The sequence below is a fragment of the Dromaius novaehollandiae genome, chromosome 14 (assembly GCF_036370855.1).
Source record: "Dromaius novaehollandiae isolate bDroNov1 chromosome 14, bDroNov1.hap1, whole genome shotgun sequence".
NCBI classification, from domain to species: Eukaryota; Metazoa; Chordata; class Aves; order Casuariiformes; family Dromaiidae; genus Dromaius; species Dromaius novaehollandiae.
In genome coordinates, this window is record NC_088111.1 from 11,405,711 (window position 1) to 11,683,244 (window position 277,534).

At 41.6% G+C, this 277,534-nt stretch overlaps 7 protein-coding genes and 2 long non-coding RNA genes across 25 annotated transcripts; 3 read left to right on the forward strand and 6 right to left on the reverse strand.

Moving 5' to 3' along the window:
* Window positions 1-6,704: 6,704 nt before the first annotated feature.
* Window positions 6,705-63,730, reverse strand: LOC112981020 (multidrug resistance-associated protein 1). Of its 4 annotated transcripts, none has more exons than XM_064520335.1 (31): window positions 63,524-63,730; window positions 49,431-49,607; window positions 48,504-48,629; window positions 47,072-47,209; window positions 45,643-45,768; window positions 42,000-42,061; window positions 41,080-41,211; window positions 39,386-39,613; window positions 38,713-38,890; window positions 37,902-38,063; window positions 36,731-36,823; window positions 35,721-35,924; window positions 33,011-33,157; window positions 32,536-32,623; window positions 30,967-31,036; window positions 29,957-30,083; window positions 28,592-28,768; window positions 26,265-26,432; window positions 25,693-25,870; window positions 20,034-20,118; window positions 19,013-19,151; window positions 17,885-18,092; window positions 16,668-16,978; window positions 15,817-16,016; window positions 15,179-15,305; window positions 14,744-14,845; window positions 12,911-13,057; window positions 12,018-12,176; window positions 10,498-10,664; window positions 9,539-9,733; window positions 6,705-8,267 (listed from the first exon to the last, which is right to left on the reverse strand). In XM_064520335.1, the coding sequence occupies exons 1-31, from the start codon at window positions 63,569-63,571 to the stop codon at window positions 8,159-8,161; spliced, it is 4,578 nt and encodes a 1,525-aa protein (XP_064376405.1). In that variant the 5' UTR covers window positions 63,572-63,730; the 3' UTR covers window positions 6,705-8,158. The 4 variants fall into 4 exon arrangements, with proteins under 4 accessions (XP_064376405.1, XP_064376404.1, XP_064376406.1 ...); XM_064520334.1 differs by lacking the exon at window positions 63,524-63,730 and adding an exon at window positions 51,540-51,710; XM_064520336.1 differs by lacking the exon at window positions 63,524-63,730 and adding an exon at window positions 50,033-50,458.
* Window positions 63,731-66,913: 3,183 nt separating this feature from the next.
* Window positions 66,914-72,757, forward strand: CEP20 (centrosomal protein 20). 3 transcript variants are annotated; one of them, XM_026096480.2, is made up of 5 exons: window positions 66,914-67,013; window positions 67,553-67,750; window positions 68,914-68,998; window positions 69,889-70,031; window positions 72,304-72,757. In XM_026096480.2, exons 1-5 carry the CDS (start codon window positions 66,986-66,988, stop codon window positions 72,378-72,380), a joined length of 531 nt encoding a protein of 176 aa, XP_025952265.1. In that variant the 5' UTR covers window positions 66,914-66,985; the 3' UTR covers window positions 72,381-72,757. The 3 variants fall into 3 exon arrangements, with proteins under 3 accessions (XP_025952265.1, XP_025952266.1, XP_025952267.1); XM_026096481.2 differs by having other exon boundaries at window positions 69,892-70,031; XM_026096482.2 differs by having other exon boundaries at window positions 72,258-72,385.
* On the reverse strand, window positions 72,657-92,759 carry LOC112981042 (uncharacterized). 2 transcript variants are annotated; one of them, XR_010391614.1, is made up of 8 exons: window positions 92,431-92,759; window positions 83,717-83,908; window positions 83,275-83,388; window positions 83,113-83,159; window positions 81,667-81,729; window positions 80,376-80,488; window positions 78,292-78,493; window positions 72,657-74,391 (listed from the first exon to the last, which is right to left on the reverse strand). It is a non-coding gene; the product is annotated as an uncharacterized LOC112981042 (long non-coding RNA). The 2 variants fall into 2 exon arrangements; XR_003258584.2 differs by having other exon boundaries at window positions 78,292-80,488.
* Window positions 77,904-142,251, forward strand: MYH11 (myosin heavy chain 11). Of its 4 annotated transcripts, none has more exons than XM_064520342.1 (43): window positions 77,922-78,020; window positions 85,254-85,612; window positions 90,303-90,459; window positions 98,589-98,616; window positions 106,561-106,663; window positions 108,534-108,554; window positions 110,980-111,072; window positions 112,027-112,090; window positions 114,248-114,346; window positions 115,400-115,543; window positions 118,455-118,550; window positions 118,987-119,105; window positions 119,260-119,412; window positions 120,103-120,276; window positions 120,488-120,661; window positions 121,141-121,255; window positions 122,228-122,421; window positions 122,590-122,711; window positions 122,821-122,890; window positions 123,035-123,195; window positions 124,030-124,138; window positions 124,980-125,111; window positions 125,402-125,608; window positions 126,013-126,150; window positions 127,052-127,175; window positions 127,636-127,807; window positions 128,778-128,990; window positions 129,527-129,671; window positions 129,760-129,966; window positions 130,442-130,546; window positions 130,646-130,798; window positions 131,248-131,496; window positions 131,756-131,968; window positions 132,704-132,916; window positions 133,589-133,750; window positions 134,478-134,606; window positions 135,181-135,269; window positions 135,501-135,624; window positions 135,788-135,996; window positions 136,562-136,670; window positions 137,310-137,482; window positions 138,611-138,643; window positions 141,570-141,738. In XM_064520342.1, exons 2-42 carry the CDS (start codon window positions 85,271-85,273, stop codon window positions 138,633-138,635), a joined length of 5,829 nt encoding a protein of 1,942 aa, XP_064376412.1. In that variant the 5' UTR covers window positions 77,922-78,020; window positions 85,254-85,270; the 3' UTR covers window positions 138,636-138,643; window positions 141,570-141,738. The 4 variants fall into 4 exon arrangements, with proteins under 4 accessions (XP_064376410.1, XP_064376412.1, XP_064376413.1 ...); XM_064520343.1 differs by having other exon boundaries at window positions 138,611-138,639; XM_064520340.1 differs by lacking the exon at window positions 138,611-138,643 and having other exon boundaries at window positions 77,904-78,020; window positions 141,570-142,251.
* On the reverse strand, window positions 96,955-106,603 carry LOC112981043 (uncharacterized). The gene is made up of 3 exons (XR_003258585.2): window positions 106,531-106,603; window positions 104,554-104,683; window positions 96,955-98,079 (listed from the first exon to the last, which is right to left on the reverse strand). It is a non-coding gene; the product is annotated as an uncharacterized LOC112981043 (long non-coding RNA).
* Window positions 142,252-144,878: 2,627 nt separating the features above from the next.
* NDE1 (nudE neurodevelopment protein 1) lies at window positions 144,879-162,916 on the reverse strand. Of its 4 annotated transcripts, none has more exons than XM_026096335.2 (10): window positions 162,624-162,639; window positions 157,952-158,087; window positions 156,706-156,834; window positions 155,468-155,621; window positions 151,451-151,599; window positions 151,012-151,148; window positions 149,746-149,925; window positions 148,576-148,667; window positions 147,416-147,552; window positions 144,879-146,317 (listed from the first exon to the last, which is right to left on the reverse strand). In XM_026096335.2, the coding sequence occupies exons 3-10, from the start codon at window positions 156,789-156,791 to the stop codon at window positions 146,224-146,226; spliced, it is 1,029 nt and encodes a 342-aa protein (XP_025952120.1). In that variant the 5' UTR covers window positions 156,792-156,834; window positions 157,952-158,087; window positions 162,624-162,639; the 3' UTR covers window positions 144,879-146,223. The 4 variants fall into 4 exon arrangements, with proteins under 4 accessions (XP_025952120.1, XP_025952122.1, XP_025952124.1 ...); XM_026096337.2 differs by lacking the exon at window positions 162,624-162,639 and adding an exon at window positions 161,874-161,999; XM_026096339.2 differs by lacking the exon at window positions 157,952-158,087 and having other exon boundaries at window positions 162,624-162,916.
* Window positions 162,917-166,730: 3,814 nt separating this feature from the next.
* MARF1 (meiosis regulator and mRNA stability factor 1) lies at window positions 166,731-194,294 on the forward strand. Of its 4 annotated transcripts, none has more exons than XM_064520345.1 (27): window positions 166,731-166,881; window positions 168,200-168,404; window positions 170,092-170,760; window positions 171,839-172,013; window positions 173,554-173,780; window positions 174,323-174,440; window positions 175,924-176,096; window positions 176,830-177,264; window positions 177,774-177,943; window positions 178,044-178,205; window positions 178,958-179,147; window positions 179,840-180,018; window positions 181,027-181,107; window positions 181,448-181,684; window positions 182,528-182,647; window positions 183,013-183,188; window positions 183,415-183,635; window positions 184,385-184,527; window positions 185,944-186,077; window positions 186,610-186,812; window positions 187,309-187,536; window positions 188,334-188,564; window positions 188,738-188,950; window positions 189,695-189,755; window positions 189,888-190,028; window positions 191,119-191,289; window positions 191,820-194,294. In XM_064520345.1, the coding sequence occupies exons 2-27, from the start codon at window positions 168,258-168,260 to the stop codon at window positions 192,050-192,052; spliced, it is 5,238 nt and encodes a 1,745-aa protein (XP_064376415.1). In that variant the 5' UTR covers window positions 166,731-166,881; window positions 168,200-168,257; the 3' UTR covers window positions 192,053-194,294. The 4 variants fall into 4 exon arrangements, with proteins under 4 accessions (XP_064376415.1, XP_064376418.1, XP_064376417.1 ...); XM_064520348.1 differs by having other exon boundaries at window positions 170,092-170,241; XM_064520346.1 differs by having other exon boundaries at window positions 166,732-166,881; window positions 168,197-168,404.
* Window positions 194,295-201,777: 7,483 nt separating this feature from the next.
* BMERB1 (bMERB domain containing 1) lies at window positions 201,778-258,522 on the reverse strand. 2 transcript variants are annotated; one of them, XM_064520349.1, is made up of 6 exons: window positions 258,238-258,522; window positions 229,493-229,616; window positions 212,647-212,720; window positions 208,567-208,681; window positions 206,755-206,837; window positions 201,778-205,244 (listed from the first exon to the last, which is right to left on the reverse strand). In XM_064520349.1, the coding sequence occupies exons 1-6, from the start codon at window positions 258,341-258,343 to the stop codon at window positions 205,132-205,134; spliced, it is 615 nt and encodes a 204-aa protein (XP_064376419.1). In that variant the 5' UTR covers window positions 258,344-258,522; the 3' UTR covers window positions 201,778-205,131. The 2 variants fall into 2 exon arrangements, with proteins under 2 accessions (XP_064376419.1, XP_025952173.2); XM_026096388.2 differs by lacking the exon at window positions 258,238-258,522 and adding an exon at window positions 230,008-230,117.
* Window positions 258,523-267,698: 9,176 nt separating this feature from the next.
* Window positions 267,699-275,448, reverse strand: MPV17L (MPV17 mitochondrial inner membrane protein like). The gene is made up of 4 exons (XM_064520350.1): window positions 274,999-275,448; window positions 273,452-273,522; window positions 272,190-272,219; window positions 267,699-272,023 (listed from the first exon to the last, which is right to left on the reverse strand). Exons 1-4 carry the CDS (start codon window positions 275,318-275,320, stop codon window positions 271,844-271,846), a joined length of 603 nt encoding a protein of 200 aa, XP_064376420.1. The 5' UTR covers window positions 275,321-275,448; the 3' UTR covers window positions 267,699-271,843.
* Between the last annotated feature and the right edge of the window lie 2,086 nt (window positions 275,449-277,534).

The following is a 277,534-nucleotide window of genomic DNA, read 5'->3' on the forward strand; positions in this document are numbered from 1 at the left end:
AAAAAAACAAAAAAACCCCCACCTCTGATTCCAAATACACTGCCATACTTAAGGATTATACAGAATATTTTTAAGTGCCAAAGAGATTTTATAGTCAATGAACAAGAAATTAATTGGTAAGAACCAAACTTAACTGTGTACAGCTTGTCCTAAGTTCCAGGGAGAACACATTCAGTGTTTTAAGAATGCCTTAAGACTGCTCACCTGAGCACTGTTCATACACAGATCAGATGGCGTCCAAGGCAGCAGCTGTATCTAGTCATCCAAAGTGCGAAAACACTGGGGGAGAAGGAAAAAGCAAGTGCGATGCCTTTAAGCACGAGCGCATATGGAGTCCGTTGCCTGTGGGCTGCCTGTCACAGCTGGCAGTGAACCCATCTCTTCGGATCAGCTTTGGATGGGGCCCGCGCATACCGTGCTGTTTGGAGGGCTGACAAACTGCCTGCGAGGAAAAGAGCCAGCGTATGCACCGGCTTGTTGATGCGGGAGGGAACGCCTGGGCTGGGACGGGGCAGCAGGACACCGTTCATCCTGCCGGAGCGCTTGGAGCAGCGCTGCTGTGAAAGCCAGGCGGGCGCCACGGCCACAGCCGAGCTGGTCTGAACGCCGGCACCCAGCACTTCCCAACCGGTTTTGTCACAAGGAATTGGCCTGGTGGAAAGCACCTTCCTATGATCCAGCGTATCGCCCGCAGCATGGCAGTCTGGCAGATGGGGAGGTGTCGGGAACTCACCTGTTTCGCTCCCGGCTTTCGCCTTGCCCTGCTGCGTACCGTCAGGCAAGGCGCTGACCTCGTCGCACTCGCTTCCCCTCCCCGCTCTTCCCTTGTCAGCGGAGAGTGCAAGTGTACCTTGTTGACGTGCTGCCCCGGCACGGCACAGCCTCTGGCCTGGTGCAGGCAACAAACCGAAATGGCCCCCTAAAGCAAAGCCTCCGCACAGTGCTGGGGATCGGCCGTCCCGCTGTCCTGCCGTCCCGCCTCGGGAACGCAACAAGAAAATGCAATGAACAAATCGCACCGAGATACTGATGCTCATCGTGACTTTTGTTACAGCGCTTCATTCTCTGGGAGACTGAAATTAAAGCAGAGTAAAGCATTAAAATAGCTCTCTCCAATAAGTTAAAGTAAACTTATAATATAAAAAAGAATAATGGTGGAGAGGATGGAAGAACTCAAATTGGCAAGTGTCAACCCACACCAGCCAAACCAGCAGCTTCTTCACCCATGTTAAAAGCAGTTCACAGTTTATGGTGGACAAGCACCTAAGATCTCGAAGTCCAATGCCTGCTGCCCTACTTGTGCTAAAATACTAGGGAAAAGGTTTTTTCTGCTTTTTTCCTAAGCATTTTTTGTGGTTAAACGAAGTACGTTAATTAAGGGAGAGAGAAAAAAATTCAAAGAACAGAAAAATAAGTATCTTAAAGATTTATTAGTGGATCTCGAAGCCATGCTTTAAACTGTGTTTAAAAATAAGAGGATGTATTTTTTTATTTAACTGAGGTCAAAGAGCAAGAGAAGTGCCTGTGTTGCTGGGTAATTCTGAAACAGACATCTTTCAGCATACCATAATCTCTGCTATAAACATCTTTTAAAGGCTCGCTTTCCGTTCCTAAGTTGGTAATGAAGAGAGAAGGCAACAGAAGGAGAAAACAAACACACACACTTTCACACTTGTAATCTTTGAAAGGGCGCACTTTTGCTGTTGGCTTGCACGACGTAACAGCGAGCAAAAATACCATCAACATTCAAGCGTCAAAGCTGTGCTGAAAGGGCAAAAGAAAAAGGATTCCCAAAATTACATCTGACACAGAAACAGCGTTCTGGAGGAGCAGAGGCCCCGATTTTGTCCAAGCAGTAAGTGACAAATGTAGTAAGATGTAAGTGACAAATGAGGAACTCGGGTCTCTCCCACAAAAGGTAACTGGCATCACAAGTTAGCCAGGAAGTTGGCCAAAGCAAAGATATAGAAGTGTAAATGTTTGAGATTTCATGCTGACTTGAAAATTTGATCTTAAAAAACAGGAAAGAAGGTTCAAGAGGACAGATCTGCTGGGTCTCTGCAAAGATGCTCCTTCTCCTAGGTTAGGCTACCTGGTGGAATTACGTAGGTACAAGGGGAGGCAACTACAGCCCGCTCAAAACTCTACACTAACAAAACCTGTTTCATAAATTGCTCTGAAGAAATATGAAATATTAAGAATTAGAAGTCTGTTTAATATCTTCAATTATCTGAATGTATAAAGCTGATCAAGAGAAGGACCTGGACTCGTCACACCTACCCTTTTGCAGCACCGATGAACATTTTAGTCGGTCACTGTGCAGCACAGTGCAGCACGCACACAGCAGCTATGTTAGCTCAGTGTTAGCTACCAGCTCAAATTCCAAGCAAAGCCTATCCATCTAAACCCAGTTTATTGACATCTTGGTGGCTTTCCAAGTCTATTTTTGCCTTCTGAGCAAAACAAATGTTTCACTGTAGATCAGGGCAACTCCAGTGAAGACTCCAGACAGAGAAACCTAGACCTCAGCAAGGACACATGGTGTCCCCCGCATGTCTGTGGGAAAACACGTATTTCCTACCACCCTCTCGGCCCCCGGGAGGCCGCACTGTGCCCCCGCCCGAGACGGCGGGCAGAGGCATGCCGCACCGGGACAGCCCGGCTGGCCCTGGCCAGGGAGCCTTGCTGCTGCGCGGCCCCTGCGTGAGCCCAGCCCTCGCCTAGACGCTTCCCCTCCACCCCACGCACCGGGGAACACAGCGAAGACCACCAGAGCGCCATGAGGAACAGCCTGCGTGGACCAAAGCAACCCATCGCGGCATTATTTCATCCCCACAAAACCAGCCGGTCCTAAGAGGCCCTCACTGCCAACTGAGCCAGCACAGGACTTCTAAGCAATTACAGGAAATGAGGTCAAGAGCTTAATTTGAGCTATAAAACATTCGCTGCTCCAGTTCTCAGTCCAATCTGGACATCACTTAGGGCCTCCAGTTCCAAGTTAATTGACTTTTTCTTTTTTCTTTTTTTAAATTGAGGGCTATCTCAAACAAAAAAGCACAGCATATGCAGGAGAGAAAACTGACTGGAAAAAAAGATTATATATACCCTATACCAAACCCTCCCCCCCCCCCCCAAATACTTGTCCCACAATTCCCAATATAAGGCAACACTGAAATTGCCAAAGTCAGAAAACAAAAATCAATGCAGTGTCATGCACTGATTTCCATCAAGTTCATGCCAAATACGTAGTTCGTAAGACCTGCTCCTAGTCCTCCAGATGGTGTCTAAATGCACCGGAATGCCAAAATGTGCATGTTGTCAGTGATCAAGGACGCATCCATTTCTGTGCTTCATTTTGGTCGAGTCACTGAAGACGTCATCACGGATGCCTCAGAGGACTGGGGACAGCGTCAGAGTTAGGGGTGTTCGCACACATCAAGAACAGGATGTTATTTGCAGATCTCCTGAAAATCCTAAGCAATATTTTTTCAGCAGAAACAGTTCTTCCAGATGCTAAGTATCTTCCACCTACTATGCACCAAGTGATCTGTCAGCCAGGACATATCAACAGGCATCAAAATTCAGTAAATTCAGCAGCTTTCTTTTACTTTTATAAATAGTAACATTATAAATACAAATATTAACATACATAATAATAATATTAGCAGTAGCTTCATGTGGGCTGCAGATAAAATTGTCTTCACAGCCAGTGGCCCACATATTATAAACTGTAAGATGGAATATACAGCACAGCAGGAGCTGAACTGGTTTCAAGTGAAGAAAGGGATTCTCCGCATCTTTAATGAACAGGCCCAGAAGAACAGATCAGCACAATGTGGTTCTGGAGAAAGGCAAGAGCATTGCTTTGAAAGATAAGGACAGTTCAAAGGTTGGAAAAAGTGGTTTCTCTACCAGAGAGAACGGGATAAATTGGAGCGAGGCATAGCCTTGCTCTAGACAATACCAAGTGTAGTATGTCTGGCCACTTAAAACAGCAGGTTAACGTTGAGCCTGACAGGCATGTGGCAGATTGTGCACAAAATAACACAGAAATATCTAGCAATTCTAGATATGTCTAGAACATCCCTCTTTCTCTAGTAGCTGGGTGAAGATGCCCAGCTTCAAAGACCAAGCTACTCATTTTAATACACGTTCTCCATATGGGTCCCACCTCTTGTCCCGGATGGCTTCTTTCAGAGCTGACCTTAGTTTTGCCACATAAATCAAAGTATCTGACATCAAAGAAAGCAAACAAAATACATGTCTGCTACAGGGCTCTGACCTCAGCCGCTGGAAGTAAGGGCTCACCCCCGAATTTACTAGGGCTTTTTACTAACAGCTGGAGGCGAGGCTCATTGCCCTGGGCCGTGGTATCACTGATCTCTGCTGGGTGGCACCAGACTCTCTTGTATTGGAGTCCACACGCCTTTGTGTAGGTTTCACTTATCCAAAAGGATTGAAAACGCCCCAAGTGCTAAACAAGCATTAGGTCCAAACACACACACCTGAAAAAGAAAACAGATTAAGTAAGGAAAAACAACTTAAATATGGGCCGGATTCTAATACCTCAGCTTGCAGCAAGTTGTATCCTTTTCCGCAATCAGTCCCAATAGCAACGTATGAGGGGATGAGTACACAGCCCTCCCTTTTCTTGTTAAAACAGTATCTCTCATAGCTACTCTGCTTCTACCTTAAGGCACCTCAAAGACCACACAATGCTGCTCCTGTAAACAGCTTCTGTGGGGATGGGGAAGGAAGCTGTAGGTGTTCACAACTACCCATGCAGTAGACCAACTCAGACTGATCCTCATCATGCATAACACAGCTTTCTTCAAGTTACATTCGGACAAGATATTAATCATTTTTATGAGACAGACATTTGGAATTAGGATTACAAATAAATTCAATAGCAGCCCAAAGCTCTTATACGTACCTAAGTCAGACAGAAAGGAGCATCTACACCAAAGCTGGGACAGAACAACTCGTGCTAGTGGTGCATAAATACATAAAACCAGGGAACACAATGCATATTAATAACCACATCACTGAAAAAAGAACAAGACCAAAACACACAGAAAGAGCCATCTTCTGACCCCTTATTGCACTGTATCTAGAAGGTTATCCTGCAAAATACAGGCACTGTTTTGGACATGCAGTTCCCTGAAGGATTCCAAACAGTCCCTGAATAGGAGGGAGAAGATCTGGTGACACTTTCTAGAGTACCATTCTGAGACAGCAAATGCATTTTTAAAAGATTCCTATGTGGACAACTCCACTGCCAAACACTTTATCCAGAAGCAGCACAACTCTGCAAGCTTTGCACTTCACGCAGATCCCACTCCTTAAGGGCAGTTCCCCCGTTGGCAAAGGACTCATTCACAGGAGCATGCTGAAGCTTGTAAACCTCACTTACTTGGCATGCAGTGGAAAGCGTTTTTTTCTCTAATCCAAAATCAGTTTCCACTAAAGAACAAATGAACTCCAGTAACACAACTTCCTTGGACTGCATGACCTATACGGACAGCTGTAAGATGTTACTATTATTCAGGCACATTTTCAAATGCATCCTCGATTTTAAGTGCACAAGCCTCTTCCCTCTCAGATGCTCACATAGAGATTGGTCACATACAGATTTTATGAATTACATTGGAAACTTTACTGGAAGCGATACCTGGACCCAACAGGACCCTGGACCAGTGAAACAGTTTTCAGAACTCAAGCCCAGACCTGGAGAGCACGCGTAGATATCCCATCTCAGTAACAAGCTGCATTAAACCCACCCAGCTCTTCACAGCTATTTGAAATCCAGTCTGATTTCATCACGGGCCTCTCTGCAGCCCTGCCCCGAGCAGCGCGCCGGGGCTAACAGGAGCACAGGGAGCTCTGCTGACCGGTAGGGCAACGCCAGTGGTCCCTTCCCTGCCCTTCCCAGGGCTCTCCTGGGAGCAGCTGGCAGGGGAGAGATTGTAGAGGCATCGTGGTTCTTCAAACATAGCTGCAATTTAACAGCCAACAGGAGGATGCCTGTCTGCCCCCAAGCAGGAAAGGCCTCGTGCTGGTACTCTCCGCTGCTCCTCTGGGTCTCCTCTGCAGATATGTCCGACTCGCCTCCATTTTAATGCAGCTGAATAAAATGATACCCGCCACGCATCTTACCAGTCTGAAACGCATTTCAGTCTCTGCTCTGTACTCCATTCCTTACTAAGCATTTACTCCAGTCTTTCCACCACAGTGCTGCGCAAGTGCTGGGTGATTTGGAGGGAGGATGGCAAAAAAAACCCGAACAAACAAAAAAACCCACCCAACCCACACCCCCATGCAGCCACAAAAATCAAGCACTCCTTGCCCGTATCATTTTCCTAGAGTAACTTAACTCCAAGCCACCTAGGAAGCCCGGCAGATATACAGGACCCCAGCACCACGGGGATGGCAAAGGATCCTCTCCCCAGCGCCACTGTACCCTGCTCCAGCGGTCCAGCTCCACTGCCTGCCCGCTTAGCAAGCTACGGGACTCAAACGGCAGGATAAACTCGGCACACAGGTATCTGCCCTGAAGGTTTCTCCCAGACATCAAAGCCTGGCAGTCTGACTAGTCTCAACAATTCTTCTGAAGTGACTCCTCCAATAATTTCTGTTTTCAAGGCAGAAACCCAGACGGCAGAAGCTATGAATTTGTCAAATGAAACAAAAGACGACAGGTCATGTTATCATTCAAACCATTTTTTTTTACTGCAAGTTCTTTGCAAATAGTTGTATTTCCAATATAGTCATTACAAAAAATACCAAAGAAAATTTCAGTCTATTCAATTTCTGAGAGTTATAATTTACAAAAAAATAAATAGCTTTACTCTAAAGAGAAGACAATTGTCTAGTCAGCAACATTTTTCACACAAGTCCACATTCTCAGAGTGCTGAATATTTGGATCCATCTAACTCAGTTTGCCTTCTTCCAACAATTTCTTTTAAAATAAGACTGCTAAGAACATCAGAAATGCAACTGTTTTTTTCCTTCCAGTAGAAAAACGAACATTCAACAAAAAGATCTTGAAAACCAGACTCCACTGTTGATTGGATTATTGGACCCCTCTGACACACACAACTTTAAAAACAGTAAAACAAAGATTTTTTTTTTTCTTTTTAAACTTTAACAGAACATTTTCCCACAAAATCTGAGTCAGCAGCAGCAGCATGAAGGGCATGTTTCTTTGTTATAAGGCTAATGGTCCTTGATGTGGCAGATGTGCTACTAAAGCACAGAACTGCCCAAGTCAAGGGTATTACAATCAATATTACACTGTAACTCAGCAACCTTTGCTCAGACAAATCCTCACTTCTAAGCCTAGCCCCCCCAGATGTGACCAGGATTCTCCATCCGAGTCTGAATTCCTGAGTGAACCAGGTATAAAATCAGGTGCTTCATACTGCAACACGCCAGCTGCTGCAACAATTTGGTTTCGGAGTGACTGTCATTCCGGACGTGCTTAAATACTGTTTTGAAGTTGACTGTGCTTTTTCACCTCAGCACTACTGACACATTACAGTGAACTTGCTGCTATGCACTGTAAACACATATGAAACCTTTAGGAGAATGCATAAAAGCATTAACCATGTACAGTAAATGCCATAATGAGAAAATCTGGCACACGCATTATTTCACAAGAAAAAAAGTCTTTGGACTATAGTACTATATGCCACAAAATGTTCCAAACACGCCCCACAATACATGGCTCATCAAATGAGGAATCAGCAAACAAGCAAATAACTAGCCTTTGCAAAAATATTTTAAACAAAAAATGGGGCTTTGGAACATAAGAGCAGATGAAAAGGAAAAGCTTTTCTGAATTTCTCTGACAAATCACTCCAGCTTACATTTAAGCATAGTATGATAGATTTCAGGCAAAAATTAACGTAAGTCTCTGAAGTGTTTTGGCCAGTATATGTGCCTCTCCTAAAGCAGGCTTGCTAAATCAATACTAAGGAGAAAAACAAAAAAACAAGAAAAAGACATTGCATTTTTATGTTACTTCCATCTTTGTGGTCTGGCTGACCTCGCAAGGTCTGAGACTGAACAGCACAGTTCGCACCAGCCCAGTCAAAGTTACAGTTCTCTGAATGTATCACCTTCCCCTTCCCCACGCAAACAAACCAAATTCAAATGCTACACCAAGCCTGAATCTTTGGCCATACTGTAGAAAATGCCTTTTTTCTGAAGTAGGTTGTCTGGGCTACCGCACTCCACAACTTCACCTCTATCAAGGACTAAAACTCTGTAAAAGAAGGGAAAAAGAAAGAAAAAGTTCACAACAAGATCAGTGCAGAATGCCAATCAATACAGATTTATATGCAGACACAGAAACTGACTGCAGCACAATCCTTGCATGCAAGGAAAGATGGTCCGGACTACACGAATGAACAGGGGGTTTCGCCTCTGTCCCTGCTGATCTCACTGCAGATGGCCTGTCTGGTCTGTTTAAGTAGCATGTATTTACTCAACCATCTGCAGGCAGACATGAGACTGTTTTGACTGTGCTCTGAGCCAACCAGAAACTACAAGGCAGCACTTACTGTCAAGCTAAGTGAGAGCCCCTACAACTTTGTGAAGTTTGGGGTAAGGCTCCCTCAATTTTGCACCACACTAACTGCGGTTATACAGCACCCACAGACAAACACACAGACACAGCTTACGCAACACAACCATGCAACTGTAATTAGGAAGGCTGGAAAAGCAAGTCATGAAAGTCAGTTCACAGTTAAAACACTGCCTTCTGCTACCTCCACCAATTAACTAGGCACTGCAGAGATGCTGGCAAAGCTCCTTAGCAGGTGCTGCCGCATAGTGCTGCCGGCTGATGCGTTTAACTGGGCGTTAATCTGATGAAAGGACGCCTGCGGGTCTGGTGCAGGCAATGCTTCTCTCTTATCTTTCCCCACTGACAGTATAAACAGAGGTCTACAAGAGCAGACAAAAATCTTATCACTGGTCACTTTGCTCTCTGCCACTCGGTGATAGAAAGGACAAGACAGCTTAAAACTGAAATTATAAGAAAAAAAAGTTATGCCCTGAACCACATCTGAGCAAGCTTGCTGTGGATGAAGGAGGTCATACGAACTATAACCAAAACTGAGAGAAAGAAAAGAGGTTGTATAGTCTTCAGACAAGCGCAGGACCTACCCCTCGGTCTCCTTACACTGCCTGCGCCTAGGTCAGGGTATGTGCTCCCTAAGGCTCTGGTGCCTTTTCCAGCTATGCCTAAACCCATATTAGAGCAAGACCCAGGAAGAGACTCCCGCTGTCCTCCTGGCCTCCCTCCCCTTCCTGGTCTATCTGGGTAGCACTGGCGCGACAGCAGTGCGACAGAGGGATCGGAGCAGCCCCCGAGGCCAAGCACAGCCATCGCGAGCCACAGCAAATACACACTGCCCAGCCAGTGGGTAAAAACGCAGTGGTCTACAGCTAGCTGACAAAGATGCTCATCCAAGCAGAGCTCAATACAAGTCACGCACACTAGTTCTCAAAAGAGAAATGGTATTATTTTACCTTGTGTAGTCCATGATTGTGTTTAGACGATGTGCTATAGTTAAAACAGTACATTCTTCAAACTGAGACTTTATTGTTGACTGTATAAGGTTATCTGTCTCGAGATCAACAGCAGCTGTGGCCTCATCCAGAACCAGGATTTTAGACTTTCTGAGCAGGGCCCGAGCCAGGCACACCAGCTGGCGCTGTCCCACACTATGCAGGTGGGATAAAACGATAAAAAAGAAAAAAGAAAAAAAAAAAAAGAGATGATCACAGGTTTGCAGTATTTCATTTCAAAGCCTAGCAATTTCTTGTAAGGTCTCTGCTAAAAAGGATAGGTGCCAAAAATCCAGCAAAATAGATGAGGTCTTTCTTACTACTTCACTGTAAAGTAGGTATCTGCATCTCTAACTGCAACATCTCTGTTGCAACAAAGCAGTGCAATAAAAGAAAACATGTTACAAATGGTTCCAGCATGACCACATGAGGCTGGAACACTGAATCAATGCAGAGTGCTGAGGATTGGACTTTAAATGGGTTCTGCAGACTGAACACACATCCCTCTTATGGTGCAGCAAGCAAGCTACAACTCCCACAGGAAAACTGCATCTGTTGGGCAAGAGCCACAGTAAGTTCAGAGCATCTGCTATAAACAGCAGGCTGCTGTTACTAAAAAGCTTCCCAAGCCTGCTTCAGCTGGGAAGCTAAACCTCGCAGCATTCTCTGAGTATTTCTTAAATTATTTTAAATTCACTAACTTCAGAGTTTAAAGTATGTTCATATTGTCCCAAATGGGTTGCAAGGTTCCTGGAAGTAGGAAATCTAGTTATTGCACAGCACACATAACACCGCAAGGAGAATCTAAACTGGAGCCTGAAACAGCTGCAGGTGGGAGAGGGCACAGGGAAGGCACACGGGTGTCTCAATTCTTACTTAGTTCTTAACGTAATTTTCACAAGCAAACTTCATTTACATACCTGAGGTTCTCTCCGCCTTCAGCACACTCATGATTAAGTTTATCAGGAAGAGATGATACAAAATTTTTCAGGTGAGCCAATTCCAAAGACCTCCAAATGTCTTCATCAGAGTGTTGGTCAAAAGGATCAAGATTCATACGCAGAGACCCAGAAAACAATACTGGATCCTAGTCCCAGAAAGAGGTAATCAACAATGCGCACAGAACATAGCAAACACTCCCAAAATATTTTCTAGATAGCGAAAGGAAAACATGGCCAGCTGCAGCTATAAGCAAGCCAGTTTACTCAATTTAGGAATGAGAGATCATTTTTTTCCCCAGTAACAGCAAGTTATTTTTCCTCACCCATATTCCTTACGCCTCTAGGGGCCTGACCTCTGCCTTCTGCAGACTCTGGCACTCCAGACCTTTCCATGAGTCAGTAATTCACAAATTCAGAAGAAAACCAGCCAATTACTACTTTTTACCAAGTTACTGAGTGAAAGAACAGGTGCTCCCTCCCCAGTACAGTATTAATGAAATCAGTGCATCATTTTTCTTCTTGGACTTGAAGAAATACTGCTTTGGAAATAGTTTTGACTTAATAGAGTCAAACTAATGGAAGGTAGGTGATCAAAAGGAGAAAGCAAAGTCACCCCACAGATTTTGAAGAGAAGCAGCACGCAAAAATCTCTTACAGCATTTTCAACTGTTTTTGCCAGCATGCTGCAAGCATGATTTATATAAACACATTTTAGGGTGTTATTTTGAATCAGAGCAGGCAGGCAATAAAGGCTATACAATAAGAATGGCAAGGCAGGAGATTGCGGGCCCAACACTTGAAAAGCCACATTTCCAAATGCTTTGAACTGTCAAACACACAGTTGCTGGACTAAACTGGGATGGTTGTGTGTAGGGGTCTGTGAGCGAAGGCTGCCGCACGCCCCACTCAGGAGACCCTCCCGAGGTCAGAATGCTTTGCACAGAGCATGTATCAGGCCTGAAATATTAACTCAGCATCCCAATCCCTCAGTACTGGGCTACACAGTTTCTAAAAAGAAAGGAACTACCTAAAATCACAGAGCAAACTGGTCTCGAGAACACCTCCACTGAGGGCTCTCTGCAAGTGGCTCTACTCAGAATTTACTTCCCCTCTACTAGCCAAAAGAGCAACTGGTCCCAGCTTACTAAGGCGCCCTGAGCAGGTATTCAGCTGGGATCAGACCTCCTCTCAGGCTGAGACATCCAGAACATCTAAAGGACACCATGGGGTGCTGACAAAGCCCCCGAGTCCAAAGGCCAAGGCTTTGCTTCCACAACACTCAACCCAGTCACAGCCCAGCAACTGTCTGTCACTTGTTATGCAGCTCAAGTAACCGACGCTAGTCTAGAAAGAAACCGGTTTCAAGTTCACGAAAGAGCACGGTAAGATGTCTCCTTTTCACAGCTACGGATCAGAAAAGGAACATATTCTCCCCAGGTCATTACAGGAACAGTATCGTTACAAAATGAACTCAGGTAACAGCAGCATTTCACACCTACCTGAGGGATGATGGTGATCCTGAACCGCAAGTCATGGAGTCCTATCTTTGCAATATTAATTCCATCAATAACGATTTCTCCTTCAGCTGCTTCATTAATCCGAAACAAACCTAAAGTAAGGGACGATTTCCCAGCTCCTGTTCTTCCAACTATTCCTATCTGTTGGTAAGACATACAGAAAGTGAGGAAGAGTTAAAGCATTTCCAGGAATCTACCTGAAATAGATACATTTCAAAAGGTTGCTACATTTGTTGTGCTATCAAACCCCTAAATAGCCAACAGAGGTTTATCGAACAGCAAGAAAAATCATCGAATATGAAGGAGAGAGAAAAAAAAAAAACAACACAAACCAATCAAAAAAAAACCCACAAAAGGCAGTATCGAAACAGCAACCCACTCACAGAAGTTTTCAATTCTCCTGGAAAGGCATATGGACTCACACAGAGAAGACCAAAAATCCCTTAACCTTTTGTTTGGTTCATGCTCGCAGTTAATTGCTGACTTGACCTTTTGATCTTCTTTGAATTTATGACAAAATTAAAACAAAAACACTCACTTTCATACTATACGTTTTGCTTGGGATAGATGTGTTAGACGTGTTAGATGTGAATTTCTGCCTTTTTATTCATGCATACTCCAATTTTCTGTCCAAATAAAATGTACTAATGCATGTAAAGGAAGAACGTATACTTTCTTAACATCATGCAAAGATGCAGGATGCCCCCTGTAAAGGCCCACTACAGTTGCCAGGTCTAAAGGGATTCCCATTCTGCAGAAGCTCTTTAAGCTCCTGAGGACTCCAGTATCGCTACAGAACAGGGTTAGACCTCTCTTTGGCATATACAAGCACACTTATAAACAACCATCCTCGGGTACAAATTCAGATTCATTACCTTCTCGCCCCCATTTATGGTAACATTTATGTTTTTCAGAACCAAATCCAAGTCTTCCCGGTAACGTAACCCATAGCCTCGAAATTCGACCTTCCCCTCCTGGGGCCAAGTGCTCGCTGGGGCGGTTTGTTCAATACTCCATTCAGCCTGAAAGAACCACACACAAACATATCTGATCGTTTTATCCTTCAGCAGCACACAGGCTCAGTATTTGCGAGAGGACTTGAGGAAAGCAATTACGAAAAATCCTTGGTGTGCAACTTGCAAATAGAACTGGGATGATGGTGAGGGAAAAAGGGAAAGAGACCCTGCGGCAGATTAAATGGTATAAGTAACCAAGGGGTTTGCTATCACACGTCCCACTTGCTGGACAAATCTTCCTTTTATTTTAAATGTTAGACTCACAGAGGGACCATGTATTCGGATAGCCCAGTTATACAACAAGCGCACAGTGAGGAAGCCATCGGGGAAGTCAGACATACAACTAGAAGCAGCTTGACTGAGACACGAGCACTAGAAGATTTACGAGGTGATAAACAGCTGCTGCCTCGGTCTCCCCTGGAGGTGGGAGAGGAGAGAGCACACCCCAGCGTATACACTGCCAGTGCCAAACAAAAAGGCTTTTAACCTTATCAACATCAGTTCGCTACCAGGACCCAAGAAGAAGTTCTAGAAAGGGTCATCATAAGGTTCGGTTGCAAAAATAGTGACTCAGGTCAGGTTCTCAAGTAACAGGCACGGCAGAGAGGAGCCATGGGGAACTGCTCTGTAGCCAAAAAGGGACACAACTGCAGATGAAGTGAGTCATTAACTGATTTGAATCAAAGCAAAGTAGTAAATTGTCTTTCCTCCCCACATTGACAGTAAAAAGACACACACGGGAAAAAAAAAATATCTAGGCACTTAAGAAACCTAAACTATATTTGCACAGCTCCACTGCTTAGAAAGGGCAGAATACCACATTTCTTATATAAAAAGGTATAAAGATTGGCACACACCTCAAAAGCACCCATAGGAATTACACACTAAGTTACAGCCTGTCCCTAGAAAGCACTCACAGCACTCAGCTCTATCAAATTCCTGCTTTTGCAAAGCTCAGAGGACATGTCCATCTGCACCTTCCAGCCCAGGCAGCCAGGGTGTGGGTGAGGCTGCAGAACAGGGCTCTGACTTTTACACAAGACAAACTGCAAGGGAGTACTGAGCCAAAGGCGCTGGGAGGGCGAAAGGAAACCTCTGGCAAGGAGGAAAAGACCTCCCATCTGGAAAGCTGCCATTGCTTCAACTGAGTGAGCTCTTCTGCTGATCTTCATACACGAGGCAGTGCGCAGCCACTTGGACGTGCTGGAGCCTCGAAGGAGAGACCAGTATCCTGGCCCCAAGGGGGTCCCCAGGAGACCGCTAGCTTTGGTCTCTTTGCACAGCTGAGCTCAGAGCCGAGGCAGACGCCGGCACTCCTGAGCTACGCCGGGGAGCTGTAGGCAGCATGGGAACCTGAGGTGACCCAGAGCGGAGGCCTGCCTCAGGGCGTCAATTCCAAACAAACACTGACCCAGAGCTAATGAAGGGACCGGCTGTTTGCTTCCCCCATCAGGATAGATTTTGTGTACCATGCGCTTATCTAGTGAGGAGTTAACACAGGGGGAAAAGCATTTCAGCAGCAGCTGATGATGTTCTAGGTGACAAAGGATAAAATGTTAAGGGAGCTGTAGCTTCCTTATGCTCCTGTTTATACAACCAGGGAGGCTGCATGCAACCTCACGTCAAATGATATGACCGTGAGTCCAACAAAACATCTGCCAAGCACTAGCTGTGATGGACAACTCACTGCACCTCTTTCTCCATTTCAGCGTATTCTTTGACTCTTTCTACTGCAACAATGTTGGTTTCCAGCTCAGATGACATACGAACCAGCCAATTTAAGTATGCTGTAATCTGCAAGAAAAAAAACATACATGTAGTTTACATTTAAGATGTGTTCCCTGCAATAATGAAATCAAATGACCAAAGCACTGTAAGTTCACTGAATGTATATGGTTTTTATTAATCAGTGCTAGATAGGAAAAAAACAAATGTCTTTCATGTGCATGGGATGAGTCTTCTGAGCTGCATCCCTTCATGCAGGCAGGACGCAGTAGTTTCCAACATCTTTCCAGATTTTAATTAGGGTTCTCTTTGTAATGTTCCTTACTTTAGCTTTCCCTCCAAGGCCTGAGCAGGGTTCTGGCCATCGAATGCAGCCTTACAATTCAGAGATTTTTTTCATACCTGCAATGAGTAGGACACCGAGAGGCCAACCAGTCCTGCGCTAAGCCTGTTGCGTGCAATCACTGCAAACAATGCTGCGAAGAGGACTATACAGTTCCCCACACACTCCAGACGGACTGCCAGCCACCTGCAAGGCAGAAAAAACATAATGCATCTTTTTAGTACCTCGCCCGCGGAGGATCAGAATGGAGGCTGACCAATGTTCTGCCATGCATCTGGTTTTTAAAAGATTTATGATATAGCATCTGAGTACTGCCAGTGACACAAGAATTGCAAAGTATTTAAGGCTCTGCTCCAGCAGCATACAAACCTAGATGTGTACAAAATTAATAAACCCTTCAGGGCTATGAATTCCTGTTTTAGTTCAGAAAGCAGCTGTGGTTACATTGGGATCAATGAATCAAGACGTGTAAGAAATATTATCCAGAACAGACAGAAGCACCTGGGAAGAAAAGAAATTCAGAAGTAATCTTAATTCCTTCACACAAGTTTAAGCAAAGCATCCATGAAACAGATACAGCCACAAAGGCATCCGTACCCTGGACAAGTACACAGAGAGTTGTGACCGAAAGAACACAGACAGCAGAACCACGTCCTCCTTATATAAATAGCTTTCAATATTTCTTTCCCATTGTTACCTGTTTGCAACAATGCTTGGATAATAAGCTTTCTGATTTTCATCCACTTTCATGTCATTCTGCTGTATGAAACGTTTCTGCTCCTCAAAGGCTCGAATGACACTCACTCCCAGGAGGGTCTCATTGAAATGAGAATACACTGGAGAGCGACTGACAGACTCCAGGCGTTTGAGCTGGCGAGAAGTGGCCACGTAAAATCTCTGCAAATCAAAGAGTCAAAATTATGGTTATGTCCATATTGTGCCTGACAAGGCACAACTTGTCATCTATCAAGGAGCCTAAGACCTGCTACTGGAGCCTGACAGATAGATTCACTAATTTAAGAGTCAAAACCAGAAACCAGCTTCTTCTCTCAATCTGTACCAGTTCTGCTGAATAAAGCAAAGCGAAGCAAGTGCACTCTGCCTACACAAGACAGGAGTGAAAGGCTGCCATCTCTTCTCTTGCTTTGTAAACACTTTTCTGACCACACGCACACATTGGCAGATGTGCACGCAAGCCTCTCTTGTTCAGAAGAACGCTTTAAAAAAAGCCCATACGTTTTCCATATTTGGGCTGTGAACAAAAAGTCATACAGAATTTGCCTCAATATCTTAATGGCACTTTCAGAAAGTCTGCTTAGGTATTAAAGGTTTACCTTCTGCACAGGAGTCAGACTTCTACACTTGACAATGGTAGGAAATACTCTGCTAAATTCACTAAATTATAAGCCATGCACCATCAGTCAAACACAGACTCTCAATTCAAACACATTAAAATCCATTCTACTGCAGAGTCAGAAAAGAACTGTCTTAAATAACAGAGGATGAGAGAGCGAGCACCAGCCCAGGTGCCCCGGCTAACGTTCCTACCTGCACAAACAAGTAGACAAGTCCCAGAGGTGGAATAATGACAGCAGCTATTGGTGTGGCCAGCAGAATGATGATACAGGCCCCAATGACATTAAACGTTGATCCCATGAACATCTTGATGATTGGTGGAATGGTGGAGTCAATGGTATCCATTTCCTTAGAGAAACGGTTCACCAGATTTCCACTGGGCGTACGTTCAAAGAAACTCATTGGAGACCTGAGGACGTTGTGGAGCAGGTTAAGGTGCAGGTGTCGTGAAGCAAATATTCCCCCTATCGACACAACCATCGAGTAGCCAAACACAGCAATACCTGCACAGAGGGGGGAAAGGAAGCAGGGAGGGAAAAAAAATTATTTTTCTGCTCTCACCTCTCACACAAAACATTTTCCTTCATTTTGTCATCATTTAGCGTTAGCAGATATCTCTAGCACAATAATCCCAGGAATTTGGGTACACTTAGTGAACCACATGTCTCAAGTAATTCAAAATATTTTTCAGTGAAAACACCACATCTCTCATGGAAGAATTTGTTTTTCCATCACAAAGTTTTGTGAGGTATTTAAGCACATTCCTTGAGTAAACACCACTCAATTGTAAGATTCTTTTTATTTCTTATTGCAGGATTTATTACAGCAATTCTGAAGTGCCATACTTGGGCTGTTAGGTTTTCTGCCAAACAAACTTTGACCACAAAAAAGACACGTAACAAAAAGCAGCTGGCCTCCCCCTGCTGACTGGGATGGGCCCTCAAACAGTCCAAGGCAATGCCAGCCTACGCAGCTCAGCCAGGCCGCGGTCACGCTTCCAGGAGAGCCGACCAGGCTCCAAGGAGGGTACTGCAGCAGGGGATCACGTCACACACTGACCCCGGGAACGGGGCTAACTCAGGTTTGTCGACAGACTAAAGAGCCATTTCTTGGGATAAACTTTACATCACCTGGACTCATGGCTCATTTGACCCTGCAACCACATTTGTTCTGGTTTTGTTTCCATATGAAAAAAGGAAAATCAAATTCACTAATTGCATGGTTTTACAGGTTGGTTCACTTTAAGTTTTAATTTTCCAATTTAAAAAATAAATAAATAAAGCAACACACTCACACAACCAGACACTCCTTAGCAAACCTTTGCTGTAATTCCAGGGATACAAAGTTACCGCAGAGCATTAGAAACAATCTGAACCAGCTAATCTTAAAATAGGTAAGCCCAAGCAAACCTTGAGAAATTCCCAACGCTCCATACACTCCCAGTCTGACATTCGTGTACTGCTGGGTCCCATTGATAACAGGGTCATCTGTCCATAAGCTTAGCCAATAGTTGGAAGCCAGGGAGGCTATGTGGTTACACATAAAGAGGAAGATGCTCAGAAAAGAGATAAAGAGTCCAATAGCTTTCATGTAGTCCCAGTACACTGTTGCCTTTACCTGGAAACAGAAGGGGAAAACACACTCACATTGCAAAGCAAGCTTCAAACCCAGCAGTTCCCCTTTCTTCAACCACTATTTACAGCCAGCATTTCCTCCATCAGGCCATAAAAATACATGGCAGTTGTACACTAGAAAGCCAGTGCCCGGTAACACGAGTTGCAAAGGGTTGTGTGAAGGTGTGCCAAAGGCGGTATCTCTCCAGGCAGGCACACACCCTCTTTTCACCTCCCAGAGGAGGGAGGGGAAGGGAGAGGAGAGGGCTGCCTAAAATAACGCAGAGCATCAGTGGCAGAGTTAAAAACAGGGGTTCCAACTTTTGGTGCTCTCCTTTTACCACAAGGTTATATAGCCTATAACAACACTCCTGCTCCAAATGACTGTATTCTCTGATCTATCTTTAAGCGGGATTCAAGCAACATTATTGGGAGATATAACTGCCATTTTCCCAGACGTGTGTCTCTCAGGTTTCTCAGAAAAAGCTCTGGGCATCCTGAGATTAGATGTTTGCATCTAGGAGTGGAAACTTGGCTTAAATTCAACTGACGCAATTCCAGCTCCTTACACTGAAGGACAAATTTCACTAGGTCACTTAATTTGTCACAACTTTGCAACCTCTTTCCAAGAAGCAGCCACAAGGTTTTCATGTCTTCTTTTAAACTTTGATGCGGTTGGGCCCATAATGTGAAACAAAAGTGTTGATGCCAGAACACTTCTGCAAGCAGATCTGGGGCTCAGCTCTGGGAGCAGGCAGCTCAGCCACACTTCCATGAAGTGCTACAGAACAAGCAGCAAGCTCAGGAATCCACTTAGCCCTTCCTCAATGCAGTTTCACAGTCTTCAAAAGTTATATCGTTCTCAGCCCCGTGGGTTTCTGGGAAGCTGAAAGGGGGCACAGGAGGGAGGAAGGGGAGCCTTACCCTCCCAGTCTGCGCTGTGTCCGCCTCCGTCAGCTTCCAGGAATTCTTTTCTGCGAGTGGCTTCTGCAGCTCTGCCGTGCTGCTCTGGTGCTGCGACTTCCCCGTCTCGCCGCTGTATGTTGAAGCGTTACTGAGTTGCCTGTTTAAAGAGATTTATTTTTCAGTCTTAGCATAACATGGGCCTGGTGCTTACTTCATAAACAGACTTCAACAGCCCGTGCCGACACGTCAGGATGCTGATTTACACTGCCGTGGTGATAACCAGTCTCCTAATGAGCCATTGCCTGGCAAGCAGTTACCATCGTTTCTCTCCTCCCCGCACTCTGCACATTCGTAATCTTCCTTGATCACATTCAGGTCTCAAGCACCTGTCTTTAGACACTAGCTGACAGCTAGCCAGCCAAAGCAGCCTGGGCTGAGCAATCAGACTCTAGGAAGAAAAATTCCTTGGTGAAGACCAATATCAACATTTACAAACACTACCATTATATACAGCACAGCTATCTAATACCAAATACCAAAAACAGTATTCCCACCGGCATCAAAATGGGCAAATTTACTCCCAAGCAGTTATCAGCTCCCAGAAATACAGTATCTCCAGAGCACCATAAGAACAAGGCACAGACTAAGAGGTAGTTTTAGGAAGGTATAATCTAAATGATTGCCTGTGGCTCTCAAGCTCAAGAGCAGCTGTACTAGCTCAGACCACAGCTCCATCTAGCCCTGCATCCCATCTGACACGGTCAAGCACAGAACCACCTCCAAAGCAGGATAAAAGCTGCCTAGCATACAGCAGCTGGCTGAGACTGGGAACTTCAAGGTCAGCCAAGAATCATAAGTGCAAAATATCAAGGGATGAAGCAGAAAAGTAACCAACTCCGATGTACTAAAAAGGAGCAGGGGGTTATTATTGCAACTGTAGATGAATATTCCTCCCAGTGAATTAATACCATGAACAGCAAGGCACTGTGTGTCCGCAACTGAGTAAAAAGGGGAGGGGTGGGGAAGGGAGACTACACACCTATGCATCAGCTTTCCAGAGGCTTCATTTACAAGGCCACCATTTTCTATAGGCTTTCCTTCCTTTGCAGCTGGACTATTTGTATCTGTAAGAAAAGGTAAACATGAAAAATGTAGCAAAGAGATACAAAGGTCTAATTTCAAGCAAAATGCCAGGTTCAGACCTGGTGTGCAAACCAAAGGGAGAAGGCAAGTGAGTATTTACACGCACTAAGACAATTGACCAGATGAACAGAGCAATTTAGCTCTGTCCTCAGCAGGATTAGTTGCCAAGAAAGGGAACATTTATTTTTCTATTTTCCTACCAAATATAGATCAGTAATAATAATCTAAAATAACTACGAGGACATGCTTGATGCTAAAGTATGCAATACCAAGTCATGCTGTGCCTCACACAGTAGAAAAACACTCCAAGCATCATCTACTCTTCAAACCACATCTTTTATAAAGTCAGCTACAAATTATTTTTATTTTAAAGCCCAATGAGAAGACATGCTAGTAAGTGACAGGAGGGAGCTGTAAGAACAGAAGGCGCCACTGATAGGAGCCTTCCTTCAAAATTCCAAAGTAACATGCAAAAAATCCTGATGCTTGTAAGGCAACAGTAGGAATTGCATTCATTTAAGCAAAGGCCACAGCCTCTGTAAAAACAGTTTCCGTTATCCCATAACGTATGAACAAGATGTAGCACACAAAAAACAACTGCCTAAAACACTTTGCAAAAACTATCAGCATGAAGTATTAAATGAAAGGTTTCTCTGAGCAATTTAATTCAGTGTAATACAGTGCCGTGAGTAAGACTTCCAGGTTCCAGTTATCCTATGTCATCCTTTTCCTAATACAAATCAAATGACCTTGACTACTAAAAAAAGAAGCATCAATTAAATGGAACACTATTTTCATATATGAAAGATTATCCAGAATTTGAAAAAAAAATTTGCATTTAAAAGGATCTATGTATACTCCAAACAGCCAAAAAAGCCCATCTGCATTGCAAAGATATACAGGAGAACTTGTGCAGATCTCAAATGTGAAGTTTGCATGTTTTTAATCTAAAGTAAAATGTATACGTAAACAGCTTATCAATACACAAAACGTGGACTATGTGAACTTAAAGCTGTTCCCTCCTGTGTTTGCAAACTGAACACTGGTTCATTATTCTAAAAACTCAAAGCAAACTCCTCAGTGTGGTCCAAAAACAAGGAGAGGGGGGAAGAGAGGAAAGAAAAAACAGGGGGTGGAGGGAAGAGAGAGAGAGAGGAATAGAAACAATTGCAAAAATGAAAATTTCAGTGATTTAATTTTTAATAATGAATAAGAGCAAACAAATATGGGACTGTTGGTTATTTTAATCATTTGGCAACATTTCTTTTGAAAAGCTCCTGTTTGAAGAACATCATGCATTCAAAATTCCCATCGTTTCAGGGCATCACTCAAGCTCTACGCCCCCGCTGACAAAACTAAACTGGAAACAAGTCATCCCTTGGTAGCAGCTCTTTAAATTTGATTTCCTTCTGTAGGCTACAAAGATTTCCTGCTTATACTGCATTCACCTCTTTAGCATAAAGAGTTCTCGCAATTACCACAGTGAGCCTAGCACCCCAAGAAAAGAAAAAGAGGAAAAACAAACAAACAAACAGCCACAAAATACCAAGCAGACACACAAGAACCAAATGGACCCTGGGGACTCGATCCAGAGCCCTCCCTCGCCAGGGTACACTCACTATGCTCCCGAGCCCAGGGTGGGAGCTGCATCTTCAGGGGGAAGCTTTGCTTAAACATTAAAGCATTTGCACTAAGAACCGCTGCTGGAGCTGCAGCTACGCGCTGACACACCAACTGTTGCAGTCGCTGGTTTAGTGCATCACACTAAAAAACAGGCAAACCAAGCAGACACCTTTCATCATGCAGCTCAAATTCCTTTAGTGACTCAGCCTCTCTTGTAAGTGAAACGCAGCTATTTTTTTGCTCCACACAAGCACTAATATAAAGCCACATGGCAAAAGAAGCAGTTACCTGTTTCCAGCGGTTGAATCGTTCCTTCTAACGAAGGATCCGAGTCTAAAAGCATATATCATTAACTTTTTTTGCAGAACATGTTTTCACGTCTGTTATAGCACAGTCAATCACTTTCAAACTCTGCAAGCCCAAAAGCATCCAAGTAGCACAACCTAAACCACAAACACATCTAAATGCCCGCAGCAGAATTAAATTTGCTGGAACAGCCTTTTTTAAATTCCAAGACTCATTCAAAAGAAAAAGACAATCTTAAAATAAATAAATAAATAAATAAATAAAGCAAAGAAATTCAAATTGAATTGCTACAAGTGACAAATCAAGGAACTTCCTTCCAAGAGGGGATCCTATTGGAACTACCAAAGAGGATCAAAAAAGCGACTCTAAGGTGACCTCTCGTTGAGAGCCACACAAAACACCAGCACACGCAGGGCACGACCATATGCGTTTTCCCCAGTGGTAAGAGAGACTTCATTCGGGAAACTTGAGGGACTCCTCGATGTTAACACTAGCGAGCAAGGGCAATGCTTTAAGCGGCAGCTTTTGTGCTGGGGTCCGTGCCCTGTCACCCGGAGCTCTGCTCTCCGGCCTCGCTGGCCGGCGCTGCCCCGGGAGCAGCAGCTGTGCCGGCACGCGCTTCCCCGGCCCGTCAGCACGCGGCCCCCAGGCACCAGCCTCAAGGGACAGATGAGCAAGAAACAGCGAGATTCCTCCCTCTTCCAAGCACCTCGACACCCTAACAGCACTCATCTCAAACCGGTTTTGCTTCTGTTGTTTGTGGCAGAGGTTGAAAACAGCTTTTACTTCATGAGAAGAGGAAACCTGAATTTTGCTAGAAGATAAGCAAAATAAATTTAAGAGAAAGTCAGATTATTTCCTGACCCAGGCGGGTGGTTCCTGAGTTACCGCCCAGGTCCAGACCCCACAGCAGCATCTGGAGAAGAGCCAACGCATCTCACGCTGTTGAGTTCTTGCCTTCCAAGCAGCCAGAGCGGCGGGAAGCAGCGAAGCCCCTGCACATGCCGCGCGGGCTGTCTACCCTATCGCAAACATCAGCAGCAAGCTCCGCTCAGCCCTTCCTGCTAGCAAGAAGTGCAACCGCAAAACACAGCGGGCTGCCAGGCTCAGCTCCCTCCGAGACGGTGCTGATGACAAAGCACAGCACTTTTCCTAGCAGATAGGAAACCCCAGCCCATAATACAGCACTGGCCATTTTTATTAAGAAATGCACACCAGTGTATAATACCAAGCTACTGAGCAAGGAGAATATCTTCAATTCAACAGTGTATAAATTGCTTCTCAGTTTCAGAACAAAACTTTTTGACTTTTCTTTTATTTAAAAAAAACAGAGGCCAAGCAAGGCTCTGTGCACCTTAATCTTGTACCATACTATCTCTTGTCTTCTGTGCTGACAGTCTTCATCCAAAAAAAAAAAAAAAAAAAAAAAAAAAAAAAAAAAACCAAACAACAACAAAAAAAAACCCCAAACCCAAGTAGCCATTACAAAGTCTTCCAGGTTTTTATTTGGCTGATCCAGAGTCACAGAGCCAAATGCTGGGGAGGAAGACTGCTCAGACTGCTCCACCTGAAGTGAAGTCCACATAGTGTAACAGATGTGGAAATACCACTGGTGCCACATACCTCTATCTTCTAGACGCTGTGGTCAAGGCCAAAGTTGAACTACACCATTAAAAAGCATTTTGACCTTATGGTGCACTTCTGGTAAGTTCTAGCTGCTTTTACTTCCCACAAAGACAGCAAAAATTGCTCCAGGCTTTGCAAAGAAAAGCCTTGCAGATGCCGAACCCATTCTAAAGAAGGAAAGAAAAAAACCCACCCTCCCACAAAAAAACCCCAAACCAACAAAAACCCAACGCACACACACAAATCACTGAAACAAAAGTCAGGATCTGCTACATCAGTCAGTCTGCATGGGAGAAGGGTGAAACAGCAAGGCAGTCTGAGGGTAACCTGGAGCGCAGGTTCCTCCCGCCCCAGCAGAGAGGAAGCGCTGGGTGGCCCAGGATGGGAGAGGCAGCAGGACGCAGAGCGGGTAACCTCAGCGATGGCCGGGGAGTGGACCCACAGCCAGCCCTCAGGAGGGCCGGGCAGGAGGGGAGGCTTTCCCACCGCTGTAGAAGAGGGACGTGTTCTGGCCAGAAAGCACCAATCCAGAATTTTTCATTTTGCTCCAGCTTAATGTTTACAGTTGACCAACATGTAGCTTCAGACATGTGGGGGCCTCCAGTGTTCTTGCTAGCTCTGGCTGACTCCCTTCACAGACCACCGCATTTATCCAAGAACTTGTGATTTTTAATAATATTTAGTTATCCTTTACACATCCAATAAATATTAATATTATCCCTGTGAACTAGATAAGATCCTTATTTTTCACTTTTTACCCTTGGCAAAAGATCACTCGACTAAAGCTAAGAAGCAAATTTGCTGCAAATGGGCCAACCCCGTGATACAGCAGCAATCTGTGAACCACCAGGGTTATCTTGAAGTTGGAAGTGCTTTATATTAAATAGCTGCAGACAAGCGTGGTACAATATAAAGCACTGACTCTCTTTCCAAGACAAGATTCAGTATTTAAATGCAACAGGAAAGTAACCTGCTTAAATGTAACGGACTTCAAAAACTACCAAGTACTTGAAAAGGAGAGGAAACACAGGCTAAAAGAAGAAGGCAATTAAAGGAGGCAAATCTTTGTACAAATAAACTCTCCAAGGGGAAGCACAGGGTGGCTAGTTAATTTGTCTCCAAAAGTCTCATATGCTGAAGTTTGCAGCAAGCCTGACAACACCAGAACTAACTATAGGAGTACCTACAGAAAATATACAGAAGTTAGCCAGATTCTGTTTCCATAAAATCTTTTCCTACAGTACTTCTCACAGTGGGAGACAACGACCATACAGCACTCACTGTAAACCAATGTCCACACAAACCAGCATCCCAGTCTGTAGAGTGACAACTGGGACATATCAAGTGACCTTTCCAAGAGGAGAGCTGGCTTACAGCAGGGATAGCCAGACCTTGAGTCTCAGCTCACAAATATGTGGAAGTGTCAGGAAACCACCACAGGCAGGCCACGAAAGAAAACAGGCTGGGGGCAAGAGACTAAATTCCTCTGTAAGCATCTAATACCATACCTGTCTGCAGGAAAACAAAAATTAAGAGAAAACTCTAAAGTATATTCCTTAGTACAGCTCTACAGCAGTTTGTAAAAGCAGGAGAAAGGAGTTAGGGGCATCAGCTAGAAAAATGAGCTGCTGTTCCTACCCCACAACCCCTAACATATTATCTGCATAAAGGACACACACCCCAAAAAGCAGAGGGAACAGTCTACATCCTCCAGCTGACTCTTATTTGACCTTACAGCTGTCTTAATTTTCTCTAAATGAGAGTAATTCCACTACAGAACTCCTCTATGTTCTGCTAAATTTTAGGAAAGAATGTGTGTTTAATTTCTCATCAACATTCAGTGCCCCCAGAAATAAACACCTCTACCTATGGGTTTGACACAAGAAACACCAGTTTCCTTTAACTAACTTTCCTTCTACTACTAATACTTTTCCTTTAACACAACTGCCCTAATATGCCACATATCAGCTTACCCTAAGAAGATTTATTTGTAAGCTTACCACTGTTCTCCATGTTCTGTTCAGCATTAGCATATGTACGAAGAAACTCAGCAAAAGCCCCATCTTGCTTCAGCAGCTCCTGGTAGGAACCCATCTCAGATATTTCTCCATCAGTCATCACCAGAATTGTATCCATCTGGGGCAGATAGTTGACTGCATGGGTTACCAAAACCCGTGTCTAAATATCGAAAGGAAAAAAAAGTTACTCCAACATCTCAACATTTCAAACTACTAAATCTAATGGTTAAGCTACTGCTCTCACTGCTTGAATTATATACATGATACTGTAATAAATAGACAGGCATGCAGCATTTTTTTGGGGGGGGGGGGGCGCGCAGGGGGGAGACTGTCTTTGTATTTTGATTTTTCCTTCACAGAATTCTGAATTACAGAATCCAGGGCACATTTCATTACAGAAACTTAAAGAATTTTTCTTAAAGTCTCAGAAGGATCACTTCATTTTTTCAGATGCTTAGAAGGAAGTCTGGAGATGGAACTTGTCAAACTTGGAATCATTTGAAATCAACAAATAAAATCATTCCCCAGAGACCTGTACCCTTACTATTACATACTTTATTTTTCAGGATCCCTTTCGGTCCAATAACTTTTTCAAAAATATGCTTCCCAACATGGGCATCAACAGCTGATAAAGGATCGTCAAACAGATAGACATCTGCATTACAGTAAACCGCCCGAGCAAGACTAACTCGCTGTTTCTGTCCTCCAGACAAATTCACACCCTGAGGAGATAAGAAAGAAAGATCCTTTATTTACAGCTAAAGTGAAGCGTCTTGCTATAGTTTGTGAAAGACAAGTCATAGGGGATTAAGACAAGTTAGAGGAGCTGTAGCACAGTGAGAAATAGATCTGTACCAGGAATTATTTTACTACCCCAATAACATGAGCAATCAGGGTCAAAATCCTCTCTTGGAAGCGTGCATATTAAGTTCTTGTTGTCAATGAAGGGTTAGTCAAAAAAGCGCATTTAGTTTACTAGTCTTGTAAAGCAATTAATCCAGACCAGAGATTTTATACATTCAGAGGCTATTCTTATTCCCAGCCATATTTCTGCAGTGCTGCCTCTGACCTAATAAACTCTGCACACACCTCTCCAATTTGGTTGGCCTGCTTCCTTCCATATTTCCTATAAGGAAGATAAAGCTGCGCTGCTGACTGAATCTGGACCTGGGACTGTCACTTGGCAGCTATACCTCATCTAGAGTATCTAACTAGTCAGCAGGCAAAACATACATCCCTATGTTCTAATACTACTCTTCATTCTAGCAATTAACAGAACAAGTCTCATAAAAAATTAGCCACCTATTTTTGTACCTTTTCCCTAGTTACAAATAGCTATATAAAACTTCTCAAAGCGTTACACAATTCCACTTGGAAGCAGAATTGCCACCATTAACTTGGCAGCCAGTGTGGGTCTTCATCCCCAAACAGTGTCTGCCATTCCAAAGAAGGGAAAAGATTAAAATACTCAACAGACCAACAAAAAAACCCTCAATGCACTAGAAGTTAAGAAAGTCTAGCCCCACACTTAGCAAAACATTATGAATTAGTAATTCCCACCATAGCACAATGCTCCTATTCTACAAGCAGCAGTGAGAAATAGAACTGTTCCTTAAAATCAATAAAACAGACAAAATGTGAAATTTGCAGGAACAACCTCCACCCATGCTTGAAAAGTTTAGAGTATCTGGAACAAAGGCTGCATTGTTTTGAAAAAAAATTGTACCACATATCCTGCGACTGATTTCCCTCTGATTTTCCAAAGCTCTCAGTGGCAGTCTCGTGAACAAAATGAACTTTTCAATTTCAGTCAGCGTTATGAAAGTATCTTAAATAACGTTGTCTGTAGCTTACTTTCTATGTTAGGGAGCAACATAGGGTTGTGTCAAATACAGACAAAAGGGGAAGTAGACTTCACATAAGAACTCTTGCATGTTGAAAAGGACACATTTTTCTTATGATATATAACATGTTTGAAACTTGTTTGCTGTAACACTATCAGTTAGATCAGGACTAATTCTGACATTATGAAAAGCCAGAAGCACTGAATGGTTACAAAAACTCCTTTGGTGGTTTGGCACTTAATCAACTCCCCTGAAAAACTGACAAGAAACTTTACACGCCCTGTACCTTACTGGGCCCCAGCGTGCTGAACCGTGTCTCTTCTACAGTAGCTGCAGCTTAAAAATACTCAGCACCCGAGGGAGATGTTCTGGGGTACCTTACAAAGCACGCAGACACTTCCACTCTCTTGGGCTTCCTTATTGTACAGGCACTGAGGGTGAGCAGCTTGTTTAAGCAGTCTGCATCCTCCTCTTCTGCATGATTGACTATGGCTGGGTAAGAACTGGCTTGGACAACGCAGGAGTAAGTGCAGTCAGGCCTCAGACCGCTGATACTGGTGACTGGAGAGCATCAGCTCGGCAGGTTACATCCGTGTACGCTGCTGGCCGCGTGGTTAGGGGATACCCGGTCCTGCTCATGTGGCAGAGCACTAAAACACTTATGCACGTTTCTAAATTCCACACTGTACGTGCTTTTGCAAGAAAGGGCCACTATTTTTTTTAAATAAAACTGAAGTGTTCAAAAGATGCTTCTCTTCCTGTTTCCATGCAATTTTCTGCTCTATGGCCACAGTAGCTCTGAGTCGATTAAAAACAGCAATTGTAAAATGTTTTGCATCTATAATTGATGTCAGGTTTTCCTGCCTCTGAGTTTAAGACAAGGACAACAGATACTGCTCAAATTTGCCTCTTATTCTAGAAGATTTCTACACAGAATGTTTTCAATGAACTACAACTTTAAGAGAAAGTAGAATGGAAGTTATGTGCTTTTACCTACAAGCAATAGCACTGTAACAGTACAGTGGGTATTTAAATACCTTCTCTCCTATTTCTGTTCTGTCTCCCGAAGGAAGAACCTCTATATCAGGCAGAAGCGCACAAGCCTCAACCACACACTTATACTGGCTCTCATTCTTCTCCCTTCCAAAGATAATGTTGTCTTCCAGAGTTGCATTTTGGACCCAGGCTTGCTGAGGAACATAGGCTACTGAGCCCTGCAAGAAAAATAAAGTCACTCATTCAGTACTCGAGCCTAACTGCACTTGAAGTCAAAGCAGAGCAGGGCTTTGCAAGGCAGCTAGCGCTGAGCACCTTACAAACTGCCTGTGGTCATTTCTGAACCACGTGGACAAAGCGTGCTCTTGGGGTACTGCCTCCTCCAATATGTTATTTACACTCCCCCTCTACAAGTGAGTGTAACAAAGGAGGCTGGTGGAAAATAAGAGACTTCAAACAATTTCTCTAACATAAACTTGGAGAGAACATTTGTTTAGAGAATATGTTTGCACGATTACTGAATGTCAAAAGTCATTAAGGCATTGCTCTTTCATATAGTTATAAATTATGTTCTGTGTAAAACAATTTAATCTGGAATGCAACTGTGTTTAACAAACGCATCCCTGCCAAGAGATTTCTACAGAAAGTAGGGGAAGTAGCTATTATATAACAAGTCCCTTCAAAGGAAGGGACTGGGTTCCTATAAAGTATTTGGCTTTGAAAAATGGTTCTGCCTCTCCCTTCTGCACAAATAATTAGTGCTTCAGTTTTCATCACTTAATATTTCCAGACAACTTTGGAGGTGACCAAACGTGCATTTTTTTTTCTGCACAATATGTTAATTTATTTTGTTCTTAAAACAATTCTCTTTCCATACATTAAAGCAGCAGCAAAATTCAAAACATTTTTTTTCCCTTTCTTTCCAGGACACTTTTGATCTGCAAGCTCTGTGCAGCTTTGATGTCCAAGAAAGTACAAGCTACAACAGCAACTCTTCCCATGCTTGGGCATTTGTACGTGCCATCTCTCCTTGCAATTCTCTGACATCCAAGAAGGTACAAACCACTACTGCACTTCTTCATGCTGGGGTGTATGTTATAGGGTCTCTCTATCCCATAGCTAGCTGCCTACAAGACTCACCAGAATACTTATTTTTGAGACCTCCACCATTCTGCCTATTTCGGCTAAATCTGAAACCAACAGATTTAGAAATTATTGGGTCAAGGCTGAACAGACAGAATTACACAGAGCACAGGCTGAGGCATAAACACGGTTTACCAGGAAAAAAAGGTTAAAAATGAGTTCATCTGGAAGGCTGTCTCTTGCCCTCTTCACACCACCTGCAAGTCCACAATCCCTTCAGGAATACCCACAAGCAGCTGAACAATTCTCCAGGCACATCACACCTTGACAACCACACAGCCTTCCTTTTTGTCCATCTCCCCCAGCAGTGCAGACAACAACGACGACTTTCCACAGCCAACTTGACCAACGACAGCTATCAGCGAGCCTTCAGGAACGGTGAAGTTAATGCTGAAATAAAGTGCACATAATTCCACTTTGCTTGCAGGCACATCCCAGTAGCAAAATACTCTACCTGGAACAGCCCATATAGTGCCAGATACAACGTGAACACCCACTGCAAATGCCAACAACAGCATAGGAACTTAAAAAAACACAACAAAAAGAAAAACTTGGAAAATGCAAACCCCTCATTCAGAAAGCACCCACCTCTACTTACACTTAGGGAATAGCATCTTAACGAAAAAATTAAAACCCCAAACCACCACAGCACTGCAAATACATAAGGATGCTTTTCAAACAGCCTCCTTGTCCCAAAGGATCTGCAGTTTAATTTTGGCTGCTGCTCCCAGGGTGTTAAGGGAGGTGACAAAACACAGGGAAAACACTGTTTCTGGTCACATCACCCCTGTTCCTTTATTAGTACTGTGTGCATTTGGAGGTTTTATAAAGGTTCTTCACTGTTTTTAGCCAGTACTGGAACTAAGGGGGGCTACCGAGGGCTATCTGAGAAGATAGGATTTTAAAAGGAAAAGTCAGGATATGGTGCAAGCATGAAGGACTAGAAATAATTTGGAGAGGACAATCCAGCTGCATCCTCTAGATGGAGCTCATCCTCTCTGCAGCCTGGAGCAAGAGCTTGAAGTCTCTGAAGCTTCCTCTCCTCGCATTATACCTCTTGCTGCTCCCCCCTCACCTTCCAAATGCAACATACTTTCTAAATTCCTCCAGGTAATGAAACTCCTGGTTTAAAAAAAAATATAGAACGAACGTGTTTGTCTTCCTGTTCCTTTAAGGCAACAAGCTCTTCAGCATATAGACCTTGCAATTTAAATGCAGATCATTTATGATGCAGCAACGTTACAAGGCTAGAACAAAGAGTACCAGTTCTTACCTGCTCAGTGAAGGAGGATCACTTTTGGACCAGCTAAATGTTGCATTCTTTACAATAATGCTTCCTTCCACTGGCAAATAGAAAAGCCATATTTATGCAAGTGCTAATATAAGCAGCTAAACTGTATGTTCTGGATCAGGCCACAGAAGTGCATCTAAGCACACAGAGGCACACATATAAAGCTATTTTTGTAGCAGAACTCCAACAACCTGCTGCTTATCAACAGCTTGTGTTCTGCTTTGAATTTACACAAACTGCAGAGGTTCTGGTATTACACTCATTCAGTAACCAAGGTACATGCATATCAAGGACACACAGACATGGACATTCAGCTGCCCCCTCCTTTATCCAGCAACCCTTCTGCAGCACTGCAAAGTCAGCTCAAGAAGCCAGCAGCCTTAATCCGATTTGTGATTCAAGCAAAGCATCAGCTAAACTGTCGCTTTCATGTGCAAAGCTGAGCTATCACAACAATGGCAGGACAAAAGAAATCAAACTACCAAATAAAACAGCTTTGCACTGAACTGCATTTCAGGTCAACATCACATGGTATTTGCATATTTCCACTTTTACAAGGACAACTCAAAATATACCACTCCTAGTACAACCAAGGAGGCAATAAATACTTAGTTTTGGTAAATTTTTACATTAACATGTAAGTACTAGCCATTTTGAACAAAATTTATTTTCAAAACCCCATTGAAGATTTGTGAGTCAACTACTCATGGTTAGCAGCTGAGAAAGGGGAAGAGATGTTTTCAAAAGGAAGATGGGAGAAGGAAAGAGAGAGCAGAGGTGACCTGCTTACAGGACAGTGAAGTGATTGAAATGACATAGAGCTCAACCAACTGTGTGAGAGGAAGGGACAGGGACTTTACTCTCTTTATTAAAAGGAAGTAAGAAAAATCATTTAGAAGTGACCGAAGGAGTTTAAAAAAAAAAAGGTCAAGTTTTGTTTTGCAAGAAAGGGGCATCAGCTTTTCAGTAAGCCCTACACTCAAAAGACATTCAGATGCAATGTAAAACTTTCATGCTCATCTACCTCCTGAAGGGCTCTATCTAAACAGACTGGCCACATTATGCACAGTACAGCCGGGAATGAGGTTCTCTGCATAAAACAAAGTGGAGTCACTTGCCAGCACTGAGACTTATCCTTTTTCTTTCAGGGGTGCTGAAGTGTTAAGTGATCAGTCTTCTCCAAAATGCTGGGTTTTGGCACAGCATTAGCTATCCTCTGGCTTCCACTGCTACATGGAAAGCTGTTCAACTATCTACAGATTTCTCCTGGGTATACTTAAAACAGTCTAAGAAGTTATTTTTAAAGTGACCATCTGTATCTGGATGCAACTATTCTATAGTTTGGACACAGGAGCTCGAGAAAGGAGAAAAGTTACCCAAGAAGGAGGTAGAAATACAAAATTCTCATTTTAAAATTCCCTTCTCTGCTGTCTAGCTGAAATTAATCAATCAAATCTAACAAAATGCAGTGATTTGTTACAGAAAGCAAAAGAAACACTGCAGACACCCCAAACCTGCATACATTAATTTTCAGCACCAAAAGAAACTCACCGTCTTTGGCGGGCCCCCTAATTACGCTGTCAGGATCTAACTCTTCATGAGACAGGAACACCCTGAGGCGCTTCAATGAGACACTGGCCTACATGGGAAAAGGATGGAAAACCATCTTACACTTTGCTCATTATATTTAAGAGTTTCTGTTTTTATACCACATATGCATTATATTATTATTATGCACTTCCAAACCCTCCTTAAAGCCAGTATGCAGTTTCTTGGATAGTCACCAAACTGGCATTTTTCAAAACACAAAAAATATGACTGATTTTGGGAACACCCATCCACCAGGATTATCAATAACCAGGATTGATAATTTTGCTTGTACAGCACTTCACACACAGAAAATGCAAAGCTTCTTTTCTGAGGTGGCTGAATTTGACCCATGGGCATCCTCTAAGCACAGGAATGCAGTATTTTCATCTAGTGCCTGTTTCTGCACAGAAAAGCCCATTAATGACAGATGTCTTACTTCTACTATGCTGCTGATAACCATAGGAAGAATGTTCAATGGAAACCTGAGGATGTTGAATAACGCTAGTGATACAAATGCTTTCTGAGCATCCAAGATGTTGTTCTTGTCTACTGTTACGTATACAGCAAACGTGGACAAGGCAACCTGAAACACAAAGTATAACACTCACAGTTAGGGTAACCTTTTTTAAACCATTAACTCAGGAGCCATACAGTCTGAGAACGGGAATGAGAGGTCTCCAAATCAATTAATGAAAGAGGAATGTTCTGATAACTTTCTTGTTTCTGATAACACTTCTTGCAAAACAAACATTTGATTTAAACTGTATTGTTGCAAAAAGAAGTTGATGGCGCCTCTTGGTAAACTGTGAGGAAGCGTCACGTGCTCACTTCGTACAGCAAGGGTGAAGCCACAAGTGTCCCAGGCTACGTGTGGTCATGCTGCTGGAAGTGGAGGAGGGGAATGATCACTGGTCTTTTCTTTCTGCTCTCTCTCAGTTACAAGTCACTCCACTGTATCAAATATTGGATCAGTAACAAAGATAGGCAGACTGAAGAGTAATAAACAGTCCGGTGCTGGCCCATTTTACATTTTGTAGGGACTACCACAATCCTCGGTTTCAAAGCACAACCCCCTTCATCGCAGGGGGATTGTTTTCTAAGTAGTTAGAAACATCACTGCATTATGAAAATGAAGTTTTGTAACGCCCAAACAGTTCACAACAGAAAAGCTTAAGAGCCATCAACTGAACAAGCAAATGACATTGAACTGTTGTTGTCATCAATCATAATGTATAAAAATACCAAAAAAAGCTTTCTACAATTTAAAAAGCATACAGAACTTGTTGATTAATAAGCAAAAAAAGTACAGTCCTTTGCAATCACACCAAATATTCATTTTCACACCCATTCCCTCCAGCATCTTCTTCCACGGTTACATCACTCATACCTTAGCGTATCACAAGATCCAGTAACTCTTCCTGTCGCTGCCGCTTACAGCGGGTCGAGGTGGGCTGAGCATTCCCATTCCCCCTCCCCCAAGACTTGAAACAATTAGCTCAAGTGCCAAAAGCACAGTCTCACCTAAGCACAGTATCCACTGAAGACACCCAGTATTTCTGTTAAAAACCTGACTGCTGTGAAGGCATGTATTGCTGTCCTTCGGCTGCTGACTCAGCTGTGCCTGGTACAGTAGCTTGTTTGTACAATCCTTTATTTGGACAACCCTATCCCAGGGAAAAAAGCCCTCCCACAGAGATGAAAAACAAGAAAGAGTCCAAAAAATAACCTAAGAGTGCAGACATGCTGCTTCTAGTGTTACCAGCAATTAGTCTGAAACACTGTCTTACCAGCACACACAGCAGTAGGGGAGGTGCTGCACAATTAATAGCTTCCAGACACCATTAATAAACAACATTTTAAAGAGCCCTGGCCATGGAAACAAACAGGAAAAGGAGGAGAGGAAATAAGGAATTTTGCATGTCAAAAATGCTTTCGGGCAGGCACCTGCAATAATTCTTTAATCAGAAGCTTAGAAGAATATGTACTGAAGAATAAAAATCTGGGAAACAGGATGTTGAACCACAGCCATGCCCTTGGGGCTATACTGACTCTGCTCCAGGCGCGAGCCTCCTAAAGTGTAGGACCATTGCACACTGAAATGGAGCTACTCATTACAAGTATTCATCTTCTCAGTCTCTGCAGAACAGTATTAGAGAACCTACCTACGGAGTTTTATTTAGAAACTTTATTTAATAATGTATTTATGTTAAAACCACCTCAGACTTCTTTTAGAAAAACATTCGCTTAAGAATGCAGCTGATGTTTCCGATGCAGGGCACTGATCTTCTGCCTTTCATCATGCCCAAAATGTAATGTAAACATTAACAGCATTTGGAAGGAAGGAATCTGAGACTGGAAAGTACACTTAAACACCTCCAACTGGAGCAGCACATATTTTATCCTAATGTAGTCATGGTTTTTATTTGCTTCTGCAGACAAGAACAATTGCCCCTTGTTCTAACAGGGTCAAAAGCAATTTCAATGTGATCTCAGCCCTCACTTCCTTTTATTGGTTTAAATGTAAGCTAGCCACAAACACAGCAGAGATGTTTCACATATTAAGAATTTTTGTTTTAAATAAGAATTTAAAATAATCCCAGGGTACGCAACGGCTTTACCTCTCCATATTGTTCATAAATAGATGTAGGGAGAACCAAAGACCTGAAGCCTGCCTGGTCGCAATGTTCCCTTTGACCGAGGACTCTTGTTCAAGAACCTGCTTCTTTCATAAAGATGCAGATATAGTAAGGCAAGTTTTACTCTGTCAGCCACAGACACCATCTGGAGGGCATGCATTAGCAACCTCCTCTTAATGTTCTGACAGTATATTTAACCCAAGGACCCTCAAGTACACCAGCAAAAATAGAGTTTGGGGCTTTAGGGGTTTTTTTTGTTTTTCCTTTCTTTCTTTAATTCAGTCATTAACTTCTAGGATACATCCAATTTGGATGTTACTAAGATCCAGAGAAAACAGAAGTGCTCTTTCACAGAGTGCGGAAAAGGCAAACGCTCAATTTCCCATTGCTGTGAAGGACACACAGACTTTTCCACTAATTAAAAAACAAAAACAAAACAAGTTGTTAAGCAGTGCTTTGGAAAGCTTTATCCCGAACAGGGAGACAGGCTTCCAAATTTGTTTCACTTACCAGAAAAGGAGCACAGACCCATGTAAAGGTAGCCATTGCAGCAAGGTAAGCAGATTTTTTTAGGACTTTCAGCTCTTGCTGTCTGATCTCTAATACCTTCTCTCTGAAGGCTAATTCCCAGGCATAAAGTTTCAGCACTTTAATCCCATTGAGAATTTCATTCATCAGCTTAATTCTATTGTCTTTGCTCTTCATTTGAGCCACCTAAAGGAAACATTGCAATAAATAATTAGCAGAGCACAACACTTGGCAGACCCACAAAGTCCCTAGCTTTGTATTTTGCCATAGCAAATTTTACCTCATTGTTGTCAAAAGCTTACTAGCTTCCCAAAGCAGGAAAGCTGAGGTACTATCTGAACAAACAAATACACAGAATACTCTGACAGCTATCAGAAGGCACGCAGGGGAGTTGTGAAGGTAGATTTTTGTAACACAACACTTCGGAGTTTGAGCCTAGGTTTATGTATGTGCTCCCTCAGTAACACACTGATCCCCCTCTAACTAAAATCCACTTGGGACCAAGAAACGCCAGCAACTGAGGATCTTTCCCTCTTCCTCCCACCAGGAAGAAAAACAGTAACCTGCCAACAGTGCAAACACCATACTGGAAATGTAAATATTTAGCTCATTTTAAGGCTCATTAGGCAGACAATAACCCAGGTTTGCACTCAAGATCTTAAGCAGCAGGTTAAATACTAAACTATTTCCATTCCATCATCAGGCATTACATGAAGGTGGCTAGATTGCTGCCTTAGCGTTACTACAGCAAAATTTTTGTATCATTATGTATAGATATGCTGTAAGGCTGAAAAATATGCTAGTTCAGGTGATTTTGCATATGCAATGTCTCTAGCCTTTCTTTTCCTTCACTTTTTAAGTAGAAGAAGCAAGGACAAATTTGGCGCGGGCAGGGGGAAGAGTGGGAAAGCTTTAACACTTAGTAGCTGAACAGGTCAGAGAACATTATATGTTTCTTAAAAACCCTGCATCACAAACATAAAGCTTCTTACCTGATAGGTTTTTGTTTTCATTGCCATCACAGCATTTACTGGAACCAGAAGAATCATGACCGCCACACCTGCCAGCACAGATGGACCTAAGTTCTGAAGAGAAAAATATCTGCTTGTTAACTTGTATCCACCCAAACTCATTTTTTAAGATCTTGGGTCAAGCACTTGCATGTGCTTCAGAAAAGCATTCTGAAATAACTTTTAAACCCCTTCTTCCCTTTTCAAGGGCAGCTGCAGGGAGGAAGACAGATGTCAAATAGGGACGTGGGTTTACATGCTTTGATTTTTGAAATTTAGAGATACACACATAGTCTCCATACAGACAGCTGTATATGGATGTGTATCTCTCTATATATATACACTTATCTATAGATACACATATAAAAAGATCTTTGAACATTTCTCAGTTTTTGCTAGTTTCTCTTTCTTCTGGAGTAGAGATCCATGCAGGGAATGACCAACTTCTTGGGGAACTGCATTCCCTGACTGAAAGTGAGGACTGGGAAGAGTCAGCCTGGAGGTTGTCTGGACTAGAAATAGCATGCATCTCTGTCATACAACCATCTCAGAGCGTGGAACCAGTAGGATCCCTTTTCTTTAAGTCAAGTGACAAAGGAGGTAACTTTGGGTGCCTGCAGCACCTGCTATAGCAGCCCCCACCTGCACCTTCCCCTACACGCACTCAGATGTGACGGTGCAGCTGTTCATAGAAGTGATTTGGGTTAAACAGCCAGTTATTTTAAAACCAAGACTGTGTCTTCCATCCAGTTCCCTATGCAACACTACGAAGAGTTGCACCAGCACAACCAAGAGAATGGCGTAAGCACAAGGAACAGCAGGAACTGCCTGAGCTAGCCCTAGAAGAGGGGAGGGGCGAAGAAAGGCATATAAAATACAAGGTCATTTCTATGCAGAAGCTGTATATGCAGTATACCCAGAAGCCATATAAGTCATATATCATATAAGCCCAGAAGCCTGGGCTTGCAAACTGAGAGCCTCCTGCCTTCCTTCTTGATGGCATTGACAAAAGTAGCTCTAAATGGCTTCTGAACAAAGAGCATATCCACTCCACACTGCTGTAAACCCTCCAGTGGTCCAGACAACCACTCTCTGAAGTCAGGACCCCAGGAAGCCACAAGTCAAAAGAGAAAACAACATACATGATACTCACCTGCCACAGTAAGTACAGTGCTAATATCACCTGGAGAGGTGCAGACCAAATCATGTTTATATAGGTAACCAAGTCCATGAATCTCTGAGCATCCACAGACATTAGATTCACAATCTCACCCACAGTAGAAGTCCTTCTGGCAGAATTTGTGATAACTAGCGCCTAGGTGTGGATTAAAAGTAAAACAGCATTAAAAAAAACAAAAAAAAAACCAAAAAAACTTATTGGTTTGCATTTTGTCCACTGAATTGAGATTACTTTACAGAGCTTCATCTTTAAAATTACAAGCAATACTTTTCATGCATCAGATTCCAGTTACCCTGCACACCTTACAAAATACAAGCTGTTTACTTTGAAGGAAGTGGTTGGGGTTAAACTAATAGAGAGCTAAAAAGGACAAGAAAGTCTGTTTGACTTTTTTTTTTTTTTTTTAAAGGTGTAAGAGGAGCAACCACAACTTTCTAAAAATGTTCCAGCCTATCTCAGGAACGGTGGTGCTGCTTATTAAGTCACTAATGAAGCTGTAGATGTAGATCTACCTTAATTTCTGCAGAAATGGAAACAGTTTTACCCCTTGTCTAAATAAGAAGAGGTTTCTTGTTTCTGGCTGGGTAGAAAAAGGTTCCTCAACTGCAAATGGTAAATTAGAAAGCTCTGTCTTCAAGATTTAAGTTAGATGCTCCTTTACCTTAACTATTAAGAGTTAGGAATCAGTCTAGCAGAGTCTCCTAACTGCTTAAACATTCAAATTCAATCAGTGCAATCGCACAGCCACAGAGACATTTTATCATATATTTAAAGAAACACCTACCTTTCGATAGATTACACCGACAATAGCTGTTTTGAGCCTCATTCCAGTGACAAAGCAAATATGAAAATACTGGTGCAGAATCAGTGTCTGAAGACAGGCACAAACAAACAGTAGCCCTGTATAAAAGTAGCCTTGCCAATTTGGGGCACCTTTGTCATTTACAAAGTTGAGTAGCAATCTGTGAAGAGAGGAGTTAGCTGTCTTGATAAGCAAAGCAAAAAAATTTCAGGGTTACAACTGTAGATTCTTCCATAGTATTGCTCATGCAACCACACAAAGTGCCAAACTTAAACAAAACATTCAAGCAAACTTCTCAGAAACTGGAGATCCTTTTATACTAGCACACATCCTTCCCTCCTTCTAACAACTTACTGCTGTAAAATATATAAAAAGTATCATATACTTTATATTTACACTATTCTCTTACTATACTGCCTGGCCTTCCAAGTGCTGGAAAGGAAACTAGTAAGTCAAACAGTTAATGTATGATTGTTATTATTTGAAAACCAACAGATCAAAATCATTTGTGTGCATGCTCTCTCACTTGCAAGAGAGCTCTTCCCGACTGACACAGCTAGAGGCCAAGCAGCTTGGTGACTGACTGGAAATACCAATGTGTGTAAAATTCTGTCCAGGTCCTTTTTAATTGAATAATAAAGTGTTTAACTCTTACTTCAGAATTTCTGGGCCTGCAAACATCAAGAGATCATGTGCAGCTTTAAACAGGAAGCTCATGAGGAAATATGGTCCAAAAGTTTTATATAACACCTTGAACAAAGATGCCTCAGAGCTCCTCCGAGTTGGTTTTATAATCAAAGCTTCAGCCTCTTCTGTCACGTCACCATTTGAGTCGTTTGATTTTTGCTGCTTTTTGGGCGAGTACAGCATGTTTAATGGTTGCCTGAAATAAGAATTAAAATATATCGTAAGTATACAACATAGCCTTTATTCAGGCATAAAACCACCTGGAAGAATGCACAATATCCAAATGAGACGTTTACTTTGACTCTAGCCAGAAAGCCGTTAACAATTTCTGATGTTAGCCAACACAATGGACTGTACCTCTGACATCATCCCTCATTTTAGCAACCACAAGTGTCCTAGCAACAGGGATGGAAGTTTAGTGTCCTTCTTAATGGTTTAACTCAGGATTTTACTGTCAATCAACCATCTTCTTTTAATCATACAATCATAGCTATCTGAACCGGCCCTTCAAAAATGGTCTTCTTTGTACAGGTAGATAATATTCCTGGAGAACGTTTCCTACAGCTCTGTACAGGGGAATGAGGAACAGGGTCTTAATTTGTATTAAACTCAAAGAGCAAAGGATGTTGTGATTCTACTACCCAGTATGCTGAGCCTTCATCAAAATCACAGCTTCACTGTACCACAGGAAGTTTCCAGTCAGACTTATGCCAAGTTATCCCTAATGAGCTGAACACATCCATTTCACATCTGGTTTATGCCACACTGAACACTTCCAAACATCTGAGGACAAGTTGCGCATTAAAAAAAAAAACAAACAAACAAACAAACAAACAAAAAAAACCACCCCCAACTGTGTAAGCAAGAAAGCACTCTTCCATCAATGAAAAGGTATTTCTGTTTGCTGCAATAAAGGATGATGAAAGCAGGATGGAAACTGTAGGCATGCAGTCCTAATTTTAGTCATCTCACTTAGGTGTCCAGGCTCCCAATACAGCCAAAGGAAAGAAAGAAACTCCTCACTTTTACACCCTGAACTGCGCCTTCAGAGGCTCCACTTACTGTAGAGGGAGCCCAAGCTCTTAAATCACATGGCTGAAGTTCAACTGCGTGAAAAAGCCTTGACTAACAAGCCACACATCAAAAATCACAATAATCTGTTTTGAACCATGAAAGACTAAGGGAATATTGATGCAGCTCTTCATAAAAACATGCACATGCCACTTGTTCCTATTCCCAAAGCACTTGAGAGATCCAGAGCTGCTGCTTGGGCCCTGTAGGGGCAAGTTTGAAAACATACGACAAACACCTCTAAACGGAGGCTGAGTAACTTCAGCTTTTGAACCTCATCCTCTCCAAGGCACTGCTAGCCACGTGGAGCCCCCACACCCTTTACAACATCCCGCGGTGCAGGGCTTCTGCAGCACCCTCCTGCAGAGCCCAGAGGGACTCAGAGCCACTGAGCTGATGGGACTGAAGCACCAGTCAGCTCTACCTTCCACAGTACTCCACAGCACACGCATACGCAGCTATCTCCTCTTTCTTATCATTTTATGAAAACACAAAATTCAAATATTTTAACAAAAGGACTCTTGACTAATTAGTTTTCAGTTCTATTAACTGAAACTTTAAATTTAATCATTGATAGGATAACTAACTTACCTCTTTGTCTTTGCGCACTCTTTTGCCCAGTTCCTAGCCAAACCTGGCACTATCTCCTCAGATTTGTCCTCTTTATTTAATGACCACAAATCTTTGGCCTCCAAAGGTGTCCGATAACCCTGAATCATCAACCTATATTAGAAAGAATCAGCACTGTGTATTTAAGAATACCAGAGATACACATGCTGTAAGACAGTGATCTTTACACCCACCCCCAAAACAGAGCCAGCTCTTCACAAAAATGCATGCAAGAACTAGTACCTGCAGCAACGCAGGTCTGGATGCTGAAAAGCTTAGGTATGCACATGCTCCTGCCCTTTACTGTGAGAATTAGCCATCAAGGACTCTGAATCACTGAATTAAATTTTGGTGAGAATATAAGAAAGCATGAAGTGATGGCATTTGAAAGTCAGCTAGGCAATTAACACTCCCATGCTTACCAAGCCGCAGAATCTCTATTAGCCTTTAATTTTACAAAGCAACTCCTTCATCTAGCTTTCTATTGAAACTCTGGCCAAGTACCAACCACAACAGTATGACTAATACTATTTTATAAGGTTGTATGTTTTAATTCACAATACCTGCATTGTGATCAAGCCATATGGCATAACAGAAGATAAGTTAATGAAACAAAAAAGAATAAAAATGAACAAAAAGAGCTATCAGTTTCAAATACCTTAATTTCTACCTTCTTCTGTTTCTCCATCAAAATGATACTTTGATTACATTCTTTTAGCAAGCATACTATATATACAGCTTTAGCAAAATGCAAAATTGCAAAGGAAATAAAGATTATTTTTTTTAAAAAAATTAATCTATTCACAAAATGAACAAAATGATTACTGCTAATTTAACTCAAAGTGGAATTCTAAAATGCCATCTGATTTTAACTGTCTCTTTCTGTAGCATCTTGTTCTTACCCAGTGATCCACCAGAAGGTGATTCTGGAGAGGAAAGAAGCGCTGGACTCTGGACATGGATTCTAAGGAAGAGAAAAAGAAATCAGCCTACATATAACATGACTGATATGGGGACAAAAAAAAAAAAAAAAAACTAAACAGAAAAGATGCTTTTGAAATTCCTTTTGTTTACAATTTTTCAACATGACTAAACTAGCCCTTGTTGCTATAGAGAACTTGTGTAAAAAACATAGGTCCAAGCACAGCTTCAGGGCTGTCAGCAGACTAGCCCACTGGGACACAGAGCGCGCAGTGCTCCTTTCCAAGAATTTAACAGATAGTTGAGAGAAGTTTTAAGACATGGCACTCCAGACAATCTCTCAAAACGTCAGTCAAGGCCTACCTATCAACGCAAGGCATGCTATCATGTGAGAGCTTAAATAGAGTAATTGAATAGAGTTAGCGACACAAATGAAGAATTCGGCTCTCCTGCTCCGCTAGTTAAGTGCTACCATGCCATCAAAACACACAAATAAAAACCAATATTCATCAACTCCATAAAAACATCCCCAAAAAACATCCCAAAACAACCACCACCACCAGTCCCTCCCTTACCAATAAGCACGGGAAACCCGAGTACCCAGGCCTGCACCAAGTCAGGCACCGAGCTCTTGTTCTACATCCAAAACAACAGCTGTCTTTTTTAATCACTCTCCTGGGTATCATCCTCTCCCAACTTCTCTCCCAACAGAAGAAAAGCAATCGGGCTATGGCTATTTTATTTTCAGTGTAAATTACCTGCCTGTATAAATACCAGGCTGCTTTGTTATTCCTACAAAAGCATAAACTGACCGTCTTTTTAGAACCATAAATAAATTAGCATATTGCCTTTATCCCAATACAACGAGAGACTGACAAATGAAATAAAAATCAAAATTAAAGAAAGAAATTTATGTATTAAAAAAAATGACAAAGGAGTTACTAAAGCTGGATTTATGCTTGGCTCTACTCTGCAATCAAATGAAATCCCAAGAAGAGGATTTCTGATTTTTTTTTCCCTATTAGTTTCTCTATACTATTTTTAAGTCATTTAAAATATTTAAAAAGTAATCTGGATGGATTAAAATATTGTAAGGAACACTGGAAGAATTTCAAAGGCACTAAAGGCGATTTACTTGCAAAACTGCAGTAGAGATCTCTCTCTCTCTCCCTCTTTCATTGCTCTGCATTTAACGAATGCAAAAAAACCACCACTTCTTTGGCATACAAACCACCATGTTTTTATCACAAACTGTAACAGGAGCGATAGACAGGTATTTCCATCTACAAAAGCCACTAAACATAATTAGACTACTGACGTGGAAACAGCCAGAGCCAAGTTTTTTCAAGATCTGCATTTTTCAATGCATGTATGAACAACTCAGCTTTTCCATTATGCTGTATTTTGAAGTGTGTTGTAATCAAGCTACATGAAACAGATTTCTGCATTTCCTCTCCTCCTCACATGACAATTTTTTTTTTTACCTTTGTAGGGAAAAATGAGAGCGTGCATGGGACAGTTTTTTGGAAAGGGCTAAAAATTCAATATTTCGAAAGTATTTAAACACTTGTAGCAGAACAATTGCAAGAAACTGAAACACAACGGCTTAATGAAGAAAGAAAAGTTTTTAAAGTAATTTGGAGAAGCTACAAATAAATAAATAAATAAATAGAAAGCCTATTTTTAGCCTGCAGCCACTTCAGCATTCCTACCACAGACAAATTTCTATTTCGGCAAACACAAAGAAGAGAACACATTCTACTTCAGGAAAATTTCAAGATATACTGAAGTTTCTAGAAAGTGTCTTTTTTCCCATTTACTTTTTTAGATGGAAACTCTGGATTAAACAGTCAGCTAGTTCTTGTACTACCAAGAACTGGACTTCATTGGTTTAAAAAAAAATTAGAGAGAAGAAATGTTATGTTTTTGGTGTAAGATTGATTGTGTAACAGCTACATATTTCACTTCATCAAAAATAGCATTATTTTAAAATACTAAAGAAATACTAATCCTGACATTCATGCCAGGTAGAATAACGACTGTTCAACTGAACACGAGTGTTACAATTGAAATCGTAACGAATCTGGACTTACATGACGCAAGGAAAGTAAAAACAAGAGACAACACACATTAATTGATTTGTATAAACAGCATCTATCTACATCTCAGAAATTTCACTGATACTGTGCATTTACTTAAGCTAAAAGATAAAGACTTTATTTAAGACTTGCAAACATTTTTGTTTTGGAAAGGCTTCTCAGAAGGAAATAAAGCAGATATTATAATGAGTATAATTATTTGCTTTGTATATTTTCTATTAAAACATTCAAACAAACGCACTACCCACGAAAAATAATTTATATTTTAACTTTGCCCTGTTTTACAGACACACTCCTAGAAGTACACTCAGAACACAAACAAACCCGTGTGTGCTCAAAGCATCTTGTAATTATTGTAACTGTGATCAAAGCAGAAAAGAAGGTTTCCATAAACCCACAGTATCCATTCAAATATGTTTCATCACTGAATGAGATGAAAAGAACCCAAAGACTCAGCAGCACACTTTCTTCTCCCCAGGCATACACGCGCAGACAATCTGCAGTGGTCATGCAGAGCATCACCAGCCCATTGGGCACTGAAGAGGAAGGTGGCTATGGAATCAGTAAGTGTAACTGGTTACAGTCCTTTGCAACAGTCACAAAGACACCTATGTCCCCCTCACACGTTTCAGACTTCCTTCATCAGCCAGCTAACATTCGTCAAACCAGAATCACCCTTTCTTAAAAAAAAAAAAAAAAAAAAAAAAAAAAAAAAAAAAAAAAAAAAAAAAAAAAAAAAAAAAAACACAGAGAGAGAGAGAGAGAGAGAGAGAGAGAGAGAAACGAACTGAGGTTTCTAAACTTGGCACACCACACTCCAGACAGTGACCGGAGTCACTCCACTGTGACTCAGGAGATGCAACCATGGGTGAGCAAGCAGAACGAGTATCCTGCACCACTTTACATCCAGGCTATATAGCAGGTACATAATTAAGAACATGCACAAAATGGTCATTGCTAGATAAAAATCAAATTTCTGCATCCAGACTACTCTGTAACTGCTTTTTCTGTGGTTGATAGGGCTCTTTCAATTTAACTAGCTAAATCGTTGCTTAGCGCAAGAGGTCCGTATGGAAAGTCAAGTGCAACTGTGCAGATTCACAACTTTTCCAGATGTAGACTCTGCCCCACGTTCCGCAGAAAGGGAACAAACATCATTATGAGTTTATTGCCTACTGGATGGTACCAGATGAAGGGCGGGGGGGACAACAGATAGCGTTTCAAATCAGTCTTTCCCACCAATTGCCAGAAGCACTACTGAATATAAATGTATGAAATTACCTTCAGGAATGCTACTCAAGAATGACTGAAACAGTATTTTCCCTCTCTCAAAGACAGCCCAGTTTTGCATTTTACAGGCTTCATCTCCTGCTCCAACAAATAAAGAGCGGAAAGAACTCTCTATTGCAGGCGCAAGTCAGTAAGATTTGAATTATTTGGCACCTGGGAGAATGGGGCCCTATATCTCATTATATAGAACATTTCAGGTATGATATTTGACATTCAGTATAGGCTGAGCACTTACAGGATCATTTACTGTTTCAGAAAACAAAGGTGGTCGTTCTGGAAAGCAGCACAGTATGAGCTGTACAAGTAACAAGACGAAGTAGCTGCAGAAGGTCACATAACGAAACGTATCCACTTCAGCGTCCTAGGACGGAAGGTAATATTCTAATTAGAAGGCTTGAGGAATTTCTTTGAAACTGCATGTTACTATTAACCACAAAGCAGATCCTTAATTTAAGCTCTATACACTAAGTAAATATTACAGTCAACCTAGCGACAGGTGGACTGTGAGCTGTTGGTTAAACTGAAGCACGCATCAGCAAGCAGCCCTTAAGAAAACACCCGGCTTCTTCAGCAAAGAGCAACTGTAATCAGCTCTGGTAAAACACTGTTCGACACTATGCAAATTAAGGTCCATGTCTATTCTTGTAAAGGGAGGGAGAAGAGGGGGTGAAGAAGAGGAAGGAGATCACAAATGGAGTCCCCTGACTTTGTATTTTTAGTCAGTCACTCCATGAACACAGACACAAGCCTCTCCCGTAGGAAGGTGTTCGTTAAGACACGGTTCGTATCACCACAACACGTGCCAATCTGAAATCAAGGTGTGCTGCACAAGAGCAAGTCATTTACACACTGGATAGCAAAGAGCTTTCAGTGCAAAGTAGTTAATTAGCATGTGCATAGAAAATGAGAATCAGAGGAGCAGAATTTTGGTTACAATTTGCTGCGTCTAATTCCAGAGATTCCCTCATTGTTTAGACTGGGACTGATATATAAAGCTTAGCTCATAGAAACCAAAGCATAGGGACAGACACACACACACACAGAGCAGTCAAAAAGTCTACCTATCCTTAATAGATTAAAAAAAAAAAAAAATTGGCAAATAGTTCTCAAAAATTCACAACACGACCTAAGGGTTTCAAAAAAAGCGATATGCTATTTTCAGGCAGCTCCACAACTGAACTGATATTTGAGGTAGCTTTACTATAAAACTGACTTAAAAAAATATTTCACTAACGCCCTTTCCTTTTGTCTCAGCAGATACATGAGACCAAATTATAATCAAAGCTAGCGTTTCAGGAAATCCACTGTATAATCAACAGGAAGATGATGTAATCTCCCAGAAGAGTTTCATATCAAACACTATAAACGTTTATTGTGTTCGAGCAGAAATATCCCCTTTCTGGAATATCAGGCAAAACTTTCTTAGCAACTGTTGCTACAGTAAGATCATTATGAATTTCATTAGCATTTCAAAACCTGAAAAACAAGGGCCATTAAGTTTTGCTCACTTTGCTTTTATAACCCCAGGAACGAAAGTACACTGAATGGATCATTAACTGACTTGGCATCTCACACATTGACAGCTGGCATAATTAGCAAGCAACTACTCTATTATCATAGTATTTGGGATTATTTTCAACTGAACGAGGCTAACAATCACTTACCATCTTTAAGGCATGTATTATTTTGGATCTAAATATTATTGTGGCACAGGACAATGAGATGAACCAGAAAATCATCATTACACCTGAGGACTGGACTCCTTTTATTCTTTCATATTGTATTAAAAATGTGGCAAGCAACTGTGGACAAATAAGATAAAAACATATTCACAAGGTTTAAATTCTACAATGACACATACTATAGACATATATAAGGTACTATGATAAAGTGTATTTATTTAGCATTTCAAATCCATTATTTCCCAGGCATTCTAACACACGGATATTTTCAGTGCATCTTCATCTTGTAAAGGTATAACTCAAATGGAAATTTAAACTGGAAGAGCAAAGAATTGGAAGTGGATGGGAAAAGGAAAAGGGACATGTATCACATGAAAGCAAATCACCACATGGACAAAAAGGCTGTGAAAAGCCTTTTTTTAAAAAAAGAAAAATTAACATTTAAGTCACAGATCAACATGTAATTATAATGACATTTTATCCTAAGTATTTCTTGACTACTTCTTTTAAAACAATCTTCCTACCAGGAAAGAAGCCACAACCCCAACCAATACTGACCAAACATTACTCTAATACTGCATTTTGACTGTTTTCAGAGTCTTTTAGGAAACTGGTACAATTTAGTAATCTCATTTGGCCACTGCAACACATATTTTTAATTGGTCTGATAAAAGCTTCGCACTTGCGTCATTAAATGATCACAAATTAATGAAGAGGACTTGCATTGTCTGTATGTTTCAGGGTTTGTTTGGTTTTGTTTCTTAAATCATGTTTTACTGCTACTATTCCAAATCTGCAATAAACCTAAGGCAACTGCCAATAAATGAATTGCGAGTCTTCTTCCTTGAAATGGAAGTTGAAATGATACTAAGGTGGAAGTAGACTACATCTACACATTTAAGCAGAAAGAGTTAGCTGGGGACGCCTAGGTGCCTCATGCTGCACTTAACACTTTCCACCATACTATCAAACCATCTTGGGAGAAAACACTCTAAAGATTTGTTACATGTAATACAAGTTTGTAATGAGATACATAATAAGCCTTCAACAGTCTTTTATGAAATTCAGTAAGCATGATTTGTATTTTCTAGGCTTAATCAGTCTTCCTGACTTGACTCTTCCACCCAGTGCTTGAGTCAAGTTCTTAAATGAATATCTGCCAAAATAAAGCAAAATAACTATCATTAACTTACATGCTGACATGCAACATACTGAGCAAAGCTGGATTTTTTTTTCTCTTTTATATATTTAAAAACAAAAACAGCAGACATCAAGAGTCAACATTTCCCAGTTCAACTGCAAATTAAGTCTGTAAATAAAAATTGTAGCTTAAAGAATTACAGCTCTGTGGATAAGAATAAGACACATTGTTATTTCAAAGCTTTGCATCACCAAAAGCTTAAGTATAACTTACCATTGTTATACCCAAGATTGTAGGGCTAACGAGAAAAAATGGAGCTCGAAAAATATTTTGACTTCTTTCCCAGAAAGAGTAGAAAAGGTCTGCCCAGCAGACTATCCACAGCATTAAGCCCAAAGCCTGGAATATACAAGTGCATTTTATACATCAGTTCATGCAGTCTGAAAAGGACGATTAGGCAGTGTAATACATATACAAACACTAAAGGTAATGTGTTAGTGTAAAAGAAGTCATAATCAGATCACCTCTTTTGGGCAATCCTACTTAGTAATAACATCTCGGGAAGAACAGTAGTTTTCTTTTACCTAGTAGATCCCCATTAGAAGAAAAAAAAAATATTAATTCTTAGTACCATATAATTCAGTGTATTAAGAAGCAGGTAACTGGTGAATTTCATTCCTGAACAGCAGATTTAAAAGGCGAACTCTTCATTACACCGAGCTAACTATTATATTCCTTCTTAAAACTTTCCACTTGTTCTACAGAAAAACAAATATTAAGAACACACTGAGTACCAAGTTCACAATAGAAATGGAATAGAACATCTGCATCGGCGCTAAAAGTCTGTGCTGTATATTTTAGGAAGTTGACAGGATAATGAAGCCATTTTGTTACTGATACAAAGGCCTCAAGATCTAGTTGACTCAAAGTGGTCCTCTCCAAATGGTTACAAAGGATTTGCATGCTTTTTTGACATGCCAGAATAAATTTCAGAAAGTCTATTAATATAAGGGCAATAGAAACACACACATCTTGAAAAAAAAAATCACACAAGTAGAACAAGTAGATTACAGCTGAACTATACACACAGTCCAAGTTTTGATGGAGTTTAACAAAAATAGTTGCATTAAAACATAGCTGAAAATAGAATCAAAACCCCCAGAAACACTTAACAGGTTATGATTTTAAGAAGTCACAGACCGTTTTGGCTTTGTTGAGGTGTGACATTTGGATGTATCCCCGGTCATGATAACGAAGGTATAGGAAGTAGACTGGGAAGCAGGCCCACAGGTAAATGCAAGGAATCCAAACCAGGACTGTGTTCTGAAAGCATGGGGTAAAGTCTGGATTTTCTGTGCGCCATGTCAGATTCCAGTCCTGGGGAGAGAAAATGGACTGAGTTAAAGCGCGTGGGGATGGGGGGACACAGTACTTTAGTATTTAAAAAAGAAATGGCTACTATCTGTCTTACTCTTTACTTCACTGTATATTGATTTATACTTGCATTAAACTGGCTCAGTATTATTATGTATCTAACTTTATTGCACTTTGCATAGCTCAAGTTTTAAACCTTCACAAGACATTAGTGTTGCTTGTGTTGGTTATAGCACAGCTACCTTTACAGACAGCTCACTCGAACAGAGTACTGGGATCTTTAGCAGTACTAACTGAGGATTTTCACACTATCATGGAAGAGAAATAAGGCAACAATGCTAATTATCTCCTATTAAAACCACTGTACGTGTATGTTTAAAAAATGCCCAGACATACTGCATCCCCAGATTAAAGTATGGAAGCGTTACCTGGCAAGGAGTAAAAACCAACTGCATGAGACAACATCGTTGCACTACCTAAAGTAGCTTCAGAGCACTGAAATCTTCCACAGCAAACCCAGCTGAGACCTTCCAGTAACTCACCAGAACAGCTTGCAGAGCTAAGTGGAAGAGGCTCGGCCTGCGGCCTGCTTCCTACTCAACAAGAGGAAGATCTATGTTAACGTAATTCATTTTCCCTATTTCTCTCGACATAATTCTTGAAAACAAAGAAAGCCACTATGAGTTTCAAAACAAAACTGACGTTTACAGTAATCAAAGTGTGATCACCATTTTCATTACTGGTACGAGGACTATTCATGACAGGCTATTTAGTAAGATGAACTTTCATACCATATTCTATACCATACCATATCCCATACCCTATATCAATCAAGATTGCCTTGAATTAGGGAAATATGTTCTAGGAATTTTTACCTATTTGTCAACTTCTTTTGCAAAATAATTAAATATTGTAATAGTAAGTTACTGCTTTTGCTGTGAGACTATCACCAGGGCCATTTCCTCTCGAGCGCTGCAGGCTTCTGACGCTCCAACGAAATGATGCAATACGCAGAAACTGCTGCCGCAAGCGGGTTGTGGCAGTCAGCAGCTGCTGCGCGGCTCACCGGCGTCCGGCTCGAGCGCTGCGCAGCCACCACCAGAAGTCACGTGCCCCAAGGCGTGCTAATTAGTGCCGCCTTCAGCTGCCAAGCGCTCGTTCCGGAGGGTCACCCAGCTTAGAGCCGCACGCACCACCAGTGCCGCTACCGGAACGTAACGGCAGCCGCTAATCCTGCTCATCCACCAGCGCCCGCGCCGGCCACGAAAACAAGCGCCGTTATCCGTGTTTTACACGTGAGCAAACCGCCAAGTCTGCTCCCCCGGCCGCTACGCCAGAGCTGGAAGCAGAGCCCTGCCTCGAGGTCTGCAGGCGTCCTCCTCCTCCGTCCCCAGCTCCCATCGATCAAACGGAAAGTGTCAAACATGATTATAAAGTAAGAAAAACATAGTTTAAGAAAGTAACAAAAAAACCCAGCAGATACAGCTTGCAAATATTTCCACGCAATGGTGACCAGTTATTTTATCATCAAGCAGTTTCCCCCTTAAACTTGACCATTTTTTTTAATCAAGGTGATAATGTCTAACATTAAAAAAAAAAATCCTTCTTTTGAGAATGTAAACAAAAATATTTTCCTTCCTCAGTTTCCCCTCATTTTCTGTCACAATCTGTGGTTTTGTCTTCTTTGGGACTTCTGTCTCAGAGATAACAGATGATGTGCATGGTGCACACATACTATTTTTCTTCTATAATTCTAGAGGGCTCTCAAAATTCTTCTTTTTTAATTTGCTAGCTTAAAAAAAAAATCAAAAACCAAAAAACCTCTCTCTGAGCTTAATACAACCAATTCAAGTAAATTGGTAAACCCAAATTTTTCTAGGGATTTACAAAACGCTGAAGTAAATTAAAAAATCCCCACTGCTGGGGCACGAAAACCTCAGGCGACGTGCGCGGAGGCCGGGTGCAGGGGTCAGGCGAGGTCCGCGGGAGGGGCCGGGCGCCTTCCAGCTGAGTCACCCTTACGCACAGCCACCGGGGCCACCGCGTCCCAGCTGCTCGGCTGCAGCGCGACAGGCAGGAAAAAGGTCTCATGACTCTGCAGAACAGTTTACAATTCGCGGATTAGGACAGTTAATATGATCATATAAACAAACTGACAGGATTTAATCAGCTTAAGGAAAGAAAAGGGAAAAAGCGAGCGCTTTGATATCATCTTATTTACTAAATAATAATTTTGGAGATCTACGCGCTGCTCAGGAAAGTTATCAGCCCACTTCTGTTGCTGTTTTTAAAGGCTTGCTGCAAAGCGACTTGGCCGGCTGGTGGCAAGGAGAGGGGCGCTAGCGCAGACGTCACGGCTGCGTGACAACCAGAAAGAAGAAGCACTGTACACGCAACCGCTGTGCACGCCAGCAGCAGGATATGCTAAAATTGCGTGCTATCTTCAGTTCATCTGACCTTCACATTCGTCTCTCACACCGAGATACCGCCAAATAACTTGCAGCAGGGACGGTGCAATGGTATTTCAGGGTTCCCAACAGCCAGGACAACTAGGCAAGCAGTATGTTTTCCTGTGGACTCCCCTGGAGCAGGTCTCTCGGGCTGTGCCTGTGCGCGGCACTGGCGCGGACAGGCAGAGCTGCAGGCCGCACGCGGACCCCACGTCTGCGCTGGGCATTTTGGGGGGGGTCGCCCGCAGCCCAGCTGGGTGTCCCCACATGGCGAGCGGGCTGCCCACCACCACAGCACGTCTTACGTCTTAGACGCGTTACACCAGAAAGCCATACCCAGACGCTGCCACTGCAGGCACCGCTGCTTCGTGAGGTTCAGTCCCAGCAGTAAAACACGCCAACCTCACCGAGGAGCCAACGTGTAATCACACTCAAATTACAACGCTCAGCTGCACAAGTCCAGACCAGCTCTGCCATTATAAGATATGCTTCTCCTTTGCTTTACGCAATCCCACTTTCATAGTTTTATTTTTTCAGCACAAGTCAACATTCTTTAAAAGCCAATGCAGAAACGGCCACTGAAGCTGACCTTTGTGATTAACAGACATTAACTTGCAAAATTAGTGAACTTTATTTGTCCTGACTCAAGTATTAGAAACACCATTTCAGCACATTCTATTAAACCAATAAGCTGTCCCATATTTACACCTCAAATATTAGCAATGCTTAACCTTTCACTCTGGTGGAAGCACCTAACACTTCCATGTTTCAAGAGCACGTCAAGCCACAGAGATCCAAATGCTCACTGAAAGGCTACACAAACTAGCAGCCTCCTGCCATGCAGCAGTCCAAAAAAAATGGCCTTTTACTGCCTACTGGTCTCATCTGAGTAGCAAGGACTCAGGTCTGGTAGGAAGAATCTGAAATTGCATTCTGCATGGAGGTTTTCTGTTTTGCTGTGAAGGTAAGATGTGTAAGAAGGTTTTTTTAAAAAGGAGGGGAGGAGATAAATTTTGGAAGCTTGGTCTGTAGCTTTTAGACAGTACACCCCGAAGCAGCCTGCGGTTTGAGCCGTGACTGCAGGAACCCACATGAATAAATCAGGAGCAGAATCACTGAGTCATCCTTGCTTTGCTCCTTCTCGGCAGATGCAGGCATGGAAGATACCTGCTACTGGCTTAGTTTCACTCTGTCCTAAAACCTTTACTGTAGCCTATAGAAAGGCCATTTCTGAGGTGTTAAGTAATTTGTTGGGGTTTTTCTTGGGGTTTTCTTTTTTTGACACCTGGGCAATTTTAACGTTTCCCAGAACAACAAATGGGTATTTTTAAAGTTGTCTGACCAACTTCTTAATTTTTGTTCTAGAAAGCTTTCATTTTCATTTCCAGCACTGCAGTTGCAAAACTACTACTCCAAGTTTTAAACAAGGTTGGGTAGTCTCCAGGTAGACAAATGACAGGCTTTGTGCCCAATGACATGGTTCCCCCCGGCACAAAAAGGCCTCCTATCATATTTGAGGTAAAACCTCTACCTCCAAAACTAGCAAACGAAATGCTTGACGTTTTCAGAATCACATGGATCTATTCACAGGTAAACCACTTATTTAACAGTGCATAAACCCTGGGAAAATAAAGAACAAATTATATTCATTCCTGTCTAAAATTTCAGGAACAGTTAAGAAAAACATCAGCAGTAACAGAGAAGATCAATTATTCTGTCTCTATTAAGCGAAGGAGGATTACCGGGAAGCTATATATCTTCAGTGTACCTAGTTTCAGGAATAACAATATTTGACACTGGACTGGACTTTGCTGCTGGCAGCCTCCACCCTGGCAAGCAGTAATAGCTGTTAAGTGAGCAGCCATCAGCTGCCTGTTCTCATAGCAATAATCCTATTTGATCCACATCACATTTTAAAATTCACAGTAGCAGAAGTGGAGAGACCAAAATCACTCAGTTTCGTGCCTGCTGTGCCCGAGCGTGGTAGAAATGCACGCTGCCAACTATGCTGCTGAACCCACCTGTGTGAACCGGCTCAGACTTAAAAATGACTTAAACATTACTACACACCTACATAAAAAACAGTTACAAAGCTACACTGGAATTTTAATATTAAGGTCAACACTCTTTCCTGCAAATGGAGCTTGACACTGACGTTGGTGTATATTCACTATTTCTGTATCTCCCACAGAGAAAATACATCTTTTGTAATATCAGGATATGGTTTCTCAATCTTATCTTCCAAACAGCAATAAAAAACATTTTTCATTTAAGGCAATGCTTGTATTTATCAGAATGAAAGTAATTAGCTATTTCTAGCACTAACACTGTTATATCTGCTGACAACTTTCACTGTAATAGTATCACCACTTTCTCACTGAAACAGAAAGTCTCACAACCTGAAAGCTCTAAATATCGCACCAAGAAGTCCCCCAGAGTAGCACCTATACCTAGCCCTGACCCAACCATTCTCCCTCAGTCTGTCACTGTGGCATCAGCCTTAAGCCTACACTATCTGGGACAGCAAATTTACTGCCTGCCTCTCCCAGATACAAGATTTTCCAGATCTGGAAGTGTCAAAAGAGCTAGCATCAATGGACAACAGAGGGTGAAGAACAGTTCCCTTTAAGGCTAGTTTAAAGAAACTCTGAAAATGCAGACCTTACCTGACAACCACTCTCCAGCAAAACTAATAGTAAAGACAGATGATAAATGGTGACACTTACTGTCAACTACACTGCAAGTTAGGGAAAAGAACAAACTCAAGTGATCTAAATTTTAGATTCTGCAATAGAACTCTTCAAGGTTATTCAGATTGCCAAGTAAGTTTTAATAAACTCAAAAGTTTTGAAGAAAAACTGAAATAATGTTCTCAAAGCACTATAAATACAGCACCAACACTCCAGAACTCCCACAAAAAGCAGCAGAAACACCCACATGTAACACTGAAATTGCAAATGCAGCTCTCCTGTATGCGCGGCAACATCCACATAAATAAGGAGCAGAAAATAGCAATACCCCTGACAGCAGCAAACAATGCACTACAATGAGGCATAGGACACTACGAACAACCCTCACGAACTTCCCTCTACTTACATGTTTAAAAATCTTTCAAAAATAGTATGCACATTCATACTGAAATAATTTTGGAAAAAGCACTACTAGAGTCAGAGGATCCAACAGCACTAGAATCAAAGCCAGCTGAAGTGCTAATACACAAGGTCAAACACATCTTTCCACCTTACCCAGCATTTATTTCCTTCAGAATTTTGGATTTTTTTTTTTAATGAAGACAGAGTTGCCTAAAATGCACTGATCTCTGCTGTGAAACGTGATACGGATCTCCTTCTTGCAACTGAAAAACCCTTGGCTGTAGGAAAAGCTGAAACCATTGCCTTTACATAGACAAATAAAAGGCAACCATTAGTTACAGATTGTTTTCAGATAAACTGAAATCCAAGGAATTAAGACATTTATGTTGTTGCCAAATTGGCCAATTACCTGTCGTGTTAATGCAGAATGCACAGATAAAATGCTATCTCTGTTGTGAGGCGCACAAAATCACCTCACGCTGCATTTAAAGAAAGCTTTCAATATACTCCCAGTTCCTCTGAAGAGCCATTCTAACTATATGGAATTAATGATTTATTAGTTTACTGTGTCATTTGAGGTTGGGGTGTAGTCTGCAAATAGGGAAGTATAAGAAAACTTTAAAATACTCCTATAGATTTTACAGTAATACCTTCTTAACAGCTACTCCCTATGCACAATGAAAGAAAACCCGGAGTGATTTGATTTGTAAAACAGACAAAGACAGCATTCTAGTAACAAATGAAAGCCACACAACCCAATACTTGACCTTATTCCCAGACCTCCACAAACTCCAAACACTGCTTTGACAGGGAGAAGCGACACAGCTGTACACCTGCGCAGAACTACACCGCTTATCGCAAGCGGCGGAACAAATGAACCTGTAGCATGCTAGGCCACTAATTTGAGGAGAAACTTCAGGACTTCTCTTCATGGTCACGTCTGAGACTAGGTAGTCACATCACCACAAAGTCTTCAGACATTTCTTCAGGCCAGCAACAGCCTGATTAGGTTAATATGTTTCTGCCTTTTTGTCCTTCTACCGCCACAGAAGTGAAACGAGAAACATCAAGGTTAATTATGGAACTGGCAGGTAGGAATTAGATTCAGATCTCAAACTCTCACAGAGATTACATCTTCACCCACAGAAAAACATGTTTTTACTACAGGAGAACTAAACCTAGTATCTGAGGGTTTTGTTGTTTTTTTTTTAACCTGATATGACTGTTGTTATTTTCCCAAACAGTGAGAACTCAAAATATTTTTCTTGTCAAGTCACAAATGGAACAAAAACACTGCTATTTAACTTAAAGTTCATTGGTTAAGATGCTCAACAGTAGTCAGAGAAGCAAGGAAGAGATAATATTGTTTAATAAAAACTAGAACAATATAACACTGCAACCGCAGCATAAGAAGTTTTGTGTCCGAATAAAAAGCTTTAAATCATTCACAAGCAAGCCTTCTAGCCCAAACAGTCTCCCAAAAACCCATGTTCAGATCCAGACTTCAGCTGGAGGAAGAGACCAAGCCTCCTCTTCCTTCTTTGTTTCCAAGTAATTCTGAAGCTTACACTTCATTCCTATAGTCTCTCGATGCTGTCACAGGACAAGATCCTTACAGAAAACAGGGAACATTTAAAAATCACATTATGAAAGAAACAGTGATACTGAAGAATCTTAAATCACTTACATAAATAAGATTTAGTGAAAGAGATACCACCGACAAGTGTTTCTAGCTACAGAGAAGTGCCCTTAATTTCTCACATAATTTTCTATGAGAAGTCACTTTCACAAGACAAGTTCTCAACAGCAATGACTCACATAACACATTTGCCCCATCAATAAAACAGCCAGAAATAAAGCCTCTACCTTCCAATACCTCATCCTGAACTTTAATCAGATGTCTGCACTTCTTTGTCAAAACCCAAACATCAGTCTTCTGAATGCTAACAAAAAGACTTGAACCCCCTCCCACCCCCCACTACAGACAGCACTGCATCAGCCGAGAGAGCAACAACATAACATGGCAAAAAAAAGCATGTCTTGTCTTCGTTTCCCTTTAGCCTAAGAGGAGAAGCTGATGCCAGCAAACTACCAGGGAAAGGAGCACCTGCAGTTACAGAATATGCAAGAGCTGATCTTTGTAATCCGAGAGGCTAAAAGCCTCTGAACTAGGGCAATTTTTTAATGTCAGAGAAATGTATAGTAGATTTCATTGGTACTTGTAAAATTCAAATATATAGCCTCTTTCTGCAGTGGTAGGAATTCCATATCCTGTCATGTCTACCAGTACCATGAAACAACATTTGGTTATGTGACAGAGTATCATATAACATCTATATTTTTAGAGCTGAAAGGATAGCTTTTATCCTTCCATAAAACTTTTATCTGAAATCATTGTTACTTAAAGGGACACAGGAAAAAGATTCCTGCTTTAATCTCCTTTTTTGCACTGAAAACAGTATTTTTTGCTTAATAATGCAACAGCTAATATACCAAGTTTCAAATCACTGTGGCAAGGTTGAACACACCTGTGTAAAAGACCAACAAAGAGACTAAGATAACAAGTAAGTTGAGATAAACTGTATTCGAAGCTTTCAGAGATGCACATAGCGACAAAAAAGTAATGCAAGGAATTCTGACTCTATTAAAAGTAAGCAAAAGGTCACTCCCCTGCACCAGGCTTTTTAGAGATGTGACCCAGAATGACTTCAGCGTAACCCAGGTTAATCCTCACGTAGTCCGAGTATAGCTCAGGGTTTCAATGCAAACTGCGTCGTAATCACATGGGACAGTAAAAGTTATTCAGGCTTTTTGCCATACTTTTTTCATTTCAGTTTTCAACGTGAATGTTTGAAGGTTGCTCAGAACTGACAGCTCTAAAACTATAGGTCCTCTGTTAAGAAAACCCTCACCAAGAGAATATCAGGCTTCATTTTCTCATACTCTCCCTAACCTGATCTACTTCTGAATAAACAGGGATAAGAGGGTTTAATTTCTATGCAAATTCAAAACCTTGTTTGGATGACCACTAACAAAAAAAAAGATGCTATACAGGTTTAAATGAGAGAAAGCTGAGCAGTAGCCTGCTTCAATCCCACACAAATCCTGCAACCTCTGGCTTTTAACGCGCACATCCACACCATCACAGCAACCACCACCAAGCCATAGGAATGCAGCAATCAACTGGTAGTTATGTTAAAGGCACCATCCTGCATAAAGGTTTTCCGGTTTAACCTTCTGCTCCTCTCTTGCAAATTCTGCCTGCATGTGACCTTCCCAGGTAAGTAAATAAATAGGTTTATGGTCTGGGTCTGCATGCTCATTAAAACTTTTAATACCCAGCTTGTCACAGACACATTCACACACTCAGTACCATTACAGCTAAAGGAAGTAAGAGCTTTTATTATGCACCAAACACTCTCACAGCAGCAGAAACCACCTCCCTAGTTCTCACAACCCCACTGGAAAAGCCAGTCAACCTACAGTGAAAACTAGACAATAATCCCTTAAAGGCATAGATTGTGTCTTTTAACATCACTACGAAAAGCCCACATAAGAATAGGCAGAGAGTGATGATAATGGTATAAAAATAGGAAGTCCTGTATTACTACCTAAATTAAACAAAATCTTGAAACACCATTTTGCAGAAACTGCCTCCGGTTAAATCAAACAACATTTCTGCCTTCTAGTTTTCAATAAATTAAGGCAACATATCTCTCCTAGAACATTACTCTCTCTCTCTTTTTTTTTTTTTTTTTTTTTTAAAGTTTACATATATACTGACCTTCTTTGGAAAGGGTTTGGAGACTCACTTGTATAATACATCTGCTATACTGCTTTATTACAGCTATTCTTTGTCTTAAACTTATTTACCCTTCTATAAAAACTTTTTTGTTTGCCACAGACATACTGTTGACCTTCCACTGATTTCTAAGCCTTTGAAAGGAGGGAATAAACATACAGGCTAAAAGCATACAAACCCAATTAGGTATCAGGCTCACACCTGATCCAAGTCCCCATCCTACCTTTCTGTCTCCTTGCCCATAACGGTATTTACACAGCAGTTTTAAATCCAGTAATTTTGCCTTTGATAGTGCAACATCAATAACCTCCTACGGCACACTCTTGCTGTACTTATTAGCTATTGCTGCTCATAAAAGTATATTATCTGATAAAGCAGATAAGTATAAAATGACTTACCGAACAAGTAATTAAAAAAAATAGATAATCCTAAGTATATGCACTATACACATCTTATAGTGCAAAAAGCTGCAGGGTTCCAAGACATGTTCTAATTTGCTGCTTACCTAATGCATGAGAATATGAGCCACAAAGTCCAGAACATTAAATTACTCCTTACATTAAAGGTCTGTTTTTCCTTCAGAACTCTATTTCAGGAAATTATCATTGTCCCTTCTCTCCCAGTGTCCTCATAAGCATAATACCTGTATACCTCACACAATATCACTTTGCAAGTCTCAGCTTATCATTATAATTAAAGAACATAAAATATCTTTTTTCCTTAATAAAATCCCATCAAGTCACATTATACTCTCAAAAGATACTAACCCATCTACAATCAGCTGAGAGAGGTTGGTGGATCTCCCCTCATTACAACAGTGCCAACCCAAGCACTAACATAATGTATTTGGTTAAACATACAAGAAAATCTATTTAGTAAGAAAGACAAAACATATCTGAGAACAGAACTCTATACAACGGCAAGGGAAGCAGAGTCCCTTCACACCAAGTTCATCCCTGGCTTTTATGTGCGAGGCCCTGCCTCATCTTTTCTCCTCCAGTTTATCTCCTAAAGTTTGGTTCCATATGAAGAAGCTAAGTGTTAAATCCAGAACTGTCTTTGGATTCATTTTCTTTACTGACAGCAAAGAGGTTCCGCAAAAGCTTTCTGCATGAACAGGAAAGAGACAGGCCTGAGCTTACACTGGCAAACACAGCTTGATTCATTACAGGGCTCTGGTTTTCAAAGCAAAATAGAGCAGATGAAACATGCTTTTCTCCTAGAAGGGGATGAAGTCAGTTGCTTTCAATCTGTAACAACCAAAAGCCCAACTCACAAAATGTGAAAAAGAATCTTGGGTTTCCAAGAAGTTCCCACAAAGGTAAAGAAGAATTAGAAATTACTTCTCTATAAATTAATTTTTAAAAAGAATACAATGCCTTTGCCTGCAAAAGTCATAGTAAGAACTTAAATAAATATAAGCTAGTTCCTTCACATTCCCTTAAGTACAAACAAGAACCTCAAGGTTTCAGATTCTATTTGACTTACAAACATTTTATAACGAATAACCAAGACTCCAACTAAAACCCGAAAGAACACTTGGCTGTGAGGCACTGCATAGTTTGACTTGGCTATTTATCTTCATATCTCCTACTTCTTTTTCCTAAAAGTCCTATTGTGGGTTAGTCTTGCCAACTCTAAACGTCACAAAAATTCTTAACCTTCTCTCCCTTTAGCAACCTCAAATACAAGAAGACTTCTTTAAATGTGATATTCCATAGCTTACAAACTTTGAAAAACTGAAATTACCCCAAAACTGTATTCACCAGAGAGAAAAACCAATAGACTGTAGCTATGTCAACATCTAACTGCACTGAGACCACTGATTGTGTGAGAGTGCATATATCCATACAGCTAGGTCAGCAGGTCAAAGCATATAGCAAGTTCTAGATCTGCCTTGATATTATCCTGGAATATGAAAGAGTTCCTCATCCTACTTTTTTTGCATTGCTACTGAAGCATGGTTAATTGCACTCGTACACTAGCGATACTCCACACAAAGCTATCTCAGCACTTGCAGGTCAGGTTTTCCAGTTCAGGCAAATCCTTAAAGTCACTAAACTGAAATGCAAGTAGTGCAAAATGTTACCCCAAACCCCCTAGTTTTTTTAAAAAAGCTTTTATTATCATTAAAAGCTGTTAGCTAATAGCAACATTATCTTACATAGCTTCACATTTGTATTATGGGCGGGACACTTATTCTGAGGTACTCAATGATGCTAGGCACAGCAAGGATGGAACAGTACCCTTCCAAAAGGGAGTCTGGTTCAAAGGGATGCAAGAAACAGTTAAGCCCTGTAAATAAATCTGATTGCAGCAGAACTTAATATGCTGGGTGGGGGCACAAAGACTGGTTAAAAATGGTGGGGGGGAGGGCGGGCAGGGAAGAGGGAAGAAGAAAATAGCAACCTGGCCTGGGGTGTTTGAATTTTCAGAGTGGGTGTTAAATAAAACCAGTCTGTTTTAATTCTTGGACAAGAACTTTCAATAATAACATTTCCTGGGTGTGCAAGGAAGAAAAATCCTAGCCAACAAAGCTTAAAATAATTAGCATACAGTTTTAAGGGTGCATTTAGTCTTTTCAACCTGCAGAATTTCTCCCCACAATTTAAAACCAAGTTGTCTCAAACCTGGCACATGCTTGAAAGAAAACACATCTCTCCTCGAGGCTAACAGGCTAACTGGGTTCGCCAACACTAGGAAACCCCACTCCTCCCCTAGCCAGGCCCAAGCTCCGACCAAACCTGACCGCAGCTCGCCACAAGGATGCATTTACACATTCCACCAGGCATCCAGGCTCCAGCCAGCTCCGAGAGCAGAAGAGAGCAATCCACGAAACAGGACAGCAGCACGCGTGCACACACAGGTGATACAGACAAGCAAATCTCGCATTGCTAGCCTTACTAACACGGGGAACAACACAATAATAAAGCAGACACATGAGAAGAGGACACATTAATGAGGACAAGTTCAGCAAGGGAAAGATCTTTCCAGACATGCCTTGCACCAACTGGAATTCAGAGTTGTTCTCTTGTAGGACTAGAAAAATCCAGAAGTCAAACAACCACACCCTTTTACTCTCTTTTACTGGAAGAAGTGAACAGCAGGCTCCACATGGTTTGAAGAAGGATGACACATCAAAAAAAATCTATATTATTGGAAATCAATGCAACTGGGGAAAACATTGTTTGTGGTATGTGGTTACTACTACATATATCAGAAATGGTTACATTATATACAATAATTTTAAGTAATAAAAGAACCTACCAACCTACCTAGAAACACTAGGCAAAGTAGTAGCTTCAAATGCCACTAGTTTTTGCTTTTACCTGATGTTACATCCCCACAAGTCATTACATTGGCAGCTTATTCTTTTCCACAAAACTACTATTCTCTCAAGTCAGTCTTTCCATGAGCATAAGTCTCAAACAAGTACTGCCTAAAACTCTGCAAAAAAAAGAAAAAGTCTTACTCATTCTAGGACCAGGGGAAAAAAAAAAGTGATGATAGCTCATGATTTAGCCAGTCTTGAGAGTCCAGAAGGCCAGCTGGAAAAGGATATGAACACAAGCAATGTAAAAGTGGCTTAACAGAGCACATAACAGTATTAGAAGAGTACAACAGGTTTTCTTTTTGTAATTGTGATGTATTAAGTTACAAGAAAAAACAGCAGGCAGAAATAAAACAGGTACTGTCCATATGGATCTGTTCCCAATTGGTTCAGGCTCCAAACAGAAAGATTTACTTACAGATCAAGTATAATACGCACAGGAACAAGGTCCCTACGTGAAGCCAGGTCACTGCTTTCTTCGGGGAAAGACACACAGATTTCATTGTGCAGTGGATTGAGGGCAAACTTTGAAGTGTTAGATTAGCTGAAAAAAGCCAAGTCTCTTAAGTTTCTAATGATTTTTGAAATATTTGCTGAGTAATAGCTTTAGAGTTACTGAGAGGGACAGCACAATAGTATCTGTTGAGCTGTTTTGTTTTTTTTTCCTACCCCCTCTGAACCGGCCAGCTAGCTCATTAGCTCAACACTATTTGGCAAATACCTGATAAACATCTGAGCAGTTCTCTGAGCAGTGTAAGAAAACCTACACGCGATTTTCTTGTCGAACCTCCAGCGCCCACCCGCGCTCGTGTCGCTTAACCCCTTTCCCCCGAGGCAGGGTCTCCCGCGGCGCCGGCTGCCAGCGGGGCTCCCGGGGGGGCCGCGCTCGCTCCGCGGGCGGTCACCCAGGAGGGAAAACACCGCTCGCGAGCGATGCGGCCGCCAGGCAGCCCCGCGCCGGTGGGGTGGCCTCTTCCGCAGGGCGGCATGCCGCCCCGCACCGCACCGCGCCGCCCCGCCAGCCTTTCGTGCGGTCGCCGCGGCTCCCGCCGCCGTCACCCCGCGGTCCCGCCCGGCGCGGCCGCCCCAGGGCTCCCGGCAGCCGCTTCCAGCCGCCCCGCGCAGCGCCGAGCCGCCGCGGCCCCCTCCCCGCCTCGCCCCGCCGCGGAGGCGGCCGGGGCCGGGGCGGCTGCTGCTGCCGCCGGGCGCGAGCCCTGGCGCCCATCCCCGTCCCCGCGGCTCACCCAGAAGGGCTCGGTGGCGTCGGCGCTGCAGAAGCTCTCGACCCCCATGGGGCGGCGGCGGCGCTGGCGCGGGGCTGCCCCAGCGCGCTCCGGGGCCGGGCGGCGGCGGGCGGCGGCGGCGGCGGCGGCAGCGGAGCCTGCTCGGCGCCCTGATTGGCTCCGCGGTCACGGGGATGCCGGGCCGCGCCGGGCCGCGCCGCCTCCGCCCGCGCCGCTGCGCGGCCCCGCCTCGCCGTGGGGGGGCGGCGCGGCCCGGCGGGGGCTGCGGGGCCGCCCCGCCGCCCGCTCCGCAGCCCCCGTGTTCCCCGGGCGCCGTGCCGGGCAGGCCCGCGCTCTGCTCCCCGCTGGCTCACTCGCCACGGGAACCGACCAGACTGGTTTCCAAAGCCCGAGCTTCCTCCGTCTGTTACCAGCCCGACCTGAACCCGAGCCAGGGCCACTGCACCCACAGCCGGGTTTGCAGCAAAGCGTGTGCTGCTTGCAAGAGCTGCGTGGACCGTGTGGTCGTTGGGCTGTTTCTCACTCCGTGCTCTTTACCTCCAATTTAAAGCCCATCAGTTACACCTTCGCAGCGGTATCTAGGCTCAGCTGACTCGCAATGTACAAGAATAGACCAGCTGCCATATGGACTGCACATATGTAAGTAATGGCATAATGCACCGGAGGAAAGAGCACAGAGCTTTAGTAACATTTGAAAGCTTTATCACACAAGTTACATAAAGAGCCTCCATTTAAAATGTTGTGTCCAGAGCAGTTACGATAAGGGACAAAGCTGTTACAATACAGACAACTCTTATTTGTTTATATCTAAAAAGTGAGCATGACGTAGCAAAAATGAAGTGGGTATTGCGTCTACTCACCTCCTTTTTTGTAGGTGCGAGGCTTTTTTCCCCAACAGTTTCTGAGACGTGCTCTGCTGTCCCAGGCAGCCTGGCTGTCCCCCCGGCGCATCACGGGTCCAGGCAGCAGGCAGCCATCTCACCCCAGCTCTCCGCGGGATGCAGCAGCAGGTCCAGCCTACGCCAAGGTCACATAGTCCTCGAAGATCTGAGCAGAAGTATCACAGAAAGATCAAACCAAAAAACGGGGTGTCAGAAGCTATGTGAGTTTGTGTCAGGTTCACCTCAGTTCATACAATGCTATTAAAGCCTTTAGTTTACAGTATTGCAAGAAAGCATCTAAATATTAAAGTCTGATTCCCAAGACTTGTTTTTATTAAGAATATTTCTGTCCCATTTAGTGCATTATGTTCATCTTAAACATTCATCGTATTAATCGACATTCACCTATTAAATATATTGGTAAGCTGTTTTTTGATGCCTTCATGCTCACTGTGACTCCTGTTGAAAAAAAACACGTAATAGTCCCCAGTGTGTATGTATCTTACTGCTCTCTGCTGTAAGGAATACAATTTTTCTCCTGGCTGTTCTGCAAAGCATGTAAACCTTATTAAAGCTATCCAGTAGCTTAAGTTGGAAGAGCTTTTCTTCTGTAATAGCACTATTAATAGCATAGCAAACCAGAAAAAAAATGCTGAAAAGATAACAGCCTCTTCCGTAAGAGCTAACACTTCAGTGCATATTCTGAGTGTGACAATAGAAAAGTTACAGCTGAAATGATACAGTAGAAAACGATCCAGGGTCTAGGGATCATAAGCAGGGTGTTGTTCCAAATAAGAAGACAATAAGCAGACATGAAGTAAGGAGGGTCAAGACAAGTACATTTTTCCCCAACCATGTTTTTCTCTGAGTATTACCATATGCTAAAAGACTAACAAAATTTGAGTTACACTTTCAGGATTCAAAGTTTCCAAGTCTTTTAAGATAATCACTTTCCTTCAGCCTCGAGCAGTGCACCAGGCTAATGATGTTCCCATTACCTATCTTGGATCCGCACCTCCAGTGCATTCGTCCTATGCATCTCTTTCTCTCAGAAACTCTAAACAAAAAAAGGGTGCACTCCAGATGCAGAGTAGATAATTAAATGTGAGGGGAAGCAGAAGAGTTCAGAAGCAAAATATAACGGATTCATAATATATTGTTTATTGAGGAGAAAAAAAAAGAAAAGAAAGCAACTGACAAAAACACAAACCTGCACAGAGACAGAGAAGCAAGATCCCAGATTACAAGTCCACGAATGTGGGTTTCACAGACCACTGTTATAAACAGCAGCTTTTCAACCACAGAATAATGCATAAAAGAGAAACTGCAGCCATATTAAAAAAGGCATTCTCTTGTAATCAAAAAAACCCCAACATTTCATTTTAGACTCTGAACTTTCTGTACAGGAAACAAAGTTGGAGAGGGAATAGAGGGTGGAAAATGGCAAGTTTATCAGCTGGAAATTACATGTAATGAAACAACCACCCACAGAAGCATGGGATTTGGAAAGAAGCAGAGGAAAGAAAGCCTGACTGGAAATGCCAGGCATGCTGAAGCAAGGGCTCTGCCTCGCCGGGCTGCGCCAGGGATCTGCACGGCACACGCACTCAGGCAATGCTGATTCACTTGAGGTTACTACTATGTTAAAGGACAAGATCAACTAATTTCACTATTACCGCTGAAGACCTTTCTTTTCCCCTCTGAATTTTATTTATTCCTCCTTGGCAGATATTTACTTTGGAAACTTAGTATATAAATATTTGTTTTGAGGCGAAATGTTAAAAAAAAACTTGTCGCAAAGCCACGAGTGATTAATTGCTTGAGAAGACTCACATTTTCCTTCAAGCCTAAGCAGGCAGCTCCGTCCAGATCGTGACAAATCCAGTTCGCTCACCCACACTGACTGCATTTCCTTCGGGAAATATTCAATACACCCACAAAATAAACACCGAGGGCTGATCGCAGCACCGCGAAGCGCACACGCCACGAGAACACGCACACCAGCGATTTTAACAGACTCGCAAAGCGCCCAGCATACAGTTACGCCTTGGCAGGGCCTCCCAGGGAAGGGCTCGCCCGTGCCGCGCGCCGGGGGGAGACGCTCGCCCTCCACAGCGCCTCGTGTCAGCGACGGACACGGGCACCCCCCGAAACGGCAGGGGAAAAACGCGGCCGCCCGACATGAACCCCCAGCCCCAGCTGGCAGGCTGAACCACGCGGAGGCACCTGCCACGTACGCGGCATAGGGAATGGCAGCCGCGTGCAATATGTTTATTGAGTTATGTATTTATGTACGTATTGGCGATCCCCAGCGCCCGGCTCCCCGCCTGCCCTCAGGCGCCCCCTCGCCTCAGGCAGCGCCCGCAGCCCTCAACCGACCCCAGCCCCACCCGCCGGCCGCGCGCCCCGTCCCGCTCAAATGCCACGCGCCGCCCGCCGCGCCGCCCGATTGGCTGGCGCGCGCGGAGAGGCGGTGCCGCCGGCGTCCCCGCCTACCGCCGCCGCCGCGCTGCGCCTGCGCAGTGCCCGCTGGCCGCCGCGGGGATGTTGTCATCCGGGTCCTGGGCGGAGCCGTTGGGCGATGGCGACCGTAGCGGAGCTGAAAGCAGGTTGGGGTGGCTGGAGCTGGCGGGGGGGATGCTCCGGGCGGGGCTGTGAGGGCGCCTGGCCTCTCTCCTCGCAGCCGGCCTCTCTCCTCGCAGCCGGCCTCTCTCCTCGCAGCCGGCCTCTCGGCCAGCAGCCCCTCGGGCCTCGGAGTCGCCTGGAGGCGCTGGCGGGGCCGGCGGCTCTTCGCGCCGGCCGTTGGGAAGCGCAGGAGCCTCCCCGAGCCTCCGCACCAGCCCTCGGCTCCTGTCCCCCGTCTTGCTCGGGCTTTTACTTGCTGGAAGCATCTTCCAGCCTGTAATGACATCACACGCGCTTCCGAAATTGCTAGAACCCATATTTAATATGCAAAAAAATTAATGCTATGATTGCTTTAAGGGCTGGATTTTTATCTGTAATGTTCCCAGTTTTGTTGCTGGCATACCAACAGCTGTGTGTATGCTATATTCATTTCCCTGTGAAAATGAAGAAACTATGGTCTTAATAGTCAGTGTTGCTTAATACACATGGCTTTGCATTAACAGTTCTCTTTTTACGATAATAGTTTTAAAGGACACACTGGAAAAAAGAGGTGCACTTGGGCAAATAAAAGCAAGGATCAGAGCTGAAGTTTTTAATGCACTGGATGACCAAAGTGAACCACGGCCACCGCTGTCCCATGAAAATCTCTTAATCAATGAACTCATTCGTGAATACCTGGAATATAACAAATATAAGTATGCTGCATCTGTTTTAACTGCAGGTATTGGGGCCGATGTATGATTTTCCACTGATTTTTATTGTCATCACTTGTCATCATTGTTCAATTCAGTAGTTCAGCTGGGGTTATGGCATTAGTAAGTGTGACTAAGCTGTACTATCTTGTCTCCCAATGGGAATAAATAAGGCACAAACACTTTATACTGCCTTATGTGCAGTATTAAGCCAAATCGTATCATTAGTTCCCAAGAACACTTATTTGCTGTTTTTCCTTGAGACAAATGCTTTGACAGAGAAATTGATGCATAAGCAAGAAAACTTTCCAGCAGCCTGCAAAATCAAAATACCTTTCTTGGAATGTCTGCTTTTGTTTTGGAAAATGGTTAACAATATTTTTTAAGTATACACCACCATTTTTTCTCACTGGCATTTGGGTAAAATAAATAATGCAAATCCTACAAATGAAGGAACAAAATTCTTTGAGAAATAATCTAAAGTAATATGTATGTAAATTAGTTGATAGCCTGACTTACAACAATCCTGGCAATTCATGCATATGAATTGTATCAGAAACTTGGTTATATATTGTATGTTTAAAATATATGAAGAACGGTCATGTTTTTGAACAAGTTATACATTACTGTTACTGGCTATTCTAAAATACCAATATTTGAGACTGTTTAGACTGCAACATCCTCTAAAAGGTAGCATTTTTGCACTCTACAGCTATTGCTAACTTGTACTTAAAATGCGAAGTTCTGCAGTTTGTGCATAGATATGGTAATTACATTTACTATGTAATGATATGTTAGTAGTTTTCATTCTATTAAAATTACAGACACGTTCATCTCGATGGAGAGAGGGAATGGAGGTGTAGTCTATGTTGTAGTTACTGTGTGCAATCTGTTTCATAACATGACTTCTCTAGAGAAGAAATAGTTTGCCTCATTAATTCATCATAATGCTATAAGACTTTAATATTTTTCTTAGATTCCTTTAGAATGAACATAAACATCATAATATGCTATTGCAAATTGTATTAATTTGAAGCACCAATGCTTAAGTGTGTTCCCAGGAGTTACAATATAAAGTTAGATATTTCCAGTCTAAAACTAAGGTGTGCACTCTGATTCTCAAACTTAAAAAGTTACACGGGTGATATTTTTCATACCAGTCTTAAGAATTGTGTGGAAATTTCTTTTTCAGAATCTGGCCAACCTGAAGTGCCCTTGGATAGACAGTTTCTTGTCAAAGAGCTGAATATAGTCGAAGATGCAAATAGCAAATCAATGTAAGGAGTGCTTTTGGAAAACACAGTATATTCTGTTTTGCATATAACATTCTTTGTACTGTGAATAACATTCATTTCTCTTTAGTATTATTAGAAATCACATTTGAATGTTACCTCCCCAGTTATTAATGTGACTAGACTGCATGTCTAGTCTAACGTGCAAGATTCAAATGTCCGATGTGAAACATGGGCCCATTTTCAAACGTACCCAAAATTCAAAACTAACATTTAATTCCGCCAACTCTGTAGCACTCTCCAAATAGTGTATTTGCACGCAAAAACACAAGTCTCTTACCAGTAGAATCTTCCCTATAGTTAGAGGTAGAGAACAGATATGTTCTTTGCACAGCTGTCAGTTTTTGTAGAGCAATAAAAAATTATTGTACTCTGAGATTAGATATAAATTCACAATATGATATGACATGGTCCATGAGATAAGGTACTGAAACAGGTTTGTGCAGATAATGCTAAATGGTCTCTGTAGTCTGAGCTCAAACCATCTGTCCTGTGATTAGAAAGAATCAAGTTTGGGATGTCTGGTGGTGATAGCCTGCCAAAGTCCAATACTTAATATTGCATGAGTGAAAATGTGGGTCTATATTCACGTGCTAAGCATGCTCCGGTTCTTTACCTACAAGGGATCTGGAGTTCAGTTGAGAGTGTCTCTAGGTGCAGGATTTTTGAGATGGCGTTGGTCTTCAGAATGAACTTAGGTTTGTGGTTACTTGTATAATTACACTTGACATAATGTATTTTAATTATTCTAAAGACATCTGTGCATATTCTAGGAGTAAACATCAAGGTCTAAGAACGTCTTAGGAAGTTTTCTTTTTCTAATGCTCAGTATTTCATATACTTTATAGACTACTTTTGTCATTTTCTCTCTTAAGCAGACCCCTTTTGTATGGAATCATAGCTCATTTCTTACATGGTGGTAAAGAAGAAAGTACCCCAAGCACTCTTCCAAAAGTGTCTTTGCTGAACTATCCAAGGCAGAATCATGGCAAACCATCTACTGAGAGAAATCAAAAAGGTGTGTGTGGTCATTTTTGCAGAAGTTTTGTTTGTGACTAGTTTTTCTGTATAGTACATATGCTTATAACTGCATGAACATGGAGATGGACACAGTATGCCTTCTTCTCTATGCAAGGAATGTTTTGAACTGATGCATTTTTGAAAGAAAAATTCCTCAATACAACATTGTTTATACCTCAAAAATACTATTAAGCTGTTTGACCCGAACACGCCTGTTGCTCATGTATTCATTTAAGAAATGTCCTATTGTATCCAATCCATGAAAGACCCACCTGTGATTTCTGAAGCTACCTGCATACGTTCCTTTGTTTAAATAGGTGACCAACTTACAAAAGCTCTTAGGCCTGCTTCTTTTCTACTATTATGCTGATGAGACTGCATAAATCCCATACAAATCTAATTATCCTCAGAACTACTTGACTGGCCTTCAGATGTGTCAGTAGTAGAAATTTCTCTCTGAAACAGGAATGTATTTTATTTAGAAAGAAGGCATTTTTAAAAATTGCAGACAGCCAAATTTATATAATTTTTCAACAGTGCAAGGTACTGTGAAGTTCCTGTTGATCTTATGGTAGCCGTAGCTACTTGTTAGTTACTAAGGGGAAGGATTGGGGGGGAAGCAATTGTTCAGCTTTATTCTGTTAAGGTTTTCAGACTGTAAAATACTGAAAACATTTAAATTGGAGGGATGTACTATTCTAACTAGATGGAAGAAAAATTGTCATGCCATTTATGCTAGTGTTTTAGAAATAAAAATTTACTGCTGCAGTTACTGGTAAAGACCAGAAAATAGTAATATCAGAAAGTATCAGTATCAGAAAGGCCATCCAAGAAATTGCCGTCCCATTTGCCTAAAAGTTAAGCTGGCCAAATTGTACTCCCTTCTACTATTACCAGTTTAGAATTGGTTGACTGGAGACAGTCGTGTCTACATTGACAATTTAATACAGGAATTTAACATAAATTCTCAGTAAAATGTATTAAATAGTGGGCATATCTTTTTGTTTCTCATCTGTTCTGACTTACCTAATTTTTATAGAAAGTTCTTAATTCTTCTGCTGTTCATTCTGTATACAGGCATAAATCTTTTCTGAGGACATTTCAAATCCCATTGACTTCAGCAGCTTAAGCTTTGAGTTCACTGCTATAAAGTAGAACACTGCTAAATCTTGTTTTCCTCTTCTGGTCTGCTCTGTGACTGGTTACTATTAATACTGGCTAAGCTACAGAATGAAAGGGATCATTGGTCCAGCTTTTTCCTTTGAAGAGTCTGCCTGGCATATTACTTTCTACTCTGTGGAAATTTGGACCGTTTAGTACTATCATGTTATTACTAATAGTACTATCGACTGTTTTTTTCATAAAATTTGAAAAACCTGAGGACTGAGATAGTCTTAAGAAATCTAAAAAGTGTGAGGAAGTACTGAATAAGCACTCTTTTTAATAATTAAGATTCATTGAGACAATACTGTTTCCCTTCTGCCAGAGGGGGGTGCCAAAGAAGTAAAATTTCAGTACCAAAACTGGCTGTAACTGGTCTCTCTGTTTAAAAAAAATTCTTATTCCTGACAGAAATTTCTCCATTTTTTTAATACTAAATTAAGTGTTAAAGAAGAATTTTTTAAAAGTATAACTTTGTACCTCAGTGTTGAAATTGGCTCTGCGCAGGTCATCTGACCCCATTGACTCCAATAGAATTTCACATAGGGATTTAATTGTTTAGAGTCAATCACAAGACTCAAGTTTAGTTAGCAGATGTTATTACTCATTGCTCTTTGAACTAAAGAAAAATACAAAAAGAAAGCTTTAAGGCTTTTAACCTTAAAGTAACTATAGTCTAATATTACTTTCTGGGTATGTTTCTGGAATATGTCAGTGGAGACCTAAAGGCAGCGGGTTTAAAATACCAGTTACCTAGCTATTTTAATTAGGCTGCATATTAACATGATAAAGTGCATTCATAAACTGAACTCTTAGGTCTTGTATTTAACATATAACTTGCTTTTCATATTAGTCCCAGTCTTGCTTATGTTGTTGAATGAGTGTTTCAACAGAGAGGGGGTCCTGATATAAAGTGTGAAATCTGGTGGTTCTTTAGTTCCTTCACTATACCTGAGCTGAAGTTGTCTTAGATCTAATCTTTAGTAATTTATTTAATAATCTCTTATTTCATATAGTTGCATGAACAAAATACTTTATAACAGTTATATCTTTGGATCTGCAGATGCATGAAAATACTTGTGAAACACTTGCCTGTGCTTCACTTTCAGATAGAATTCCAGAACCAGGAAGGATGGCTGGCACTAGCATTGAAGAGCCCCTTGTTTTACCAAGTATAAACAGATGATGTCTTTCATATGTTAATTTTTCATATAAAGTTATTTGGGAGTTAATTTAAGAAGTTATTCTTTACAGAAGTTGTTCTATCATGTCCAGTGGGCCACTTCAATTTGTAAAAGCTACCCATCAGACAGGAAGACAGGGTCATATTAATAGCCAATAAAAAATGTTAGCAAAGGACATCTTCCTCCAGTGCTGATAGAAGCAGAAGTGTATATGAAGTCAGATTAGTCGAGCCTGTGTCTAGAATTGGTCCTAAAAATACTGTATTTATTTTATAAAAATAAAAATATATCAGAAAAATTACCATTCCTGCACTTTCCGTATGATGTGCTGTCTTCGAGTATTTTTTCCTGCATTTTAGAATAAAAATATTCTGTTTTATTCTGTGTGGTGTTTTGAAAGGGTTCAAAATAAGTATTTTAATAATTCTTTATTAAAAAGTGGTGTTGAGGCTGCTGCTGCTTTCAGATAAGTATGGAAAAATAAATTTGAAAAGTAAATTAAAATGGTTTAAAGGAATAGTTGTTTTTAATTCTCCAGAAACCAGGACTATATTTATCTTCATGCCAGCAAACAAATGAGGGCAAGTCTTTTCCATCCGGAGTTGCTATAAATTGTGTAGTGTAAAACTAAGTATATGGGAGGGCTAGGGGCTTTTGTTTTTTCCCAAAGGACCTGAAGGTCAAAGTCAGCGGAAACTAAAAATAAAGTTGATAATAAATTACTGATTCCCAGAACTACTTTTTAGCTGCGGTGTTTACATTTTTTGAGATTGTAATTTATTTTAAAAGCAGAACTTGTAAGGGTACATCAAAAATAACACAGGTTTGTTAGCTATACTCATAAAAATGAGTGGAAGAGAACATGCAGTTTGTGAGTTTTAGTAAAAGCACCCTGTGTTGTACAGACTCTGCATAGTTTTGCCTTAATTGTGATTAGACCCAGTTAGCCTTAGAGGTATTTTTCATTTCAGTAAGCAGCCTAGACTCTACTGTGATGTGAAATGGCAGAGGATGATTATGAGTATTAACATAATGGGAAGCTGCTCATCCCCTCCCTGTGTCTGGCCGTGCTGCCAGCTCCCTCCCCATTTGCTGATTCACAAGTTTCTTAGGACTGGTCCCGTGGCGGGCAGGGGGAAAGGGGAGGGACATGGTTGCAAATTTACCTCATTCAAGTACTTTAAGTCTTTTGTAGCTTTGCATCAGCTGTAATTGACTGTTGGGTTAAGCAAGCCAATTTATCCTTATGTATACCCTGGCTGTTTGCTCTATGTTAACACTACAATCAAATCCAACTACTTAGCTGAAGATCTGTGTAAAAGCCAGAATCAGGGGATTCTGCCTCATTACTATGGTTCTTTCCTGCCACATTAACAGAAATAGTCTTTCACATAATCACCAATCTATCTCTTCATCATTTTTCTCTAAAAATACAGCAGAAAACTTGCCTTCTAAGGTATTATTTGCAAATCTTCATTTTGCAATGAGCTGTAAGTGCTTCTGTGGCAAGTTGCAAAAATAAACTTTCAAAGAATGCAGATGTGATTGCCCTGGCCACACGAAACCCTGAATTTTTAACTTTGTGTTTTTTCAGAGGTTAAATTCTAGATGCCTCTTTCTCCATAACCAAGTGAGTCAAATTAATATGTATACTCCGAATTGTCTTTTCAAGGGCAAAGAAAAAGGCTCTGCTGGAAGACACAGAAGCAGTAACTTTCAGGGCTATGCAAATCTTCCAGTGTAACTAAAGCCTAACTAAACATCTGCTTTGTGTCTTCCCAGTACAGGTCATACAGAAGCTGCCCACTTGTCACAGAGCTCCCCAGGAAATAGATAGATCTTTAGTGGTAGAAATGAAGTAATATTTTTGTTCTGATGGAAGAAGGTGAAAGGAAGTTTGGTCCTTGTCCTTTCCCAAGAACACAGCTCAGCATGATCATGATCTCCACAACCATGAAAGCAGAGGCTCTCAGAAGTACGTGCTTCACTGAGTTTCGAAGTGAAGGTGCATATCTGAAATCAGAGTAGAAATCCATTTTAGACAGAAGGGAATTTCAGGACTATTTTCTTTGGGATGGGCGGTAGGGGAGAGAGCTGTCAGTGCAAGGTTCTGTACAGACACGGAGGGTAGGAGCTGGTCTGTTTGCTCTCCGTGCAACATTAGTTTCATCTAATTCTGTAATACTTTCAGAGCAAAGATTTTGGTTTTCGGAACATGAGAATTTATTGTACAAGCAAATAAGTATACTTTTAGTAATATTTATTTGTACAACAAAGCTTTGAAGTATATCTATGAAAATATACTTGTATAATCACATTCTAAATGGTCCAGCATTTATCCTGACAGTAAATGAAATATGAGAGCATCTTTCAAATTCAGACATGCAGCAAATCCTATGAGTATGAGATTGCCGCCTTTGTTAAAGTATGAAGAGGAAGTGCAAATCCTGTACTGTAAGGATGCACTTTAGAAAAATCATTCCTTAAAAGTTTAAACTAAGCTAGTTCAGTATTTAGATGAAAATATTTCACAACTCTTGAGTCACAGATTCCGATTTTGGATGAAATCTCCATCCCGGTAAGTACATACGCAAAAATCATTTTCTCAAATAATTTAAGATGCTCTATCTAGCTTAATTATAGACTGTAATGTCTTACTTTAACTGCCTGTATTCTTTCTACAGACACAGAAAATGAGAAAAAGATATGAGCATATAGAAGTTTGGGGGGTTTAATTAGCAAAATGCAATTTCAAATTTTTTTGGAGATAGAATATAGTAAACAAGATTGTTAGGGACAGGAGTTAACTTAAAAGAGGCTGTTCTTTGTCCAGTGCAGTTTTGTGTGGATATCAGATCTGGAAAGCATGTTGGAAGAACTTACCACACAAGTTTAAAAAACATCTTTAAAACCAAATTTTTGCCCTCCCCTAATATCAGAGGAAACTATGTTTCTAGAATCTAGAGCACCAGTGTTACTTCAGAGGTATTAGTTTCTGTCATGTACACAGAAGAATTTTTCTAAGCTTTATCACCACGCTCCAGGGAGTCAGTTACACTTTCCTTCCTGAGCACCCTTTGTGTCAAGCTGCATCTTGGTGTCAGTTGATCACTTTTCCGGACAAGTGATTATCATTTTGCGATTATGTTTAGGAAGAGAAAACCAAAAATATTTGTTCACCCTTTAAAAGACATTCTTTCATTAGCAGTTGGTTTCCAGCTGGTTTAGAGTTGACCTGTATGCTTCATATAGTCTGAGGGTTTTTTTTTAATTAAGCTTATTTTATTGTTCCTGGATTTGGGGCCCCTATTTTCATCACAAAGGCATCATCCACTGGGAATCACCATCCTTCATTCTGAGGCAACTTTGATTTAAAAAAAGCACCTCAACATTTAGGAAATCCCAAACAGGCTATATTATTAGTATATTCTTACGTTAACTTTTAAGTCAAGGTTGGAAGCCACGTGCTTAACGTTTCCCACCCCACATGGCTCAGGAGTGCCACTGTTACATTCCCAGCAGTAATATATTTCAGACTTTCCAGTTCAGTTTAAAGTTCACATCATATATCACCCTCTGCCACTGACTCTGTTAAACATACTACCCAGACAGCAAGCCTGCGTGTGCCATGAAGTGGTCTGCAAACCAGGAGGAATAATTTCCACTCCTTTTTAAGCTACTATTAAAATGTGTCTGGTTTTGTGAAACAGCTGTATGGGTTTATAAGGAACTTCTTAGGATAAGTTTTATGACTGCTAATCTGATCATACTTTTCAGAGGATCCCCTTGCATTTCATTATACTCCTACTTAAAAGCTAAGCTTGCAACAGAGAAAAGGCAGAAAAAATAAGATGAAGTACTCAGTGAGGAACTTTCTGCTAACAAGGGTCAGCTTCTCGGCTTTACATCTTGGATATCATTTCCCCTGGCTTTGTTCCAGCACAACCACACGTGCATGAATCTGATATGCCACTGCTCCCTTCCCGACCCCGGAGGACTCTGCGTGGCGGTGTGGCCGCCAGACAACTTGCAAGGCAGCAGACACGAACCTGCATCTGAAACTCCTGGGTGCAGCCAGTGGAAAGTCTGTCTGTGTTGGGAAGGCTAGTCTTCTCCAGCCAAGGCCTGGACATGATTGAAAAACTGATGTCTGTACGTGATATCGCTGGCATGTGTCAGGGAAGGAATTCCCATTCTCTTCCCCTCCCTACTGTTTGCCCAGATTTGTGCACCACTGGGCAGAGCTAGACCCAGGGTCTGCCAGTCCCCCACACCTGCAAACACCAGCACTTAAACCCAGGGACACCCGGTTTGCAGTCCAGCCTCCTTTCAGAGGTATTTTCTTAGGATGCTGAGACGGATGAGAGTCTCATCCAACTTCCCCAGGAGGGCTTATTTTCCAGAGAGGACCGGACTGTTGATGTCAAGAGAAATTATTTCACCCAGGACTGTGCTCTGATCCTTTGGGTATACACCATATTTAGCCTGTTGCTGAGTGGGGTTGTTTCGGTATTTTGTATTTGGCACGTCGATGGGAATTCCTAGAGGATCCTAGCTTTCCCTTTTTGGGATGTCTCCATCCACAGGTCTTGCTACACAAGGCTGTTGGCTACTAGTGGGGGGAGGAGGGAGGACAGCTGGGGACTGAAGCTTTCGGGGGTGTGAGGGAGGCTTGACAAGGAGCAGATCACTCCCTAGCCTCCCAGGTCTGGCTCCAAGCACCATGTCCTCCTTTCCCCCCTCCCCGGCAGACGGTGCTGCCTCCTGCTCTTTCCATGGCATCCCAGGGACTGCTCCCCTCCAGCTATCTATCAGTTCTCTTCTTCCTTTTATGGACAGAGGGAGGTATTCCTTTTAAATGAAAAAGTATTTACAGTCCTTTCTCAGGAACCGAGTTGTGCACTGCATCACGAGAGAAACTTTGGCAAAGCTGGTGGGGCGCTGGGAAACAACCCTCTGTTCCCAGGGGCAAACAAGGCTCAGTACAGCCCCAGGCTCCGCACGTTGCATAAACACAAGGAGACCCAGTGCAACCTCCACCCCCACGGCCCTGCTGCATTAGGAAAAACCCCTTCTCCTACGCAACCCCTGAACTCCTGCACTCAGCTTAGCCCACGTAAACGCAGGACCTCCCAAGTGACTCGCGACCATGGTCTGGCTTTTGTCCTTCTCCCGGGTTGGGGGCCTTAACGGGTGAGGATGCTGCCAAGGCAGGAAGGGGTTAAAGGTCCATTTCCTTGGCCAAATCGTTTCATTCTAGGAAAAAGCAAAACCTCTGAGCTTGTGAGCTAGGGGCACCTCTTTTGTGCCTTCCCGTGACACACGAGCCGCTGTGAGAAAGCACGGAAAGCCAGCGCCGGTAAGCACAGCCTGCTCGCTGAAGAGCAGCGCAGGGAAGAGGGGGCAGCCCGCAGTTAGGCCCTCCTGTGCACGAGGTCCTTGGCTAAGCCTGTCTTGTTTAAGCCAGGTACAGAAAGGATTTTCCAGCAGGACGTGGTTTCCAGGGCCCCTCCCCACTGACAAGCTTCTCCTCCTCTATATAGGGAGGCTGCAAAGGCAGCAAGGACTTGGACTGTCCCGGCTCTTGGCTGCACAGGTTCCCGACTCTCCAATTCACTCTCTGCTTCCCTAATTGGACGCCTGTAAGTACCACGGGGACCCAGGAGCTCCCTGCTGGGGAAGGGGCTGGGAGCCAGCAGCTCTTTTGGATGCAGTAGTTTGGCAAGCTAAATATTAGGCTATTTTGCAAACACATTTGGTAAATTACCTGAAGAGAGTTTACTAATTAAGAGTAGCAGTGATGACTGCTTTACTTCAGAAGTGGTAACAGACCTATCAGACTTGCTTAGCTATTTACCCTGATTTGCATGATATTAATTGAATTCTGCTTAAAATGCATGAGACACGGTGTACCTTTGTAACGTGCACAGATGATCCGGCACGGAGGCGTGCGGGTCTCACCCCTGGTGCGGAGCAGGAGTCACGCCGGGCGAGAGGCACCCAAGCACCTGCACAAGGACCGTCGGGTGCAGGGACCTGGCCGCCGAGCAGCTGAGCTCATTTAAATGCTGCTGCATTTTCAGTGCTAATAAAGGGAATTAGTACACTTCGTATGCTGTTTAATGAAAACATAACCAAATAAAATAATTAGCTTGTCACTCACTTGTTCTTTAAATAGTAAAAATGCTTAAAAATTAGGAGAAAAAAATGGAAACATTTTATACAACAGCACCTTGCTATTAGATATATGTATTTTAATATGCTGGGAATAAAGTTTAAGGCAAAACTAATTAGATAATTCACTGAACTACACTAATTTGAGTAGTTTCAAACGTAAAAGCTAAGCTTTTTTATTTTAAAGAGAAAACAACACAACAAACTCCTAACATTAACAAAATACTGTGATTAAATTAAGAAGACAGTAGATGGCAGTACAGAAAGCAGCTTCAGTGTTATCCCAGAAGTTCACTGGCTTCTTGCACACAGACAGACATACACACACACACATATGTATATATATTTATAGGTATGTGTATGTATGTGTCTGTATACACACACACACATAGAAATGCATGAGAGGTGTATGTGTGTGAATATAATGAATAAGCAATATGAAATATTTTAAATGTGACGGAAATGAGAAGATACTGTATCATTAATATATTACCTATTTCTCAGTAAAATCTTTCTAAAACACACTTGTTTAAAAACAAGCCAACCTTTTCTTTTACTCAGAATTTCCCCCTAAGGGAAATTCCCCCTAGCTTTCAACAAAATGCTGTGCATGGACCGACTCTCTGAACTCCCAAAGTTCACAGCTCTTTTAAGCCACTAACACGGAGGCTAAAATGATGAACCCCTGGAAAGCGAAGTGCTTGATTAAGTAGTCACTTGAGTTTAGTGCATGACACTCTTTTCTGGCTGTGTTCGCTTAGATGTAAACAATGATTTTTATTATCTCATTTGCAATTGACACGCTAGTCCCTAAAAGGTATTTGTTTTGAATTTGTTATCATTACATTTTTGTGGAACAGCTAGTATTGAGAAGAACATCGCCATATATGGTAGCATGCATAGATGTATGCAGAGGATCCAGACTCTTTATAATTCACTGAGGCTTATTAGTTGCAAATCTGTTGGCTTTTCTCTTAAGTATGTTAATTTTACAAGAAGCAAAGAGCAAGAGACAGCTTTCCAGCTTGTGCATAGTCCAGTGAAAATATGGATTACTTATGAATTTTAATGAACACACAGAATCTGCTTTACTTAACAGAATGACATTTTGGAGTATTTGAAACATCTGCTATTTCCTAGATAAAGGGAATTTATCTCAGACAAGGGAATCCAAATTTTTTTCCCTTCTTTTTTCCTTCTTACAGTTTATAACATAGGTAATAACCTGGGCCAATTTCTATCGAGTATTAAAAGAGCTATCAAGTATCTAATCAGAGTTATGTAGTAACTTGCATTAACAGAGGTTAGAAAACTGATAGGAGGACCAAGACATTTACAGACAATTTGACTGAAAACATTGAGTATTTATGAGAAAGACAGCCCTGTGAAATTACTGAGAATGTTATCTCTTAAAATATAGACTTCCCCTCTTCTTTTGTTGGAAAACTTTAATAAACTAATACCCATGACACTTTCAGATCCAGATGGAAATGTCCATGATGAAAGCAAGCCTTTGAGGGTGATCCCAGGGACTAACTGGGAGAGGCAAAAGGCCGGCAGGGATCGACAGCAGTGCTCCTGATGGAGCCAGCCATGCTAGGGAACAAGCTCCCAAACGAGGGGCACAAGATGGGGATTCAGAGTTGGTTTTCTTTTTTTTTTCTTCAAGTAATACTCCGTTGGGTAAATCAGTTAAGTACTGGAAAAGTAAAAGATAAACCTAAACCTGGGAAGACCTTCGTAAAGAACTGCTGTAGCCCAAGAAATGCTGTTTGAGTCAAATAGCAGGTTACTGCTACATCCTTCCATCAGCAGCCACTTACATGAGCAGGACTTCATTTCTGGAAATAATTCACAGACTCAGCGATATGTTGCCTCTGTTTTAATAATTCTTCCCTATACCGCTGTGATAAGTTTTCACAGTGACACACACATCCTGCAGAAGGAAGGGAGAAGTGTCCTTTATCTTCTCATTAGGAGAAAAGCAGTCCCTTTAAGCTATGACCCAGGAGGCAATTCTGCTTGGCCAATAACCTTTTAATTAAGTGCACTTCCTGGAGATATTTATACTTTATTCTTGGAATAATATACTCAGGATAAACTGATTATAAAGACGCATTCAACTTCTGTCACTGACATGATAAGGGAAAGGACAGTGCAGATCAGCAGGATATATCTGCAGTGGGGCAGCAGAAGGGGAATAGAAAAGTATCCTCCCTGGAAATGCAGGGAAGCACGCATGCCCATGCCTACATGCTCGCTTGGGGTTTAGACAAGTATAACAGATGTATGCAGATCTTGGTGTAATTTGGCACATTTCTAAGGCAAGAAACTTCATGTCAGTAGTTTTACTATCATTACTTCTCCTCCCTTTCCCTGGATAGCTCACCTCTGAGTGTAAAAGAAGATTTAATCTTCTACATGATTCTATCACCTACTTAAGCAAACGGATGAGAACCTCTTACCATGAGTTTGCATAGATATTAGTCTCCATTTCTCTTAGGCAGCACTACGGATAAAACCCAAGGACTGGCTAAGGGCTCAATTACTCCTTCTCAGGGAAGGTTCTCAGCAGCCTGTAATGCATCTTTCCCACCAGCCCATTTCCCCAGTATCGATCATGTGCTGGACCAGAGCACTACAATCTGTATCAGAGATGGACCAAGTGGATTATTTCCAATTGTTAATCAGAAAGTTTTAGCAGGTCATTAAATGCACAGCACCTCACTAGGACAAGTCTATTTGAGCTCTTGGAGCCCACCTTCTATCCCTTCCATTTAGAAATTTTCCCTTAGTTACTAGATTACTTAATCCAGACTTTATAATCCAGATGTAGATTGCATTTCTTCTGTTACTACTGTCATACATAGCTGCTCCTCAGACTTCACCCTCTAATTCCACAGGACCATTCACAAAAACTTCTTTTTAGACAAATACCAGTTTTCCACTCATCGTCTATGTTTGAGACAAGTTTAGTGAGCCAATTCAGACTGCCTATCCCTTACTTCTTGTAAAGAGTACGATCTTATCATGGTTAAGCTAGTATTCACAGGATCATATGGTACATTCAACAGTCAAACATAGTGCTTAGATCTAGGGAAAAAAACCTCCTACCTCCAAGCTCTGCAGTTTCTTCCACCTCTTAGACCTTCTGACCTCACTTCAGTTTCAAAAAGACTGCATTTAACCATAACAAGGTGAGAGAATTTTTACATGCAGGGAGAAGTAGGCGAATACAAGAGCATACAGACAGGCTACTCTGTATTATTCTGGAATTCGGTGGCAGATGTTTGTAACTCCTGTCGATGCTTTGTGTTTTACATAGCATGCAATGGGGAAAGGAACATTTCCTTTGTCTTTGGGCAATAAAACAGCAAAGAATTTTTTTGCTTCATCCAGCTGGTGACATGCTTCGTAGCAGGCCACCAGTTTAATCTTAGGCTAGGCTTTTGAGGTAAATGGTCTTGGCAATTTGATATTTTGATTTCCACCATCATCCTTTGTGGGCAGCCTCAAAGTAGCAAGATTTGGCTCTGTGGAACTCAGCTCAGCAGTTCAGTCTAATTTCTGTAATTTCTGGTTGTTTGACAACAAGAGCAGATTCCTATCGACTTGAAGGTGCTGCCACTTGGCACTCGGCCTGGGCAACACACTCCAACCTTTCTGACATTTTGGGACACCTACACAGCTCTCTCTTTTGGGCCCAAGACAGAGTGAAATCCTCTCGCGCCGCCAGGGCAGCGGAGCAGAGGACGTGCCCTGCCCGGTGCCGCTGCCGCGGGAGGACGGGGGCAGCACCCCCTTCTCCCGGGGCCATGGCCGGCGGGCAGTGCCACTCTCCGGGCCGCAAGCTGGAAGGCCAAGGGGCTGCTGCAGCTCCGCAATGAGGTGTCGAGCAGCACCAAGGGCTTCCCCTCCTCCTTTTGCCACTGTTGCCACACGTCCTGCCTTCCCTACAGCAGGGCAGGGAGTGGGGAAACACGCCCTGTGCTTCCCTATCCCGCTGGGCCACGCAGAGGCAGGCCGGATTCACCCCGCGGGCCGCCAGCTGGAAAACAGGGCCGGAGAGAATACCATCTCCATTATTGGTGCTGTGCAGCTCCACCGGCCCTCTTGGCAACACGGGAACATTTTCTGCCTTAATCCACACAGAGGTCAAATAGTTTCCTCTTGCAGCTCTCTTCCAAGAATCCCCTGGGAGCTAGCTAAGGGCCGCATCCAGCAGAGCTCCCTCACGGAGACTCGCCGGCCGCAGCCACTGCACAGGGAAGCAGCAATCCTCAGCAGCCCCTGGCCACCCTCTCCCTCCCACACCAGAACGGACACAGCGTGCACACACATGCCCTGGGTGAATTTTCCTGCTGGGATTTTCCAGACAAGGCTGATGGCTCTAGAATGAAGACATTTAGAGGAAAGCTGGGGTTGTTCAGATGACAAAATTGTCAAGGGAGCTCAAGGAGCTGGGACATCTAGTTTCCGCTGAGTTCCAGTGATGGGATATCGTCTAACACCCTTAGGCACCTCTAAAATCCTAGTTTTGTTTTCTAAGCTTTACCTTACCTTGTATATGATCCATGCTGCTCTCTCAGACCCCTCACTCAAACAAGCTTTGCAAAAAAAAAAAAAAAAAAAAAAGTTTGCGGGATTGACTTTTGGGGAAAAAACCTTTGGAAGCCAATCTCTGATACTCCCAGAGTACAGGGTGTCCATTTGGCTACATACCACAGAGCCCAGTCTTTACAAATATCGTTCTGCTTATGGGTTGATTGCTGACATCTTTAGCAGTCAGTTCTCTGAACTCCCTCAAGATCCGTGCTCGTCTGAACGCTGTAAATACTAAGCACATTCTCAGTAAGGAAATGAAACAGCCTCTGTCTCCAGGCGATGTTTTTCTCAGCCACATGCTCTTCCCTGCACCCCGCCGCTGCAGCAGGCTCCTTGACCAGCACTACCCTTTCCCAGCTCTGTGCTCCACAAGGAGTCCTTTTTTTACCCATTTTCTCATTTGGTGTTGTATGTCCCATAGGACAGAGGAGACACTTTGGAAAGCTCCAGGCATTATCAGCACAGCTCGTGCAGCTACTCCCCACCTTCCCCTGGCCAGAGCAGACAGTGGCTGCCTCCTCCCTCCCAAAGACAGCCAAAACCCTCCCATCGCTCTCACCTAAGGAGCAGAAATATATCCAGCTGCTTTATCCATGTACAGCTGCATGATGCAGATACATTATCCTCCCGATTTAAGCATCGTGGTACAGGGTATCCAATAGCTGGCATAATGTCCAGGCTTATTTTATTTCTCCTCCTTTTCTCTCATGTGGTGCACATCTACCTTTCATAGATGATAAGCTCTCACTGTCTGAACCATGGAAAGAAGACAACACTAAATTAGTTCTCCTTCACCAGCAATACTGATAACAATGTTTTTTTCTAAGTCTGCATATGATCTCCATATGAAATGTCATTAGAGTGATTGGAAATAGTCCTCAGCAAGTAAAGTTTGTTTCTGTCCTTTCTGGAACACAGCCTGGGAACTGTTCTTCTACTAATTATTTCATTATTGCACTGGTATTTCAGCCTGCCCCCAAAAGTATTTGGGTGATGAGAAATTCTGTGTGTATCTGAAGTCAGTTAACTCTGCAATGGGCAAGAAATGAGGATGCAGGAAGCTGGTTGACTGGTAATCTTGGTCCTGACAGTCTAGATGCACAGACATTAATTATGCCTTATTTTCCTGCCTGATCTGTATGTAGTACAATGCCAACAAAGTGTAGGTAATAAGCTTGGGACCTCTCATTTGCTTTACTGCCATGAAGCTTTTGATTTAGGTCATTTCAGCCACAGTAACAAAGGAATGGGACTCAGTGGCCCAAAAACAGACACTCTAAGGTATCAAAGACATCTGCACGGAGATGTCAGATATGGCACAGGACATATTGGAGACCTGCATCACTCTGGAGCAGCAGCTGGTGGCCAGGCAGGAGACACTGCAGCAACTAAAAGGGCAGTGAATGCCCAAATTCAGGCAACTGAATTGCTCAGAATGACAACGAATCTGTCCTTAGGTTTTTACAGACAGCCCAGCTTAAAAGCTACCTTCCCACAGTGCTCTACCAAAGCGACCAGCCCATCAAGCAAATGGACTGACTCCCGTTAATTCCAAAGGGCCCTAAAAATGACGCAGAGGGGAGGAGCAGCCCCCAGCACTGTACCTCCCGCGGGCAGCACTGCCATCGCGGACGTGAGCATCCAATCCCTAACAATGTCAAGATCAACTCTATTTAGGATTTGTACCTCCTGTTCTCTTAAATGATTTGACCCATCCTGGGGGAACGGGTGCTGCTGGCAGCTCGCCTGCACACGGAAACGTGCAGCAGCCTCCAGCAGCACTGTGGGCAGCGTGGGGGGATTAACGCTTCAACTGCTAAACTCTCCCTGCAAGGCTAATTGTCACCATTCACCCGCACGATTTTGCAGCTGGCTTTAACTAACAAATCTTTAAGAGCCCCAGAGACATGACTTTGCTCTGCCTTTACAGATGAGCGCGGATGAGGGCAGCCCTGCGGCAGCGCGGACGTTACACGTCCCCAACAATAACGGCCGCGCTTTGAAACTACTGCGGGGAGCAGATCTGACAAACGTCTTGGCTGGAATTTCTCCACATTTCCCTCCCTTTAAACCTGACTATTTTTCTTCCTCAACAGGTGACTACTGAGTCAAAATGGCTCAAAAACCTCTCAGTGATGATGAGAAATTCCTTTTTGTGGACAAAAACTTCATTAACAACCCACTCGCCCAGGCTGACTGGTCAGCGAAGAAACTGGTTTGGGTTCCATCAGAGAAACATGGATTTGAAGCTGCAAGTATCAAGGAAGAGAAAGGGGATGAGGTGACAGTTGAACTGGCAGAAAATGGAAAGAAAGTGACACTGAGCAAGGATGACATCCAGAAGATGAACCCTCCAAAGTTCTCTAAAGTGGAGGACATGGCGGAGCTGACTTGCCTCAACGAAGCTTCAGTGCTGCACAATCTACGGGAGAGATACTTCTCAGGTTTAATTTATGTAAGTAGACTTGAACACTCGCACAGCATTTCCTATTGCGTGCTCCCACGTGCAGTCACTAGCGAGATGTATCCCACCCACTGTCAGAGACACAGTCCTCATGTTTAACACTGCCATGCAAGTCCTCACTCCTCAGCAATGGGAGCCCAAACCAAAATTGTATTTAGTTCACCTTATTCCCCGAGATTCTTTATCTAACTGCTTTACTTAATTAAGTTAAAATACATGAAGGTTTCTTCCCCAAAGCTTGAAAATCCTGAAAGAATATTATTGGCTTTGGAAGTACCCTCTGATAGCTACACAAAAATGCAGTCTTGCTGCTTTTAAAATAGGGGCTTTCCAGTGATTTCAATGGAAACTTGAACAACTTTTCAGTTCATGTACCACAACTGTAACTTGCAAAAAGAACATATGGAAAATCCAAATCATGCAGTCTTTTCTCAGGCAAAACTCCCACTGAAAGGCAGCTGACAAGTTCTGGTTTGGTAGGTGCTTGAGTAAAACCTTATGTTTGAATAAATGAATAATCCCACTGAAAGCCAAGTGAGACTATTCATATGCTTCAATGTGTTACTGGATCAAACTCATGCATCCCCTAAATCATGGGGTTTTTTCCTTGTCAGTCAATTTACAGATTGGCAAGTCTGGGCAAATCGGAATCTCCTCTATGTTCATGTGAATTCGGGTCAAGATTTTTTCTGTCTTCCAGTCTGCACAAGTGTATTAACACAAGCATATTTTGGTATTAGCAGCCCTGTAATCTGTCTTCATTAGCAGTTATCAAACTGTACAGCAAGAAAGCCCAGAAAGCTCCCATGGAACTCAGCTACTGTCTTTGATTTTACATGGAGGATCCCTATGCTGTGCTGCAGAGAAGTAATCTACAATTTCAATCTATGAAAATTTTATTTCCATGACAGACCACTGATGAGTGAAATAAAGTGTAGGGCTTAAGTAACATGGTTTTAGAAGCAGGAGTAGAGCTCTCATTATTAATATGAGGAATGCTAAATTGGAAGGTAGGAAATGAAGCAGAAAATAAGATAGTTATATATAGTACAACAAAGGAACCGGTTAGTTATTAAGCATAACTTAAAAGAGCTAAAGCTCAGGATCTTTCCTTCAGGAATGCATTAAAATTAACATCATTAAGATTCCCGAAATAAACTAGATTTTTCAAGTTTGAGCATTTGAGTTTATTGGATTCTAATTTTGCAGGGGAACATATGGGCCTAGTTGCTATTATATTACAGCATCCAGCATGAATTATTAAAAGGGACTTTGTCTGAAAATGTTTTTGCCTTGTTGCAAGATCTAAGAAGAATTACTAGAAAAATAGTGGGATAAAATATTTCTTTTTTGGTTCTCTGCGACAATCTGAACAAATATTCCAGAGTTTCCAACATACGTTTACTCTGTGGATTTTTGCAGGACTTTAACTTCTCTTCCTGTAGAAAGTGAGTTTCAAAAAGTGCTTAATGCAATTATAAGTCCAAGAATTTGTCCTGGAGACAAAAAAAAAGCAAGTGTACCTGAAATTAAGCTTTCTTTCTTAGAAGACTAGATTTTGAGATGATGGCAATTTAATAATTATAACTAAATTATTCTGACTTGTATTCCAACAAGTTATTACTATCTGCAGACATCTAAAAACTGTCATACCTTTTGAAGAAAAAATAGGGGGCGTCTAAACAGAATTTTTGGCTTTGCTTTCATCCACTTCTGACACTAACTGTAAACGATTGTCTCCTCCCTTTGCTATGCAATGCTTACATACACTTTCTTGGATTTCCACACATACGAAGAAATTGTAACCTTAAATTTTTTTCCTTTAGAATATCACTGCTAAAACTGGGGATTCACAATTCTCCCATAGAAAAAAGTCAACCTTCCTGAAAAAAAAAAAAATCTGCTCCATGAATTTAAAGTAAATATTATTAAATAAAAGCATTCAATGCAGAATGTGAACTGAAAGTCACAGAATGACTGTACACAGGAAAAACTCCCTAGCCTTTCCCTTCACTACACATAAGAAAGGGGGGCAAAAATTGCCCTGCCACTAACTTATATTTTGCATTGCTCAGAATCTGCCTTACCAACACACAATTAGACCCAAAATTATGATATCAATATCAATAAAATAACATAACTTCTGCTGATTTGAGAGTAGATTCAAGTTTCCTGTGATATTTATTCAATCTTTGCCCAACAGTGCAAAATGTTTTCTTATATATGAGGAACTATATATGCATAGTGGAACCAGAGATGCGATTCCTCTGCCCAAATTTAGGCATTTACAACACAGACACGTATATTTGCATGAGTGTCTCTTGAGTACCCACCAGCAGTGACTGCCCAAGGGATATACAAGCTCAGCATTTCTGTCTGGAAGCTCGCCCTAAGGTACTGGCCTGCACGAGCTGCCTCCAGATCCTCTAGGGAGAGATACGACTGCTGGATCCAGCTCTCTGGAGACTGTATCCTCAGGGAGAATAATCTAAGGCACAGAGAACTCAGGTTCCCCATTTTTAATCTTATGCTTAGCCAATTGGCTCACTTGTCTTCAAAACGTTACATGTATTAATCAGTTTTTAATTAGTGCTTGCAAAGCAGATACCTAGAATTACAAACTACCAAACTAAGAGGTCTTGGTTAACTTTTCTGAGCTGAGCTAAGGCACCTGCCACAGTCCAGTTAGAACTGTGGGTTCCTGAACTTCATCAGCTCAAGCTTTTTCCCTGCCTTAATAACCTGCCTCTTGTGCCTCAAAGTTTGCACTTAGGAAGGTGTGTTAGCATGTGGCTAAGCACACAAATAGCCCTGCTGAGCCATTGGAATCTGCGTGCTGAAAGTCAGGCACATACCTATAAATCCCAGGGAAGTGAGGCCTAAATAATCTCCCGAATTGGAAATTTATTCTCTTACTATTTTACTTACTTGGTTGAGAGTGATTAGTTGAACGTATAGAGTAAATCTATTTCTACTGAAAAAAGGCCCTGTTACCCTTTCCACAAGAGCTCTGGGGGTCATTCCAGGATAAAAAATCCCATCACTTTTCAAATGTATTGTCCCTGCAAGACTGAAGTTCATTTCAACATGATTAACACAGTTTCATTCTAAATTACCATGTCAATGAAAACCGAGCTTACTAATTATTTACTTTCCACATCAAAGGTTTTAGCTTGGGGATATTGAGAACTGGTGAAGATCTTCAGCTTGATTTTTCTGATCTCTCACCTGAGACCATAGAAATGCAGTAACAGTCTGTGAAGGTAACAGAGGTACTCATTAACCCCAAGAGGACCCAAGACGCTCTCCTGCACGGCGCGGAGCGCCCAACCTGCTCCTCGGGGCTGGGAAGGGATGGATGCTCTCTCCCTGTTTGCTGAATACCATATAAAGTGCTCAGGCTGTGCTGAGACCCGGTTGTGCCATTTCCTAATATGGTCAGGAAAGGGAAATCCCTGTGCCCAAGGCCCTGGCGGATCCAAGCCTCGGAGATGCCATTTTTCAGTCCCGTGCTCCAGCGCTTCCTGCAAGGGGACCTGCACAGCCTGAGCCATCCCCAGCCGCAGCCCTGAGAACAAGGCAAGGGCACACTGGATAGCGGCCGCACACCACGGAACAGTCATTCACGCACGGGGGGAACTGCCACACGTATGGCTAAGTCATAAAGAACAAATTCATTATTTCAGTTTTTTGAAATTGGCCTGTTTTTAAAGCCAACAGCCAGAGGGTGGCTGAAATACCCCTGAAATCATAATCTGAAAAATTCATAGGGTTTTTCTTGTTTTGAGGCTTGGGTTTTGTTTGTTTGTTTGTTTGTTTGTTTGATGGGAAACTCTTGCAAATTGCTTACTCTGGGTAACTGTGACATATGGCTCATCACCTATTGTCATGTGTTATTATTTCTGCTCCAAGTTCAATAGCTGGAGCTGCCTGAAATAAAGAAGAATTTAAAAAAACCCAAAAAACAGATGGGCAACTATCAACTTGTAGTCAATATTCTCTTTTGACTAAATGTATATTTTTAAATGAATATCTTCATTAAACTGTAAACAGAAAACACATTTTTATCTTAAATTTTTTTTACAGAAATAGTCCTGTAGTGAAGGCATATGACCATTCTGATTAGACACTTCTCTAGAACTACTGTAATTTTTTCAAAGACTCTCTCAGACAAGCATTGTTGTTATGTGGGATACACATCTTTTTTAAAAAACTTCCAACATCAATCCAAGGTTGTTACCTAAGATTTCAGCTTACAAAATTTGGCAGAGGATGTATTCCAGTATGCTGAAAATATACACACATAACGAAATATTGTAAAGTATTATGGATGTTATGTAATCCCGGATAAGGGTGATTCACTTTATGTACTGAAAATAACCAAAGTCAAGACGCTGTAAGAGATCTAGGCACAACGAGATCAAAGCATGATGTATCTACAAGGAGCTAAATTCACATACTTTCTAGCAGTTCAATTATCAGAAATTATTATTTGTGCACTTGGAAACTTCACCTACACATGTGCATTCAGACGTCACTACTTCATTTGTTACACTAGGCAGAATACAAGAGAGTGTTACTTGCTAAAATCCTGTTAGTTAAATGTAGCTGATGTCTGTGTTTCCCAGACTAGGCACAGCACATGATACTAATTCCATTTTTCATCTGAATTTCCTTGCAGACTTATTCAGGTCTCTTCTGCGTTGTTGTAAACCCATACAAGCAGCTGCCCATTTATTCAGAGAAGATTATTGACATGTACAAAGGAAAGAAGAGGCACGAGATGCCACCCCATATCTATGCTATTGCAGACACAGCCTACAGGAGCATGCTGCAAGGTAGGCGAGTTTAATAACGCGTCAGTTCTTAGAAATCACTGAACAATAACTGAAATGTGGTAGAAAACACCTTGTCATTCCCACACTTGCCCCTCCAAGGAGGAGAAGCACAGCAGAAAAGCTCTTTTGCAGACAGCTACCCGGGCTTTCGGGAAGTTTCCTAGGAATTCTTTGGCAGGAACGGCAGTCCACAAATACTGTGACTCAAAAAGGAAAAACAATCCTTTTACCCATCTGTGTAGAGGCATGTGGGAAGGTTTCAGAGTCAAGCAAATAGTTTTGGCAAATACGGGCATGGAAAATGCTCCCTTTGCACCAGCAGAGACTGCTCCAAAGTTAGCTGCAAATGCTGATGAAGCTGTCGGCATTGCTTCTGCCTCCACCAGCACAGCACATGCAAATACGGTTTGGGGCTACTTTGGTTGCAGTCTTACATTTCTGAGTCCTGAACTGAGATGTGCTGTTTTCTAACGGTAACGGCAACTGGCAGCAATGGAAATTCAGTCAGGCCCAAAACAGTATGAACAAAACAGCAGAAATCCACAGTGCCCTCCTCCCCATGCAGGGACTGCTGACAGATTAAGGGCTTTTTGCTCTAAGGAAAAATCATTGTCTGGGGACACGAAAGCTCTAGCTCTGAACATATGATGCTGCACACCTGCAGACTATAGGACACCACTGTTTGCCATCTCAGAACGAGCCTCGGCTGCTCCAGGAAACCAGGGCGTTGCTGAACGCTTTGGCATTAGTGGTGAAATTTAAACGTGCCAATCAGGGTCCCAATCCTGCAGAAATTATGGCCTGTAACTACGTCTCAGCAAGGGTCTCCAGACTAGGCCCTAAAGTTCAGGGCTTCCTGGTTCCAGTCTGACTGGGGGAAACAATAAAGAGCACTTGGAAATTTCAGTTCAACAGCTAGATTAGTGCCCAGTATTGATTTTTTGTAATATTTACATACACACACAGAATAGTGATGGTCACTGAGAAACCAGTCTGTTCAAAACCCCTTTGCACTTTCTCTGACTATGCAAATAAGATGACCCAGTATTTCTCTAGGCCCACAACACGTTGCAGAGCAGTGATTCCAGCACTCCTGTATTTGTCCCTCTTGAAATAGGAGCTGGGTAAGTGTACTAGAAGACATGAGCGGTCACTTTGGCATATCACAGAGAACTGCTATTGTCTAAATCAAGACTTGCACAAGTCAAAGTCATTCACCGCAATAAAAACAGATCATCTTATATACGATAGGCTGAGGAACGCCTGTAGCATGATACAGATTCTCCTGGCAGCCCAAATTGCCTGACCCCAGAGAGACTGACAGCAAACACCAATCAAATCTCTGTCATTTTGGTACAAGCACAATGTGTATATGCCAATGGAGACAGACACCAATGGCATCAAAACAGAAGGTCTTCCCCTCCCACCACAGAAGTCCTGAGTACTCTTACGTCTCAACTGTAATGCTAACAAAATACTCAGGACTTCTGAAGATTAAACTCCTGCAGATTGTTTACTTCATTATTTAAGTGGCTCACCTAACTATAGCTTAGCTTCCCAACTTTAGAATCTTACACTTCTAGACATACAAATGTTTGAAATACATAATTCTCTGGGTTTAAAGATGAATTAATTATATCTGCTGTACTATATCAATCTTTTTGCTTCCTATGGCTTATGTGACATTTCTTCTGTCTGGAGCTATATCAGCTTCTCTATCTGAGTGGATCCCAGAAGGCAGAATTACCATGCAACAGAGAAGGAGGATCAGTGTTACAGCACCGATAAAAGACATACTGAAAACAGGCCTTTCTGTAACAGCAGTTATTCATAAACACATGCGTATAAAATATGTTTAGAGATGAGTAGGCAGGTGCAAGCTTTTAGAATAACATGATTCAGTACATCTCACTTTTGACAGAGCGCAGCAGAAACTTACTTGGCATAAGCTGATCCCACTAAGTCACGTACCTGTCTTCCAGATCATCTCCTGTGCTCTGTATAAAGCAATGTCTGGGGCTCTGACCAGGCCCTGAGGTCAGGGAGAGGAATCCTCCTTCCTCACTCAAATTCATTAAGCAGTCAGCCTCACAGGAGAGCTCCACGGCTTGCCAGAAGCCAGCAGTGGTTATCTCCTTGTTCAGCAATGCCGAACACTGCTGTTTGTCCCTAAAAATGGGATGGGGAAAAAACAGCCAGGAAAGGGCCACAGGCTACCTGCAGGAAAGAGAAAATAACATATTGCAACCTATGCTGAAGGAGAAGTGTTTTCCGCTTAACATGAAATTAGTATCAGTTCCCTGCCTGATCTTAGCAGCACAGGCCCTCTTCACTCCCCTCTCCAACACTCCCCTGTCCGTCCCAGCCCGCTCTGGCATGCTGCAGCAAAGCCACCAGGGCTGGCTGGCCTTCAGCTGTGCCCATCAGCCGCCCCTAGCTCAGCTGGGCTTCAGCTGCGAGCCTGTGCCGGGCGCGGGGAGCAGGAGGCAGCCGGGGGTAGGTGTGCTTTCTGTTCCTTCCCCTTTGCTCTTTTGGCGCTCAAATGTTTCCTGGCCTCGCTCGCTCTCCGGGAACCTCCATGCCTCGTGATTCCCTGGCCCCCTTGGAAGGAGTATTTCCCAACTGCAGGCTGGGGGGGGGGGGCCAAGTAGGAAGGAAAAGGGAAGAGAGGAGGAGGGAATGGAGCATAACGTGAACCTTTAACACAATGCTGCTCCACCACCTCCCAGCCCAACCACGCGCAGCTGGCGCGGCAGCCGCGGAGCGGTCCCACAAGAGCTCACGTCACAGGCCCAGGACACCCACGCTCTGCTTGCTCTTTTACTTGCACATGCCATTTTGGGGCTTCTCCATCTCTCAAGAGGGCCCCAGCTGCTTTTAAAACTGTGCTTTTGTTTGTAAAAGCGTACTTGTGTTTTGTGCAGAAAACTAAACCAAACCTCAAAATAACTCTAGTTGTTCAGCCAAACTGGATTCATGTAGGAGTGGTGAAAGTGGGCGTCAACATGAATGTGTGTGTCTGTACAGGCAACATGTATAGACATGGAGGGCTTCATAGTTTTTTTTGTAAGAATATTTGCCAACAGAGTATAAACAGAAATTCATACTCATAGACATGGAGGGCACTGAACGTTTTCCTCCTGAAATTTTGGTATCCCATCTTATCTGAGAAACGTGCATAGTTTCTGCTTGCCAAAGTAAAATATATCTTAGGTTCATGAGACAGAAGAATTATTTTCGAGTACTGCATGACCAGAGCTGCTTGGCCAGGAGCAATCAGCTAGTTGTGATATCCCAGGGAACTTCTATCCATAGGTGAATCAAGCCTCAATGTCCGTAAACTGCTGGATCTCCAGAGAGGTCCCACTGCAGATGCATCAACCGGGAATCATGGCCCTTCACATTCTCACCTTTTCTGTTGGCACAAAAATTCCAGCAGAAAACATCAGCTGTGTACATTGTACTCCACCTTGTTTTAGAAGTTTATTTGGTTACTGTAATAATCTAGGATGACATCTGAGTCTTACCAAAGTTGTTCTGGTAATAACACTTAGCCACAGTTAACAGAAATCAGATATTTAGACTTTCTTCCAAATATTAAGAAAGCTGAATTCTTACAGGAGCAAGTAATCAACAGAGATGCTGGCTGGGCACAGATAAAATTTCCACTTATTTCAAGTGGTTCTGAGCAATTAAAACCCTTTTAAAAATCTCAACCATGACAGCTCATGCCCCATTGGGGTTGCTGGATGTCTTGTGGAATCTGCTGATTAACACATGTCACTTATCTAATAGGATTATGGCCCAGGCACGATCACTCTTTGACACTCATTTTTAGCCAGAACAGGAGTAAACTTTATCCACTGTTTTTTTTTTAATCTAAAAGTTTAAGAGAATATACTATTCCCTGAAGGCATTCTGTGTGTGTATCTCCTCCCGGGAGCTACCACACTGAACTGAGCCACCCTAATTCCCTTTGTAGACAAGCTAGCTGGCTAACACTACACTTAGAGACCTTGCTCATAAAAAAATCACCTTATGCTTCCCCACCTACCTATTGCTCCCGTGGTATTAATGAAATCGTTTCCCAGTGGCACAGCCACTATACGACGTGCTCTGCCCCCTCACTCCAACTCCTGTGCCGCCAGCGCCTGTCTTCACGCAGGTATGATGCGAAACGGATCCGGGTTAAAACCACCCCTTCTTTTTGGTTGGTTTGGTTTAAAGCGGATCAGCTCCCCAGCCTGGTGGGCAGCGTGGCTGCAGCAACGCCCGGAGCAGCAGGAAGGACAGGGAAGAGGAGCTGGAGGTGGGCGGACTGCTTCTTGCTGCAGCACTGCCAGCTTTCAGGGATCATCAGTGTAAGACACCAGCCCAGGGAGGATGAGTAATCCTGCTGCCTTCTGCCATCTTCCCTGCTCACAGCAAACAGCAGATGAATGATAAAAAATACAAATATGAAAAGTCAGGTTATGTAGCAGTAATAATAAAGTTTTCATATGGATGATTAGGCTTTTTTAAGTGCTTTGGCAAAAGATGGTCATGGGAAAGATATATTACAGCTTTCTGCAGATTCAGGGAGCTTAGATGTTTTTTGCAAAAAATAGCTTTACGCAAGTGCTTTATATGCAAGCTTGAGCTGAACATGGAAAAACAAACAACCTGGTAGTCACTGGGAGGTATAGGAGGGAAACACAGTTCCCAAGATCTGAGAAAAGGAGGCTGCTGCAAAAAGCCATCTGTTTACTGTGTCCTTAGCAGGACTGTACAGAAATGTCCCCTTTTGGCAGTGTAGTTATTAACAAATGTAAAGAAGCAGTAAGTGAGTGTTGGAACATGGCTTCAGTCTGTTTTTTCCTTTTATGGTAAAGCTGCCAACTTGCTGCTTCATTGTGATAAACCATCTGATTTTGTTTGTGATTAAGCAGAACTAGCTGGTCTATTGAGAACAGAGGGCATATGATTCTTACAAGCAAACCAAAGGTGTACTGATGAAAAAGCTAAGCAGATTTCAGACAAAAGTCAACTGCATGTTTAAGTAGGCGAGTGGTTTTCAGAATGTAAAAGTAGGGCTGTATACTATTAAAAATCAAAGGGGAACGCAAAAATTTCCAAAATGTCTAAAATAGACAGGTGGACAAATCCACCTAAAACAGGGGGTGGACATGATGTTCTTCAAGGTACTGTCAAATTAAAAAAAAAAAAAAAGCTTTAACCAAAGACATTTGGGGACCTAGAAGACCTATTTTGTTACCTTATAAACCACAGGAATTATGTTTAAGGAGCTTCATTTGTGCAAAGCATTCTCTTCTGATAGATCTATTTGCATAAAGTTGCAGACTCTCAAAATAGGGCACAATCCTTTATACATAGAATAAAATATTTTGGAACAGAAATAGGAGCCATCAAGGTGGAGAGCCCTTGAAAGTAATGGAGACAAGTATTTGCAGGTCAGGGCATAACAGAATAGGACTTGGTTTATACAGTTTGTTCGCTCTCCCACAAGGCACCTGGTGCAACTTCTGACCTTCCCAATACTTCTTCTTCTCCTACATTTCAGCAAAGGTGCCCATATACACCCAGGCAAACACCTGCAGTGGGCCAGTTTACCTTCAAGAGGGGCCTCTCACTTGCTCTGTGGTCCCAGATCTCTTGTGCTGAGTGTCTTGTCACATTCCCCCGGATGGGAAGCAGGCAGGCAGGCAGCCTCTGGGGACTGATGCCACGGCAGTGGAGAAAGCTCTCAGGGTAGTCAGCACTGGCTGGGAGGCAACAGAAGGCTGAACGACACAACGGCAAGGGAAGGACTCTGTGCTGAATGCCAGGAGCCACTGAAAGGAAGATTTAGTCATTGAAGATCCTAAACAGACAAAATACTGGGGAGGAAAAGAAGGACAGCAATGGGGAGAGAAGAGCGGTGAGAAAATAGTTGGCTTGGAGGAGACCTACTTTTTCTAATGTCCCCTGAGCTCAGAAATTCCACTGGTAACTCTCTGTCAAGGAATAGCTTTTATTTTCTTTACGGTATTTATGGGTTTGTGATGAAGTATCAATATATGCCCATGGTTTCTATTTACACAACAGTGTATTTTTAGCAAAAATTCTACCGTGTTCTCACTTTTTTTAACTTGAAAGAAAGTCTAGCTCCATATCCTGCAGTGAAAAATAAACATGGCTCACAGCTCCTCTCATCGAAAATGTTTATGTGGGAGAGTCCTGCTGCGCTGATTGCTGATAAATATCTCCAATGGAAATGTAATGATTCATTTTGCACCAATTTACCAACTAGAGCAGTTAAGTGGTGCTATTTACCATGCGAGTGTTCAAAAAAGCAGTTAATATTATCGGATTTGCTTGAATACTGTTGAGGAACTGGGAGTAAAAACAGTTGTTTAATATCATTCCAAAGCAAAGCAGAATCCACTACTGCTTCTCCTAGACTGGCTGTGGTCCAGGCAGCAATTAAAACCTGCAAGCTTAATAGGCCGAATTTATCTCCATTATCTTAACACAAGACAGAAAGTTTGTTTACTGTAGGTAGTTGTACGATATTTATTACATACAGGGCCAGTTTTAGGGGCAGGCACTCAGATGGATAGCTCTGCAAGTCACCAGCACGCTGAATAAAAGGAGGAAGTGGTTCATGCCTTACCTCTGCCCAGAGGCCCAACAGCTCTAATGCTAGCTCCGCATCTGATAGCTAACGTGAAAACACACCAAAATCTTTGCTTCTGCTTTAACAGGCTGCTTCAAGTCTGAGATCTGTAAATTATGCATATATTTCAAAAATTTACTTCACCTGCCTAGGAATTTATTTTCCTAAGCAAGCAGCTTGTTTGCAGCCTGTGCAAGGCTGTTTCTGACAGCCTCGCTCAAAGGAGGACCAACTTGGGTGGCAGATCCAGTTGCTCAGGGCCGTATCCAGTCTACGCCAACTATCTCCAAGGGTGGAGATACCACCCATCTTGGGACAAGCTATTCCCATGCCTGACCATCCTCACAGTGAAAAATTTTTTCTACTTCAGAGACAATCACTACAAGCAAGCTAGTCATGCCCATTTACATAGAGGGCAAATTTTATAGACTTCCATTATCACAGACTTTTTGGGAAGTCTCGTTGCCTGGAAAAATATTGCCTGGAAAAATATTCTAGTGTTGCTGAGCACATTCTGAAACTTCAGTGTGTGTTAATTGTGTACCACAGCCTGCAGATCTTTGTTTGAGACCAACTTAATGGTAGAAAATTCTCTGTATTCTGAGGTAAAGAGAGATCCTGACCTCAAATGCACAAACAAAGAGGGACGTGGCAAGAGCAGGTTACGGAGTTAGGATGCAATCCTGAACCTTGCTGCCCCATTATAGCATATTGGACTCTGCTGCTCTGAAACCTCTCACATCTCTTACATAGTAGAAATTATCTAGTGAAGATTTTGGCTCACCTTTTTACAAACTTTGATCCAGTATGTGTTTGATGGTTCTGCTCAGAGTAAAAACCATGAAAAATACTTAGGTACTTGTTAACATCTCTTGTAGAATATGTGAAGTGTCTTGTTTTGGCTTATACTTTGGAGGATACCTTAGAGAACATACTTATCTTCTTGATAGAAGTCCTCTCTAAATCTGAAAAGAAATGGAGAGAGTACATTTCTCAGGTATTTGGACTGCTCTGCTTCGAAAATCTAAAGCTTTGCATGACCAGGTTAAAAAATTTTAGCCTTTGATACCTTATCTATCCAGACTTCATCTTAAGTGGGCTTTTGGACATACTTTCTAAGCACAGTAAAAACTCCAGTTTCAAGCTTGAAACTTTCAATTATAACCTTCTTACAGAGAGCCTGATCTTTTTGCTGTTCTCATTACAGTTTATCTCTAAAGGAATTTACAAAAAAGTATTTTTGAACTCTTAACCTTTTGTTCAATTTTGGTACAAAATATTTCCATTAGAGATGCTTATTTAAATGCTACGGCAAATTAAGTAAGATGTGAACTCAATACTTTTGACTAATCTCGAATTGTCAGATTTTGGAAGGTCTAGACAGTTTGTTTAATGTAAATCCTTATAATAATAAGTGGTTCTGTCAGGACATACCCATTTCCCCTAATTAATGGATTTTTTTCTTTATTCACAGATCGAGAAGACCAGTCTATTCTGTGCACGTAAGTAACCAGCTATTTAAGTATTTCTCTACATAATGATGTTTTTCCTTATTCAAAGTTGACCCAAATCCTGATGGAGCTGGGTCTATGGCCCTGGCCTTCAATGGGCTTGAACTCCAGTCCCACTAGGAGACTTACCTGTTGATCAAATACGAAGGCAGTAGCAGGGCCTTAGGAAGTCTTTAATGCACAAGCCTTTTGTTTAAAGTGACTTTCTGAATTCAGAGGATTTGCACAAGCCTTTTGTTTAAAGTGACTTTCTGAATTCAGAGGATTTAGAACGTACCAGGGGTGCTCGGGGAGTCTGGCGGTCAAACTGTGTGTGTAGAAGGAAAAACGGATTTTAAGAAATCCCTACAGAAAAGTGAGCAACCTCTGAGGAAAGCAGAGCATCCTGGATATTTCTTCAACCACTTCTCATTTTTTGCTGTTGGTACCTCATCATCACATCCTAAATCAGCTGTCATTACAGAAAAGCGTGATCTTTCATGTTCGTGTTGTTATTTTGGGCTGTTTGTATATATGATAGCTAGCGTTGTGCTAGTACTGGCTACACGACTCCCTTTGGCTCGGTAAGGCGTGCCCGGCGACCCAGTCGGTTCCCCGGGGTCTGCGCCGGAGGCACTGGTGCCCTGACGGCACGGGCTCTGCGGCACTGCGCCTCCCAGGCCCGCACGCTTGGCACAACCTGTCTGCGCAGGGTGGGACGTCAGCTAAGCCAGCCGGGTGTTGAAAGCTCCCGTTTTCTGAGTCGCAGCTTGCTGAAGGCCTCCTCTTGGAGCGTTGACCTGATGGTGCTTAGATATCATCACACTGAGAGATTCAGCTATTGTATTGGGTCAGGCCCTGATTTTACTGTAAGGAGCTTTGCTGTGCAGAACGTACTGCTTTAATATCACAGGTAGCTTCTATGTGGCCTTCTTTTGATCAGTTCGCTATTCCTTCATCACACTTTTGCCATTCAGTTGGTTTTACTTACTTAAATGCCATTGAGGATGCTTTTGAATTAAATTTGTGTTCACTGCATCTTCCAGTTTTCCTGATCAAAGGTGGGATTTGATTCTGTGGAAATGTGAGTTATCATTGTTTGCAGAAGGTGGCACACATATCATTATATCAGCTCCATACAGCGAAGCTGTAGTCTGTTAAACACTAGAAATACATACAGTCCTGAAGTGAATTGTTTTTGGGAGGTGATCCATCAAAATGTGATTACTAAGTGAGTGAATACATACTTATTTCATAGTTTTTAAAAAACAATGCTACTGATAACCAACAATATAGATATTTGAGAGTGCCACTACTCACTGGAACAAACTTACCATCTCAGAAAAACTAAAAATTGTAGACTGGATCCAAAACCTGTAAGGGCCAGTGTAGCTCTGACCTCTGTTTTAACCAGATTCCATTACATGCATGTATATCAACTAAGACTCTGCCCAAAAATGCATTAAAACCAAAAACAACTCTAAAATTGATGCAATGATGAAATAAAAATTGACTATCACTGTCTTCCCAGGATGAAACTTGTCATGGTAATGAAGACTAATTTATGACATACATTTCCTCCTTCTATTCCTGTACTTTAGTTTATTTTTCCACTCCTCAGATCTTCTTTTAACTTTGGAATATTAGAATTTTTAGGAAAGGACCTTTCTTTTGCAAATCTATGCCTTTTTGTTCATTAAAATCCTTTAAAGGTTCCACTTTGGATAGCTACTAAATATATTGAATATGAAAATAAATAAATGTTTTCTTCTTATGTAGCCAGCTAAACTGGGAAACATAATCAAATCATTTCATACCAGTAATACATAAAACAGAGAATAAAATGTCTTTCCCATTTTGAAAACAGCCATAGTATGTGATTCATCTAGATGTTTAGAACAACTGCTCTATATTGGATGGGCATCATGACCCATAGTTTAAAACAGCCCTCTCACCAGTCTTTTAAGTCAAAAAGATTAGGCAAGTTAAAATCAATATACACAGCTGTAACCACTACTGCTTTATCACCCTTGGCCTTATTTGGCTGTATAGAAACAAGAATGATCGCTTGGCTTTTAGCTAGGCAGCCCTCCAGCACAAGCACTTAGCATTATTTTATAATTGCTAAAAATTCTAAGAAATTATCTTTTTGTCTAAAATTTATAGCAATAACTGCTGAGTTCATGGCATTGATCAGCTGGAATCTTTTCTTTAAATAGCTATAGACTCAAACTTTCCAAGGCCCAGTACCTAAACTGTAAAACCAGAATGCAGCTATAACTATTCATAAGTAAATCGTTCTGGATGCTGCCAAGAATTCACTGATACTTACTGACATTGCAGTGTAGACTCTTATTCTTCCAATTATTGCTACCTTGTCTCCCACAAATAACTTTTTGTTATTTACTTTATGGGAATTCAGCAGGATAGCCAAAAACCAGGTGCAGAAATACAAGCAGAAATTGTGTACCTGATTTTTAAATGCCTCGTGCAGTGTGGTTTCTACTACTTCTCCTGCAAAATTATTTCACTGTTAGTACAGCTGCCCTGGAAATCAAAGGCCTAGTGGGGATGTGAAGCACCCCAGACTCACCTGATATGCGCTGGGCAGCCCAGGGTATGTGCTTGCACCTGGGTCTGAGAACTGGGGAGTGATCCCCCCTTCTTAGGACTTCACCCTCAGCTCATTGAACCTACCGTCGAGCTGCTAAGTATTGTTTGCATTCTTTTCCAACCCCTAGCCTTTGCGCGATTAACTGTGGTATGTTTAAAATGCTCCATCTGTCTTTAATGCTTCAATGGGGTCTGATGCTCCCGCAGAATTCCCTGTGTTTGCTAGGCTTTATTATTTCCTCTACGTTTTATTAATTAGTAAGTGTATGCTGCCTTTGATCTACTGCCCTCTGCACGCGCTCATTCCCATGTTGGTTCTGTGCCATGGGCAGCATCGTGAACGTCCCCGTTTCATCCTCTGCCAGTTGTCCTCTGTCAGTAACAGCCAGCCCGAGCACCCCACGTCCGAGCCGGCACGCTTACAGACTGCCTCTCTGCAGCAGAAGGAACTTTATGCTTGGCTCTGCTTACTGTCTCATTTAGGTGTGGGTATACTAGCTGCACTAAGAGTATGAAATATTATTTTACGTGTCTGGAAATTTAGGCAGTGAAGTTTTTTTCGTCCTTGTGTTTCAGTCCCTGTATGTCCCATGCAGCCTCCCCCCTCTCCCTGGCTACTAGGATTCCCTGAAATTCCCACCTGCACTGAGGCATCCCCACGGTAGTCTCCCATCTTTGAGGTCTGAGTTGGCCGTGGAATATTCTGCTCCCTGTGTTCACTCTTGCAAAGACCGTACTGAGGGCCTGGGTGCTGTTGACCAGCACATTAGATGTTGCTGAAGGAAAAATCCTAGTAAATCTGTCCAGTTACTCAGTGAACTGAGCAGCCTCAGTGCATCAGCAACTTGGAGTGATTTGGACTAAACAATGTCCAGTGAACAGGCTTGTGACTTTACATACAATAATTAATATACAAAAAGGCACCAGTCCTCAAAAGGGACTTTTGACCTTTAAGTATCTCATTAAGACAAGTTACCTTAAGACAAGTGGATGTCTCATGGAGTTTTCAAAAGGCCTTTTTACTAAAAGTTCCACAGGGGATCATTGCATATCTAAGCATACAAGTTCTTTAAAATCTGGCCTTATACCTGTCTGATCTTGGGGCTACATATTTCAATCACTTCCTGAAAAGAGTGGGTAGGATATATGTTTTTTCTAGAACGCAGATATGGCTAAAAAGACTGAGCACAAACTTCAGTTAAACAAACAGCCACCTTCAATGAGTGAGAAAAAAGTCTGATTAGAAATCTGAATGACTGGGGAAACGTGAAGCCTGCAGAACAAATGATTATTAAACATATGATTTGTAGTCTAAATCAATTTTTTTTCATTACGTTTTACTCTTTTATAGAATCGTTCAGTTTGAACACATTCTATCAGAACATATGGTAGCAGGGTGCTATTTCCATTTAATTTGATACAGTAACAGACAAAATATTGGCGAGGCAGCAACCACCCTGCCCTTTCCCCCTTCCTTCCTCTCTCTCCCAGTGGGCAAACCTTCCAGCGCCTCACACGGCCAAATGACCTCAGCCTGCTTTCTCCCCGGACACATGTCAAGAATCAGAGTCATCCAGAACATCCTCTAAACTGCAAAGCCCCATTAGTCAAGACTCCTCCACAAGAAAGCAAAACTCTTTCCTTTCCCAGCCAACTAGATCTTAAAGGCTGGAGCTGGCAAGCTTCGCTGCCTGGCCCTTCTCCCACACAGATATCTCGTGTAGCTTTAGACCTGGGGCGGAGCTTGGTGCAGAACCAGCTCAGTCTCTTTGGGGAATTTTCTTGTAAGTAAACGAGTAGGATCAGTGGGCTGGGTTCTGAGCCATGTCTCTCGGGGGCACAGCTGGTCTGGGACAAAGATTTTCATTATCTCTGCACATGTCATACTGCAGAATGGAGCCTGCCAAAGCGCCAGTGTGATTCAGAGCACCTCACTGACTGCTCTGTGTAGGGAGGCTTCCTGCAGTGCCAGCGTAGCCAGACTGAGATGTGCGAATGGTCAGTTTTTGTGGTTCGCTGCTCACTGAAACGAATGCTGAAAATAAATGCTGCTGTTACTTTTCAGACTTTTCCAAAAGTGGAATTAAGTTCAATACCACAAGTATTCAACTTAAGTTTTATACCACAATTTTAATACAGAAGCTTTCAAGTTTTCAACAAAAAATCCACTCTTTACTAGATTTTTTTGCCCAGTTAAAAGTGCAGGCATTCTAGCTACACCACGGGCTCAGCCCACACCAGCAGGGCCAACTTGTCACTCTCACCCTGTCCTAATTTGGCAACCCATTCCAACTGGGATATTTTTCAGCTAAAGTGGAGGCAATGAAGGATTTAGTAGCTAGTGTGGCACAAAAACTCTGTTAGAGCTGAGCAGTGTATATGTGAGCTTATGTGCTTTAATCCTATACTGAGTTCCTAAAACAAAGCCTGGCAAGAAACGAGGGAGGAAAAAACTTAAACTATGCCACACAATAAGAGAACACTGTTTCTAAGAGGGCTAGCCTCTAAACTCAGTGAACCTCCTCTTCACTCTGGGAAAACAAGAGAATTTCTTAGGGGGAGAACATGCACGGGAAGTACTGCTGTTGTAATCACGAGAACTGTGAGCCGGGGACTGCTTTTGCTTTGCTTTGTTTGTACTGTGCATCTGAGCTGGGTCCAAGGAACTGCGCTGGCAATAATTGTGCTGCCTTGATGTATGGCAGGCCACAAGGATGATCTGAGATACTTCAATTAGACAAATGATTAGTCTACTCCTGGAAGATCATGATTAGGACAGCGGTAGCTGAGTCTGTATGATGAACTCTCACTTTGGAACATGATTTGGGGATACATACTGAGGAAAATAGGCACTCAGAAGAGAGGAAGAGATGCCTCCTGGGGGGAGTCCTGCTGTGAATGGTGTGTGCCTAAAGCACTGAAAGATATTTGCAAGAAAAAGACCCACCTGGAAAAATCCACTGAGATTAAGTGTAGAAAGCATGTAGATTATAAAGACAGGAGAGGAGTGCTTTTCTCCGGATACCACCTAGAAGCTCCACCTCCTCCTCCTACGCCTTTTCCCGTGTAAGTTCCTTGGTGTTTAGAGGCATTGAATCTGATCTAGTCATTCCTTCCCATTAGTTAGTTTTCATACACATGTGATATTTTATCACTGAGATGAAGTCTAGAAGTTGTCATACAGCTGTGATATATCTTTCAGATCATGAAGGCTACTAATGTTGTTAAATGGATACTTGTACATCAGACCTGTCTATCTAAAACTCATTGACTTTTAAAAATGATCTATTAAAAAATTAGATGTATCCATCAGCTATGGACAATACCCTTCCTTACTTAATGACCATGGAGACTTCTTTTTCCATTTGTAGCTGTTGAGATCCTATCTGCCCGTTTTCCATTTCATGTTAAAGCGTAGAATTTTTTCTTGTCCACTTCATTATGAAGTTAAAGCCTCAAAGCATATCTGCAGAAAAGAGAAAAACTATCAGCCTGTGCAGGAGCAAAGAGTTAAGGAAAGAAAGCACAGAACAAAATGTTAAGTAACTTAAGCATTACAGTAGGGTAGGATAATTACAAGCAAAATGATGCCATATATGGTAATACTTACAGGGATTCAGGGGAAAGCCAAATGATGGGCACTGTTGCCCTGGGAGAAAGGAAATGCAATTCATGTAGCGATGAACTACAAATAACCTTTGATAAAATGGAATAGTTCAAAGCCTAGGGTTTGTTTGAAGAAAGTTTTTATCTTTTGCAAAAAAGCAAAGTTGTAAGGTAGATTTATTTGAAAACTCTGTACACATCTTCAGATTGGTGTGCTTGGTTTGGAATTGCTCCCAGGACACTTAATTTTTATCAATAAAACATGGAAATGTTTCAGCACTGAAGACCAGGCATGGATGAATCCAGCCTCTAAACTGTGCAAATTAACCCAGGTCTTTAGAAAAGGAACATATTAATCTCAATTATTTCTTGTTAAAACTCTAAAAGCCAGAAGAAACACTTCTCATCATCGCGTACCTCAGGCAGGAATTGTTTCTGGTTTCCTAAGGTTTACATCAATGTCATCTCGCCTTAAAAGTTCTGCCCAGCGCTTACTCATATTTTTTTATGCCCATTTATCACTGGTCCCTTGGTAGGGAAAATTAACTCCTATATTTCCTAATTAGGAAAAGGAACAGAACTGCAATGGATCCAGCTAAATAGTTTCAGCTTCAAAAGAGTTGATGAGTATCCATGGGATTTTTGAATGTATTGTTCTTTTTATTTTTAAATCCATTTTTATTTAAATCCAAAGACAGAGAGGTCCGACTTATATTTAGACTGTTGCCTTCCTTACAGCACTATCTTGATAGAGTAAAAAGAATTAGCTTGAGTTTAAGTTACATCCACACCCGCTTAAATGCCCTTTTTCATTGCTGAGCCAGGGCAATATAAAAACATTCTAGCCTAAATAATCATCTGAGCCAAAGGAATCTAAAAGAAGTGAGACAATGTAATGTGACACCTAGAGAGGACAGAGTTGGGCTAGAAATGTTCCTCCTTCTGAGAAACGACCACACAAATCTGGCCCTTGTACCTGTACTTTGAAAATCTGTATTTTACTTTAAGAGAGGACTTAATAGTTGTAAATAAACTTGCCCTTCGAAGTCTTCTGGGAGGCGGAAAGTTAACACTGCCATCCAGCTTCCCAAGAGACACCGCACAGAGCACAGCTGGGATGCTGCCTCGCTGGCTGGAAATCTCCCCACCTGAGAGGTCCCAAATGACCTGGTTAGTAGCCATACCTGCTCAGGCAGTGCCAGCTGTGGTCCCACTGAGTTCAATGGGAGTTTGAACATGGAGCTCAAAGGAGGCAGCATCAATCCCTTACTCTCTAGGACTGGTATAAACTCTTACCCTATTTTAATGCCAAAGTTTCAGAGGAGAAAATGACTATTATATTACTGCTGATGATTCTTCTTACTGCTGTACCACATCATAGTTAATGTTATGTTTTTTGGTCTTAAAATACGAGCAGATTCCCTGCCAGCCCCACTTCTCATAAACATTCAGATGCTGCCAAAGCAAGATGAACTGCTGTTCAAAAATGCATCATGTTTTAGGATTGCCTTAAATGGCCCAATGTCCAGTCAAAATACTAATGGGACAGAGCAGCAGCTCTGATATTGCGTTCCTTGCATGCTGAAGTCAGGTGGAATTGGGAGAGATGGTGTTCTGGGGTAGATACTAACTGAGCCGGGCATTTTCCAAGCTTATTTTTGTACTCTAAATACTTCTCATGGTGGAAGGAGTTCACTAGTTACGTACCTTCTTTTGTGTTTTTTTCGCTCCCCTCAGAGGTGAATCTGGTGCTGGCAAGACAGAAAATACCAAAAAGGTCATTCAGTATCTGGCTTATGTTGCTTCATCACATAAGGGCAAAAAGGACACCAGCATCACAGTAAGTGAGCTCCTCCGTATTCAGTTCTCCTTCAAGTTTGTTAGGACTGCACTGAGCTGACTGTGCTAACAGCAAGTCAACGTTTATGGCTTGCCAAACAGTCGACATATTAAGAGTACACAATTATGTCACAGCTCTATGTTTATGGAAAAAAATTTTGTTTGACATCCCTTTAGGCACCAAATCAGAATGTACTTTGCTAGAAGAGAATTATTCATAGCTTTCCATATGTATAGTATCTATTTATAGCCTAATATGAAGGCCTTGGGGTCTGCAAGGTTTTGGGTCCTTATTTTACCTTTGGCCCCAGCAACTAAGAAGTTTGGGAAAACCTTTAACTAACACATTGTCCGGCTGCATCACAAAAATGTATGCCAAGATTTAAACTTCCAAAGTTTTGATTGGCTTCCTTAGTAGGCCTGTTTTCTTACTACATAGCAAAGAGTCCCACTGTAAAACCTTTACAGTTTTTTGGTTTCTCTTTACTCCCCTGACAAAGAGAGAACAATTTTGAAAGGCACGATTCTTTACGAATAGTTTGTTGCCTCAAAATTTTAATAAACCTGCCTTAGTGACTGAAGTTCCTTGTCCTGCTATGAACCGCATTATGAGCTTATACCTACTTGGTTCCCTGTGACTGCTGGCGTGGCTGATGCTCCTACCTCTCTTTCTTATTTTCAAAGATGCAACTCCAGTTCCTAAGTCATTTAGAGCCTTTTGAATTTTACTCAAGATCTTCTGTAAAAAGATGTAGAAATTCACTTTTATGGCAAAACAGGCTTAATTCAGGAAGAGATGTCAGTGTGTTCTGAATGCAGGACTGGGTCCAAAGTGAGTAATTGCTTCTTTGGATCACCAGTTAAAATCCAGCTCAAATTAAAACCCAAAGACAAGGACAAAGACCCAAGGTGACAAGGAACTGTAACCATGGCTTCAGCCTATGTAATTTATACTGTATTAGCAGTGTAGCTCTATGCAGGCAAACATGTCATGACCAGACCTGTCCTGGATCTTGCGGCTCCCTGCCTTGCCTCTCCTGAATCTCAGCAGAGAGAGGACTGCAGAGTACAGGGTGTGCAGACTGGCCCCTTCCAGCATGAGTATTTCAGGTTTAGGGACAGCAGGTTCAACTTTGGGGCAGAGGAGGGAGTAGATGTCCCTTTGGGCAGTGCTTTCTAGAAATCTGTGATTAAGTTTGATGGAAACGAACCAAGACGAAAGGTATAATTTTCCTGTTTTGAATGTTAATGCAAAAAAACGATTCCTTCCTCCTGAGTCCTGCTCTGTGGCAGAGGGAATGAACTCGTGGTTTCAGGGCCATTCCTAATGGGCAAGTAACTGGAGTTGCTGATGATTCCTCTTTTCTTCATGGGGAATTTCATCAAACTCAATCAAACTAGCCCTGAGATAGACCTGCAGGCAAATATCCACCAGACAAGGGCTGAGAGGAAGTCTAACTTGTTCTGCAACATGCTGGCAAATAGTACTTCAGTGGCTGAGACTACTGGCACTGCAATTACAGTCATTAAGAAAGAGTGAAGAATAGCAAAATGATTCAGTTGCACTAGAGAGAAATATGGGATTTACCATAAAAATGTTTCTCCTTGTCTGGTTTTGGGAGACTAACTTGGGATCCGATCCAAACCTCATCCCTTTGGTTCTTTTTTTTTTCCTCCAGTTAAAATGCTCTATGTATGTTAACTGTATTTGTACTCTTGATATGTCTGCAATGTGTTGTTTTTATTTGTATTTCTGGTTTACTTGCATGGAAACTGTATATTGATTATTTTAATACAGGAAAAACAATAAAAAGTGTCTATGTAATGGAAATGATACTGACATTTGTTTTATACCACATTATTCAATACAGCAAGGTCCATCTTTTGCTTACGTGAGTAACTTAGACTGTTTGATGTGTGTTTAAGGCACTGAGTGTAGATCTGCATGCTATTGTTGCACCTCAAAAATTTAAGAGAGACTTTGTTGAAATATGTTGTATGATATGAAAAGCAACAATAGCACCAAATGCTCTCACAAATCAACCCTAACTGTGTCAGGCTCCAAGACGAAGAATGAGGTCTGACACAGGCAGGGTTATCTTTCAAATATCACTCTGTTCTATATGCGTGTGTTCAAATTGCCGTAGTTTGAATGAATTTTTCCACGATCCTGAAAGAGCCAATCAGCCTGACATTGAGCAACGTGATCTCTGAATGAAAATACTCCAATGCTTTCTGTGCATCTGGTTGAACTTTTTAGGACTGTTGTGAAATAATTCCTAAATCTCACGGTGTGTGATTGATTCGTTACTTTGGCTGCATGCTTTCCATTTGATATTGCTTTCAATTTTACATTTTCATGTAACTGTTGAGAATTGTTCACATCCGCAAAAGTTAGCATGTTCCTAGCTTGCTGCTATGATACATAACAGAGCCATTACCACTGCAGCGTGTGTCTGCAAGTGCGTTACAGCAGATCCTTACCAGCCTTTGCGGGCCCTTGGTACCGTGGCGTGCCGTACCAGCACACCAGCGCTGGGAATGAGGCAGGTTTGCTGGCACATTGTTTTTGTCTGTACGCCAGGCAAATGGGATTTTTCTTTGTACTGGGCCTTTTTTTCCCTATTCTGACTGCTGCCTCTCAGACTTTGGCAATGCCAAAAGGCAATACAATTGTAATACCCACTGTGTTGCCCCTTAGTTCATTTGACAAGCTTTAGATTTTTTTTATTTTGCTTCTCTCTGTAAAAAACTAAATTCACGTCTGGCGTAGGCAATTCTGCGGAGTTCAGTGGAGTTACAGCTGCATACAATGCTGTTAGCTTGGAGCCAGAGTTTTATACCCCCCTGTTTATAGCATAGCTTGGTTCTCACTAGGAGTGGAGGGGTTCTGTCTAATCCTAGTGGCCAAGGTTCTTCTCCAGCTGTCACCATCTGAATTCAGCAACAACCTAATGCTCAGGTTTTAAAACTACAGATTGTAAGTGGAAAGAATTGCCCAGTACAGAGAAACTTCAGGAGCTTTCAGGAATTCATTACTTCCTGTAGGACACCTGTATTAGCTTGTTGAAATCTCTCTCCCCTCATCTTCCAACTCAGCAGTAGTTAGTTTTTTGGGTTTGTTTTTTTTTTCAGTGCAATTTTACTTCAGCCCTTAGCTCCCAACTGATCTATGCTCTAGGAAAGCCATTCCTCCTCTCCTCTCATTACCATTCTAATAAATTTAGCCATAAGTTAACTCTCTGTTGCCTTTCTATATTTTTGAGGCAGGTCTCATCATTGCCACACAAGTTACAAGACATCCAGAATGGCATATAGAGAAAGGTTACCAGTTTTCCACAGCAATTGTGAAAAACTATTTTTTCAAAATATTTCCTCTAGATTCAACCTAAATATTCCCTGAAAAGGATTTAAATTATATTATATTATCTATGAAGGAAGTTTTCTGCTGTTATTCAGCAGGAATTGTTTGAAATGATGCACATCACTGCTGCAGGGTAGGACAGGATGCAGAACAGGACGACAAGAAGCTAATGTGAAAGTCGAGTGACTTCATAGCACAGAGCTAAATAAGAAGTTGAAAAAAACTGTTTTCATAAATGAAGTATTTTTTCAACTTCATTGGTTTGTTTAGAAATAGCAGTATTAAATGCATGCTCGTTTCATTGCATGACTTGTTTCATTAGCAATTACCAATCACAATTAACAATATAATACAAAGTTTGTGTGTTTGCATGAGAATTCATTATCCTAGTTTGAAATAAATTAATGCATTTCCATATTTAACCTAAATAGCCTTGCATGGATCATTATTAATAGACTTGGTAAAATCTGCTTTGTAGCTTTGTGCTGCATTACATTAAAATGATTCTCGCCCAGTTACTCTAATTACATCATCATTTGCTAGCAAAGGATCTCAATACACTAACTTGAAAAAGACTTGCAAGAGGTTCCTTTAAGAAAATCCTTTCTTAAAAAATAATAATAAACTGAAAAAAATATATATATATATTTGACAGTGAATGACCCTTTTTATTAAGAAAGGCCAGTCATGATCCTAAACAGATTAATACACTTTGATCTGTCACAAGCAACAGAGCTGGAAAAGGGTCATGTATACAGGACAGCAGTCGACTGCACAAATATATAAACACAAAGATTAACAGAGAATGAAAACAAATCCACATGAAGTGCAGTATTCAGCAAAAAAAGTTTAGAGGCTTAAATTATCTTTCACTTTTTCCTCCAGTGTACATGTGCTGTTTTTAATTAAGTAAATATGGAGTACAGGGTTAACTGAGTCTGAATGAATTTTAGGGCGAGCTGGAAAAACAGCTTCTACAGGCAAACCCTATTCTTGAAGCTTTTGGAAATGCCAAAACTGTGAAGAACGACAACTCCTCCAGATTCGTAAGTAGGAGAATACCAGCCAGGTCTATGTGAGGGGAGGTACAGCATCTTTTAAAACAGAGTGTGTAGACAGTGGCCCTCTTATCACCATGCTCTCTCATCATGCTGCTCTCTAAAGAGCTTCTTCAAACTAATCCCTTTAAAATAGTATTTAGAATTCCTCTCTGAAATAAGAATTTGGCCTTTCGTGAGATTAAAAATCAAGCTCAAGTTTGAGAGTACCATTGTCCTCTTACAATTTAGCAGCCTGTGTGTGGCCTTCCAGAGTCAACTCCTGCTCCAGAACATATCCACCTCCAGAATTTCTGCAAACCAAATCTGTTCTTTCTTTTTCTTTGCACAGATGTTGAACATACATCTTGCTGTAAGGTGTGACTATTATTTATCAAGAGTGGTTAATATATGAAATGATTAACTACACAAGAGAAAATGAGAAAACAGTCAGAAAGATTCAAGTTGGAATAATATGAGCTGGGGGCTGTCAGTATTTGATGGCACTTTCTGCTGGGAGTACTGGCAGATGCTTCCTTTCCCTTGCAGGCCCTCCTCTCCCGGCTCTGCTGTTCTACCAAGGTCAGAGATCCATGCAGATGAAACTCAGCAGAGGGAGTTAGGCAAACCCAACTCTATTCCCTCTCTGACCTTGTGGAAATCAAAGTAGAAAATGCTGTTGGCATATCCCCAGCTTCCACAGGCTGCTCCAGCAGGGAGGGACTCCGTTCCCTCTAAGTACCTGAACAAAATGTGGGGCAAATCTCTGCAGAGGAAATGTCAGAGAAGTTTGCTTCCTTTCAGCCTTTTCCCATGGGTTTGTCCCAGCAGGAGGGAATCAAGGATGTTAATCTTAAATAGATGACGTACATGTCTCACTAAACAGGCTTAACACTAATGTTGTAAAACCCAGCATAAAAGAGTGAAAGAATAGCTCAATTTAGGTCTTCTTTTCATTCACAGGGTAAATTCATCCGCATCAACTTTGATGTGACAGGCTACATTGTTGGAGCAAACATAGAGACTTGTATCCTTTTCCATGAGCTGTACTGGGAGCTAACTAGGGTGAGCAGAAGGAAGTAACATAAACAAGCTCCATTGCATGTCTAAGAAAGGCAAATATCAGTGAGACTGGTATAAACAAAGATGGAGGGAAGCGGCTCCATTTACACTGATACCAGCTTCTCAGTTTGTCTTACTCTCATGTTTACATTTTCACATCTGTTTTCTCAGCTATAGGAAAGTGTGCTATGCCCTATATGCAACTTCAGAAAATGGAAACAACATACCTAAGCCAACTGGAGGGGACTTTAAAAACAGAGTCCCAGTGACATGATAGGGTGAGAAGATTGTTTTGTAGTTAAGACTGCACATGGTCTTGAGAGATCTGCAGTCACTTTGTTCTGCTTCTGTGTGATCCTGCATGGACTCTGCTTCCCTGTGATGTAATTTGCCAACTGTATAACCAGGTTGGAAACTTCCCTGCTTCTCAGTGGTGCTGAGACTGACAGTTTGGAAAAATATATTGAATGCATGATATTGTCACTATGTTTTGCTTAGGAGCTTAAGAAGTACTTTCCAGTTTTCCAGTCCAGGGCTGGCACCCTGCCCCAGTCCTGCCTGCGCGTTGGGGTGCAGCCTGGCTATGCAGTACGGTCTCACTCTGAGCCCCGTGCACACTGGCTTCTGTAGGGGAAGAAAGCCCAGGGCCCTGGGCCTCCCAGGCTGAGCGATCAAGCCTGTGGCCACACATGCCTCCTGGTTTAGGTATATGCCTGCAAAGGCCACGTATTTACGGAGAGAGACAGATTCCACGACGGCATTGAGAAACACCTGTTAAGGGAGACATCTACATGACATCTAGTATGACAGGTTTCTAGTTCATGTCTGGAGGACTGAAGGGCCATCTTAATAGAAGTAATGCACCTTTCTCTTCCACCCCCCTGAAGTCTTCATAGTAATAAGGACAAAAGAGATAGCAAAAGACAAAGAGGAGCTGTCTTAGACTCCTCATGGTTTATCTCCTTTTGTGAAATCGAGGGGCGGTTTTCCCTGAAATTGCCTTGATCTTCGCATATGTTGTTAAATCACCATGGCCAGAAATGACTTCTCCTGATAGCTTATACAATTGAAGTGCAGCAAATATTTTGCTGTGCTGATGCCCCAGTCTGCATCAAGCTGGATATTTCCAAAGAGTTTGCCTGCTCTGGATACTAGATACTGCCCTGCTATATCAGATGACACACCCAGAGCAGTGTGCTGTATATCAATAACCTCAATATATTTTTTTCAGGAACAAAGTATAAACATTTCGGAGAAATTCAGCTTAACTTGAGTTTGCTTGCCAAGTATTGTTGCCTCTTTCTTTGGTTATGTTTATGAAATAGTGTGTTTTAATGAACAAATGAATATGTAGCCAGATTCCTCAGTTGCTGTATTGCTTATCTTTACATAGAGAAGGAACTGCTCACTCCAATAAATGAGGAAAAAGATGCAGCTATAAAGAAAGAACTTATCTCTTGGGTGCAGAATCAATAGCATGCATTTTATCCTTCTGTTCTTATTCTGATGAGTGATCTTTAGAAAAAATCTGGTTTTAATTTTTTTTGGTCTTAACTGAAGTTTTATCTTTTCTACTGATGCTGCTACTACAGAATTAAGCAAGGGGATAAATACTCTGGCATTTAAAGAGAGAATCATTGATCGATGCTGAAATACTTTGCTTTTATTGCTTTTATACCTACAATACTGGCCTCAAAAGCTCTATGTCTAGCAGTCCCATCTTATGCTGAAAGAATCACATTGGTACTTCATCTTAAAAGGTGGTGGGAATGGTATCGTGAATATTATTTTTATATATCTGATTTTGGAAACATTTATGTCTATTGCAGTGCTTACTGCCATGATTATGAACATTTCTGGCACAGTAAGAGGTAGGAAACTGATCTATTCATTGTGGTGAGAATTAAACCAATCCTAGCATTCCTGTCACAGATAGCACAAGCGACATCAACAATAAGCACGTTGTGTAGTAGAAAATGATGGCAGAATTAGACCCATGCTCAAGTTAGCCAAGCTTTTGGCAAATACTTGAACAATGCTATTGATGGTTCTGAGGCTGATGGTATAATTAAGGAAGGACTGAAATATGTTATTGATTTTTTTTAACATACTTGACAAACAGATTTGCTTGAAAAATCCCGTGCTATTCGTCAGGCTAAAGATGAGCGAACGTTTCATATCTTTTACTATTTGATTGCTGGAGCTTCTGCACAAATGAAAAGTAAGTTACTTGCTAACAAATCTTACCTGTCATTAAACAGTGAGCAATGGATTACTTAAGTAATTTATCTTAATCTCTTTATCCATATGTCATTCAATCCTTTCTATAAATAAGCAATTCTTTAGCTATGTGAAACAATGCTATCAAGTGAATTATAAAAAAGCCTCAACTGATATGCATCTGTTCACACCAGCTCGTTTGCAGTTTACAGGACACTTCAATTCACAGGGCATATACCCCCATCCAAACACCATCCTGAATGATATCAAGAAGATAAATAGGGAAGAGGTATTCATTATTCATTACACAAAATAATTTGGCATTCCCAATAAAATTATTGGCTAGCAGTTTTAAAGTAAACTAAGAGGATGTTTCTCACAGCACCTAATTACATTGTGAAACCCACTGCTTCAGGATGTTGAGAAGGTCTAAAGTATAATTAGGTCCAAAAAGGGTTTAGAACATCATAGTTCAAATACAACATCTTTCTCTAAATTGCCAATTGCTACAGAATGTATAAAGGAATGGACAACTCTGTATTTGCCCTGTTTTTTATGCTCCTTCCCTAAGAATCTGTTGCTGGCCACAGTATGGGTCTGAAGAGTCTTTTGGTCTGATCCACTATGGTTGTTACTTTCTTTTTGTTATCTGATAGAGGAATCCCCAGGTCTAGAAGACCAAGCAGAAATGTGGAATTCTGACTACATATGGATTACATAGGTTACATATGGAACTAAGTGAAAGACTTACGGAAAGAAGGCTCAGATTTGAGTCCTTGGGGTGCTAAATTCCACTGAGGGGCAGAGACACTCCCCAGTTACTACTGAAAAGTGGAAACTCAAGACAATCAAACTTGCTAAATGAAGAGTTATCCCGAAATATTTGTCCACCACAAAATCCTAAGATCCTCATACAAGTACAGTCTTCCTTTGGCGAAAACAGTAAATCTTTTCTGTTGTGTTTCTGTGTTAGGAGAATTCATTAACCAAGAGCATTAAGTTGATGTACTTAAGTTGATGTACTTAAGTCAAGCTTTTCTTCTTTGTCTTTTAGATGATCTATTGCTGGAAAACTTCAACAATTACACCTTTCTATCTAATGGCTATGTGCCTATCCCTGCTCAACAAGATGATGAGATGTTCCAGGAGACCGTGGAAGCCATGAGAATTATGGGCTTTAGTGATGAGGAACAGACAGGTAAGAATTGTTAGTAAGGTTGTGTTTGAGGTATACCTCTGCAAACAACAATATGTAGGATACAAATGTACAGTGGAGAATTCTGTCCAAGATACCACTTTGCAAAATATACACATGAAGTAACATATTGCATTCATATAGGAAAATTAAGATTATTTAGATTTAACATCCATGTTTCTCTGGAGAAGTGTGATCTTGCATGAAGCAGAAACTGTAGGACTCTACACATACCCAAGTTGTTTAACCTTTTTGCTTCTTATTTCCTGTTTGTAAAAGTGTTACCAACCAAAACTGTTACCTAGGTATTGTTTTTAAAAAGTGCACTGTGAGTGAGTGTCCCTAGATTTCCCTCCTTCTCCCCTTCCCAGGTGGTATGAGATGAATTAAATCATAGATGTCCCATGGAAAGAAAATGAAGGGCCTCTCATAGAGAAGTACAGATTTGTTTCTGTCCTGCCTTAAGAATAACAGGGGAGTACATTTCTGCGTGATCAGGATAGACATTACTCAGACAGAGAAGGGACAACATTAAAGGACAGCTGAATTTTGCAGTGTATTTTGCTGTCTTCTCTGGACACCACAGCATGCACCAGAGCAGGATTAGCTGAAATTCCTGAGCCAATATTAACTCCCACTATGGTCTGGTGGAACACCTTCAAGATCACATAAGACAAGCGGCATGGTCAGCACCAGCATCAACAAGCAACTAAACTGGTGGCACCACAGTGCCTGAAGACAACCCTAGAAATCAACAGAAACCAGCAGCAACAATCCCAGGGGGAGAGGACAGAAGGGGCTAGGAGTACACTGGCAGGGAATGAAGACAGTGAGGTCAGCTGCAAAAAGGCTAGAACCACTTTGATAAATCCATGATGTACACCAAACATTACCAGCCTCTTTGGAATCATCGCCATCTTTGCTCTAAACAGGGTGATGCTTCAGGAAGTCTTGTGAGTATTAGGGTGACTGTCGTTCCTGCCTTGCAAGGAGACCTAATTAGCATCTCACTGCTTTTAGGTATTTATTAGAAAAGATTTACTTAAAAAATTGCTACAGTGGCCTACCTTTTCCCGTTGTTGCAGTGGGTACTGGTGGGAGCAGACAAAGCCAACAGTGGAGACTCTTTGCAAAACACCTCCTTCAAAGGTTTAAAATGGCAGCACTTGCTGAAAACATAGTGAAAGAAATACAAAAGAATTACTGTCTCTATTAGAAAAGAGAGATATATATCATTAAAGAGAATTTATCATCTCTGTGAGGCACAGAACAACTGGTGAAATGCATGGCAGCTCATACAGTAATTTAATTGTGGATCAAATTAAATAATTGCCACAATATTTTGCTGTCCGTTTTGATGATGGACTGCAAGGATGTTTTTTTCTTAAAAATCTTATGAAATGAGGAGACCGTCTTGTAGAAGGAACATGACATGCACTCTTGACCCAATTGCATTCCACCAGAAAAGTTGTCAGCATGCAGAAGTGCTATGCGATGTGGTGTTTTGAAGTGTAATTTGTGTCTATGAAAGGACAGGCTTCAGGCATCTCACTAACAGAACTCCATGCACACCCAGAACAGATTACTGAATTCAAGCCAGCTCTAACAACACTAATGACCATTTAAAGCCCTTTTTTTAGAACTTTCCAACAATAACTAGCATGAAAAAAGTTGGAAAATATTCTGATTTAATCTGATTTAATTTCGAAAGGAATGGGTCAGCTTTGAATAGTTAATATTTGTATTCACCGATTCAGAGAAAAGGGAAATAAAAACACGCAGCATGAACAAACTAAACTATCTTGAAAATGTGTGCCTTCAAGCTGGGTACCATTTACAACGCGCTGTTCCCGGGCGCGTGCCGGGTTTTGGACTGGTGCATGCCAGCGCGCCCTGCCCATGGCTGCAGTTCCCGTGCCCCAAGTGACACCTGGTGGCTAAAGCAGCCGCAGCCCATCACATGAACGCTGGATTAAGGGAGGCAGCGGGGAGCTGAGCTCCGTCCCCTCCCATCCCTGCATTAGTAACTGAGGGTGCCAGGAAAGTATGTCTCGCCTGGCAGGACAGCGGTGCAAATCCCAGCCTTGGTGAAGCCAAATGATGTTGCTAACGAAGACTGGTTCATTCTCCCGCCATGGCATGTATATTGGCATTCTCCCTGACATCAACAGGAGTCTTCATATTACTGTCTGAACGCCTTTCATTCTACACTCTAAAATATAAGCCCCTTAAGACAGTATTATTCTCCTGTGTAAGCTACTAAATTAACAAAAAGAATTAACTCCCTAAATTAATACAATCTCATCTGTAACACAGTAGATTTTACTACCCGAAGTAATGCAGCATCACATTCATACACATTTTACTAATCAAACATTAATTAATTACTTTTCTACGCAAAAACCTTTGGTACTAATCCTGTAAAGGCTTGACCATGCTTAATTTTAGTTGCATGATTGAATGTCCACATGTCTCTGCACAACTGGAGTCTTAGAATTGCCACACATTTTTGAAGCTGCTGGTAATTCATAGATATATTTGATTTTAAAGACAGAGTTGCAGACTAGGAAGTGTCCAAGCAGGGAAGATGCTACAGGCCACTGTATGTGGGAGATGAATTGAGAGTCCCCCTGAGACTTGGGGGTCTGACTGAGGAACAAGCACAGCTTAGCGTGGCAGTGCTGGTGTTCCCAGACTGACCTGTTTACTCCACGGCATGGATTATCCGAGCTGCTCTTCGTTCAGTTCTCCAACTTCTGCAGTTCAGAGCACAGTCGTTTAAAGCAAACCCAGATCTTTCCATAGAGGTGTAGATTACCACAGACAATACAGTAAGCCCTCCTTATTGCAGAGAATAGAGCTTTCAAAATAGGCACATTCTGTTCCTCATTTATATTATCTGTTTATCTTACAGCTATATTGAGGGTTGTTTCATCTGTCCTACAGCTGGGTAATATCGTCTTCAAGAAGGAGAGAAACACTGATCAAGCTTCTATGCCAGACAATACTGGTATGATTAGTCACTTAAAAATTTTAATTAACATTAAAAAATTAACACAATATCTGCTGAGTAAACAATATTTATCGGTACTTTTAATTTCATTATGTTTATTTAATGTTCATTTGTTTAATGTTCATTAGGTGTATTTAATTTCATGTTATTGTACATATACTTCAATGGCCTTAAAAGATATTCTATACTCAAAATCAGCACAATTAACATTACCTTTTCTGGTAATCTTGAATCCATAAATTGATGAACAGTATATTTGTTGCTGGTAGCATGAATAATACCTTCGTGGTAAGTTGCATCTTGTGTGTGTGTAGAAGAGGAGCTTTTAAGGAAAATACAGTAATTTCACACACTCATTGAACTGCTTGTATTCATGCTTACTGATCTACTAAGAGAAAATTCATTCTGAAATAAAATATCACTCTTATTTTAGTTGCACAAAAAGTGTGTCACCTGATGGGGATTAACGTAACAGATTTCACAAGGGCTATTCTAACCCCAAGGATCAAAGTAGGACGAGATGTTGTTCAGAAAGCTCAGACCAAAGAGCAGGTATGTACTCAAATCAGTTTTCTTTCTTCTTTTCTTTGTTACAGGTTGTCTAAAGGGAAATGTCCATTTTCTGTTTCCCTATTCATTACCTATACGTAAATTAGCAGCTAATTGAGTTTCTTCTTAAACTTACAATAGTCTCTTCTTTTTTCAGGCCGACTTCGCCATAGAGGCTTTGGCCAAGGCAAAATATGAACGTCTGTTCCGCTGGATTCTAACTCGCGTAAACAAAGCTCTAGATAAAACAAAAAGACAAGGTGCTTCCTTCTTGGGGATCCTTGATATTGCTGGATTTGAGATTTTTGAGGTATGGGCTGTGAGGTACAAGTTAGCTAAAATTCCTTTTTGTCATGCTGTGGATTGTTTTACTCTGTGGTTGAGACTTTGGAGAACATAGTTGCCTTACACCTTACACCTTACACAGTTGCCTACATCTGGACACTGAAAACCATTGTTCCACTGAGTTTGCAAACCAATCATTTGGATGCACAGGCCTTTAGTGGACTCCAAATTCTTTTATCTTTTTTTCAGTGAAGAGATCTACACAATATTACAAATAAATTAAATTCAGAGCTGCGAAAACAATTTGGTTCTTCAAGTTGGCTAGCAGCCCACGGCCAACCCAACCCACAAGACTGTTACATCTGGCTGCTTGCCTTTCCCTCAGAGAAGCAGCCTTCAGTTCCCCCGGAAAGAAGAGCTGGGGAGTGGCTGCATTCTCCTATGGTGCTTCTGTGGGGTTCAGTGCTTAGAGCAAGGGCCTGCTGTTTATGGCTTATTGAATAGGTCCCAATGCAGAGATTCAACACCTGAGAATTACTGCAAGCTTTCAAGACCTTAAATTAGAAAAATCTGTATCCTTATATTTGAATTACTGTGCTCTTTGAAAAGAAATAGAATATATCTAATTTCATGTTGTCTTTTAAGTTCCTCCTTGCAGGTGTCTTTTTAACATTAAGAATTCAATTCTTCTGTCTTTCTTCTGTCTTTGCTACAGATCAATTCCTTTGAGCAGCTATGCATCAACTACACTAATGAGAAACTTCAGCAGCTTTTCAACCACACAATGTTTATATTGGAGCAAGAGGAATATCAGCGTGAGGGCATTGAATGGAACTTCATTGACTTTGGCCTTGACCTGCAACCTTGCATTGAGCTGATCGAAAGACCAGTAAGATTGTATCTCTATAGGGGGGATACTACATAGGTTTCATCACAGTCAGTTATATAACAGTACAATAAGAAAGCCATTTAAGATATTTCAGATCCTTTGTTGCCTGGGGCGGGGGGTGGGGGGATAATATCATAGAGGGAAAAGATGGTGGTGGTCTTTCTTTTTCTCTGGCTGTGATGATCCTGACCTGGTATTGCTCACACTGCAGACCAACCCTCCAGGTGTTCTGGCTCTGCTGGATGAAGAGTGCTGGTTCCCCAAAGCTACTGACACATCTTTTGTGGATAAACTATGTCAAGAACAAGGCAACCATGCCAAATTCCAGAAGACCAAGCAACTCAAGGATAAAACTGAGTTCTCCATAATCCACTATGCAGGAAAGGTACTGGACAGACTGAGCTACTCGACATAGGAATCTTTATTCTTTGATGTCCAAATGGTGAATAAGAAACATTTCAAATATCCCAATTGACATGGAACAGCTTTAATTATATAATGTATATATTAAATGCTTTAATTATATAACACATGGAATAGGATTTGTAAAACAGCCACAGCTGTGCTAAGCTCACATGAAAACAAAAATAACCAGCTCCAGGGCTTTTGAAAATCCATATAATTTGGATTCATCTCTTGCAAAAAGATTTTTAAAGGCAGAGCACATCCCTTGCTGTGGATATGTCTGCAAAAAAAACTCTTCAGATTCAAGTACGAGTCAAACACTCATCAGTCTCATCTATAGAAAGCTTTTCACATTATTATTATTTTGTAATATTTTGTGTTAATACAGTGCCTGTGTTCTTGGCTGCTCCAGAATTCCGTATCAAGAACAGATTTTTAACCTAGCATTGTTTCCTGTAGGTTAACTACAATGCAACTGCCTGGCTAACAAAGAACATGGATCCACTAAACGACAACGTGACTTCTCTGCTGAACCAGTCTTCAGACAAATTTGTGGCAGACCTTTGGAAAGATGGTATGAATCATAACTCTAAATCAGTAATGTGGTCTAAAGGGAGAAACTTCTCCTACCAGAAGTGTTCTGACAGCCTCCCCTCACTGGCAGGACAGACATATGAAAATGATAAGCATGGAAGAAATTCAACTAAAAAGCAGTAATATCCTGTTTTAAATAGATGTTTAGGGAAGCATCATTGGATAGTTTTAAGCACTATCAGATATTTTCCTTAATATTATTCAGCAATGTAATAAAAATATTCATTACACTGTTATAATATTGCTGAAAATGTGACATTAAACTGTTCATCCAATATAGGTTATCACTGCTTTTCATGAATGTGGGCAGTCCTTTCCTCACATGCTCCTCTTCCAGAAGTCTTGCACAGTTCTCTCCAGTGACAAATAATCTCAGCTAAAATCCATTAGAAGAATGTCTGTATAGATACAAAACACTTCATTTTTTAAAAAAATTATACAGATCTGGAACACATATTACAGTATACATATTTAATACATGCACAAAAACAAATAGGGGAAACACTGGCCTCCCTGGAAACGCCGGGGGGTGGTTCTGAATTATCAGATAATTGAGGGGGATTATTAGCTAGACTTTGAGAACCGTACACAGATGCAAGTCAAGAGACATTATTTCTGGTTCTGATACCAACATACTGATGTGGGTATTGCACAGAAAGACTATCCTTTGCAGAGTAAACATAAAATAATATGTTCCAGATAAACAGCTGTGCACTCAGTCGCTCCAATCTGTCACTAGTTACTGAAGAGCTGCCTTTTCAGTTTTGACAGAAGTAGACTTGTGTATCTATTTACCTAAAAAGACCTTCTAGTGCTTTTGTTAGCATGGTGCTATGGCACTGTAAGTATACTGTACCACTTTGAGAAGTCACATTTTAACAACACCAGGTACGATGTGAGGTGAAGACAGTTCATATTAGCAGCTCCATTCACACTTTCTTTTACATTTCAGTGGACCGTATAGTTGGGCTGGACCAGATGGCCAAGATGACTGAAAGTTCTCTTCCTAGTGCTTCAAAAACCAAGAAAGGCATGTTCCGTACTGTTGGCCAACTCTATAAGGAGCAGCTGACCAAACTGATGACCACCCTAAGGAATACCAATCCCAACTTTGTTCGCTGTATCATTCCAAATCATGAAAAAAGGGTAAATTTCAAATGCTCAGTTTTCAGAATTCTGGCACATTATTCATGGAGAGTGCTGCTCGCTGTAACAGCACCTTGCAGCGCTGAATGTCTTCAGACATAAATAAGCAGCCAGCAAGATTTCTGCAAATTTCTACTGTGCTAAAAGTACTGTATGTTCCCTTTTCAGGCTGGCAAACTTGATGCCCATTTAGTACTGGAGCAGTTGCGCTGCAATGGTGTCCTGGAAGGTATTCGTATCTGCCGGCAGGGCTTCCCCAACAGAATTGTCTTCCAGGAGTTCCGCCAGCGGTAGGGATCTCTTGCTCTGTCCTAACTCAGGGGCTGAAAGTACTGTAATACATGTTTGCCTGTGCAAAATAAGCTGATGTGTTTCCCCAACACCTACGTCTTTTGACAGATACGAAATTCTTGCTGCAAATGCTATTCCTAAAGGATTCATGGATGGGAAGCAGGCTTGCATACTGATGGTGAGAAAAGCATTTTTGATTCTATTGATGATCAAGTCTATACTTCTTATATAAAAGCTGCTGGGAGCGAACAGAAATGAAAAGTAGTTTTTAATATCCTAAACCTCAGCATTGGTGTTAACAAATATCCCCGTTTTCTTCCAGATCAAAGCATTAGAACTTGATCCCAACCTGTACAGAATTGGACAGAGTAAAATCTTCTTCAGAACTGGTGTTCTTGCTCATCTGGAAGAGGAGAGGGACCTGAAGATCACAGACATTATTATTGCCTTCCAGGCTCAGTGCCGAGGCTACCTGGCAAGAAAGTAAGACTATGTACTAAGAAACAGAATGTCTTTGGCAACGAAGCATTGACAGTAGCCTTTAGTTATCTGTATAACAAACTGAAGATATTAAGATGTTTTATAATTATCATTACCTATTATTTGTACTGCATTAGCACTCAACTTGTGTCCAATGTCCAATTAGACTAATTACAAAGAATCAGCTACGTTGTAAGACTACTTACACTCTCTCTATAGTAAGTAAGCTCTCTGAGGCAATGGCCCATCATTTAAACGTGTGTGTACAAGTAGCACAAGGAGCATCCTTGCCTATGACTGAAATCTTAAGCATTCTTATAATACAAATAGCAGCACCACCGGCATTTATAAAATATTAAATAATTTCTTACACAGCTTGGGCATGAAGCACTGGACTCCTGAGTCATCTGGCATGATCTCAGTTAATCTACATCACAAAACTATTAACAGTAATACCCTTTTTGGCACATTACCAAGGCTTTCAAGTTGCTAAGCAAACAAATTTAAATCTAATAGGTTGAAAGAATGATCATCAATATCAGTTCTGAATGCCCAAGCACTCTGAAGAGATGCTCACACCCAGAACTAGATCGATACTTTGTGGTTTGTGCCCACTTATTGAGCATAAATGGACAAAAAGGTAGATTAAATAAAATCCTGAAAAACTAAACAAAGCACAGGCACTTTTTAAGTGATAAAAGAATTTGTGCCAGACTTCCCAAACTATGAGGCAAATCAGCAGACTTCCATGCCAGAGTTTCTTTGCTTAATGTGTGTATCTTACAGACATCGTGTGTTCTCAGACTGAATACATTTGCTTTGTGTTGTTAATCACAGAGCCTTTGCCAAGAGACAGCAACAGCTAACTGCAATGAAGGTTATCCAGAGAAACTGTGCTGCTTACCTGAAGCTGAGGAACTGGCAATGGTGGAGACTGTTCACTAAAGTGAGTGACTATTATCAGTGAATCTCTCCACAGCTTTCCGAAAGAAATGGATTGCACATGACACCAAGTCATGTCATGTCAGGAACACTCTGGATTAGAGATACACTGGATGTATTTATACAATACTATTAACATTAAAGGTAGTTCTAGCTTAGGATGAAACTCTGCTAGTTAAGCAGAGATTCATGCAAGATTTAGCATGTTTGGGGACTTTATTTAATTGTCAAAAATGGAACAAGTTTATATAGGTGGGCAATGAGAAGAGAGACTAAAACTGAATTTTGTAAATACACAGAGGTGCATATTTACAAGGAACTCAATAGCTCAAGAGTTCCCTCATTGGGACACTAAAAATTTTCCTGCTAGTCAGCCAAGCAAATGAAGTCTATTGTCCTATTGAAGAATGTCTTTTCAAGAACAGCCTTCACTTTGGATATGGAAAACTGTTCCTACTTGCACAGGCAGCAGCCTCATCTTCAAGCAGAAACAGACAATAACACGCCCAAGCGTGCATGCTGCCTTTCCGTGTAGCAGATAGAGCTTTGGTACATCCTAAATGCATGAAGGCAGGCTCAGAGCTCTCCAAAAAAGTGACACTATTGAAGGCAGAGGAGCTGACAAGGCTCAAAAAATTAACACAGATGTGGTTAAGAACAATATTGCTGAGGCTTGCTGATTTAAAGATGCTCACACCAAGCTTGGTTAGACAGTATCTGCTCACTACCCGCGCAACGACAGTGCTGCTATTAGTACCAGTCGACCTGGCACTTTTACGTATTGCATTCACTAACGTAAATACTGAAAGGAAACATTCATAAGAAAACTTCCCCCCCCCCACCAGGTGAAACCACTGCTGCAAGTCACCCGCCAAGAGGAAGAAATGCAGGCCAAGGATGAAGAACTGCAGAGAACTAAGGAAAGACAACAAAAAGCAGAGAGTGAATTGAAGGAGCTGGAACAGAAACATACCCAGGTGATTTACAGTGCTGAGCCTCTGGGAAATACTAGTCACTTTTTCTCCGTTTCTAGAAGCTATTAAAATAAAGGTGTCTTTTTAACTTATAATCTCACTTCTATGCATAGCAATGGACCAGAACGAAAGTTCAGTGCAGGCAAACTCCCCTACTTCAGGGGAGGCTGAACTTTCACACACAAGACCTGCTGTACAGCCACTGACCTCTACACTAGGACTACCTAACAAAAAGACACTGTGGGGCCATTTGCAGCCTAAATTTTAACTTCCTGCCCATTTTATCTATGTAGCTTTGTGAAGAGAAGAACCTCCTTCAAGAGCAGCTTCAGGCAGAAACTGAACTGTATGCTGAAGCTGAAGAGATGAGAGTCCGCTTAGCTGCTAAGAAACAAGAGCTGGAAGAGATTCTGCATGAAATGGAAGCCAGAATTGAGGAAGAGGAGGAGCGCAGCCAACAGCTGCAAGCAGAAAAGAAAAAGATGCAACAACAAATGCTGGTAAGGAGGCATAAGCCACAAACAGAGCCAATAAGTAGTAGACAGAGAAAAATCAGATTGGCAAACTTTGGATCCTATGAAAATGTTTGCTGTACAGCACTCCGTAGAATATGTGTTTATCCCACTGGAGAAAGAATGATCAATTGAGTTTCTTTCCTCCACACAGTTCTTTACAAACATTCTTCCACTCTCTCAATTTAAAACCATCTTTTTTCTAAAGAACTATTTTAACAAATCGTTCCTTCTAAATCACCAAGGCCAGTACAGGTTGTCTATTTCTCAGTAAAAACAAAGCCTGCAATGTACCCAACATGGACTGGCACATATTAAGCATTTCCTCTAGTCCAAGCAGTGTCTTATTTCCAGAATTCACATTTTGTGTGTTTCTTTCTCTCACCACAAAGGACCTTGAAGAACAGCTGGAAGAAGAAGAAGCTGCAAGGCAAAAACTGCAACTTGAAAAAGTAACAGCAGACGGCAAGATAAAGAAAATGGAAGATGATATTCTCATAATGGAAGATCAGAATAACAAGCTAACCAAGGTGAGTGTTGTGGGCTATTTATTTTTATTATTTTGTAAAAACAGTGCAACATGAGAGAAAATCTTCTCTCCACCTAAAAGAACAGGAACGCTTTTACTACGTGAGACAACATAGTCTCATGGGTATTCAGACTCATCAGACGATGGACTGATGAATCCACCCTGTACGGAACAAATCTCTTGACAATTTTGCCATGCTTATTTAAACATTCAAAATTGTATAAAAATATCAGCTTTGAGGTCTGTTGTGGGGACAGTATCTTCAAAAAATAATCCCCACAGCAGTCAAGCACAATCAGTGGAAAACGTCTTCTTGGCCCCAAGACGACTGAACCATTCTCTTGGTGCACAAAAGTGGTTTTCCTTGATTTGATAAGATATTTACCATTAGCCAACTTCCACTTAAATGCTCCTACTACTGCTTGACAGCATTTCCATATGTCTGTGCCAGCTAAACATCTTACTAACTGGGTTCTACCTGGGTAAGAGTGGCTCATCCAATCCTCCAACACTGTATTATCCATAGAGTTCTCTATACATTTCCATGAGCCTTTCAGGCAGATGTCAAACACTAATTTCAGCCAAACTTCCTGATTAAAATTGAAAGTAAGCATGTATTTGAGTACTTTTTGAAAGGGGATGTTCCTCTGAACTGGGCCCTGTACTTACAAGCCATTAGAGTGAGTACAAGATTCTAATAGCAGCAGATCTGAGAATATGGAAGTACTAGAAACCAGTTTTCATCTCCTCTGGTATTGGCGGATTGGAATGTGTCACTACAATTTCAGGTTATGCAGCATTAAAAAGACAGTATCTTGGACATTTTTTAGTTGGCAGAGAGATGTTTCATGATCACCAAAAACAGACACTTCAGATAATAAAAGTATTTTATTTTTCTTAAGGAAAGAAAACTCCTTGAGGAAAGAATAAGTGATCTAACAACGAATCTTGCAGAAGAAGAAGAAAAAGCCAAAAATCTTACAAAGCTGAAAAACAAACATGAATCTATGATTTCAGAACTGGAAGGTAACACAAACAAGTGTTTTATGTCAGCTGTTTGATACACGTTAAAAAAAAACAAACAATCTGGAGAGAACTTTTTCAAAATTTTGTGTGGTCTTCCAGATTTCATATGCTGAAGCCATTTTATTCCAAAACAAGAAAGTGTGAATGAGAATCACCAAAATCCTAGGGTCAGAACAATGCATAAACTATAGATACCTACTTTTTCATATAGAAGAGGAAAGGAAAGGAAGTTAGGAAAAGTTAGTGCTTCTTCTGGAGAAAGAGAAATATCTGATTTTTTTGGGTGGCTGGAAGTAAGTGAGGACAGCAAAGTACTGCATGTTGTTTCAGAAACACAGTGATTTTTAGTTAAACATTTGGCCTTACTGGAGGCCAAAACATTCATGTGACTAAGTTCAGAATTACATTAAGGACTTCTTATGCTAACCTACTCCCATGACTAAAATCCTTATTTTTTCAGTGCGACTGAAGAAAGAAGAGAAGAGCAGACAAGAACTGGAGAAAATAAAGAGGAAGTTGGAAGGGGACTCAAGTGATCTGCATGAGCAAATCGCAGACCTCCAGGCACAGATCGCTGAGCTAAAGATGCAATTGGCCAAGAAGGAGGAAGAGCTGCAAGCTGCTCTAGCCAGGTATTCACTCCTGAATCTACAGGCACACTGAATTTCTCCAGCTGGAACACATCTCCCCTTCCCAGACACAGGGATCAATCTCTGAATCTCCTCTTTCAGTTACATCCTCTGCATGCTTCCCCTACCTCCAAACTGACATTGTGCTAACAAAAATTACACTACCTCATAGACACATCTAATCTTCCCTACAGATATCAGTGAAAACTCTTCTTCCCAATGGCCTTGGCAGTGCTGCCAAGTAGAGAATGGATAGTAACATCATAATTCACAGGTTTGGCCTTTTAGGCAGAAATTACTTAGAGTCTGACCCTGATCCACTCCAGTCACTGTGGATTTTTCTGTATAGACTTAAGTGGGACAATGCTCAGCCAAACCTTTTGCTGAATCAGCTGATTCAGCATCTCCAGGTATTGTGTCCTGATAAAGTCCAGCTGTCAGATCCCTTTTGCCTCTGTTCCCGCTCTTTCTTTGGTACTTTCTTGCACTGGGAGCCAGCATATTACATGTAAAACAGCTGACGAAGCCTATGATCCTCTTAACACTATATATCATATGGGAGAGGAAAAATTTAGTTTTTCTGTTCATTGGTTAGGACAATCTGCACAATGAGCTGAACCTACAGATTGAAGGTAGGTATATGTAGATCTAATGCAGGACTTACAAAACTCTCTGACATAGCTTTCTGCTCACAATTACCAATTACCACTAAGTACCACCGAGAACTCTATAATACCAAAGCACTAAATATATATAGTTCAAGTACACAGCATCACAAGCCATCTTAAATAGAGGTAGATACAGCATTAGGTAGGTTAACCACATTTCCTACTAAAGTGATAACACAAAACTAAATACTTTCAGTTTGTTAAGATTAAAATTACACCTTGCGTATAAACCTTTTTAATTTCTGAAAGAACTTCTCAAAGTGAAAATTTTTTTTAATATATAAAATGAAATAATTTCCTTTCAGGCTTGAAGATGAAACTGGTCACAAAAACAATGCCCTCAAGAAGATCCGTGAGTTGGAAGCTCATATCTCTGATCTCCAGGAAGACTTGGAGTCTGAGAGAGCTGCAAGAAACAAAGCAGAAAAACAGAAGAGAGACCTTGGTGAAGAGCTGGAGGCTCTTAAGACAGAGCTTGAGGATACTCTGGATACCACAGCCACCCAGCAAGAGCTCAGGTACGGAGACCTAGCATATAGGCCAAAAGTAAACATCACCAAGCTCAATACAATACTGTCTAGTGATTCATATGGAGCAAAGAAGATATATTTGTACATCTGAAAGTGAGAAGTTAGCAAGGTTGGTGGGAAGGTTATTTTTCTAGACTTTGACAGTGATGGTCTCCAAGATGTAGATGGTCAAATTAGTCAAATTTAAGTTATCTAGATTATTTTTCTGGAGCCAGGTATCTAATTTTCAGTCACAGCACTGCCCATCTTAGGCACCTAAATAATTCAGTCTTGTACTTAATTAGATAATAGTTCTAAATCCGATTTTTTTCCTAGGACCAGGACTTAGCATTTCCACCCACATGGCTTTCAGCTGTGTTGCAGCATGTAGCTTTCCAACTCCCAAATGCCCAAAAACCCTAAATAAGAATTGAATATGTGCTTTGGCAGCTGCAGTAACCTTCTATAACTGTGCAGTAGTGCTATTTTCCTTGTGACTGGAACACTCTTATCTGCTGCTGTTCCATTTATGTGTTATCTTCCAGAGCAAAGCGTGAACAGGAGGTCACAGTGCTGAAGAGAGCTCTGGAGGAGGAGACTCGAACTCATGAAGCCCAGGTCCAGGAGATGAGACAAAAGCACACTCAAGCTGTGGAAGAGCTAACAGAGCAGCTGGAACAATTTAAACGGGTAAACAGTAACCCATCTCATTGAAAACTATCCACTGGATAACATGGCTTCCTTCTGTAGATCACCTTTCTTCACTTAATGCTTTTAGGCTAAAGCAAACCTGGATAAGACCAAACAGACACTGGAGAAAGACAATGCTGAGCTGGCTAATGAAGTCAGGAGCCTGAATCAGGCCAAACAAGATGTGGAGCACAAAAAGAAGAAGCTGGAAGTACAGCTGCAAGAGTTACAGTCCAAATACACTGATGGAGAGCGTGTTCGGACAGAACTCAATGAAAAAGTTCATAAATTACAGGTAAAAGGGAGTGTGACCTTTTACTGTTGATACTTGGGCTTGAGAAGACCAGGTAGACTCTGCTTTATCAGAGCACATCTGGAAAAAACCTGGCCCTGTTGACTTCAGATGTAATGTTCCCTTTTTTGTCAGCTGTAGGATTCCTACCTTGAATTCCTACTTTGGTAGGAACTCCTACTACAATGAAATGATTATAACCACACTGTCTCAAGGAGGTGAAAGCTTTCAGCCTCATGATCCCTCTATATATGCTGTGATCTGTAATGCCACATACAACAAACAGACCAGTGTGGTCTGTTCAGTGACTGTGTTGCATACTTTACAGAGAGGTTTTTTTGCTTGAGGTGACCCAGAAGCGTAGCAGCAGATTCAGATCCTGTCTGAAGTTAGGATTTCAGTCTAGAGCAAACTAAAGTTGGAGGAAGATATTGAAGTTGTGCAAAAAAATGAGTATATTTACTGTGGTCTCTCATAGATTGAGGTTGAAAATGTTACTGGTTTGCTCAATGAAGCAGAAAGCAAGACAATCAAATTGACCAAAGATGTTGCAACCTTAGGATCTCAGCTGCAAGACACACAGGTAAACTTGCATCCAGTACAGCTCACCTATAGAATATACAAAATGCAGTATAAACACCTAAACTAATTACCATATTGCTGGTTGATGTGGTGACTATAGGAGCTGCTTCAGGAAGAAACACGGCAGAAGCTAAATGTGTCTACCAAGCTTCGTCAGTTGGAGGATGAGAAGAACAGCTTGCAGGAGCAGTTGGATGAAGAAGTAGAAGCAAAACAAAATCTGGAGAGACATATTTCAACACTGACAATACAGGTATCAGTGCCATAGCTAAATCGCTAGCTCCATCACTGAGAGTTTTGTCAGTAATTCCAGAGGTTTCAGATCTGTAGAACTATCCTGGCATAACAGGTAGACCTTCAGGGAACTAGTTGTTAGCCCAGATGGCATCAGTGAAGCACTACAATGGAGCCAGCAGTCTCCTTCTTCTTTACAGTGTGATCTCTAGGATAGGTACAAACACAAGATAGGTATAAATGCAAGATAGCTCCTGACATAGTCTTGCACATGAGGCCTGTATGTGCCTACTAGGCCTGTAGTGTGCTTTATTTTTTGAAGGATGGGTGATTGGTAACTCCCACTAGCTTCACATGGGTCAAATTAATTAAGATTTCTGGATCATAGTTGTCTTACGGCCACCTTCTCTGCCAAACTTTACTGTTTCTGCCGTAAGATTCATTTCATTCTCCGAATTCAAATTTCAGCTGTCTGACTCTAAGAGGAAACTACAGGAATACGTCAGCACAGTAGAAACATTGGAAGAAGGCAAAAAGAAATTCCAGAGAGAAATTGAGGGTCTCACACAACAGTTTGAGGAAAAGGCTGCTTCTTACGACAAACTGGAAAAAACCAAGAACAGACTCCAGCAGGAGCTGGACGACCTGGTGGTGGACTTAGACAACCAACGTCAGCTGGTCTCTAATCTGGAGAAGAAGCAGAAGAAGTTTGATCAGGTATGGATTTAAGATTAACTTCCTTGCTGTGTTACCACCTAACTTTCCTGGAACTTACAGAGATACCACTGGTTTAGTAAAAGATAAAGCAGGGTCAGAAAAAAAATTAAAACTGAATTACTCATAAAACAGTTAATTTTCTATTCATATACATTTATGAAAATGCAGAGATTTTCTCTGTCGTTAACAACTGACAAGACAGCTGCAACAGAAAAACCCTACTGCTAATGACTTTCTGTATCAATTTACCTTTTTACAGATGCTAGCCGAAGAGAAAAACATTTCTTCCAAATATGCAGATGAAAGGGACAGAGCAGAAGCTGAAGCTAGAGAAAAAGAAACAAAGGCTTTATCATTGGCTCGGGCACTTGAAGAGGCTTTGGAAGCCAAAGAAGAACTGGAGAGAACAAACAAAATGTTGAAAGCTGAAATGGAAGATCTTGTTAGCTCCAAAGATGATGTTGGCAAGAATGTAAGTTTCTAGCTCAGAACGATTTCCACAATAATAACTTAAAATAACAGTTAACAAAGAAATCATTGTTTTCAGCATGGGAAGTTCTCTGTAGCACACAAATCCATTCAGCAATATCAGATATTTCATGCAGAATTCAAAGGTTATCCCACTTATGCCCAAACCTTCAAGAGACTTGGCAAAGTAACTGTAAGCATCTTTATTCTTGACATGACTTCAAGCTTGAAGAAGATTCCTATTGATTTCTAAGACAGAAAAAAAATTAAAGCAATTCTAAATCATTTGCTAGTTTATTAAGCAGCTTTGAAGTTGTAAACTCTGCAGATCTAATTTTACTAATTATATTTGACTGTCCCCCCAACCATTCACATAGCTACATGTAGCACCAACCATTCACATAGCTACAAGAAATTTCCACTGATGCCTTGTCAATCACTTTTTTATTACAGCGACATGATAATATTACTCCTAATACTAACTGAATTCTATGATGATACTTGACTAGATTAAAAATCAAAGTGTGGGAAATACAGAATCTCAGGTTATAAGATCTTTTATCTTAAGACAGATTTATAACTGTACAAAAAATGCTAGCTTACCACTTTCAGTGCTCTTGCAAATAACTCATTCATTGTCCACATTCAGATATGACTTATATTGCAGATAGACTATGTTTTAGCTAGAATTATTTTTTATTTCTTATAACAACTCGATTAATTTCTTCTTGTTTGAAAGGTCCACGAATTGGAGAAGTCTAAACGTGCCTTTGAACAACAAGTAGAAGAGATGAAGACACAATTAGAAGAGCTGGAAGATGAACTACAGGCTACTGAAGATGCCAAACTCAGGTTGGAGGTCAACATGCAAGCCCTGAAAGTACAGTTTGAGAGAGACTTACAAGCCAGAGATGAACAGAATGAGGAGAAGAGAAGACAACTCCTTAGACAGGTATCATTCTCTTTGTTGCCTTTGTAAATGTCTCACTAAAACAGCTGAAAGTCCCCAGCCTCATGCCATTACTAAAGCACTTTAATATAAGGAGGAAACATTATATTCCCTTGCGCTTGGTAAATTAAAATTCCTAGCTTATTACACTAAAAAAAGGCACAGAACAGCATTACATTATTTTTTTTTCTGTCTAAATAGCAGGTGCACACTGTCAACAGGTGTAGCAATTTAACACTACAATTAATATTATCTAAAACATGAATTGTTATTTCTCACACAATAAGGAGAAATTTGCCTACGTTCTCAGTGCAAGTGAAAAAAAAGACAGCTTCTAATATATCTGCCTTCCCAAGGCACAGTAAATGGATCCAAAAGCACTGGAAATGAAAATGGACAGGACAGAGCCTTAGCATAGCAGTGTTGTGACAGCATGGATAAATATTGTATTCATCACCCTGTAATATGCATACTTCCATGAGGACAGAACTCAAATTGCTAACTTCTTTCAAGAACCTTCAGTATCCAAACAAAATGAAAATGTCTCTTAACTGCCATTGATACCACAATTAATAGAGCTTTAGGGGGATGTATACATTACCCAGACATATACAAAGAGCGTTTAAAAGTGCTCAAGGACTTTCCTAAACTTATGTCATCTTCTTTAATGATCAGCTCCATGAATATGAAACAGAACTGGAAGATGAGCGGAAGCAACGTGCCCTGGCAGCTGCAGCCAAAAAGAAGTTGGAGATTGATGTTAAAGATCTAGAAGGTCAAGCTGATTCTGCTAATAAAGCTCGGGAAGAAGCCATTAAACAGCTTCGCAAACTACAGGTATGTAATTCCACAAATCTTGTTTTTTCCACTGCTGTCCTTCATACAGCCACGATATGAAAGCTAGATGACATTGGTTAAAGGGTCAGTTTTAACTAAACTCCCATAGCCAAGTACCTGTGATGCCCAATTTGAGTGACAATGAAAAACTTCACATAACAAACCATGCAAATCTTAAACTTTATCAACACAGAGAACTTCCAAAACTGTCAGGCCAGCACTCATGCTATTGACTTACCCACACAAAGGAAAACATAGATTCCAATGTACAGAAAGGGCCATCGGGTAAAATTTACTATAGGGCTTCAGTCCTGGTCCTAACACTGACTCAAATGCATGAAACTGTTCAGAAATCCTGATGTTTCTGAAACAGCATTTTCCTGTTTATACTGTAACTCTCCATATCAACTGTTCTGTCATATGCTGACAGCTAAGCAATGACAATGGATATATTCTGAATGCTTAAGATCCCATGCGTACTTAAATAGTCAAAGGAAATAAGGACAATAGGCATTACAAAAGCTGCAGCACACAAGTGAAAGCATCCCTCTTCTTGGAATGGCATTTCAGACCTTTCTAACATGTGCTAGCTGATTGTTACTGAACATATCCTTGAAGCAGGTATTATGACTATGTAAATCTATATGTGTTCTGATCTGTCCAAACTTCTTACTAAAGTTGTGATAAAGCCAGGCAAAAGTAAATCTTTGTAATTCTTTTCAACTAGGCTCAGATGAAGGACTACCAACGGGAGCTGGATGATGCACGAGCTGCCAGAGAAGAAATATTTGCCACAGCCAGAGAAAATGAGAAGAAAGCCAAGAGCCTGGAAGCAGAACTCATTCAGCTTCAAGAGGTAACGTGGGAATCTTTTAGAGCAATATGAAGCATATGATCTACTGTGAACTGCACATGATCTTCAGTAACAAAATAGAACTTGCACTTTTAAGAACTGAAACAAATGTAATAGCTATGAGGGATGGAAAGCTATAAGCAGAACTTCTTGTAACAAGTCCCATGTCTTCTGTGTGCTCCAGTGACCTTGTCAGAACTACATCTGAGCATTCCCAGATTAAGTTGAAAAAGTTACCTCAGAGAAAGGCAAAGTCCAACAGATTTAAGGGGAAATGAACTATATGATCCAATACAAACTGTTTTCAATAGCCACAAATTCCCGAAGTCTTGTTAGTGGTAGAAGTCCTAGGTGTATTAAATGGAAATCTTTGTGACTAAAAACAATAAAATAGAAACCAGCTGTGTATTTTGTTGTACTTCCCTAGGATTTAGAGTACAGTAAGAATTTATTCTGTTAACAAGACAACCCAGCTTACACTGGTTTTAGCATGATATGCAAGACTGATCTTTCTATGACTAATTTCATCTGAACTCTGGCTCATTTTATTACCATGCTGCCTTTTCTTTTCTCCTAGGATCTGGCTGCTGCGGAGAGAGCTCGCAAACAAGCTGATCTGGAGAAAGAAGAGATGGCAGAGGAACTTGCAAGTGCTGCTTCTGGAAGGTAGGAATGGACTGGATTACCTGCAAGGCTATCGTCAAGAGGCATTCAGCAGCAGACAAAGTATGATCTTGTGACGATCTAGCCTTGACAAAACAACATGCACACATATGATCTGTTTCATTGAAATATCTAGTTCAGTTTTCTCTATGAATTAGGAGCAGGTCCTAATAGTTTCAGACATATCCAACTGGTCAGAGACTAACTACACACTTCCTGAATTTAAACTTAAAGGACAAGCCTCCAGGATGAGAAACGGCGCCTAGAGGCAAGAATTGCACAACTGGAGGAAGAGCTAGAAGAGGAACAAAGCAACATGGAGGCAATGGGTGATCGCATGAGGAAAGCAGTACAGCAGGTAGAGTTCATTTCAGCATGTGTGTGTCACTTTCTGTTTGTAATCCAGCAAAAGCTATTTGTGGTTCTGAATAAATATTTGGAGAGTTGCCACAAAGAATATTTCCTGTCATTTCCCCAAAAGCTGGCAACACTTTTGACAGCATCCATTCTCACCCTTGCAGGCAGAGCAGCTGAACAACGAGCTGGCAACAGAGCGCTCCACTGCACAGAAGAATGAAAGTGCTCGGCAGCAACTGGAGAGGCAAAACAAAGAGCTGAAGAGTAAACTGCAGGAGATGGAGGGAGCCGTGAAGTCCAAATTCAAAGCTACAATTGCTGCTCTGGAGGCCAAAATTGCTTCTCTTGAAGAGCAATTGGAACAGGAAGCCAGGTAGTGGACTCCCAGAGGGCACAGACATCTACTCATTGATCCAGTCACTGAGAAACCCAAGCAAACAAATGTGTACAGGACTTGTGTCATCAGGCTCTCAAGTGCCACTGGGGTTTGGTAAAGTCTCTCCCCCACTTAACATTTCTTAGAGACGTGGCCAGTAATCGGAATTATTATAGGTTCTAAGGAACAGTTTATTACTGGAAAGTTCTACAGGTATCAAAGGCAAGGATCTCCTCCCCTACGTGTTCAGGGTAACCCTACCAGGTTAATCTCCATTACACTTTGTGCTATCTGTAAGACTATTTCTTGAGGAAATCACCTTGTGTTTTAGAGCAGATCTCCTTACCCCTTGGAGCCCCTCTAGCATCCAGCAAGGAGAAATACATATTTGTTTCGATCAGAATGAGAATGTGACACTTAAGTTTTGCTCAGAATTCATTTGTTATCTTCAAAAAGGCCTTTAATATATGGGTCCTTGGTGCCAGTTTCACAAGCAACATGCTTGGGGCAGGTGAGGGCTACACACCTTCCAGATCACCAAATGTCACACTGTCATTTGCAGAGAGAAGCAGGTTGCAGCCAAGACGTTACGCCAGAAGGACAAGAAGCTAAAGGATGCATTGCTGCAGGTGGAGGATGAAAGAAAGCAAGCGGAACAGTACAAAGAGCAGGTATCATGAAGGTCTTAGTCTGGGGCAAAGGGACTTCTGGGTTTTACCCCCAAGAAAGGAAGATTCCCTGCTCTGTCTCAAAGAAATATCCCAAGAAAGGCCAGACATATAGCTACTGGGAGGAAGGAGGCTCTTCATTCTAGAAAGCAGACTGTCTGCTTGGCTTTTGTGCTGGGAAAGCTATACAGCCCTCTGCTAAACTCAGCCTCAACAATATGATTCTCCTTCCATCCTGAGGCAAGTGTCAAAGTCCTAGTCCTTGTCAAGCAGCCAGCTGCAACAGTCTGACTGTGCACAGGGATTAAACAGGACTATGTCCAATATCCCTACTGGTACATGAATGGAGATATTTGTCCAACACTGAGAAGTTTAGCTTTACATAATGCACACAAACCTGCAAACAGAAAAGCAGAAGTGCAGCAAAAGAAACAGTGAAGTAGTGTCTGAATACAGCATCTATCAGCAAAATGAACTTCCATGAAGTAAAACTATTTTTAATTTTTCTAGATTTTAAGGTTCCACCTTTAATTCAGGCATGTTTTAGTAAAGTTCTCTCAAAAAAAATGAAAATTGAAATGAGAAATGTAAAGCTTTCAAATCTCTTTCAACTTAAAGCATTACTCTTTAATTTCCCTTTAGGCCGAGAAGGGCAACACACGACTCAAGCAACTGAAAAGGCAGCTGGAGGAGGCTGAGGAAGAGTCTCAACGTATCAACGCGAACCGCAGGAAGCTGCAGAGAGAGCTGGATGAAGCTACTGAGAGTAACGAAGCCCTGGGCCGGGAGGTTGCGGCACTGAAGAGCAAGCTCAGGTAGAGTGCTCTTGTTTGGCATAGCTGTTCCCACTCAGTAAGAGCCTTCAAATTCTGAATTAAACTACATAAGTGAAAAAAATCTGTTCAAGACCAGACACTCTGAAGATACTGGGAATTTACAGCCTCCTTGTATTAGCTTGGCAGATACAACCATGGGCCAGATTAAGAAGGTGAAGTGAGTTTCATAGGCTGCAGCGTTCTCAGGCTTTCAGCTGTGAGGTGAACAACTGTGATAACATGGCACAGGCCTTATGTTTTTTCTGACTGAAACTCCTGTTGGCTTAAATAGGAGTAGAACTAGGTTGGTTGCTTTTGAAAATACCCCTCGTAGTAATGGCTGTATATGCTCATTTGTACAGTTAAAAATGGGTAGGCACGCTCATGCTTTTCACGCTTTCACACATGCCCAACTCACACTCAGTGACTGTAACCAGTCTTACACAACATCACAGGCAGCAAAAGGCAAAGCACGTTATGTGACTCTTACTCCAAAAGCCACTTTAGACTTTGCCATGTAGGGATTCAGTGTCATCAGACCAAGGAAAAGACCAAAATTTCCCTTTGCATTTTCTTGTTAGAGCTGACTGGGGAAAAGATAAAGCAGTGTTCAGCCAGCTACATACCTGAGTACCCCTCGCTGTACTCGCTGGGCCTGAAAACACCAAATCAAAGAAATAAAGCAGCTGATTTGAATTATGAGGAAATTGCTGTGCCTACACCATCATACTGTGAAACCTCAGTTTCCACCTAAAAACAAGAGTATTTCAGATGAAAATAAAGCACCTACCTAGTTCTTACAGATCTTTTTCAGGTTAATAGTGTGTTTGCCAGTAATGTCCATGAATCTTCAGGTGTGGATTTCCTTGAAGGTGGAGTGTTAGGGATGTGATAATCTTTCCCATTAGCACCATCTCGGGTGGTGTGTGCTCCTGGTTGTCTCAGAAAGGAGTGGCTGCAGCCAGCCCTTTTTACGCAGTATAGCATTAAGTTGACTTTTTGTTTGATCTGAATGCAATGTAATTGGCTGTAATGTACTTTATTTAATTATTTAAAAGTAATCTACCTACCTCTGATAATGACCATGTGCTTAGTATAACTGCCCAGGACTCTCTATCTCTGTTTCAGAGGGACACAGGAACCTTCGCAATGACTAAGCAGGTACCATGCCTTCAACTTTGCAGCTAGCTTGTGTTGTACAAATTTCCATTTTCTTTGGCCCAAGTAAAATTTATGTGAGGTTTCTGCAAACTGTGAAGGCTTGGATATCTTGGCGTTAATCTGTTTTATCAAAAGAGACAAATATTACAATAATCTAGCTGTTCATCAGTGACTCATCTTTCTTACAACTAGGTTACGTACTGATGCAGACTTACCAACGTTGCATTGTCACTTCTCATAAGCTCTATCAACATGGAGTACCTAATAAACTACTCTGATTTTTTTCTGCATGGGAACTTTCTTACACCTCTCTACAGCCACAATCAAAGATGAAAATGTTGCAAACCAAATATACCACTGATTAGTAAAACCGATTAAAAACACTAATGAATATGAATGGGAGCATCACAGCATGTTGTTAGAATTTCACAGTATTTCTTATGCATATTGTAATATTGACTCTAAGGTAAGATCCTATCTAATTCACAGAAGATTTGGGAAGACCTTACCTGCATGTGATTTATTACACATTCATGCCATCCAATCACAGATAAAAGAGAAAAATCTTGCCTTTCATTACACAGCATTTTGTGCTTGTATTACTTACAAATAGCTATTACTTAGGCTTTTAAAGCTATTTGTAGACATCATGTTGCTTGCATACTGTCCTTATAAGGTTATAGCATAGACACAGAAATTAACATTGACACTGTAACCTAGCACAGCATCTTATTATGCTTTATTGCACTCTCTGGAGATAGGAATAACATCTGCTTTTACAAAAATTAGAGAGCTACTGCCTTGTAATATTTGTATATCTTTTCTTTTACATATGCTAGATTTTGCTCTGAATACACAAATATTTAAAGAGGATGTCTTGTCCTTGCATGTGCCTTTTAGTCAGCTTAATATTTCCAGTCAGACTGTTGTTCGAGCACTATTTCAGTAGCACCTATTCAAAGGTAGATTAAATAGAGAAATGCTAAGCAAAATACTAATGCTTAGGGCTTGTCTCAGCTGTACACATGAATCTAAAGGCAGTGATGCAAATGACTACATGAATATTATCAGAATACTTGTTTTAGGGGAACAGATTTAAACTAAAAGTGTTTATCCACAGGGTCTGTACCAGTTGAAGTAAGTTTTAAGTTTACGCATATTGCAACAGTTTATGTTAACAAGGGCTTGGTCTGTCATAGCAAGTTCACTTCTTTGTAGCCAAAACTGTACTGCAAGGCTTGGTTAGATGCTTCCTGCTATGGCCAGGAACTGTTACTTCCCACCAGTGCCCTGTTCCCATATAGTACTTCAGTGAACTACCACAATGTAAACAGTCATCTGACAAATGACTCGCAGATAACAGCCCAGACAGCAGCAGTGCGAGGGGCTAAGGAGCTCTTTCTGGTGAGGACTGAAAGAACTTTATCGACAGGAATTAATGAATTTATTGACCTAACCAAAACTTTCTTGTTAAACAGTAGTAGCAAATATCTGCTGTCATAAAGTAGCAGATACTGTTCGACTCTGCTAAGTACATGATAGAGTAGAAATGACATACCCTTGTGTTCACTGCATGCCCTCCACACCAGAAGAACTAAGGGTAGCTAACAATAGATCTTAGACCAAGTTTTATGGTCCAGATAATTGCTCAGTTACACCAAAGTTTAAGGGTAGAATAGTGGAAAATAGTAGATTACATACCAAAAGGAGTTCCACCTTGGAAATACAGGTTTATGCCTCTGAAATAAGTTAGTCCAGCCAACGTTCTTGCCCACATCCCTTGTACAGAAGACTGAACTTTGGAACTGAATAGCTGCTCCAGGAAGGACAACACAGGCTTAGTCTTCTGCAAGGACAAGACAAGCCTTTAAATATTTATGCATGATCGCTGTACCGAAAAGCGTGGAGTTGGGTGTATTTAACACCAAATTAGTAATTTTGGCATAACATTCAGTGATCATGAATTTACTTTATTGCTTATGTCTGTAGTCTCAAGCCTTTACAAAGGTTTGCTTATGAGGGGCAATTGAGAGGCCACGTTACAGAACATGAGTGTTTTGTAGCCCAGTAGCTACAGTGGCCAAGAAGAGATAAATCCATCTTCTGTCTCACTTGTTCATACCTCCCCCAAAAATTAACCTGAGGATGAAAGTGTCCCTGGCTTGGGCTGCAGTTATGAAATATATGGGGGGAGGAGAGAGGAGAAGGGGGCAAAATGTGGAAAAAGCATTCTCCGCACGACACTTGCTCTGTTAAGCATCAGCATATGAGCTATGATACAGTTCCAAAACACGGTGGTGGTTTCCTCTCTCCACTGCAAAAGAGGTTGGAGCTATTCACAGCCTCAGCTGAAATACATGCTGCAGCACCTGTGGTACTCCAAGAAACACAGCCTTCGCAGAGGGGCGCAGGCTCAAAAAGCCCGCCGATTCCTGCAGCGTCACTCCAGCCCCAGCCTCACAGGCCTTCAGTAACTGGTGGGCTTATTCAGACAAGCTCTTATCCCGCACGAGCTCTCCGCATCTCGTTGCTCTTCTAAGAGGACAGGAGGAATGCTCCCCTACTGACAGGGACAGGAGCAGCCACCCTTGCAGTCCCTTCCCAGCACAACCAGTTGCAGTCCCCATTAGGCAAACACAGTGACATGAAGCAAGGGCAGAGCAGGGTGTCTGGGGCAGATGAGGCTACTTAGAAAGGAACTTTAAGCACAGCAACAGGAAATCCCATCACACTTCCAAGCAACGGAGAGTCTCAGCCTGTCCACAGATTAGTCTTGTATGCTAGAGAGCAGTGTCACACTAGGGCCCCACAGCTGCTGCGTGTTTTGCATTTGAAAACCTCAGGCCCCCAGGTATTGTCACAAAACTCTGTGCTTAGTCATGAGGACTACAAATGACCTAAAGCCTGATTTTTTTCCTTAATGCAGGAGGGGAAATGAGCCTACATCTTTTGCCCCACCCCGTCGATCTGGAGGCAGAAGAATAATTGAGAATGCAACAGACGGATCTGAAGAAGTTGATGCAAGAGATGGAGATTTCAATGGAACAAAAGCCAGTGAATAAACAACACGCTTAAAAATTGCACTGCAGCAAGGGGAGAGAGGATGGTATTTAGCACTGTATAAGTCTACTCTTAGTGTCAAGGTCACATACACCCACTCCTCCTCTGATGATAAAAGCACAACTGCCTTCTCTCCAATGTATAGATTGAAGTACCGCAAAACTTATTTTACCTTGAAATGTATTTGAAAGATTTTTTAAATCCAGAGTAATTCACTTTGAGGATTTTCCACAAAGCAAGCTTTAGTAGCTCAACTTAAATCCCAGTGAACTGCAGTTTACACAGAATTTGTGAGACTGCTACAGGAAAAAAGGCATTAGCCAGCTTTTCTTAAACCTGTCTACCCTTCATTTTGTCTTGAGTATTTGATTAATATATGGGGGTTTTTTCCTGGTTACTACACCCCTGATGCACCATTCACAAGGTGGAAGTGCCTTTTTAATCACTTACTGAAAAATAAAATATCATTTGTTCAAATTAAGTCAACTGTTATGGTTTTATATGCACCATGGATGTGCTTACACACTAATAAAAGGCTATAAAAACCACTCGAGTTTTTTTTTTTTTTTGTGCAGGCATCAGTGGGGTGCAAGAGAGCATGCTGGAAGAGAATGGCAGATGCAGTGGAGCTTCTTTACAACTCAAATACCTTTTACAAAAGGTGAACTGTAGTCACTGGAATGAAAAACTGATTTTTCTTAAGCAATGGATTGTGAAGGAATAAAAAAACATGTACACTCAGCTGAACATAAACACTTTGGACAGGTTTGCCTATCTCACAGACACACAGCGCTCTCTGAGGTATCCTAGGGTGTATCCAAGGGGTGGTAGACATGACACAGGACCTGCAAGAGACCTGCGCTCTTCTGGTGCGGCAGCCAGAAAGCAGACAAGGCCTTAGCAGCCTATGTTTAGGCAGTTTAGCCCACCCTTGAAATCTGTATCTGTAGGCATAGCTCCAAACTCAAGCCTCTAAGGCAGGGTGGAAACAATTAGAAACAACAACCCACGCTGAATCCAGTGATCCAAGCCAAGCTATTCTGTATTAAGGGATCAGTACATTGATACTTCTACTTTTGGAGCACTCCACCAGGACTGCAGTCCATCCCCAGGAATTATCAAGACCTACCAAGATTCTGGCAGCTCTGGTACTTCCAGACAGCAGCTGGCTTTGTGGTCACACAGGGGCAGCAGAGAACCATATGCAGCAAAGCCAGCTGTGGCGCTACTGTGAATTGAGTAGCTTACTAAAGCTACTCAAGTAGCTGTAGTGAGTGCTTACTAAATGTCTTAGATTGTAAGGCAGGTGAACTTTAAGCAGAGCAACTACAGGGAGAGTAAACCATACTGAAGCATCCACCTTGACAGCTAATGTGATCACCTGCTAAATCTAAACACTGTCTCCAAAGGCAATGAACTTCAACTTCAGATTAGACACCACTTAGCCAGCAGAGTCAGAGCACAAGGAATTCTGTCTGCTCATAAAAGAGCAAAGGAAGAGTTTAAATAAGAATCCATTTAGAGCCGTTAAGTTGACAGTCTGCAGAGGAGGGGCATTAGGAGTTATCAGAAGAGCAAACTTAGTTGAGTTCATTGCTTGATCAGCCACACAGCCCAGCTCTGTAAACATGCTCAAGAGCTGGCTGTTAAGCACACAGCTGGTGAGCCTGCACACATGGAAATGAGATCGAGGAAGTCAGACTTCAGACAGAATGGTCTTAAACACCAATGCTTGAAGCAGGACCAGCTGAACATGCAGCCCTTCCAAGAGGATCTCATCTGAAAAATTCACATGCACATACACAGCAGTAGAGATTGGTCCAATGGTTATAGTAGTGCCCCAGCACTTGAGAAACTCAGGCTCCAGTCCCAGTTCTGCAAAGCTTGTGACAGACTAAGGAATCTGAGAGCTTCTTTAATAAAACCAATGTGGAAAACACCTCTCTACAATAGCGGCCTAGCCAAAGCTCCTCAATCACAGAAGGGCTGAGGTTGGAAGGGACCTCTGGAGATCATCTAGTCCAATCCCCCTGCTCAAGCAGGGTCACCTAGAGCACATTTTCAAGGATTGTGTCCTGACAGCTTTTGAATATCTCCAAGGAAGGAGATTCCACAACCTCTCTGGGTAACCTGTTCCAGTGCTGTTACCCTCAGAGTAAAGGTTTTTCTCATGCTTAGATGGAACTTCTTGTGTTTCAGTGTGTGCCTGTTGTCTCTCGTCCTATCACTGGGCACCACTGAAAAGAGTCCAGCTCCATCCTCTCTACACCCTCCCTTCAGATACTTATACGCAGTAAGATGCCCCCTTAGCCTTGTCTTCTCCAGGCTGAAGAGTCCCAGCTCTCCCAGCCTTTCCTCACGAGAGAGATGCTCCAGTCCCTTAATCATCTTAGGAGCCCTAACGTAGCCGTTAGTAGTCTTCTCCCAAAAGATGTCCTGCTAGAGAAGTGACTATTCTGGACTAAATTATTTTGAAAATTCTCAATGGCATATCAGCCCACAGGCTGTCTGGATATATCTGTAGTCACACTAATAACATATTTCCAATATAGTAATAGCATATCTATAGTATATCTACATATAATATCTGTAGTAGTCACTTTAAACTGAAAACTGGGGCTCTAGCATGACTCCAATTCTCTACCTTATCTCAGTGCTGACTCTCAATCTTGCTGCAAGCCAGCTTTCACACCAAGCAGGCAAATTCTGGCAATATCATAAGGAAAATGCAACTCGTGCTGAGCCATCCCTCCAGGCTACACACTGCACTGAATTGTAGTCCATGTGTAAGCACGAATGACACAGCAGCCCGTGCACTTCAGTTCCTCACGGATAAGAAAAGTGTCAATTCCCTATGTGAGAGGAGAGAACAAAGTCATGTTAAAACAGATTACAGCATCCTGAGCCAGAATTCAATATTTTAAGAAAGCATAATGCCAACATTAGGCAGTACATAAATCCCAGGGGCATCTTTAGCTATGGCATCATTTACATTCCTCAGGGTAGGAAACCATTAGACAAGAAAGAGATGTAGAAAGAGCTTTCCATGTTGATTCAGCAAGCGAGGTCTCTTCAGGCTTCATTGATCAGAAACAGCTGAGATACTGGTGACAAACATCTGTGCACAAATCGTAATGACAACTTGCAAAAAAAAAAATCAAAATGAACCAACAACTAGCATTCAAAATAAGCTTTATTCTGCTTCCCAGGTAAGCCAACTTTGTAGATGGCATGAAGAATGGGAATGATCTGTGGTTATTTCCTATTCCAGAGAAACAGATGCATCAGTGACTGTTTTCATAGCATTTTCTTAAAAAACAAAACAAAACATTTATGCGTTCTTTTGTTGTGTAAACTCCCACCCCGAAACAAAAAGATGTTTGGCCATGATTATTGCAAGTACCAGCTTCTGTAATATATATTAATACTGTGAGTGAACCCACTCTATTTAAAGAAGAAAAAAAAAAATAAACAAAATGCAGTACTGTCTGGTAGGGAAGAACTCTAATTTAAAAATAACTCAGTATTCTGATACCCTTGGTCAGCAGAAAGGACTTTTCAGGTTAAAAAGCCTCTAAATGAGGAACAGCCAAAAGTATATATTCACATGGAAAAAAAAAAACAACAAAAATAAAACTAAAAAGCCTCTCAAATAACCAAGGCACATTAAGAAAGGGAGGTTTGGAAAGCAATATAACCCATCTATTAAAATGTTAGAACCAGCAAGTTAATCAGGTCTCTTGCTTCCTACAACAGCCAGGCTTTATATGCCATGAAAATGGGATGTCTGTACGCTAAGCCAGTGCAAAGTCTCCGACTTTGCTGTATTCCTGGGATCTCCCAAGTACTCCAAGCATTAGACATTCCTCACCTTTAACTGTGACCTATTCTTAATGGCAAATCATTGCTTACCAAACCATCTTATCGCTACAGAGGCAGGAATTTGTGTTGCAGGATTTTGACAACAAACATCCTGCAAAGAGCTGAGCAGCTTCCCTACAGAAATACCTCAGGCTCCATCAAATAAAACTAAAATAAAATAAAATAAAACAAAACAAAAAAACAAACCACACTCACTCCTCTAATCTGGGTGACTGAGACATACAACACCCAAGCCAGAAAGTCAGCACAACTAGAATTCAAGGTATAACACCATGGTGCTATACTAAAACAAAATGAAAAAGCCTGAGGAGCTGCACAGGGAATACTGCCTCTGCCACAGGACACCGGCTTTGACAGTGGACTTTCAAGGAGCTATTTACAGCTATTGACATAGGAAGTGATTTAAAGTATTGTGCTGGCAGGCAGCACTGCTTCATCACGCCAGTCACACAGCTCAGCTGAGAGGCCACACTAGGCAAGACCACAGGAGACCACCGCCAATTGCAGCTTCTTGTTCAGTTCTCACCTACCCTTACGCTGATGCCTGGTTGCTCATTAGTATTCTCTTTAAAACTAAAGCTTGAAATATATATGTTTATATATATATTCTTTTCCTTTTCCAAAGGCAGCCGGTCTTTTCAGAGCAGCATCTTGACAACACCTTGTGAGGGATGGCCCATTGACCCAGGAATATTTGAAGGCCGTGTTCCAAACTCTAGGCGTTTCACTAACCTGCAAATACAAAACAAAGCAGTTAGTGCATTTGCTGTTCAGTTTTACCATCTTTATCAGAGTAACCGGTCAATTCCAAAGAACACCACTCCGCATGAGAAATCAGACAGAAGAATACCACTTTGAACACTAACTGAGCCTGTTACTTAACTGGGTTGAGTTTCCACTGTAAAACAGAGCTCCATTTCTGTCTGAGTAGTGAGAAGTGTATTTTTCACAGGTGTTGGAATTTCAGTTCTAGCATTACAGCAGTAGAAGTGCTAATCAGCTGTAGGAATACGCAAATGCATGGCCCTAGAGGCTTTCATGTACGAGCTTTCACGAGGTTCCTCCCCAGGCTGGAGCACTCCTTCCACAAGACAACTCAGGACGCTGAGGTAACAGGACAAACCAGTATCACAGGAGCAAGCGTCGGGCTAAATAACTGAATCTGGAATGAACTCTATTACAGGTGCTTAATTTACAGAGAATCTAAAGAATGTGCAGTACAGGACTGCCATATTTAAGCAGCTACTGAACTGCGGCTTGTAATATCTTTCCTGGTATTTCTTTGCTTGTTAAAAGATAAACAATTCAAGTGTCCAGACAAACTTCTAAGTTGAATCAGATAAAACGCTTTCCCAGAGAGCAGATGACCAAAGAAGTTAACAACTGTAAGACATTTGGATTGGACTGATTCCATTATTTGCTTTCTTCAGTTCTCCCATAAACAGAAATCTAAACTGTGATAAAGGAAGTCCCCACATGCCATAATGTTCCTGAGACATCACTTGCACAAGAACAGAAAGCATGAAACAAACTGAGCCAAAAACTGGCTCAGTGGCCCTTTCCTCCATGTAAACACTGGCTTTATAATAAAATAAATTACACTTGCTTTGAATTTGCATTTTTCAAAACTTGCTCCCAGCTCATCTTTGAATTTTACTAGCTAGCGATTCCAAATTTTAAACTGATATGAAGCATTCAAATCAGAACGCTGAATAACTAAATTTCAGACCTGTTGAAAACAAAGCTTTACTAAAACTAAGATTTAATACTAAAGAGAACAGTACCAGGCACAGAGTTCTCAGTAAGAAGCAACAGCAGATCAGCACTAACCCTGTATCACACAGAGGCTGGTGAGGACTCAGGCGTGTTTCAAGGACATCTCTGTTCATGTACATGGACACTGTGGTTCTGCTTGGGGACTGGTCATACACAAAGTTTCTGCAAGATGCAAGTTTGGACTCCAAAGCCTAAAGTGAACACAGATGATGCAAGTGTCAGACAGTATCCTTCTCCCTCCCAAGACACCAAAATGACATCTACAACACTGTTTTTTGTTAGACAAAGTGTCTAGTAGAGGAACCTTGCTGACTCCTAACCCCAATACCTCACACATTCTGAATTTTTGAGGAGATGAAGCCAGTCATCTCAGGTGTCCCATTGAAGCTGAATCTGTTCCTGTAGGGGATGTTAAGGAGTTCATGCTGGTGTTCATCAGGAACAACACAAATGCCTCAGCTTCCTCAAGGAGATTTTGACACCTTTCTTACAGGCATCCCTTTCTAGATAACTGAATGTTCATTTGAACTCTCTGCTTCCCTGGCCAGACACGCATTAGGTTGTAAGTACTAGGTAGTGCCTGAGGCAACTGAGCCACAGATACCCTATTCTCCACTGTTGCTGGCTTATCTTTCAGCTGTATCGGTTCTGCAGTTCAGACCAAAGAGTCATACAAATGCTTGGGCCAAAAAAAGCACTGGGGCATGGGGGAGAGGACAGAAGGAAAACATCGATAATTTTTTCAGCGGCACCGCTGCCTTAAGTGTCAAGCTACTGCCTAACATGGCATTAGGCCCTGCTCAAAACGCTACTGGGCAGACTCCATCAGAACCCTCCTGGGCAGCAGGCAACAGCCTGCTTTCTTCCCTGCGCCTCACAGGAGAACATCAATGCCCTCCATGGGAGCAGGTCCCCTCCTCATTTATTCTCACCAGTTTGTTCTTCCTTTACATGCTCTTTCAGGGACTTGGAGAGGGAGAAAGGCCAGGACTCTGCACGGAATTAAGATCTCAAAAGAGCTTGGTCCCATCTTTATTTGGGGGTGGTCAGAAACATACAAAGTCCAGGCCAAATTTCAAGGTTTGCTTGGCCAGCATAGGGGCTGAGCTATTCTCTCCAGTCTCCCCTGAGCAACAGTGCAGAGTGTCGGCTCTGGCTGCTGTCTCAGACAGCTCTACCTTTCCCAGGGCATGGGCTAACAGCTAATCACTCACCCCTACTTTCCGCAGCAAGTCTCCCACGATGTTAAGTGCAGATATTCTGGCAGCAGGTGTGAGAGGGGTTGCACTGTAACTGTCCTCAAAACCTGCAGGGCAAGTTAAAGAGTGACACATTACCCACTGTGAAAAAAGCTTTCACACTGGAGGTCAGAAGAAAGCCTGACATACATAGCGGAGGAAACATCACCATCTTCACCTTTTTCCATCTGACCTTCAGATCTTCCACGTCCATTAAGAGTATGAAGCTCTGCCTCACTGATACAGGTCAAGTTACACTGTCCTAAGCTAAAGTCTCCAGATACGCTGTAGCTTAGATTTCTAGTGATGTGTGCTAGCAGCCCACCCTGCTTCTCTACTGCTGCAGTGAGACAACAGAGATGTGTTCTCAGAAAAGACCTTCAGAGCTCATTTTTCTAGAATTTCTGAATCCTCTCTCTTTTACAGAAGCTTGAATAAGTGAAACATAATTTTAGGTTGAGAGTACCTAAGCCCACAGTCAGACTTCGTTAGTAATCAGAGCTGTAATATCCAATCATCAGTGTATGACAGTACAAGAAACTCCCCGCATTTACTCTCCCCGTACATATGGGCACAGTTACTCAGTCTTTCTAGAGTCAAATTTCTGGCTTTAAGGTAAGGAGAAGATGGAGAGCTAGTGCTGGAGGTGTAGAATAATTAGGTAATCCCTGCTCATAAAAAGATAAGTAACTGATACTATTGGCATGAAAGCAGAGATAAAGTAACTTAGTACAGACAGCTAAAATGACCTATCCTGCTGTTTCAGAGTTTAAAAAAAAGTCTCCCTCAAAGACTACCTACTCCACTGAGAAGCCAATTCATAACAGAAGTGTGGCATCAAAGATCATACTGAAGTTTTTAGAATTCTTCTCCTAAATTAGCCCAATGTCTCCATGACAGTTGTGAAGTGATAGTAAAATCCCAACAGTTCATCTTGTCCCTCACAATAATTATTACTAGACAGTTCACATCAGTGGAAATTAATGGCCTACAAATAAACACCCAAAATAACAGCTGGTAAATACTGAGACCATGGTGACTGAAACACCCATCTCAGTGCCCTTTTTCTCACCCTTCTTGCAGCAAGAAAATGTGGTAAAAACAAGTGTATCAAATATTATTTCTGTGCTGGTCCCTGTCAGTCACCTCTCCTAAATGTCCCAGGGGTGGATATGTTCATGTTGGGTGCCCGGTGTACCGAAGGGGTTGAAGGCACAGATAAGGATGCTTGCACTGCCATGTCTGTTCTTTCTGTTTCCACAGTGGGTCGCATTGGTGTTTTGGGTTTCTCCTGTTTCTGCTGCACCGCAAGCTCTTGTCGTAGATCTGTGAGAGAAGCAACACAAACAAAGCCTTTGGAACATGCAAACACCAAGATAAATGCAGGTGAAAAAGTTTGTTTTACTGAAAAGTTTACTTCATCTCCACAAGGGGAATAAAGTCATTTCTCTCTCTAAAGTTTACTCCAGGCATATGCTCAAAACCTGGATGATCACTAAAGGCTTTGCTGGGACTTTGGCTCAAGATGTTTTTGTAGTATTAGTTCAGTTACTATTATCTGGCCATAAGCTTTGTATCCTTTCAAAAGGTTTCCTTTAGGCAGAGAATTACCTTCCTGCCAAATGTTAAAGAACGTGCAGAGGCATATCAGGACAGAGGCTTTGCAAAGCAGCACACATTGCTCACGTCCCAGTTCCCTGCCAGGTTGACACCCAGACAATTCTATCTTTTGCACCCTTTTCCCTTCCATGCTGGTTTCCACATCAAGAAAACGTGAGCTGAGACCAGGAGGAAGCTGTGCCATTATCTAGCCAAGGGATGGAGAACTTGTGTCCCAAACCTGACTGTAGCTTAGGGAAACTACCCGAGGGCACAGAGCCTGAGCAGAGCTGAAAATAGGTTTTTACAGCTCCAGAGCTACACGGCTCTCTTCTTCTCACCCAGTCTTACCAACAGGTATCGGGAAGCTAGCGTGTGAAGCTATTCAGAGACAACTGAAAATCAGTCACAGTCCTCCCATTTCATTGCCCCATTAGTGTCTCATTGACTTCATTTCTCACAGGCCAGGAAACAGAGGTTAATGGTTATTAACATTGTTCTTGACAGGTTACAAGAAGCCAGACCAGCACATGCACCAGCTTGGCTGGCTCTTCTTGACCCCTTAAGGCCCTGAGGCACCGTCACAGATCGGAAAGCTGGCAGACTTTTACTCCTGTGAGCTGTTCTGGAATGAGGTCAGAAGTTCAGGAAGTGGGATGGACAGTCCTGAAGTTTCCTCATTTGCTTCCACATTTCAGATGGTAGGTTTAGAAGAGGAAAACTTAAGACAAGCTCCAAAATGCATTGGGAGGACTGGACAGCTACAAGTTGGAAGGGGAGAAAGTGAGAGATATGAGTAATCCATTATCTAACCTCTAGCTTCATCTTTCAGGCGCTGCACAGACTCCAGAAGATTCTCTTTCTCATCCAGTTCACTCTCCAGAAAAGCATTTCTTTCAATAGCCTGGTTTAAACGCTGTTCAAAATCCTCCAAAGACATTATAGTGGCTCTGAAAGAGAGCGTACAAGATGTCACTGTCAGATCCTTTAAGCACATATAAGAGCCGCCTGTCCCACAAGAGAAAGCAGGATACATTTTTTATTTTCACTTGTAAGATATGAAAGGGGAGTAGAGGTGCTGGGGGGAGTGTCACATTTCCCATCTGCCACAAACATCATCATCAAAATCATCACCTCGAGTGGTTAGTTCAGAACGGCAGTGCTAACGAGCACCACACCACAAACAGCGCATGGCCACCCCACTCACAAGAAAGGACAGAGCTGGAAAAAGAAAACACACAAGACAGGTCACCTTTTTGCTCTTTCCAAGTCATCATTGGCTTGCTCAAGTTCTCGAATATACTTCTGAAGTTGATCTTTAATAGCTTTTGTCTGTGCCAGGTCATCTTCCAGTGCGGAGATTTGCCTGTAGCCTTCTGAATGTTGCATTTCAATCTTTTCCTAACCAAAGGCAAATCAAACAACATATCAGGGACTTAGCAATGCACATTCTCTCCTTTCTTTGGCATTGACTCAGCCCCCTTAAAGAGAGACAGGGATCCTGTAAGAATTTTTAACATTTTACTATTTATAAGGTGATGTTTCTCAACAAAGCCAATTGTTCCCGTATTTCTGGACTGCCAGCAGGCAAGATCTCTTCTGTCACTCCTTATCATTAGATGGTGCTAGGGAGCAATTCCCAACCTCCACAGCACAGGGCTGTTCCCTGCTCTCTCAGACAGTTCTCCCTCGTGCTCCTCCATCTCTCCCCGACTTGCAAAGCCGCAAGAAACATCTGCTGCATGCAGAGAGCCTTCAGCCTTTCTCCTAAGGGAAGGACTTAAACACATGGTTGTTCACACGTGCAGTTCCTCACTCAAAGGCAAAATGAAGAAGAGAGCATGTCCAGGTCCTACCCAGCACAAGTAGGTGGCCAAGCATGCTTGGAGCTAGAGCGCCCACATCACCATGCAATCTGTGTGGAAAGGAAAAAAAAAATGGAGGCAACTGGACGGGCAAATCCTACCCTGCTGCCGTAAGGTGCAGGTGACACTCACAGTGCAAGGGCCCAACAACCAGCATCCCATTTTACAAAAAACACCCAGCAGTGCCACAGAGAATTTACAGGACTCACCAGGTAAGTAGCTGGCTAGAATGGGATCGCCTGCCAAAGGCTGTAAGCCTGCCACCTCCCCCTTGATCCACTTTTGTAACAGGAAGAACATCCACTGATTTCCTGAGGCAAAGTGAATTTGTGTGCATCCCTGAGCAAGATCCAGTGCAATTTCTGAGCCCCAAGGACTCTAGCAATGCACAAAACAGGATGTGAACGAAGCCACTTATTTTCAACTACCAGACAAAGTCAAGTAGTACTTAGGAGCCCAAATGACAAGAAAAAAAAAATACATATATATATGTTTTTTTTCTATATATATATAGAGAGAGAGAGAGAGAGAGAGAGAGAGAGAGAGAGAGAGAGAGAGAGAGAGAGAGAGAGCACGCGCGCACGCGAGAGAGAGAGAGAGAGAGAGAGAGAGAGAGCGAGCGCGCGCGCGCGCGCTGAGCATGCCGTCAGAGCCTGTTACATACTCCTGTGGAGCCTGCAAAATGTTTCACTGCCCTGTGGTTTTATTAGCCCAAAGCAGCTTCAGAGCTCTAGATCCTAAAACATTTCAGGTGTAATTATGTAACTGATTGGGACATTATCTTAAAGCAACCTGTCTCCCTCTAGGGCATGTACACAAAGGTACATTTGGGACAGGCTCTAGAGGAAGGAAGGCTTAGCTTCTCCATTCCACATCACCTCCGTCCTTCTGCCACCTCCACACGCGGTTAGCTCTACATCATGTGAAAAGCCTCACAGCACATCCTCTACTGCGACACTTTATCCCCACCACCTCGATATCAGATCACTTCAACATGCCAGAGACTTTTTTGGAAGCTCCCAGACTGCTGTATAACAAGCATTCCTGAAGTGCTTCTCAGTCCAGCCTGCAAGTACAATACACTTGAAGTCACTGAAAACAAATCCATGCACAGGAATTTGAAAACCAGGGCGTGTAGTCTAGCATGACTAATAATTTAGAGAGAGCTGTTTTAGCACATGTAATGCAAAGACAAGGAGGAGGGAAAGATACTCACTCTGAATTAAGAAATTCCTACTTGATTACAGGATGGTGACACATTGCCATAATTCCTGCTTTCTGAAGCATGGGTGCATGCTGAATATAAGTGCCCTGAGCTCTAAGAGATGGATTACTTTCAGCTAGCTTTTCAAGACTCACTAAATAAACCCTCCAAATTATTATTTCCATTTAGCTTTAAGTAGTGTGAACTCTGCGGTTTCTGAGGGAGCAAGCACACACAACAGGCTGGTAAGCTCAAAGCAACAAGCTGTGTGGGCCTGGCAAGCTCCAGGAGCGCTGACCTAGACGTAGACACCAGCCTTTGATGGGCTCAGTTAACGCTGCTGCTCAACAGCTTCACGAGTTTAATGTTTTGCTCTTGAATTGATTCAGATAAAAGACCAGAACTGCAAGGTTTGAGTCTTTGTTTTTAGCCAATTGTAATAAACTGTCAGCTGATCTGACCATCAATGGAGTCTCTGTTCCTTCACTGCAGGCTGTTACTGCAGTTTTCAGGCTGCATGAATAACCAATTGTTACAGGGTTTCTTTCAAGAAGACTACGTTTTTATAAAGTTATCTACTGTGAAGAATAATTAACGTTTTACAGTATGTTTACTCTCTACTTCTCAAAGTTTTATGTTGATTCCTATTTCATTCCCAATTGTTGCAGTAAAATTGTTCATAGTCCACTCCTCCCATTTCAACTCTTCTTGAGAGAGAAAACAGTCCCCCCCCCCCTCCCTAAAATGGCAAGTAAAAGGACTGCACATTTTATTTTTGTTGAACTATTATGCCTTCTCCCCAAACCCATCGGCTTCCATGGGTATACGTGGCTACACGGAACAGAGTAGACAACTACTCCACACAACATGCAAAACATTAATACTGCAAAAGCATTGACACGACAAGAATAAAGATCAGCCGAAAGTAACAAATACAATGAAGCAAGGTGCAGAGTTGTTGCTATCAACATGAAAAATAAATAAATCACTAAGGTGGGGGGCAAGGGGAAGGGGGGGCAACAGGACATCTGTCTGGAACTGAAGAGTAATTCCTTAGGACAGTAATCTGAGCAACAGTCATCAAATATAACTCTTTAGACAAAAAAAATTGTAAATGTGGGTTAATCACTAATACATACATCTTCACTCCCATTAGCTCACTATTGCATCCAATTGAGTAGAAGAGCAATTCAATTCATTTCTGCTTCCACGGATACCAACCTCGCCCTGCAAAGCACATGGTAGTGTTTCTTGGGTCACTACATCTCACTTACGAGTGAAATGCCAACAGGACTAGACTTTTTAAAAGGCCCATTAACTTCAGTGACAATTTTTCTTCAAGTTTAAGGAAACCTTACAGTATTTCGTAAGCCTGTCAGCTAGTTCAGGGGAGAACACTACCCAGTAGCAGCATCTTCAATGAGACTGAAATGAGGCAGGGTCATTTCTCTCCACACTCTAGATAGCTTTATTACTACTTCTTAAGTCTCTGTGCTAAGAAGTTCCATCTCAGTAAGCTCATATCCCCTATGTTTTATAATTATAAAAATTAATGCTTTTCAGGTGGTTATTTCACAGAAGGCAAACCAAGTGTGAGGAGGTTAAATTTTTCCCCACACACAAACAGATCCAGTGACTAGACCAGGAATTAATGGGTTTCATGGCTCTCAGCTCCATGTGTTACCTACTGGATGCTGCTTCCTAGCTTTTCTAGACTAAATCAGATAACAATTACACACAACTATGTAAAAAGGTTTTAAAACAACTTAATTTTTTTTGTGTAATGCAACAACACAGCTGCAATGTTTGTATTTTGATTGTCCACATTATTATCTGGGTCTGCACAATGCAAACAGCAAGAAAGCCATGAACAAAAGCACTAAACAGATGGAAGAAGGAACACAGCAGCAGTGCTGGTAGGTTTGTATTTAGTTTCCACTCTACTGCCAACAATTTTCTCCTGTCTCAAATCCATCTTGAAATGTAGCCACATCCTGCAAACAGGGGTTCAGTAACATTAACTGAGGTATTTATCACTCTCACAGTGGACAACAGATAGACATTTCTTTATTTTTCATGACTTCTCAGTTTCCTGTTGAATTTCTTTGAAGCTTCCTGTCCACAAGGCAAGTTCAATCTGCACAGTCTCACTCATCTTCATGCTTAGGATGCGGACACTGTATGCATCATCCATTCTTACCTTAACTGACTCCAGTTCCATTTGCAGACGATTGTTTTCTGACAGAAGGTCTCTGTTTCTGGACTCTGTTTGTTGCAGCTGAGCCTCCAGTTCAGCTTCATACTCTCGACTCCCTTCCTGGAACTCGCGCAGTTCCTCCTGCGTATTCTCAGCACTAAAGAGCAATTCCAGCAACAGGACTTACCACAGTGAACCAAGACAACCTCTCTTGTATACTTGGGGGGGGGGGGGGGGGGGGGCAGAAATCTATCTATATGTACTGCTCTCTAACATAGAGGACTCTCTGCCCCCCTCTCTCTCAACACACACATTCAAAAGGAAAAGAGGACTGTCTCCAAATGCTTCCCCTTAAGCACAGAAAGCCACCCCATAACAAACTGTTAAAAAAAACAACCTCTCCCCCACCTACTCCCCCACAAAATCCCCAAGGTCTGTCTTCATGCTAAGTGTTCAAGACATATGGAACCTCTTAAGCCTGTACACAGTCTACCCTCAATCTGCATATTTAACCTAATATTTAATTATCCATTGTGAAATATGAATAAAGACATTTTCTATTAGCAATAAAAAGAGGGGGAAGAAGGGAAAAAGAAGGAAAGGAAAGCCTATTCTTATATTCTAATCAAATAATTCTAATAAAAAAAATCCTACAACAATCTGAACGAGCAGCACTGAAGGATCTGAACACCTGGTCTAAGAAAGGATCCACCAATATCAGCATCAGACAAGTTTGGAATTTTTCAGGCTCTACTGCATTTAGAGTGACGTACTGAGCTAAAAGGAAGAGCAAAGCATGCTCTGTCTTAGCCAGGGCTCTTTGCCCATCTAGGTGCTGCCAAACCCTCCTTGATCCACATGGATGTGTAAAGGGTGAACAGCAGCATCTCTCTTTTTGTGATGGCCTGGGTTATCCACCCCCAGCAAGGTTCTGCAGCGTGTTCTATTTACCCAGGCCACCCACAGACTGCAGTCAGAAGTTCAGCATGCACAGTCCTACTCAAAGCAGAGCAGGGATCAAAAGCAGCAGTGCCACAGCAGCAAGAGTCACTGCTCAAATGAGTACAAAGGACTCTGGGCTAGCATAGTTTATGCAGAAGTCTGTGCCACTTCATTGCTATTGCCACCACTCAAGAAAGCTGAGCTATCTTGAATTTCTCTCCCCATGCGCTGCTATGTCTTTGCACGCAGCCTGTACACATCCTATTGAACAACTTAAAGGAATGAAGTCATTGCCTTACCACTGCTTATACTTCATAGCCAGCTCCTTCCAGTATCTAGATTCCTCTTCCACTGAGCTGAAGTGATGTCCTTCTGAGTCTTCCATGGCGAGCCCCCAGCTGAAGTTAGAACCGTTTCATTTTTCCCCCCTGGAAAATTAAAGGATCAAATGTAAGAGCTAACGTTCTGCAGCAAACCACCTCAGTGCTTTTTTTCCTGCAGGGTGGTGCACCTCTACTTGCAGGAAGTCACTGGATGCCTGCAGACCAAATTAAAGACCAGCCTTGCCAAGGCCCTGTCAGACATGCCAAGAAAAGTGAAGTAGTAGTAGTATCTTCCAGCAGTATCTACCAGCAGCATCTTCCCCACCTTCTGAGCACACAGCATAGAACACCAAACCTCAAGCATTAGCCACAGCTGTGCAGATGCATGCAGAACACAGCTGGCAAAAGATATCTCAGAAAGAGACACCTTCAGCTCCAAAGTCAGTGCAATTATTTTTGATTTCAACAGCCCTAAAGATGCTTACCCTGAAATTAAAGAGAAACTTCAGAGAGACATGAAAGAAGTAGTCGAGAAACTGATTTCCCACATTAACATTTCCAAGAGCACCTAAGCTATTTATGGACATAACTGCTGGACCCATGTGAAAAATGTCTCCCAAAGCCAAGGCAAATAAAACTACCTGACTTTAAACCTGAAATATCACAATCTGTATATGGCTGAGAGCTACAAGACATCTGCATACTTCAGAGAGCCATGGGAGAAAGGAGCTCCAGAAGTTCCTAGGGAAGAGGAGATAACACATCCACAGAGGTTTTACTCCTCCGTTGTGGGATATCACCTGGTTGGACTACCTATGTAGACAGGCACCAGCAACTCAGTGAGCAGTTATGGCTTTTTAGCTATCCCTGTGCCAGCATAAACCCAGTCAGAGCATACAATCCCAGATGGGAATGACACATGAAAGAGAGCCACATGGAAATCAAGAGCCTTAAGTTGGTCACTCCGACTTGAAGACTTAAGTATCTAGACATTACAATTAAACAAACGCCCTCTGATGGGCTTGATGCACTCTAACAAACATGTCACTAGCAAATATCATTTTATATGAGTTAGTCTTGACAATGGAGAAATACCAGACTTAATGCTCTGGATAATCTGCCCTGTGCAACCCTGGGCGAAGCAACAATTCCACACAGACATTATCAATTTAATAGAAACCTCAACAGATCAAGTGCAGTAAATAAAGGTGGAGTCAAATACCTCATTACAGTGGCAGTTGTCAGAAGCCTAAGTTACGAGACTCTAAGGGTTGAGGAAACACAGTCCAACTATCAAGTCTCAGCTCTAGATCTACAAAAACGAAGCAAACTGAGCAATGCAGTCTCCAGAGGTAATCCTAAAAGGGTAAAGAGAAAACACTGTCAAAGCCCTTGGAGATCCTTTAGATACCAGTCCTGCCTTCTACTTCTCTTATTTTGAATATTCATGAAATGCTGGAGTAGACCTTCTGAGCAGTATGTCCTAGCTAAAGAAAATGTACATCCATACACACTACACTCAATGAACAAAAATTCTTCATAACCTGCGTTCACACTTTCCTCTCCTGAAAACCTCCCGGTTTAAACAGGATTAACAGCCATCTATCCTATCTGGCAACTCTCCTGAGGCAAACAGAAGAAATTCTTACCTCTACTGAGAACAACGGTATCAGGTAACCCAAAGAGCTCTGGGAATCTAAAGTCCAATCCTGAAAGATCCAAGCAGTGCTGCAAAGCACAAGTGATTTTTCACAGCCTAGGCGACTTTCAGGATGTAAACCAGCAAAGAGCAAGTGGCTGTCACAGCTAAGTGGGCTGCAACTACACATCTATAGGACTGTGTCCAGTCTCCTTGAGGCACAGTATCAGTTACACGCTTATGAAAATTATACTCTCATTAAATGGGGAGCTGGAAGGGTAAAGGAAAAGTCATTACATTTTAGATTTATAATTCAGTTTCTTGACACAAAACATTGATTAGACAAAGCTACATCTCTTCTCTCACAGCCGATAAAACCACCACATTTGACATTGATATGCTTCCAGCAAGAAGTCTCAAGGCTGCTGCTGTCTGTATATATTTTCAGAAACACATACTGGGAAAAAAGAGGGGGGAAAGGGGAGCAAGTAAGAAACACGGATTTTCCAAACAGTACTCTTGTCAATTAAATGCAAAAAGCAAGACCAAGCACAATTGACATTACTGACATAAGAGTGTTTACTACACAGCTACTCCATTATTTTTAAGCAAACTGAAAGTGCCTTTGATGTTAATAGACACATCTTATACTTAAGGCCCTGTGAACACATTCACCAACACATGCAGAACGCTTGTGAGGAAGACAATTTTCTCTCCTTTACAGATGAGGGACAGGGAGGGAGAGCCAGGTGCAAAGAAGTGACGCAGTTGCAATGAGAAACCAAGAAGGACCAACTTCCATTACTGTGGGCAAACCACTCCAGAGAAAAGCAAGCCAGAGCATCCCTTATTTCTCACCACTTGGACAACAGTAAATTTCTGTATTTCTTCAAGAACAGAGATTCCACCCAGGGTATGCCCAGTTGTGTTACACAAATTAAAACAGACTTCGGAAGTCTCCAAAAGGGAATTCTTCTGGCTGATGCAGGCATTATAATAAATCCCATGATATCTTGTTCAGACAATCAACAGACATGATAGAAATGATGAAGAAATACAAGACGTCTTTCTCCTGAAAGTGCTCAAAAATGGTTTGGAATCAAAAGATCTGCAATTCAGAGGTACAACTCCTGTTGACCTCCAAGGCTTGAATATGCTTATAGCTGGGTCTCGCTTGTCCTTTCACACTGCACTTTGAAAGGACTAAAGGGAACCAATAGATCTGCATTCTTTTAAGATTTTAAGGGTTACATCCAAAAGGACATTTGCTAACTGGGCTATAAATTTAAAAGGGGGCCTACAGAATCTGGATAACTTTCAGAGAAGCATAAAGATGCTGTCCCTTTCTGTTACTAAGCATCTTTGTAAACACCAGATTAGGAACCTACCCAGACCCACTCAGGTTGCTATCCACTAAAAGTACACCTATTTCACGGCTACCATTACTAAACAGTACTTACCATTTAAAATTAATTTTTAAACTGTGAATACATGAAAGAATGGCGTCCTATATTTATTTCATAGGAATGACACAACAGGGCAGATGGTTTCACTACTGTTCCTGTACCACAGGCACATGCTTTTTGCCCACAACATGCAAGACAGACCTATTAGGTTCCCTATACACCTGCACTATATTTTACTGCTTTCTACATCAGAAAGGACTAGTGAAATGGAGGGCACACGAGATGTGTGACCCCAGCTTACAAGGATTTTCAAACTAGCCAAAGATGCAAGATGAAAACTGAAAAGAAAAACTTTAAGTTTTGGACAAAGTATTAAAATACATTTTTGACCAAATGTCATAAAATCAAAAACTCAAGTATTTTTTTCTGACATGCCAGTAGAAATGGTAGGGCTTTGATTTTATTTTGTAATTTCTTACTGCATTCAGCACTTGACCTTTAACTAATTTGGAGCTAGCATGCAAAATTACTGGGAAGTAGTTAACAAAAACGATTAGGAACTTTTCATTTAGTAGGACCAGTACAAAATAGGGGCAGAATTGTGAAGGGGGTTTTAGCATTTTTTTTTAATGGCGCTAAATGTGAAATAAAAAAAAAAGAAAGAAAAAGAAAAAGGAAAGAGAGAAAGCCACAGTCTACAGCACATAAACCCTGGCTGAACCTTAATTGTTTTTGCACACACAAAAGCCAGAAGATACATCTGGCCAGAGCTCCTGTGTGCAAGCAGCACAAGTGCTGGTCACAGACATTACAAAATCTCTGCATCATACAGGAAGTGGAAGTGTTCATGGGTGGGGAATGGACTTCTGCAACAAGACAAACACCATCTACATATTTGTTCCAAGATACAATTCCATAGGAGTGACAGCAGAAAAGAATACTTAAGGAAAAAAGTTAAGAAAAGCCACACATATAACACTATTGAAGGAATTTAAACTGAGGAATAGGAATGCTGTAACCAGAGCCAAACTCTGATCAGGGTCTGAGTTCACCAAATTCATAAGGACATCAACTTAGATTCTCTTTTAGCCCTAAAATAAAGGGCAGAAAGCAACCTTTGTATATCAAATACCCTTTCTGTTACAAAGGAACATTTTAACTTGGTGTACAATGTCAGCCTATCTTTATGCCAGGGCCTGACTCAGAGCAATTCCTGTTTTAATAAAACATTACAAAGGAAGATGGGAAAATGACTATAAGAGCAAAATAGCACCATAAAATCCAGTGTGTTAGCCACAGCACAGAGGATGAAGGTCCTACTGGATGCTTTTTCCTAATTGCCCCCCCCAAAAAAATTGCTTTTGAAAAGTAATTTCCCAATTTTATAAAAACGCTATCTTCTTAAAACATTTTCCTTACAAGGGTCTTCCTGTCACATAAGGGTCTATTTTCGTCTGTTTAATCAATACAAAAGAGAACGACCACAAGAGAGAAGGCAAAGGAAGAGGCTATGGGAGGGAGTGCAGGACCACGACCGAATCCCACAGCGAAGGCGGAAGAGAGGTTCTCCCTGCTGGGCTCTTCTCGCCCAAAAAGCCTCATTCCGGGCAAGCGCTCCTCCTCCCAGATACCAGTCCAGCTGCAACATTTGCGAGTAGTAAGTGATCTTTAAGGAACTCCACCACGATTCGTCTCCCGACGTGCCTGACCTTGATGCTTCCAGCTCTAACCCCAAAGGCCAAAAGGCAGCAGCTTTGGGGGCTCCCGACTCCATCCGCAGGACAAACCCGGGCAGGGAACGAAGCCCGCGCGCCTCCCCCCTGCCCCCAGCTGCGACCCTGACAGCGACTCCAGGAAGCGCCCGGCTTGCAGGGAAGGATGCGGGGGAAGCAGCGGGGCCGAGGGGAGGCAGGTCCTCACGGCTGCCCCCCCCCCCCCCACCGCCAACGCGCGGGGAGGAAAGGGGACGGGGAAGGGTCCGCGCCCCACCGCGGCTTCCCCCGCCACGTGGGAAGCGCCCCTGCCGCCCTCGCCGGGGGGTAGGGGGGGCTCTGAGAGCCTCCAAACCGCCAGGGCACCCAGCAAAGCCCCGAGCTCACCGCCTCGCCAGGAAGGGCCGCCCGGCTCCGCGCTGCCCCGCGCCGCTGCCCCCGGCCGCGCCCCGGCCCCTCCGAACCATCACAACCGGCGCTGCCCGCCACCCCATTGGCTGCCGGTCACGTGCCCCCGGGGGGCTCCGCCAATCAGCGCCGCCAGAACGCCGCTCCTGGAACGCTCGGAAACTTTTTGTGTTACTTTCAAACGGGGCCGGGGCGGGGAGCCCCGCCCCCCGCAGCCGCCCCCCGCGCCCCGCCGCCCGCCCGCCCGCCCGGGGCCCGGCACCGCTGCCAGCCGCGCCGGGGACGCTGCAGGGGCGCGAGCGCCTGCCTCGGCCCAGGAAGACGGTCGTGCGACCGTGAGCACTTTCATAACGTTAAAAATACACTTTCCTTCGAAATATCAAAGAGGAAAAGCGTCACCTCTCTTTTTTTTGATTCCAAAGGCAACTCTCTCCTGAAAGAGCAGCGAGTAGGTGATACTATTTACCCTAACTGCAAGATTTTTACCTTAAAGTCCCGTTTTTATTACCAAACAACAAGGTTCTGTGTCTAGTCCAGCTATCAGTGAGCTCACTGCTGAAGGACGAAGCCTCTTAGGAAGCCCTAGGAGACAGCACGCACCCGCGCCTCCCCCGGTGTCACCCCGCCAGGCACACGCCCGCAAGCCGCAAGCGCCGCACTAGGAACAAGCTGGCCACAAACAACGTGACAGAGCAAAGCTCGATGCAGCCAATAAATGATGTGACCTACCTGCACCACTCCGGACCGATGGGAAGAGGACCCGGGTATGCAGGCGCTTTCCAAAGGGCAGAGCCGTGTTCCTACCTGGCAGCGTACACAAACACTTGGTCATCAGGCGTGCCTGGTATTTGTTTCCTGAGCTAAAACAAAAACACAAACTGCAACACATACAGAGATGCTCCAGCCCACAGAGGCATGACCGCGTGTCACTGAGTATCACTCTACACCCTTGCAGCCAGTTTTATAACTGCCGGATGAGAGGCCTGATCCCCGTCTCATTTACTTCGGTGATGCAATACCAGACCCTGAGTCAGGGCCTGCAGCAGAGTCTAATCCTGCAAAGCTTTAACTGTCTAAATTGGGAATGTGCCTCTCCCTAAAGACTTTGTAGAACAAGACTTTGACTGCAATAAAGATGATAGATTCTCTTCAAGCAGAATATTCCATCAAGAGAACTGTATCTATAGCTAGGACAACTTTAAGTGAAAAAACTGAGCAAAATAATTATATTTTGAGGTCAGATGTTCAGCAGAAGTAAATGGGGACAAGCTATTACACAACTCTAAATAGAAAAGTAAGGTATTTTTAAAAATTGGGTCAATAGCAATTTGTAGTTCTGCCATTACGCAAGCATGTTTATCTTATTGGATAAGTTACAAAAAATAAGGCACGCACCATCAGAGTATGTCTCCATAATTCAAAGATTTATATATTGTTTGCAGGTTTGGGACTAAGAATATTTTATTTCAATTCTTTGAATCTTGGGAGGATAGTGTGAGTATGAACTTTAATATTTTTAATATTTCTCACTTTGAAATAACTTTTATAGAGCAAAGTTTACTAGATGTCAGAGGAAGCTGTTTAGCCTCTCACCTGATTCCAAAATAGTATACTACTACTTGAGAAATGACAGAGGCTCAGAGGCACTACTGTAGAAAAGCAATAAATATTAATACAAAGGTTACTATAATTACTATCATTGCCTTGTTTGCAAGAAGCATGAGAGCATTTGTCTGTGTTAAAATCATTTATGTTTTAAAATGCATTTATTTTTATTTTGCTGATGAATAATTAATAAGCGGCAGTTCTCGTTGTGCTAGGGATCACGTACTGGTTATTTTAACGAGAATGCTACTCTGACTCTTCTGTAAAAGCAAAGTTAGGAAAACGGTATAAATCATAAGTGCTGATAAGGTTGCAGTATCTTATCTTTTGGCAATAAGCTTCTTATTGGGAAACAAGTATTTCAGAACAGGTGTGATCATTCTAGGGGAAGGAAGTCACAGTATATGCCGTGTTTCATTATTTTGACAATGCATGTGAAAAATAGTTTTATTTTTTAGTGATCTGACAGCAATATAACATAAATCTCTCTCTATTTGTCTTATGTCAGCTTCAATCTTTCAATATTGCTTTATGTTCAGTTAGTTAAAACGATACAAAATTAACTGGCCAGGTCATTCTCAGGGTATATCCCGCTTGTCCTATAGCCTAGGACTTAGGCTTTCTCTAACCCTCCAACCTAGCAATCAAATCTTAACCACTATGTTTAACACTTCCAAAATTCAACCCTACAACACAGAATTCTAACTGATAAAATTGACTGGTGTTAAACCCAACTCCATTAGAGTGAAATAAAAGGTAAAGACATCCACAACTAACAAAACAGAACACTCCAAAGATAAAGCGTTGAGAAGCCAACATTAACGGTTCTTGGCAGTAAGACTGACAGCACCAAGAAAACCTGATGATGTCGACAGTTCTGGGCTTGCTGATGAAACAGTTGGTTATTTATGATAAAGCTTGTTTGCTAAAAGGAATAGATTAACTCAATGGTTATCAAATGAGCAGTGAACACAAGCAGAAGATCACAAATCTAATGATAGCACCTTCAATTAATCACATGATAAACAGTAGCTTATTAGCTGGAACATTAATCAATAACAGAGGAAAAAATTTGCTTTGCTGAAAGAATTAAATAACTTATCGCAGAACAACTTGCTCTATGGACTGATCATCAATTGGCATTACAAACTACTGATATTTTTATGGATTATTGATATCTATAGCAAGATGTGACAAATGTGAATTAGAACATCATATACAAATATTGTTATCACTGCAGAGCAAGTATTTAACATGAGTTAAACCTATTTCTGTGTATTTAAAGATATTACATAATTCTTTACAGTCTGCATATGTAAAATTAGATTTGCATATGCTTAAGCTATAAATACATCCTCACTACTTTAATACCCTTTTGGTATATCAGATGAACAACTTCATGAAGTTGTCCAGTGCTCATTAAAAACCAAAGTAAAGTAGAGCACCGCACATCACAGCTCAAAGCCCCGATACACAGCAGCATTAGCTCCTGAAGGAACCACGATAACAGGGGCAGGACTCGATTTAGATACGAGCATCGTCTCTAAGATGACTCAACGGGCTGGTGGCTGCAACCCATTAGGCAGACGTACAGGTAAAGTGAAGTTTGTGCCTAATACCGAGCATGGTGATGTCACCTGTGATCAAAAGATACAGAGCTATGAGGGAGGGGAACCTCTGCCCTGCTCTGTAACTGCCGCCTCCCCCACGAGGGGCTCAGCTACCTGTATGCCGAGGAGCCGAGGCCCAGCTTTGATGACACGGCCTGGCTGCACCACCACGGCCCAGGCTTCAGAGGGAACTGTTAACCTGTGAGACAGCGCTGTGTCTGTAGAAAGGTAAAAGCCATTAAATTACAGACAGAGGTAGGATTGTTGAGATGAGGGCTGTTAGTAGCTCAAGAATTCAGGAGGAAGAAACACCAACATGGAAAGCTATGAAATCCTAAAAGAAAAAGTTATCTTCAGTTGGTTGTCATGTCAACAGATTCAGTAGCTGATGACAACTTATCAAAGCTGAGGTAGCAGTGGAGGCCCACGCTCCTGTCTGACCAGGAGACCTCAGGTGGTGGAGAGTGCGCTAATGCCTAGTCCAGCAACTTGTTAAAACCTTGTTATTTTTTCACAGAATCACAGAAGATATGAGGTTGGAAGGGACCTTTGGAGATCATCTAGTCCAACCCCCCTGCTCAAGCAGGGTCACCTAGAGCACATTTCCAAGGATTGTGTCCAGACAACTTTTGAATACCTCCAAGGATGGAGACTCTACAGCCTCTCTGGGCAGCCTGTGCCAGTGCTCAGTCACCCCCACATTAACCAAGTTTTTCCTCATGTTCAGACGGACCTTCCTGTGTTTCAGTTTGTGCCCGTTGCCTCTCATCCTACCACTGGGCACCACTGAGAAGAGTCTGGCCTCATCCTCTTTACACCCTCCCTTCAGATACTTAAATATATTGATAAGATCTCCCCTCAGTCTTCTCCTTTGTAGGCTGAAGAGGCCCAGCTCTCTCAGCCTTTCCTCATGAGAGATGCTCCCATCCCTTTTGCTAGCCTGTACATAGTTGTTTTACAAAGCTGTATCCTTCCTGCTTGTAGTGTTTCTTTGTACAGCGCTAAAGATGCCCAAAGTGACCCAGAGAAGGGCAGTAAGGAATGACCAGATGCCTCTGCTAAAACAAGTGAACGGCAAATTACTGAACAGCACTGACACTTGGCCACATTCCTTGGGCTTATGACTACACAGAGTCTTCAAGGAAACAGGCTCTTAGGACTGGTTAAAACTGTCTGTTCTTTGCACCACATCAAGGATTTTCTTTTTTTCTGTGAAAAAAGCAGCTCTAAGGGAAAGCTAAAATTCTGCTGAGGTGTCAGAAGGGAGAATCGTCACCCACAAGCGCCCAGGCCCACCCTGGAGCACTGTCCCCGCCGCCTGCAGCGCGTCCGAGCCCGGCTGCTCGGCCCCGGGGCGCGGGGCCCGCCTGGCCCCACACAGCCCCGCCGCCGCCCTGCCCCTGCCCCTGCCCCAGCCCCAGCCCCGCCGGCCCCGGCTGCAGCGAGGCCCCCGTCCCGTCGGGGCGGCCCCCTCCCCACAGCGAGGAGCGCCGGTCGCCTGCCCCGGCCCCCACAGCGCCCCCCGGCCCGGAGCCGCGGGCCCGGCGCAGCCTTAAAGGCCGCCGCCGCCCGCCTCGGCCCCGGCCCTCGGGGGAGGCGGGAGCGGGGCGCTGCGTCACGACAGCCGCCTTTGCGACAGCAGGGCTGTTTCCGGCGTTCGGCGCCGCTTGACGGCGGAAGGAGCGGAGAGGGAGGAGGGAGGAAGGAAAACAAAGGGGCGTGAGGGGCCGCGGCGGCGGCATGTGAGCGGCGGCGGCGCCGGCGGCGGCTCGGTGAGCGACAGCGGGGCCCGGCGCGGCGCAGGGGGTAGCGGGCGGGCCGCGGTCCCCTTGGGGCCGGGGCAGGCCCTGCCGGGGCGGTGGCGGCGGGGCTGGGGCCTGGTGGCGGGGCCGGGCCGGGGCCCCCGGCGGCCGCAGCGCTTCGCCGCCGGGCGGCGGCTCCCAACGGCCCCGGCGCCCCCGCGGGCCGGAGCGGCCGTTTGCCCAGCGGCGCCTCGGGGCCGGTTGCGGGGGTGGGGGGTGGTCGGGCGCCGCCTCCGGGCCGCGGTGGGGGCTCCTGGGCAGCTGCTGGCCGCGGAACGCCGCGGGTAACGCGCTGAAAGAAGTCCTTAACTTCCGTGTTGTTTCTTCAGGTGTCGTTTTACTTCCTCAGCGAAGTAATTAGCTCAGATGTTATCAGTTATTTTTAGAAGTCGTATACTGCAGAGTTGTAGAAGTTGGCTAACTAAATGTTTTATGGAACGTAATATAGGAGCACTTAGAGTTCACATAAATAAACATTCCCGCCCTTAAAAAAGATAAAAGACAAGCTGTTTTTTTGCTGCTTAAAAATAACTTTAGAGACAAACCTAGCAGTATGGAATATGTTTGGTAGTTGTTATGCTCAACAGTAAATGTGAGGAGCTGAAGGAGCGCAGTTAACAAATGCAGCATGTAGTTGGAGGGCAAGAAGACTTTGTTACTGATTGTAGGGGTTTTTTTGTTATAGTGTGGCCAGGCCTTGAACAAGTTGTTTTGCTTCTTTGTGGTTCTGTAAAGCTAAATTGATGTGGTGTGCCTCAGGGCAGGTTGAAAATTAGTAAGAATATTTGTAAATAACTTTTAATTATTTAAAACTTTAAATACTAAATGCTGAGCATTTGATGCAAGTATGTAGCTTTATGTTAGATGATGAAAAACAATGAATATGCAATCTTTGATTCTTTCAGCTGAGTGCAATTGCTCTTATTCTGTATTCACTGCTTGAGCTGTTCTTGAAAATCTACTTCCTGGCTCCTCTTTGTAGGAGAATGCACTGAAATTTGCTGTGAATCATGTCACGTCATCAGCAATATATTTCTGGGACTTTGTAGCTACTGCAGTAAACATAAACAGCACTTTCCTCAGGTTACCTTACCAGTGCTTCAGGTCATAAGGAATACTGTAACACTTGCTACAGGAGTCCAGACAGTGTCTAAAATGCATAATTAAATTTAACATAAATAATGCAGGTTCAGTGATCTAGAAGTGGTGGAATTTGTTTTACTTATTTGTGCATTTGTTTTACTTAACAATGATCTAAAGCTGCCCTCCCCCCCTCTTTTTTAAGCAGGTTGGAAGAATGAAAGGAAAGGGAGATAAGAGAATGTTGAACCATTTTGTTTGGCTGTATGATGGAAGGAAACAAGACAGAGAACCTCTGCAATAGATCTCTTGGGTGGCTTCAGCGAGAAGAGAATGATGCTAAGCCATGGCTCTGGAAACTTTCTGATTGCTTTTCTGCTGCTGAAAAAACTTTGCCTTGCAGTGCAAAAACGGTAATTCTCTGCTTTACTAAAAGCATAGCTGAAATACTGATACAGAACAGGGTAGTTAACTACAGTGCTATAGCTGGTTGAGGGAGGAGAGAAAGAGAAGGTGATTATCATGGTAAGCACAACATTTACCTGGAAATTTAAGGTCTTTAGTTCTGTTCTCAGCTCTCGTCAGTCTTGGTGAAAGCGTATGAGTTGCTCTGCTTGATAGATTTTACTCTCTTGAGCTGTGTGTTCAGAATAATATAACTGATCACTTCAAAAAGTGTGTAAGATACATTCTTGAAAGCTCTCTGAGGCTATTGCTGTGGAGTAGGGAAGCATCCTTCATGCTTCCAGACTTTAATAACTTAGCCTGGAGACACAATTATGATGTCATGAATTAGGTATATATTAGTTATGGTAATTACAGGATACTCTTCTTCAAAAATGTCTAATTATTCCTCATTTTCATTGCTTTAAATGTTCTTGTTTTGTAACTGAATACTGCTGTGTACATTTAAAATGTACAGTGTTCAGGATTAAAAGAAATAGTACAACATGATGACTTGCTTGAGCCAGCAAACTCCAGCTGTAAAGTAACTTTCTTCATTCATACATCCTCAATCTGACTTTCAAGGAAAGATGTGGGGAAAATAGGTGAAGAGGTATCCTGTTGTATTGGTCTTCTCTTGCTGGGGTTAGGAAGAGGGTTACCATCAGTTCTGGAATTTAACTTGAACTAGTTCCAGAGTAGTTATTGGCCTAGTGCATCTTCTATTCGTAAGAGGTGGAATCAGGTAAAGAGTAACTTTTTGTACTTGGGTAATCAATTACTCATTACTATGTAGGAGGAAATGCATTAAATCCAGTTCAGAAAATAAAAGTTGTTCTGGTCTGAAGCTCTGGAGCAGTGAGTTGTATGCAGCTTTGCACTGCTGACCTTGACTGTTCTGGAGTTTCTCATAACCTCACTTAGTTGTTGCTTATACTTTTTTAAAAAATACATTTATTTATGCCTTTTTTTCTGTCTACTCGTGTTTTACTTTGATATCTTAAATCAGAATATAATACAATTAAGAAGTAGCAGGTAATAAGTACTTACATTATCATTGTGAGAATTTAGCCTTCTCTGTCTTCTGTTACTTTACCTCCTTAATGCCATTTCTACTTTTTTGCAGTATTAATCTTTCACTTTACTTCTGAAATTTTAATACCATTTTTGAGACTTTATTGAAATGCAAAGATGATTACATTGATTACAGATGATTACCTCTTAAATGTTTTTTACTTTACATTCCACCCATCTGGATTTGCTCATTAAAAAAAAAAAATCTTTTGCTTTACCATTACAGGGTATCTCTAAGCGGTAGCTTAACTGTTCCACACTTTTTCAATTTTGTTTTTATAGAGCCATTGTTATTTGGTTTATTGTTGTTGTGTGGGTTTTTTGTTTGTTTTGGGGGGGGGAGTCATTGCTTCTAAAATCTTAGGGTACCAGTGTTCCTCAGGTAGGCACAATATAACTGACGCTATTTATTTTAATATTTTTGCATGTTCAGGCAGTGAGGTAAAAATTGTCATCTTTATGACTACTATTAAAATGTCTATTGCTGTCAAAATTGTAACTATTTAAAAATACATGTGCTTATAGTACAAATTACTGGTTTATGAATGTTTCTGAATGTAACTTAGAGCCTTCTCTTTCCAGAAAGATTACATGGAGAACAAGAAAGCTACTGTGGAATTGAAGGATGCTTCGTCTCCTCATAATGCTGGCTCTAAATTGTTTCCAGCAGTACCGCTTCCTGATGTTCATCCTCTTCAGCAACAGCAAATACAGCTTTCACCTGGCCCGAAAGTAAGCTGCTGTGCTCATGGCTCTGACTCTTGTACTCCACAAATGCATTGTGGTGGTGGTGGCGGTGGTAATTTGATTCACCCTGGCACAATATTAGACTCGAAAAGCACTGGGACAATTACTTGTCAAGTAGGGTCAGGATTTGCTTATCAACCTGCATCTTCACTGAAGAACCCTCCAGCTAGAAGCAATTTGGCAGGCATTGCGAGTGAGTTCCCTGGTATGTGCATAGAAAACAGTGTATCTTCCTGTCAACATCTGCCCTGTTGTGGAAAACTCCATTTCCAGTCCTGTCATGGTAACGTGCACAAACTACATCAGTTTCCAGCCCTTCAGAGCTGCACATCTTCTGGCTATTTTCCTTGTTCTGATTTCACAAGTGGGGCTACAGGCCACTTGGATGAGCGTATTGCACAACCGGAGTTAGCATCACGTGTGTGCGCCAACCCTTTGCACCTAAACATGGCACCTTCAGTTTGTTTAAAGGGCTCTCACTACTGCAATGACTGCTTGAGCAAGGTTTGTACACATCACATTTCTCATTCATTAAGTGTGGTATATGGTTAATGTTGAAATAGTAGATGTTAAATTTGAGCAAAACACCAGCTTTGATGGCTTGCAGCTTGAGCCCTCGTAGTTGGTGATGCGTAGCTCAAATGCAGTGGATATTCTTTGATTTGAAGGTGACCTCTTTATTGAGGTAACGTTCAGTTCAATGGGAAGACAAAACAGCCTAACACAGTGTTTAGCTAATAATGGATCTGTAATGTGCTCAGACAGAATTTTGACTGGTTTTGAAAGATGGCGTTATTTTTTCTTGACAGCTCCAAATAAAATGTTCCATAGTAGTGACTCTGAGAAAAGGTTAGATAACATTTAATGTGTACCGATGGGCAGCTGATCAGTAAAGATCCGTCTTGTAACTCAGGTGCTGCAATGTCTGGTGCTGCAAGGATATTTTGGTTTTATTTTGGTTTGTTTGGTCTCTGTTCAGTCTTCCCAAATTTGTAATGTATACTTCAAGACCAGTTGGGTACACTTGACTTACAAAACTAATTACAACTGTACTTGAATTTTCACAGGAAATCAGAAGTGAAATAATACCTCTCATAAAGCTGAGTATTTAAATTAACTTCCAAGCTTGAGTTTCCAATATAAAAAAGAAATGTGTTCATTTCAATAAACTAAATAGTAGGGTTAGTGTATTTGGAAATATAACCATTATTGGGGGGAGGGGGAGAGGGAGATGATTCAACCTTGTATCTTTAATTGTGCTGCTTTCACATGCCAAGTGATGTGTTCTTTTTAAAGAACAGATGTTAGTACTTTCTGAAAATTGTGCATCTTGATGTGCAGAGTTAAATATCCAGAATCCTCCCTTGCATTTGGAAACCTAGAGCTAAGTATGCTAGGGAAGAGACTCTGGGATAGAAGCACCCTTCATGTAGCAATACAGTTCTGAACTAACTTGCTAGTGTACATTTGAACTTGGGCTTATGGAGGGGGGATTGGTTTACAATGAATGTTTCTAGCCCAGATAGTAGGTGTTCATACTGTATATTAAATGAACATGTGTTTTGAAAAATTGTCCCAACAGCCAACCAGAAATAGCCTAGTTGATGCTGCTAAAATCTGGCCAAATATTCCTCCTCCAAGTGCACAGACTGCACCTGTTTCTATCCCAATATGTAATGGCTGTGGAACCAAAGGAACAGGAAATGAGAAGAGTTTGTTACTGGCGAGCAGCCTTGGCAAATCACCACAGAAATATGGTAAACCACATTTGTTTGAAAATTGCACTTAGTGGATGCACTCCTTTAATATTGTTGAATATAAAAAGTTCTCTTAAACTCTGCTTTCTGCACTGCACTCTGGAAACTTCTATAATGCCAGAAGAGACTAAAAAGTAAAAATATGCGTAGTTAATTTATTTTTAGCATAGAATTTTTATTATGTTTCTCTGCAGTTGAGAACTAGAGAAAGGAATTTAAGAATTTGCAATTTGCTTTGTTTTGGTGGAGTACAAGGAAATCATCCTCAGCCATTCTTTCAAGAGGATTTCTTTTTTAATCTGATAGTGTCTTCTCACTTCAGTAAAGCTGTAATATTTATAGTTATGGGATCTTGTTTTAGTGTTCTTGAATGGAAAGTATTGTATGAAATAACTGCTTTAATGATCTTTCTATACTGTTATACCAGTTATGATTTTAGTAATTAAAGCATTACCAAAGTTGTATTCTATTAAAAAAATATTTAAAATATTTTGGAGAGAGAGTTCTGATCCCTGCTAACATTTTGGTTACCAGCTGAAACTCTAGATAGCAAGTTACAAGTCATGCTTCCCTTTGTTTCAGAGGGTGGTAGAAAAATGAGGAATTTGATAGTTCTACTTTGATCATTTCAAGACTTAAGCCACTTTTATGTTTTTAAGATGCAACACCGCAGTTTAGCATTCTTACAAAATTCAATTGTAATGAATCTGTCGAACAATAAGTAGACAACAATACCCAAACAAAAAAAGACAGTTATCTGTTTTGCTTAATTTCATATTCTCAACTAACTTCATGATTTCTTTGACTTGTGAGGATTCTGTGTCATTTATCGTGTTTCTTTTCCAGTCTTGTTGCAGAATGCAGTGGGTTTATATTATTGATTCAGCACTTTCAATGTGTATATGATTTTGAAAGACCAAAAACTTTATTTGCAGTTCCCAGCATGTAGTAGCAAAAACTTGTAACCTGACTCTTCTGAATTGTATGATACTTGTGCATTTGTTCCATGCTACCTTATCTTTTTATAATTGCTTGCACCATGTTGGTAATCTCATTCAGTTTTATTTGGATGCTTTATCTAATACACAATGTTTAGTTAACAGCTCTCATGTTTCGTTTCCACTACTGATACAGCACCCACAGAGTTTAATGGTATGACACGATTCAGACATTTTTATGGCAAATGCCACTTGAAGATTCAATAATACATTTTTAAAATATGCTACTTAGTTGTTTGATAGTTTCAAAATAAAACTAAAGTTGTCTTGCCTCTTTATCCAAACTTAGCAGTTGCTAAATGTTTAAGATTGATTTGAGGTATATTTGAGTGTTCCTCTAAGGAACAATTTTGAAAATATCTGATTGTTTTATAGATTCTCTAAGAAAATACAACTAAATTTGCCTTCACAGGCTTGTTCTTCTCTAACACATGAAGCTTCCTACCTTCTGTCTTTTTTGTGCAAATGTTTATAGTATGCAAAGTTTAACATTCTTAGTATTTTGGGATTAAACTGTGAGCTGTGTTGTTAAACTTGTGCAGGGTCTCCGGAAGTTGCAGTAACAGGCCAGGTTCTGGAAAATTTGCCCCCCATTGGAGTCTTCTGGGATATTGAAAATTGTTCAGTTCCCACTGGCCGCTCAGCTATTGCAGTTGTACAGAGAATTCGTGAAAAGTTTTTTAAAGGTCACAGAGAGGCAGAATTCATCTGTGTGTGTGACATTAGTAAAGAGAATAAAGAAGTTATTCAGGAGCTGAACAACTGCCAGGTATGAAAACAGCATCTGCTTGGTGTTCTTACTTGAAAATCTTTGTGCTCTATCAGATGTGCTAACAATAGTGATTCCTGTTCACTAGTGGTTTTTTATGTCAACTTCTGTATACTTTTTCTGTGTGGTGGTTTTTTTTTTTTTTTTTGGTGAATCTAGTTTATGGTTTTATAAGTAGGTTTGGGTTTTGCTTTTTAATGCTGGAGATCACTCTTCTCCGATGTGCTACTTAAAACGGAAACTGTGTTTTGTTATGTAGATTATTCTTTTATCTTTAGTTTTCATAAAGGATTTTGACTTCATTCTGTAACGAAAGGTGAGACATTTCTGGTATTATCCTTCAACTAGGGTTGAAGGTCATTGCTCATTGGAACAGTTTGGGACCCATACATCCAGTAGCTCATTGCAAATGTGTGCATTCATTTATCTCAATAGAAGACACAGGAGTGAGCTTGTACTTTTGTTAATTTTTGAAATTATATTCAAGCTAGTATAGTTCACATTCGGGCTTTCCTTCAAAGCATCTCTCTGGTTTTCCACAGGTGACTGTTGCACACATCAATGCTACTGCAAAGAATGCTGCTGATGACAAGCTCAGACAGAGTCTTAGGAGATTTGCCGATACCCACACTGCACCTGCCACTGTGGTTCTTGTGTCAAGTAAGTGTTCAAGCCATTGGTTTAGGTAGCAGAGTTCTGTTCCTCTCTTCAATAGTGCTTTTGTATATGAGAGAGTATTATGCTTTCCAAGGGTTGTGTTTAGAATCAGCTTTAATTGAATTGCTTAAGTAAGAATTGCAGAATTCAAAGAATAGTTGGAATTGGAAGGGACCTTTGGAACCCACCTGGTCCAACCCTCCTGCTCAAGCAGGGTCAGCAAGCAGGATTGCCCAGGACCATGTCCAGTTCGGTTTTGAATATCTTCAAGGATGGAAACTCTAAAACCTCTCTGGGCAGCCTGTTCCAATGTTCAGCCACCCAAGTAGTAAAGAAGTATTTTCTTATATTGAATTGGAATTTCCTATGTTTGTGCCCATTGCTGCTTGTCCTGTCACTGGGCACCACTGAGAAGTCTGGCCCCATCTTTCTGACACCCTCCCATCAGATATTTATACACATTGATAAGATTCTTCTCTGAGCCTTCTCCAGGCTAACCAGTTCCAGCTCTCTCAGCCTCTTCTGGTATGTCAGATGCTACAAGCCCTTAATAGTGTTCATGCCCTTCATGGGATTCACTCCAGTATATTCATATCTTTCTTGTACTGGGATCCCAACACTGGACACAGCACTCCAGATGTGACCTTACCAGTGCTGACTAAAGCAGAAGGATCACATCATTCAGCCTGCTGCCAATTCTTTCTAATGCAGCGCAGGATATTGTTGGCCGCCTTTGCCACGAGGGCAGATTGCTGGCCCATGTTCAGCTTGTTCCCTAGGATCCCCAGGTCCTTCTCTGCAAAGCTGCTCTCCATTCTTAATGATTTCAGTGTTAGCAAGGAAACAACAGAGACAGTAAGTTGACAGACCTGTTTTGTTAAATCAGCACTGGAACTTGATGTGTCCTGCTGAGTGTCATTAGGTACACTTACAGAAACAGTCTAATGTTAGAAAGCTTCAGCAGGAACCTAGTAAAGTAAAACTCATTCAGTCTTCCTCATGGCAATCTTTCAAATACATGTTCCTCAAAGCATTCTGATTTTTTTTCTTTTTCTTTTTTTCTTCCTCTTTTTTTTAATAATAGCATATTATGCAGTTAAAAATGCAAGCCACTCAACTATTTAATTAGCGTGTATTGTCTTGGGTTTCTCCCTAAGGTTATAACCTGTTTTAAATTAAATAAATGTTTGTTACAAATGTATAAAGTACTAGTCTAATGCCTTTCCAATAATTTGCTAAAAGTTAGTGCTAAAAAGGAAGCCTTTGCCTGTGAGATTGAATGCTAATAACCGCTGACTGAAGTTACATTTGTTGAGAAAACTTGTGGCTGTTAGTCCTCATTCACAGGAACTTTTAAGTGATAAATAGAGCCTGTCAAATGAGGTCTGGGCTTTTGCTTGTTTAATCTATGATTTCTTAAAAAAAAAAAAAAAAAAAACCTTTTTTTGCATGTGTTTTTTTGTTTATTCTTTTTTCCTCCCCCCAGCGGATGTGAACTTTGCTTTGGAACTCAGTGACTTGAGACATCGACACGGTTTTCAGATAATTTTGGTACATAAAAACCAAGCTTCAGAAGCACTCTTACATCATGCTCATGAGCTTATCTGTTTTGAAGAATTTATTTCAGACTTGCCACCAAGGTTACCACTGAAAATGCCAGTAAGACTCTTATTTCTTATGCAACAAACATATCAATATGTCAGATCCCTTTTTTTTTTCTAATTTGGGCAGAAATTAGGCTAAAACTATGCCTTTCTTAGTATAGTAACCATGCCTCTTGAGGCTGAGGCATAATGTCATCCGTATACTTGACTATTGTGTCTTTCAGTGATTACTACGTCAATTTGTAATTTCTACCTCAAGGTTGAAAGAATAAAATAATAAAAGAACAAAATAGTTAACTAAAGAGTACAGTAGTAAGGTCACATTCTTATTACTTAATATTTTATCAGATAATGTAACTTAAATGCTTTTCTTTCACAGGGAGAAAGTAGGGTAAGAACTTGCTGCTGTATTAAGACAGTTTTGCAATGCTTTCCTAATGTAAAAAAGCTGTTTCTGAGTAGTTTGCTGACTGTCCAGTAGATTTTTTTTTCTGTTGATGTTCTCCAGATTTGCTCTTTTGTCTTTGCACAGCACTTAAAGCTTTTTCTTTCTTTGAAAGAACTCTTTAACAATGTGTTCACACACATTTCTAGAGTACACAGAATTCTTGGGTAGTATAAGGACTACCTTGCGGTTGGATTTTTTCCGAACAAATTGAATGTTGCAAAAAAACAAAACCAAAAGAACTGATTTTAGAATGTGTCACCAAAATTCAAATAAAAATATTGTTCTTGAACACTGCTTGGGTACTGTGATACAAGCAAAACTTTTCACTCTCTTTAAACAGGCATGCCATACACTGTTATATGTTTACAACCTGCCAACAAACAGAGACAGTAAAAGTGTCAGTAACAGACTCAGGCGTTTGTCAGACAACTGTGGAGGGAAGGTGCTGAGTATTTCTGGAAGCAGTGCAATTCTTCGTTTTTTAAATCAAGAAAGTGCTGAACGGGCTCGGAAGCGAATGGAAAATGAAGATGTGTTTGGCAACAGGATTGTAGTGTCTTTTACTCCCAAAAACAAAGAACTTAGTGAAACAAAAAGCTCAAGCTTTGTTGGAGCTGAAAAGGTGAAGTCTCCCAAAAAAGTTAACAAGAACACAAAGCTGTGCCTCCTCAGCAAAGAGTTAAATGATCAGTCTTCCAGTACCAAAAGCCCTGCTGGGAGAGGGTTACAGATGCATGGATCTGTCATCAAACCCACAAATGTTAAAAGTTTACAGGTATTGTTCTCCTTTGCTTGTGTTCTTGCTTTTCTTCATTTTCCAAGAGTTACTTGTGTTACAACTTTATTTTTAACTTGTCAATCCTATTTAATGTACCATTGTATAGTGACTTTCCAGAGTAAGAGCAATATTCATCCCCTTTAAAAGCAGGCAGTGAGTTTGAGAGTGGTTGTGCTCAGTTCTCAATTAGTAAATAGCAGCAATATTTCCAGAGTCTTGTATCTAAGACCACTTCTGAGTTTTGTGTTGGTATTGGGTATGCGTCAAGAGTATGCATCTGTTGCAAAGGAAGATAAGGTAATTCTACACAGCATAGCAAGGATATACATTTCAACTCTTAACAGTTTACTGTTTACTTCTGTCACAAAAATCAAATATTCCTGGTTCTAAAGTGCTATTGAAAACGTAATTTAAAAAATTTGTTAGCTAGGTTTCTAACTGAGGGAAAGCCTCTGGCCAGGAATGTCTGGCGCTTTTACAATGATTTTTCCTCCCCTTTTATGTAGGAGCTGTGCCGCCTTGAATCAAAGACTATCGGTAGAAATACTGAAAACCAGCAAGACCACTTAAGAGAACAAATTCCTTCACCTCAGAGTAACTCTAATGCAGCTGTTCCTGTGTCTCTGGCAACCAAAAAAATTGGAACAGGAGAATCAGCCTATAAAAGTAGTCAGAAGTATGTTTAAAAATAAAAAGACCTTAATATTGGCTACTTCTTTAATATGTTAATTCTGCAAAATAATGTATTTTCTTTTTTTATATATATTTATAAATAGAAAAGAGACCTCTGCTTCCAGGAGTATTACCAATTCCCCTGTAGATAAAAAAGATAAAGATGAAACTGTATTTCAGGTCAGCTATCCCTCTGCTTTCAGTAAGTTGACAGCCTCAAGACAACTCAGTCCTTTACTCATGTCTCAGAGTTGCTGGTCATCTCGGTAAGTATCTATGTCATATTTGGGAGGTGGAGTGAGACGGGCCAGTGCTAGGCCACTTACAGTATATACATTGATTCTTGACATCTGCATATGGAATTACATAAACTAAAAACATTATTGTAATACAGTGATGCACGTGGAGGGAAAAGCAAGCTAGTGCTGTATAATGGCTAGTGGAGGGTGGATATGAAATAAGATGGAGTGAACACTTTTTAAACAGGAATTTATTCTGTGTCAATTGTTTCTTCTACATTTTGTCTTTAAAGCTTCTGAAAATCTTCAGAGCTATTACAGACACCTTATTCCTCTTAACTTCAGTGCTTCCCCTCCCCCCCACCACCCTCAAGAGAATTTAGTGGGCTTGGAAAAACTCCCACTAGGGACTTAAATATCTGTCCTTTGTCAAATATTAAAATCATTTGAGTGAGTTTCACTTTTTTAATGTGTTAGCAATATATAAATTTGATACTAAGTCTTCTACTGATTAAACTGAGCCACTTTGAAACACAGTATGTTATGAATGATTTCCTTTTCTCTCATAAGAAAGATTTGTTTTGTTCTCCTGTTTTGCTTATGTGGTAAAATCTTGCTTGTCTGTTTTGCACGTGGTGTGTGTATATATATGCACTAGGAAAATGCCTTGAATGCTGTATTTGTGCACTTGACACGTTTAGTCTGTAATTTGTTTCGATGTATATATCGGAGTTGTGCAATAACTATTTCATTTCATAAATGTTTTTTATTTTAACCAGGAGTATGTCTCCAAACCTCTCAAATAGATCATCTCCACTCACATTTAATATAATAAATCATACCAGTGGTACTGACTGTCCTGATCCTTTTGCAAATGGTGCAGATGTTCAGATCAGCAATATAGATTACAGATTATCCAGAAAAGAGTTGCAGCAAACTTTACAAGAAATTTTCTCAAGACATGGCAAGGTAAAGGCAAAAGTACCTTTATTAAATCTGTCTTTTAGATAGTTCTTGTTTGCATGCTCATGGGCATGTTTGTGGTCTAGCTTTAAATGAGCAGGAAGGAAAAACTATCCAAACATTACTTTTAAACATTGTTAAAATGAAGCACTGCATATTTTCTCTAAAAAGACTAACATCATTTGCACCATCTTCATAGAGCTGGTACTCTGAAGCTTTGTATATAAAATTCATAAGTGGATCATTGGTCATCCAGGGAAAAGATTTAGGCTTTAACTGCATAACCTTTTTAAGCTGTAAAACTGAATTCCTAACATCTTAAAAACCACAGTAAAAATTGAGCTTCTATTTTGAATCTGTATTAAAAGTGATTAAAAAGAAGAGTCGAGAGCACAAAGTAATAAAAAGCAGCTATATAGGTCACTTCTGTTCTAGAGTGAGCTGTAGGTGACATTTTTCTGACATAACTTTCTGCAGGGAAAGATGCTTGCATTACAGGAATGCCATAGCCTTGCTTTGGCCAGGGTGCTCTATATTTAGTCCTGGTTTGCATTGTCCTGTTGGCCATGCCTCATACTTGGTTCCCATTTACTCTGTATTTGGCTCTTGGCCAAAGCAAGGCTGTGATACTCCTGTGTCAGTTTGACTTGGGTCAGTACTTTGTGATAAATGCATAAGGTTGAGTTCTTTCCTTACAGGTAAAAAGTGTAGAGCTCAGTCCTCATACAGATTACCAGTTGAAGGCTACAGTTCAGATGGAAAATCTGCAAGAAGCAATCAGTGCTGTCAACAGTCTTCACAGATATAAAATTGGTAGCAAAAGGATACAGGTCTCACTAGCAACTGGAGCTGCTAATAAATCTCTCTCCCTCCTTAGGTAATGAACACTTTGTCATCTTTTTTTTATTGTTATAGCATATATTGAATAGCAAGAGGTGAATTAAAATTCTAAGCAAAGGAAGAACAGGAAAATAAAGTAAAACCTCTGCCCAATTGATCAAAGTGCACAAAATCCTACTAGGTTGACAGTTTATAGTTTAGTATAGTTTAGCATTTTTACATTTCTGACATCTAACTGCAAGTTGCCTCTAGAGAGAGAGCTTTTTTTAAGTGTCCTTCTGTTGGATCTTCACTGCACTGTTTCTTTTACATAATACTGATATACATTAATAATTTATCTTGTGCAGCTGAGTTAAGATTACTCTTGGCATCTTTATTTCCTCTTCCTTCCAAGAAAGTGCATACGAATCGTCTGTTTTTGAGGATGATATACACGGTTTAAACACTGGGATTTTTTTAGTGTCCCTTTTCTATATGGAAGATAGTAGGAGCAGAGGGCTGACACTTGTGAAAATAAAAGTATTTTGTCCATTTCACTGTCCTCATCCTGAAAGAAAAAAATTAGGAAAAAAGTCTTCATTTTTGTCAAAAAGCTCCGGTAAAAATAGTGTTTGGAGTATAGGTTATTCTCCTCCAATTATATAATTCTCATAATTGTATAATTCACAATTTTATTTCATTCTTGCCTTTTAGTTACTGTCTGTTCTAAGTTCTTATAATAATGTCCAATCTGGTAATTTCTAATGGTATAGCTTTAATGTTACTCTCTATAGACGCTCAAAATTTTACTGCCACGTATGAAAAATGTATTTCTGCTAACTCATTTAGGAAACTTCTCTGAAGGAATTACATACTACTTGTACTCCACTGATTAGAAGTGTCAGCTTTCATAGTGCTGGGATGGAAGGGAATACAGTTCCCATTGTTATATTTATAGTTCATGAACTGCATCTGTAAATATCTCCTGAATTGGTCAAGAGACTACCTAGTAAATTCAAATGCAAACAATCAATTTTGTGCTAATATTAAAAAATTTCATTTCTAGCTCAGAAACGATCTCCATCCTGCAGGATGCACCTGCTTGTTGTCTGCCTGTGTTCAAGTTCACTGAAATCTATGAAAAAAAGTAAGTTTTCAGTTGCATTTGTTTCTCTAGTAGCTTTTCTAATGGTATTTTTGTGTGATCATTTACCATGAACTATAGAAAATAATGGAATTGGGTATTATGTTTTTGCTATAAGATGTTGCAGCATACTGTTTATCCAGAGACAGTGATTGTAATACTGGTATTCCTTAAGGGTTATATTTTCAGTATTTTATTTAATTTTTCTGCCTTAAAATAAATAGCTTCGTAGGTACCTTAACTTTCGTAGAATAGTTTCTAACTTTTTTTACATAAAATGCAGATTAATGTGTTCTCTAGTTGGGGTTTTATAGCATGTATTAATTTCAGCTTTTTCTTTTAGATTTGGCCATAAGTTAATTTTATCAGATTTATATAAGCTAACGGACACTGTGGCAATCCGCGACCAAGGAAGTGGGCGGCTGGTGTGTCTCTTACCCAGCAGCCAAGCCCGACAGAGTCCATTGGGATCTTCACAGTCGCATGATGGTTCTTCAGCAAACTGCAGTCCTATAATATTTGAAGAGTTGGAATATCACGAGCCAGTTTGTAAGCAGCATTGCCTGAATAAAGACTTTATGTAAGCTGTGTATAAAATCTTACAAAATACTTTATTAATAAACAACAGCATTTAATGTTAATAGGTATATTAAAGTTGAGGAGGATGTCCATAAAGCAATCTCCAGTTGTTATTTATGTTTACAAGAAAAAATCAGGCAGCAAATAGTGAGATGGCACAGTGAATTTTCAGGGCAGTTCTGGTGGATCTGTCTGTTCAGATAAGATTCATGAGTTCCAGCACATCTGCCGAGACTGAATGCTTTTCAGCAGAAGTTGAAAGGTAGACTACAATCTCCTGGATATGTAGGAGTGTTCTAGATACTTCTACTTGCTTGACTTTTATTATGTAATTATAGCTGAAACTGATCTTTTTTCCTTATTTATCTTCCAGCTGTCTTTAATAGCTGGTGGTTCATAATGGTTGAAGATTTCAGGAAACCATGTTATATTTTTAGTTTTATTCAACAGTGACCAGGGTGTACTAGTAGAGCAGTTGTTAAGTGTTTACTGTTTGACTGCTGTGTGCTATTGTGTGGGGTTTGGGGGGGGGGGGGGGGGGGCGGCGTTGTTTTTTTTTTTTTTTTTTTTCCTCCCACCTGCTACATTTTTTCCTTTGATAAAAATGTGCTCTTCCAAATGTTGCTAGTCTTCTGTACATTTGCTGTAGCTGTATTCATTTTATGTGAGGAGGAGTAAGGGAAAGGTGCTCGTGCTTGTACATGGTGTTGTGGTCACCTGCTATTGGCATATTGTATGCATAGAGTGTAACGCTTATTATGGATGCATATATGTGAGCACATGCGCACTCTGCTCAAACTGAGTATAGAATGAGCACATTAACTTAAACCTCTCGTTATTACAGTGAGCATGAGTTTGATCCAGACTCTTACAGAATTCCTTTTGTGATTTTGTCTCTGAAGACATTTGCGCCCCAAGTTCACAGTCTTCTACAGACCCATGAGGGTACTGTGCCTTTACTAAGGTAAAGTAGTTTAATTTAGGCTTGTAGTATAAAGGCTGATGTGTTAAGTTTTAAAACTTTTTGATAGCTGTCATAATGCTCTGAAGCTACCTCTTGCATAAAAGTCTGATTTTGATGCACAGCAGTGTCTGTTTATAGTAAGTAAGTGCCTTATGGAATTATTCCTTTCAGAATTCTTGCTCAGCAAAAAATTAAAAATCTCTCTCTAAAATGTGCATTTTATGAAGAATTTGTAATCTGTTAGTAGGCTATTAAAACCTCTTGCTCAGGAAGTGTCTCAAACTCAAGATATTTAAGACAGTTGTTAAAAGTGATATTTTTAGTGTTTAACGGAAGCTTTTCCCCCCCCCCTTTTTCTTACGAAGCTTTCCTGATTGTTATATGTCAGAGTTCAATGATCTTGAAATGGTGCCAGAAGGCAAGGGTGGTGTTCCTTTAGAACATCTTATTACCTGTGTTCCTGGAGTTAATATTGCCACTGCCCAAAATGGTATTAAAGTTATTAAATGGATACATAACAAACCACCACCTCCTACTACAGGTAAATATTTCTAAATAGAATCTTCTTGAATTTAATTCCTTTCTACAAAATACTTCAAGAGTTGTGTAAAGTAAATATCTAATTATTAAACTTTATAAAGGGAAATGTAGCTTGATTGTTCATTTTTCTTCTGTTCTTTAGTATCGGCAGTCAAGAGAGATGATTAGTGGAAGAATATTAATGGTAGAGTCTCAGTAATGTCAATTTTTACTTACTTTTTTATTAGATCCTTGGCTTCTACGTTCTAAGAGCCCTGTAGGTAACCCGCAGCTTATTCAGTTCAGTAGAGAAGTGATTGATCTACTTAAAAGCCAACCATCTTGCATCATACCAGTCAGTAAATTCATCCCAACATACCACCATCACTTTGCAAAACAATGCCGTGTGTCTGACTATGGGTATTCCAAGTTAATGGAGCTGCTGGAAGCAGTGCCTCATGTACTGCAGGTGAGTTGAATGGCATCGTGACTTTTATCTTGGGGATTTTTACTTGTACCTTGAATCATCTGAACTGAGTCTGTCAGTGGTCAGCATTGTCCAATAAATGGTACGCAATTATTTTATCAACCTTGAAAGAGATGGTTAATTGGACCTTGAAGTATAGTTGTTTCCGTATCTTTTGAGACAAGTTACTGCTGTCTTGTTTGTTTTTCCCAGCCTCCCAACAATACTTCTGTGTAAACTAACTTAATTGTATTTAATCTGAACCTCTGGACTAAAGTTTGTAGTTGGCTTTTAGTCTGTGGCTAGTGCTTGGGTAAAAGGTTGCAATTGTGCTGTTTATCATGGGAACATGGAAAACATTGTGCAAGTATGTTAGGCTGCTATGTGTTGCTTGTAATTTGAGAAGGATTTTTATGGGAAATAGGAAGTCATGGCTTTTTGTTACTGATAAATAGTACTATGATCACATTAGCTTACTGTTTTAAACACCAGTTGGCTGTAGAATTTTAAAATACCCAATGCAAACACATGCAACAATTGCAATAGTACTCTTGGAGGCGTTTCTGAATTTCTGGATCACATAGCCTTTAATATAGAAAGCATATGACTTCAAGACTGCATATCCAAGCACTGTCTCTGTAATGTTTTTATATTTCTAGCCTATATAGACTAGAACTGACTTCCAGCAATCCTGTAAAAGAATTTACTGTGGGTGCTAGAGATAAATGATCATATAGAATTGTTTCTTTCAGATTCTTGGTATGGGCTCCAAGCGCTTGTTAACCCTAACACACAGGGCTCAAGTGAAACGCTTCACTCAAGACTTACTGAAGCTTCTCAAATCCCAGGCCAGTAAGCAAGTTATTGTGAGGGAATTCTTACAGGCTTATCACTGGTAAGTTGTAAGTTGACTATAATGAAATGCAAACGTGCAGGGCATATGCATCAACTGTGGTTTAAAAGAGGGGTCAGCACCTTAGATCTTAGTACAGAACTATGGTAATTATATTCTGTATTCACTGTGATGTGGAATTTCAAGCTTTTAAAGTTTTTAAATAAAAAATTAAACTTTCTGGCAGACTGTACTGCTTTACTTTAGAACTAAGTTATTTTAAAATTTTTCAAATTTGAAGTGTATTGTGTTTCACTGATTCTATCTGAAGCCATGCCTGTAAGGTTGGCTTTATTAAGCAGGTCATGGCATACTTGTAATATGAACAAGAATGATCAACTTTGGGCTTTTTTTTTTTTTTTTTTTTTTTTTTTTTAAAGGGAAACATCATTTACTTAGCCATAAAGTAGATTGGTTCTCAATAAGCACGTTTACTTCTTTAATCAGGTCTAGTGATGGTAAAAGAAGGAGGAGTAATAGCCTTGCTATTGCCAGTAGTGTAACATACTGTTCTTATTTTGTAAAAGGAGCAGATCTGTGTTTTTTTTTTTTTTTTTTTTTTTTCTTTTAAAGAACCTAAGATTGACACTTTCCTTAATGTGAAGATAGAAAGTAGCAATCTACATGCTTGTGAAAACCATAGCACTTTAGTACTGGATGTGGTGTACTTTAGGGCATGTGCTGTTGGTTATGTGTGCCAACAGCTCCTTTTTAACTATATACACTTGATTATACTTTCACTATTGGCAACAATACATTATTGGTTGCTTCGCAATCCACTAAGTGTGCATCTCCATTATAGTCAGCTCTAGCAAATGTGGACAACTCATACTTCAAGAGGTCCCTGTCAATCTGGGGGAAAGGGGCGGGGGGAATGGGAAGAAAATCCTTGTAATGTATTACCTAATATTGTGGACTTAACCTGGAAAACACCAGATTTTTATGGTCTCTGCCTTCTTGTGAGGCCTTGTCTTGTTTAAGATCATCTGTCTTTAACTATTGAGCAAATACAGACCGCAAAAAGTGTAGCCATATAGGATTAAGGGGATGTGTCATATAAATTAATTAAATCACTATTTTTTTTTCCCAAGCTCAGGTTTTATGTTGTCCCTTACCACTACTAGTTTGAGGCATCCAGTGGTTGGCATATATAGCTTGCTTTCTTCTAGTGGCATATGAACCATCAGTGCAACTCTTACTTCTCTGGTTAGCATCAATAGGTGACTTGGTTTAAGAATACTTTTGTTCTTTTGTGTCTTTCATGCTAATATTGCAGGCAATCTGAAAATAGTGCTTGTTTTCATTGAGACTTGAGGCTTATGCTAATAGCGTTCTTCGGTATAAACTCCTATCTTTATCATTTTTGGCCTAGATAGAATGCATTAGAACTTCTATTATACAATTTTCTAAAACTTTCAGGTGTTTCTCTAAGGACTGGGATGTTACTGAATATGGAGTGTGTGAACTGGCTGATATAATATCAGAAATTCCAGATACAACCATCTGTTTGTCACAGCAAGACAATGAAATGGTAATTTGTATTCCCAAAAGAGGTATGTCTGTACTTTTTTCATTGTTGCCAAATAAATTGTTCTTTGATTATTTTAAAACCGTGCAAATGAAGAAAATAAAAGTGACTTAATTATTTCTTTTCCTTGACAATGAGTGTTCTTCACTACTGTGAACATATGCTGTCAGAACATTGTAACTAAGAAATTCCAGGAAATACAGAATGTCAACACTTTTATAAAGGAATAGACAAGCAGGTGGCAAAACACATGAAATAATGTTAATACTTCTGAATGTAGTTAAGCTTTCTATGGAGTGGTTAAAGAGGTCTGGTTATTTCCACACAACACAAATATCAAAATATTTAGTTATTTTAAAAGCTTCTAAAGTGCTGTTTGAAGCTTTAGACTTTAAATACTTAAGCTTAGTACAGCTCTCTAACAGTAGAAGAAAACACTGTGTGATGCAAAAAAGCTGCAAGTCAATCACCATGTTCTTTTTTTTATATTTCCTGCTGTATTTTAAAATAGATATATTGGTGCTTAGCTCTAATGGCTTTTTGTTTTTTAATCTTAGAACGTACACAGGAAGAAATTGAAAGAACAAAACAGTTTTCCAAAGAGGTAGTTGACTTACTGCGCCACCAACCCCATTTTCGAATGCCCTTTAATAAATTTATTCCTTCTTATCACCACCACTTTGGTCGTCAGTGCAAACTTGCTTACTATGGTTTTACAAAACTGCTTGAACTCTTTGAAGCCATACCAGATGTCTTGCAAGTAAGTTCTTAAACACAAATGTGGATTTTAGCACTTTTCTGAAAAGATCTGCACAGCTGTTTGTTTCAACAGAAGTTATGAACTGTGCACCTATGTGTAGTGCTGGCCAGCTCTATTTTGGAATGACTTCGATATCACCATTTTAGTAAAACCGTCCAAAGTTTGTAATCATATGCAGGCTAAGTTTATTGTTAACAAGTTCAAATTAGCCAAATTGGATTTATAAGATTCAGTTTATCAAAGTCAGACCTAAGCTTCATTTCAATTGTGTTAAATTTGCTTGAGAAGAATAAGGTAATAACTGAATATTTTGATTGCCTACTTCATGTCTAGGTTCAGAAATGCACTTTTTGCTTGCTTTGTAGATCTCTTGTGAGGTAGGTAAGTAAGCTTATGTAATAGTGGTTGCCTGAAAGTACTGAATTCTAGTTGCAGATCACGCTTTTCATTCAAATTAGATAACTCACTTTAACAAAGTGTAATTTCTGTTTTGTAGGTATTGGAATGTGGGGAAGAGAAAATTCTCACACTCACGGAGGTGGAACAAGTCAAAGCCGTAGCTGCCCAGTTTGTTAAACTGCTGCGGTCTCAGAAAGACAACTGCCTTATGATGACTGATTTACTTACAGAATACAGTAAAACATTTGGATACGCGCTGCGTCTTCATGACTATGATGTTAGCTCAGTTCCAGCTTTAATGCAAAAACTTTGCCATGTTGTAAAGGTAGTTTCTTACTGTTGTAGTTTATTGCTTTAAAAAGATACGCTTTAAAAGGTGTTGTGTTAAGGAATATCAGTATTTTGTCTGTGTCAAACTACTGGTCAAAGTATGCTTGATACTTTATTTTAGAAACAATATTACATTAACTTGAAAAAACAAATTTTTGCACAGGGGATTTTACATGTAGGTTCTATACTCCTGTGATGATGTTATTCTGTAACCTTTCAACACTCTCTCAGAAAATGCACATTCGTTCATCGAATTGCACATAAAACATAGTATTGTAGTACTCTTTTTAACAACAAACTATATTTTCCCAGTTGACTTCTGACTATGTTAAACATGTCATGATAACCATAGTAGTTCTCACTCTCCTAATCCTTCACGTTGCTTGCTGGTTCTGTGATTTGAGATTTTAACTCTGAACACAAATATATAGGTGGTTTTTATACTTCACTGGAAAAGATTGGTTACATTTACATAGACACAGGCATACTGTTTTAGTTGCTCCCACTCTGTTATTTTAGCAAGTGTCCAGGCTGGAGCTCAGTTAAATCTAGCTGTCTTGGAGCATAAAGTAAAATCATGTCTACCATGTGGACAAAAGCTGACACAGGTTTTTTTTATATTTAAAGTCAATTTTTCTGTGTAATAAGCTGCTTTATCCTGTGTGCTTTGGACTATAAAGTATCAGATGCTGCTTATCTTTAAGTTATGCTCAAACCAACCCCAGCTACCCAGCTTATTCACAGACTAAGCTCTTTCCTGTCTCTAACTCCCTTCCCACCTCCTTTTTCCAGGTTGTTGACACAGAGTCTGGCAAACAGATTCAGCTGATAAATAGAAAGTCTCTGCGGACTCTGACTGCCCAATTATTAGTTTTGTTAATGTCTTGGGATGGAGCATCCTTTCTCTCTGTTGACCAGCTTAAAAGGCATTATGAAACAATCCACAGTACTTCTCTGAATCCTTGTGAATATGGATTTATGACCTTAACGGAACTCCTGAAAAGTCTGCCTTATTTGGTTGAGGTATAAAGCCCCTTTCTTTTTTTTTTTTTTTTTTTTTTGTGGGGGTGGGGGGGAGGTCGTTGTTTTTTCTCTTAAGGCATGTTTATCTTGGTTTTTCTTTCTAATGTCTCATATCTTGAAAAGACATTGTGACTAAAGGATGCACTCTAATTCATTCTTTTTTTTTAATACAGGTTTTTACTAATAGTGCAGCAGAAGAATATGTGAAGCTTACAAGTCTGTACATGTTTGCAAAGAATGTAAGGTCCTTGCTTCATACATACCATTATCAGCAGATTTTTCTTCATGAGTTCCCAGTAGCATATAGCAAATACACAGGAGAAGTGCTACAGCCTAAAGCATATGGGTGCAATAATCTAGAAGAGCTCTTGGGAGCAATTCCACAGGTGCGAAGAATTCTATTACTGAAAAATTATGCTGAGATTTCTGCATGGATTAAAAATAGTTGCAGTACTGAAGTTCCTGATAGTATGAATTACTAGAATAACTACTCCCCCCAAAGAGGGCTTATATCAGTTGTATTTTTAGTAGATGCTTCTGCAAAGTCTAGACTGCATAGTAATAAAAACAAAGTAATATTATCTGCCTGTTATGTTTTGGTCAAATCTTGCTTAAGAACTATTCCTTGTGAGGGCATGAACAGCCTTGGCATTTTTTGTCAAGTGAGGTAACTCTTTTTTTAAAAACCTGTACAATATTGAAGTTTCACTTTGTTCAGGGTAGATTGGTTCCTGGACTGAGCAGCTGTGGGCCCTTGGCAGAAGCAGAGCTTTGCTATGGCATCTTGTCATCTAGATGCATTAAACATTCTAGGATAACTCTGTGACCCAATTTATGGCTATAAGCTTTTCTTTAATCTTTCTGGAGAGTAACAATGAATTCTGCAATTTTATGTTTAAACATATGAAGTTAGTAGAGTTGCTACACCTATGCTTTGTCTTTGTTAGGCATAAATTCTTTTTTGAGACAAAACTTTTAATTGCTAATACAACACCAATTAGCAACATGATTTGATTTACTTCTAGAGTGTCAGCGCTAGGCTGGATGAAAGGCAGTGAGTAAGCTGCTTTGGGTTTTGAGGCTAGCGTGCTGTTACTCAGTTATACTTTTTTTTTCTCCCCCCTCTATAGGTGGTCTGGATTAAAGGACATGGCCATAAGAGAATTGTGGTACTAAAGAACGACATGAAAAGTAAGCCAGTTCAGTTTTGATCTGGTATCCTAGTGTTGTGGTGTTCTGTTTGTTTTTTTCTTTTCTTTTTTTTTTTTTTTTCTTCTTGAGGTGACTTTGGTAAATGAACCGAATGAACTTGCCTTTTTGTAGCTCGTTTTAGCTCACCCAGTTTTCCCCCTGCTGATCATGTGGATGATCATGGAAATCAGCTTGCTGACCATAATGGACATATTATGGAGATTCCAGGATCCACTTCATCAATGGAATTAAGTCTAGGAACACCTAGCAATGGTAATGCAAAATTGATTTGTATAATAAATCTATCTGATTTTTGGGGAAATAAGCAGTAAGCAAAGCAGCATGGGGAAAGCTGTGTGAGTTGACTAAACTGAACTTCTGGAGATGTGCTTCATGGCTTGAAAGCTGTTAAACTTTTTCCGGGGTGTATAGTTAAGCATGTGGCCCTTGAAAAGGGCACTTGTTGTCCTCAGCTGTCGCTGTGTGTGTGTATATATATATACACATATATATAGCCACAAGAATACTGTTTCTCATTGATTGCATAGGGGAAATTGAAGTCTGTATGCATAAAGCTAATGAGGAAAGATGGTCAACAGTGTATTGTGCTAGAAATATTTGTCTCCATCTTCTGATGAGAGTAGTACTTTGTGTGTGTGATACTCAACCAAATAGCCTGTTTGTTGCTCGTAAATTTGCTGATAATAATGACAACTAGTATAAATCTGTCTTCAGATAGAAATAACTGGGAAATAGTGACCTCATAGTACATGCCTTGCTGTGGTCTCCAATTCTTTTGTTATCTCCAGGTCAGGGAACTCATGAAATAGTTCTTGAGGCATTATTTCCGAAGTCTAGTACTGGCTGCCTTAGTAAGGGCAAGTCACTTTATTTTGAAACTTTCAGCTTAATTTTCACGCATGAGTCAAAGTGTTAATTGGTAGGTAGATAGCTGATAGGGTCTTAGTATGTATACAAGCGTGTTGTCTGGTAACTGGCTCTTTTCTGTTAAAGGCTATTCCTGTAGAATATGCTTCTTCAGCTCTTCCTCTGTTGTTCAAGTTTGGCAAACATCAGGTTTTAATATGAGTGTATACTAATTCAGGCAAGCAGTAGGTTGGAATAGTTTTGCTTTTTCTGCTGTGTTGTAGTTATTTTGGTTAGATGTTCTTGATCTCAGCAAAGTGACTCTTATGTGAATCTGACACTGATTAACGTTACGCTAATTTAAATACTAGTAATTTAATTCTGCCATAGCTCTTAAATCCTGAGTCATGTCTGAAGACTTGGCACTTACCAGGTCTGAAATAGTGACACCTTCATACTTGCAGATACTTTGAAAGATGTTCCCTTATTTTTGTAGTTTCTAGCCAAACTGAGCAAGAACTTCTTTGCCTCACAAACACATCGCCTGTTGACCTCTTGTGTGAGCCAGTTCCTTCCTGCCTACCATCCCCGCAACTGAGACCTGATCCAGTGGTTCTCGAGTCTGCTGACCTCATCCAGTTTGAGGAACGACCTGCACCCCTCTCTGGTAAGGGTTTGCTTGCTTGCATAGTACTAGCTGTGGATGATAACTCATCTGATATAGAAAACAGAGCATCAAACAAGTGTCTGTTTTAAAAAATTCTATTTAAAAAAAATAATTTTATAATACAGTGGAGTGTGTTAGCAATGCAGGTGGCCTCCACCAGAAGCTCTTGAGTACTGACAGTAATTACCCTGCAGTGATTCTCTGTGGTGAACTCTAGAGGCACAACCTCATCCACCACTAAACCTGCATCTTGCCAGCCTGTAGCAACCTTCTCACCACAGAAATTTCATAGTACTTGATGTTCAGCACTGAGAAGCTTAATGTCTGAGAGTTCAATTAAACCTATGAAGTAGTACATAAGGACAGTAGAGTCAAAAGCAAACATCAGATCAGCTGCAGAGGTGAACATAGTACACGTTCTGGTTTCAGATCAGACTGACGTTCTTCTTAAATGTTTTATTGCATGTTACCAGAGAAAATTTTTTTCAAGAACAGAGCATCTATAAATTCAGTTGTCTTACTTATTTTAGAGATGATGATTTTAACAGAAGAAGAAAAACAAAGAATTGTTACCACAGCTCAAGAAAAGTTGCCCTCTGGTTCTGTGGTATCAAACACCACAGAGAATACTTCAGTGCCTCCCTGTCAGTCCTCTGAAACCCAGCTAACCAAGGAAGCAATGGACAGCCCAGCCAAAAAGCAACACAAAAACAAGGTGAAATTGGCAGCAAATTTTTCACTTGCACCTGTAACCAAGCTTTAACTCTTTCTTCTAGTGTGAAAGACAAATACCTTTGGACTCTGCACAAAATAAAGCTATTTGCTAACCCCTACATATTTTAATGAAAGGCCTAGAAGAATTAATTTGTATTTAGATGTGTATTCTGTGAAGATTTTGTTCCTTTTACACTGAACACAGCTGTCAGCAGAGCAGAACTTTTTCTATTATTTTGGAAAAAAAAATCCAGCATTCATTAAATTATTCTTAAATTTTACAGTTTTTTTCATAAATGTGTGTTCAGTAAAAGCAAAATATAAATTCAACTGAAATGGGACAGATTTTATTTTCCTTAAGCCTTGTTGGTGGTGTAATCATACATGTAGCATATTATATTCTATAGGCTGTTGCTTACTGGTATTGTTTCAGACAGTATTAATAAAATGCATGATCTGTCTTTCAAAAGCCTGTTGAGAAGTTTTAACTTGCTGAACTGAAATGACAAGAGTGAGGGAGTTGATTGTACTTCAGAGGAGAAACTTGTTTTCTGTCCCTTCAGATGACTTGTAACTGCATAGTTGATTCTTTTGTATAAAGATGTCTGTAGAAGATTATGTGGGTTTTTTGCAAAACTTGTTTTAATGTTTTCTGTAGCTTTCAGTTCCATTTAGGAGCTTTCCAGGACATTAATGTTTTAAGCTTCCCTTTTATGTTTAGTTCCAGTCTGACATGGATTTGGTTAAGGCAAAGAAGACTGTTAGTGTCATGAGTTTAAGATACAGACACACATTTTTATTGTGTCTAGAGATGAAGTTAGAAAGATTCCAATATTTCTAAAATATGCATTTAATGCATAAATTATGGATAATGGAGCAGGTCTTATAAAAATGTTTTGTGACGGAAGGTATTGATGCTATTTCCACTTGTAAGGAAAGTTCTAGCTGCATGTGGAAATGCTAAGGTTGTTCTGCTTAACCTTGTTTTGTATTTTTTAAGCATGTTCAGTAAATGGGAAGCTTATTCTTTGATGTGCTGTCTTTTAACTGTGTCTGTTTTTATTCTAAAATTTACTTCTAGTGTTGGAAGCTTTTTTTCAATTTGTGGTATCCTGTGTCGGCTTTTGAAAGGGCCAGCCTTGGAAGAGAGGTTGCTAGTGGAGGACCTTAACCCTAGTTAGCAGAAACGTCCAGTGAATGAGACTTTATACCCATTTTGGGTAACCGTGGCATTTACAATGGGTTGTATTTGCCAGGCAGCAAATAAATTGCTCGTAGTAATGAAAGAACCTATACCAGAGGTTTTCCACTGGCCAACAGGGATGTTTTAGACAGATTCTGTTGTAATATGCAAGCGATGGAAAGCAGGCTCTAATTTCTTAGCCAACAACAGGAAATGCCACTGAATAATGGCTATAGACAGAATTTTACTAGACAGATTTTTGTTATAAAATCTTTTAAATTTAGCCAAGTATTACCAGTAGTAAAGTTATAGCCATTATGAATGCAGAGAAACACTTGGAAGTTTTTCTGAGCATTGTGGCACAGTATTTGAGTCCTTAGTAAACCTCTACAGACATACTGCTATAGAAAGTCAAGTATAGATGTAAGCTTTCTTAGAATGCTTTTAATGAGTTAATGTAAGAACATCTGCTTTCACCTTACTTAAGTATGATATGGTTAACACTGATCACTTTGAGCTTTGTTTCAAAAGAGCATGTATTTGGGGGGAAAAAAGACCAAGCTGAAAATATATTTTCATGAGATGCACTTACAAGTCATCCAGAGGACTAAAGAAAACCAGGTTTTTGAGGCTACAGAGGAAAAAATGGTATTTGTCAAAGTGAGTGTGGAGGTTATACCATTTCTGGAGGCCAGCATATCTTTTCTGGATTCATGTGTGATTCTGATGAAATCGCTGTTTGAAAGTAATAGAATAAAACTTTTGAGAAGTTGTGTTCATAGTGTAACAAAATAGCCAATTGAATTGCAATATATTTTTTTATCCAAAGGGTTAAATGAATGATGTGACTTACAGATTTAAAAGCATTGCAACCATGAAATTCTTTAATTTAACAATTAAATGTGCTACTTCAGATTCATGTCTGTTGAAAAAAAAAATGTCACTGAAGCCCTCAATTTATGCACTATCTTTTTTCTTGGGGTGGGAGGGAGAAAAAAATCTTTTCTTAGCTGTCTACTTTGTTTGGACACTTTCTTTTGTGGCTCAAGTGCTGTTTTGTGTGTTGGGACCAAACAGTTGTGTCAATAAAATTTTCAAGCAAGCATAACTCTTGTCCTTTTCTGAAGACTTGAAAAAACTGTCCTAGAATCCTAACTTTTTCTGTCACTCACATGAAGTTTAGTCATCCAGGTAGAGCAGAGCGCTAAATTTTGGGGTTTTACAAAGACAAAAGAAAAGCCATGAAACCATAACCTGCAATTACAGAGAATGTGAGGGTTTCTTCACTTTTTTGCAGCTCAGATATTAGCAGATGTACTCGGTATTTCGTACTGCTCTTCATACAACACTGTTTAGGGTGTCTTTCAGAAGGAAACTGTACTACTTGTCCTAAGGAGAAGAGAGATGGAGAAAGAGATGTAAATAGAAAACATGGAAATAAAAGGAGTTTCTTGAGTTTTAATCTCACTTTGAAATGTTAAAATTGATGTGATTTAATTTGGATGGAGTGTTACTGTACAACATAGTTGATCAGTCAGCTTTGGGATAAGATAACATTGTTTTTAAGACTGAAAATGGTGATTATCCAGTGGCTACAGGCTTGGTACCAAAGTTACTTTGCAGCTTTACTAGTGAGTGCTTTGAATTCTACTTCTGAATCTAACAAATAAAAAAAAAAAATCTGCAATTAAATTGGACTGTTCTGTCATCTCACAGCTTTATGGGGGAAAAAAGTAAAAGAGCTGGAAGAGCTACTTATGTGTTTTTTTTATAGTCTGACTTACATTCTCATTTAATATAACAGTTAAGTAGAACTGTCTGCTAGAGTAAATGATGCCGGGTCTACCAGAGGTAAGTGCTCACTTGACCTTGCAGAACACTTGATTGTTCAGTTTACAATTTCAAAGTAGCTACTTAAAAACTTGCTTTAAACTGAGGGGCAAGCAGTTTCTAAAAACTTCCTATAGCAGTTTAAAAAAAAAACCACACACTGTACGGTCACCACTTCGTAATTCTATTGGTAGTTGTGAATGTTTTAGGTATGCATATGAATAAAAACCCTCATATCACCTAATATGTGATTAACTTCAGAATATGAGTTTGAATGTAATTGTTCTTTCATTATCTTGCTTTGAACATTCCCTTCTTTTTAGGTAAATTATTTAACAGTCACAATAAAAACAACTTGACTTTTCAGAATGGAAATGATTTGTTTTGTCTGTCTTGGGTATTAGAATAGGGTATAATTGCATAGTTTAACTCATGCTTCTAACTGCAACTTAAAAAAAAGGTACAACAAGGAGAGACTTAAGCATAATGACAGAGCTGCAAATAGAGAAGAGCAGTGAGAAAGTGACTTATTTAGTCAATGTTTTAGGTGTGATGTTGAGTGATGCTGATAGGAAGCATGGCTCTCAGCAGAGCATGTAGCACAGTGTCCTAGGGTGTAAGCTGCTGAGAAGAGCAGCTGACAAGGCTTGCTTCGGAGAAGGCCAACTTTTGCGGTGATGGAGACAGTAATCTTTCTATACAGCAGGCTGACTTGTGTTTTGGACACAGCCAAATGACAGATTGCTTTCTGTACCTTAAACTTAGGGCTTTGAGAGGGGGAGAAAAACTGAATCGTATGGACTTGCTAAGCTTGGATACCCCTTTCTGTAAAGGGGTACCCATGAAGTGTCTCTGCAGCCAACCCTTTTGCAGTTTGAATATTTGATCATTTTTGTGCCTTTGAAAACCAGGGGTCTTTGCTTTAAGTGACCTCATTCAGAGCTTGACTGTAATGATACCTGTTCAGTCTGTGTGGCCATAGAAAGTCAGATGCTAATGTACTTTAAAGTCAACTTCTCATGAATATGTAATACAGTGTCCTACAGTGGATGTATGCAATGGAACAACTGAGATACCTATGGACCTTTCTGATATTTTCCTGCAACTTGGCTGATATTGGTCAGAGGACAATATGATACAATGCCTGTACTCTTCCAGCATGTGTCAGAGCATCACTTTTAACGTAGCATTCCTTTTGATATATGGACTTTTTAAATATATTTAATATTATATGGATGTAGAAAAGGAGAAAGATGCTTCTAGATCCAGGTGACTGTTAAATTACTTTGTAATGCTGCACGTATGTTACAGGAAACACTGATATTTCGTTGATGCAAATAGCTGGGAACACCATTCTGTCAGGAAATGCTGAGATGCCACTTTAAGGTATTGTTTCTGAGCACATTTATAGAATAAGAAATGCTTCTAGCTGATCAGTTTGAGGCCTTTGCCAGATGCTCCTCTAGTCCTAGCCTGTTCCTAGCTCTCTTGTGTCTAGAATGCTTATCTACGCAAAAGACTTCTTGTTTTTTGTTTTTCCTCTTCTGCTTATTTGCCATTGACAGTGTTGCATTTGTTTTCCTCGAAGCACTTGATCATACAGGTTGACTATAAGCAGTCACAAGCTTGAGAGAAGCAGCGTGGCAGTGCTGGCTGTGCTTAGAGGGAGAGCCTTTGAGAGGATCTCGGTGCAGGTTGGTGTGTTTGAAGACCTCTTAACTTTAAGCTCAAGCATTAGTCCAGGATTCTGCAATGAGGACTTGAGGTTGTCACCAACAGAGTTGGGATAGAGAAGAGGATGTTCTGCAGCGAGACCTAGGCACCGTGCCTGATTGCAGGTAAATAATTTAATCTTACCTGAAGAGTAGGATAAACACTAACATGTGAAGGGAATTCACAGAAAAGCAATAAAGTTGTGGGAAGGGAGGGTGAGGAACAACTAGTGCGATAGCCCTATAACCGGAGATCGCTTTCATTTTTTTTCTCTTAAATTAAAAAAAAAAAAAAAAAAAAGGCAGTGTCCGGGTGGGGTATGATAAGTATGTGGGGAAACTTCCAGGATATTCTCAGAGGTTACAGAAAGCTAGGATGAAATGATGATAAAGGCGTTGGAGGATGGATGGGAAAACTTCCTGAAAATGAGGTCTCTAAAAACTTGTGATCAGTATCTTGAAGGGCCAATACCCTGCAGGATTTCCAGGCTATCCTGCACTTTCTTCAAAGCATAGGCAATCTCTGTAGGAAGAGTAACTGTGCAGTGGCAGGATGACAGCTATGGAAATTCCTTGCCCCTCACTAAGATGCTTGGCCACCCACAAAGTAAAGCTCGGTGTTTCTGTGCCACAGTGATCTTCCTACCTGTACAGATGGACTGTGTAGTGTAAATGAGGCATAAAAGCAGGCTTACACTGCAGGTGCTTAGCCCTGTACAGTGTGTTATAGGGGACTGTTCTGAGTCCTGGGACAAACAGAAGCCCTGGCGTCTTCCTCCTACTCATGAGGGTAAAGGTGAGCCTTTGGAAGTGACCTCTGTGGTCTTTTGAGCTTGACAGTCCTTAAGCAAAAGCCTTCAAAATATTTCCAGAGAAAGTTTTGAGGTGATTATCACCCAGCCTCACATGCCTGTTTAGGAGTCTAAAGCAGCCTTTGCCAGCTCAAAAGCAAAGCAGCTTGTGAGCTGTGACCTTGTGCCAGAAGTAAGTTTGCAGTTATTCAGCAAGAGGGAAGGAAGGTGAGAAACAGCTGTTGCAACTTTTTTTGAGCTCACACTTACTCATGTCACCTTAAGAGCTTTGGAGCCTGTATTACTGCCAAAAGCTGTTCTACTTGGTATATGGCACATCCAGTAATGCTGTACTGACTTGCCTCCTCCCTTGTGCAGTGCCGCTGGAGCACAGAGCACTATAAAGCTTTAGGCATCTCAGCATTCTAGATGGTACATGGCTCTCAAAGCACAACCATTTATGCTGCGGGCACAAATCTCGCACCAGCCTTTCGCCTATTGGTTTCAAAAGGCATATAGAGTTCAGGCAGGGAAGCTATTTTGCATGCCGAGAACTACCAGTAAATAATACTTTGTTTATAGGTGTAGGTAGGATGAGGTAATTAGCTCATGGGGAGTTCAGGATTAGGTGTAATCATCTCTGCTGGCTTTGAGCTTTCTTAAACAACTCTGCAGTTTACCTGAAGCAGAATTCTTGGAGGAAGTCCAAGCTCTAAACTAAGGTGCTCAACAGGCCAGCAACTATTTCCTTAGCGCCGGGCTAGACCCTGCAGGTCTGCTGCATGCAGCCTCCCCAGCTGCCAAGGGAGCAGCGCGAGACAAGGCACACGCACCAAAGCGTGCTTGGCACAGGAGCCCTGTGCACCAGGAGGACCGTGGTGGGACTGGATGGAGGTCACACAAACCTTCCAGCTCTGTGCAGTCCCCATGGCAATGGGCACAGTGCTTTCCCTGTGTGCTGGGTACGCTGTGTTCTCCTGGGTGGTGCAGGGCACCAGGATGTAAGGCTGTGCTCCGTTACAGTCTCTACGCCTCGTGGCACTTGCTGCCCGTCAGGCTTGCGCAGCAGACCAAAGGTGTTGGCAGCCCTGTTCCTTCAGACCACGGTGAGGTCAAGAACACCGACCTTCTCTTAGGCCTCTGCCTTTGCTTTCTGAGGACCCATCTTTGCCCCCTTTAACTTTTTCAGGTAGATAAATGATCTCTAAGGGTAATTCTCCTGCCAAAACATATTGATATGTTATATTCTTCGAACTGGTGTAGAACTTGGTGGCAGCAGTGTACTGCCTTGGAGCACACTGAGCTGCTCCTTACCGACACAGCGGTGGGCTGACATTGATGATAGTGGTGTCCACAGGTTCAAGATGCTACCTCAGCCCCTGAAAGGGGAGGTGTTTGCAGGTAAAAAGCTGTCACTTGTTTTGCCAACCGGGAAGATGTATTTGTGTGAGCTCTCTCGGTATGTAAATGCAGTACCATCTATGAGCGCAAACGTGCGTGAGAAACAAGTGCACAATTGTAAGAGTAATTTAAAATCTGCCATCACCTTCATAGCCCCCCAGGAGTGAGTTAATACTCACTCATTCAGTTAATACTTAGTTTTTAAAATAAGCATTTGTAAATCTCAATATGACTCGCTTTGCTGCTTCCTTGGTGCTTTGTCTCTTTGGTTTTGCTAATGAAGACATTGCTGTCTCATGCTTCAGGAGGAATGTGCTCATGTGCTCCACAGTTCCTGCGGTAGCTGTAGTTCATCAGATCATCTTGTGCCCTCTCTATAATCCCTCTGTGGACCCACTTTTATTTAATATAAAGCCTTACAGCCCTCAATCAACTTACTTATCAGGCTTCTGCACGTATGGCATTTGATTAGAGCAGCATTGTTTGCCTGGTGAAAGAGCTGGGTTTTGTCTGGGGGGTCTGGCCTGAAAGGTGCATAAGCAGATAGTAACGTGATGGAGGAGTGCTTATGAGAGCTGCAATACTAGTGCTAGCTTTAAGGGGAAAAACTTTGTTCTGCATTTCAAATCCAGTCTCACACAATTGGCTGGAAAGGTCCATTCAGCGCAATTCCTAGGATTTTTCTGTTGGGAAAACAAAGCTCATATCTCCTGTCCATGGAATTCTTAGTGGTTTTTGGCAAGCAGAGACAGAAGTAAAGCTAAATGTCTTGCTGTTACTATTTGTAACCATTTATGGTGCATAAGATCTGTATTCTTATAACTAGAAATTCCTCAGTTGGCAGTTCTCTATTTAATAGTATTAGCTGTTAGCATGAATTGCAAACATAGCAAAGTATGTTTGCAAGCCTAATCCATTACAGTATCCAGCCTAACACTGTAATGCACTGATTTCTGCAGCTGAGAAGCTTTACTTTCTAGGTATCCATTGTTAAATATCTCTTGGTGTCTTATCACAGCTAGTTCAACTCCAAATGTAGTGTTAACTGCAGAAGGCTGCCTCTAGTTAAGAAACTAGCAATGCTGTAAAGGATCCAAGCTTAAATGTAAGAGCCTAGCAGTAGCATTTTGCTTACATATTTAGCTCCAAGACTGTGAGCTGTTGCCCAGGCTGTCTGGATCCAGGCCTAGGCACTGCGATGTTCAGTCCCCTGCAGTGTGTCACGTCTGCTTGGAGAGAAGGGCGAGAGTTTTGGGCTGAAGCGCTGGTGTTACGGGATGGTGGTGTCCCGAAGCCGGCTGCCTGCCTGGCTGTTCCCAGGCGTGACACGAGTGTGCACAACGTGACGCACCTTGGTAAGGTCGGTAGCGTTTTTATTGGGCAGAGTAGGCCTGCGCCCGCTTCGGTAACGTGCGCCTGCTCTGGAGGAGCGGCTCGGACATCGACCTGCTGGGGAAAACCCCCAGGGCTAGCGTGAATGGGAGCTGGCCTTTCCTTCTCAAGGACAAGACGGGGGAAAGACTGCCTTACCTCTCTTCACCCCACTCTTGAAATGTGAGGGTCTGGCAGTGACCTGCTGGCACTTGATTTTCAAGCACAGATGTTGTTATATATTTTTGAGCATGAAGAAATTTTCTGTTTTATGTAGGAGCGAAACAAACAGGCTCTTATCTCTGTAGGAGGATGTAAAGTGTGAGAAAGCCTGAATCGCACATGAACTTGTGACCACCACACGTAAAGCAAGGGGAACTTTTTACCACAAAAAGATGCAGCCATCCCCTGACTATCTTTTGCAGCCTTGCATTTCAGCCTGCAGTCAAGCACAGCTCAATGCTGGTCTTTACGCATTTTTATGAATACAGTTCAAAGTACTATTTTGGAGGGGGGAGCAGAGAAGGGCTTTCATGAAAGAGCTGTTGGCTAACACGTCGGTAATGCGTGGTCACCTGGCTACGATCAAGCAGAGAAAGTCCGGATGATGGAATCGCTCTCCTGTGCCTTGTTCATTTTTGATTTGTCATTCCTCAGTTGGCCATGGGGCTGTTCAAGTGGTTTGAATGCCACTGCTGTTAGATATTCCTTAATTCACTCTATACACCACAGCTTTCTTAATGCAAACTTTAATTTCACGTGTGCATTTGTTTCCCACAGCAGGAAGCTTGAGGCAGTGAGAGCAAGGAAGCAACGTGGGCTCCAGCCCTGGATGCCCTTGCTTCCCTCTCGCTCCCTGTACGTGGCCGTGTAGGCATTTAAGACCTCCACACATCTGGTTCCCGACAGTCGCCAGAGCTCAGCCCTACAGGCAGCACCTGCAATCTACCACTCTGCTGCGCAGACCAGGCAGTGCAGAGACTTTCTTATTGCTGTTAAAAGCATTCTCACTTGGCAATGCCTTTTACTTGACTCGGAGGTGCTTAGCAGGGCCAGGTCTTTGCTGTGAGGCTGTCTCAGAATGGTCTTGAATTCAGTTTAAAAAAGAAAAAAAAATTCCTGGAACAATACTTGGGTGTGTCAAGACCTTTCTTTTCCCTACGCAGGGCGGGGAGCTCTTCCGATCTCTGCACTGCTCTGGGTTGTAGTGAGGTTACAAAGCTGTCTAGGAGAATCATGAGACTGCTATTTTGGTTTGATTGGTTTGATTTCTGTGGGGTGCAACTGGAAAAAGTCTGGATTTTTTTTTTCATTGTTAAAATCCTTCATTTTTATTGTAGTAGCATCACTAATTTACCAAATTGTTCCTTCTTTGCAGAATAATAACCCTACTTTTCAAAAGTACAGCTGCACAAGACACTTGCATCCTGCTCTCCTCTACAACCACTCACTTTTTTTCAGTAACAGGAAAAAAACAACAAATGCGTAGTATAACACAGCAGCTTAATTTATTTGGGAATATGTTGAACTTTACTTTGCTGAAGAGATTCGGTAGGCTTAGAGGAAGGTACAGTTAGAGCTATGTGCTGGTAGAATGAGAGCAATCAGTACAAATAGCAGATCAGCACTGTTTTTTCTGTGGAGACCAAGATCCTTGACAGAATATAGCCATGTGTACCTGTCCCAGTCACTTCATAGAGAAAACAGTTTGTCAAATCCACCTTAAAATTCCTTCTTTTTCTGCTGCCTTGCCTTCTGGCTTGATTCAGACAGTGATTAACAGCCAGGACTTCCAGAAGCAATTTTGGGTGCTTCAGTTGACCAGTGTCCCTCTTTGCAGACAGTAACAGACATCTGAAAATCAGGTCTACTGAGATGATGCCAGTTGTTCAATATAACCACCTAAATACTTGGCTGAGATTTTTCTGCTGACTTTATCAGTTTCTGAAATGGGAGTTGTATACTGTGCTCTCTTGGTAGGGTTTTACCTCCAGATCACTTACTGATGTTCATAGGATCAGAGAATTTCAAGTCCCTCATTGTATTTGGGAATACTCAATATTTTAGCTGGGTTTTCAAAGAAAAGGACTAAGATTTCCACACAATTTCTTTATAAGTTTCACTAATTACAGCTATTATTTTTGGAGTAAAACATGAGGGCCCTGCTGTGTTCTGAATGGACAAAGTTAAGCCAGCATTGAACACAGCTGAGAATCTGACCTCAGTCTAACAAATCCTGGGCTTTATGGCTCAGCAGCATCACTGATTCCACTTCAGAAGGAACCACTGGTTCCTTTTAGGCAAGTCGCTTAAACCTGCCCAAATAAATTGGAGAGTTTGCTAATTAACAACAAAACAAAACACAAAAACCCCACCCTTTCAGCTCAGTGAGGCTAGAGGTTCTGAATACAGAGATCACTTTGATTAATATTGCTGTAGATTGATTCCCTTTGGGGCACTGGCTGCCAGTGCTACCTATATACGAATGTTACATATTCATACTTGCTGTGCTTTTTCTTTTCCATTTGATTAAAGAAGGGGACTCTGTGTAGCCTAGTCGTGAGTGCTGAATCCCAGAAATGTCTACCTCTGTCTTCTGTTAGTGAAACTTTTCATCCCAGCCTACGTTCTACTGGTGAAACTCCACTGATTTCTCTTTTCTTCCCAAGAGACTTTAGACCTTTCCTTATTTACAGGCACTCACTACTTGGTCATAATAGCTGATCCTCCTGAGGCTTAAGTTTGATGTTTCACAACAGGTTTGTTTCCTAACTGCTGTTTCACTTTGCCTTTTGTTAATGACATCTACTATCTGCATCTTATCTTAAAATACTAATAATTCTTGATGTCCTAACTGGGTACCAGCAAATTCAAGAGGCTGTTGAATTGTCCAGAAGCCAGTGGGCACTTCCTCCCCTCTAGTTTGCATTCTCCCTTAAAAGCTTTGCAGTTTTCCTTATAACCCTGTTAATATACATAGGTGCTACATGCTGTCCAACCCGTACCAGATACAGCAGATGGTAACAGCTACAGAACTAAAAGTGAAGTTCTACCTCAGCAAGGATGCCATAGCTGTGTATGTCTGTCCCACCTTTGGATATATATTTTGTCCTTTTTCCTGCATCTTTGGTCAAAGTACTCAAAGTGCTTCATGTCTTGATGGAAAACTTCATATATTCCCCTCCTTGATCCTGGAGCCCTAAGGAACTTGCAGTGACAGGTCCTTTCTCAAGTGTGTACAATACTGAAACAAATGGTTCTGGAGGTGAAAATGCTCTTCACTAGATCAGTCCAGTGCTATGGATTTGTATTTTGTACAAGAATACTCTGACTTATTTGAGATGTCTATCTCCTTGAACCTTAACAAGGGTACTCTTAAAATGATTACTGTTTATCCTTTTTGGGTAACTCTGGTGTTTATATTGATATCCCCTCCTTTCCCCTGCCCCCAATAACTGTGGTTTCTTTATATGTAAGTGCACATTTCACTTAGCTGCTTTCAGAAAATTGAAGTTCCTCCTGGAAAACTTTTTTTAGGAACTTCTTGCTATCTGTTTATTTCTAAGCCTGAGATTGTTTTTGCATTAGATCATGTTCATTTATTTACTCTTTACACCCATCACAACACATTTATATGGAATACCATCACATAGACATACCACTTACTGACAGCTAATATAAAGATACTGGATTTGACAAGACTTAATCTGCACAGAGACCAGAAATGTGTTAAATGGTGAAACACAGGTAACTGTGTTTCCCTTAGTTTTAAACCCACTTCGTGTAGATGGTGACCTTTTTCCTACCACAGATATCTACTTTCGTATTTATTATACTTGTCTTGTGGTCAATTTGGGTGGCTAGTGTCTTCCTATGCTTGATAGCTTATATTTCTCACAGTCAATAAATATGTGATTGATAGTTGTTCTAAGTGCTACAGTTTAACTGTTGTTTCTGTGTCCATGTTTTCTTCCCTTCTTCCAGCAACCTACCAGTGATAGTCTCTCACAGCGTGTAAGTGTTGTTTTAATAGCTGACAACACTTTCTGGGTGTTTACCTCTGACTGCATGTGAGGTGGAAATCTACAAGAGAAATATATGATGTAGCTCTGGAGTGCATCACATATTTGCAGATTACTGTAGCTGTGCTTGCTAAAGCTTTACCAGAGACTTATTTTTCCCTAGTGCAAGCAATATTTACTTGAATTGGGTAATTCAGAAGTCCTATGGGACATAAAAGCTATATCCGCTTGCAGCATCCTTGTCACTGTTATTCCTTCTTTAGGAAGATTGGAAGTGAAACTCTACAGTGAAGTAGTTGAACATCACACTAGTTTGATAAATATTTTGTATGCAACATCAGTTACTCTAAATTTGCTTCATCTGTTGGTTGCATTATATACAGCATCACTACCTGTGGCTCTTGTTTTGAAAAGTAGCCAAAATGGGATATTCCAGCAAATGTCTGAGTGCTCTTTGCCAAGGGGAAAAAGTGTATAACAAATTCTTACAAAGTGATGACCTTTTAAAATTGTTGTTTTACATCTTACTTGGTGAAATGTGCCCTTTTCTCACTCACTTTTATCACTGGGTGTTCTTTGTGATCTCTATTACAGATCTTTTTCTGGTCACTGGATAGCCACTATATAGGTTTCTTTTTTAGGCATGCGCATTGAGTGATCCATGCAACAGTGAAGAACCTGCCATCATACAGTCCATGTACTACGTTGTATCACAGTTGCTCGTTTCAGTTATCAGGATGCTGTTAAATCCCCTCACCCTACAGTTTCATTCAATGAAAACATCTGAAAAGACGACAGACATGGTAGAGAGCCCAGAGCTACATGATGCTGCATTGTGTGGCCCCACAGCAATCTTTAATAATAGCCAATCCTGCCTTGGCAATGGTGGGCTTGCTCGGAGGGGGTTCTGCCTTCTTTTCTGCTGGGGTACCTGCAAATTTCAAAACAGGACACCATTAAAACCAAGGCTAGTTCAAACTATTTCTACCTACATGTGGCTTACACCAAGAATACAAGCCTTTCTTCTAGAAACTTTAATGTCAGTTTGAACAATATATCTAAGAGTTTGGTAGGAACCAAGGTGGGTGGATTCAAAGTGCTCAGGAAGACTTATCTTTTCAGGTGAGGGAGTTACGAGTGCCTAGGGAATCTGTACATCTTACTGGGATGTAAGCTTCTTGAACCATGTTCAGTTCAGGTGCCCTAGTTCACAACTGCAGGGTTGGATAACAGGTCCTTCCACAGAAAGCTTATTGTGTTTAAAACCCACTTATTAAGGAGTTAAAGATGAGAGAATATTGCTAGAGCTTATTTTGTCATGAACTTGGACATCCTACTTAGTAGAACAAGATTTTTTTTAAAAAAAAATGTTTTTTTCAGGGTGAAAGGAATCTCTTTATCACTAACGCTTCATTTAAGATAAATGTATAAAAGCAATGACATGAAGTAAACTAACAAGGGAAATGAGTCGTGCTCCCTGTGACTAAAGGGTATAAATAATTAGTGATGCATTTTACAATATCTCCATCAACCTTGTGCTCAAATTTCAGTCATTCCACATCCCTCTAGAAACTCCTTAGCAAGACCAGATCAGTACAAAGTGGCAGCATGTTTGGATACGAGTTATTTCACCTAGTAGAACAACTATACCTTCCAGGAAGGACGTTGCTCTCATTTGACTCTGTTTCTTTGCCTAAGAGATCAGTTTGAGACAGGTCAAAATCAGTCTGTTAACTGTTAGAACTCCTGCTGTGCCTGTTCTGTGTGTAAGTTGCGGCTAAAAGCTTTCAAGGGATCATGGAATCTGCATAGTTTCTGAGAAATGACTGGTTTTGCAGTCCTGTCAATTATAAGCAGTTTGGGTTGAGGTGATTGAAAAAACAATTTGTGTTGGGAAGATGCAGGAAATTTTGGGCAGTTGTGGAAGTTTGAAGTCGATTCGATTTCCTACTTGCCTCCAGTAAAACAGACAAACCTGGTTTCAGATATCTTAGTATATATCTTAAAAGGCTTCTTCAGGTTATTCTGTGTGAAACCAGATGGGAAAATACTGTTGGCAACAATAAACCCTATTGCTTACAAAAGCAGGTTGTGGCAATATGCATATTCAAATGCACTTTGCATATTAAAAACATGCAAAGCAGTTTTAAAGCAGCCCTAGATTATTTGGATTCAGTATTAAGGGGATTTGGGAATCCAAATTCTAAGTGACTGGGAACAAGGTCTGACACACTGTCTTGTTTCAGTGTGATGTAGTCAGGTTGCGCTGGACTTTGGTAGGAGCGGGGTGCCTGGCCCCACATGGCCTTTGAAAGTGCCTTTCTTCTATCCAGCTGTTTTTGGTGTTTTTCTCTTGCACCTGTGGGCTCTTCTGTGGGGATGTGTGCGTTTGAGCTTTTTTGTTGTTGTTATTTTGTTTTTATAAATGCTTAGGAACTCACTGGTAGGAGATCGTGTTGCTTTGTCTAAGGGTTTTAACTTGGTTCGAAGGAATTCAGCCATCTCCTTGTCTTCTTCTTTCTCTCTGGAAAAGAAAAAAAGAAAATAAATCTGTGATAGAAATAACACTTTCTCTGTAAATGGGAGAGTAAAACACAGAGCAGTTCGGCTCAAATCAGTAGGAAGAAAATCACTTTTGCCTTTTTTGAACTTTTTATCTTGCTGCTCATTGGAGCAAAAGATATTTGCTCAAATGAATTTAGTAATAAACCTCATAGAATTCAAGGACAGAATTTTTCCCCGAGGGTCTTCAGTTGTGTCTGTGACATAGTTTTGAGTTTCCTATATTCCTTAGTCAGCAGATTTTAAGCCACAGCGTATCGCCTATTTTAAGTTGGTTTTTTCAAGTGCTTCACTACACTCCCTCTAGGAAATGAAGCAATGCAATCAACATGTATGTGCTACCATACTTCTTATTTTTAAAGGCCCCACTTGGGTGAAAGACTGGATCTTATGGTATTTTTCTGTTACAGCTTTTTCTAAAGCCAAGTACACTTTTGATTGCATGAAGATGGCAGGATTAGGTCCAAAATAAAGATTACATGCTTCTAACCTTGATTATATCTAATAATGATATTCCCTTGTTGGTTTCTTTGCTGTTTCATTATTTAACCATTAACAACGAGCACACTGATCAAAAAGTATTTCAGTAGAGGAAATCTTTTTATTTTTATAGTTATTATTTATTTTTAGTAGAGGAAAACTAGATTTCATTAGCAAGAGCTTTAAAAAAAAGGTACCAGGTTTTATTACAAATGTGAATTGGCACTCATAGATTCCCATCTGCACAGCAGTACATTTTGCATGGCCTGACAGGCTGCTGTATTGTCTGGCTGCTGCTGAGTCTTTGTGATTTGCACATTGAACTAGCAGCTGAGAGCACTGGATCCCATTACTGGCTCAGGCTTTTTGCCAGCTGCTGACTTCGGCAGCTCTCTTTGATCAGCTGTAGGACTCTGGCAAGCTTTCTTTTCTCCTAGCCTTTGCCTGCTTAGAATTTAAGCCCTTTCAGATGGATGTTGTCACTGAGGATAAATGTATTGATGGAGCCTTGAAGCATTAATGTTGAAACAGAAATAGGGGAAGTAATAGTAAAGCCTTGAGTATTTGTAGGGAGTCAGGATCTCAGTGCAACAACTGGAAACTAGCTGTCTTGGGAGACCACAGGTTTCTCAGTAGCAGCTTGCTTTCATGGGCTAAGATACTGAGATGAAACCATTCTGAACTCGCTTATGCTTTAAGTTAGGTATACCTACGTTAGTGATTGCATTCTCCTTTTTTGAGCCCAGCAGGTAGTTTCAAAGGCGGGATGAGACTAGTAATAGTAAATAACTAATGCGGTTATTTTTTGTACAAAAAGAGCAGATTTTTAGATGCCTACAAAATATGCCCCTCATAGAATCCTCTTTCATGTTTGCTACCCGTGCCACAAGTCTCCTCTGGAAGGCAGCAAAAATCCTTCTCTTCATAATGGTAGATGCAGAGTTGTTTCCTGGTGAGGAAGTAAGCGACCATAACCCTTTGTAGTCATGAGATGATGACAGTCATTTATGGAATAAGGAGAGACAGAAGTGCAGCAATTTAATTTTAATGTTTTTCCTGTGCAGCCAGGCAGAGGCTTTTAACTTGATAAGTTGTTTTAAAGGATTAATCCTTTCCTGAGAATGTTAATGCAAATTCTGTCACTCACTCCAGTGGGTGTGGAATTAGACCTGTGAAATATCTCAATAAACCTGGTTCCTTTTAGCTCTTACCGTAATCTCTCCACCTCTGCATCATCTACAAGAAAATCTCTTTTTTGTACCAGTTTATGGATTTTCTGAATCAGTTCATCCTCTCTTTGTTTTTCCATCTTTGTTTTTTCTTTTTCTGGTCAAAAACAAAGAAAAGAGACTGTTACTTTGCATTCTAGGGAGCAGGGGGAAAACCTAGAGATTTTGCTCATGGAAGTCAGCTATTCAGACCTGAATCACAACACATCATGAAAAAGACAAAAATATCAGAAATCTCCAAAAATTATTTCTAGAACAAATAATCAAAAAATGCTTTGGAGAGAAACAAAGAGTATTAGTTAATCACTGCAAACGTAGAAGGTGCTGGGGCAAGCACATGGAGGGCCCAGGCTACCTTCACTTGCCCTAGCCATGCCTCACACCGAGTTGTGTGACAGAGGAACCCACCCTGCTAGACCTCGTCATCCCTGTTTAGAGCACGGCGGTGCCCATCCTGTGTTCCTGTGCTTGGGAAGCAGATTTCACTGGAGCCTTCCAGACTGTAAGCCCAAGAAACTGCTGTTTTGGAGATGGGAAAGATGGGGGGGGGGGGTCTTTTCCATCAGAAAACTCTTCTAAACCAAATACCTGGCAAGCTCTGATCACTGTCTGTCTCTTCTACTTGTTGCTTGTTGTATCTGTGTGTGGACACTCGTTGTGGGGCCTGCCAAGCCTACCTTTAATTAAGTTAGATTACAAGACACTGCTCATTTTCCTATTTTTTTTTTTAAAGAATTTAGGTAAGAAAACAGTCTAGTCTACTTCATGAAAATCCCTCGTACAAACTCCCATTGACCTCGAGGATAACGAGACCAGGTTAAGAGGACCCAGTTCTGCTCCATAGTTCCTGACCGCTCTGGCTGTTGACTGCAACGCTTTCTTCCAGCCTGATATGGCAGGAGAGCCACAAACCCACACTTATAGTGACAATTGCATAACGTGGAGAAATAAATGCAAGTGGTTATTTTCCCCAAACTTCAAAAATCTGAGCAACTAATATGTCCTTGTGAATCAGACGGTCTAGTACCTAAGCTGTCTGAGTACAATGAATTCTGTGACAGGAAAGATGCAGCCATCACAAGCTAAAACTACCATGAATGTTAGGGATTACAGAGCTGTATTTTAAGGTTGTAAAGTAAATGTAGTTAAGACAGATCTCTTAAAATCTGGCAAGCAGAGCAGAGATGAGAAAGCCAGAGGCAAATCCCAGCCAATGTATTTCCTCTAAAAGCTGAAAATTTTGATCAGCTGAAAAGATATTCCGCATTAAATCGAGAATTTTGGTTTTGAGCCATAGAGCAATAGAACTGAGTTTAGAGAGCCATAAAATTGAGTCAAGTATAATAAGAATTGTGGGAAGAAGGGTGAGGTGACTACAGTCCAATGCCTCTGAGGTAGGTTACGTCTGTCAAACAAATTTATAAGAGATTTCAAACAGCTAAATAAATCAGACGTTTGAAAATAATTGTTTATTACAACTTAATGTCTGGATCGTGGGCTCCAGGACGCTTCCTACTGGAAGCTTCTGCAATAAATCCGTTCTTCAGTGAAATAAAAGAACCTTGAATTTGAATATTATATTTTGGAGATAATGAATTTCTGTAAGTCTGAGTCTGGAAAGTCATGTTTCTTGGAGAATTTTAAATTATGGTCTGCCAGTGACAGAGAAAATAATTTGTAATACCTAGTAAGGCTGCTTTTTGTCCAGGATGTATTTTCTGTGCTTATCTTTTAGAGAAGGGGTGGGGGGAAGTTAGTTTAAAAAAAGGCGGGGGGGGGGGGGGGAAGCGATTACTGACTGCTATGAAGATGTCAAAGCTTCGGCATTGTTACAGTTCCTGGTTCTGAGTCATGCTGGATTTGCAACAGGAAAGAAACCTGAAAATGCTTAGAAATCACTACTCTTGTCTTGCTTTGCCTATTATGTCTATGGAGCAAAGGATCTCTTCCTCCCGCTGCTAAAGGTAGGAGCTACTGTCTACTTCTCTTCCATCTGTCCTCTTCCCAGATTGCGAGATGTGCTCTTCCATCCCATCTTTCAGGAAATTGGCTGCTAAACGCGTGTCCCAGACTGCAACCAAGTACTGCAGACTCTGCATCCTAACAACCTGGTTCCCTGTCAGCTGAAGTCATTCCGTGTTAGCACTGGGTTCTGCGTGCATGCCTGCAGCTTCTGGCTCTTCATCAAGATAGAAGTATGCTTGCCGTGAGCCTGCCAAAGGGTGGTGCTGCATATTCGTAGTTCCTAGGATTGCTGAGAGTTGCACTGTGTTAAAGAGAAACTGTTGTCTGTGGATCTCTGCTTAAGACTTTGGGAATGGAAAATGGTTGTTTCCAAAAGTTAATTAAAAAAAATAATAATCCCAACTGTAAATTAAACGTATGGCTAGGAAAGCCACAGACTAGAAGAGGTAAGGCAAGGGGGATCATTCACAGATATCCTCTAGCATTCATAATCCTTTACAATACCATTTAACTCAATAATATAAGAATGTAATTAGAAATTAAAAATGTATATAAAGAAGAAAGGAAAAAAACCCAATGAATAATACTACTTTTAGGTGCAAAGGAACAGAAAAGTTCTTATTCAAGTAAGAAATGCTGCTGTATGGACTCTGAGAGGAAAAATGTAGATATCCATTTCCTCTTTCATGACTGAAATGCCTCCCCTTTCTGGGGAGGAAGCTGTTGTTTTAAGTTGCACAGTAAAACATGGACATAGGATGAGGATGGCCAAAGGAGGGAGTCAAAACCTGCCCTTACTAGCTGGGCAACAGCAAATTATTTGGTGGGTGCCAGAGACCATACAGTGACATCTAGTGTGATTGCACTTCCCTGGTCTCTTAAGAGGTGCATGTGACTGGCTGTTGTGAATTGCTTTTTTCCCCCACAGTATCTGCCTCAGAGACCTTTTCTTATAGCCATGTCTTGAGGGACTGACATAACAGATGCCCCACAGCAATACTCGGCATACTAAAAATACCTGTGTGTTGTGGCTTACCTCTTTGCTCATCTGTTCCTGGTCTTGGAACAGGCAGAGCAAACTGCACGTGCTGGGAGGTGGAGCAGCCTCAGCACTGCCTGGCTGTAAGATCTGGAGTCTCCTCTAGGTACAATGCCACTGCTAACTCCTATATACTCCTATACACTATGCTGCAGATTTGTTTCAGGAAACCTCATTGCAAGGCTGGCCTCGAGGTACTATAATCGTCACAGGCCTGTGACTGTAATGATATGTCAGCTCAGAGCCTGCTGGAAAAGAAAAAAGTGTCCCTGCTGTGCTTAGCTGTTCAGCAGGGATTTAACAGGGCACAATTCTATGGTAAGAAAATGCTCCATTCAATACAAATAGTTATCAGCTCACTAAATCAATTCATAGGAAGATCCGTGTCTCGGGGTTCTGTGATCCAGTGGACGTGCTCCTCAATAGCATACAAACGCTAACTGCACTTTTAATTTAGGCTGAAGTGAAAATGCAGATACAGGATTCATCTCTGCTGGAAGTTAATTTTTATTTAACCTTTTTTTAAGGTACTCCTCTTGAAAGATTCAGGGTAATTCTCGTATCTAATTACAGCTTCTCAAATGAAGCTCTGAGAGGAAATAGTGTTCCCTCCAGGGACATAAGACCACCAAAGACTCTGATGCATCAAAAAGCCACTAAGATTGAGTGAGCGGCATGTTTTACTCATCGTACTTGGGGGTATTGTCTACTCCCCTTTCTACTTATATCTCTTAAGTTTCCTTCCCTATGATTACAGGAAGTCAAAACACCACTTTCACAGAGGGAAGTAGCTCAGCACTGATATCCTTATGGTATTTTGCACTGCTTGTTCCAAGAGCAAAGGGCTGATTTGTGAAGAGGAGGTTTGGGGTTCTTTGACTCTCTGTGCATGGTGTGGGTGTTTTTTGTTTGTTTTGTTTTGTTTTGTTTTTTGTTTTTTTGGCATCAGCCTCAGGGGAGATTTCTGATTATGTTTGGGGCAGGGGTGTGCCTGACACCATGCCTTCTCCTGCAATGCCCAAGCATTATCCTAGTGTTGGGTTGGAGATAGCCATTACCTGGGATAGCTACCAAACTCTGCAGCTCTTTCTTAAGGTTCATAATGTCTTTGCACAGCTGGATGTCATCCATCCTGCAGAAACAGAAAAAAACACAGTCAGAGACATGCGAACTCACGTGCTCTGTTCATGGGATCAGCCAGTCTTCATTTCACTATGCAGTGCTGTCCCTTGTTTTGGACCTGTGCGTTCACTTGAAATGCAGGGCTTTGACTCTGAGATGCTGGTGCTGTTCCCTCACCCACTGTAACAAATAGCAAAAACTATACTATAGGGCTGGTCAGGCCCATGATTACTTGTCTTACTGGGACCTAATTTGTGTGTAGGTCAGGTAAATGCAGATTGTTACTGCAGTTGCTTCTTGCTTTCTTGAATGTCACGCCTAATCTTCTGAAATGAGTATCTGTACACCTAGTAGTTGCAACAGAAACTAAGTGTGCCACAATGCAACAATATAGCCAGAGTTTTCACTGGGGAAAAGGGCAAAAGCAAGGGGTAGCAGAAGCTGTTATGTCACTTGATGCAACAAAAACAAAGTTTACATTCCACTGATAACTATCTTTATGACCTTACTAATACATAAGCCAAAGACTGGAAATGGTGATAACTTGGCATCTAACTATTTTGAGGTCTTGTGCCTTTGGCGACTGCCTCTCATGGGGGATGTGAGAGCACTTCAAATCTTGGATCTGCAGAAAGTTAAGGCACAGATGGTACCTAAATAAATCATTGTAATGTCAGCAGAAACTGGCAAGCACCTTCGATTCCAATTGAAAGTGATACCTATTCTGGGAGCTGCTGTACTGAAGTATTCCACGGGAAGCTAGCAAACATCAACACTAACTTCTTGGCAAATGCGGTATTTTAGTGTCTCAGTTGCATTGGCAGCCAAGGCTCAGGTGTTGCCTCAGAGTGCTGCACCAGGGACTTCGGTTCTGAAATCACACTCTGAAGAAGAGTAGAAAAAAAGTCTTTATGATTAATTGTACATTCTTCAATTCAGATGTCACCAATACTATCCTTGTCCACAGATCTACAAGTCCTTGTTTCCTACTCCCATGACAGAGGGGTAGATTGCCTGGTGCCTGAAGGTAGCTGAAGAGTGCTCAGAACATGGATCATCCAGCAGCATTTCAAGGTAAGAAGCCTGAGAGCCTGGAGTGTGTGTGTATGTGTATGTGCATGAGCATGGACGTAAAGCAGAATGCAATCAGATTATAGAATTAAGTGAGGAGTGGTAAAGCAGGATTTCAGGTACAAACAAGATTTTAGTCACAACCCAAGAGCTTTTATTCTCCCTGCCACCTCTCGTTGGAAGGCCGGTCTCTGCAGGGAGCTGTCCCTCAGCTGCTTTGTTCGTGTTATTAAACTGAACCTTTATTATTTGCTGCTTCAGTTAACTCTATCTTGCCTGTTCTCCTACTTTCTCTGTGCTAGGGCAGCTACTGTTTTACCTTTTAACTTCTCTCTTCCCAAAGGGTTACAATGATACCTCTGATAATATTATTTATCGCTATTGTCCTTGTTTAGGTGCCTCTGTCACCTCAATGGCAGAGCAGCTCTCCAACTGCATGCCCAACTTACGAGACCTACCCTTTCCCTACCGTGGGAAGATGAGCGCAGTAACCTCTGGGTTACTCCATGGTTCGCTGCGGTATGTGCTTAGGACACTTGGAGGCAAAGACCTTAATAGTGATGATTATTCGTACTTGGACTCTCCATATTATTTATGCTGAACATCAGCAAAGCTTGTTTTTCTCTTGAGATCCATCATGCTAAATCATATGAAAATTACTTTTATCAATTAACAGTCTTAAACATTATCCCTTCAGGGGAATTAATATTCAAAATGTGTTGAGATGTGAGCAAGCCACATAGCTCCTTATCCTTTTTTTTAATGTTCATGCAGTTTGAGTGCCACATTAATATAATGAGTATTAATATATTTGAAGAAAATAACCACGGTTAACAGAAAAGAGTTTTTTGGCAAGAAATGTTTGATACTGTGCTGTATTCAAATGTCTATGGGCTAGACTCCCAACTAGTGAAAAGAATAGTGAACTTTACAGCAGAGAGAGGCCCATAGCATATGGAGTGTGGGTATTCATTTTTCTACATCAGATAAACTGGGCTCCATCTGAGAAAATCCCAGAGATACTGATTAAAATACTTCACTGTACCAGTCTGACTCCCTGCCCTCCTCAAGGAATTCCAAAAGCTAATGCCATCGCTCTTCTCTCAAGATTTTCTTCTAGGAATTAAAATATCACTGGCAGTACCTTCCAAGTAAGCAAGACCATCTATGTCTGGTAATCCCTACAGTCTCTCTGGTCAGTGCTGCCCATCTGTGGTGAAGATACTGACCTCATACGCTTTCCCTAGCAGTAGGTGTAAATACCCCTGTTATATCAGCTCTTTCCCTTTCATCTGCTACATATAGCTGCACTCTTCATAGATCACATTCTTAGTATCTTTTTTTCCTGAGCCATCAGCTTTGTTGTTCCTGCCTCATAACTCACAACAGAGGAGGAAATATACGGCCAGGTGCTTAAGGGCTGTAACAACTCTGTGACTATCTGAATTGCTGAAGTCGTGAGCCAGATGACCTCTTTGGAGTCACTGCTCTGTAGCCATCTGGTTTTGATGATGGACAAAAACTAAACCCACCATCTCCACCAATTCCTTTAAGCACATTGAACATCTTTCCTCCCATCTGTATCGGGCAGCCTTTGTGTTTCATCCACTTTGTGCTGCTGATCAGGGAAAAAATATCTTCCTGGTATGTTTAAATGATTAAAGGAGGGCTATGGGACATATTCGTAAAAGTCAAGCAAAGGCATCATCCATCTGACTCAAGGAAAGCAGGAGGTATATCTGCTTGTAAATATAAAGCACATTGCAAATCTGCTGTGAATAAGATAACATTGAACACAGGGCAATAATTGCTGTCCTGGGTAAGGGTCACCTCCTTGTCCTTTAAGAAAAGAGAGGAGGAACTCCTGGGAAAGAAAGCCCTTGGAAGGCCATTCAATCTATACTGTTGCTGTGACCCTCCCTCTCTTTCTCCTTCGTGCTCTGGGTCTTGCACCTGAGCAGTTACAGGAGGCCCAGAGGAAGGTGATGTTTCTTCTGAAAGAACCACCTTGCAGTGGATTTGAAAGCTGGTCAGTCAGCAGGGTTTGACTGAGACCGTGCTGTACTACAGTGCCTTCTCAAGGAGTCCGAGAGCTTTTGGTCATCCTAAAGAGAGCAGGAATCTAGAGTAGAGAAAAAAACCTCCTTTGGGTCCCCTAACTTTCTACAGAGAAGCTGGAGAAACATTCTGAGCCTAATTCTGCAGCACTTTTTGTCCTACAAATCAAATCTATCAAAGCGCAGGTTGGGTCAGAGGAAAAGCCACACTCTTGTCCAGCTTATTTAAGAGCACTGTTAGGCCTCCTGTGCAGCTGGTGCTCTCCTCTGAGGACAGCCGCGCAATTCAGCACTGGTCTGTGCTGAATACAATGCTTTTTCCCTGTAGATAAAGCATGACATGAGGGAGTGAAATGACTCCCTCCAGGCCTGTTTAAGCTATCTACAAAGCTACCCAAGACATATGGATAAAACTTCCAATATACAAACAACCTTCCCTGAACCCTTGTGTCCTCAGTAATAGATAGTGCATTCTTTCCAGTCCCTGTGAAGTCATTTTTTAATGTTGTAGCAAAAACATCAGTAAAGCAAACAGCAGTTATAGTGTGTCAGTTTTACCTCAGAGCAGAGCTTTAAATGTCTGCCCAGCAACCCTAAACTCATGAGTTACAAATATAATAAAACATTTCTCTTAATAAAAGCCCAAATCCATTCCTGGAGTAATTGCAGTAGTGTTGGTTTAGGGATACGTTCTCAGTCTACTTTCATGTATTCCTGACGCTCTCCCCGTAATTCTGCTTTTCTGTTTCATAATTGTTTATTGCAAGAAACCCTCTGCGTGCTTGGAGATATCACACAGCATGTATTATTCTTTTCTCTCTTGGTATTTCAAATTATATCATCAAAACCTAAAAGCAGACCCTCTATTTGCCCAAACAGGAAAAAATAGCTCATAATGAATAAACAGCATGAGCAAAAGATTTTCTAAACATGTCACAAAATGACTGGAAAATAAGTGGGTCGGAAGAGCCTGCAGTAATCTGGCACAGTGACTCAGCCCACTGAAATGTCTTTCTTTGGTCCAGTTACCAGGGGAAGATGCTCTGAGCACAGTCATTCCCATAAGCGCCACAAGTGAGGCAGACAGCTTGAGTCATCTCTGCTTCAAACAGCCTGGGCTGGGGGTGAGCAGGGCACGGAAATGGGAGCGGGAGACATCCCATTCAGCTGCATCCAGGCAGGTCTCGGTGGCAGGGGAAGATAACGGCAGTCAGAGATGAATTAGAAAAGAAACCTTCTGTACTGGATACAGAAGGAGTGTTTTGTTCTGTTTCAATAGAAATTAATTCCAGGACAGCTAAATACATTTTTTCAGTCTTTTTTCCAGTTGAGGAAGAAAACCTAACTCTCTAGTATGCCATCTAGAACCATGTTGTCTTTAGGAAAAGACAAAAAAGTAAAGACAATAGGAAAAACACTGAACACTCACCTTAATGGTCAGCTGAAGAAAAAGAAATGGCCAAAGAAGTTTGTTAGTTGCAAGTGCCAAATGCTTCAGGTTTGGGAGTAAGAACTGTTAATAACAGCTGTGTAAGTGTCCATTATCTTTCTCAATGATTTCAGGACAAGCAGAGCAGTTCAGTGTGTCTGGAGAGCTGCTACTTTTACCAAATGACTTTCAAAGCTAGAAACAGATCTGTGCTCCCTCTGGAGCGTCTATAGGAGTGGGTTTGAGATCCTTCTGTTTTCTTTTATTGCATTAAAGTGCTTGAAGGACAACGTAGATTAAAAAATGAACCAAGGGTAGTTTTGTAGGTCCTCTTCCCTCTCTTTCAGCAGGTTTGCAGGCACTTAGATTGTTTAGTTCTGTTCTAATATATCCCTGTCCCGGAAGTAAAAAATGCCCATAATTGTTGGAATTTCTGAAGACTTTGGTAATACAGGTCTAAGAGATCACTCAGCTGTCATGCAAATCGCAAGTTAATGTGATTGCGTGTATCTGGAGAAAGTCTGCTTACAGGGATAAGATCATCTCCTCAGTGGTGAGAACAATGAACACGCTGAACACCAGCCACGGGCAGCCAGTAGTGAGGGGGAAATTTGGGTGATGAAGTAAAGAGCTGTGTCGAAATAAATGAGAATTGCTACAGGCAGAGATGGTGATGTGTAGGCAGGCTGCTGATTTGTTAACCTATGGACAGAGGTAGGGGGCCAGGAGACCAGTGGAGCCCACCTTTGAGGATTGCAGGTGTTTAAAGCCCTGTCAAAGCTGTGGGGAAACTGGAATGGGGAAAGGGTCTTGGGAACAGAGAGAGAGAAACAAGAAGTTTACCTATGGTCCCCCTTCTACAATTGACCTGTCTTACTTCATTTTGTCCCTGTCAACTCATCTTAGTTTCTTAAAGCTTCTAATTATAAAGCTGTGAAATCACAGACAACATTAACGAAGAAGAATATAGTACATGTCGTCTGAGTCATTATGGTGTGTGTTTATCACCTTGTTATTTAGCTCCCCACCTGGTGCTGCTCAGACTGGAAGACACAAAGCTGGCAATTAAGATAACAGATTGCTGACTAGCCCACTTGGCAGGTCAAGTTACAAATCAAAAGTCCTACGATAACTTTAACTATTAAAATAAGCGGGTCTATATTTTCTTGGTAGAAGCACTCTGTGATCCTGGAACTGTGGATAGGAGCACCGGACTGCAGCTTTGTGCAGCAACGTTGTAATTCAGCTGTCTCAGGGGTTTGAGGCAATTGAAGATGGCAGGACTTGGACATCCCAGTCCCTGGAGGTCACATTTAAGGCATATTTCACAGAAATTCAGAACAGCGTCTAAAGAAGCTGTCTGAATTTTATTCTCACTCACATTGCTAAATTCCCTTGAGCTGGGGCCATCTCTGCCAGTTATGAAGTCTTACCGTCCACTTCAATAGCAACAAGAGAAGGAGCAATTGAGGAAATACCTCCTTGTGGAGGGGAATATTTCTTTGTTGTTAGGAGCTAGAAGTGGGAACCTTTACCTTTGGCCATGCATTGAATTTAGCATGACTGCTAAAAAAAAATTCCTTCTTAATTTACCTCCATAGTTAACCTTTTCTTATTTTTAAAACCAAAACAAGAGCAACTATTTTTGTATCAAGGCTAGAAAGAATATAAAGGTATCTGGTATAAAATTAAACATTGACAGTCAGTCCATTTTAGGACTTTTCAATTTACTGTTGAACCACAATTGATTATACTCTTGTTTTTGTAGCAGAAAGCAGGGAGAGATACCACTGGAATACCACAGGTTAAGAATTATAAGCTATTACCAAGAATCCTCGCTTACAGGGAGATAACTGTGTAAAAGTTTGGGCCACAATAATTGTTGCGAGTACTGTATGAGCAAGATGCATCATGAACACATCATCTTAGATACATGGTCTCAGGGGAAACCACTGATTCTACTCTCCACTCATGCAAACTGGACCACAAGTAGCTGAGAACAGGGAAGGCAAAAATAGTTTGGGATTAAAGCTTACATTTGGAAATACAGTGCTAAATTACTGACCTGAAAATGACTCATTCAAAAGATTAGAGATATCCAGGGCTGCTCCCTCTTCTATTAAGATAAATTTGTGATGGCCGCAACATACATTCAACATAGGAAATGTTATTTAGGGAAAAGTTTCTATTAAATAACTATTTTCCCAGCTGCCCAAAAGAGATAATAATGAGAACTAATCCATTTGCATTGTTTCTTTTTTTAAGGCATAAACATCCTGACTAACAGGTACTAAGTCTACAATTCATTAAATACTTTACTAATAATATGTTTATCTGGCCTCCTCCATTTGCCACAGTCATTATATAACATTTACAAGAAGGTTTTCCTTTCTGAGCATTTTAGCGTAGCACTTCTACTGCAACAAATTTAAAAGAGGAATGCCATATTTTCCTCTGGCATTGTTTGCTGTCAAACCAGGCAAAGGAGATGGGTCTGCAGAGAGATCAAGCTGAACAAGGCATTTTTTTTTGTCTCTATGTGAGCTGATTTTCATTTATACTTCCAGCTTAAAGTGCACTGACAAGAACTTTGCAGTTCTGTCCCAAACTCCTGTTGTCAGGGCTTCCAGGTTCCAGTCTGTGGAGCTGGGAAAGACTTGTTGGAGCTGGAGCTTCCAGATCTACCATGGGCACAATGATCCCTTGAGGCTCCCAAGTCTGTGGCATTTCCCCTAGAAACTGGGACTGTCACTAACCTGAGAAGACCCAGGCTTTGAGCATCTGACAAGTTTCATTGCAGAAACCAGGTTGGGGCAGTTCCTGGCTTTTGTTTCCCTGTTATTCCTCAAAGACTCTGGGTATCTGCAGGTTGCAGACAACATTGCAATGGATGGGAAAGATAAATGGCAACAAGCAGTCACAGTCATGAATGAGCCATATCACGCAGAAGAGTGAAAGTGTGCCACACGAGGCTCTAGCAGTGGGAGAGCCAGGTGCCTGGTCTCCCTTATAAAGCTGGCTTAGTATTTTCCCTGATGATACCTCATCTTTGTCACTGTTTCTTTTCTTGTTTGTTCCTCCAAAAGAACATCCTCTCATTTAACTCCATACAGTCCAACAGGGAACAATATCAAGCTGACAATCTGACATATGAAATATTTATTAAAAAATATATATCATCACACAACTGCATCCTTCTCTACAGCATCCCACAGTGCTCCCAATGTTCCTAGAGCAAGATACAATCTGTCAAACAGGAAGGAATTCACTGTAACTTATATTGCTTTGTTAAGATTATAGCACTATGAAGGATAAAAGATTTATTATTCCTTTCCATGAAAAGAGAGCCCTTATCAGAAAACACAGACAACAACTACAACTCTATTCACAAAAAAAAAAAAAAAAATCTGCTTTTCTTGGTGTTATTTCTTTGCACCATAGTAACAGCTAGGTGCCCAACTCAGAAAAGACTACTAAGTATACTTATTCAAAGTGTCACTGTTGCCACCCATGGCATTAAGCCACTGAGAAGTTGTGGTTGATGCTACATCAATGAGCCACTAGAAACAGAGATAAAGTATTTAGATGGAAATTAATTAAAATTTAAAATAAACTTCATTTTATGCAAAGACAATGATCATTGCTGCCTTTTCTTGCTTCAGAATGGAAACAGTCCACTTAAGCAGTCCACTTCTCCAGTTCTTGTGTAGCTTAATGTTGCTTCACTTTGCAGTGGTTGCATAAAGCCAGGCAAGCAGCAGATGTATCATTTTGTATTTTAAATGTTCTCTGCATATTGCAAAACATGTACAGGTGAGAGTCCTATCTGATATCTATTGATGTGAGTGTTATTGTCCTTATAAGGAATTTTGATTATTATTTTTTCTCCATCATGAATTTGCCCTCAATTTTAGATTGCACCATTATGTCCAATGCCCTATAGACTAGCGACCATTACTGACTATCCCATTTCTTCTACCGCTAGCGATGGGTGTACCAATGCCAAAGCAGCAAAATAGTGATTTCATTTCTTCCACAAAGTGAGGAAAGGAAAAAGGCTAAAAGGGCAAATAAAGAAAAAGTAAGCCTAACTAGAAGCAAAAGAGAAGAACAGGGATTAATTATGTGTCCTGGCCAGCTAATGAAGGTGTGGGACTGCTAACATGAATTTTCTACCAGGGTAGAGTCAAGTTGCAGCAAATTCATCTAGATAAAAAGGTAATTGTTCCTGGGATTATGAGTAAGCAAACATAATAGTACAACCTGGTCTGAAAACCAGAATGGATCTATGGAGAATTTGGATGATTGTAGATATTATGAGCACTGTGGAGCAGAGGGAGTCATCTGATGCTGCGTACGGACAGTGTACAAAGAAAATGACCAATTTTAATTCTGCTAAGTCAGTACAGAGGTGAATCTGGATTTTTTGTAGTATTAGTTATGCACTGTAATAACCACACAGATATTGAGTAAGTATTGTATTATATTTATAATATTTTTATAGATTAAACAAGCTTAATGAAGTAAGATTATTTTCAATAATTGCCTAAAGCAACCTAATAGGTCTTATTATTTAAAATTCTATATGCCCTATACATTAAAAAATTGCCATTCTGTATTGCCTGCATTGCAAAAATAACCACTCCCCAGACAGCTATCCCAGGTGGAAGTAACTTCCACAGTTTTAGCTCAAGGTCAAGCCAGTATAGCTGGCTTCAAGTCCTGCTTTCCATCTGGAAGGCCAGCAGTATCAGGTACTGGCAGACTTCCCAAGGAGTACATTTCACCGTGACAGGGAATGCTATTTTATAATAAGAACTCAGTGCCATTTCTGTTCGCAGGCATAGGCAGTAACTGTGGATGATAAGATCTCACCTATACTATTAATATTTACTGGGTCAGAATATGCTAATATATTTTAAAATGCATGAATTTTGTACTACAAATAATTTTGAGCTTCAGTTTTGATGTGTTCCTATATCACATAGTGCTCTGAGCTTTTGCTGGCTGTCTCCTGTGTCAGCTAAACTGAGCTAACACATGCGTTATCCATTTTTACAGTCCTCTCCTTCAGCAGGGTAGATTTCTGTGCTGCCCAGTAATGCTGAATCCCAGACTGTCTCTGAAGCCAGACACAAGTATCCACAGCAGTGACACATTAAATGTGCAACGAAGAGGATGCAGCTTACTTGGCTTCTGGGTCTGTTGTCTCGCTAGGAAAATGAATAAGAAAGTAGGGTAGAAGAATTAGAAAGGGAAAGAGAGTGTGCATACTCTGAGGTTGTATGTTTGCTTTCCTTAACAGTGATGATACATGGAAAATCTACAGTTTGACCCAAAACTCTTCTTATAGAGGCCTTTTTAAGAAATATGCTGAGAGGACCCAGAAAAGATGTGAGGGGAAACTGAGTAGCTAAAAACTGATGCTTTTAGGCACAAATTGTCTCCATAACAATAAGGGCTGAGTCCTCAGCTTTTCTGAAATTAAACCCAGCACAGCTGGAGATAGCAAATTATAGCTTTTTAAGCTATATTCTCATTTCCTGGGCTGATGGTCACAAAAGCCCCTGACATAATTTAAAGAAATTTCACAGTTTCGGTAGCATAGAAGGAGGGAGGCTACAGCCACAGTTACAACAATAACCTTGACATTGCCCATCCTGGGAACTAGGTGAGGCAGGGTCTCGAGGGAAAAACACAGGTCTGTAATTACAGTGCAAGTCACAGGGCATCTGCTCTGCTGTGGCTGCGGTGTCTGAGCTAAACTGTGGCTGCACAATGTAAATTGCGGCATTGCCTAATTGAGGAAGGCTTGATTTTATAATATGAATATTTGTTGAATGTGTCTGTTTTATGTAAACTTTATGTAATTCTTCATAGCAAACAGGTAATCAGCTGGAACTGATCTGCACTTCCTGGATATAAAGAGTATAGCTGTCTTCAGCTGCCCTCCCTTTTTTTAAGGAGGAAATAATAGCACGGAGCAAAGCAAAAGACGGGCTTACAAAGGCTAATATCTGACACCAGGCATGCAGTTTGCACCAAGGTCTAAGAAAGAGCATGACATCTGAATTGATTGTTTCAGCTAATTTTGCTTTCTCTGTTTCTGTGTATTGGTAAAAAAAAAGAAAACAAGAAAAAAAAACCCCAAAAATGCAAGAAAAAGAAGAATCATCAGAAAACTGGCTCCTTATGAAGTACACGCTATCAAGATGAAATATTCCACTGTGGCGTACAGCATGTAATCTATTAAATAGATAAAAGAGTTCAGCTGCTTCCACTGATGTTCAAACTGACAATTTTCGGAGGACAGGCTAGGAGCACGATCACTTTGCCATCATATATCTAATTTTATTGAGCTTCACTCAGCAGAATTAAAAAGCCTTGTCTTGCAATATTTTCCTCAGTGAAAAAGCTTCACAAATTTGGAAATCAGAGGTGTCTACGGGAGTTTCCTGTACTGTATTTTTTCACTTCATTTCAGATCAGTGTCATGGGGTTACAATGTTTTAAAATATCTTCCTCTTAAGTGCTTTAATCTTTTATTAATGAAAAAACTCTCACCTTATGTTTCGTACAGAAGTAAAACTTTTCCCTTCTATCTGCAAGGCTAAAAAGCAGTACACAAGACAGAAAAATCGCATGTATTGAAACTGTACAGATATTTGCAGCCTTCACTTAAATTTTTGGTGTGTCAGTCTACAACAGGATAAATGATATCTAGCTAGCATTCTTACTAAATTTTCACTTTTTTGTGCAATTTGGGAAAGTTTCTTTAACACAGATATAGGCAGCCTATGGAAAAACCTGTATTTGCCTTAGACCCCTCCCAGGTAACCCACTTCAGCACCGAACTGTTATGCTCTCACAGGAAAACAGTATTAAAATTGTGAATAGATACAGATATAAGTATAGAGATGCCAAAAAGTGCAACACCCTCTTAGGAATATCTTCTGAATTTTAGAGTCATTTCGATGGGTAGGGATACATGCCTCAACCGCCAGCCAGGAAAGACTCCATTTCTGGATGTCGTCAGTAGATGTCTGCCAACGGGGTTTAATTTTCGGAGCTTTTGTGCCCCGCTACCTGTACCGAGGTCGGCTGCAGACGGGGGCACCCAGCCGTTGCGGGCGGCGATGGGAAAGGCGGGGGTCCCCGAGCGCCGGGGCTCGCGGGGCGGCGGGCGAGCAGGCGGCTCCCTGAGGCGGTGGCGGTGGCCCCAGGCTCCCGCCCAAGCCTCACGGCAGCAGCACACATGAATACATGCGTGTGCGTAAACAGGTATTGTTGTATAGGATCCCTATATATGTTATATAGGATATTGCAGGTCGGGTGACACGGGGAGCGGACTGCGCGGGGTTTGTGAGGAAGAAAAGCTTGCCTGCGGCAGCCGCAAGAAGCTGGGTGTCTGAGGAGGGCTGGGCCGTGGCCGCCATTTTGTGCAGTCAAGGAGCCCCTGTTGCCCCTCCATGTGGCAGGCAGGCAGCAGTCCCTGCTAACTGCCCTGCCAGGGCACCTCTGAAAGGATTCCCCTCTCCTCTGAGTTTTAAAAACAAGGTGCGTCCCTTATTAAGGGAATTTTTCCTGCCCCTTCCCTTACTTAAGCAGAATCACGAAGCTGCAGGCAGGTGAGGTCTCTTATGTGATGACTGATTTTGGGCTTGTGTCAGTGACTGCTGTTAACCTGGTGCCTGAATCTGTTTCTAAAGGTGGAAACCTTCTTCCTGAGGGGATGATTCTTTCTGGTGGTGGCTCAGAGCGAAGACCGTAAGTAAATTTTATATCTAGCACAACACAAAACAAATTGCTTATTCACAAAGTGACTGTTGCAAAGAGGTGAGCATTAAAGCAAAGAAGGGAAGAAATTCAAAAACTAAAGCAACAGGTTTGAATATTTTAATAACTCAGTACTGGGTCACAAAAAGGTAGGTGAAATTTGTTCAAATATAATTGAAATTCTCCCCACTTTAAATTCTAAAACTGAAAGTCTGGCTTTGTCTAACAAATAGTCATGTTTGCTAGATACTGGCTAACAGGGCAGGCACAGAAGAGCCTGCTTGGATTTGCATCTGAGAAAGAACCCCTATATGCTGCTGTGTGGTTTCTGAACACTACTCAGTAACTATTAAATCCCTTTATTTCTGAGCTTAGTCTCATTGCCTGATTCTCTTCCTTGGATGCTTTAGGACTTGCTTTCAAATAATAATGATGACTAAGTATCTGGCTTTTATTTCTTCACCATCCCACTCTTTCTTTCACCCCTACAGGGTGATTCTTCTAAAGCTTCTAGTGGTGATGAACTGTTCAGTGAAGACTTTATTTAGATACTGGTGTTACCAACTGTGAGTACTGTAATGTAACATTTGTGTAGTGGCAAAGGAGCAACATATTTCATTTTATCCCTTTTCTGTCCTACAGACTTCATTAGTCATTAGTGCTATTTTGTTCAGTGGGGGAAGGGAGCATGGCCCTCATAGCCTTACACCAACTAAAATAAGGTCTTAACTTCTAATGCAAGCAAAGCTGTCTGTGTGTCTTGCTAGAGATTCCTTCATTTGCAGTTCATGTTGCGTGAAGAGAAAAAGAGCTGAGAGAATTTGAGAGACATGCATGCTATACAGATCACAACTGAGAAACTGCCTGAAGGACTATTACATTATTGATGATCTCATATCAGCAGGAAACTTTTTTTTGCTGGTTCACACACAGAGGAGTGAGAAAATGAGAACCAACTCCAGGCCTGCTGAGCAGCCAGACCGTACTAGTTATTTTTGTACTGGCTGCTATGCTAACCTGGAGGAGTTTTTTTGACAAATGTCCTTATTTTATGGCTACTGCATTAACTTGGGCAAAATGTTGACATAACAGTCAAAGACAACACATGCTGTTGCAGAACTGTTTCAAACCTCAGTGACAGTGAGTTTACTGTTGTCCCATCTCAGTCGTCTTTGTGTACCTTCTTTAAGGTCTTGGAGGAAGTTCCTTCCACGGATTAAACCTGCACAGCCCTGACAGGGGTAGTGCTTGCTCTGATTTCCATCAGCAGCAGGTCTGGCTTGGAGCGTTTTGTTTTCTCATTCTTGAGTGTGAACATTGGTAAAGTACAGTAAAGCTGACAGGCTGTTTGCCTCTAGCAGGAGGGCGCCACTGACACCATTAGGGCTGGTGATACACTCAAGAGTACCAGCCCTCCAGCTATTGCCTTTGCTTTTTTTTTAAAGCACAGCTGCACTATCACTGATGCCATGTTCTAGCTTTAGGATCTGACTGTATTTGAATACAAAAAATTAGTAATACAGACAGTTAGTGAGAAGAATGGACTTTTATTTAAAGAAAAAGTAGCTAGAGATGCTGTAATCTGTGTCTGGATGTGTGAGTGATATGGAATTAGTTCATCATTTTGTTCATGCTTCTATAAGAGCTAAAACAACCCACAGTTTAAATCAAGAGCATTTCTACTCTGGTGCTAATATCATCAGAGAGAGAAAGGGATTACAAACATACCTCACACTTTTGCTCCATTATTGTATGCATGTTTTATTCCTTTGATACCATACAATGAAAGGCTAAAGCAGCTATGGAACTAAAGAGATCTGGTTTTCATTACAGCTGGTATTGAGAAGTCAGTGTTCTGAGCATAAGTGTAGTACTGCAGCCACACTGTCAAAGTCAAGTCAGCCTTAAACCTTTGAGGCAGCTCAGGTTCAAGCAATTGGTCATTCATAGGCAACTCTAACTCTGGCAGAAGAAAGCAATTACTAAAATGCATAATCTGCATACAGACTTCTGGTCTTGGGACACTGGTAATCCTCTGCTTCAGAAAACAATTGGAAGAAATAAATATGACCACATATAAAATCTTCTACAGTATGTCTATGAATGATTTATGTAAGTTTATTAGTCAAACAGGTAACTGTGAGTTGTGCTTTTAATCTCAGCAAGAGATTAACACTTGGCACTTGGTTAAAAGCCAAATGCAACCAAGCCCCTCTGACAGTGTAAACTATCCAGAATGAAAGGCAGTAAAGAACAGCTGCAGCTATAGCATTTGGGGATCGCTAGCAACATCCTTCTCATTTGTCAGGAATAAAATGTAAAACATTTTTTTTAAATGAGACAAAGTCAAATAGGCAATTTTTTGTTCTTTTAAAGGCTATAAAGGGAAGTGCTTTCTGATTCTGGAGGCCTTTGTGTGAGAGAGACTGCTTTCTCTTTCAAATTTGATGAGCCAGTATGAAGAATGTCTGTTATAAATCAGCTTAGAAAGACAGGATGCCCACATGGGGCTTTAAAAATCACGATCAATGATTTTTTTGGGTTGCAAGTAGAGTGCAAAGGCAGAAGCTGGCTCACCAGTGGCATCGACAAACTGAATGTTACTGCCTCAAGGATTAGCAGGCAGAATCAGGATATTCTGCCACAGAGAAGGGAGGACCTGGGCTAGAAAGTTGCATGAATATCCCAGGAAAAGTGGTCTTGCCAGCCTGTGGCTGCTGAAGGAACTGGAGGGCCTGCGGCTGCAGCGCAAGCCTCAGTACCTCTTGCTGAAGGCAGTGGCAGCAGCAACTAGCTTGGCTTTCCATAGGCAATGGCCATCTCTGGCTGTTTTTGCCTCTGTCACCTGCCTACTTTGCTTATACCGGAAGCCAGCCTGAGTGGAAACTTTGGTACAGGTGCTCAGAAGGGCTTTCTCCTCTCAGCTTGCTCTTGGCAAGTGCTCTTCCAGAGCTCTAGGTAGAGTGTGTTTGGATGGTGGCTAATGAAGGAAGAGCGCTGCGCACAGTATGAATGTTAGGTATATTCCCTTTCCAATAACCAGGCTCCTTTGTGCTCTGTTCCTTACTGCCTTGTGAGGCAGGCTGTGCTGAGTGTGAGCATGGGGGAAATGAAAAGAACAAACTGGATAAAAGAAGAAAGAGCAAGTGAAAAGTGTGCAAAAGCATGACAAGCAGATGTCTGCCATGGCTGTTATTCACTGGGACAGTTTATTTCTGTCTCTGCGCTTTTTTTGATACAGAAAATGTCAAGGGAAGTGAGGCTTTTTCCCCAATTAAGTCTACATACAAGCCAATAGCCAAGTACCTATCTGATTACCAGAAGCAGGTATGACAAAACTGTTCATGTTTACTTTATTTGTACCACTCCAGCATTATTATTAAAGGTCAGCATAACTGTTGCCAGATCTTATTTTCAAAGGTCTATAAGCAGTGACTGTACATGCTTTGGGCCTAAGTCTTCTGTAGTAATATTCATGGACAGATGTTTGTGCTGTTTGAGGGTGAGGCTTGCAACTTTTGGCAGTACAAGTAAGTCAGAGCACTGAAATGAGCACCCAGGAGTCAGAGTTAAAGTACCAGTGCTATCTTTATATTTCAAAGGGAGAAGAGAGCAAAGAGCTTTTCAGGCACGGTAAGCTACTGCAGCTTCGTTAAAGCCAAGGGTCTGGGTTCATCAGGGTTTAGACCTACTGAGGTTCTTAGCCTGTCAGCAAAGGCGTTAGTTTCTGATGTCAGGTACCCATAGACAAATGAGACTTCAGAATATTATATTCCCTCTTAATAAGCCCTAATCTTCTAAATTCAGCAATTTAGCAATACAAACTCTATTGACTTTATCGTCATAACTGGATTCATTAACCTTCAGCAGGGCACCAATGCCTGACCTCTTTGGTGGTTTTGAAAATCTCTCTTGTATTAATGCTGTTTAATTTGATGCATCAAAATGTGTTTTGTGCTCATAAGCTAATGGCTTCCATTTAACAAATGTCAGATCTTGGCTGCCATTAGTTCAGAACAGTGTGATCTCTTGTGACACGAACTGTCTAAGACCACTAATGAAGTAAGGGATAAAGCCCAAAATAGGTTAGACTGTGGAAGCTTTAAATCTCCTACCTGTTGATACTTTCTTCAGACAAATATCCTTCCTACAAAGGACTGAGCTCAGGTATAAAAATATTCTCTGTAGACTGATACTTTGCTAAAGTTTCTTTTTGTAAGTAAAAGATCCCTTTTATATCTTCTGCAAATCATGCAGAATAAAAAATGTAATTTCCCTTGCAACCTCAGAAATCATTTCCCAGTGGCATTTTGCAAGCATTCACCTGACTGGGATGCTCTTTATCTTTCTTCTTTTTAAAATGTCAAGCAGATAAAAGTCTTCTAAATAGCTTTCTTTCGTATTTTGATTAATTTTGCATAGCATTTTCCCAGAAGAATTGATACTTACATAAACCTGAGTTCTGATTCTCTTCTGACTAAGACTTCCCGAAGTCTCTGGATCTTTGCCATCTCTAGCTCAATTTCCTCAGGCATCATTGTTGTTTCAGCCATTGAAATGATGTCGAGTTGATCTATGTGTTTAAAAAAAAAAAAAAGAGAGAGAGAGAAAATGAATGAAGCTAGTCAAACTGTCTTAATATGGCTTTTTAGGAATACAAATTTAATCACAGAGCTATCTGGCTATAGGGTAATTAATGCAAGTAGTGGAGAATATTCTAGCTGAATGTTACATTGACTGGTTTCTTTACTGTTTTGCTCATTACTTTCAATGTTTTCTAGCCATTTCAAAATAAAAGAATCCCTAAAATGATGTTCATTTCAGTTAATCTGAATCTATCATATCTCTAAGGAACCCTAACGCAGAGTAACCCAGTACATAACTATAGCTACTGTCTGTATCAGTACAAAATTGTTTCACTACAAACTTTGACAGAATAGCCACAGAACCACTACAAAACTCACCCAAAACAGCCATTTGATATTCTGAAGAGTCCTGTCTTGGCCCAAGTGCAGGCAGTGTAAACTGATGAGGGTTTCCTGTCTCTACTTTTTATTACTCGTTATGCCATTCCACCATCACAGCACAACCCACAGCAACAGCACAGACCCACTAGAGAAAAGCCAAAGATGCGGCTAGAAATGATGCGGGGCCAGTCCTTTGAGGGGCTGAGCGTTTCTCACAAGGGCATGCAAATCAGTTGAGGAGACAAACACCGCTTTGTAGGATTACTTGGCAACTGGTAGTGCCAGGGTTCTTTTATGATTTTTTTTCTCTAAAATTGACACGTTACCTCTTCCAAACCAGAGAGAAATAGGGCTACCAGCTCATAGAAAGTAGAAGGTGGATTTGGGAAGGAGCAACCTGGCCTCTGGAAAACTCTATTCCACGGTGTCATCATACTTGGCCTTCATTTCCACTAAGGTTTTCAAAGAGACTAATGAGCAGAGTGCCTCCATGTTTTGACACCTGAATGCAGCTATACCCCGAAAGCAAGCCTGCTTCAGCAGTATTGGTTTAAAAGAAGAAAATAGAGAGGTCGAATGTACCAGCCATGACTCTGCAGGTGACAGGAAATAAAGCACCAAAAAAAGCTGTTCAATTAGTTATGAGGAGACAAATTCCAAAGTCCCTCATGAAAGACTAGGCACGAACAGCTGAGAAGAATTTCTGACAGAAACTTGGAACAGGAATGAAACCACAAAATCCCAACAAACCCAGCCCCTGTGTGAACTTAATTCAGAGATCTGCTCTCCCAAAATGGAAGCAAATTAAAGAAATATTAGAGGATGTACAGAAAATAAATTTGGCCCTAATCTTAGAAAAAAATCATCCTGGCTAGCATTTTCTGTTATTTCTGGCTTCAGTTTCTAATGAAATAAGTGGGAAAATACTAAAAATCATTAATTTTTTTAAGAGAACAGAATCATGAGCAAAAAGTAGCACAGACTTAGAAATATCTTTCATTTGAGAATAGCCATTTCTCAGTGTTTTTTAAAAACTCAGATCGCCAAACTGATTGATAAAGTAAGACTATCTTTTATGTCTGAACACACAGATGCTGCTTCTGTAGAAGGTAGATTTTCCTGTGAGAAATCATTGCATTAGTTGCGGTATAGTTAGTTGGGATATAGCCTAGGTGTTCCTAAGCAGTGTTGTTTCAGCTCTGTCTATGGCTAGCTCTGTTGTGAAGCTCTTGAGTCTTTTGAAAAAAACAGATATTAACTTAGATGTTGAAATAGAAGCTAAAATTCTTAGAAACTCTTGACCCATTTCAGGAGGGCTCAGCCCTAACAAAAATGCCACAGGGATTATATCTGACCCCCTCCCACACTCTTCCACGTTTGGCAGTGAGGAACCATAGTGAAGTCTTGAACTTAGTAGCACAGTACTTTACATGTTGTGCTACTGCTAACACATGGGCAGAATTATAATACAATAGTCACAGGAAGTTACATCAGACATCTGTCAAAAGAAACTAGAACAAAGATTCAGTTAGTATAATTTTGCCTCTTGTAGCTTTTTGGCAGCTGTGGAGCTGTTTTAACTGCTTGCAGCAAAATTGACTTTGATGGAAAATTATTTTCCAAACATTAAACAGGAGACAAAGTTATTCTGATGTTACTATGAATTAAAGCCAATAATAGTGATAATTAGAAAGACAAGGCATGAATACATATAGCTGTGTATATTTTTTTTCACACATACACATGCATACACACAGAGACATTTTAAAATTAGCTCTCAAGAGCTCAGAAAATAGGAAGGAAAAAAAAATCTATCTATCTTCCACTCTGCAATTGTAGCTGTAAATGCCCCAGTGTTACCCTGGGTAACAGCTCAGCTACCATATTGTGATTTCAACAGTTCAGGAGAGGAATCATGAACAAGCCTTATGCCCTGAGTAGAGGCTTAGAGTCAACACAAGAATTACTGTGGCAAGTAGTGTGTGGCCTGACCTCTTGCAGAACACTCAAAGATTCTTCACATCCCACCTGACGTGTTTGAACAACAGAAAATATTTTAGAAAACTATCTAAAATTATGCAATGATTTCAAAAGAATCAAAAAGCACCACAGGGTTGAAACTGGAAGGAAATATATATAGAAAGCATCAGATCAGAAAGCAGATGGAAGGAGGATTGGGAAGAGCTGTATTAAGGCAACTTTGAGAGGAAGAACCAGACAGTGGCAGCTGACATGGGAAAAAATTTGGAGGTGAAGACACAGAGAATGGAGTATGGGGATTCTGTGGTGTTAGAAGGGATTAAGAGGCAACTCTAGATGAGCAGGCATGGTCTTCCAAGGAGAAGGGACTGAAGGATATAGTCCATACTTTAGGCATGTTCACTTGTACACTGTAAAGGAACGAAATAATTTTGCATCAAATCTCCAGCTTTTCTAAACCTCCCTTCCTAACAAGTAAGACTGAGTGAGCTCCTTTAACAGCTCCCAACTGGTGAATCCTTAGGTCACATAAACCCAAAACAGCTGCAGTATGCCACCCACTTTGGCCTCTCTTCTCTGAAGAGTATGCATTTTTAAAGCAGGCTATGATGGAAAGGGCACAGTTATAACATGGTATATCTTGGAAATTATGACTTAGTAGAGCACAGGTAGGAGGACACTCTGGAAGCAGGAGCCTCTGAAGAAGCTACAGGTCAAGATTCCAACCTCAGGCCTTCGCCATTGTGTTCCTTTCAGATCAGCAACCTGTTTGTGTCTGAATTTCTCTTCTAATATTGTGGTTAACTGTTCAGCCTACCTGGCAGCAGCATCCCGAAGGATAATTAATTATTGTTCATAAAAATGCTTTGAGCTCCTGGGATGTAAAACACTCAGGAAAGAAAAACATGTTAACGTTATTAAACCTTTGAGTAAAGCTCTAGCTCTGTCCCAGTGATGAATGACACCTTTATTGCTTTGAGACATAGATTCTGAACAGCTTCACACACGTCTCTTGCCTTTTCATAACAGAAAGAAGAAATACTTCATTTTATTTAAAGCAAATGTGAAATGCTACTGCAGTTGTATGTGTGTGTAAGGGCAGGCATGCATTAGTCAACTATTTTTTAGCATATATTGTTGTTACAGAAATCAAAGCTCTGTTTCTGGAAATCAGCCAAAATTTATAAAGCAAAAGTGGAGAAACACTGAGATTAGTCATAGCTAGTGACAGAACAAAACTATTTTGTCTGCTCTACAATCACCAGAATAATTTTCAGTGACAAAGAAACAAGTGAAATATTATTAGTGTATGCATAAAAAGATATTAACATGATAATAATTAGTATATGGAAATAAAATTATCAGGCTATTATATGTAATGTGATGGACTGAAGAGATAAAACTGAACCTATTTTTGCATTTTTTTTTCTTCATTTAAATGCAGACTAGTATAGTTAAACCAGATATTAACTTAATGATCACATTTCCTCCTCACTATGGCAGCCATAAATGGAACATTTGCCAACTCGGATGAAAACAGAAGGAAAAAAAGCCTATTAAGTCAATAAGTACAAAGAAAACTTTAAAAGAAGCCCAAAGTGATGGAATGAGGAATGGGAGAATGCACTGCACCTGGTGTCAGTAGTTTCAGACAAATCGGTAAGGAAAGCTATGAGGAAAAAGCAATTATCAGCAAAAATCCTTGTTGGTGTGAAATCCGTGGTGGCTGAATACTCTTGAAAGGATTCAGATCGGTTGCACGCTTTCTCTTACAATGGCTGGATTGCCAGACATCAGTCAGTAATAACCCAGCTACTCAGCCCACCCAAGTTACAGTGCTTCAGATGAAAATTATTTTAAGTAACTGCTGTTGTGCACTGGATTTAAACTGAGCAATCTGAGGCCTATTTCCACACCCTTAGATTGTCCAATAATAAAATAATCCCTGTTAAAATATACTTAGGCTAAATTTTGTTTCAAATCTGGGTCAGCTTTGAAATCAGGGCTTTCTCAAGAATTGAGTCAAATTCTTAAAGCAATCCCTTTCACAGTGCAGCAAGTACACTCTTAATGCTGCCCCAGGTGCCAACACCAGGACTTTAAAGATCACTCTCAGTTGATGAACCAAAGCAGAAGTAAGCAGGAGGCACAGGTTACAGATAGATGAAAAGAGAACAAGATGGTGCAACTTAAAAACAGCATACTTGGTGGAAATTGCAATAGTTGCATGATGTAGAAAAACTGATGCCATGAAGAATATTCCAGATAAAAAATGTTCAGGTGAAAGAATTGGATGATTCATTTAGTTGCTCAGTAGCTTGTCACCTGGAGGCATGAACAAGTAGCCTTGTAGCCAGGCACTGCACACCTTTTACTGGTCTCTGAAATACGTTCAAAGGCTCCGATACAATGGTTCGGGGTTTTCTTCTTTGTTTTAACCTGTCCAAAGCAGGATGGGGTGGCAAATAACTAACCTATGCAGAGAAAAATATATCTAATTGCTTATTCCCAATCTAGCCTGCTGCAGCATTCTGTAACTATGAATCCTAACAATGATTAAATTTGGCATGTCTGTAGAATGGTATTTATTCGATGTTTTATGCTGGAATTACCATAAAAACATAGCTAATAGCTAAACACAATTCAAACAGCTGCAGTATATTTTGTTTCTGGCTTCCCTAAGAGGCAGGCAACGATGTGCAATCTAAAACAGGAGGACTGGGGAAAGGGGGAAGGTGGCACAGGATAGTAGTAGTGTGGAAGGGACCTGACTGTCAGAGTCCTGAGCGCATCACCCCACTCTCGGTGGTTTGGCTGCCTGGGCTCAGGCTCAGTTTAGACACAGTGCAGATGTCCAGCCTTGAGAAGCGTCAGCAGAGGCTCCCCAGCCCCTTGCTCAGGAGCAGATTTCAAGCTGAGACTCTCACAATTGGTCTCCTGCCTAAGGACCTGGACTTGCTCCCACATGACCTTGGAGCTGCGTTGTCAGTAGGGACTTGCCTGGAGAGCTGGACTGTGGCTGACCCTGGTTACTGTCACCAGACCTGCTCTGCTTGCCTTGCTCAGGTAGCGTGGGACTGCACCCTTGCTGGGGAGGACACTGCCCCTGCCCCTGCCTGCCTCGCTGTGACTCGCATCACTGGGCTCATCTGCCCTTTAGGAGCAGCCTGTCCTTGCTGCATCCAACACTCATCTTCCACCTTTGCTCATCAGTGGAAATACTCCTCCTGACCGCAGCAAACCTTGGACAGAGGCTCACTTCACGAGGGTTTCCCACTTCCTACTTTTGATGATTTCTGGAGAAATTCCAAAGGAATCTGCATATATAAATACAGACTATGGCAACCTGTACCAGATTGCTGTGTATCTGTCTCAGATAGCAGTGCACAGCCATAGTACCTGCTTCCAAGTGCACTACATAAATGCTGTGCTTCATGTTCTCTCCTTCCATGAACAATGTTAGAAGATCTGTTACAATGCCTGTGAGTCCCAGTGTCTCTGAGCTATAGGCCCCACTGCTCTAGCCCTGAACACACATCCCAGGAATCAGTCCCCATCCTGCAGAGTACAGTCCATACTTCGTTTCAGTGCTTTAGTCTAGAAAAGGCTTCATTCTCCTCATCTCCTTCAAGGCAAACTCTTCCCTCTGCTTGTCAGTTGGTCCTCCTGTTTAATCTCTTGCACTGAAGACAGACTAGCGAGGACAGCCAATTTTGTAGAAGTTGTAACTGTGCTGCTGGTTGTATCAGGCCTTAGTAACTAGCTAATAGGCTACATCGGGGCAACAGGAGTACACTTACCTGATGAGTTTTAACATTGGGGAAAAATGTAATCTCTAAAGATGCCAGTAGTGTGCAGAAGCTGCTACTGGAGGAACAAAAGACTAATGTTCTACTGCCGTTATATGTGCCAATGTGTTCTCAGTCACTTTACTTTGACTGCATCAATAGCACCAAATACTAGAGATGACAGAGTTAAATTTTGCTTCTGGCAGGAAGCCGGAGATTTTTAGTTCTCTGCTTTTTTCTTAATGTTAAGTCAAAGGGAACCCTGTCTGTGCAAAGGGCCTGGTTTCCTATCAGAGTGCACGGGGATCTGGAGGAGCCCTGCAGGTCTGGAGCCGTTGAATTTTCTGCTGCAGAGCCAGAAAGCCCTGAAAGCAGAAGTTTCAACTGCAGCACAGCTCCCAGGTGCACAGGAGGTAATCTTGGAGCCCTGAAATACTGGCTTAACTCAGGGCATTAGAGCTGCCAGTATCTCTGCCAGACAGCAGGGCACATAGAAATCCGAATGCTGCTTTTTCACATGCTCCATGTCTCAGGGCAGAATTCTGGGCTGGTTGATTCCCCTTTCAGCTTGGCTTCGCAACAGGCAGCTGTGAAATCTGGCAGCCCTAGGGAACCTCCTTGGCAGGAGGGAGCCAGAAATGCATACTGAAAGCTGATTAAATGCCAGGATCTCAGGGAATGTCACAGTCACCACATATCCCTGCTTCTGAACAGTCATTTGGGGAAGGAGAAAAACAAGATGGGGGAATTTCTCATTTGTGGGGAACTGGGGTGTATCTATGTTTCCTGTAAAACAGAAACACTGAGTACTGGCCAACTCAGCTCTCCAGTGCACTGCTTTGGGGTCAGTCCATTCAGCAACTCCTCATTCAGGAGATCAGAAATACTAAAGTCTGCAGGGAGAGCCTGTGTTACAACCTGTAGAGATACATGAGACCTCTCTGAGAGGATCAAAATGAATTATCACACATTTACACTTGCCATTTGTGGGAGGAAAGGAAATCTTGCTTTCGTAGTAATGGTTAGAATCCCTCGGAAAAGCACTGCTATAGCATCAGCTGCAGTGAAAACACTTTTATTTTGCAACTAGAGAGAATAATAAATAATCACTATTGCCCCTTAGGATGATAGCTGCTTTTGCTTATGGAAACAGATTTTTGTTGTTGTTGTTGTTATCAACATGAAAATCCTGTCATTGTAGACATGTTAACAGCATTAGTAAAGACAAAGAAAGGCATGAGCAATCTAAAAAGACATCTTTATGATACACTAAAGACTCACCAATTTTGGAAGGTTTTGTTTTGAAATTTTGCTGAATTAAATACTGCAACTTTTAGAAGAAGTCATATGTGGACGTTATGATTAGTTCTTTTGCCCTGTTCATCTGCCTCTTCTCATTCTCAAATACTGTTGACTGCCTCTCAGTCTTGTCTGGTATTAAACATTGAATACCAGAGATGATCTTTTTCCTTAATACATGAAATTACTCCTTCCTGTTCTCTAATAGTAGGCTACTGTGACTTATAATGAGTATGTACAGTTTTATGTGTGGCTTGAATCTGCTATAATTTATATGTATTTGTGCCATCTTTGAATACTGTGATCAGCATTCACTAAGCATGTGTAAATAACTCTAAAATGATTTTTAAAAAAATGGGTTTTTCATCTATGCAGCAGTCTTAGCAGTGAGCCCTACACCATATAAAGTCTGTAGGGAAAAGTGTAGCTGGGTCAAGTTGCTAGGAAAGTGTGAATTCATCTTGTGGAGACAATAAGCTCTGCAGATCCCCGCTCCTAATCCAAGGCGCACTGAAGTCATTGGGAGTCTTTCACTTCAGCCTATTTTTTTTCTTTTTTTTGCATGTATCATATTTAACTTGTCCTTTCAGGCATGCAGCTATTTTTTTTTTTTTTTGCCTTTGAAGGAAAAGAATAAGCTTGAAAAAGTCTTGGAAGTTCAGACTTGGCTTTTCAGAAATCTCTCGGTATTCAGTGTCTAAAACTGACTAGCGAACTGATGAATTGTGTGGAGCCGGAATGTGATATGCTAGCACTTGGAAAAAGGTGAGAGAAAAATGAATCCCAGAAAAAAGCAAAATGGCAGGACAGAAGTGGCATTCATCTTTTCATTGAATTCAATAGAATTTTGACGAAGCTTTAAACCACCAAGTGGTGACCAGAGAAACCTATTGCTAAAAACCACCAGAGATCATTCTGTGTGCCATATTATCTCCTTCCAAGACATACTAAATTCATCCGACATTACTGCAAATGGCTCTGTTCAAACAGAGTTGGTTGTGGTGTGAGCGAAATAGCATAATTATAAAATTTTGATTTATTTTGTATAGACCATCAATGCCTATTTTTTTTTAATCATCATGGTTAGATTTACAGTCTAGTCATATATAACCTGAGATTTCCACTTCAAAATAATGTCTCACTCACACTCTAGAATATGACCCAATTTTAAAATTAGATAAGCAGAGGAAATAAAAAACCATTGTGTGCAATTGCCCACTGCACTTCCAGAATCGCTGCCCTCCCTGTTCCATATCTAAGAGCCTCTTGTATAAAAAGATTCTCTTTGAGTTGCTTATCCTGTACTTTCTTGTTCTTATCTTAAATCTTTGCCCTTTTATTTTTTCATTATTTACCTTTGCAAAAAGCCTGTTGGCAGCAGTCTATTCTTTTCCATTTCAGGCTTTTGTATACTGTAGTCTCACTGAGATTTCTCTTGAAATATAAATGCCAGATTCACAGTGTTGAATATTAACTCCTTCTGCTAACTCTCAAAGTTCTTTTGGTTTCTATGGTATCATACCCAAAGTCTTGCACATGATGACTCCTTTCAAGTCTGATGTAGGAAAGTGCTTGTACCTGCTCAGTGCCCAAATGAGATTCTTTGTTGCTTTGCATATTTTATGTTGTAGTTTTTTATAGATCCTTGTAGTATTGCAATGAAGAAAGGCTACTTTAAAATCTGAAATTAAAATAAATCCTGCTTTGAGTTTTCTAATTTAACTCCATATTTCCAAACAGAAATAGATATTCAGGCAGTAGAAGTGATTGCTATTTAAGGATAGTCTTCAGTACTTTGCTGACTGGAGGTTTTATGGTTAAATGATGGCTCCAACTTACTATTTTAGGGGCCATTTTTGCCCTTGTTCCATATATAAAGATATATATCAACACATTTCCATAAAAATAAGATCTACAAAGATTTTTGTCTCTTGAAAAAACATCAACTAAATTGTCGTTTGTTATCCTGAGAAATTTATAAGCAGCAATTATTCTTGGCTTTGTGTTCTGTCAATTTATGACAGTTCCAGTTTCCTAAGGGGGTAATTAGGCAACCCTTTAATGTTACAGTTCCCCCAGGAAAAAGACCTCCCTCATCTAAGATCTTATGCATTGTGCATAGAAGACTCCATTCTAGCTTGTAATGACAGCCTGGAAAAAAAGCTCATTTCTCAGTACCTGTTCATCCTTCTCTAATGATGAAGACCCTGTGACTCTGCAGCAGTCTCCTGGTTCTTGTAGAAATCTAATGTGACACATAAGACATAATGTGATGCATGTACCACTCATGCTTATCCTTAATGTATCTAAAAATCTATACTGCCATCCTGTATTTGGATGATAAATTCCATTTGGTCTACCTTGCACTTAAGCTTCCCGTTTTCAGAATTCTCCTGATTTTTGATGCTAGCAGCATTGTGGAACTGGTCTACTTGTGATGATGGGGGGTTTGGTAGCTAAGAGGAAAGGATCAAGGACAGGGGAATGATTGTTTATTTTAAATGATAATGGCTGACACAAGATTAAGTACAGCTAAAGAATAAATTTAATCAGGAAATTAGTAGTTATCCAAAGCGATGATATTCTGAAACAGTCTTTCAAGTAGGATAATGGAGGAAAGGAACCCAAGCTGTATTATACTAAGATCAGAGCATATGGGTCATTTAAGGAAAAAAGCAAACATGGCCTGGGAATAAGCACAGGTATCATATGATTATCTGCAGCTGCAAGAAGGTGGACTCAGGAACTGGGGGAGATGAATCTGACCACGCTTTGCATACCTAGCAGAGGTGGTATATGAGGATGTGTGCAAAAGGAGCACGTTGTTTAAAACTGCTAAACTGTAAAACAGTCAATATAGAAACCAGGAGGGATGGTGAAGTTGTGGGTTACAACAGATTGCTATTCAAGAAGGTGTGACAGTGTTATTCGTTGTTATGAAGTTCTTATTACCCATTTGATTTCAGAGTGAGAATGTGAGACAAAATGAATGGAGCAGGTCTGTGTTTCAGAGCTCTTGTTTCATGCTATCTTTGTGCAGACATCACAACATCCTTTATCGGGAATGTCAGATCTTCAGCCTTCCCACCAGTCCTCCACTACGCAGTACCAGCTCTGACTCCTGCCACCCCATACTGCATGCCAGGAATCAGGAGAAGCCACAGCCTGGTGCAGGGATGGCACCTGCAATGCTTGCTGCCATTCACACCGCTTGGTTCAGGCCAGCCCTTGCCACTTGGTGCATTGCAGGGGATTTTGCCCCCAGCTCTTGTCCATTTAGCAGCACCGGTACTGCGGCACGTAGCTGACATTTGAAAGGTTTATTTACAGCCAGGAAGCCTAGAGTTATATTTTACCTTTAGAATCTGCAGCACAAGGTGAATTTTATTTCCAAACTGAGAGTTACAGGAAAATGGTTTGCCTGTGTGTCTGATAAACTGAGAATCCAGCTTTAGAAAGGATCTTTTTTCTACTGAGCATACAGTCCCCAATGTCCTTTTCTATTGGCGTCTCAGAATTGGAGTAAACCAGAGTTTCTGTACTAGATCATCAGGTAGTACAAACTAACAGCTCCATTCAGTACCACTGATACTTGCTCAGTGGTAGGATTTAGCTTTTTGAGGTCTGATGTCCTCTGCACCCAGATAGTGCTCACCCAAAGATTCTAGACTCTTTCTCCATATATAAAGTCATAAGGATCCATCCCGTCAAATGATCAGACTGTCACTTCAAGATAATGCACCATCTCCGCTTTCATTTTCTCCCATCCGGCTCTAAGGGTTTTTGCTTATGCAGGAAGTTGACTCAGTACAATAGGACAATTTGCTATCTAATTATCTGTAACCAGAATTGTTTCTTTCTAGCTGTAAATCTGTATATGATTTGATGATGTCTTGTAGCATCATCATTATGATTTGTATGTAGTTTTTCTACCATAGAGAATCTTTCTATTTTTATATTATACCTTCATTAGGTCTTATATCATGTCTATATCGTATCTTTGATCTGAGATTCACAATGCCCTGGATATTCCCCTAAACAGTGTCAATTTTAGGGGGAGAGAGAGGACTTTTCCTCAGTACAGGCATACCTCATTTTATGGTGCGCCGCTTTATTGCACTTCACAGATATTGTGGTCTTCACAAATTGAAGGTTTGTGGCAACCCTGCATCGAGCAAGTCTATCGGTGCCATTTTTCTAACAGCATGTGCAATAAAGTATGTTTTAATTAAGGTATGTACATTTTTTTAGACATAATGCTATTGCACACTTAATAGACTACAGTATAGTGTAAACATAACTTATATGCACTGGGAAACCAAAAACTTTGTGTGACTCGCTTTATTGCGATATTTGCTTTATTGTGGTGGTCTGGAACCGAACCCGCAATATCTCCGAGGTATGCCTTAGCACTTCCTCAGGCAGCAGTATAAAAGCTAATATAAAATATATTTACAGATCAGAAACAGAATTTCAGCACCCACAGCAATAAATGCCTAAGGAGTCAGAACTCAATATTTAATATAAACTAAATATTTATTTGAAAACATAAGACAGTTTCCTATGAAAGTCTTTCCATAAACAATCAAATAACAGCCTCAGGCCTGGTTCGATAGTCCCTTACTAGTAAATCAAAAATACAGATTTTTTTTCTTAGTGTTAATGAAATTAGCGGAAGTGCTTCTGATGTAAATAAATTCAGGGTATGTACAAGCATGTCCACTAACAGAAATTACTGTAATGCCACTCAGAGACTGAGTTTTGAAAACCCTTAGGGGCTTTGACATTCCAATTATAGGGTTCGACCTTGCTGCTTTGAAGCTGCTTCCAAGACTCTGCCTAGGCAATTAGCATGCCCCAGCCAATTTCCATTATGGTCAGTGATAACGAGGTTGCACACATCTCTTCAGCCTGTTAGAGGGCAAATACATAAAAATGAGGAAAACAGAATCATGAAAACAGCAAGAGCAACTTGGAATTACTGTTTTTTATAAAATCTGTTTTAAACTCAAGTCCCACTGAATTAAGAAACCCCAGAGACATTATTCATGGATGCACTTGTGATTCCCTGCTCAGATGAAACAGAATCTTCTGTTTTAATACAAATTGCATCTCTGCATTGAAACAGTCTTCAAATACCCAAATTCTAAATTTGGCAGGTTGGCCTGCTTAATAACTTCTCAGGACAGTTCCTGTCACACATCAGACTTTAAAATCTACCAACACAGAGTGTCTTTGCTGGTGTCTCAGAGGTATTGGCAGAGTGGAAACAGGACTTGCCCGTATTCGGGAGAGAATTTCTCAGAGCAATTACAGCGCATTAGAAGGGCATCATCATCTCTGTGACTATTTTGGACTTCAGTTTCCAATATCCCCAGTGCCTGAAATGGGCCACAAGCTCCATTCAAGACCAGTACAGCCCACTTGAAAAATAACCTGTGGTATCTCATCCAGCCATTCCTGTTGTGTACAAAGAAGGATTAAGTGGCTTTGAGTGGGATTTAAAGAAGATCTGGCCATGTAATGAAGTCTGCAGAGAACTATGACAGACTTAACAGAGAACTATAATTGAATTGTGCAAGAACATTTCCCAGACTTCCTAGTGTTATTTCCAGTTCTAAATGATCTCTTGTTTCTTAGATATCAGTACCACATTCCTTGCTGCCAGATGCTCTCAAAACAGGTTTTTTCACACGTTTGGCTGGTGGCTTTAGATGAGGTGTGAATGCAATTTCCCCCAGACCACGTTACATGTCACTCTGAAACTAAGCAACCTAATTTGTCATGCTATAGCTGAAACAAGAGTGCCATTTTTCCTCCTTTCTCTAAGAGATGTACCAGGGTATTTTTGTATCAGCAATTCTCCTCCTGACCTAACCGGAGGGAAGGATGCCCTCAGTATCCCAGTAGGCCTAAAACCAGAGGTTCCTCCTTATGTTCTGTTCTTACGATTTCTTGCTCTTCTCTCTCTCCCCCTACCCACAGATAAATACACATATACACACTGGGTCTCTGCAGATGAGACAAACTGGCTGATCTTGCATGGTGGTGTTTCAGCAGTTAAGTAACTGCTGCTTGCAGAGACCCCAGCAACTCAGCTCATTTGTTTGTGAATAACAAGTCATTACTAGTACTGGCTAGCCGGTGTCAGCCTGCCATGGATTTTGTAAGGAACGACAGTCAGCTTTGGTGTGGGGCTTGGCTTCCAACCAGCTTGCGATTCTGACAGAGGCATCAGTCAAGGGGCTTTGGGCCTCACTGTGCTCTCTGCTTCCTCCTCGCTCAAGAGAAGGTGTGCAGTGAATTACTGGAGAACAGGGACACAGTAATGGGCATACCCATTCTCCAGCCTTCCCCACCTGCCCACTTGGGGAAGAAATACATCCCTAATTAGTTCTGCTTACTTGTAAGCAGCTTAGACCCAAGATCTGAGCAACTTTGGGATGGAAAGGAGCCTCTTACTTTCTTGAACAAACAGCTGCTCTTTAACACAGCCATAACACATATCAGAGCTTTAGAGAAGTCAGATTAAAACACTTGTTTTTCCAAGACCTCCTCCAGAAGAAAGCTGGCTTCCTTGACTTTGCACAAAGTAGTTATATCACCACACAGATCATTTTTTGCAAAACAGGGAGAATTCTCTTACATTTCCTGGTGTGAGAGGATAAGGGCACACGTTACCTTGGTACTCAGACTTCCTCTGGGCAGCATGTGAAATGGGACACATTGCCAGGCTGGGTATTTAACTAGGAAGATCTTCTCTAAGGCAGACACTCTACAATATAACATAGACTGATTATATGGGAATCATAGCATTCAGCTATTCATAATGTTTTTCTCAGAGTAGGAAAGATTTTTCTAATGCTGTCACCTTGTACCATGTAGGCAGCCAGGGATCTCATGCCAATATACCTGTGTTACAAAACAGTTTCAACAGAAGTTTGATATATATTCACTAGGTTATCAGGGCACTAACTGTATGTATACATGTATAAGAACTTTATCAGGAAAAAGCTTTGGAAAATTGGCCTATTTTCAGGAAAACTTGTCAGAATTGTTAAGCCACACTTTTAGAGAGGAAAAGGCTTTGGATAGCCAAAGATTTTTAAGAAGATAATTCTGCTGAGGGGGGAGAAAGTGAATGAATTGTTTAGAGGAACCAGAGGATATCTAAAGACATTAATCCTTCCTAGATCAAGTCATAGTAGGATGGCAAGTCCTTAGATAAGATAAAAACATATATAAACTGTTTTCAGAAACACTTTTTCACCAAAAAAGTTCCAACTGTTAATATAAAGTAATCTTAGGAAGGGTCTTCTGTCATGGTGATCACAATGCCCTAAAAGAGAGGGGGTCCAAAGCCTGCCTTCCCCAAGAGGCAACAGCAGAGACTCTCAGAGCACTGAAGCTGGGGTCTGTCCTGCTGTGGGATGACTAGGCTGTCTGAGGATGGGGAAGAGCGTAAACTCGAGGTGCTGCACACCAACACACAGCCAGAAGACAAAGGTCTCACTAATAGCTCAAAGCTATCACATGGTCTTTAGCCACATTTCACTACTTTTTTTTTTTTAAATGTTTCCAAAGCTATTTTTCCAGTATTGTAGTGCATCTGGTACTGAATTTCCCCTGCTGTCATGTCTGCATATGAACAACTTCCAAATGAGATTTCTAAGTAGAGTGTTAAACAATTATTGATTTGAAAAGCAATGGCATACCCTTGAAACAGTTTCTTCTGGCTATAAATGATGATAACTTCCTCCTTCTCTGTTTCTTAAGGGTGGAAATTCCATATATGAATTAAACATAAACTCAAGAAGAGCTGGAAACAGGCTCGTCACTCACTAAAATGTTGGGATGCCAGCAGCATGAAATCTGTTGTTTTCTTACAAATGAATTATGCTAAATCGCTTCTTTTTTTTCTTCCTCTTTCCCCTCAGGTAATCTTCCTATCCAATTCTTTGGCTTTACAATCAGATTTTCCTATTTCATTAGATGTTTATATGTCCCCTGTTGCTGTATGAAAACTTCTTACAATCAACAGAAAAAATATTGACTCTATTCAGAAAGTGTTATCAGGTAGACTGAACAGACAAAACATGGTCACTATAATGTGTTTCAGACCACTTTCATATATGTTGCTATTCGTAGATTAATAATAGATCTTACAGAAGTATGATTTAAGTAAATTCTATACCATTAAATAATGAATTTACCTCATTTGCAATTTTAAATTTAGTATGTGTGTGTATCTGTGTGTGTGTGTATATATATATATATATATATATAAATAATTTTTGCATGGGAATTTGTTTGTAAACAAGAATACATATATTTTAATTATTTCCTCAGGAGTCACTATGCAAGGTTAATCATCACCAGGAATAAGCAGTTTGGTGATGAGCCTCATTTTTACTGACCTTTCCTCTGAATGAAATATCTCCAATCTAAATTCTGTTGGTGCAACCTGGGATATAAACTGATAGCCTGAGTATTGCTGTAAAGGTTCCACGCTATTCTATTTGCATCTGTTGTGCACTTTTCAGTTCATTTGCAGTACCGAACCAGTTAGGAAGAAATACAGCTCACAATGATCATCTCCCATGCTGCCTGTTTCTTTACTTGACTCACCAGCCAACACCCAGCTTATACTAGCTGGGGTCTGATGATGCCTTGGTTTTGCCTATAGAAATGTCATTCATATCCAGTCTCTGAAAACTCTTCCAACCATATGCAGAAGAGCAGTTTCCAGTATCTAGAAATGGAGGAGAATTCTGATCATCTGTTCCAGCAGATCTAAAACGGTATCAGGCTGGGAATTATTTCCTTTCTATCACAACAGGATAAGGACGCCTGGAGGACTAGTCAAAGGGATATTCTATGAGGAGGGGCTCAGCTTCCCCCTCTTATATATCTTGCTCCTGTGAAGGACAGTGGATAGTCACCAAAATATAATTTCACGTCTAAGAAACAATGCCTCTCCTCCCTTCTGCAGAGTGAATGAAAATGTGCTACATGAACAATGTTTTCTTTGGTTAGAATACCTATATATGTCTAGGACTCACAGAAGGGGACAGTTTTTTTCTTGCTTAAAACACCCTGGTGTAACATATTCCCAGAGTGAAAAGAGTTAGATTTACTCTGTTCTGACTAGCCACACAATTTTTAAAACAATTAAATAAAACGCTATGATTTTCTTCGGGAATTTTATATCCAGACTATTCTACATAAAAGGTAAACACAATAGAATTTCTGATCAATTATTGAGGAAAAAATCCACATCAGCAATTATGAAATCAGTGTAACAAAATAAATGAGGAGGATACTTTAAAAAGTGCTTCGTCTGGCTAAGATTCCTGGTGAAAGAGCTCTCACACATGTTCTCTACTTTTGACTGGGATTTATCCCAAAGTTTAAGCACCCTTGCATTATGCCTCTGCTAAACAGACACGCTTTGAGTTACTCAGGCTCTGAGTGCTTTACATTAGGTGTGCTCTGTCCAGTCCTCAAATCACTGCAGCTTGCATGGTAGGAGCGCTGTGTTTTCCCTTGAATGAACATACCTAGGAAATGAGGAAAAGAAAACTGCAGGAAGGAGAGGAGGAATTAAGGAGAGTGGAGGAATTAAGCCCAGTCATTCATCGTAGCACATCATGTTTGTGTATTAAGGGCAAGAGTTTAATGCAGTGGAAAATGATGCTGGAGCCAGTAGAAGAGCTCTGGCACTCACCTTCATCAGAAACCCATAGTCATATAGAAAAATAATTCCATAAAATGTAGCTAAGCTTTGGATTTGGTCTTAATATTCTTCTCTTTACCCAGTCATAGTCCTGGCCTCACTGTTACATCTCTGTCTTTCTCTCTTTATGAATGCAGGGATAATAAAAGGGGCCACGTGGGTCACTGATTCCATTTTCCAAAAATCACAGGCTATAGGTGGACAGCCCACAAAGATCAAAGACCACAGAACACCTTCCAAGGTCCTGTAAATAGTTTAAAGAGCAAAGCTGCATTTAATGCAACACAGGAGAAGAGCAGGCGAGATCAAGGGCATTACCGACCCCCTACACTCTATTACAGCTAGACAAGATTCAGTGAACTCCCATAGAAGTCCTCCCTAAGAAGTGGATCGTGGTCCAGAGTGCCGAAGGCAAAAGATCCCAGTGGTCCTTGCCAGTCTGATCTGGGGGATAATTCTCTTCTGATCCCAAGCCTTACAATCAGTTTATTCCTCAGCATGTGAGCAGGACACTCAGCCAGGTACCTCAGTGCTTCTCACACCGCTTCAAGTACCAGCCCCTTTGTCCTCTCTCTAGTGGCTTCCAGTATCTCAGAAAGGCAGAAAAAAAAAATCCAGAAATCAAACTGAATCAGTTACCTATGTCTAGAGGCCAGATTCATGAGAACGGGGGCTATGTTTCTTAGTATCCATTTGATCATCATAAAACTAGCACAGAAGAGACAAGTGTTCCTCGTACCTAAAGTAACTAGTTCCTATTATCTGTTCTTTAGTGCCTTTATAGCTGGGCAGGGGGGCAACTTCTTAAAATAATATTCTCTTTTACAAAATAAATCTGTGTGAGATGCAAACGTGCTTTACATTCAAATAAATCATGATGCTGACAATGTAGCTGCCACAGGTTTTTGCATATTCCTTTCACCTTTCCCCATCATTTAATGAATTGAAAATATGGCCTTGTGCACTTTAAACAGCAGTTTGTCCTTCAGAGAATGGAGAGAATAGTCAGCTGTATGCAACCTAGTGGGAAAGTTCGCTAAGTCTGTTTGATCTGACAGCTGTTCCCTATGAGAAAATGGATCCAAAACGAGGCATGAAAAATGAGGGAAAATCGTCTTTGAAGGTCTGACCCAAAAGCCCTCATTGTCAGTTTTCCTCAGTGGTGCTAAGCTAGACCTTTATCTGCAAGCAGCTATTTTAATCTGGCTCAGGAAGACTGCCAGGAGTCAGGAAGATTCAGGAAAGGGCTTTCTGTGCCCAACCCTGCCACGGTCTCTGCATGAGATTCAGCGCTATCAGAAGGCTGTAAATAGAAACTAGTATAGCTAGTTACTGTGGGCGGTATCTCCCCTAACGTGGAGCTCCCACTGAAATCAATGCAGAGACTCATCTGGGATAACGTGGACTTGGGAGCAAGAGCAGGTTAAAGCCACATTCCAAGGAAAGCAATTTATGCTCCATACTTACATGATGGAGGATTAAAAGGGAATATTAAGAAAGGCAAATTAGTTCTTCATTTACTTCTGTCATTTTGCTCAGTGGTCAAAGGAAACAGCCTGTGGCTTTCCATTTGATTACTCACTAGAGTCATTTTCTGATCCTGTAACATTAGCACAAATCATCAGCATTTAAGTTCCAAATACTGTAACAGTGTCAGCTGCACCTACCGCTCAGTTTTTTAAAGCTTATTTAGTTTGAAATTTTAAAAAGACATTTTCTATCTGCATTTTTTTTTCTTTCAGGAAAAAAAAAATCACCAAAATGCTCAGTCTTAGAAAATCCTGCAAAACCTCTTTAGGAATATATTGTTTTATGTAGGACTTGTCCTGCTAGCATCAATTGATAAACAGCAGCATATGTAGCAAGGGAAATAATTATAAAATGGCCACTGACAATTCCAAATTTCAAGTTTTCAGAGTATTCTCTTTTGTTTGAAATTATCCAGTCGCATACCAGAAAGCCTGTTTCTCTCTCTCTCTCTTTGTCCTCTGTGACGTGGTTCTCTAATAACACAGTTGTCTAACAGAGCTCTAAACATCTTCCCAGCAGCTGGTGGATAATTTTAGGCAATCTTAATACCATTGGATAAATATTATAGCCATCCGAGTCCAATCCAGTAAAGGCCAAAGTGATACCGGTGTGGAGAATTGCTTCAGAGACTAAAGAAATTGGTTCGCGTAACAGATTCCCACTCCGGGAATTAATTAAATATTGAGAAGTTCCTTCTCAGAAGCCAAGAAAAAAGGAGTTTCCCGTTTCATAGCAGAAAAGATAAGTGATTTCTCAAGGGGATGAATGTTGCTATTCCTTAGCCCACTTGCATACAATGGGTACGGCCCGGCAGCAAAGGGGGAAGCCGGGCAGTGAGGAATCTATAGGGTCTTGCTCACCAATATATAGGGGCGCACAGTGCATCCAGAAAGCCCCAGGCAAAAGTTGAGCCCTTCCTTAAACATGGAATTACAGCACAGGGCCCCATTTATTCGCATCATGTAAAATAATGATGATCACAGCTGGCACATAAATGTGTTTGCACTTGCCTTTTGTCTGAGGATGTGGAGTCATTCTCTACCAACCTCTGTTTTCACTGAGTTAATTGCTTTGACACACTTTATTTTGATTCAGTCTTCTTTAAATATGCTAATACATTCTTCCTCACAACTGGCACTGGGCTGCCGGGAGCGTGCGGAGCTGATTGCTGCCCCGCAGGTCTCGAGGGGAGGAAATGCAAGCCGTGCAGCAGAGTCCTGAGCTCTGCACTGAGGGGAGTGGATCACTGCCTGTCACCTTCTCTTTGTATGAGAAATTATTAGAAATAAATTCTGTAACTGCAATACATTTCCCAGCTCACCAAGGCAGAGGCAAACAGCTCATGATTTTGCTGGCTTTCACAACTCATGGCTGTGCCTATGCCGTCTCAACCCACACATTCTGTCTTTGCTACAGACAAGTATCAGCCTGAAGGAAAACATCTCGGCCTTGTTTTCTAGAGCCTGCCCAGCAGCAGGAACTTCAGCCCGCTGCAGCGCTTGCCCAGCGAGAGGCGATGGGTGGGAGGCTAAAGGCACAGGACAGCCCAACGGGGTTCCCAAGTTCCCTCATGGCATTGATACAGCCCCTGAATTCCCTCCCAAAGAGTCTTCCAAAGAGAATCAAGGTGAACAGGACTCACAGAGACATAGGTACAGAGCCCAGTTTTTCTTTCACTAAAAATCAGTGAGAACATTTCCATTCATGTCAATGAAGTTTGGGCTGTATTTGTATCTAAGAAAGTGTCCGTTATGCGTCTTTGTCCTTCCCCAGGGAGGTCAGTTCACTGGTTGCTCATCTGGCTTCTACAGCATTATTCCAAAATCAACTTTGGCCTCATCTACAAGGGCATAAATGGTAGAATTGACTGTTGATTCTTCTAGTTTCAGAGTTGTTTTCTTCAAGAGATGAACATATCCATTAAATCACCTTGTGATGAGAAGCTTTTGTTCCAATTTTATCAATATATAAAATAGTCTCTGTAAAAAAAAATCTGAAATCCCTAATCAATAAAGGGTTGGGCAGGGCTTCAGGGCAATAAGAGATCCTTAAACATCACTGCTGTACTTACAATAACACATTACCTCTTGCATTTTGGTAGTGTTTGCATTCATTAGAATTATGCAATAAGCCACCTGTCTCATTGAAATCATCTATCCTCATTTAATGACAAAATTCACTTGAAACAATTTTCTCAAACATTTTGCCCTTTATGAACTGACAAAATGTTGATAATTAATGTTTCATTTCTGATCCTGAAGGGCAACTAACTTAATTGCGCAAGGGTGCTCCTACTGATTCTTCATACAGTTTGCCCTCCAAGTGTGCATTTTTCATCTTTGAATTGTGAATGCATTTATACTATACCCTCTATGTAGTTAGACAGCAGAACATGTCTCAGAAATTAAGTGGCATTATTTACTTCTTGATTCTCTGGGACTATTTTACCAAGATTTTGACTAAAATGGAATGTATCCCTCTACAGAGGAAAAGTGCTTTGGGATTCAAGATTACAGGGTGCCCAGTTTCAACCTTTATAGTGCTCAGTAACTTTAAGAATACTCTAAACTTCATGCATGACACACAGTACTTTGCAGTGAGAGCCTGATCCTGAATGTATGTTTTTAATCTTGTTTTATAAAGCACCTTTATCTTGAGACAGAGACATACACACACATTCTCACAAGTGGTTTCTCTGATGAAAACATGCTACACAACTAAGGGATCAATTATAAAACATAAAATTACATAGACTGAGTCCACAATCCCACAGGCTACCAGCACCAGGAATGATGTGTGTAGTTCAAAGTGTCCTGCTCTGCAGGTCTAATGCATTTTTTTTCTGTAAAATACCTTTGAAAATATGAAAATTCATCAGCAACAGTTACAAATATGACACTTGAGCCTCATCTATAACATTTCCAACAACGATTGGTTGACACTGGCTTGAATATAAGCACTGCATTACATTTTAAATGTTCGTTTCCTGACTGGTGCACACGGTTGGGCACAGAGATTTGGAAGTCATCAATCTTCTGATTTATGAATATCTCAGCAGAGAGAAATGTCTTTGCCAACACATGCAAATAGAAGTGAAACAGTAAGATCTTGATTATTACCCACAATAACCAGCGTGGTTTTTGCCAGGTAGCCCTGATAGCAGCCAGTAGCCAGGCTCCTCCTGCCCAGGCCCTTTGGCTTTGACCAGGCTGGGGTGGTAATGCTTACTGTAATTCTCATTTGTCTGCATTTCATTGGATAAGTTGGGCCTGGTAGGATAGGCTGGCTCAGGAGAACAGCAAGTATTAGGCTCAGAACCATGGGCGAAATTGGGGAGTAAATTTGCTGCACTTTTCGGTGAGAAGCCTTGGAGACACAGAGCCCACAGCTAGACAGAAAAGAGGAGGAAGGCCAAAATTCATGAAATGTGATAGGGAGACGATGGAGGTGAGGGCTGATCAGTGGCCCATTGACTGATTTTATTTCGGTCACTGGATAGGAACATATCTCCCCATGGAGATCCGCACTACAGAGCTCTGTGGACTTGGAAGACCAAAATGAAGTAGTGCCTGAAAGAAGCTGCTCTAAGCATCACAAGTCCTTCAGTTATTTACCAATATTTTAGCAGGAATGCACTCAGTAGCACTGAAATATTTCCAGTTCTCCCTTTTCCTTCTTCCTCCATCTCAGCAGCTGCCTGGAGCACCCAGCTGTGGGAGGAGGAATTAGAAAGATGAGACAATGTGTAGATATTAGAAACTGGATTAGTCTCACTCTGCAAATCATTCTCCTGGCTTTCTGTGAAGTAAAACAAAACCGAAATACACCCTTCCCTTGTGACCCACAGGTTGCGCAGGAATGACCTGGTGGAGATTATTGTGGTAGATTCTGTATTTAAGAAATATTTTCCAGAAGGAGAAGGATCAGGGCCTGGTACAGATAAAAGCAGATATGCAAAGAAAATTCAGAAAAATGGTATGTACATGTTGCAGAGATGTTAATTCTTAGTTTCTAAAGCCAGCCAAAAACACTAGTGATCTGTAGAAACACCAAGCTGTTTAACAGCATTTTAGACTATCTGACTGCCACTGAGGCAGGTGAGTTTTGCTATTGACTTGAGGAAATCAGGCTCTGTCCTTTTCAGAAAGGATACCAATTCTCGGTGTGCTAGGAGGGTAGTTTTGTCCTGGTTTCACAGATGAGACAAAAGCTGCTTTTCCCCTTGAACTACCATATAGATATGCTAACATTAATAATTATGAACAAGGAAAGCTGATAATGTAGAACTGGCCTCATGCTTTGAATCAGTTGTCTTTGTGGATGATGACAATATTTTGGCACGTATTTTCTAAAAAAATGTGCTCAGAAAAATAATGTCTACTACAGTGGGGTTCCTCATGATCGTTTTATTGTTCATATTTGAATTTCTTGATCACTCACTCTTTCTTTTCAAAATAATTACAGAGGTTTTTTTTTAATGGAGACATGGGAAGAATGTTAATTTCCTTCTCTCCATTTTTAAAGCCTTTTTTCAGACCTTCATAAAGCCGGCAGACTTGCTGCTTCTATAAAAAGAAATTTAATTGTGTATATCCTTGGGTTAGCTTCTTTCCCACTTATCTTAGCAGATCCCCTGAAAAAGCTTAATCTGTTTTGTCTCTCTTACCACCTGTAAGAGATATAATTAACAATTTGGGGGAATTTACAGTAACACAAGGGCACCACTGTGAAAGGGCAGCAGTGGAAGCAAGGCTTTATAACTTTGATTTTTACCTTTGAAACCTCCATTATTTTTTTAATCACAGTGGGAACATGAAGAGACTGGGGGACAACATCACAAGAGCACGATCGGCAGGGCCATAGCACATTATTGACTGCTTGCAGAGATGTTACAGTAATGGAAAGTTTTTAGACCAAGCACTGAAGGGGTTTTGTGGATGTTGGTGGGACATTATGGGAGAATACCCAAAGCCATTTGTTTGAAAATTTAACTACCAAATGATAGCAACTCCTATAACTGATGTAGCTTTGGGTTTAACTAGGGGGTAAACTTCAGCCCCTTGTCAGTCCCAGCTCATGATCTCTTCACTCCTTGCTGAAAACTCATGAATTTCTAGCATTACTCTGTAACTTCTGTAGTTTCTGACTTGACAGCCCTGAGCACCATTGCGCCTTCCCAACCACAGCTTTGGGAGCCTTTCCCATCCCATGGGACAACACGAGTCACCCTTCAGTCGCATGAAGAAATACAGGAGGAAGAACAAGGACATTCAGCTGTCCCCCTACCAACTACCAGGACTGCATCCACCTTTGATTGTCAGAGTCTGAACAAGTCAGCTTTTCTATGGTCACTTGGGACTAAGCACAAATGCACAGGAATATATTCAGTATTTCACAGGAACCAACGTACTGTCAATCTATCTGTACTAGATATAGTGAGAGCTATTAAACCTCCAAGTTTTTGAAAGCTGGTACAAAAATTCAAGAAGAAATTGGTTTTTGCCTCCTTTTTGGCTAATATCTAAAGGCATATGATTAATATGAACCCATCCTAAATACTTTTTAGTGACCAGAATGACAGACGTCAGAGGGTGCTAGCTGTGCATGCTTTGCTGTGCAAGACAAATGCATTTCTCTGTTGCTACTTCATTGATTTTTTAATATTGCAATAGACATCTTTCAAATTATTATAAAATGTTATTAAGTAACATTAAACATTACCAGCTAGACTCTGTTCTAGGATGAAGCCCTTTTGTTCCGTTAATGAAATCAGGCCTTAAAGATGACACAAGCAGTTCCAAGTGAATTAGATAAAGTACCCATAACCAGAGGATCACTCTTGTATAAAGGCCTTTTCTTCATATTTTGCTCACCAAAAAGCAACGAAGCCATAGCTAGAGGACCACTGTCCATGTTATTTCAGTCTATGGTTGGTTTCTTTTTAGCCCTTCAACTTCCGCAAGCTGAGAGGAACTATCTCCATGCAGAACAGCACTTCTGAAACAAACTAGTTTTGAACCAAAAAGGATGCAGAAAGATGTGAGACATCCACCTTCTCATGCTGCCAAGGAATGCAAATGCAAAATGTTAAATAGCACATATTTTCAGCGTTTGAACCACTCTCACTGCTCAGCGGTGGAACATGTAAATACATACAAGCATCTCTTTCTGGATGACAAGTTTAGAAAGGTGTCTAAGATAAACTAACCCAAATACAGTGAAATAAGCTTTCCAAACACGTCAGCCAAAGATGCCTGTGAAACAGGGAACAGTGCTGTCTTTCTGGTGTTGGAATACACCAGAGCAATCTCAGAACTGGTCTAATTTACATGGGTAAAATCCCCCCTGTGTGCACCATCACTGGAGTGCACTGCCATCTCACGGCACCTTGACTGGGTATAATCTGTGGTACAACATTCCCAGGAGGGCAGGAGAGGAAAGGAAGCTGGCTACGATGCCTTTATGCTACTACGGAGTCTTGTCTGTTGGGAATCTCCAACTCGATCTTTCAGCGCTGGTCTGCAACGGGGCCCCTTTCGCATAATCTCCATTTCAGATTCAGGAACAGTTGAAAAGGTGGGTCTTCGCAACAGGAACGGCAGCTCACTTCCAATACTGAGTCACCATTCGAATGAAAACAACGAGCAAATTTCGTGACATTTAGTGAGCAAACAAACCCTACAATACTGTAGTTTTATTCTCAGCTTAAATGGCAGCAAAACTCTTCCTTTGCAGCTTTCTGGCATTCCTGCCTGCTTGTACTGACTGAAACTGGAGCATTCACCTTGAATTCTGAATTTAGTTCCAGACCTCATAGAAACGGAAAGAGGAAGAAAAAGAACAGCAGAAATGTATCTGAGAAGTGTGATGTTCCAAAGGATGATGAAAACTGATTTGTTTCCTCGTGCCTATTTCCCAGGCTTGGCACACAGTTACTTAATCAGGGCCTTATGAGTCCCTGCCAACGGCAAGACGGATGATTTTAAATGAAGCCATGCACTGGGTAATGAGGACTGACCAAAATGCTCGAGTGCTCTGGTTCAGAGCAGACTCCCCAAGCCTATACTGTAAAGATCATTTACTGAGAAGGCTGTAACCACTTTATTATTACAGTCTGTCCATTTACAAGCCTGACTGCCTTTTACATGCATGCACTAGAAAATGCATGAGTTGTTCTGTACATGGAAAGCAGTCATTTTTATCATGTTCTCCACTCCTGGAAGATTCCCTCTTGTACATGAAAAAAAGGCTTCAGTGTCTTGCTAAAGGGATATCTTAAAACAATCTGCTTCATATTTTGCATGTGAACCCACTGGAGATCACTGCACCCTCATGTTGTAAGGCTTCAGATCCTCAGCTAATATGAACCAGCATAACTTTATAAATGATCTGGCTGAAAGAAGCCATCATACAGTATAAATTTCCATAGTATACTTCATTGCCATGAAGTAACGCATCTTTATTATGACCAATAATCAGCAAGTTTTTTGTACCACAGATCTAGGTGTTAGCACAGAGTTCCCTTTCCATTTAACAAATTAAATGGACACCAGCTAACTTCCAGGACATGATTTCTGCAATGGACCTAATCAGGATGTGCATTCCCTTGCGATGTGACTGGTTACACTACAGTCGCATATACAGGCATTGGCCAGGGAATGGCACTCTGTTGTGCCGAGTGTTGTACAAATACATAACAAGTCCCACCACCAAAGAGATCCTGATTTAAGCTATGATAAGACACAATTAACAGTCAAAAGATAGTAAACAAGGCAAATGCCTATGCAGCAATGGGCACCTGCTTTTGTTAATACTAATACTTGGCATTTCATATTTAAAACAATGGCTAATTGATGACATTAGTAAAAAAGAGAATTACGTTTTTTCAGCTTCTTCACGGAGTTTCTGGAGACTACTGTCATTGTGCCATGCAATTTAGGACCTGTGTTGTATGGGGGCATTTAAAGCAAATAGTAAGATCTATTATTTTTAATCAATGCAAAAGGCCAATTAAAAGTCAGTGTTTGTATTAAAATAGGAAAGAGACACAGGGATCATCTACAACTACTACTGTAAATAGCATTTCTACAGTACTTCAGGAAAGTTGAAGGCTACGAGCAAACAGATCAATTATTCAAGCAGCAAAGTCTTACTATAGTAGCTTTTCAAGGTGACCAAAGAATAGACTGTGGTCTCAAGAATACTTCCTATTCTATACCTAAATTGTTAAACACACACAAATGTTCTCAGTAAATTAAATCTAGCGCATAGAAGGGCAACACAGCTGCAGAGCCCAGGTGCAGAAGCCTGGACACCTTGGTTCTGGCCCTGCCAACAGCCCCTTCTGGTACCTGGTCAAGTCGCAGTTTGGGTGGAAACTCAATGCTGAGCACACATTTTTGAGCTGATCAATTCTGCCTCTGTCTCACTGTTCCCTTCTACCAAGCAAATGATCTTTCATCCAAACTTGCAAGACACACAACCCTTCTGTCACCTCCAGGTACCAGTTATTATTATTACAAGCGCTGCACTGCACTCAGCTTGCGAGCTGACTCTGCAACAAAACCAGACTTATTTATGAGAACAAGAGCACAAGGCTGCCAGGGAACCTGCAAAACTGTTGCATGTGGCTGAGCCAACCAAGTCAGTCGACAGCAATTTCAGTGTTCAGTTCCATTTTAGAAAGTGAGTAGTTATTCAGTCCTGAACCCATGCCAGGCACTGCAACAAAACCAACACTGCAGCTGAAACATCAGAGTGGGAGACTTACACCTCTGTCACCAGCATATGGTAAATGATAACATATGCATGAGAAACCGAAGCCAGAGGTAAAGCACGACTCCAGAGCACAGCCTGAGGAACGGAGCACTGCCGGAAAAGCCTTAACAGAGCAGGAGCGCTGGCTAAAATCTGCTACCAGGATGCTGCAAAGCCTCGGGATATCACAGGGCATCCATGCGAGACCTCGCGATGCACCTCAAAAAACGGATGGTGATTCAGGAATATGAGCAATGTGAGCAACCCTGGTATCGACCTCGATAAGGATGTCATTGCACCTATTACACAAAGCTTTGCTTCGTGTGCTCTGATCAAACTCCTGCAGAAACTTAGAACATATTTTTCTCTGTCTCAGTACAGAGCTTTTTGTGACTGTCTTCTCAAGGTTTCTTGAAAAACCTTGGGAAAAAAGCCTTTCTGGTTACCCTGAAAATGAGAACTGGTTTATAGGCTTATCCGATTGCAGGGAACATACTTCTGCCAATAAAAGAAAAATAACTGATACCTTGGAGGAGACAGGGTCCCATAGATAACTTGAACTGACAGCTACTGATCTTTTAACTACTCTTGCCATCAGCACTTCGGAAAGGATGTGTCAACTGTTGCTTTCTGGCAAATCATGATTTCGAGGAAGAAAGCTCCTGCGCCCGAAGAGCTTTTGTCGAGCTAATCAAGACCGTTGCGGGAGGGAACGAAGGGCAGCGCTGCCCTACCCTCCGCCCGCGGGGCAGCAGGGGCGCCGCGCCTGCCCGCCGTGCCAGCACGGGGGAGGCTGCGGGGCTTTGCAGAAAGCCCTGTACGAAACCCCACCTCGCAACCGGCAGCGGGGAGCTGCTGTCCCCGGCATCCTCCCCCGGCTCACGGCTCGCCGCTCCCCCTCCCCGAGCGAGCGAGCGCAACCCCGCGGGCCCGCAGCCGCCCGGTCTCGCCGGGAGCGGACCCGCTCTGCCGCCGGCCGCGGAGGGCGAAGCGGTCACAGGCAGCGCAGCGCGCCGCAGCCCGGCGCCGTGGTTGGCAGCGGGCAGCGGCCGCTCCGCAGCCGGCCGCGGGGCCGGGCGAGGGCTCCGCCGGGGCGGCGCCGCTCCCCCGGCCCGGCCCGCCGCCCCGCGTACTCACTCCTGCCCAGCCGCTCCGCCGGCCACGCCGTCTCCTCCACCGCGCCGTAGCGCCGCATCGGCTTCTCCGCCTCGGCGCTGGCGGACAGGGAGCGCCGCAACTCCATGGCCGGGCCGCGCCGGAGCCCGCAGCGCGCTCACTCCATGCCGCCGGCGAGCGCAGCGCTGCGCCCGGCCCGCGCGGCACCGGGGGGCGCCCAGCTCCCGCCCCTTGCGCGGAGCCCGAGCCGGAGCCGGAGCCAGAGCCGGAGCCGGAGCCCGCGCAGGGGCGGGGAGCGCGGGGGGCGGTGCGGGGGGCGGCGCGCACATGCTCAGTGCGCGGCAGCCGGCGCGGGCGGCCGGGCCCGGCGCGGGCAGGGGGCGGCAGGGGCGGCCCGGCGCTGCCCGGCGAGGCTCTGCCGCCGGCCCGGTTGTGCCCGCCCGGCCCGCGCCGCACCCGCGCACCCCCGCCGCTTCCTCTCGGCAGCGGGGGCGGCCCCGGGATAACCAGCCCTCGTCCCTTCCCGCTGCTGCGGTGGGTAAACTGCCCCCGCAGCTCCCCACGGTGCTGCCACGCGGTTCCAAACTCCTGACCAGCTGTTTTCGGCCTTGCCCTTCCCTTTCCCCGGGTATTTACTGCCATTGAGTAGGTGCAGCAACTCGGGCAAGCAGGAGTTTGTAAGTACGCTCACTACCGCGGCACCGAGGACAGGCTTGTCGCTCTGTGGCTAGTGCGGCACGGAGCACGTCTGGCCCGGGCGCCTCGGGAGTCCCAGTAAACGCCGCCGGCACCCGTGGCTGTTGCAGTGAAACACGTCTCTGGGTGCAGTTCATGCTGCCCTTGTCTCTGGGTGCAGTGCATGCAGCCCTTGTCTTTGCCAGAAGCCCTGCACAGAATGGCGCAACACCCGTTCTGGCTTCGTGTTGGCAAAAGCCAGGGGACGGCACCCAAACAAATGATGTGATTTTGTATTTCTCATAACCATATGTATTTTTCACAAACATGCAGCTTCACTGTTCATGCAGCCTCCGGGGACTAGAAGGGAAGGAAGTGACTATGCAGGAAGTACCAGTGTGGTGCTAATTATCATTGCTATTATTAATCCTTTCATTTGTGGTAGGGGAGGTTTTATTTGTGTAAAATGACTGCACAGCATTTTACGGTTGCAGAGTACCTTCACTTGTGAAATCCCATTGCATTTCGTTGCGAATGCTATCCTTCCTTCTGATGTAGAGAAGGTGGAGCAGGAGCTGAGCGGGTTGCCCAGTGCCCCACAGCAAGTCAGTGTTTTAGCCATTGAACTCCCTGTCTGGTTCATGAAGATTGATGGGGTACTGGCAATGCTGAATGTGTACCTCGTGCCTGGAAGCTTGTCTGTTTTTCCCATACCTTTGCCTATAAACTTTATCTTGCTCTTCGACCATCAACGCTCCAAAAGCACTACCACTGTTTTCAGTGTTATACTGACTAAATGGACTGACACGCACTGCCACTATGTTCATGAGCAGTTTTGTTCTGCTTTGCAGGGCGGCCTGCTTTGTGTTTTGAGGGAGAGACAACCTCCACATCAATTTCAGAACCATAACTCCGAAAATGTCTCTCCGTGTTATCTTTTTTTTCCCCCTGAGACTTGGAATTCACTACCAAATTAAAATGACTTGGACATTATTTTAGCAGGTCTTCAGGGCACTGCGATTTTTCCCTGTCAGCTGTGCTCCCAGGGGTTTGCTGTGATTTGAGTACCCAGCGTCCTGGAAGAGCTCTTGCCGACTCCGTCTTTGCTGCTTTTGACCTTTAGAGATGGAGCCCAAACAGAGCTGTGAGTCAAGCCGAAAAGCTGGTGGCAGTACTATGCACAGCTGATTTTGGGTGACAGTGCAGCTGCCTGCTGGGGTGGGCTGGACTGACTCACTGTAGAAGTGAGGAACACAAGCGTGGGAGGAAGACAAGAGCCCATCTGGGATCTGGATGAGAGTTGGACTAAGGGAAACAGGCTGATCAGGGAGAAGGGCCAATTTTTGGTGGATCTGGGGCCTATTTAGCTTCAATCCATCCTTTCAAGTACTTTGGATAATTATAACCAAAATGCTTTGTTTAGGAGATGGTGGAAAGAGCCTAGAAATGATCACATATTTTAAGCCCCGTATTGGTTAGTATGGAAGAAAAACACCCACTAATTAAAAGCTGTGATACATAGAGTTTACTTACGTGAAGTGAAGAATGTATAAGATGATTTGTTGGAACTAGAAAGTTTTCACCCGCCCGTTCTGAAGAAGTCATAAAACTCATTAAGCGCCCAGCCCTGAAGACAGTTGAACATATGAGCAGGTATGTGGGAGCAGTCCCGCTGGGCTCATTTGCACAGAAATTTTTGCAGGACTGGGGCATAGTATGTACCAGTTATGTTGCTAATGTGCTAAGACTAACATTTCTGCTACTGTGATGTGAGCTTTTTCCTGCTGCATTTGCAAGCAGAATTAAATTTATCCCCTACTGATGATGCCCTTCAGTGCGCCTCAGCAATATAAATGCATTCTTCTTCTCAGAAGGGTTGGTTTTCTTCTACTGGAAGCACTGTGAAGGAGGAAAATATAAAAACTCAAGTCTCTTCTCACCGCTCAGAAGATAATGCCTGGTAAAAACACAGAGCATTGTGTTTCTGCGCTTTGCTTTTAGAGTCAGCTCCCCTGACTGCTTTAGTTCCCTTAGTTCCCCACCCATTTCTCAATTAAGTCCTGCCATCAAGAGCTATAGCTGGTCAAGTGCAGTTGGCACATCTACTCTCCAATCTATTGCTCTTTTGGCCTCCATTATACATCAGTGATCTCCCATGACAGACACGACGCTATATATATCGGGCATGCCTTACTCGGGCAAAATTTCTACTGGCAGCATGGCTTGTAAATCAGCTGAGGGGAAATGGTCTTTGCTTTCATGTAGCTTATCAAGCATTTGAGACTTCTAGCTTGAAGTTCGCTTAGCTGTCCTGCCTTTGTGGGCTCATCTGGTACGCCAGGAGGGTTCTCGAAAGCTGCTTCATGGGTCTGGGGTGGGCTGCAGTGGAGGTAAGAGTCAGGGCCGTTGTTCTCTGTCAGACATACAGTCATTCTAAGCCAAAAATAACAGAAAGTGTTAAAATTCTGCCCAAAGTTTTCATTAATTTATAATAAAAACCTGCAAGTCAGCAGATGAAATAAAATGAAATGAAGTGGATTATGCATAGTTATTCCATCTGGGAGGCATAAATTCTTAGACCACATCTTACGGGGACAGAAGGGGTGCTCGTGTGCTTATGTGCTCATGTAATTTGACTGCTGGTACAGCACAGGTTGTGAGACTCCTCTGAATCTGTCCTACAATACTTTTCTAAATACCAAGTCTTGATTCAGAACATTTATACATCAGAGGATTTATCACAGTTCCTCGGTATTTGATGTCAAGGTTGATCTTACTTCCCTGTGAAGGTATTGTTCTTCTTCTTGAATCTTTGGTCTTCAACTCTTAGCGTTCTCTGCAGTCCCAAATCCCCACAATTTCCCGTTATTCCTGGCACCCTGTGTAACCCCCCAAGCTGTTCCAGCAGCGCCCAGGCGCCTTAGGGAGGGTCAGCCTCCACACACTCGCAGGACTGTGCTACAGCCTCCCTGGCACCTCGGGATCACACCTGCCAAGTGCCAAAAATGTCCTGGTGCGGGTGAGAGGCTGTGGTAGTGTTACAGGCAAACGCATACCTTTTGGAAACCTGATAGTCAAACAGGTTTTAGAAAGCGCATGTTTAACTTTGTGGTGCTCCATCCATGGTATGATGTGATGCAGCAGAGGGGCTGTGGGCTGCAGACCTATGCAAGCCCTTAACGTGAGAGTGGTGTTGTAGGACACCAGCCACGTAAAATCATCTCTGCAAGAAAGGGTATTATCCGTGCTTGAAATTCAGCAAACTCATGACTTTTTCAGGGACTCAGCTTTGTCCTATGAGGCGGATATAAATGACAGCATCATAACCTAGTCCAAGGGTTGTCTGAAACTGCTGTAGCCGAAATGCCCACTCCATGTTGGCATGGCGCAGGGAGAAGGCGAGCACTGGGCCCAAGTGGGCAGAGCCTCGCTCAGCACTGCGCTTCCCAACCGGCGACGATCTGTGCAGCCCTCTGGCTGTGGCCGCAGCAGCTGATACAGGGGCAACACACTGTCCTGGCAGTAGTAGTGCTAAACCTACACTGTCATATATCACCTTTTCCCCAATCATTATGACCAGTCTATACAGACAGTATAGACTCTGCTGTATTATGGATTCAAGTAATTACAGTATGAAAATCAGGTTTGTGTCTTTCTAACTGTTTCTTACACATTTGTATTGTCCTTCTCCCTAAATGATCGATGTCTAATTAGAGGGAAAAGGGATAGCTACATTTCCTAATTAGAGGGGAAAGGGATAGCTAAAAATTGCAGGAGGCTGCTTGAACCAGAAGACACTTTCCTGCTGCATGTTTCCGCCTTCAGTTCTGTGCGAGCATGGAGGTGCTCTTGGAAGCCTTGGTCCCGCCGGTGAGCCCTTGGGTGAGGATCTGCTGGCTGTGGGAAAGCGGCAGTAACACCACTTGTGCAGGATGAGGGCCTCGACTCGTAAGCCAGTGTGTGTCCTTATCATATTGTTTCCTTTTTTCTAAATCTTTCCTGGCTTATGTTTAGTGACCGCCCTTTGTTTACTTGTTTATTTATTTAGAATTACAGCTTCTCCAGACATTAGCCAGTCCTTTAAAATACATTTTAGGCTAAAGTAACTTCATAAATAATTCACACTGGCTGCAGCTAAATAACTAGGATGTTGGTCCTTTTCCACTGCTACCCTGTCAGGGTAGAAAAGTACATCTATAGCTTAAAAGCAGTATTGCAGGCAAGCAAGGCATTCCAAAGAGCTTATTAAAAGGTGAATGAGGTGCCTTGAATTTAATTTTATGATTCCGAGGTAAGATGGTGATCCAACTATTTGAATGTTCATAAATATTTCTACCTAAATGTTTATTAGTGTCATCTTATTATGATTTTTGAAATTTTTAAATTAATGTGTCCGTGTGAAATATTATATGAATGTAGCACTGGTTTTAATATGTCATTAGCTGTTTTTTCAAGCATGCACACAGAAGAAAATTGACAATGTATTTAACTTCTTACTGTTTCTCCGTAGCTGAATTTCTAGTAGAGCTATGGAAACAAAGAACAAGCATTTGATGGCAAATGTTAGCGAACCATGTGCCACTAATTATGTGCCAGATGTGACATGCTTCACTGTGTCTGGGCTGAACTATGCTAAAGTACTGTGTCCTTGAAATTGCTTTTCTAGGGAAAATTTACTATTTTTTTAATCTCTGCATATTGCCGCTTATGATTTGACTTCTGTGTGTGATAAATGTTAACTGGCAGCACTGGAGCTACCACATCTGACTGCCCAGCGATTTTTCTTATTCTGTATTTAGAAGTCTGTCCAATTAAGTAGGCTCTGAGCTAGCAAATATTTTGATAATTCTAAATAGGAGGAGTACTTGATTGCTTTCCTACTTCAAATCAAAAAAAGTACTTAAGCAGTGGTCCCCAAACTTGTGGCTCAGGTGTTCAGTGTTGTCTGCAAAGCTCTCTCATTTGGTTCTGGTTTTATGTTGCTAGGGTCCATGGCGCGAGGAGGAGCAGCGAGAGCTTGCTCTCCGCCTGGTGCTGCCCCGGGTGAGCACCTACGGCGGGGGACCAGGGGCTGCCGGGCTGCGCCAGGTGCCACGACTGAACCTGGCAAGGTGGAGCTCCCAAAACACAGTCCAGGTAGGATGAAGCTCGTTAAACTTTTGGCTAGTCCGAGATATGTTTCAAGTGAAGCTGAACTGATAAATGATTGTAGATGAAAACAGTCAATGGCCTATGCTTGGGTATGCCAAGTTTTTAAGTGCCTGTGTTTGAAGATTGGATCTGTACCTGAGCTGAACCTATTCGCAAAAGTTCCTGGGAGATTAGTAATGGAGACTACTAAAGTTAGCGCAGCACCTTCCATTTATTCAGATTTGTCTCAGCAATTTTCTGGACAGATGGTCAGAAGACAGAGCACAAAATTCAGGAGACACAGTAGCAAAAATGATAGAGCACATATGTCTGGTAGAGAGAATGGAAACAATTTTCACAGAGCAGTAGCTGTAGTTGTGACCATAATATGGGTTTCAGAAACTTCTGTCTCTAAACTCTTCCATCCCTTTTTATTTTTTTCTCAATAAACTATTTCTACATTCACTGTCCTTTTAAGCTACAGTTTTTTCAGAAAAAAAATTCTTACAGGATCTGTCAGATATGTTACTAATACCACGGGTAGGGAAGTCTTCCATGTAACAGGCTTATTTTCTGCATTTGGAGCCAACTTCAGGGCGATGACTGGACTGGCTGCTGTGCTGGTGAGTCATTACCGTGCCGGTGGCTTTGGTGGCGGTGGCCACAGCCACACAGAACAGATGCTTGAGTTCAGCACATTTAGGTGGTGAGGTAAATGCGTCTGCGCCCTCTTAGGAGACTTGCAAACACACGGGACAATAAACACTATTGAAATGTGTATGTGACAGTAAGCAAAGCACTGTAGAGGTAACTGCCATATAAAAGCAGGTGTAATAATTACACACACATAATCATTCATTACTGTATTATGACAATTATGAGCTAAGCATAATAGAGCATAGATTTTGCACAGAGCAAAATCCTTCAGTGTCACTGGCTTACTGTAACAGACCAGCTGCAGCTAACAACCTTGTTACATTTTGGATGTAAAAATATGTGATGCACAAAATGGAAGTAGCTGAACAGCCTTCGTAGTTAAATAACGGTGGTTTTACTTCAAAGAGAGAGATCTAACCTGCCTTTTGCAACCCCCCGTAAAGGGCCTTGGCTTGTAGCCCTGCTGCAGGCTTCCCCACTGAACGTGGCAGCAGTTTTGCTTTCAGCTGTGGCTGGGGGACTGGTTAGCGGCACGGTGGTCAGCTGAGAATACCGCATGCAGGCGGACTTTGAAAGGGAGATTTCCCAATGCCAGAACAGAACAAGAAAAAGGAAAAGACTAGGGATGTAAATGGAGAACTCTAGTTCTAGGCTTGTAGATTCTTTTCCGAATAGTGGTGCAATGAGAGGGAGGCTGCTTTTCTGACAGATCACTCAAGAGGAAATGGGGCGAGGGTTTACTCTTACGTAGGCACACACTTAGCGCACACCTTACTTGTAGTATATACTGATTCCAGGCAAGTATGTTGTAACTTATGTTACCCGGCCACCAAATTATACCCTATAAAAGGACACACAATTCAGAACAAAGCTGACACTTCCTCCACAGATAAAGGAGCTCATGCGGTAGAGAACTTTGTGTGCATGGTTTGTGAGTCCATATGGCCCAGGCACTGTATTTATCACAGCCATCTGAGTGCTTATTTATCTTACATAGATTGTAACTGCATAAAGTACAGTAACTAAATTGGGCACAGCATACCCCCACTTTCCCTATATCCCTGGTGTCTGAACTATCTATTAGGCTACATATTCATGCTCCCTCTTGGACTCTGATTCAGTCTTGACTTCTATAACGTAAAATGGAGAAGAGAGTGACTGCATCTAGATACTGTACTTAAGGTTTTCTCTTGGCAGAGGGGAGCCTGTGCATAGGTGTCCCACGTTACATTCACTTACAAAGAGCATCAGCTGAATGTGAGCACAGACTCGGACCTGCTTTCCTTTTTTACCTGTTGTTTTACAGCCCCACTTCACCGCTCTCTTTCCTGGAACCCAGCACGTGGAAAGGCCCATCCTTGTGGTTCTGAACTTCTCTCGTGTACCTGCCATTACAGCAGAGCTGTCCTTGACAATGTCTTTTCCAAACATGCTCCAGAACTCATTAGTCTTTTCTGGTGCTGAGACTTCTCTCAGCACAGACAGCTATAATTGTTACTAGTGTTTATGCAGGGGAATGATGCATTTTACCATACTCTTCACAATGAAGTCGCTGTTTTTCTATCTGGATATACGGTGCAAGCCTTTGGGCACTGCCACTTTAAATTAACAAACTGCAAAAAAAGGGAAAGCAGTGTTCACTAAGGCAGATGCTGCTGAATAGTGTCTGCAAAGATCATACAGATATGTAATCAGCATTCTTTGTTCTTGCTTAACATGGATTACAGTAACTTTGATCATTGTGGACAGGCAATTAAACGTGAATTCTCAGACCCGTTTTGAAATTAAGAGAGAACATACGGTCTTTGGCTGCCTAAGCACAGGAATACCAAGCAGAAGTAGAAAGAAATATTATCTATGTGAAGTGTATGTGAAACTATCACTGGGATTAATCTTTACAGGGTTACTGTCTACTTTTCAAAGTGGAGGTTGCATAGCAATAAAGGGTTCACAAAAGAGCTTCAGGAATGATTTAGCACAGGACTAACAGAGCTAAACGTATTTAGCTTATCTGAGGAACAAACAAAACCTTGAACATTTACCAATACATGCATACAGAAGGCTCTTCCTACTGTACCAACTCTTTAGTCAGAAAAGGCATAACAATATCCTGGTAGAATGCTAAAACTAGGTTGAATAAGATTAGATAAAAGGTGATAATATTTAACAAAAAATACATAAATAACTATAATTTATTAGGGACGTGGCAGATTCTCCATTATTTGAAGCCTTCGGATACCTTTCTGAAAGCTGTCATGAGATTCAGACTTTATTGCCTTGATCCAGTAAGTACTAGAAAACACTCATTGCCCTACATTATGCAAAGATTCAGACTGAATGATCATTTTTGTCCCTGTTGGCCATGAAGACTATGAAACAGAATTTTTCAACTTGAAATCTTTCCATAAATCTTCCTCCTCATTCTAAATATACAAGAACTTATAGCAGGGAATGGAGCTGTTGCCTCTCTTCCGGTTGTGGAATACATTACTCACTTCAGCCTCAAACCTACTGAACAGTTTCCTTCCCAAGAATGTCATACACAAACTACAGTGAGTGCAGTCCTTCAATAAGGACTGCTAACCTCTGTTCTCTTTAATATTTTACTGAAACCTTTTACGTATTTTTCCTTCCTACATTCCCCAGTTCCTTCTGTGATTACGTTAATTATCCAAATGCATAATAATCCCAAAGTTTTACCTCTTTTTAATAAGAAAGCAATTACGTCCTGGTAATTGTGGTAGTGGCCTTAAAGATGGAAGTTCTGTTCTGAATTTGTTCAGAAGCGGCAGATGACTTGAAGTACATCATTAACCTCTAAATGTAGTGAATAATCCCTGTTTACCTTTTACCCTGCCCATGGGTTAAGGCCTGTGCTGTGGGAGGTACCTCTTTTTGAGGTATTTGACATCAAATTGATCTCTTTGCGAGTTCTTTGCTGTTTGTGGTTCATGAGGATCCTTTGGAACATTGCACAAGAACGTGGATCTGTTTGTACACACACACGTTGAAGACGGAGCCAAAGAGCAACATTTAATGTTTATTAAGCCTTTTCCAAAAACACAGTCAACTTGAACTTGATTGTTTTAGAGTATTCAAATATCTGTTGCACATTTCAGTGCACTGGCACTAGCAGTAGAGGCAGCAGCACTAGCAAAAAGCATTGGCACTTAGAGCAGAGATTCAGAATGCAGAAGCTGCATAGATTTCAGATGTCATACCCATATTTTTACTGTTGTGCTATACAGAGAAGGTACTCATCAGACATGGTACCAAACTACAGTCAGACAGCTTCACCTTGACTGCAATACGAAACTGGTTATTTTATGCATTGCTACTGGTTGGTTGTTTCTGGTGTGAAAGAGACGGAGGCTTTCTGGTGAATCTTCCAAGCCTAGAAGTATGTGTTTCAGATACCAGTAAGCATAGGAGGTTCATTTACATTAAAGATTTGCAATAGAAAAATACATTTTAAATTCCCATTTTATCAAATTCAGATTCTAAATCTCCACAGCTCTCCTGAAAAAAAAATGAAGCTGCAACTGTACCTGATACGAATTTGTCTTCTCAATCCATTTGCTCTTAGAGAGGTCCCATGAACTGGAAATGTCACTTGAATGCATGCCCAGTAGCTATTGGCAGAGCATTCCCTCCTTCCTGAGCACCTACTTGATGTCTAATCCTATTCGTTTCATTCTTGTTATTGAAATCTGCAGTGTTCATCTGGCATTAAGATCAGTGCAATTCCATTATATGGTCATAAAATACAATTTTCTATGATTGTTTTTGAAGCAGAGAGGAAAAAAAAAGACATGAGGATGAGTCTCACCTAGCTCATGTTTTCTGATGAATGTACTCAATTAGTGATTATTAAACTCCCATTATAGAAGCAAACATAAGTTTATATATGTGTCAAAATTAGTCTCCAGAGCCAAAGAAGTGTCAAGAAATAATAAAGTCTCCAACAACTAAGGAGTTAGGTCCTCAAACAGAATAAACTGAGAGAGGCAGGAAATCTTTAGGAGGTACATGAATTAATGCACACCGAGAATTTTTCCCAACACAGCTTCATTGTTTTGTATTATGTAAGCCTGAAATTTTCACAAGAACAATCAATATTGGCAATTACAAAGAAAGATTTTATATAGGAAAAGGGACCTGGGTTACTTAGATTTCAAGTACTTAGTAACTACTGAAGAGAAACAGAGGGAATGAAGATTAGGCAGAATCTAAAGTTTACTGAAATATAAGAACTAATGCTCCCATTACATGAAAGAATTGTACTTCAAATAATAGAAACAGGGAGGCGAACGCTGAAACCATAGCCAAACAAACATGAAGCCAATGCAGGACTGAGCTCAAGTTTCCAAGCAAAGAGCTAAAGTCAGAAAAGCCTACAGCAACAAGGCACAGCTTGTATAAGCTTTTAAAACTTTTAAAATAAAAGATGGATGTTCCATTTATTAAATACTCCTGCTGAAGAAATGTGCCTGAATTATATAGATCATGAGGACAGACTTAAATTCTTGATTCTCCTGGGGCTTAGGTTTTACTAACTATATCTATGCAGAAATAATTTTCTCCACCACTGAGTTGCAGCATAACATGGCATACTGCTTACAGCATGTAGCAAAACAATCACTCTCCTTGTAATGTCATTATTTGCCAGTTCCTTTTTCCAAATGAATTCTATTAATCATTAAACACTTAAAGCATAAGCAAAATAAAAATAAAGGCTGTAAAAAAAAAATCAAATACAACATTAGTGCACCTCATCTGAAACTTTTAAGTATAATGTAAGACACCATGTGGTAATGTAACTCTCACTGAATAAAACAGACTTTGAAATATAATTCTGATTCTAAAAATATTAACAGAAAAAAAACCCTGAAATTCCCTCTTTATCTTGAGGACTTTAAACATATACACACAATAACAATTCAACAGCTATAGCAGCCTGAAAACATCAATTCACTCATCTTCTCTTTTTTAAAATAGACAGATAAATTGCAATTAGTTCCTCTGTGGATTTCCAGTCCTACTGGGAAGGCCAGCTTCAAGACTGCCCAGTTCACACTGGGGGGTCCAAGCAGCAACACCCACAGAACTACTCCCATAGGGACATCTAAAATAGACCCCAAGCAGGAGATTCACTTGACCAAATACAATAATCTACAATGAAGCTATCTACACCGGAGCTAGTCCCCCGAGGGTGTGTTATTGAGAAATGGGCACTTAGAGTGCGTAATTCATCTCACCCTACAACAGCAATCTAAAACTGCCTGTTTGCCCCCGCTAACAATAGAGGGAGCTGCAACTGAGTATCCACCTTGTAGATGTCCACACTACAGATCTCTAAAGGCAATTAAAATGAATTCCACTTTAAGACGGTAGACAGGTGCCCTGTTCCAGGTCTGCCTGTGCCAGCTGAAGATGAAATAACTGCAGTGACTTGTCATCTGTGAGAGGGAAGCTACCTCCTCCATCCGTCTGCCAGCAAAACAGGCTGCAGAAGCAGCCCCCCCCCCCACACACACACAATTTACTCCCTTCCCATCTGCTGCAGTCAAAGCCATATGGGCTACCACTCTTGACCTCTGCGCTATACTAACCAAGCTGATTTTACCTGGAGTAGATTGGGCAGTGCTTGCATGATCCCTTTCCCTGTCTGAGCCATGCAGCAGCAGGCTCCTGCAGTGACAAACAGTTGCAAAAGAGAATATATTAAGTAGTACAGCTGCCTGCAAAAGGAATGCACTTTTACAGCCTAAGTAGGCTCTGGTTTACCGTTTAGACAAGACTGAGGAATTCAGACACTCCCCAAAGTGGTTTATTATTCATATAGCAGAGGGTTGAGTCTTACCTTTCCAGTCATCATCAAGATGTGTTAAATCACATACTGTTTCAAGCTTACAGCTTAGTAACCTCAAGGCATAAAATCCCATTCTAAAAAACTAAGGACTCCTTTATTAGTGTGCTTTGAACTTACTGCAATTACAGAAATTTGCACAGTTCTTGTTTGGAGATATATTTAAACATTTAGAAAATAGTGGTGAGTACACCTGTATCCAGACCTGATTCTCGGTTTGACAAAGCAGGCCTATAATTAATTTTCACCTTTTCCTAGTTTCCTATGCATAGTTACTATATGCCAGTGTCTCTTATGAACAGAAATGTTTAAAAGCTGCTTGAAGAAGAAATGTTGCTTATATATAGCTGGAAGAAGCTCCTTATATATAGCTGGATTGTTTTGAGATGGATTCTGGCATTCACATTACTGTCTGTGTCATGCTCTTTTTCTTCAAAATCTTAATTATGTCTTGAGCTTAATGAAACAATGGAAAAGTGGCAAGACTTCCATGTGCTCTTTAATACTTTGTCCCTTGAGCGACACAGGAATAAGCAGTAGACAGCTATGACAGCAGCTCACAGCACAGGTTTAGTTAGGTTCTGCTGTGTGAGCTGCTTATGAACAATGCTTCCCCCAAGTGTGAATATGCAGTATCCATAACGAATCCCAAAGAGTGCTGGCTGAAGTAAGTTATCTTCATTCTCCCAGTTAAGGTAGAAGATGTATAAATATATTTCAGGTTTGTACATCCTACAAAATAATTTATTTTCTATATAGATTTTAGTGCAGAATAAAGCAAATTTGCCCCTATAGAGAAATGGCCACTACTTTTAGATTATTTTTTCTCTGAGTACTACAGATGCAATGCCACTTTTTAGATAAGAAGTCCATTAAGTTTTGATCTGCAAAAGCAATCCTGCGCTGATAACAATTGTAAAGTACGACCACTGATGATTTAATGTTCTATTCCCCCTTTTCTAGCAATTACAAGTTGCTTGAAAATTAAATTACAGTTAATATTTCTCCCCAGTGAGGCTGGCTGACATGATGTGCAAATGCTTACACTGCCCTGTAACAGTCAGTCGTCCCCAGAGGAGATGGGCTGGCAGCATGAAAATAATTAAGTGCCAATATACAATTGGCCTCTTTTATGAAAAATAAACAGGCACAAAGACAAACTGTTCCACTGCTTATACTAACCAAGAAATGTTGGGACGACTGTTTATTCTAAACACAGCAATGAGGCTGCAGTGCAGTTTTCTGGCTTTCATAAACTCAGTTTCCCAATTTCAAATGGGTTCAGAACTAAAGTTCTTATTTCTCTGATGGTTCTTCATCTGCATTGACCTCCTCTCTTTGGAGCCACACAAATGCTGACCTTGCTGTGCCATCTCCACTCTGCTGGGAAAAGCAAATGAAGGTAGCCCAGAGAAAGCCACAGAGACCAGTGTAAGCTGTTCTCAGGTAAACAGGGACCAAAACGAAGTTTGACAGCTGCATTGGAAGGAGAGAGAGTTCAGTTAGTGCTCCAGGCATTGTTAGGTCTTAAGCCTACACACCCAAAAACTGCCCTGACTTCTCATTGCGTTAGGTATACCGTGAACGCACAGGATCAGGTCTTATGACAAAGAAATGCTCACCGAGTTACCCTGAAACTCACCTGCACAAAAGGCCAGTACATCAGCCCGGTCTGAAATGGAAATGAGTCATTGTTACTCTTAGGGACTTCAACCACAAAGATTCATTTTTCTTACCACATTTAGCAAAGACTAAAATATATCTGAACAAAGTTAATAAAAGATGTTCAAATGTAGATTAAGCTGTTTAAGTTAGAGGGTGCAGTAATAAACTGCTGCCACCTTCACGAGCTGCAATGCTAAGTTTCTCAGAAATATTATTCTAACTGATTTTAAATACAAAGCTCTAAGCACAGTAAGTTTTTGTAGTCACCTGACACCAGATACATAAGCATATTTACCAGATGGGTGAACAAATGTTTAAATATATGAACATTTGTTTCAGCAATGAATGAAAAATACCACTGAACACTATTTATTTCGCACTTGCAGTGCTCCTTCTAGTTACTCATGCCTGTAAGGTTTTCTTTTTGCAAAAATCATCTGATAATTTACTCAAAGCACATAAGGTCAATAGAAACCTTATGTTTTGATAGGATATAGTGGGCACTGTTTTTAGAAGCATCCTCTATAGTAATAAAAATAATCCTTTTTACTCTTTTTATCCTGCATATATAGTTACACCATGTGAAGAGAAATGCATACTGAATCACAGTTCCTCATTCTATTGTATTTTTCTGCTAATCTGTGTTTCCTCTTGGGCCTGGGAAATCTTTAAAATTCTTCATTGGCTTGGCTCTGGGATAGCACAAATAATTTTTTCCGGTGTATACTGAAATGTTAACTAAAACCAACTATTTATATCAAAGTCTTCTTAAAACAGGGGATTGTGTTTCTGTAAGTGAGAAAACTGTCAGTGAAAAGAACAGGCCGAAAATGATACCTAAAAAAGATGTCTCTGTAACATTTTTAACAGGTGTTCATGTAAGTGTCGTCAACGGCATTACTAACTAAACACTGGTGTGTGGGTACTTCTCAAGACAGAAGGTAATATAATCTTGGGATATAATTATCAGTGTTGTATTGTAGGGCGCCTATTCTAACAGAGCCAGGTGCAAGTGTTATGTGTATATATGGTACATTTTTGGAATGGCAGCATTCCACCCATCTGGCAGCGGTGACTGCTCCAGTTCACCCTGACTTAGATGACTGCTGGTACCAAAAGCTTCCTACAGATAATGAAGTGAGAGGAAGGATGTTGGAGGAAGGAATCATACTTTAAGTACTTTATCCAGTAATATGTATTTTGTGCTTAACTGGGAGATAAGCGAACTGCTTGCCTCACCTTATATGTATTCCAAAATTTCTTTCGACAGTCTGAAAAAATGTCCTCTTTCTTCTGAAGGATGCTCATACCTGGTGGCAAGATATTTAAGACAATCAGAAAACTGCAAAAATGAAAATGTCCATTTTTCTAGTGATAGCCTAAACTCTTCTCAAAATATGTTACTTGGAAAGAAAAGCTGGTATGACTGCAAAGAGAAAATACCATTCTGACCACTTAATATTGTTACATCACATCTCCTCATCTGTTGACTTGGTTCACAGTATTGACACTATAGATCAACTGGAATATACTGTACATGTGGTGATCAAAACAGGTCATGTAAGTCACCAGCGGCATGGTAGAGGAACAGATATGATGCAAGTACCTTTTCCATCCAAGAGATAGATAGGATGAGGCATTTTGCACGTTGTTGAATGGCCAGCGGAGGCCCAGATCCTCTAAGGAGTTTAGATGCCCACAGCCCACTGAAGTCAGTGGAAAAGGGCACCTGATTTTGTTGAGAATTTGGGCCATAACCAGCATGCTATTTTTTTTACCATCACAAGTATCTACATAAAATTCTAGAATTGACAAGTAGAACAGCTCCAAAACCTACTTGTTTAACACCCCACACACAGCACTTCAAAATTTTAACAGAATCTATCTGAGCCAAGTTCCACTTGATTGTAGGAGAACAGAGCCCCAGAAGAAGCTCCCATCACTACAGCCAGGGCCTGACAAAGACAAAAGCGGTTTGACTTGAAGTTACATATTAGACACACGCAAATGGGAAATAAAATGCAAATATCTGAAAGTCAAAGTAGGGAACCCTTTAAACAGCATGGCATGTGATGGGAATCGTAAGGTGCTGAATTGAGACTACATGTCTTTCTAAAAGATGTAGCAGTTCTTCAAAGGTCACGCACCTGACCTGGAAGAGGGGACCTATATTAGACAGAGGAGTTAGATGACATGGCTGTAACCAGTCACGCCAGAAGCAGAATCTGCTCATCCGCTAATAAAGCGGGGCCGCAACCTGGCTTAGTCCGACTCAGGTTTCTCTTTTTCTACATATTTGTGTGCCGCAAAGTTGAGAGTATCTCTCAGCTGGCACATGGATAGTCCGCCAGCACGTCATATTGCAGCCCAGTTTGGGGCTCTCAGCTTTGCTGTCCGGCACGCGGTCCTTCGAGTCCCGTTGGCCCTCGGACACTTCTCTGCTCACAGCCTGACACAGGCAGACACGACTGTGAGCCTAAAAATCGGGTGCTTGAAGTCCTCCTTGGCTTCATTTCTCTCCAAGGGGAAACCCACCGGCTGCCCGGCCAGGGCCACCAAGCGCCAGCCTCACGACACCACACCAGAAGCGCAGCCGTCTCGCTCCCGCTCCGCGCGAAGCTTAACTTAAATGAGCGCCTTGCTTTACACCGGTCCCTTGTATTGTGCTCGGCAAGTGGCTTCCGTCCTTGCTTTTGAAACAGATGCGAACAGGTGGGACTCTCCTCTCGCTCCCCAGCGTCCCAGACCCGCGGCCGCAGCCAGCGGCCGCGCCGCCCCGCACTCACCCGTGTAGAAGGCGAGCACGGCCACGGGGGCGCCCAGCAGCTGGTCGCAGAGCACCTTGGCGAGCACGGCGGGCGGGCGGCGCCCGGGCAGCGCCCGCTCCAGCGCCCGCAGCCACACGTAGCTGAAGTTGCCGTGGAAGGCGAGGGCCACCAGCGCCACCCGCCGCGTCTGCGCCCAGTCGGGCGGCGGCCCCCCGGCCCCCCGCCGCCGCCGCCGCCACAGCTGCTGCGCCGCGTCGCCCGCCGCGAAGAGCCCCGCGTACAGCAGCACGTTGCAGAGCCAGGGGAAGCGCCGCACCCCGCCGCGCAGCGCCGCCGCCATGGCGCGCCGCCCCCCCTCCCCTCACGGGCCCGCCCGCCGCCATGGCGCGCCGCCCCCCCTCCCCTCACGGGCCCGCCCGCCGCCATCCACGCCGCCCCCCCTCCCCTCACGGGCCCGCCCGCCGCCATCCACGCCGCCTCGCGGGCCCGCCCGCAGCCCCACCCATCTTGTCACGGGCCCGCCCGCCGCCACCCACGCCGCCACCCGGGCCCGCCCGCCGCCGCCGCCATCCGCGCCGCCTCGCGGGCCCGCCCGCCGCCCCCGCCTCCCCTCACGGGTCCGCCCGCCGCCATCCACACCGCCTCTCAGGGGCCCAGCCGCGCCCAGCCGCCGCGGGCCGCCACCGGCCGGGCCCCGCCGTTGCCTAGCAGCACTTATTATCGCTTACTGTTTATTATTATTGGTCGTTGTTTAAATTAATGTTCATATTAATTTTACTATTTATACCCATTATATTCTTCAGTATTCCCTGCTCTCGTGAGTGGGTCGCGGGGGTTTTCCCAAGTTTGCTGATGTGCTGTGGCGGCTCCCTGACGGCCCCTGGTGCCCCCCGCGGGCTGGGCAGCACCGTCCCCGCCCCGCGGGGTTTCCGCGCCCTGCTGCGGGCAGCAGCGGCCGAAGCCGGGCCCTGCTCAGCTGTGCGCACGGCGGCGGCTGCCAGGGGGCTCTGGGGACCTGCGGCGACCCGGGTCCGAGGGAGGCCGGATCCTGCAGCGCGGCGCCTGCCCGCGGGAAACTGCGACCAGCCGGAGCGACGTCCCTCGGTCAGCTCGGGCCCGACGTCGGGACCCCTCTCCGGGCAGGAGGAGGTGGTTCGTTCGGCCTCTGCGGCCGTGCTGCTGCTGCTCCTGGCAGCTCTGCGCTGTAGACCCCTAAAAGTGGAGATAAAAAGTAACTCATAGTGGACGCAGTTACAAAAGTGAAGCTGCACTTCTGGCAGTGCAGAAATTTTATTAATGGGAAGCGGCGCTTTCTCCGTACGGCTTCGGTTGGGTGGGGACTGTTTCAGCGTTCAGACGCTGAGCAGATCCACATTCTCACAGTGGACGCTTCCAGGTGCAGGTTAAAAATGCTTGGGCCGGTGCTGGCATCTGACCCACCTAGCTGTCCTTTCCTGAACACGTAGCATGCGAAGGGAAGGCTGCACATCCTGACAATGACTGGGTTTATTAATGCCTTTGAAACTGTATGACGAAACCTGCCGGGAACAAATGAATCTAAATAGGCACGGGTAGCTTGTAGACTGAAATACAGCTTACTAACAAAACGGAGAAAACTGCATTGTGCTCGGGAAGATATATTGTGTGGTGTCCCAGAAGCCGTAATTTTCAGTTTGGGAACAAACAGAATATTAATGAGATCTGCAAATTATATTAATAAATTAAGACAAATAATATAAACGGAGCTAATGAGAGTAGAAATACATAATAAAGTTTATATCTCCATATGAGCCTACAAATTAAATTCCTGGTCCTGCTCTTTTTTTATGCCCAGGACCAGGAATAACATATATAATTGTGATTGCTTATTTCAGGCTTACTTGAAAATTCTTATATTGTGATTGCAAAAACGTCCTCTGGTTTCTCTGTATCTCTTGCCAGTTTGCGCCACAGAAGCTGACTGAAAATGAAACAATAATTTTTGCAGCATTTGTAGAATGAGGTGTTTGGCCTTGGAATAAGAGCCGTGGAGCTGAGCCTGCCATTCTGCTTCAAATGGGGCTCGTAGGTGTTGGACGCTTTTGAAAATTAACCCATGAGTTCTTACGCCTCGTTCCCAATTCATAAACAGGAATAACTGTATTTTCCTCCTTTACACTTTACCCTAGCAACTTTCTGAGCAGGACCTTTATTGTTTTTTACAGAACCTATCGTAATGAGGCCCCGCTGTGCTAAATGCTTTTGAACAGGGAATAACAGTAACGCTGTTTGCAAAGCTTTGCTGCAGATGCCCACGTCAGCGAGCAGTGCGGTGCAACAGGAGCGCGCCTGCACACGGCTCAGGGGGGCGGAGGACCTTGCGCCCGCACTGCTGGGGGCAAGTGGCATCAGGCTGCCCAGGGCTGTGTGTCCCGAGGAGCCCGAGGGCAGGTGCGAGCCCGTCCCCTTGCTGCGGCCGCTCTGCGGAGGGCCCCGCTCTGCCGCCCGGGGAGGGCAGCCTGCTTGCCCAGGCCCCTGTTACGGGGGCACCTCCCTCGTGTTTAATGCCAGCGCA

Excerpts from the sequence above, each read along its gene's own strand:
- LOC112981020 (XM_064520334.1), bottom strand. The coding sequence starts at position 51,695 with ATGAGACCTTTTTCCTGCCTGTCGCGCTGCAGCCGAGCAGCTGGGACG. Across the intron at positions 28,769-29,956 it reads AAGGCTGTGTGGTTGTCAAG|GGCTCAGTAGCCTATGTTCC; the intron begins GTGTGATGTGCC and ends TTTTTCTTGCAG. Across the intron at positions 8,268-9,538 it reads ACAATCATGGACTACACAAG|AGTTTTAGTCCTTGATAGAG; the intron begins GTAAAATAATAC and ends CTTCTTTTACAG.
- CEP20 (XM_026096480.2), top strand. The coding sequence starts at position 66,986 with ATGGCGACCGTAGCGGAGCTGAAAGCAG. Across the intron at positions 67,014-67,552 it reads CGTAGCGGAGCTGAAAGCAG|TTTTAAAGGACACACTGGAA; the intron begins GTTGGGGTGGCT and ends TTACGATAATAG. Across the intron at positions 70,032-72,303 it reads TACTGAGAGAAATCAAAAAG|ATAGAATTCCAGAACCAGGA; the intron begins GTGTGTGTGGTC and ends CTTCACTTTCAG.
- MYH11 (XM_064520340.1), top strand. The coding sequence starts at position 85,271 with ATGGCTCAAAAACCTCTCAGTGATGATGAGAAATTCCTTTTTGTGGAC. Across the intron at positions 119,413-120,102 it reads CTGGATTTGAGATTTTTGAG|ATCAATTCCTTTGAGCAGCT; the intron begins GTATGGGCTGTG and ends TCTTTGCTACAG. Across the intron at positions 120,277-120,487 it reads TTGAGCTGATCGAAAGACCA|ACCAACCCTCCAGGTGTTCT; the intron begins GTAAGATTGTAT and ends CTCACACTGCAG.
- NDE1 (XM_026096339.2), bottom strand. The coding sequence starts at position 156,791 with ATGGAAGACTCAGAAGGACATCACTTCAGCTCAGTGGAAGAGGAATCT. Across the intron at positions 155,622-156,705 it reads GCTATGAAGTATAAGCAGTG|TGCTGAGAATACGCAGGAGG; the intron begins GTAAGGCAATGA and ends ATTGCTCTTTAG. Across the intron at positions 149,926-151,011 it reads CCTGAAAGATGAAGCTAGAG|ATCTACGACAAGAGCTTGCG; the intron begins GTTAGATAATGG and ends CTTCTCTCACAG.
- MARF1 (XM_064520345.1), top strand. The coding sequence starts at position 168,258 with ATGATGGAAGGAAACAAGACAGAGAACCTCTGCAATAGATCTCTTGGG. Across the intron at positions 174,441-175,923 it reads CACTGTGGTTCTTGTGTCAA|CGGATGTGAACTTTGCTTTG; the intron begins GTAAGTGTTCAA and ends TCCTCCCCCCAG. Across the intron at positions 181,108-181,447 it reads ACTGAAATCTATGAAAAAAA|ATTTGGCCATAAGTTAATTT; the intron begins GTAAGTTTTCAG and ends TTTTTCTTTTAG.
- BMERB1 (XM_064520349.1), bottom strand. The coding sequence starts at position 258,343 with ATGGAGTTGCGGCGCTCCCTGTCCGCCAGCGCCGAGGCGGAGAAGCCG. Across the intron at positions 208,682-212,646 it reads GAGTTTGGTAGCTATCCCAG|AAAAAGAAAAAACAAAGATG; the intron begins GTAATGGCTATC and ends GTTTTTGACCAG. Across the intron at positions 206,838-208,566 it reads GCAGAGGTGGAGAGATTACG|AGAGAAAGAAGAAGACAAGG; the intron begins GTAAGAGCTAAA and ends TTTCTTTTCCAG.
- MPV17L (XM_064520350.1), bottom strand. The coding sequence starts at position 275,320 with ATGGCGGCGGCGCTGCGCGGCGGGGTGCGGCGCTTCCCCTGGCTCTGC. Across the intron at positions 272,220-273,451 it reads AATTTTGGAATACATATAAG|ACCGGGCTGATGTACTGGCC; the intron begins GTGAGGCAAGCA and ends TTTCCATTTCAG. Across the intron at positions 272,024-272,189 it reads TGTACTGGCCTTTTGTGCAG|CTGTCAAACTTCGTTTTGGT; the intron begins GTGAGTTTCAGG and ends CTTCCAATGCAG.